This window comes from Ambystoma mexicanum, chromosome 3q (genome assembly GCF_040938575.1).
Source record: "Ambystoma mexicanum isolate Mex_15411 chromosome 3q, UKY_AmexF1_1, whole genome shotgun sequence".
Classification (NCBI taxonomy): Eukaryota; Metazoa; Chordata; class Amphibia; order Caudata; family Ambystomatidae; genus Ambystoma; species Ambystoma mexicanum.
Window position 1 is genome coordinate 1,308,425,549 of NC_090926.1, and position 288,358 is coordinate 1,308,713,906.

The window sequence follows — 288,358 nt, forward strand, 5'->3', positions numbered from 1 at the left end:
CAGATGAGATTGTTAAGGATGAAGACTGGTGTAACAGCATCCAAACAGCGATGCTAAATAAAATAGACCTTCTTCAAAACAAAATAGCACAACACCTTAAGGCTCTCCCCCCCCAACAGACCCACCCCGCCAATTCCACAAAAAGCATTAACACCCCCCAATTCAATTTTTCTCCAATCTCCGAAGCAGATACTCTCCACATCCTCAAACAGCTTAAACCATCCCAATGCAAAGGCGATATATGCCCCCCCAACATCATTAAAGAGTGCGCGGCACCCTTCACACCGATCATCACAGCATTCATTAATGCCTCATTCAAGATGGGCCTAGTTCCCGACAGCCTTAAAGAGGCATGGGTGCGACCGCTCTTAAAGAAACCTACCCTTGATCCGACCCAACCGAACAACTACCGGCCCATTACTACGGTCCCATTTCTACTGAAAATCCTAGATAAAGCAGCATACATGCAGATACAGTCCTACCTTGAAAACTATTCTATCCTAGGAAAAAGGCAGTCTGGTTTTCGCAAAGGTCATGGCACTGAAACCGCTCTACTAGATCTGAAGAACCAAATTACGCTAATTCTAGACAAGGGCAAGCCGGCCCTACTGCTCCTTCTAGACCTCTCGGCGGCTTTTGATTTAGTCGATCATGCCATCCTTACCAACCATCTAACACAGGCGGCACATTTCTCCAACCAGGCCACTAATTGGATCACCTCCTTCCTCGAAGGAAGAGTAATGAAAGTATTCTCCAATACAGCTAATGCAGAGCCTACGACCATCAGGCATGGAGTCCCCCAGGGCTCATGCACGGCTCCTACCCTCTATAATCTATTTACCAAACCACTCTTTGACAAACTAGACGCACTTGGGATCGCTTACACCAACTACGCGGACGATACCCAAGTACTCCTCCCGCTCACAGGACTATACCATCAGGACGCAGCCACCCTCCAGAACATATACGCCACCATCCAAGCATGGATGGCCACTAACGGCCTATGTCTCAACGGAGATAAGACTGAAATTCTTATCCTGGGGCAAAAACCCACTCTCGCTAAACTCGACCCACTCTACACCAATTTCTGCATTGACAATTGTGTCATCACAGTTCTACCTTCGGTAAAAACACTAGGAGTCCACTTCGACGCCGCTCTTACTATGGACAAACAAGTCAACTCCATTGTCTCAGCCTCCTCCCTGAGCACCAAACTCATCAATGCCATCAAACCATTCCTAACCAGAGATAATTGCCTCTCTATCGCCAGAGCCACCATCGGAGCCAAACTAGATTACTGCAATGCGCTACTGGCTGGCACCTCCAACTCCAATCTCAATAAACTCCAAACCACACAGAATAATGCTCTAAGAGCAGCCCTCAATATACCTAAAAGGGACCACATCGCGCTAGCCAGGAAGGCAGCACATTGGCTTCCGGTCAAAGAACGCATCACATTCAAAATACTTACCACCGCACACAAATGTATCAACCTCTCCGCACCATCTTACCTGTCCGATACACTAACTAAGTCCCACTCCTCCAGACCAACCAGACAATGCCACTCCAACCAACTTAAGGTCCCTCGTATCTGTCGAGCTAGAGCAGGTGGAATTAGTTTTCCCTACATTGCCCCTAAGCTATGGAATTCTCTACCTAGCACACTGAGAGCAGAAACCTCTCTCTCTGCTTTCCGAAAAAAGCTGAAAACCATCTTGTTTAATTAACTCCGTCTCCTTTTGTTGTTTTACTCTCTCCTCCTCCCCTTCTCCCTTCTCTTCCCCCCTGTAGACATTTCTCTTCTTTTGTAACTAAGAATTTCATCTCAATGTATGTACAACTAGTCATCTGCACTTCCTCTGTTTTTTATTCTCGTGCAACTAAGTAATGACTGCATTGTATGTAAAATAAGTCATTTCTTTTCCTGTAACAAGCGCCACGATGCCCACTGGGCTGCCTGTGCGCTAAACAAATGTGAATAAATAAAATAAATAAATAAATAAGACGGGAGTGGAAAGAGAGAACAGGTGAGGAATACAAGAGGATGCCAGGAAGACAGAGTGAGACCTCAGTGTCTGGAAGGCACTTCATTGTAACATTACAAATTGTGTGGATCCAGGTTAGCATCCACCTAGGAAGTCCAAAGGGAGAGGGAGAGATAGTGTCCATCTTGGGGTCTAGGGATGGCTGGTCTAGGGAGGAAACTGCCTAAGGGAGAGGAGGGTGAGCGAGAGAGAGGGCTATAGTGTAAAATCCCTTGAAACAGTCTCCAGTAGTTTAGGTGTTCTTGAGGCCATCTGACACACAAGACCTAGATGCATCAGGGTGTGCATTTTGTTCAGGAATCTGACCAGAACTTGTTGCACACTCTGGTGCCAATGGTGTATTGCTGTTGTGGCTCGGGCACAACGTTCGCATCTCATCCTTCCCGGTCTCCCTTTCCCATTCTGCAGGTGCCAGCCCTGTTCAAAACGGATAAGACGCCTGATACTAGCTTCACTATCCATCCTCTTCATTGGCAGCTTCCTAACCATTCCAGGCAAGAGACATCCATTCTCAAATGAGCAGAGCAGCTTTCAAAATGTGAATGACATGTAGGGTGTTAAATCCGGAGTTAGACTAGCGTGATCCCCACGACCACGTATGACCAGGTGTGCCCTTTAAACACGTGACACAAAGGGTAAGAAAGAAAAACGCCCTCCTCCCCCAGTGTACCGATCTAGCAGTGCATGCAACACTTCACCTGTTCGTTGACATATTTGATTAGCAGGTCCAGATTGCTGTACCATACATTGGCCTTCTCGTACTGAAAGTCTGAACCCATCGTCATGATGATGTGGTCGCTCCGGTAATGCTGGGACTGCGGAGCAGGAAGGGGGAAAAAATAATAATAATATTTATTTTTTTAAGTTACATTATCGTGTGGGGCTTCTGGAAAGAAATACCTGCTGAGCACCAGCCTTGTCACAAAAAAAGAGAATAATATATAACGATTGGAGTAGGTTTCGTTCAAAGCACACTGCCCACAATCGGACCACCCACTTTGCTTTCACTGGTGACTGGTGCAGTGGAAGTGGGTGGGTATGGGCAATATTATTACTACAACACCAACATTAATGTGTGAGGGTTTTCGATATAAGTGTTCAATGCATATAATTAGTGTTGTGTACGGGGGACAGTAGCTATTAAATATGGTTCCTTTAGGATGATGTAGTTTGAAAGTCAGGTCTACATTTTAACATTTGCCTGCTCCGTTCATGTGCACAATTGAGGCACAATAGGAAATTCTTACTGACACAATGACCCTGATTGGCCTGTATGCAATACAGGGCTCTCCATTGTAGCTTCTGTAGAGGCAGTGACCCTTATCCACAGTTCTCACATAAATACAAAATTAATTAAGTGACAACTTTTATAGAAGAATTGCAACCTTCCTGTGCCTAGAGAAAACCCAATACGTTATACAATAGACCAAGATACTATTGTACCATAAACTGGAAGAAGTAGGACTTCCCTTCCTCAATACTCACCTGCAGCGCTGCCACGTTTAGGAAATGATCCACCACAAAGTCCACGTTGTAATCCTCGAGATCCTTTACGTCCATAATGGGCTGATCAGTGCATAGCTGGTCCCAGCAGAGCAGCCTAGGTGGGTTATAGCCATTGGGCAGGACACCTGGAGGGGTGCAAAGGAAAGATGTGAGCTGTGGTAGGGTTTGCAGGAAGGAGGGTAGAATACAATCAGGAGCCATCCAACAAGAGTGAGACTCTACTCACAGGCGGACGCTAAACACACATTAAATCACACTCTGATAAACACGCAGAGCAGCGCATCTTACACTGTTCTTCATTAAGTTTGGTCGCATGGCGGGGGCTGTGTGGACGGCGGGCACATTACTGCTGCTCCTTAGTCAATACGTTTGACAAGCCAACTAGTATAGGATTCCTACAGGGAACCTCTGGAGAAACTCCTTGCCAGTACTGATAATGAAGTGTAAGGGTGCAGAAGTACGAGTCTGTCAAAGTGGTGGCATATTTATTGGCAAAGACTTATTTTACAAACGTAAAAGAAAAGAAAAAAACTATCTTGCCCTTTTTCTATGAGGAGTTGCCCTACCTCAACAAAAATGTTAAGGACTGTCAGGATGTCCAGTAAAGTGTCCACCGTCCTGTGTTCAAACCTATTTGCACCCCTTACACTCTAGATGAACTAAAGAAAAACAGGGTATTTTCTTGATCCAGAAGGAGGCTCCTCGCGTTCTGGATACAGACTCAAATATTCAGTTCCTGATGAGAAAACACAATGAGTGATTCTTCAACTAACAGTTCTTGATCTTAAATGCCCTTCCAAAACGTATATAAAAAACACAGTTCCCTATTATCGGGGGGGAACACTTCCCCTATTTTCTCTGGTTCACAAACGTAGAATCGCGTCTGGTTCACTATCCTGCCAGACTTGACTGTAGATCTTGTTTTCATAAGAACACAGTTTCGAAGTATCCATGGGCGGTGAGGGGGGATAAACACACTTCCCCTGCCCTTTCTCCAGTGCAAATGAGGCATCCAGTCTGGTTCACTATCCCGCCAAACTGGACTGTACATCCTAGAATGCCAGAAAACTTCTTTTGGCAATGGGTCCTCGACGCCCCGTTTGAGATTCTTGCATCCCTCTCTCTTAAGTGGGTGCCAGTCCCCTCTGGGCTCGCTCTCTCCCCCCAACTTGTTCTGTAGCTTGTTTCTCTTTTGTGTGGGTCCCAGACCCCTTTATATTATCTCTGGATTTTCCAGACTTGTTCTGGGCCCCAACCCCTTGGCTGTGTGCTTGTTTGGACCTTGACCCCTTTGTGTTGCTTTTGCGGGACTCAAACGATTTCATATGGGTCCCAGACCCTGGTATGCTGCTTTTGCAGGCCCTCTGCCCCCGCTTCACTCAATGTCCATTTGAACAGACCTGGTGTACTCTCCTGCCAGGTACAGTTCTTTCGCTATCCCTTTCTGCTTCTCAGGATATTGGTACAGGTCTCTTTAATCTATTTGCTGCCCTCTGTGTCCCACCAGTCACCCAATGTTCACCTACCTTCTGGGAATGTTGTCTTGGTCTGCGGTCTGTCCTGCGAGTAGAGCACGGCTCTGTACTGCTTCAGTGCTCGGCATCCTGCTCTCTGCGGCTCTGCAACAGTAGGCTCTCTCTCGCGTCCTCCGCTGATCGATTTCACGTTGCTTTGGCTTCGCCGGTCAGGTTTGCGCTTTCCCCATTATCAGACAGACCTCTACTCCATGGAGCTACTGGAGACACTTGTCCCTCCTAGACAGCATCTTGTTCTCGTCTCCCAGGGTCTCTCGGCATGGAACCAGCGTGTGGTTCCTCGCTCTTCCAGGGCTGACTTGGCAAGATATACAGTCCTTGCTTTTTAATCGCAGAGACTGCCTCTAATAGACTACTTTTATCTCCCTGCCCGATGATCTTCATGTAAGTGATTGTATGCACTGCACCTGGGTAAGTCTCACTCTTCCTTGTCCCAATAGGATATGTATGAATGCAGTCCTCCACTCTACAGAGATACATAGATGTGTGGGGGACCAAAGGGGACCGAGTGTGGTGAGAGGGAAGAGGGGACAGAAATGGAGGGGGGTGAATACCATGTTCTTCCAAGACGACCGTCACTGGTCCCAAGAAGGGCTTCCCTGCCCACGAGATCCACCCACTGAGTACCACCCCCAGGAGGACTATCGGGTAGCGGTCTTACCTCCCTGGCCTCATGGGGAGGGGCTCCTCCAGGGGAGCAGTGACAATAGCCTGGGATTCATCATAGAAGATGCACCAGTAGGGAGATGACACAGCTGTCCCCATGGATTAACTGCATCAACGAAAGCCATTGACTCAGGCACGGTCATTCATCCAAAAAGGGCATTCTTGAGAACCCTACAAAGACTGAATGTATTCTCCTAGGTAACCCCACCAAGCATGCACAAGTCCAGAATTGTCTGACTGAGCTGAAGCAACAGATTTGCCTCTCTTTAGGTAGATTTTCTTTTTGCAAATCTTACCCTCTCTGTCTTGAGCCTCCCAGCACTACTGCTTGCCTGTGGGATTTTTAGTCCAGAGGTGAGTGAGACCTTTTAATCTCACCCACCTTCTGCATGCACTTTAGTTTTTGGAAAAGTGGATGCCTTCTTACACGGATCCAGTGGAAGGGAGACCCTCTCCCCTTAGTCTGTGGCTCATCCTTTCCTATGGTAGCACCCCCACCATATGTGGTGTTCTGGCAGGGACCCCTAGGGTCTCTGATGTGATGTTGTTTTGGGTTCACTGAAGAGTCCCCTGACTCACCAGTGCAGGAGTAGCTACCTTTTTGCGACTGTAGCATTTTGCCATTTACAGCACAAGCCATCTGCAATGTATTGCTGTGGAGATCCTTTGAGTCCCCTAAAGTACCCGTTTTGCTACTTTCCAGGCATCCTCGGAACAGGCTGTTGGCAGTCGATATTTTGTTAAACTCATTTTTGGGTGCTTCACCCAAGGCTGCTTCTGCTGCAGCCATGATAATGCACTATGGGAGACTATATACTCAATATGGCACCCCTTACTCTTTTAAACCCTGCTCAAGGTGGCCTGTCCTTTATTAGCTGTCAATACCTGAGGACTACTGCAATGACTAGTACTGGCCCAGTTAGAAGTAGCAAGTTCCCCATCTCTACCTTCAACGTAACAGAGAATAACTCTGCATGGTGCCTTCCTCCCTAAAACTGGTGGGACCAACCAGTCACCGGTCCTGCTCAAGGTTTGTTGACTGTTTTCCGTCGCTAGAGCATGCACCGTTGCATTTGCTCTGCAAAGCCTGAAACCAGACATCCGTTGTTGCAATCTCTTCCGGCTGAACCAATGGCTGGAAATTATCGTGGGCATCTACAAGGCTCTGCTGGGGTTCTGAAATCCACTGTGCTGCCCTTCACCAGGAGATGTGCATGCAGGACGCCCAAATTTCAACCGCTGGTTTGATGAGGGTCCTGTGACCGAGTGCGGGGGCAGTGCAAGAGATGAACCAGTGAGGATCTGCTAGGGTCCCTTCTTCACTGTGGAACCTAGTCTGTGCGTTTCCCTACAGGTGCTCTCCAGAGGATTCTAAAGAAGATCAGGGTTTACCCACACAAACCTGCAACAAGCCAACACAACACAGTGACAACAATGGTGAGCCTTGCTTCCCCTAGAGAGGTATTGTTGCTTGGGCCACTCAACTTGCTAGGGGTTTTCAGGGCCCGGCAGCCCTTATATCACTTGACCTGCCCCCTCCATATATGGATTGCATTGGGCCCAAAATCCACCCCTTTATACTATACGTGATGGTGGTATCCGTGTCATTACTTCTGGGGGGGTCCTCCTGAAGGTCCGCAGGGGTGTTATTTGCGCCTCTTCACACTGGATCTGAACTTAAACCCTTTAAGTCCTCATCTTTGCATTGTTGCAATTGCCCTGCATGAATTGAACTTTGGTACTGTAACTGCACCAACTGAGTGTCCTCCTGGCTACTCCCCTCCATCCCCAGGAACCTTTTGTGACACCTAAGACTTGGGCTACACTTTCAGAAAGGTATTATATGGTGCTGGGCTTCACTGTGAGAGAACATCACTTGCTCCCTATTTTAAAAGATTGCATAACATGCATGTGCGTTATGCCAAAGTAATTTAAATTGGAGTGTAACCCCTTGAGTTTGACCCGAGTCATCACAGGCGCCTTCCTCATTCAGAGAGGAGCAGTACATCATATCTAACAGTCCCTCTTCTCCCCCTCATCCGACAACCCACCAAATGCTTTGAAGCATTCAGAGAAGCATAAGAGCTGCGCGAGTCACCAATATAAGCATCTGGAATATTAGATCCATGTGATCCAGGGCTGCCTATACCTGGATTCTGAGGTAAATTCACAAGGAAGAGCAGCAGGTGGGCTGGGTGGTTTGCATGTCATTGCGTGGAACGTTTTAGCTTTTACCCCACTTTACAGTACAGGAGGATTTAAGACAGTCCGACACCATTATGCCCATTTTTCTGAATGTTGTCATGTAACAGAAGGATACAACTAGTTTCAGTACAAACATACCAAAAGATGAAACAAGGCAGATATGTAACAGCAGAACTCGCACTCTAACAGCAGTTCCATCCAGAAAAACAAAGCAGAAGCAAGGAACAGGACATAAGTTAAGCCCTTGAGCTAAAAGTGAACAGCTCTACAAACAAGATGTTGAACGGGAGCTGGGAAATTCCAGCATTTCGCAAGACACGAAAAGGAGGAGGGATCCTAAATTGGGTTGGATCGTGTGACAGTTGCTGGCGTGTGTCTCTGCCGCCTACGTCTACATAAAACATCTGGGTTACAAAGCTTACCAGGTTTGCGGCAGGGAAAGGAGAAGGGGGAAGGTAGGGGGGTACCAGTGCTGCGGATCCTAAAAATTCAATGGTACTGCAGCAAAGATGACCAGATCTGAATGAGAAGTGAGGGTTGGCTTTAGAAGAAAAGGGTAATATGTTTAAAAAAAAAATCTTTCATGTGTTACAGACAACAAAATTGATTTTTCACATGCACACACAAAAATGCAGTTTAAAACCGAACAGTGAGTAAAAGAAAAACTGAAACAAACACAAAGCAGTCTTCCTACAAATCAAGCATAATGATGGAGATTTTACCGAGACCAGTCGAGATCAGATTAAGACCGGCAGTTTAACGGACACAACTTAAACCGGTTTACACAGCAGATTAAGCTCTTTCAGCACTGCAATTACTTCCTACGTCAGAAGGGTCACATGACCCGCATTAATGCGTTCCCAAAATTACTGCAAGTCCAACCACCAGTCCTTCTCTACGAATTGTATGAACTTTTTTACTCCCAGTTCCTTTGTTCCCACACAATCAGTGAAGACATGTCTCAGACTTTCAACACACTGGCCTTCACAGCGTTTGCAAAGGTTGTTGGAGTACAGGTCCTTATGCCTAGTGTACAGAATCTCTTGTGGGTAAATCTTAGACAATCAGCTCTGATCATGGAGCTGAGAGAGCGCTTCAGGTAACCAGTTACTGTGCCCTGTGGCTTATCCTGCAATGACAGAAATTGTGATTTTTTCTAGCTGGACTTTTCTGATATAGTTTGAATCCAATCCTTTCTTTTTATGGAATTCTTTGACCCACAATGGATTTTCCACAAGATCCTGCATTGCACAATTAAACGACCCAAGGATTTCTTCTGCCAGCTTCTCCAATTTATTTAGAAACGGATGCCTGGAGGTCTGCATTGATCTCCTCGTAGAGGGAGTTAGGTCATGGAACCCGAATCAATCTATGGTAACACCCTCCATTCAGCATGGGGGGAAAGAAGAGACTGTAGACCTAGTTCATACCCGACAAAGGCTATTGGGAGTAACTGTGGAGGAGATAGAACATTCTTCCATAGTTTACCTTCTAACCTTGCCCAGTCCATTGTATTTAGCCTCGGGTTGATATCTGTCCCATACAGCAAAACTGGGATGACCTTTTCAGTGTAGAATATTATTAAGGACATCACTGAAAACTTCCATAAATCGCATTGTATTTTCTTCATTTGGCAGCCCAATTGGTTAGCTTTTCCAGCCATAGTCACCTTTACATGCTCCTGTGATGGGAAAGAGCGCAGATTGAAACCCATGTACAGTATCTCTTGTCTGACTGGCATGACCTCACCAACTATTATAGCTTGTAAGGAGGCAGAAGGCCCAAACTTCTTAGCTTTTCCCACAGATGAGTTCTAGTTACTATGTCAAATGCCTGGGATAGGTCTAACCAGGCTCCAAAGAGCGGATATCTGCCCTTTATAAGGATTCACTTGATGCAATACTGATTAGCAGGCCATTTAGTGTTGATAGCCCCTATGGAACCTCATTTGATTTTTAGAAAGTATTCCAGACTTCTTAATCCAGGATTCCAGCTCCATCAGTATCAGACTTATTAAAATCTTACTATCTGCATCCAGGAGGGGGATCGGGTGAAAAGAGTATTCTCTTCACAGAAATCAAACTTCCTAGGTTTGGGGCTGCATGAACACCAATACACCCTAGACTGTAGCCATCATTTACACTCCAGAATTGAGTAAATGGGAGAACAATGGCAGACACATGACCTGCCCACACCTATGCACAGAGACTGGTTGCTCTCCACACACTTGAGACATGGAAAATGTCGAGGTTGGCCCCTTAATCACCTTAACCCAAGCAGACCCACCACCTACGGAACAAGTGCACATTATAAACATAAAGCAGGTTTATTGTACAATCATCCGGGGAGGAGCTAGATGACGCAGTGGAGTCAAACTAACCTAATTCTCATTGCGCCACATAAGTTGACCCCTTATATAAAATTTTGCAACAGTTAAAACACTCCTATATTTTATTACAATCCACACCCCATAAGTGATTGGACAAAAGAAATCCCATCTTTCTCCAGTTCCTACATTCTCATTGGTAGACGTTATCTACGTTAACTACTATCTTCAGCTCACGTGTAGAACACACCACCTTTCAGGATTTGTCTGAGGTAAGTCATGACATCAAAGTTAAACATTTGTGTGCAAACATAATTAATTAATAGTAACAAGTGGCCTAAGCATTTACCCTAATTGCACATGGTTCGCATTGATACTTCAAGCGATTTGAAGAAGACTTAATAAACCGTTTCTCTTTGAACTAGCAATAGCTATCTCATCTGCCCGAGCTCACTGGCGCCATTGGAATATTCTAATCTAAATGACTGCCATTTCATCACACATGGCACATCTTGAGAACACAATTGAAACTCCTGGGTTTCGATTACTTTAGCTTTGAGCATCGATTCACCCCATGTTTATTGCTGGTCAAAAACAAATAGTGAAAACCCTTTGTCAAGTGCCCATTCATTCAAGAGATTACATCTGATTTCTGTGAAACTATCAGGCCATAAAAATATGGCAGACTCCTTGAGCTGAGCTGACCATCGCTATGGTCATAGTTATATATTTACCCATCCTCTGGCCAATGAAACTCCAGAGAACTAGTTTCTCAAAGTCAAACCCTGACTGCTGTGTTTTGATCTGTTTATAAAAAGCGCACTACATGTAGATTCATAAATCCCCTTTATGGTTTCTCAGTGTGCATGTATGTTTAATAAATGCCATCTTTCCTTTACAGTGGGTCCTTCAGGGCAGGCCCACTTTCTCGCATGCACATTATGAAAACACATTACCTGCTTCTGAGCACATCATGTCTGAATCTTATTCATATTTAATTTTGTGGTTTCAGCATTTTATCATTCTACGCAGTTGTGATCTAATATGTATCGACTTTAACCAAAAAGTAACACTAATCTAACATATCTGTGAAAAAACCTGAAGGCATTTCCAAGGCCATTACTTCTGGATCCCGACCCTGTGGGTGAGATGCGAGGGAGGATCACCTAGGTGGAGGGGGGTTTGGGGAAGAGGACATCCACAGACAAGAAATGGCACCCCTATTTTCCTTGTAATAACCAACCTTACCCTCCCCCTGACTTTATAGGCTGTTGTATTCATACCACTCTAGTACTCGGATGAGGCAGAGGCGACTATTAGTTAAAACACACTAACATGCCATTACAAGTACGGAGATGAGGAAGAGGTCTGAAGACTGTTGTGGTGGTCTGACTTGTCAAGAGAACACCAGTAACTATGGTCAGGCAAATGGATTCAGGGCTTGCACCTGCAACCTGTTAAGTGGCCGCAGGTGCATAAAAGGTGGAGCCGAAAGTCAGGGGGGAGACAAACAGGAGAGAAACGGGGCCTGGTTGTGCAAGCCTGCGAGGAGAGAAATCCTGTCAAGAGGGAGGCTGCTGAGGAGGGTTCTGTAATAACTTGGAATTTCTGAACTGTCCCCTCCTCGACAGGATCCCATCCTCGTCGCCAGTGTAATAACTTGGAAGCCGATGAACACCCGAGCCAGCAGTAAGTTATTAAGTAGATTTATTGTAGTTCAAAGCCAGGAACAAAACATTGGCATGTCCTTTCCAAGTCAGCATAACTCCAACTGCCAAGCATAGAACCCCCACACACCAACATTCCTCTCACACTGACATCACTACATTCCATTCAGCAGTGATGTCATCCACTCAGCTTGTAAGACACATTACAACAGGTTCTGCCTCGATGTCAGCAATTATCAAGGACGAGCCTCGAGCAGGCCATGAGAGGGTCACAGCTTTTGAAGCCTCCATGGTGGAGCCAGAGCTGTGAGGTACAGAAGAGAGCCCAGTGCTGCAAGCTACTGGCAGCTCCCACGAGTGAAGCAGCCAGCAACCCACAGATTTCCAAAGTGTAAGTCTGCTCGCAACGCTACAGAGACGTATGCGTGGAGCGAAGAGCGAGGAAAGAAGACACCCAGAGGAGCCGTCAAGGACCGGTGAATGAATCAGAGGGAACATTCGTACCGGGGCGCTCCTGGGGCTACTACAGGGCAAATATAATTGCTGGATGAGCGAAAATCAATGTGCAACTAAAAGCGAACCCCAAATGGGGGGTTGTATTGGACAATATGAGCAAGTGGAACTATAAAGTAAGGCTTCCAGTTTTCTGTTTGTTTTCTGATTTTTACATATAAATTCAGATGGAAATCAAATCTTTCTGCCTGTATTACTTATAAAAATGGAAAATAAACAGGTCTTTCTGTCCGATTCTCTACAATGTCATGCATACATCGCAGGCCAATCGCATTGCAGATTAGCAGAATGGAGAGTGTAAAAGTTGTATTACAGTTCTTCAAATTGCTGACAGCATATATCTTAATTCAGCAGCAGTCACAGGGCAACCATTTGTTGTTATGGAAAAAAATTGAGCTAGCATTTCTTTCCTATATGGCTTCATGTGTGCTTTAATAAATGCATTTTTGTATGCGCATAAATGCAGGAAAATACAGGTTGCAAAGTATCTTTTTATATGGCAAAAAAATAAATGTGGATAATTACAGACAGAAATGGCAGAAAAATAAATACCATGAATATTTACAGGGAGCCTTGACTATAAGTGAAAGAATGTGAAATAACCCTTATGGAATACTGAAATAAAGGAAACGTCTGATAAGCTTATGAATGGAATGCAACCATGTGTGAACCACACGTAGCAAATAATAAAACACAAATCGCCTCATCACGACCCAGCGGTAATACCGCCGGAGGGTTGGGCGGTAACGCTAATACGGTTGGGCGGAATCCGAGTCGGGGTACCGCCCAACTCGTGATGAGGCCCAAAGTAAGAATCTTAGGGAATAAAGTGGAAAGCAACAAAATAAACATTACTTAAGAGTGTGAAAGTAAGGTGGTGAAGGAAAGTGAGCATCACAAAGTGAATTGTATGAAATAACACTGTGGCGAAGCCAAGAGACTGGCAAGGAGGAACCAACGTGAATGTGAACCAGAACACATTGTCCAAAAACCTGTGTGGGCAAGAAAGCCTAGGGTGATCAGCTGCGTGACCTGTAATGGGTGGGCCGTGAGGTCTGACATCTGCGCCTAAACGAGCATACTGTGTCTGTGAAAGCCAAGAAACAATACTGATAACAAATCTTCACTTATGGAATCGATTACTGAAGTGAATACAGGAGACAGCAATCTGTGTAAACTATTGAAGAATCTGAAGGAGTTAAAAGTGGACCTGGAACTGATTGTGAGTATTAAGAGACTGGAGCTGATTGTGAGTTAGAAAGCTGGACGGGGGGCGCTGTTGAGCAGCCAAGCAATATGGCTGCCTAGCTAGCGAGCTCCATTCTTGCCCATCAGAACCAGCTTGATATCGGCGCTAATCCTCATCTTCCCCTATCACTACTGCCACGATTCTGCTGCGGACGCTTTCCGCTCCTGGTGCCTGAAATCTGGGGTGAAATCGGAGTCGGAATCCGGAGTTCCGAGCACTTGGGCCGGCGGCGGCATCCGGCCTCCCTGCGGGACCGTTCCCGCCCTCTCCAGCGTCGACCGCCGGGCCGCTGCCACGCCCGGGGCATCGTCATCGGCTGACTGCCTGCGGCCCCCTGGCTCCGGTTGAACCCTCACATCCGTGAAACCCGCCGGCCCCGGCCGTGTGCGTGTGGCTGGCCTGCTCGGCGCGGCTGCCCTGACGGCTGCCGGCCTGGTGGAGTGCCGGCCTGATTCGGCGGCCGTGGACTGGGCTGGGGCCCCGGCGCCCGCTCGCGTGCAGTCGCGTGCGCTCGCGGCCCCCCCGGGCTGGGAGATCGGGGGCTGCCTGAGCTGGATCGAGAGGCGGCGGAATATTCGTTTGTGAGCCTGTCCACACAGCGACATATCTGGCCTGTGGTGGCCGCGGCGGTGAACGTGACTGGCCCCCTTACCCCACCGAGGAGCGAGCTACGCTGCCCCCCCCCCCGGACTCCTGCACATCCCTCGGCGGTGTGGACTGCAACATTAACCCCTGGCCGACCGCGGCGCCACTGCCTCGTTGGCCCCAGCCCTGCGTCGAGGAACATACGGGTCTAGCCACCCTAAAGGCTATAAGGTGGGTGCTGGCGACCGCTCTACGCCCTGCTGGGGGTTCTCCATCTACCCCGCTACTAGCATTGTGTGTCGAGATATAACCCAAGGGAAACTGTCTAAACACAGACCTGCTCCGCTTCCCCCCAACTCTCTGCGCCCACGGTGCTTGTGGCCCCCCGCGATACACCCGCTCTGCCTTATTGTCCTATCACTTCCATGGCCACCTGGAGGCGCCGTGTCTGAATTGACTCCACTATGGTTACAAGGGGCTGCGGATTGGGGAAGGCATCCCAATATTTAAACGCACGTAGCTGAGAACAGTTTCACCCGTTCAGCCCTGTGGGGACACCCTGCCTGTGGGCCCGGGCACACTCCTAGCGACACAAGCTGCACAAGGCTCGCCCGCCCTCCCCTGGCTCTCTCCACCTGCGGCGTTTGTGGCCGTGACGGGGCCTCGGCGTGGTCCAGCACAGTGCGGGGCGATCCAAGCCCCCTCCACCATCTATATTGTCGTGCTGGTCCTGACTCTTCCCCGGGAGAATGTCTAACAGATCGCGGACCACCAGCAAAGCCGGGGCTATGGACAAGTTCGCTAGAGCGACACCCAGGGGTGACCAGGCATCAGCTTCTACAACCCAGGAGGAGGGCGACCTTCTGCCGGACCCCCCGCAGCCAGACTTGGCCACCATGATGGAATCCATGGCTAAAAACTTTGCAGCATTTCATGAAAAACTAGACGATATTAACGCAAATGTGGCATCATTAAGGGCTAAGCTTGACCAGCACGGGACTAGGATTACGGAAGTAGAGCAGAGGACTAGCTCCACTGAAGATAACGTGCATGTTCTGCAAAACACAGTGTCAGAGCTCGTCCGAGACATGAAACAGGTCAAATCAAAATGCGATGACCTTGAATCGAGGTCGCGGAGAAATAACATTCGCATAATTGGGGTCCCCGAAACTGCACTCAAAGGGCGAATGGAAACAGCGGTGGAAAAACTCATCAGAGATCTCCTGGATGACCCCGAGCTCTCGCCATTCTTCACGGTCGAAAGAGCTCACCGCTCCCTGGCACCTCGACCGCGGCCAGGGGACTTCCCCAGACCTATCATAGCAAAACTGCTCAGCTACAAGGACAGGGATCATATACTCCGCCTGGCCAGGGAGAAGGGGGAATTAAGGATGGATGCACAAGTAATCAGGATCTTCCCCGACTTTTCAGTGGGTGTGCAAATGGAGAGACGCAGATTCACTGGGGTGAAGAAAATGCTGCGCGATAGAAAGATTGAATATGCTATGCTCTTCCCCGCACGCCTAAAATTCACCCATCGTAACAAGATCTACTTCTTCACGGTCCCGGACGAGGCTGTAAAGTTCATCGAGGCTCAGATTCCATTGGCAGAGCCACCTGAGGGCCCGATGGACGACGACTAGATCTGGTCGCTGTCCTCTCCTTATAAGTTAGTCTTGATATCCGCTAACACATGCATCCTTGTCCTGTAACCTCATTTATGTGAGCCGTACTTTCGATTATGTTGTTTATTCAAGATTCGTATCAATACTGGTGGGCAGAACGGCAGCGGTGGCCCCCACTGCAGCTGCAATTCCTGTAGAATTTAAATGTTTGTGTCTTCGCCCCGGTTGGGCTGTTTCTCATGCACTGCCAAGTTGGGGATGGCATTCAATAGTTCACTTTTGGGGTGGGTATTCACACACTGCTAGTTGGAACAGGGCGGTGGGGGTGGGGGGTTGGAAAGTTGGGGTAGGCTTCACTCAAAATGGCACGGGGGTCGGGGCGGGCTACACACGATGGCGGCGGGCCAGCATGGCAGCACTCATGGCATATATCAAGGGCAGGGCCTTTCCATGGGATGACCCGTAGGCTGCCTACATGACGATTAAAATGATGACATGGAATATACGTGGTCTGACAAATTTCACGAAAGCACGTAGGATCGCAGCCTACGCACAACGACACGGGGCTAAGGTCCTCCTACTACAAGAAACACATGCCCTTAAACACCTATCATCGAACATTGCACAAACCTGGGGTCCCAACAGATATTTCACCCAATACTCCACCCAAGCTAGAGGGATCCTGACTCTCATTCACAAGTCTATCCACTTTACTCTCCACTCATCGCATATTGACGCAGAAGGCAGATATGTAATCCTGCATTGCACCCTGGCCCACGAGGAATGCTTACTGGTCAACATATATGCGCCCAACATCGACTCTCCCGAGTTCTTTGACGGAGTGGCGGCCATACTCATGAGATACATAGACGTCCCCATAATATGGGGTGGAGACATGAACCTAACACTGGACAGTTTACTAGACAGGACGACGACTAGTCGCAGACCCACACCACGAGCGACCAAACGTCTCCTCCTACATATGGATTCCCTCAATTTACACGATGTATGGAGGACGCTTCACCCCCACGACAGAGACTATACTTTCTATTCCACTGTGCATGACAGCTCCTCGAGAATAGACATGTTTCTACTCTCTGGCAGGCTGGTTGGGAAGGTCGCAGATGCCACGATACTTGCACGCACGCTATCTGATCATTCCCCTGTACTCCTACAGATTCAACTCGGTAACGCAGGGCCGCCAAGACCCCACTGGCGCTTCAAATCCACCGCCCTATCAGACATCGTCTTTAAAGCTGAGATCCTAGCCGATATAACTACATTCTTTGAAAACAACAATACAACCGACACACCCGTAGGTATTAGATGGGAGGCGTTTAAGGTTTATATCAGGGGGATGTGCATCTCCAGAGAAGCTGGGGTCCTGAAGGCTATAAGGCAGGCCTTAACCAACTCGGAAACCAAACTTAAAGCACTTGAACAGGACTACCTGACCACCCAGTCCCCGACGACCCTAGCTGCAATCAGATCAGAGTTGGAAAAGTTCGAGTCACACGCTATGAGGGAGGTACAATACCACACACGCCCTGTCGCGGCCCGTAAATATGGGGAGGGGGATAGACCGGGTAGAACCCTGGCCAGGCTAGTGCGTGCTGAGACTGGTGGGACCCGCATCGACAGCATCATAGATAACAGTGGAGTGAGGCACTGGTCAGAGCAGTCCATACTAGACACTTTCACTAGCTTCTACGCCAATCTGTACGGTCCCCAACCAGAACACTCTGCCCAAGACCTAGACGACCTCCTTGAAAGCATCCCTATGACTCTTATCTCCCAAGACACCCAAGAAATATTAGACGCCCCATTCACCCTGGAGGAGATAGTTCAGGTGATATCGGCCCTCCCCAAAAACAAGGCGCCTGGCCTGGACGGGCTCACTTCTGAGTTCTACCAGGAGCATGTGGCGATACTAGCGCCTGTGCTACACGGGGTCTGGGCCGAATCGCTTAGTAAGAATTGTCTCCCCCCCTCCCTTAGAGAAGCTCTAATAACTGTCCTCCCCAAACCTGGTAAACCCCCAGACGAATGTGGGTCTTACAGACCCCTATCCCTTATTAATACCGACACGAAAATCTTTGCCAAGATAATAGCTAACAGGTTTCTCCCCTTCATGTCCCACATGATCCATGAAGACCAGTGCGGCTTCATCCCGTGCAGATCCACATCACTGAACATCCGTCGCCTATTCAACGTGATGTCCAGAATCGACCCAGGCGCGGACGCAGTGGCGGTAACGTTGGATGCCCAAAAGGCTTTTGATATGGTCTCCTGGCAATATCTGTGGGCCGTACTGGAGAAAATGGGCGTGGGTCCAAAAATGACCTCTTACATAAAACTGCTATACACGGACCCACGAGCTAGAGTTCTCGTAAACTTGGTTCCCTCCTCTCCCTTTACGCTACACAGAGGCACTCGCCAGGGATGCCCATTCTCTCCCCTCCTTTTTGCGTTCGCCATAGAACCCATGGCTGATCATATACGGGCTCGGCACAGCGGGAAAGGCATACGACTAAAAGAGGCACCAGAGATCATCTCTCTATATGCAGACGACGTGCTCCTGTATGTCAGGAATCCGTCCACATATTTGGACCCGATCATCCGTGATATCACTAAGATAGGGACGTTCTCGGGTTTCACAATCAACTACTCTAAGTCCGAAATGTTCCCTCTTACTGTGGCAACCCAACGACCGTCTTGTGAGTACCCTCTACGCTGGTCCCCGGGTGGGGTTAGGTATCTCGGGGTACAAATGTCACTAACCAAGGCCTCCCTACTGACAGATAACTATGAGGCAGCGGCCCACCTAGTCTTCTCCAAGTTCTCCAAATGGCGCAACCTACCTCTATCACTAGCGGGCAGACTCTCTCTGATAAAGATGGTAGTGGTGCCCAAACTCCTGTATGTCTTTGCTAACGTGCCGATCTGGCCTGGGACCCAATACTTCAAAAAACTCCACTCGGAGTGCGCACAATTTCTCTGGTTCCCAGGCTCGGTCCGCAAGAAGTGGCAACACATGACGCTGCCCTACGACAAAGGGGGTTTCACAGCCCCAGACCTTCGCCTGTACTGGAATGCGGCACAGGCCCACCATGCCTCCCATTGGTACACGCTCCAGAACCCGCCCATACACGTAAAACTTGAGAAACTAGCGGGAGGTGGAACTAATATTATGTCCCTGTTACTGAACCGGGCATTCCAGACAAATGCTCATGCGGACCCGGTGGCCGCTACACTTAGGGCCTGGAGGAGCATCATCGGCTCTGACCAGGAACAGTCCCCATACTACAAGTGGCTTCCCCTGTGGCAGTTCCCCGGACTTCCCCCCACACATGATCCAAATCTCATACGCTGCTGGGAAAACCTGGGATACCGTGCTCTTACTGACCTCTTCCCCGATGGTGTTTTTATCACCCCACAAACATGGCGCCCTGACCACTCCAATTCTCCACTCGAAATGCTGCAGTATTATAGGATTAGAGCTGCAGTGCGGTCGATGTGGCCCTCATTCCCTATTGAGCCCCCAGACTCTCCTGAAATACATTATATAGCAAACTCCGGAGGTGCCAAGAGCATAATTTCTAATTTGTACAAGATGCAACTGAATGACACTGCGGACAACTCCCTTAAACCGCGCGAGGCCTGGGCTAGGGAACTCGGAGTTGAAATCACAGACGAGCTCTGGGGCATAATGTGTACACACACACGAAAGGTCTCCCTAAGCGCCAGATTCCGCTGCATACAATTTAAGCTACTTAATAGGCTCTATTACACACCGTATAGAGTGGCGTCATTCACAGGCACCCAGACCCCTGTGTGCCCCAAATGCAAATCCTGTGAGGCAGACCATGTACACATGTTCTGGGCTTGCCCCGCCCTCAACACATTCTGGACGGCCGTGACAGAGGCCCTCTCCGAAATAGTTGGTTCCCCGGTAACCATGGAGCCACTCGCCATACTATTTGGTATATGGGAGGGTGAGAATGTAAGGAAAATGGCAAAATTTGTAAATGTAAGTATTATGGTGGCCAAAAGATGCATTTTGCAATGTTGGAAGCGCCACAATCCTCCCACTTTTGCGATGTGGCTGAAAGCCCTTACCTGGACACAAATGTGCGAAGAGGAATACATTGGTTCCCTACCTCCGACATCTCGACCCAAAAACGTCTGGTCGGAATTCTGTAGCTACTTAAATGGTAGAGATGAGGTGGAACTGACCTCTCCTCCCCCACCAGGACAGCCCGACGTGTTACGGGCGATCTAGCTTCTCCTATTGGTTTTATGCTTCCCCTCTGGGACTCTCAGAGCCTCCCCTGCGATATCAGTTGCTATCAGTTTGTGATGTATAACCTGATCATGATGTGGTGCCGAATGTTCGGCTGTGTTGTCAGCCCATTGCTATGTACTTTGAACTGTGCCTGTCTTGACCTTTGTGCCAATAAATAAAAGTTTAAAAAAAAAGAAAGCTGGACAAGCTAACGCCTTTGGAAAGGGAAACCCAAGACCTTGTGAACTTTATTGTTGCCTCGCGGAAGGGAACCCCCAGGCACTTCTGAAATTGTATCCTTTTCTCGGGGAAGGTATCCCTGACCCTTTGTGGAACTATTGTTTAACCTTGTGGAAGGGGAGCTGGAAAGTAAGCCAAGAGCTGCAAGAAGCTAAGAACTTTATTTGGAACACTACTTATTTTGTTGTTGACATCCCTACAAATTGTTTAGGTTTAGTTGTGAAGGCAAGCATAGGTTTTGGACACAGACTGACATTTTAGTTGAACTTACTGACTCAGACTATCCTTAGTTTCTTTAGATAGGGAAGCATTTTAGCATAGGGCAAGTTAGGCCTTTACACCATCCTGACATTTAAGTAAAATATTTTTGTTTGAACCCATTGTCTGTGTCTTGCTTCTTGATGCCTTCAAAGATATCCCATTCACAATTAACTACACTGGATACATATGAAATTGCAACATCGTGCTCAGTTTGCTGCATCCCCAGTCACAAATATGGTGTACTCAACATACACGCCTCTTGATTGTGGGGACCTTTTCTGACCACCCGAAAAACCAGGTCCCCTCACTCACATGTAAAGAGGTCAGCAGCGGGTGGTGCCAGGCTGGCGCTGGCCCTCCAGATCATCTCCATCTCCCGCAGCTTCTCCCGGTTCTCTTTGTCTTGGTAATCCAGACGGCCAAAGAAGTATCCATCGAAGCCCATCTGGAGAAGAGAGAAACCCCAAGCAGGGTCTGCATGAATACTGGGCAGAAACCTTAGGCTTCGAATACTTGGGTGCTCTGTGGTATTTCTGATTTTGTCTGTTGCTATTTGTTGTACAATACTTGTGGTGCCATGGGTGTGTCCCATATTCTGTGTTTGTCCAATATTCAGTTTGTGTAACTGCTTTTGACAATCATTTGTTTCAAGTTATTTAGTAGAACGGTTTTATTTGCACATAAATTGGAATCAGAGTGAATGCTAAATACAAGAAAAGCCCAAATCCTTTCAATGTTCACTCTGCAGGTTTACCCTTCAGATGCTGTGATCTGGGACAAGGCTGCCCTTCCCCAGAAGTGTTCCTGAGAAAGGGACAGGCCAATGCAATCTTGAACATGGCAGACAGCAATGTGAGTTAGCCAAGCCGAAGGATAATCTGTGCAAAATCTGTCTGGTTTTGTAGTTACATCTTTTAGGATGTATTTGTCATCGGCTAACAAGGTATTCAAAGCACATTTTGAGTTGCCTACCACCAATGAGCCTCCATAACATGCATGCCTGTAATGCATGTTACAGAGGCTCGTTGCTGGTAGGTGACTTGGAGGGTCAGGAAACCAAGAATTCGGACGTCTGAGTCAATACACCTCTTGGTCACGATCCTTTTCTCTGCTCATCACAGGAGCGTTTGTCGCCATCCTCAAACAGGCTGCCCAGACCCCTGCCTGCCCATTAGCATCCAATTAGGAGTCTTTTGGCAACAGGCACTTGTGAAATTGGCACTTCTATTAATGCTGACTGCATACCTCTCAGCACACAGGCTTTTGGCGGGTCTGAAGCCATGAATTCACTTCACTAAACTGCCAAGCCACTTATCTGTCCATTCACTTAAACAGACTCTCACCCGTTAAAAACAATCCTGCATTTCACCCATCTTGGGGACTCAAAAGGTTGAGGCATTTGCCTGTGTACAGAATAAGGCCACGGGAGAGTGAAATCACTCCCCACTGTTATTGGATCTAAAGAGAAGATTGAGCATCCACTTTTGTTGATCAACATCCAGGTTGTAAAAAAATAAGCAACATGTTGGGATGGCGTTCACACGAGCGACAGGTGAAGTAGTCCTACAGATCATGTGACAGGTCTACATGCAAGAGGTGGTGTCCGGTCAATTGGTCGACAACAAACTGGTCGACTGCAATTTGGTCGACACCATTTGGTCGAATGCCAAATGGTCGAATTTTTTTTTTTTTTTTTATATATGTGTTTTGCGGGTTTTCGTGTGGGGGAAAAAAAAAAAGAAAAAAAAGGGGGTGGGGGGACCCCCCCAAAAAAAACCAAAAAAGGGGTAAAAAACAAAAAAAAATTCGACCATTTGGCATTCGACCAAATGGTGTCGACCAATTGTCCTGTCGACCAAATGTTTTCGACGAATTGACTGGTAACCGCAAGAGGTAGTGTATGACTAGGCTGTGAAATGGGCCACTCACGATGCGGTTGCTTCTTCCAGCAGATGCTCCTTTGGGAAAAAGGTTTGGTTGTTTTGCTAAGTGAGCAAGGACTCTGCGTCTGCCAGGGGTGTTATGGCTGCACTATGAGCACTGAATGCATTGGAATGGGAATTTAAGGGCAGGGCTAAACACCCCGAAAGTATTGGGATATAAGTGGAAGATCTAACGCTACAAGACCCTGGATGCATCACAAGCAGAGCAGAGACCCGATAAGGTCTGTTAGCCTAGGTTTGTTAGACTTGCGTCAACCTTGATAAAAGGTCATGGACCAGTGCTGTGCATGGTGGGCACAAAACCTTTTTTCCTATGTTTTTATAGGAGGGTCTTCTGACTGTTCGGACAATGCTGACAAAAAGGTTCCATGAGAATGGCAGTAGCTTAAATAGGGAGCAGTTTTCATCGCCAGACATGCCTATGTAGCATTCAAATTATGGCACTAAAAATGACATGCATTACTCACCGTAATAGTATTTCTGATGATTGTATCTGCTTAGATTCACATGCTGTGCATCAGGTCCGACATCCAGTGATAACCACAGAGTATTGCATCTTGTCTTTTGGGGACCGAAAAGGGACGTCGGCATAGTGTCTGTAACACTATCCCTACTGCGTGTAGTGTACCCAAAATCCCTCATGCGCCGAGGTCCCTCTGATTGTTTTTTTTTCTGCCATGAGGGAGCCCAAGGCTATAGTGAGTGAATACATAAAGAGAGAGAAAGTAGTAAGATGCCTATGTTACTTCCTTCTGAGCAGGGAGGAAGGGTGGGCGCATGTGAATCTAAGCAGATACAACCATCAGAAATGCTTTTACGGGAAGTAATGCATTGTCTTCTGATGTTTGTTAATCTGCTTAGAATCACATGCTGTGCATAGACTAGAGAGCAGTACCCGGAGTTGGTGGGTTGTGAGAAGGAACAGTAGAGAAAAGATGTCTTAATACTGCTTGTCCCACCTGAGAATCAGATCTAGAGTGGGCATCTAGGCAATAGTGTTTTGTAAAGGTGTGAACAGAACTCCAGGTTGCCGCTTTGCAAATGGACTCAAGGGGGACATTTGCAATGAATGCTATGGAAGCCCCAGTGCCCAGAGTAGAGTCTGCTCTAGGCTTGAAGGGCAGTTCTTTCTTAGCAAGAGTGTAGCATAGTGTGATGCATTTAACAATCCACCTTGAGATAGCCGACTTAGAGACAGGATCCCCTTCTCTGCCAGCTGCCACAAAAACGAAAAACTGGTTTGTTTCCCTTAGTGGTCTCGTCCTTTCCATGTAAAGCATGACTGCCCTACACATATCCAGTGTGTGAAGGCTTCTTTCCGCCATGTTAGTGGGGTTTTGGAAGAACGTAGGTAATTCGATCGATTGGTTCACGGGGAACTTTGAAATGAAATTAGGCGCCAATTGGGGAAGAGCACGCAGAACCACCTTATTCCCTGTGGACTGTAACAAAAGGGTCTAGAATTGAAAGGGCCTGCAGTTAACTAACTCTTCTGATAGAAGAGATAGCCACCAGGTAAGGCCGTCTTATAAGTAAGGTCTTTTAGACTTGCTTTATGCATTGGTTCAAAAGGAGACCCCATGAGTCTGGTTAGTACCACATTCAGATCCCCTCCGGGGGCTGGATTTGAAACGGGGGGATGAATTCACTTAACCCCTTCCATAAAGGCCTTACTCACAGGTATTTTCTACCACAACACCTTTTGTTGTGATGTGGTGTAGGCTGAGAGAGCAGCCAGATGAACCTTTAGTGAATTAAAAACCAGACCTGAGTCCAACAAGTGGGTCAGGTACAACACAATGTGGGTAGGAGAGCAGTCAATGGGATTGACGCCCTTGGTATTACACCAGATGACAAAGCATTTCCACTTGCTAGAATAGCAATAACGAGTTTCAGGTTTTCTAGCTTCCCCGAGTATGTCCATGCATCTCTGAGGGAGCTGAAGATGTCCAAACTCTATGACCTCAGGAGCCAGGTCGCTAAGTTCAGAGTATGCGGGCATGGGTGTAGCGTCTCCCCTCCGTCTTGAGACAATATGTTGTACGGACAGGGTAGTTTCACAAGGGGGAAGAGGGACATTTCCATCAAATAGGTGAACCAGGGTTGGCGGGCCCACATAGGGGCTATCATTATCATGGTGACTGGTTCCTGGTGAATCTTGTGCACAATCTTGTTGAGCAGGGGGGACAAGGGAAAAGCGTAGAAACATTTCCCTGACCAAGTTATCCAGAGTCCGTTCCCCTTCGAGCGGTTCTGGGGGTATCTGGAAGCGTAGTCTGGCATTGGGCGTTCTGCTGAGTTGCGAACAGGTCGATCTCAGGGAACCCCCAATCTGCGAAGACATTGGAGACAATGTCTTTGTGTAGACCCTGTTCGTACTATATAGGCAGCGGGAAATCTCTGCCGAGCATGTTCGCTAGAAGATTGTGTTCTCCTGGGACGTGTTGGGACAGCAGGAACATCTTGTGTTTGAGAGCCCACATCCAAATGCTCTGGGAGAAGCTTGGATAGCCCTGGAGAGTGTGTGCCCCTCTCCCCCGTTTATTTAAGTAATACTTGGCTGTGGTGCTGTCAGTATCAGAACTATCTTCCCCTGTGGCTGTGTCTGAAAGGCCATCAGGGCTTTGAATACAGCTAATAGCTCTAACAGGTTTTTATGGTTGGATGCCACTTGTGGGGACCACACTCCATGCGCTGTCTGCTGAAGCAGGTGAGCCCCCTACCCCTGAGGGATGCATCTGTGGTGAGAGTGGCTTCCACTGCAGGGGTGGTGAAGGACTTCCCCTTCAAGAGGTTTTCCCTCAACCACCACTGCAGAGAGAGAACAAAGGCTGGCGAGACAACTACCAGATCTTCCCATTGTCCACTGGCTGTTGAGCCACTCTTGCATGGGACGCAGGAGCCGCATGGCTTTGCGTACCATCACCTCCCGACTGGCCACATATTGATGGATCTGAAAAAGCATGTTATGAACCCTCTCGTTGGAGGGGAGGACGAGGCTGTCCTTTGTCCGAATTAGGGCCTCCACAAATTGTTTTACTTGACTGGGGACTAGGCTGGATTTCTTCTCGTTGATCGAGAATCCCAGACTGAACAGAAGGTCTACGGTCTTCTGGGTGTTCCAGAAGCATGTGTCATAAGAATCCCCTGTTACGAGCCAGTCGTCATGGCAAGGGTAAACAGGGACGGATAGTCTGCACAGTTGTGCTGCCACTACTGCCAGGACTTTTGTAAACACCCTTGGCGCCGAGGCAATGCCGAAGGGGAGCACCTTGAATTGGTAGCGTCTATCCTCTATCATGAACCTTAGATATTTCCTGTGTGCTGGCAACATTGAAATATGAAAGTATGCATCTTTCATGTCCAATGTTGCCATGTAGTCCCCCTGTTTCAACAGCGGGATCACTTCCTGCAGCGTTACAATACGAAACTTTTGAAGTTTTGCAGATTTGTTCGCTGGGCGCAGGTCTAGAACAGGGCGCATGGTGAGGTCCTTTCTCGGTACAAGGAAGTACACTGAATAAATATCCTTGTTTACCTGCAGAATAGGGACGTCTTCGATGGCGTCCTTTCCCAGAAGTGCTTCCACCTCTTGAATCAGGATCTGCAGATGGTCCGGCGTGAAGCATCGTGATCGTGGCGGTCTGAACTGTGGTGGTCGGGTGAATTCCACGCAGTACCCGTGGGCGACCGTCTTTATGACCCACTGGTCTGAAGTTATCCACTTCCATGCCGCAAGGAAAGATGTTATTTGCCCCCCTGACCAGGGGGGGCATGGGAGGAGACATGGATCCGTTGGTCATTACTTACCAGAGGCTGAGGCTCCTCTGGGGTTAGGTCCTCTGCCGAGTCGCTGACCCCTAGGTGGGTAGTTGGCAGGGCTTCCTGATGCTTGTCCAGAGTTCCAGTTTCCTGTATTGTAGTTGTTTTGACCAGCAGGGGATTGGCCCTAAAAGGATAGACGGGAACCACCTCCCTTCTGGGGGTGGGGGGGACTTCTGTGTTATCAGTTGTAAGGACTTAAGAGTCTTGTGCTCTTTCTTGGCCGTCTCCAGAGCATCGACCGCTTTACCGAAGAGATTGGTCTCTTCTATGGGTTTGTTAATCAGAGCGCCTGTGTCTCCGGTTTGAAGCCCGAGTTTCGGAGCCAATCATGCCTCTTGAGCAGTGTGCCCTGGGCCAGGGACCTGCCTGCCGTCTCTGCAGTGTCCAGAGTGTTTCATTATATTTTGATTGACGGTCTGCCCTCAGTCACGATGGTGAGTAGTCTGGAGCTAGCAGGTTCAGGAACCTCCTAGAGACCTCTTGAACAAGGTCCCATTGTGCGCCTGCATAACTGGCAAGCAATGCAGTGTTTGCTATGCGTGTGTTGAACGCAGCTGCCGAGGTAACCCATTTGTCTAAGGCATACAACCTTTTAGATTACTTATCTGGAGGGGCCTCCCCCGTAGCAAGGGGAACTCCTGCTAGTTTCCGGGTGTTAGTGACTACCAAGGAGTCGGGGGTGGCGTGGCACTTGATATATTGAGGGTCAGCAGGAGATGGCTTAAATAATTTCTCCACCCTGGGATTCACTGCCCGGGTCTGTGCTGGTGTGACCAGGGAGGGGGCCAACCTTCTTTTAAAAGAGTTCAGGAGAGGAATGGCTTGGCTTGAGGCGGGTTTCTCTTTGAGAACATCCTCCACAAAATCTTGTTCCGGTACCGCCTCCTGGGTGGTGATCTTAAAGTGCTCAGTTGCCTTCCTTAAGATGGCATTGAAAGCGATTTGATCGTCCACAAGCGAGGCCTGGCGGGCTGGAATGGAAGGAGGGGAATCCAGGCATAGGACATCTGTGTCCTGATCTTGTGTAGGGAGCCCCCATGGCTCCGTCACCACTTGCTGGGTCTCCTCCCAGTTGCCAGTGGCATCTTCCTGGTCATCAGTGTAGTCTTGCAGGAAGGAAGGGTGTTAGGGAGAATTCTCTCTTTAGGCTGAACTTCCTAACCTAGTGAGTCCCCCAGGAGCTTTGCTGGATTTCTGGAGTTTGTTTTTTTCTCCTGCCAAGAGTGAGACTCTTTTTCTCCCACTCTTGGACATGATTTATGGTGTTCCTTTGACTGTTAATGTGTTTTATGGGCTATGGGGTCCTTTACTCCATAGGGTCTCATGTGTTTTTACTATGTGTGTTACACAGCACCCACCGTGCAGTAACACAGGGGTGTCATAGTGACACCCCACCATAGACTCCATATCCTGGGACTGACTACTGTCTCCCAGGGCATGTAAAGTCACCATTGGCTTTACTAGTCCCAAATTATTAACAGAAACCAGTACAAACCATCATATTGTGGACGTACTGGTCGGGGCAATTCGATTGCCCCAGGGTCTGTTAGTCGAGGGGGCACATCTCCGTCCCCCCTGATCGAGTTTTGGCTGGTGGCAGTGGATACTACTTTTTATATTCAACCGCGAATATTTTCCTATGGGATTTCCCAATGTTTTAGGCTACTATCTTTATTTAATTATTTACGGAAGCCTCGAACATACCGCCGGTTTATTTAATGAATATTAATTCTCCGGTTGGTATTTTTTTGCCAAGACTCGATTCTAAAATGGCATTTGTGTTCTCTTCTGTGACTCCAACCCAAGTCGAGCCCTTTGTTCCACTTTCTGGCGGGCTTCTCCACAGAAGCCTCCAAAAGTGGTGCCACTCTGTCTGGGTACCACAGGAGGTGTGGGAGGGGGTTTAGGCACCCTGGACCGAGTTACCTTTTCTTGTGGGATTGGCCCAAGTGGTGAGCCGGCCGGCTCACCACTTAGCATGTTTGAGTGACAGCTAGGCTGAGTGAATGGGGGTTTTCTGCATAAAAGCAGGGCTTTGGGGACTGGAACTTCAGAAGTTGCCACAGGATCTGAGAATCCGACGAGGGAGAAGCTGAGCCGACCTGCCACGACGACACCACCGGTGGAGCCCTGCAGGACCGACTCACCACTTTTCCCAACGACAGAGGAGATCTCCCGCCGGAGAGTCTTCTTCCTTTGACTGGTGGGGATAACCAGTTTCACCGTCTTTTCGCCTCCCCGACGTATCTCGTGGCCACCTTGCCTGTGCAGAGAACCCCAGCAACCGGGATACCACGTTTTACCACGACTGCGAATTAAAGGGTACTACCTTTAACCGGAAAACTCTGCGGCTGGTTTCTACCCTGGCAGTGCAACGACCTTCATCTTTCCTCCAAGTCGAGATCTTCTCTTCCCCTGGACGACGACGCGACTTGCATCCTGACTGTCCTCGTAGGCCTTGCAAGCACTGGGGTGCCGTGACGGGTCTTTAGACCTGTCCACGGTACGTTCCATGCTTTGACGGTTCCTTAGGCGCCAGCCCAACCGCCGAAATAATCCTCATGAGACTGTCTTCAATCTCTGCCGAATCAGTGTGAGACAACAGTTCAGGAGCCCTAGCGGTAGATTTACCGCCTACCGCAGCGCTAGAGGGCCTAGCAGTAGATTCTTCGCCTGCGGAAAGGCTAGGAGGCATAGGAGTAGAGTTCGGGCCTACCGGGGCCTTAGGGGGCACCAGAGCGTTGGTTGATTGCAATTCGGTGGCCAAACCAGATTTAGAGGGAGCGCCCTTAACTTTGGAGTGCCCAGTCGCAAGACGCTGCTGCGGATGCGGGGAAGGCTGTTGATCTACCAGATCAAGAGATTCCGTCAAGATTTTCGGCGGTCCTGTTGGCGCTTTCACCCGTTTCGGCAGAACTGTCGAAACCGCACTGGCGCCAGGGGGAAGGAAAGAAACACAATCATGCTCACCCATACATTCTGTGCTCCTACTACATAATTATGGCATGCACCTGGAAGGCTTGAGGACTAGCACCAGGGGAAGGGATGAAATTCAATCATGCTCACCCACACATTCTGTGCTCCTATTACATCATTATGGCATGTACCTGGGAGGCTCGGGGACTGGCACCGGGGGTCAAGGGAAGAAACACAAGCATGCTCACCCACACATTCTGTGCTCCTACTGCATCATTATGGCATGCACCTGGGAGGCTCGGGGACTGGCACCGGGGGTCAAGGGAAGAAACACAAGCATGCTCACCCACACATTCTGTGCTCCTACTGCATCATTATGGCATGCACCTGGGAGGCTTCGGGACTGGTAACCAGGGGGGAGGGAAGAAAATCAATCATGCTCACCCACACATTCTGTGTTTCTGCTACATCATTATGGCATGCACCTGGGAGGCTTGGGGACTGGCACCAGGGGAAGGGAAGACACACACTCATGCTCACCCACACATTCTGTGCTTGTGCTACCTCATTATGGCATGCACCTGGGAGGCTTGGGGACTGGCACCAGGGGGAAGGGAAGAAACTGAATCAGGCTCACCCACACATTCTGTGCTCGTGCTACATCATTATGGCATGAACCTGGGAGGCTTGGGGACTGGCACCAGGGGGAATGGATCATTATGGCATGCACCTGGGAGGCTTGGAGACTGGCACCAGGGGAAGGGAAGAAACACAATCATGCTCACCCACACATTCTGTGCTCCTGCTGCATCATTATGGCATGCACCTGGGAGGCTTGGGGACTGGCATCAGGGGGAAGGGAAGAAACACAATCATGCTCACCCACACATTCTGTGTTTCTGCGACATCATTATGGCATGCACCTGGGAGGCTTGGGGACTGGCAAGAGGGGGAAGGGAAGAAACACAATCATGCTGAGCCCCGCATTCTGTGCTCCTGCTGCATCATTATGGCATGCACCTGGGAGGCTTGGGACTGGCACCAGGGGGAAGGGAAGAAACACAATCATGCTCACCCACACATTCTGTGTTTCTGCTACATCATGATGATGCAGCAGGAGAACAGAATGCATAGGTCAGCATGATTCTATTTATCTATTCCACCGGTGCCAGTATCCAAGCCTCCCAGGTGCATGCCATGATGATGTAGCAGAAACACAGAATGTGTGGGTGAGCATGATTGTGTTTCTTCCCTTCCCCTGGTGCCAGTCCCCAAGCCTCCCAGGTGCATGCCATAATGATGTAGCACGAGCACAGAATGTGTGGGTGAGCCTGATTGTGTTTCTTCCCTTCCCCCTGATGCCAGTCCCCAAGCCTCCCAGGTGCAAGCCATAATGATGCAGCAGGAGCACAGAATGTGTGGGTGAGCATTACTCTATTTCTTCCCTTCCCCTGGTGCCAGTCCCCAAGCCTCCAAGGTGCATGCCATAATGATGCAGCAGGAGCACAAAATGTTGGGGTGAGCATGTTTGTGTTCCTCCCCCCCTGGTGCCAGTCCCAAAGCCTCCTAGGCACATGCCATAATGATGTAGTAGGAGCACAGAATGTGTGGGTCAGCACGATTGCGTTTCTTCCCTTCCCCTGGTGCCAGTCCCCAAGGGTCCAAGTGTTTCTTCCCCATCCCCCTGTTGCCAGTCCCCAGGTGTATGCCATAATGGTCTAGTAGAAGCACAGAATGTGTGGGTGAGCAGGATTGTCTTGCTTCCCTTCCCCTGGTGCCAGTCCTCAAGCCTCCCAGGTGCATGCCATAATGATGTCGCAGAAACACAGAATGTGTGGGTGAGCATGATTGTGTGTCTTCCCTTCCCCTGGTGCCAGTCCCCGAGCCTTCCAGGTGCAGGCCATAATGATACAGTAGGAGCACAGAATGCGTGGGTGAGCATGATTGTGTTTCTTACCTTTCCTCTGGGCCAGTTCCCAAGCCTCCCAGGTGTAAGCCATAATGATCCCTTCCCTCTGGTGCCAGTCTTCAAGCCTGCAAGGTGCATGCTATAATTATTCCTTCCCCCTGGTGCCAGTCCCCAAGCCTCCCAGGTGCATGCCATAATGATGTAGTAGGAGCACAGACTGTGTGGGTGAGCATGGGTTTGTTTCTTCCCTTCCCCCTGGTGCCAGTCCCCGAGCCTCCCAGGTGCATGCCATAATGATGCAGAAGAAACACAGAATGTGTTGGTGTGCATGATTTTGTTTCTTCCCTTGACCCCTGGTGCCAGTCCCCGAGCCTCCCAGGTGCATGCCTTAATGATGTAGTAAGAGCACAGAATGTGTGGGTGAGCCCGATTGTGTTTCTTCCCTTCCCCCTGGTGCCAGTCCCCGAGCCTCCCAGGTGCATGCCTTAATGATGCAGTAGCAGCACAGAATGTGGGGGTGAGCATGATTGTGTTTCTTCCCTTCCCCCTGGTGCCAGTCCTCCAGCCTGCATGGTGCATGCCATAATAATCCCTTCCCCCTGGTTCCAGTCCCCGAGTCTCCCAGGTGCATGCCATAATGATGCAGCAGGAGAACAGAATGTGTGGGTGAGCATGATTGTGTTTCTTCCCTGCCCCCTGGTGCCAGTCCCCAAGCCTCCCAGGTGCATGCCATAATGATGCAGCAGGAGAACAGAATGTGTGGGTCAGCATGATTGTGTTACTTCACTTCCCCCCTGGTGCCAGTCCCCGAGCCTCCCAGGTGCATGCCATAATGATGTAGTAGGAGCACAGAATGTGGGGGTGAGCATATTTGTGTCACCCCCCACCCCCGGTGCCAGTCCCCAAGCCTCCCAGGTGCATGCCATAATGATGTAGTAGGAGCACAGAATGTAGGGGTGAGCATGACTGTGTTCCTCCCCTCACCGTGGTGCCAGTCCCCAAGCCTCCCAGGTGCATGCCATAATGATGTAGTAGGAGCACAGGATGCGTGGGTGATCATGATTGTGTTTCTTCCCTTGACCCCTGGTGCCAGTCCCCGAGCCTCCCAGGTGCATGCCATAATGATACAGTAGGAGCACAGAATGCGTGGGTGAGCATGATTGTGTTTCTTAAATGCCTCCCAGGTGCATTCCATAATGATGTAGTAGAAGCCTTGCAACATGTGAAAAGCCTGACCATCACTCCCCAGAAAGATGAGCCCAGATGATCCACTTCGAAGTAGACAGACAGCGGTGATGGGAACCAATCATAGCCTGGCATCCCCTATGGAGCAGGACATTGTGGGCCTCATCACGAGTTTGGCGGTAACCCTTAAATGCGTCAGTAACGCTATTACCGCCGCATTTAAGGGTCCAGCAAATCATGGGCTTGGCGGATTTTCCCCTAGTGCCAAACATTCCCCATTGGGTCCAATAGGGAATGGTAAATTCCCGAATTGGCCCAATGGGGAATGGGGACTTACCATTCGGCCAAACCCGTGATCCGGCGCTAATAGCGCTGGGGGGTTTGTCGGTAGGGCTAATAGCCCCGGCGGTAACACCGCCCAACTTGTGATGAGGCCCTGTGTATGGTCTCACCAATCAGATGTGCGTGTTAAGACCCTATGGATGACGTAATTTGTGACGCTGTGAACTTTTGTAATTATTGGGCATGATGATGCGTACAGAACATTCGAGCCGCAGAGTCCTCTGCTGACACCCTTGTCTTTTGTACAATTAAACCTTGGTATCCTTGCAAGCAATCTCTTGCCCTTTTTCCTTAGAGGGTTGTATTCTTTCTGGCATGAGCATACAGGGACTTGCCTTCATTTGGTGACCCCGACGTGATCTCACCGCCCCTGTACCTGCAGAGGTATCCAAGTAACCTCTCCAGAAGGGCCACGCCCACCTACAGTGACCAGCCCCTAAAAGCATACTCCCCAGTGCCCTGCAGGAGCTGTCTTTGTAGAATACTGTCTGGTCTTTGGAGCGGGGTGTGGCCCCAAGGAGAGTTGCAGGCCGGTGTTTGGACCCTGTTAACGGAGGAGTTTGGGTGAACACGCGTACATGAGTATAACCTGCGAGGGATAAGAAAGTGTGGTTGGATGTATGGAGCAGTGTGAACAGTGTGAAAACGGAGCGACTGAAATTGGGAGTGTGGTATGCTTGTGTAGTGTGTTGATTGTTTGGTTTTTTAATTAAGTTTTTAGGATAATAGGGAAAAGGAAAGTGGAAGAGAGGGTACATCCCCGAGTGAGGGGAGGTGTCTTATGTACGATTCAACCTTGTTATCCTCTTGGCCTTTTTCCCTAGAGGGTTGCATTCTTTCTGGTGTGAGCGTACAGGGACTTGCCTTCACAGTCTTCAGGAGAGGCCACCATTAGTGGTTAATTTAGTTGATTGGCCACTGGGTGGAGCCTGGGTGGGAACTAGGACCACAGGGAAAGCCTTTACATGCTTTGCTCAGAGCAATGCCCATCAGACTGTGGCTCCCTCTTTCTACTGAAATAAATGAAAGAACTGAAAAACCTTTCCCTAGAAACAGCTCTTTCTCAGCACTTTTTCTACATCAATCTTTTGCTTATTATCTCGTGCAGCTTCATTTGTCTGTTTTATGTACAGAATGTGATCTCCAATGCAGTTGTTTTAGAACAATGATTTTAATGATATCTATTATATCCAATAATTTTGCCATTTAATCGCCCTATGTCCATCTCGGCATGATTTCCGCTATACAATACTTAATATATTTATATATTTTTTAAATACCCACCTCAAGCTGCTATACCCGATATACCCAATTCATTCTCTCTAACTCAGCACTCCCTTGTAGAAGACTTTTTATTTTTTTTATGTATTCAAGTGCATATGTTTGTGCAAATTCAACCTTTTACACTAAAACAAGGAAAAGTTAAGATCATCACAATGTTAATTTCGCTACAAATTTAAAACAGCAATATGAAAATACAATCAGGAACATACAAAACATAAATTCATCACAATGTTAATTTCATTACACGACTAAAACAGCAATATGAACATTCAGTCAGGCAAATACAGATAGACATTAAAAGAGAAACTTTCAGAGAGATATATATAAAAGCAATTAATAGTACCCATATGGGCTAAAATCAAATGGACTCATTCATCTTATATTTGTTAGGAAATGACATCCAACATAGCTTTGGCCCTCGGCCATATGTGATTGGCCGGGGATGTCACCACCAAGATTCTGCACCATAAATCATACCACAAAACTGGTAAAAATGTAATTTTGCCTAGCCTTTCTCATAAATTAAGCTGTGTTGGACATTGTTGAAGTATATGGTGCGTAGACTCAATCTGTATCTTGCAAAGATGACACAACTACTCTTTCAAAGGAGTACATCTCCAAGCACCAGTGCAAGCCAATACAGGTAAAATGTCAAAGCGTATCAGTAAGATAAAACAAGTCAACACCGTATTACGCATTTTAACCAAACAGCCGCGGGGCCTTTCAGCAAACAATCCCTGATGCAGGTAGATGACTTATTAACGTAGATTAGCCAAATGGGCTAATAATGAGAAATGGTCATGACGCCTGGATTTTGTGCCCATTTCTGTATAAACAAAGCCACATCTCGACTAGAGGAGCAAGACAGGCCAATATCCAGGCAATAGGAAATAACCGTATACTTCATGTCCCTATACCAGACACTACCATACACTACGTGAATAGCGCTTCTCATGGCCCATAGTTTGGCTCAAAAGTGTGTCCACAGATCTCCCCTCAAATTTTATTTTGACCCTGAGTTTACACACAGCCTCTTTCCTTAATGAAAGCAGTGACTGGAGACCCAGCTCTGGTCTAACGGCTTCCACTGGGACAGACCTGGGAAGACCAGGCAGGGAATGCAAGATGTTAGCCCCTAGTTTAGGCAACCGAGTCCCCGCCTTCTCAGATAATACTTCTAAGGCATACGTGATGCCGGGGATGATAGATAATCTATAGGCCATGATCTTAGCCTCTAAGGAGCAGCTGCCACAGTTGATAACTTTCTTAAGAGCAAGCCACTTCTTCCATGCTTTGGGAGGAATAACATCCATAAAATATGTTAGTGAAGGAGTGGCCTTAATTTAAATGCCCAAATACTTGTAAGTGTTGATTTGTTCCAGGCGGGTATCGCCAAGTACCAACTATAGGTTGAACCGCCATACGTCTTTTTGCCCTATAGTCATAATCTAAGTGTTGGAAGTATTGACACGTAAACCATTGGTTTTCGCATATGAGTGAAAGACATTAAGGATATGCTGTAAACCTACTGCTGTCCCATCTAAAATAACCCTAACATCTGCATATGTTTGGCAAATGATATCTTCCTTGCCAAAATGGAGAGGTTAGTTGTGTGCAAGCTTCAAGGTTCGGACAAAATCAGCAGCATACAGATTAAAAAACAGGGGGGCTAACACGCAACCCTGCTTCAGACCAATGCAGATTAAAAAAGCAGGAGGGCTAACACGCAACCCTGCTTGAAACCAATGCTGGTGGGAAAGGACTGCGATAAAATGCTGTCCTGCGACATCCTAATTCTAACACTTGTGTCGTCGCACAGCAATTTTATGAAGTAGAGTCAATAGGAATCAATACTGTAGAAGACTTTGCTGTTTTGGAACTGTGTAGGTGATAAAGAAAATCCTATACATACATGCATATGCATGTGTTGCAAGATCACATGATGTTCTATAGTCAAAAAAGCAATAGTGTTGAAAACAAGGCTGACAACAAGGGTCTTTGTTTTTTTCTTTTATGTTTAGCATATGAGGTTAATTTCTTGGTCAGGATGATTCACCCAATCAGAGGTTGATGGCCGGCCTCCATTTCTTACCAGGAATCAGTCTCTTTTCCTTCTGTTTTGTTCTCCCTTGAGTAATAAAGTTTCAGAGTTCTAGGCATGTTCAGCGTTCTCAACATCTTTCTTATTCTAGGTGCATGTACTGTCTTGCAGCTTCTTTAGGCATCAGACTTCTACTGTGCCCGTCAGGATCTACAGGTTTGCAGCCTCTCCGCACAGTAGCTCTATAGGTCCTGTTCCAACCAGGGACAATCGCGTGCTCTTGCTTTGAAATTCTCCACTATTGTACACCCCCATTCTCTTTTCTGATGAGAATGGAGTTTTCTTCTGTTTGTTGTAGCCTCCACATCGGCCCAAGTGCCCTGACATCAAACACACCCACTTTTGTTCATGCTCTGGCTATTCTCATATGAGAAGGTCAGCCGATGTAAACCAGGACAGCCATTTTGGATTGTCTACCCTCCTGCACAGTGTGGCGGTTTCCCGGCTCTCATTGATGCAACTCCAGGCTGCTTCCCTCTTTACATGGTTCTTCCTGTTAAGTTCTTTCTTGGCCTGGTACAGGTTATAGAAAGTTTCTGTAGTCACATCTGAGCTGCTGCAGCAGTTTACTCTTTGATGGGCAATGACCCCTGAGTCTGCCTCAGTCTTTTTCCTGGGCCCCTAATACTCTCATCCAATAGATAAATGTGCAGCTACTCACCACACTGAGACTTCAGCTTTTCCTCAAGTTGCCCAGGACGGCCTCATTCATCATTTCATTGCCTAGTGTTTAGCAGCGCAAGATGTGCTTTTCTTGCCAAGGTGCCCATTGCCAGGATCTGTTTGGATACTGTGCGTGTGTGTACTTTCATCATTTACCTTGTGACCCAGGGTATAGTGTACAGGCAGGCTTCAGGTAGACAGGTGTGGATTCCATATATTTATGTAGCCTGTCAACATCTATCCCAGGGTCAGTGTACAGGCGAATGGAAGACAGGGCTGGATTCTATATTTTTATGTAGCCTGTCAACCTGTATCCCAGGCTAGAGTGTATACGATGTAGGTAGACAGTGTGGATTCTATATGTGTATATAGCCTGTCAAAATCAATCACAAGGTACAGCGTATAGTATATAGGTAGACAGAGTATTGAGCAGCAGTATGCAAAAGATGAAGAAGGATTTCATGATTACAAACCTTCTTCCCGTTGATGGCCAAGTTGGTGTTAATTCACGGCACAGGTGCAAACATGTTATGGCTACTGCAAGGCGCGCATGCAGCAATAACTATCATTTCAGCCAGACGCTGACCCTGGCGGGGTATCATCTATGGCATTTTCATCTGTTCTGTGTTTTGTTTATTATTGGTTGCTGTTTTAGATCTATTTGATTTATGATTTAGTTAATTTAATGCAGACAGTTACATTCTCACGGTTCTGTCTGGTGGTATTAGTATGGCTTTTGTGTTTTTTCTCAAAATTCCATAAAACCTTCTAACTGTTTCTGCCTCTTGAACAATCTCAACATTATTTTGAAATGCAATGGATTTCAAGGCACAATGCCCCTGTTTTGTTTTTATATCTGCGGACCTTGGTTGTCATCACTCCTTCCAGAGCCACATCTGCTCTTCCTGTGATAACACAACATTTCTCTTGGGTGTTGCCAAGCAGGGGAGGTTGCATTTCTGTTGTGTGCTGCCAAGCAGGGGAGGTTGCATTTCTCTTCCGTGTTGCCAGGCAGGAAAGGTTGAATTGTTGTTGTGAGTTGACAGGCAGGGGAGGTTGCATTTCTGTTGTGCGTTGCCAAGCAGAGGAGGTTGCATTTCTGTTGTGTGTTGCCAAGCAGGGGAGGTTGCATTTCTGTTGTGTGTTGACAGGCAGGGGAGGTTGCATTTCTGTTGTGCGTTGCCAAGCAGGGGAGGTTGCATTTCTGTTGCGTGTTGCCAAGCAGGGGAGGTTGCATTTCAAGTGAGTGCTGCCAAGCAGGGGAGGTTGCATTTCTATTGTGTGTTGCCAAGCAGGGGAGATTGCATTTCTCTTGTGTGTTTCCAAACAGGGGAAGGTTGTATTTCTCTTGTGTGTTGCCAAGCAGGGGAGGTTGCATTTCTGTTGCCAAGCAGGGGAGGTTGCATTTCTACTGTGCGTTGCCAAGCAGGGGAGGTTGCATTTCTGTTGTGCGTTGCCAAGCAGAGGAGGTTGCATTTCTATTGTGTGTTGCCAAGCAGGGGAGGTTGCATGTCTGTTGTGTGTTGCAAAGCAGCGGAGGTTGCATTTCAAGTGTGTGCTGCCAAGCAGGGGAGGTTGCATTTCTATTGTGTGTTGCCAAGCAGGAGAGGTTGCATTTCTCTTGTGTGTTGCCAAGCAGAGGGAAATTGCATTTCTGTTGTGTTGCCAAGCAGGGGAATGTTGCATTTCTGTTGTGTGTTGCCAGGCAGCTGAGGTTGCATTTCTCTTGTGTGTAGCCATGCAGGGAAGGTTGCATTTCTTTTGTGTTGACAGGCAGGGGAGGTTGCATTTCTGTTGTGTGTTGCCAAGCAGGGGAGGTTGCATTTCTGTTGTGTGTTGCCAGGCAGGGAAGGTTGCATTTCTGTTGTGTGTTGACAGGCAGGGGAAGTTGCATTTCTGGTGTGTGTTGCCAAGCAGGGGAGGTTGCATTTCTGTTGTGTGTTGCAAAGCAGGGAGGTTGCATTTCTGGTGTGTGTTGCCAAGCAGGGGAGGTTGCATTTCTGTTGTGTGTTGCAAAGCAGGGGAGGTTGCACATCTGTTGTGCGTTGCCAAGCAGAGGAGGTTGCATTTCTATTGTGTGTTGCCAAGCAGGGGAGGTTGCATGTCTGTTGTGTGTTGCAAAGCAGCGGAGGTTGCATTTCAAGTGTGTGCTGCCAAGCAGGGGAGGTTGCATTTCTATTGTGTGTTGCCAAGCAGGAGAGGTTGCATTTCTCTTGTGTGTTGCCAAGCAGAGGGAAATTGCATTTCTGTTGTGTTGCCAAGCAGGGGAGGTTGCATTTCTGTTGTGTGTTGCCAAGCAGGGGAATGTTGCATTTCTGTTGTGTGTTGCCAAGCAGGGGAAAGTTGCATTTCTCTTGTGTGTTGCCAGGCAGCTGAGATTGCATTTCTCTTGTGTGTAGCCATGCAGGGAAGGTTGCATTTCTTTTGTGTTGACAGGCAGGGGAGGTTGCATTTCTGGTGTGTGCTGCCAAGCAGGGGAGGTTGCATTTCTGTTGTGTGTTGACAGGCAGGGGAGGTTGCATTTCTGGTGTGTGTTGCCAAGCAGGGGAGGTTGCATTTCTGTTGTGTGTTGCAAAGCAGGGAGGTTGCATTTCTGGTGTGTGTTGCCAAGCAGGGGAGGTTGCATTTCTGGTGTGTGTTGCAAAGCAGGGAGGTTGCATTTCAAGTGTGTGTTGCCAAGCAGGGGAGGTTGCATTTCTGTTGTGCGTTGCCAAACAGAGGAAGATTGCATGTCTGTTGTGTGTTGCTAGGCAGAGGAGGATGCATTTTTGTTGTGTGTTGCCAAGCAGGGGAGGTTGCATTTCTGTTGTGTGTTGCCAAGAAGGGGCAGTTGTATTTTTTGTTTAAGTTTTCAAACTTGTAATTTCCTTATGAATAACTACTTTTGCTGTGCAATGTTTGTGCCTATTTTTTTCTGTCATTTAAATTTCCACTAATGAGTTTAATCACCTGATTCCTCTTGTGATGTTCAGTCCTAATTGCTGCTGTGATGTTATCTCTCGAATTCTATTTCTCTCAGTGTACAGGACTTGTCCATTCTCACCAGGATATTATGTATCGATTATGCCCGTGTCGGGGGTATACTGCCCGCCAGCTGAGCCTAGGCAGGCCGAGCAAAGCAAGGGCCTCAGCGAGGGCTCTGGGCTGTTACCGGCCCTGTAGGCCCTCAGAGAAGGGGTGATAGCTATGTGCACTCCAGGGTTTGTTTGGGGTGCAAATAGTTGTAGTATTATTTTTTTATTAGAGACAGGCTCTACGTAAATAGCCCAAGCCGAGACTCCAGTAAAGAAACAGAGAAATGATGAGAGAAACAAGATGCTCACGGCCATAGTAAATATAAAAGGGGCAGAGTCTCATTTCTAATTCTGTGGCATCGGCCAAGAATGGGAGGGAGCGCCGCAACCTGAGCAAAAAGCTCCAGTCCAGTAGGTATGTGGGTAGGGTGTAGTAGGGAGGGAGGGGGTGTGGGGGGAGGGTGTGGGATGTTGTGGGGGGTCATTGGTAGGAAACAGCGAAGGGCTCCCTATTGCATCCCCACAATCAAGATGGCAGCACCCAGAATATGGCCTCTAGTTCAAAAGTTATATCAGTCACTTGTAAAGTGCAGACGGCTGTCTAAAGGCTTCGCAGTGCTAACAACTGACATTACAGCCACACAATCTCTCCACTTAAAAACCATGGGAAGAATGCAGTCTTCAAAGATCTCCTGAAGACTAGATGTTTCTCCAGGCTTTTTTAATTAATGGGCCATCTGATGCTTTCTCAAAGCTGAGGATTCCCTGAAGCTTTTCTTGCACACACAGTATGGTTCCTCTGATGGATTTTCAGATAAGACAAAGTACTATAAGATCACTTACATACTATGCATGTATAGGGCTTCTCCAGAGTATGGACACTCTGATGCGTTATCAAATGTGGGTATTGACTGACGCATTTATTGCACTCAATTCACTTGTAGGGCTTCCCACCGGTATGGATCCTCTGATGGATTTTCAGAGCGGAGGAGCGAATGAAGCTTGTCTTGCACTCTGTGCACTTGTAGGGCTTCTCACCAGTATGGACCCTCTGATGGATTTTTAGAGCTGAGAAATGACTGAAGCTTGTCTTGCACTCTGTGCACTTGTAGGGCTTCTCGCCAGTATGGATTCTCTGATGGATTTTCAGAGATGAGGAGCGAATGAAGCTTGTCTTGCACTCTGTGCACTTGTAGGGCTTCTCACCAGTATGGATCCTCTGATGGATTATCAGAGTTGAGGATTGACTGAAGCTTTTCTTGCACTCTGTGCATGTGTAGGGCTTCACCCCGGTATGTGTCCTCTGATGGATTTTTAGAGAAGACAACATACTATAAGATTTCGGACACAATGTGCACGTGTATGGCTTCTCCCCAGTATGGATCATGAGGTGACCTCTCAAATCAGATAAGTGACTAAAATGTTTCTCGCACTCTGTACATGTGTAGGGCTTCACCCCAGAATGGATCCTCTGATGGCGTATTAGATGTGAGGATTGACTGAAGCTTTTCCTGCACTCAGTACACTTGTAGGGCTTCTCCCCAGTATGTGTCATATAATGGATTTTTAGAGAAGACAACATGCTATAAGATCTCTGACACACTGTGCATGTGTATGGCTTCTCCCCAGTATGAATCATGAGGTGGCGGCTCAAAATAGATAATTGCCTAAAATGTTTCTTGCACTCTGAACATGTGTAGGGCTTCTCCCCAGTATGGATCCTCTGATGGCATCTCAGAACTGAGGAACAACTGAAGCTTTTATTGCACTCTGTGCACTTGTAGGGCTTCACCCCAGTATGGATCCTCTGATGGTGTTGCAGCACGGATTGGTCGCTAAATATTTTCTTACACTCTGTACACTTATAGGGCTTCACCCCAGTATGGATCCTTTGATGGATTTTAAGAGCTGATAAATTACTGAAGCTTTTCTTGCACTCTGTGCACTTGTAAGGCTTTTCTCCAGTATGGATCCTCTGATGGCTTATCAGATGTGAGAGTTGATTGAATCTTTTTGTGCACTCTGTGCACTTGTAGGGCTTCTCACCAGTATGAATCCTTTCATGGCTTATTAGATGAGCGGAACGACTGAAGCTTTTCTTGCACACTGTACACTTGTAGGCCCTTTCCCCAGTATGGATCCTCTGATGACTTTTCAAAGCAGAGTTGGCACTGAAACATTTATTGCACTCTGTGCACTTGTAGGGCTTGACCCCAGTATGGATCCTCTGATGGATTATCAGAGCTGAGGATTGACTGAAGCTTTTCTTGCACTCTGTGCACTTATATGGCTTATCCCTAGTGTGAATCCTTTCATGGCTTATTAGATGAGCGGAACGACTGAAGCTTTTCTTGCACTCTGTGCACATGTACGACTTCTCAACAGTAGGGGTTGTCTGTCCCCACAGAGCTGTATGTGACTTAATGTGTAATGTTAGGCTAGTCCTGTGCGTGAAGCACATCCCACAAACACCACAGGCAAAGGCCTTCTCCTTTGTCTGGATCCTCATAGATGTGCCGGGCATTTGGCTCTCCTGAGAAGATGTTGATATCTGTACAGGTTCCCTGGAATGATGCTGCCCAGCTTCTGTAGTGCGTGTTTTATTCCTCTTCATGCCCCATCTTCTCGTCTTCATTTCCTGACTCTTCGTGTCGATGGTTACACACTGTTGAAAGAAGTAAAGGTTTCAGATGTTATGTCATCGCACAGTCTATAGAATGATAGGCCTAGTGCCGAGATGTCAATTCATGTCCCCATTCCCCACTTGCACACGGGCTGAAAACTGCATGAATCTGTTTTTCTCACTGCCTCTTAAAACAGACTTTAGAGAATTAAAATAACTTGAAAAGTATAAATGTATTTGGAGGAATTGATCAGAGCATCACAGCAATAGATGTTATTAGGTTACTTACTCATGCATTCATGCTTGCATTGCATTCCCAATATGTAAAATCCAACCCTCAGCTACCTCTCATTACTCCACTCTCTACTATCACTCCACTCTCTACTATCACGCCACTCTCTACTAACACGCCACTCTCTACTGTCACGCCACTCTCTACTGTCACGCCACTCTCTACTATCGGTGCCCTCTCTATCGCTCCCCTCTCTACTATCACGCCACTCCCAGCTAACACGCTCCTCTCTATTATCACGCCCCTCTCTATTATCACACCACTCTCTACTATCATGCCACTCTCTACTATCACGCCACTCTCTACTAACACGCCACTCTCTACTAACACGCCACTCTCTACTGTCACGCCACTCTCTACTGTCACGCCACTCTCTACTGTCACGCCACTCTCTACTATCGGTGCCCTATCGCTCCCCTCTCTATTATCACGCCCCTCTCTATTATCACACCACTCTCTACTATCACGCCACTATTATCACGCCACTCTCTATTATCACGCCACTCTCTACTATCACTGCCCTTATATATATATTTTTTTTTTTATTGTAACATTTAGTTTATTACAAACTTTTATTACAGTTTCATTGTCAATTTTCCTCAATTTATACTTAATGGGCCTCATTACACGGTAGGCGGTAACCATGGCGCTATTAGCGCCATGGTTGCCGCCGGTATTTTACCGTGTCCGCCTTGGTGGATGGCAGAATTACCGCCCTACTCCAAGGTGAGCGGGGGCGGTAATTCCCCATTCACCAAGGCTCTTCCCCATTCCCATTTTTGCCCACATAGGGCATAATGGGAATGGGGAAGGTGCTAATTACGGTACCGTAATTAGCTCCGAGGTCCCTTAGCGGCACCCTACTTTAACGGCTGGTAAAACCAGCCGTTAAAGTCGGGTCCCGCAAAGGGAACTCGTAGTAAGGCGGTAGGGGTTTACCGGTACCGATGCCCTTACCGGTAAACCCCTACCGCCTACCATGTAATGAGGCCCAATGTCTTAACAAGAAAATGTCTTTCATTCTTCCAGACCCCACAGTCAGTCAGTTCCAGTGATTGGCTTTAAACTGTCAATCCTGGCCATTTTGTTTGAACATGTATCTCAATACATGCGACAATTCTTCATTCTGTCACCTCTCAGCTCCTTTCACTCAACCTAAAATTTTATCGAGATAGTTTATAGTTGCAAATGTGAGTTGCACCGTCATGCCACAGGATTCTATACCACCAATCGTCTAAGTTATCGTTGGCAGGTATAATGTCCTTTGATCTTTTAATTCACGACAGTTCATTACCAGGTGCTTTGCGGATTCTATCTTTATACAGCAATACCTACATAGGTTGTCTTTGGTGTCACGATCTTGTTTCATGAACATACATACAGGACTTTTTACATATATACATGTAGCATCTTCATGTCTTAACGAGGCCCTCTCCATTACAGATGCAGTTCATGTTGTATGCAGTACACTGCCACATTTACCTACCAGCAACACACTGCAGTTGGAAGGGATCGATGTGCTGCCTTTGTCAGGTTGTGACACTTACACTACTTTTTTACTGTCATACGTTGCCACTGTTGGATTCTATACTAATGTTTTGTCTTGCTGGTAAGTATTTGTTCATGTGTGCTGTTCTTTTTTTATTAGCGAGAGGAAATTATCTCTGGTCTGTTTACATTTGGCACAGTGTACTTTGTGACACTTGTGTCATGTGTTGTGCATTCATTTGGTTGCTATCACATAGCATGCCAAGCCATGGTGTGTTGGGTAGCTGAGATGGGGTTAGGGAGGGGTTGGGTGACATGTCACTATTTTGTTGTAGTATTTTGAAAGGGGTAGTCCTTCATGCTGCATGAATGTGTGCCTTTTAGTGACACAGCATTGGGTGTGTTTAAGTAGCTAGGGATGCACACAATGTAGCACTTCCAGGTAAACAATCTCAGGGTGGTATGGTTGTGACAGTTGACTTTCCCTTTTGTTGTCATCATAAATTGTCAGCTGGTATGTGCCAGGTCTGTGTGCACTCCGCAGGGGTGGGTTTTTAGGTGAAGTAATTTGCCACAAGCTGGGTACGGGCAGCCTCACCACGTGCCCTTTCACCTCCCATACGCAGCGGCCGTGCATATGGTTGGGGATGTGGGGGCACAACCCTGTCAACCGGCACGCCCCGCCAGGTTGCAAAGTTGTGCAGGACATATGCTGCCACTATGATCCTGCACACTACTGGGGGTGCATATAGCAGCTGCCCACCAGAGCGGTCAAGGGGGCCAAAGCGTGACTTCAGCACTCCGTATGTGCGCTCCACTATGCCCCTGGTTGCAATATGGGCTGTGTTGTATCTTACCTGGGGTGGGGTGGCGGGGTTCCGTATTGGTGTCATCATGTAGGTGCTCAGAGGGTAGGCACTGTCCCCTGGGGAGGTGATAATGGTTGTCATTAGTTGGGTTTTCCCATTTCTCAGTGTCTGACATGCATGCATGTGCAGAGGCATTTGTACTCACCAATTAGCCATGTGTCCCCATGCCTCCCACTTCCAGGTCCCGGTTCAGTGGTGACATTCTGTAAATGAAACTATCATGGCTGGACCCCGGATAGTTGGCATATACTGAGGTGATGATTCCCTTGGCATCACATACTACCTGCACGTTGATGGAATGGCAATGCTTGCGGTTTCTATAGATGTGCTCAGTTGCCCTGGGAGGACGTAGAGCCACATGGGTGCAATCAATGGCACCAAGTACTGTGGGAAATTGTGCCACCCCGCAAAAGTCCTGGACGGCAGCCTGCCTTTCGGCAGGTGTTCTGGGCATGTATATGTGGCTGCGGACTCATGGGCGTGCAGTCATGATCGCCAACACCTGGTGTAGGCAGCGTGACTGCGTGGTCTGTGAGACACCCCCAACTATGGTACTTGTCCGCTGAAATGACCCAGAAGCCAAGATGTGCAGTACATTGAGCACCTTTTCCAAGGGGCTCAGTTCTTGGGAACACAGGGTGGGTGATGTGAGGTCATCCTCCCACTCAGCAACCAGTACTAGGATATGGGGTGGAAACCTGTACCTCCCATAGACATGGTCATCAGGCATCAGGCATCCCAAAATGGGTGGTCCTGGGTAAAAAAAATGCAGGGCCTGGCTATCATCCTCCTCCTGCAGTATCCCACGACCACTGCTGTGAGTAACGATATATTCATCGTAGCGTATGAGCTGTTTGTTGTTTGCGCGCAGTTTAATGCTGCGCGGGGCCGCTTACGCCTGCTTCCTGCTGGCGTACGTGTTTCCGGATTAGCGCGTCTTTTTTGTTGCACAGGTATCCCTTGTTCCATTCCATGAATACGTGTTGTTAGCGCGCGTATGGGCGTTGCGAGCGTTTACCTCTGGTACTTCCCCCGTAATGCCCACATTTTCACGCGTTGTTCCCCATTCCGCGTGTTACGCCCCGTGTTCCGCCCACTATTATTGTGTGCGCTTAAAGCTTTCGTTGTGCGTGTCGCACGCGGTGTTTAGTGACGTGTGCGCCACCCACGGATTTGGCGGACATCCTAGGTTTTACACGCGCAGCGCATTCCATGAATCGAGGAACGGCTGCATGCGCGGCTTTAGCACACGTGCACTGTGATGTTCACGTTTGCGCTACTCTTTTCGGCACACATTTATTCCATGAATTACCCTGTATATGTTTTTCAGAGCACATACAAAAACCCACCATATATGAGTTGAAACTTTCTCATCAAAATCAACATAGGGTATATAATTGTAAATATATTTAATATCATGGATTTTGTTCAACATTTATTTGCTATATTATAAAACAAATATTTAATTTCCAATATTTCCGTAAAACTTTCTCTATGTATGGACCAGACAATTCCATAACAAATGATTTGGATGTGTTCATTTCTAAATTGTTATTTACAGCAAATGGCACCCAGTCATGTTGTAATCATGTACGTGTTTGATCTACTAAGCACCACATCATCCACATAAGCCAGCCTTTACATACATGGTGGCCTATTTAAGCTGAATATAATAACCTTCCATTTGCATATAGTTCTATGTCTGCTATATACAAGTAACAAAAGAAATGGAGATAATACACATCCTTGCTTTGGTTCAACTGTAGTGTTTGTAGGTTCAGACAACAGCCCCAATCAATCTAATCTGATATGAATTGAAGTGCCCTCCTCATATCTTTGAAAGATCAGGAAGGATGCCCCATTTAAAAGGTTTAGTGCATCATTTATGGTGATCTACCTTATCAAAGGCAGCAGGAAAGTCTATAAAAGCCCTACACAGGGAACGACAGTGTATTACCTTTGCAATATTATTTTAATGCATATAATAAAAGCCCATTATTCAGTGCATTCTAATCTTTAATGAATGCTATTTTATAAAGGGGGGGGGTCATATAGCATAGCCCAAGCCGCTTTATTAGTTCTCCGAGCAGAATAGAGCAACACATTTTGCTTTATCCATACAGCAATGATATGGGTCTGTAATTATTTGGCTAATCATAAGAATCCTTAATAAAAAAAATAGACTATGTAAGATACCTTTGAAGTATACAGAGAGGTTAGTCACCCTGCAGCCAGGGTGGAGAAGTAACGAGTAACTAGCATTTCTTAACATCAGAACTCTTGACTTTGCTGACTTTGATTAGTGTGTTTAAATTTTGATTAATTTTGACTAATTCGCCTATTAAGGGCATTACGGGCATTATACTTTACTTCCTGCATTGTATGCATTTCATTGTACCCGATTGTGGTTGGGATACCTTGGAAACAAACATGCAACGAGCAAGCACTCGTACCTTGATTTGTGTGCACTTTATAGAACGGGAACAACACTTCCCAGAAGCACCACTGCCTATTTTTGGAAATGTCAGGCGCTTCAGAGGCAAGCCGGTCTGCGCCGGTCCTCGCCAAGCCTGTCGCCCTCAGCCAGAAACTCTGCATCTACCAGGTTCCTCAACTTCAAGCTCTAATCTTCGGTAAGAATGGGCTTCGCTAAAGTAAATGCACTCCTTTCCAAGCTACAAGAGCTGCAAAAATCAGAAGCTATACATGCACGCATGCTAGAGATCCTCGACAAACCCGATAGCAAACTGGCATGCATTGATCAGGACTACACCAATGACACCAGTCCGGCTCCACCTAGCACCCGGACCATTATTGTTAAAGCACATACTAAACATAACACCAATAATAAAATCAAGGCGCACGACATACACAAATTAAATGAGGAAACTCTGACTTCCCCTAATTGTAATGAACTAAAGGTATGTCTACTGAATACACGTTCTCTTAACAACCATGCTCAATGTGTCCATGATCTGATACTGTCAGACAACAGACGTCATGTGCATTACCGAGACATGGCTACAGGACCCCATAGGTCCTACATGTTCCATAGCAGTCCCACAGGTTATAAAATCCATTATACCAACAGAGATAGTGGTAGAGGGGGCGGGGTAGCCATATTATCACGAGACTCGATACCTGTGTTCCCAACGACTTCAATGGCCCTCATTACGACCCTGGCGGAAAGTGACTGACCGGACCGCAACAGCGTAAATAGCGTTTCCGCCATTGCACGAAGGAGCAAAGAGCGGTCCATTCCGACCCATCGGGCACGAGCACCACGCCATGGCGGAAGTGCAAAGTCCGCGATGGCGCAAATGGCCCCAAAACGGCCCACACCGCCGCCGTACGTCGCCCTAGGTGCAATACCGCCACCCATCACAGCGGACACCGCAGAGTGCGCCTACCGGAAAGTACGGTGACCGGAAATATACGGAAACGGAAGCAAAAACATGGGCCCGGAACGGGAAACAACCCGCCGTACACCTATAAAACCACTAAAACCACACTACCACTAAAAACACAACCCTGAGACACACCCCAACCCGTCATCCACCCTAGCGAAACCAAGTAAAATGGGAAAAGCAGCGAAGAAAGCGTGCGACCGCAAGCGGCAGGTCCACTTCTCCCGCGAGGAACTCACCGTGCTAACAGAGACCCTCCAGGAGAATGGTGCCGTTGTCTTCTCCACGCAAATGACCAGGACGGCACTTGCGAACAAGAAGGCCATATGGGCTCTGGTAGCACAGCGGGTAAGCGCGGTGGGGACCGCACCCCGCACACCACAACAATGCCGAAAGCGGTGGGACGACCTGCGGATACGCGTCCGCAGCATACTCTCTGCCAACCGCAACATTGCCACAGCCACCGGGGGAGGTCCTGAATCACCCATCAAGTTGACCCCCTGGGAAGAAATCTGTGCCTCCACCATCGGAATGGAGAGCATTGAGGGAGTCGGAGGGATGGAGAAAGGAGTGCAGACATCAGAAGAATCAGGTAGGTGGGCCAGATAAAATAATGCTAAAACCACAATGTCCAATCATGTGAAGTACCATGTGTCCACATAGTGCAACAGGAACACATGTCCAGGAGAACGTCCACACACATCGCCCTCATAGCGCACCTTAAAACCACAATAAATACATAAATAATTAAAAACCCCTAAAACACCCACCACACGTCCAGCAGGCACACCCTAACTGCAGGCTGCCAAACAACTGCACCCTCACCCCACACACAAATGAAAGCACCACTAAGGCCCCGACCCAAATCACCCTCATGTACCACCCCAATGCATGTGATACAATGCCATTCCAATACCCACAGACCCATTAATAACCCTCGCCCTCCTTTACTCCACCACAGGGTCCGATCCAAACGACGAGCATCAGGACACCCCTAACAGCACACCTGCAAAGAGGGCCAAGACCAACGGCCAAAGACCCTCCACCTCAGCTGCACGCATCAAGACACGGCAGCAGCACAAATCAGGTGGCAGCACAGAGGAGGGAACATCAACAGGCACCCCAGCAGCCAGCATGCCCACTACACCACCACCACAGGTCCCCCCAACGGATGCCACAGAAGGCACTGGCTCTGGTGGCAGCAGCACCATAGGTGACACCCCAATGATGGCAGCATGCTCCGACACGGAAGACGGAGATGTCGAAGTCAGATCCATCCATGACCTGTCCCAATCCCCCTGTCTGTCCCATCCCGTACAACATGAGAATACCACGCAGGGGCACCCACAAGACGACGACTGGCCATCCCCCCAAGCCCTGTGGCAAGGCAACATGAGGTCAACAGCCCCTCTGTGACCCCCCCGCAAATGGCCATGGCCCAGCAGAGGCAACAGTCCCTCGACAAGTTAATCGGGCAACAGCAGCAACTGGCCACGCTCCTCAAGGACCATGCCGATGAATGTGGGGGCACTAAGGCAGACATAGAAACATCAACTGAGACACTTAGGGCAGAAATGGAGAGAAGTACAGAGACACTAAGGGCACAAATGGAGAGTAGCACCGAGAGCCTGAGGGGGGAACTGCATGCGACGTCCAAAGACGTATGTGCCGAACTTGCCGCAGTGCGCCGTGTGCTCACTGAGCTCTCACAAACCCTTAGGGACATGCATGGACGTGAGCAGGCAGAGACATCATCCGTTGCAAGTTCCGTCCAGGGCAGCCCCCAACGTAGATCTGGGAGGAACCTGCGCTCCACAGGCAGGGGTGCCCCTGATACCCGCAGAGGGGGCTTGCAATAGCGACAGCCCACTGACAATGAGCATCTTTGGACACTGGTGTTCGGGGGGGAGGTAGGAGGGTGGAGGGGGTGTGTTGGGCTCACTTGGGTGGCGGGTCGATAGGGTGTTCACCATGATATCACATATGCCATAAACAAGTGCACGATCAACCAATGAGATGTGTCGACGATGATCATTATGTACTAGGCCATCCTAGGCGTATAGTCCATATTGTGCATGTACCAGACACACACAGTGCCACGAGTCCCGTGTCCATGTATCAGCCACCAGGCGTGAGTGCTAGAAGCATGCATCAATGACATGCTGACGAATGTCACGGCCCTCCGGCGCCTCGCAGACTCCTTGAGGTGCTGCCACATCCCCACCCTCATCATGACCATCATCAGGTGCTTGCAGTTCTGCGTCTGGGGGCATGGGCACATTTCTACGTACGCACATGTTGTGGAGCATGACACATGCCATCACCATCTTTGCAACCTTCTCATGGCGGTACAGGAGTGCCCCGCCAGACCTGCTGAGGCAGCGGAAACGAGTCTTCAGTAGGCCGAATGCCTGTTCAATGACTACACGGGTACGTGAGTGGGCATGGTTGTAGTCCTCCTCATGCTGGTCCCGTGGGTTCCGGACTGGTGTGAGGAGCCATCTCTTCAGTGGATACCCAGCATCACCTGTATGTGGACGATAAACGTATGATGTGGAATGCCATTGCTACGTACGCACCCCCCCCCCCCTTCCTGCCAGGTCATTGCCGCATCACATACCCCACATCATCATGCATGAAAAGAGACTCACCGAGTAGCCAGGATCTGTTCCCTGCGTGTCGCTCCATGTAGCGTGGTATAGTAGAGTTCCTCAAGACCATAGAATCATGGGTTGATCCAGGGAATCTGGCACAACAATGTGTAATGATCCTGTTGGAGTCACACACCATCTGTGCATTCAGGGAATGATATTGTTTTCGGTTGCGGTACTGGGCCTCCATGGCATGTGGGACGACCAATTCCACATGGGTGCAGTCGATGGCACCAATGCAACCCGGTATGCCGGCAAGTGCATGGAATCCCACTTTGGTGTTGGTAATGTCCTGCTCCGAGCGTGGTAGAGAGATGTAGTCGTCTGCGTGCTTCAGGAGGGCATCGAGCACTTGCAATAGTGTCCGTGAGAACAGTCGCTGTGATATGCCATGCAACTGTCCGACTGTGTGCTGGTAGGTGCCTGTGGCCAGGAAGTGGAGTACAGACACCACCTTCAGTAGGGGTGGGATGGCGGTTGGGCTGTCTATCATGCTGACAAGGTCAGCCTGTGTCATGTCCACTATTGCGGCTATGGTGTTCCGGTCCAAACGGTAGAGGGTGTGGATCTGCTCATCAGTGAGGTTGAACGGATGTGCTCGGAGGCGTGGGATTGCGGGCTGCCTGCGTGGTGGTAGTGGCTGTGCTGGCGGCCCTTGCGGGCCCTGCCTTGGCCTCCTCCTCCTCCTGCGTCTCCTCCGTGCGGCCGGTTGTAGTTGGTGTTCGTCTTCTTCTTGGAGTTGGAGTACTTGCAGTGCTATCAGGTCCCCCAGGGCCAACATCGCGAGTCCTGCCGGTAGCATTTCGGAGTGGGTGTGGTTGTGGGAGGAGACTGGGTGTGCACTTTATGTGTTTTCAGGCTGTATGGCCTCCACCTGTGGTGATTCATTCCACCTGTGCAAGCTGCTCTCCCCTTTGGCCGAGCACGTCCCGCACACAACGCTGCTAATCGAGGAACGGCATCTTGCTATTGCAATCATGTATTTGTACCCGATGGCCGTGTAACATTTGTTGATATGTACATTCGGCTATGGTCCCATTGTTTTACATACAATCTTTGCAGTCGCGAACAGACTTGTGATGGGTCAGTGGAACGTAGTACTCGAGTAACGGTGGGCCCTCATGCATCACTGTACAGGGTTGCAACGACGGGCGGGGCGTCCCATTAGTGGGTGATGGCAGTTGACATTTTCACACACAGCTGCACTAGCTGGATTAATTTGTGATTTCAAACGGCCACAGATGCCTTTTCGACGTGATGTTGCAAATGAGGAATTCGAAGGCCGGCGCTTTCGGTCTTCGGCTAGCTGAGAGGAGATGCCCACAGGTCTGACTGCAAGTATAATGTTCTATTGTTCGATGTCCTTGAGACAGAGGCCATGGCGAGGAAGCAATGATTGATATGAATAGTTTGGGATGCGCTATATTGACGTGGGCGATGAGGCCGGACGTTCCCAAAATCATGTAACTTCACAACACAGATATTACGGGCTGGGACACTGTGGATTTTGCAGGCTGCATTACGCACAGACTCAATGGAAATCCCGAATGTCTTGTGAGTAAATATTCCGGTGTATTCATAACAGGATGAGGGAATGATGAATGGATGCATGGCCAGCTGATTTGATACAGGGTTTGCCATGTACAGGGCTTGTTGGAATCTATCCGCCTCCCCTGCGCTATGTGATGCAGGGCTGCCATAGTGGCACCATCGTCTATCTGGCCTTGTTGAGCCCTCCCTGTCTCGACGCGCCTTCAGACACTTGTGTCCATGCACGTTGACATTCCCATCTGATGGAATCTGTTTTGACAGACGCATGCACAGGTACACTCGTTTGGGATGGTGTTTACACCTCGATGTAGATAGTTATGAGTGGCAAGTGGTTTTGGGGTGGTGATGATCCTTTGGAGTGGGCTAGCATGCATATGGCTGTGGATTTAGTGTGGTCATTGGAGTGAGTTGTTCGAATGTACTTCTGAAGGCCATTCTGTTCTTTTTCTTTTCTTTTTGTTGACAGGTATCTCCTGCCCTTTTGCCACTGCCATCTGTATGCCACTCCTGCAGATGGCGTTTACTCCCGACACCTGCTGCTTCGTGTTAATCAGTGGAGCAGCATTACGATCTTATGGGACGATCGCCAATGGGCAACATGCCCTTACGCAGTACTAGTGGCTCGGAGCAACATTTCGGCCTTTCAGTTGGACTAGTGCCTCCCCATTGGGACGGGCCTGCGGTTCTGTGCGCTTCCATGTTGCCTTTTCGTACGTGAATGTGGCTCTGTGTACCATGATGGGACAGGGCGTCACACAAGTAGTAGCTGGTCATTCCTTGCGGATGCAGCCCACAATGGTGATATGTGTTTTGGAGTTCATGGACTGATGGCTGTATGGGCTTGGTGATTTAGTTGTGCATTGAATTTCTATTCTGATATGGCCCGTGTAGCGTTCTTCTTTGCGAGTGATGTGGCATATTCCTATTTGGGGAGCGATGTTTTGTGAGGAGATCTGCATTGGGTTCCGGTTTCGGAGTATAGTCGCGTGGTACTGTGCTGGGCGCGTTTGCCTACGGAGCCCAGTGAGGTCAGGGATGGGGGATGCCAATATGACTGTTTGGATGTTGTCATGCTCAGGGGCGGGGGATTGGGTTTTGTGTAACAGACGACGGTCAGCCAGGTGGACTGGTGGAATGTTGTGAGTTTCGTGATATTGCTGGTCACAGGTGCCTGTGTTTGCGTGCGTTTCGGGGGGGGAATGTGGTCATGTCCATTGGAATGGCTTCTGTATTCGTGCCATCTGTGCCCTGCAGCTCCCATTGGCCCCTCTTGTGGATCTTTTGTTCGTTGGCATGCATGGGTGACTTGTACATTTCACTGGTAGCATTGTGACTTCATTGCACCTACGAGGAGTTGTGCTTTGTGGGCAGGGAGCGGTGTACAGGCACTCAGTGGGGCCGTTTACGGTTGATTCGCGATGCCGTCCTTCTCACCATGGCGGAATGGTGCTTTCCGCCATGCTTGATGGCGTTAGGTGCATGTCCGCTAGGGTCGGAATTCGCGTACCCTTGCGCCATGGTGGTATTTACGGTTTGGCATGGCGCGCGCGCGCGTACTTGGTGCAGTTAGCGTTGGCGTTCACTACGGTGTCGCTAATGACTTCGTACTTTGCGGTGGCGGGTCATAGTCGCACCGAGCGCTATTCGATGGCGGTATTGCATCTCCGCCATCGTTTTCCGATTTCCGCCAGGGTCGTAATGAGGGCCAATGTGTTTAGGCTGTGAAAGCTTACACCTCAAAAATTGCCCTACAGACAACAACTGTATTAACTTTCTTCTTATCTACAGACCGCCCTCACTTGACTCTGAGTTCAATGATGAACTCATACACCAGGTGAACTCTCTAATAGGACAGAACAAATCTACAATTGTCCTTGGAGATTTGAATCGATGGTGCAGTGATTCAAAAGACAAAGAAGCAATACATCTTGAAAAAAATCTTCAAAAAAATCCAGTTTAATGTATCGAACCACGGCCCTACCATGGTCACCAATTCGACTGGGTTATCTCTAATAACATTGAAACAAACAATGTTACTACTACCCCATGTATATGGACTGACCATTACAAAGTAGTTTTCAATCTACTGATCCCTCAGTTAGCAAAAAAACCTGCTAACAATGCTAAGAAAGTGCACTCAAGAAATTTTTCAAATATCAAAAATGCAGATCTACAATCCTGCGTCAACAGTATCCTGGCTGACTTTAAGGAAACGGACTCCTGTGACACCATCATAAGCAAATATGACCATCAGATGCTAAGTTTGATTAACCTAAAAGCACCTAATTGTGAAAAAACAGTCAGGCCTAATTCCAACCATCAAAAATGGTACACACCAGAACTGACTGACCTAAAAAAGGAAAAAAAAACTTAGAGGAGCACAATGGCAAAAGAAAACTGCAGACAACAATAAGATCAGTTGGAAATCACTAGAAAAATCATATAAGAACAAAGCCAAAAGGAACTACTTCAATAGTCAAATTGAAGCATCCTCGAGTTCGGCCAGCAAACTCTTCGACATATTAAAATCTATTGACAAACCTCAAGCTCTGGTTCCCAATTTCAATCCTTCCCAACTAGAATGTGAAAAAACTCAGATAGCTTTCGCTAACAAAATCACCAAAGCCAGAGAACAAATTGCATCTGCCCTTGAGACCAAGTCCCAACCTAACCCCTCAGTCAAACTGACGACTGACAAGGGGAAAGAGAAATTCCAATTTCAACAAATATCTATCGATACCATGAAGAAAACATTGGCATCTATGAAACCATTGTCTTGCGCGGAAAACAAGCTTCCCCCTAAAATAATACTAGAACACCCTGACATATTCACTCCCTTATTTACTAAAATTGTAAATTCATCTTTTCGAGACAAAACAGTGCCGGAAAATATATAAAAAAGTCACCATTACCCCACTTGTAAAAATAAAAACAACCTAGACCAACGCGACCCTAACAACCTGAGGCCTATTACGAATTGCAACCTCACCCTTAAAGTCATGGACAAAATCGCTGCAGCTCAACTACAGGATTACGTAGATAAAAACTAGCTACTAAATCCACAACAATCCGGCTTTAGAGCAGTGCACAGCACAGAAACAGCTATGCTAGATTTACAAACGAAAATGCTGAAAATCATGGACAAGGACAAAACCGGCTTACTAGTGCTTTTAGACCTAAGTGCTGCGTTCGACCTGTTAGACCACCAGCTATTACAACATCCTTGATGCCCTCCATGTTGATGACAGTGCTGCAGGTCTCCTACCATGTGGCAAGTTTGATGGGGGATGGCAGGCCATCTCCTGTGCCCAGTCCCTGGCTTCGCTCGGCAGAGAGGAGGTTGTGGACCCGCAGACAGATCGTCCCACCGCTTGTGACAATCGCGGACAGTCTGGGGTGTTGTCCCCAGTGCTGAGACCTTGTGGGCCACCTCCTCCCATACCCATTTAGTTGGGCTGCCCGTTGCAAGTCGGCACAGAAGACAAAGTCTGCATGTTTGACAAAGTGTGTCAGCCAACATGTTCAGCTCAACGTCGCTAAACATTGGTTTCCGACGACGGATGGACTGTGAAACCTCACCTACTCCATAGGATTCATCTTTTGATTGTGTGTTACACAGCACCTTCAGTGCAGTGACACAGGGTTGTCTTTTTCAGACTTCCCACTGAAACTCCATTTTCTGGGACTGACTACTGTCTCTCAGAACATGTAAAGATGCCATTGACTTTATTAGTCTTTACATTCACAGACCCAGTACTAACTATCTTCCATAGAGTACTGGAAAGGGTCACTTGTTATCCCTTTTTGTCTGTCTCTCATAGAACATTATTTCGTTCCCCTTTCGTTAAGATTTGGCTGGTGGCAGTGGTACCTACCATTTTTTCCCTACCGCGGTCTATGAAAATAGCCTTGGTATTGTTTTAGGCTAAGTTAGTAGCCTCGAACTTAAACCCACTGGACCCTTTTTATTTTATTTCAGTTCCGGGTGGGTTTATTCGCCATTTCCTTTTGTAAAGGTCTTTCTCGTGTTTTACTCTACGCGCCAAACAAGGTTTGGTTCCTTTGTTCACCGTCCTTTGGCGCGCTTCTGCTCAGAAGTCCTCCTTAGGTGCCTGAGAGTCTAGGTGGGTTGAATGTGAGGGAGGGGTTTTAGGCCCCCTGCACAGGGTCTCCTTGGAGACCCAAGTCGCCCTTTGATTTGATTGGCTAGGCGACTGTCCGGCAAGGACAGCCACCCTGCTGTGTGATTGACAGCCAGGCTGTGTGAATGGGGGAAAACTGCATAAAATTCAGGTCTCTGGGACTTGGAAGGCAGAGTCGCCACTGGATCGAGAGAACCGAAGAGAAGTTGAAAGAAGAGGACCACTACCACGACTAAACCTCCCTGTGAAGCCCTGCTGCAGGTCGAAATCCCCAAACTTCGACGACAGAGAAGATCTGCAAGGAATCTTCTTCCCTTGAGCTGGTGGGACCAACCAGTTCGCCAAACACCAAGCAAGGCTTCCCTCCCCTGGTCGAATTTGCTGTGCACAGCTGCAGTGAACCGGATAGCCAGGAGGCTCGGACCCTGTTTGGGTGTAAAGGAGCGCAACTTTTATTTGTTGCTTTGCTCTGCTGCTGGTTTATTCCCTGGGATGTGCCGGACCCTCCAGTCTTACTTTTCGTGTCAGTCCGACAGTCGCTTCAGGAACCGTGAGCCTGCAGGATCTGCCAGGAACTTCTGCCTCAGCTACAGCATTCTTTTTCTTTTAAGGTACTGTGCCAACCCGGTTGTTTGTTCCGTCCAACAGTGGTGAAGGTGTTTTAAATCTTTCGCCAATCCGAGGGCTTGTCCTTCTCTACTCTTTTAAATAACTTTTCTTCCGACCAACTTCGTTTCGAACACTTGGCAAAGACTTAACCGCAAACTACCCGGAACTGTGTGACCCTCTGCAAAGACTCTGAACCATTAACATTGGCCCAGGCCTATTGATTTGAATCCTCATCGTAGCCCACCTTTTCTAGATTGCCCTGCCTACTTACTTGTTGGTGCTGCTTAATTCTGTATAACCTTGTCTTTCCCTCCATTTTAAATTGCTGGAGTGCCATTTTGCTCTCACTTCATTTTGAGCTTAACTTGTCCAGAATTCATTGGATGTTGTGCAGTATATTAAGAGTGTGATTTTCTGCTGCTTTACTTTAGTGAACTGTTTTACAAATGATGTGTAAATAAATGTATATTCTTTTTTTCAGAAACCTTGAGTCAGTGTTTGTTTGAATCATAGTAATTGCTGTCCTTTGTGTAACTATTTGATACTGCTCACTTGCTCTTGAGATAAGTCTGGCTGCTCAGCCATCGCTACCACTTTACTATGTAGTACAGGCTTGTACCAAAGGTGAATTTGTAGTCTTAATTGTGTGCGGTGTTCCAAAGGGTACTGCACATGATTCTGCCTGACACTAACATGCCATCACACATGACGACTGATCACTCGGATTGCAAATGCAACATCCTGTATAGCACAGTTGAAACACACAATTATATATATCTCTTTGAATCGAATTTACATTTGGAATTTGTTGCGTTTTTTTTTTTATTAGTGAAACGTGTCAGAAGAAGCTGCTCACACATCTGGCAAGCTGGTGACTTGTAACCCAGCAGAGACATTGATTGTGCTTTGCGGTATGTCACATTCCACACTAACTGTTAATTTAATTGTTCCAAGTCTAATACAAGTAAGACACTATATTGGGAGGGGGGGTGAGACCCCCCCCATTGTAGATATGGTAGAAGCATAAGCGATGTTGACAATTGGTTCTTTGTAATGACATTGTAATGTGGCTATTATAGCACGGATGCAAGAAATAGAAGTCCACACACAACCCTTAGGTGAACAAAGTATTAATTTCCTGCCAGGCCATGGAATGGCTGCCAGTTCTCCCAAGATGGATGACAGCGATTGACTCCAGTATACTAAATTGATGGTCTTGCAGAAGATGACACCAATGAGCTAAGTCATCGAAATTGGTCAACCTTTTTATGTGCAGATATTGACAAAGGAATCCTAATATGGCTATTTAGAATTCTGATGATAGATCTGCCCAGTGGTTGTGGCAGTGGGTATCTAGGAATTAGGAAGCATAAACCGTGGGTTGATGCAACATTTTATTATTAACAGTTTGCCCCTACCTTGCCTCAACTGTACATACCTCAGTGAGGGTGGATAAACGAGGCATTTTTATGGTTATTTGAGAAATCTGTTTAGCACATGGTGTAGAGATAGGGAAAGCTTCCCTGTCCCTTTTCTATTAGATAGGCGGTGCACCACCGGTGACCTAGGGCGAGCATCACCCCCGACAGGGACAGGAGGTGCTTATGTATAGGGAAAGCTTGCCTCACCCTTTTGCCTCACCATGTCCTGCATAGCCTGCTTCCACGCTACCATACGTGCCAGTCGCCCCTCGATATCACTGATGTGCTGTAGACCAGGTGCTGGCATGGGAGGTGGGGTGTGAGGGCTACCAGGGCTGAACACAGCTTCCTCACTGTAGCTGTCAGGGCAACTGGCATCTACTGTGCAGTGGGCACCTGAGCCATGTACAGGTGCACCACCTGGGCTTGCCTGCCTGGGTGGCGTTGATTCGAGGTCCTCATGCTGGCTGCGGGCTAGGGAGTCTGCCTCCTCCTCACTGTGCAGGGCAGATTGAGCCGCCTCACCCTGCTCACTCTGCACCACAGATTGTGCCTCCTCCAGTTCACTGGCCACAGGGATTCCTGCTCTTCCACTTGAAGTGGCTCCTGTGCCCTAGATGTGGATGTTTGCCGGGGGCCTTGCTGCCAGAGGTGGATGTTGGCTGGAGGGCCTTGCTATCAGGTGTGGATGTTGGCTGGGGGGCCTTGCTGGCAGGAGTAGATCTTGGCTTGGGGCCTTGCTGCCAGGAGTGGAAGTTTGCTGGAGTGCCTGAGGTAGATGGCTCATGGCTGGAGGCGTTGTCTTCGCCACGGCGCCGACGTGCAGCGGCTCATTGGGGTGTTGGGGCGTGTTCACCCTTGCTATTTGTTCCTGTGCCTGTGGGGGCCAGTGAGGCAGGGCATTAGTCATGGGTGTGCATACATCCGACATACAATGATGCCAGTACATTCCGAGTCATGTACATTCTCATGGACATGTTGGAGGGCCTGGCATGGTGCACACAAGAATGGGGTGGGAAGTGCAGTGCCGGAGCATCCTTCTGGTGCGACCATGTTATGCCTGGTGTCTGTTGGGTGCCCTACAGGTGTCTAGTGGTTTGCGTGTTGTGGCCATGGCACAGGGGCTGTGTGCCATGTGGTATTTAATTGTGGAACTGATGTGCTCCCATTCTGTACGTTGATGCATTGATGTGTACACTGCGTATATAGACATGGTGGGTGTGTCAGGTGTACAAGTGGTGGTGGTGATGTGTGCATTTTGCCATGAGGTGGCACGGTGGTGAGGGCTGCAGCTGTACAGTGATGTGTATGTGTGTGTGCGCACATGCAGATGGTGCTTGTGTTGGCAATTAAGGGGTCATGTGGGGTGTGTCAGTGGGGTTTGTTGCATGTGTTTGTGGCAGGGACATTGTAGTTATGTGGGAGGTGGCTTAAGGTGGGAGCAAATGCGGCAAGAATTTGGTGCCACCTATTTGCCATTTGGACTTCGCCTTGATGTTGGGGATGAAGGTGTGTGGTGTGAGTTTGGGATTACGGTAAGGGACACTCACCATCATCGTCCGATGTTGCAGCTCCCATCTCGGCTTGTCCAACATCCTTGATGCCCTCCATGCTGATGACAGTGCTGCAGGTCTCCTACCATGTGGCAGGTTTGATGGCGGATGACGGGCCATCTCCTGTGCCCAGTCCCTGGCTATGCTCGGCAGAGAGGAGGTTGCGGACCCGCAGACGGAGATCGTCCCACCGCTTGCGACAATCGCGGACAGTCCGGGGTGTTGTCCCCACTGCTGATACCTTGTGGGCCACCACCTCCCATACCACATTTTTCTGTAGTTGGGCTGCCCGTTGCAAGTCGGCACAGAAGACAAAGTCTGCATGTTCGACAAAGTGTGTCAGCCAACATGTTCAGCTCAACGTCGCTAAACATTGGTTTCCGGCGACAGATGGTGCCTTGCCTGGTTGACATGTTCCTCTGCTTTCTTCCTGCCTACTCTGTTCTCCTGTTCAACTGCTGTAGGCTGAGGATAGCGTTTTAAAAAGAAGGCCGCCAGTGCATTTCCCGTTCCGGCGCGATGATGTAATCGTCGGTGCCATTGCCTGCGGTTATGAGGATACTGGTAGCAAGGGTTTGGGGGGTGTTACCGGCATGCCAGGCTACCGTTACCGGCATGCCGGAATGTGCATGCACGCGGACTCAGAATCTACCGTAGATTCAGGCAGCAGTGCTTAACAGACACGGTAGCACCGGCATGCCAGTCATTTTCTTTTTTTTACCAGAAAACTCGTATTAAGGCCCAATGTCTCTGTGGTAGGTGTGTGAACATGTTATAATGAGGCCACATGATTTTGAGATTTTTAGCAAACAGAACTGTGCTTTCAGAGTTTTTAGGTTTGCGTCGATAGAGTGCCTTTGGGCTAAAATGGCAGCAAAACATTAAGGGATCTGCTACTTCATTGTGAATTAAAAATGAGGGTGCATTTAGATTTAGAGGGAATGTGGACTGAAAATCTTGAGATGGACTCAGGAGTGAAACAGGGAGGTGTCTGAGCCATCCTGTTATTTAATATTTACCTGGCGGACTGGAGGCTACACAGCGTATCCACCATAGCTGGGATGGCTCTCCTTACACTGCCGGGTGATGCAGTGGATTTAGTACTAATGGACTAGACCCAGATCCACCTACAGTGGCTGATGTTGGCGGCCTCAGCCCGGTGGGTCAGTTGCATAATAAAGATCAGGTCTTGCTAGTTTCAGGTGGAGAATTGGGAAAGAGCGCATACAAGCAGTAGATGAATATATGTAGCTGGGAATATTTATCATTAGTACCCGGCACGCGCTGCGCACCGGGAATACAACGTGTGGATTGTCTCTTTTGCGAGTCATACCACACGGTATTCCCTTGTACACCGGTGCGTCCCGCACGTGCCGGGTACTCTGTTCCCGGCGAGGGGCGTGGCAGCCCCTTAGCCAATGAGGAGGCTCAAAACGGGGCCATCCCCGCTCCGAGCCTCCCCATGGCTGGAGGCTTCCTTCGTCCTCTGCCGGGGAATCAGGTAAGGCTTTTTTTTTCTCTTTCCTCCCTCCTCTCACCTCCCTGCCATCCCCACCCCACTTACCTTCCATCCCTTGGTCTCTGGCGGGTGACGATGGAAGCCTCCAGGCGTGTGGAGACTCAGAGCGGGCCATACCCGCTCCGAGCCTCAACATGGCTGGAGGCTGCTATCGTCCCCCGCCGGAGACCGCAGTATTTTTTTTTTTCCTCCCAAGTTGCCCTCCCTTCTGCCCTCCCAAGCCCACTTACCTTCTTTTTTATTCTTTTCTTGGGAGAAAACGCAATGGAAACACTTCTGTTCCCAGCGAATCCACTCCCGATGGCTGCCATGGAAAGGGAAAACGTAGTCCGTTTCCCGGCAGCCATTTTCTTTCACTTTTTTTTTCTGTTTCGAAACGCACCAGCGTTTCTAAACAGAAATAAATGCTATTAATACCCCGGTCTAATGTGCCAGGGTACTAATGGCTATAAAACCCTCAGCAGCGGGCCAATACCGCCCACGGTAATGCCACTGGGGCTTCGTTAAGGTCCTCAATACGCTCGGGCCTGTAACTACAGCCCCGGGGGCATTACCTGGGGCGGTATTGGCCCACCGCCTCGGGTCTTATTGCCACAATAATAATGAATCAAGCAGTCACTGGTAAATGATAAATAAGCTGCACCCACCTATGGGCCCTTGAAATGTGAGGGTTCTTCATTGACTCAAGAGATGTCTCCTATGGGCAGGAAGTGGCAACGGATGAGTGCCCAGAGGCAGGAGAGTGCGAGCAGGAGCGGCCGGGGGAGAGCAGAAGCAGCCGGGGGGCAAGCAGCAGCCAGGGGGGAGCGGGAGCGGCCATGGGAGGCAGCAGCAGCCAGGCGCAGGAAAAGCCAGAGGGGGATCAGGAGTGGCTGGGTGGGTTAGGAGTGGCCGGGGGGGCAGGAGTGGCAAGGGTAGAGCAGAAGTGGCCAGGGGAGAGCAGAACCGGTCAGGCGGAGAGCAGGAGCGGGCAGAGGGGGGATTTTGTGGGGGTCAGGAGTGGCCGGGGGCAGGAGCAGCAGGAGGGGGGGGTCAGGAGTGTGAGCATATGAGGAAGAGGCATGTGGGGCAGACACCCTCTGTTCTAAACCTCGGGGAATGGGATATATTAGCGCAGAACTCAGAATAAACGCTAGAATGGGGAATAATAAACCTCTCACCTCCGACTCCTGGAGAAGGAGAATCCGGGCTCCTGACCCCCCCCACCCCCCGCAGGCCAAGGGCGAGACACGAGGCAGTGTCTCCAGTGCACATGCTCAGAAGCTGAACACCTGGTACTGCGCATGCTACTAGCCTATGAGAGGCCGTCGCTCCACTCTGTGCATGCTCCTCCCCCACGAGAGGCCGCCTCTCCACTCTGCACATGCTCCTAGCCTATGGGATCAGTCTCCCCACTCTGCGCATACTCCTAGCCTATGAGGGGCCGTCTCTGCACTCTGCGCATGCTCCTAGCATACGAGATCTGGCTCTCCATGCTGCGCATGCTCCTAGCCTATGAGGGGCCCTATCCCCTCTCTGTGCATGCTCCGAGCCTATGAGAGTCCGTCTCTCCACTCTGTGCATGTGTAGTGATTTAGGTTTCCATGTTGTCTTTGCAGAATGAGTAGAATGCTGAGTGAGTGACATGGAATCTGGCTGGTGAGAATGTTGTTGTATGGTTGAGAGTTCTGAGTGAGAGAGTTGGTGAGATGTAGCCTGCCTGGGAGGATGCCGGTGCATGTTTTCCTGGAGCTCTGATGAACTTGACATAAGAAACATAAAAGATGTACTGGAAACTCATTAAAGGAACAACTGGAACATCAAGAGATGTCAGAGTCATCATTGGGAACACAGAGCTTTACAGCATGCTCCTAGCGCCTATGAGAGGCCGTATCTCCAATCCGTGCATGCATCTGATATCCTGCGCGTGTCCGTCCATCAGTAATGACCAATAAGGACTTGCGATACATAGGGGTGCACTCATCACTTTACATTTGATCCCTCCCCTCCCAGCATCAAAGGAGGTGGAAGCAAATGCTGCGGGGTTCCCTGCAATCAATAAAACAATGGGAATAGGGGTTGCGGGGGCAACTTTAGACATTAGTTCCCAGGAGGCTTTAGACGTGGACGCGCATCCCAAGCACTTTACCTGGTTCCGTACAGCGTCCTTTGCGCACGTGTGTTCCCCCCCATTTCCACATTTATGATAACACACACACACACACACACACACACACACACACACACACACACACACACACACACACACACACACACACGTGCCACACGTAACCAAGCTTCCCAGCCTGCAGGACTGTTGTGCACACACAAACACACACGCGCACACACACACACACACACACACGTGCATGCATGTCACACGTAACTAAACTTCCCATCCTGTAGGACTGTTCAGCACACAGGGAACGGACCTGTTAGATTAGAAGCATCAAGGCTCTGTGCACAGCAGGAGCCCTGCACCCCATATTCTGCATCTGTATTTACATCATCAAAAGTGAAATTACAGAACAACATTACAAGGTGTTTTATCAGACTTTGATAAACTTGCTCTAGAAAAGTGCATTTGTTCAATCGTGCCCCATATCATACTTGCCAACATTCTGTGACCAAAAAAAAGTAGGATTTTTCAAGTTTCAAAAATAATACTTAGCATAACAATGCCTTCACAGGAGCACTACTGGAGCATTCTAAAATGCACAACCCATCAAACAGCACAACATGGAAAGATGCTCAAATGTTTAAAATGTATACTTGTGAATGGTAAGTTAACACCAAATTCAATTACCTAACTACACAGAAAATAATCACACGGAGCTAGTAGGCAACGTTGTAGCAGCAGCCCGGGCAGTACATATGCAGTGCAGGTTGAACACTGAACAACATGGAGACTGATACCCTCCTCAGTCTGATAGGCAGATGCTGTGTGATGGTGGTGCGCTCTGCCATTTGCCTTCTCTTGTGGTTGACCTATGGTCTGTCCCAGCAAGAGTGCAGGCCAGAGTCACATAGCTGTGAGGTCAGTGGACTGATCTGAGCCCATCACTCAAATGTATCACTTTCCCGCCCACAGCACAGACAGATTCATTGCCTTAGAGTCACATAAATTACCTGCCACTGTAAAAAGCAGTAGGATCCGTCACCCACATCTGTAGGCAGTAGGACTGCTTAAAAAGCAGTAGCCTACTGCCTAAATCAGTAGGGTTGGCAAGTATGCCATATGTGTTGTGGCCCGCATCCGGTCACTGGGGCGGGCCACACCAGGTGCCGGGACCACCCGACACGGGTAGTTTGGGGGCTAGATTCACACAGCCCACCTGCTGCAGGGGTCACCCTGCCTCGTCCAGATCACGGGACTGATGCCTCAGCTGGGGGCTCCCAGCACTCTGTGGCCACGGCCTTGGGGGCACCCAGGCCAGGGCAGCACACACAGGCAGCGATCATGTGGCCGACACAGTACCCAAACAAAGACGCAGACACAAGTTGCTGCTTCCTGGGGCTCTGCTTCACTCCCTTGGGTGTGCCAGCAGAGCACCTTTTATTAGAGAGGTGTAGCAAACGCTAGACCCCCACACATAACATCCCTCCTTTATTATAACCAACAAAAATCACGCCCCACTGCAAAACCGCGATGTAATCCTGGGTCTGACTTGGTGCATTCTAGTCTGCGCACCCATTGTGATCCTACATCATCTCTGCAAAAACAAGGTGCATTCCAGTCCGAGCACCACCTATTAACTACTCAAAACCTTGAACTTTCAACACTGCATACAAACAGATGTGTTCCAGTCCGCACACCATGGGGCCCGACAGCGGGCTATTCCAACGCATGAAGATTCCGGGATCGAACTGGCCAGTGGCGCTGCTGCAGGACAAGAAGAACACATTTTCTTCATCTTCCTCCTCTCCCACATCATATTGCGTTCTCCTTTGATCTTCCGTCACTTAGACCGCAGCCACTCTGGGGGTCTTTCTCCCCTTCGACTCACTCCCCCGCAAAGCCCCCGCCATGCTGGCTGGAGTCGGGGCGAGGCACACCCGTGCAAAGTGATCCACTTTCCCTGCACCTTCCACAGATGTGTCCTTTCGCAGGGCAGCCCTACGGGTGTGGAAGATCCGACCCGCACTGATGGCATATTGTGGCACTGGGGTCTCTCCTTGGCCTGTCTCTCCTCATCGGCTTTCCTCCTTGCCACTTGCTGACAGCTGCCACCTCCTCGAGCTTGACCCGCTGCATGGGGGCCTCCTGCTTGAGGTGGTGTCTGGATGAGTCCATAACTGAGGCGCGCACTTCTGCCAGTTCCTGGGCACGGCAAAGGTCTAGGATCCGTTCGTGGGTTAGAGCGGGGTGCCTCAGGACTTGCTTGCGCCGCTTTGAAGAAATGCAGCCATAGATGATCTGTGCCCTAATTTCGTCCTCCTCAAAATTGCCCAGGGCACAGGACAGTGCAATGCTGCACAGCTTCCCATGAAATGCATCGAGGCCCTCTCCTTCCTCTTGCCTCGCGCAACTCATCCTGAACCGTTTGTAGTCCCTGTTGACCATGGGTCGGAAATATTCGTTCAGGGCAGCGATGGCGGCATCATGGGACTGATTTGCGGGCCTTAGTGTCTTGAATAGCCTCTGAACAGCCAGTCCGGCGGAGTACAGGAGGGTTGGGCGTTTCGCTGTGTCCTTGATCTCCACCGCCTCAAAGTACAGCTCCAGGTTCTCTACCCAGGCTGTCCACCGGGGTCCCAAGCTGGCAGGAGAACCCACCACGTCAAAGTGATGTAGTGGCGCAAGCTGTCCTCAACATACCCCTGCGTTGTCGTCGTCCGTCATGATAGACGCTGGGCGGGATTCTGGATCTTACCACTGCTGATGAGGCCTGGGGTGTGTTCAGTCAACGGGCCTCAGGTGACTTGACCCCCCTTTTTGACCGTTTTGTGAAGGCGCAAAAGCACTCCTTGAGGAGCTGCTACCTTCAGTTGGCAAGTGGCTGGTGAGGAAACACAGCAACCGTCCCTTTCTGTTGTGCCTTATGAGCGGGGGACTCTCAGTAGAAGGACACGCCTCCTTGTTATTGTAGGCGTTTCACCGGCCTGATCAAGTTGTATGTCATTTCCCCAGGTGGCTGTGTTTGAATGTGGCCATCCGCCCTTTCCAGGGAAATCTCCCGTTGTTACCAACATGAGGGAGCTCAATGGAGGGTTGGCCCCACCCGCTTCCTTTGTTCCGGGGCTGCAGCACACCTCTACGCAGCTTCCTCAGCAGCTGATGGATATTTGTTCAGTCGCTGCACTTCCACGCGGCCAACACCCCCGTGGTTTCCTGTTATGGCCAGCTGCCATGTGTGGCCCATGGGATTCACCACCGCAGGCCCGGTTGTATGGGCTACGCCCCTTCCTTTGTCTCTGCGGAGTGCACCCTCCCTCCCCGGCCGCATGCCGGGCTGGGCCGAACACTGTTTCTCGCTTGGCGAGTTCGGGCCTCGATGGGGGCACACCCGCCGGCTTCCGCTTCAGACAGGCTATGGGTATTGTTACCGTCTTGGGCCCGGGCCTCCCAGCTCTGCCCCTTTTTCACGCTCCGGGCTGCGGTCTCCACGCTGCTCCTGCCGCGCGGCAGCCGCTGGCCCAGAATTGAGCCGCTCCTGCAGGCACCAAGCGATCTGTGCCGGGTCCTGCCACGCAACAGCCGCTGGCCTAGAATTGAGCCACTCCCGCAGGCACCAGGCGATCTGTGCCTTAGCAACGGCACAAGGTCCCTGGGCCACCCGCAAGAGGCCAGACACTTCCTCCTCCTCCAACGGCCAATGCCACAGGATCGATTACATCCACGGGCTCACAGCGATCAACACATGCACCGGTGCGCAGGGCCCAACCGCCCTCGTCGCCAATGTGGTGGCCCGCCTCCAGTCACCGGGGATGGGCCCACCAGGTGCCGGGACCGCCCGACATGGGTCGTTTGTGTTAGGGAGAATTCTCTGTTTAGGCTGAATTTACTAACCTAGTAAGTCCCCCAGCAGCTTTGCTGGATTTTTGGGGTTTATTTTTTTCTCCTGCCAAGAGTGAGACTCTTTTACCCTCACTCTTGGACATGATTTGAGTGTGTTTCTTTGGATCTAGATGTGTTTAATGGGCTATGGGGTCTTTTACCCCATAGGGCTTCATGTGTTTTGTGATGTGTGTTACACAACACCCTCAGTACAGTGACACAGGGGTGTCATAGTGACCCCCCCAGTACAGACTCCATACCCTGGGACTGACTACTGTCTCCCAGGGCATGTAAAGTCACCATTGACTTTACTAGTCAAATCGTATGAACTAAACCAGTACAAATCATCATATTGTGGACGTACTGGCTGGGGCAATTCGATTGCCCCAGGGTCTGTTAGTCGAGGGGGCACATCTCCGTCCCCCCTGATCGAGTTTTGGCTGGTGGCAGTGGATACTACTTTTTATATTCAACCGCGAATATTTTCCTATGGGATTTCCCATTGTTTTAGGCTACTATAATTATTTAATTATTTACGGTAGCCTCGAACATACCGCCGGTTTATTTAATTAATATTAATTCTCCGGTTGGTATTTTTTGCCAAAACTTGATTCTAAAATGGCGTTTGTGTTCTCTTCTGTGACTCCAACCCAAGTCGAGCACTTTGTTCCACTTTTTGGCGGGCTTCTCCACAGAAGCCCTCCAAAGTGGTGCCACTCTGTTTGGGGTACTTAGGAGGGGTGGAGGGGAATTTAGGCACCCTGGACTGAGTTGCCTAGGCAACTCAAGTCGCACTCCATCCTTATTGGCCTAAGTGGTGAGCCGGCCGGCTCACCACTTAGCATGTTTGAGTGACTGCTAGGCTGAGTGAATGGGGGTTTGCTGCATAAAAGCAGGGCTTTGGGGACTGGAACTTCAGAAGTCGCCACAGGACCTAAGAATCCGACGAGGGAGAAGCTGAGCCGACCTGCCACGACACCACCACCGGTGGAGCCCTGCTGGACCGCCTCACCACTTTTCCCAACGACAGAGGAGATCTCCCGCCGGAGAGTCTTCTTCCTTTGACTGGTGGGGATAACCAGTTTAACCGTCTTTTCGCCTTCCCGACGTACCTCGTGGCCGCCTTGCCTGTGCCAAGCACCCCGGCAACCGGCAACCGGCAATGGTTAAAGCTGGTGGGCCCGTTTGGATTAAACTCACCTGGAAACCTCCCTCAGTTGTTCCACCTCTTACTTTACACTATGCTACTCCTCCTTTACACTATGCTACGCCTCCTTAACCTATCTGCAGCCTTCGACCTGGTGGATCACAAAGTCTTATGCAATCATCTCAGGTCGGCTGCCCATTTCTCAAGTGATGCCATAACCTGACTCCAGTCCTTACTAGCAAACCGCACGATGAAAGTCTTTTCCCCTTGAGCCTACGCTGACCCTATACAAACATCCTGCGGCGTACCACAAGGATCCTGCATCTCACCTACTATGTATAATATCTTTACCAAGCCCCTGTTCGACAAGTTGGGCCAGACTGGGTGTCACCTACACAAATTATGCAGATGACACCCTGATCCTCATTCCCATTTCGGGCAACTTTCTCGAGGACACGGCCTTAGTAAACAAAAAATACCTCCTCATTGAGGCAGGGATGGCATCCCATGGCCTCTGCTTGAATGACGACAAAACCGAGATACTGACCCTAGGTTCAGAAGCGAACCCAAAAAAAACTCAGCCCCAGTTATGCCTCTTTCAATATTGACAGTAAAGGTGATGCCCATAGTTAAAATGTTAGGTTTCTACCTTGATTCCACTTTAACCCTTAAGAAACAAGTTAACTCACTAGCGTCCTCAACTGCTTACACATGCAAGCTCATCCGAGCTTGCAGACCATTTCTCTCCGAAACTAGCTGCATCACCTTGGCTAACGCACTTATAATGTCCAGACTGGACTATTGTAATGCTTTGTACTTAGGCGCTAACAAATACATCATTGACAAAATCCAAAGGTTGCAAAACAATGTGTTAAGAGCAGCCCTGAATATCCCCAACAGACAGCACATCTCCAAATTCAGAAGAGATGTCCATTGGTTAAAAATAAACAACAGGATTCTTCTTGAAACAGCTTCACTTACGTCCAAGTGCCTGAACAACATAGCACCACCATATCTCTCAGAAAGAATAAACAGGAGAACCTCAACACAACCAGCTAGATCTGCCAATGCCCGCCTCCTAGAGATTCCTAGATTCAAACGAACCACAGCAGGCGGCGCCAGCTTCCCGGTCAAAGCAGCTCTATCCTGGAATGCACTCCCATTAGACATTAGAACTGAACAACGTTATCCTAAATTCAGACGTAACATGTTAAATTGGTTACGAAGAAATTACGCTAACACCCACGCTACCTCACCAGGACTGCACCCGATACTCGTTACCCTATCTCTTTTACACTTCTATCTTGCTGCCTCATGGCGCATTTACCGATAGCGCAAATTTTCCCCAATGGGGAACGAGGAATTCCCGAATGGGCCCAATGGGGAATGGGCAATAACCGTTCCGCCAAACCTGTGATACGGCACCAATAGCGCTGGGGGGGTTTGGCGGTAGGGCTATTAGCGCCGGCGCTAATAGCGCCGGCGTTACTGCCCAACTCGTGATGAGGCCCTTTGTGATATGTCAACTGTATGTTAACTCTATGTAATCATCCTTTTATGGAATGCGCTGTTATTTAGCATATATCGAGCACTGGGAGATGATAACATGTGTAAGACTTATCACAACTGATTATGTGAACTGGTACATACCCTAATGTATCCTATCTGTAGTGATATATACATAGAGCTTAAATCGAGTGCAGTACAGCATACTTACTGTGGTACTCGCATACCCTAATGTATCCTACCTGTAGGGATATATACATAGAGCTTAAATCAAGTGCAGTACAGCATACTTATTGTGGTACTCGCATAACCTAATGTATCCTCTCCGCAGTGACATATACATAGAGCTTAATCGAGTGCAGTGCAGCATACTTACTGTGGTACTCGCATACCCTAATGTATCCTACCTGTAGGGATATATACATAGAGCTTAAATCAAGTGCAGTACAGCATACTTATTGTGGTACTCGCATAACCTAATGTATCCTCTCCGCAGTGACATATACATAGAGCGTAATCGAGTGCAGTACAGCATACCCTAATTGATCCTTTCTGTAGGGATACATACATAGAGCGTAATCGAGTGCAGTACAGCATACTTACTGCACTACTCGCATACCCTAATGTATCCCATCTGTAGGGATACATACATAGAGCTTAATCGAGTGCAGTGCAGCATACTTACTGTGGTACTCGCATACCCTAATGTATCCTACCTGTAGGGATATATACATAGAGCTTAATCGAGTGCAGTACAGCATACTTATTGTGGTACTCGCATAACCTAATGTATCCTCTCTACAGTGACATATACATAGAGCGTAATCGAGTGCAGTACAGCATACCCTAATTGATCCTTTCTGTAGGGATACATACATAGAGCGTAATCGAGTGCAGTGCAGCATACTTACTGCAGTACTCGCATACCCTAATGTATCCTATCTGTAGGGATATATACATAGAGCTTAATCGAGTGCATGGTACTCGCATACCCTAATGTATCCTATCTGTAGGGATATATACATAGAGCTTAATCGAGTGCAGTGCAGCATACTTACTGTGGTACTCGCATACCCTAATGTATCCTACCTGTAGGGATATATACATAAGGCCTCATTACGACCCTGGCGCTAAGTGGTTAATGGCGCCGTAAAAGGCTGCGGCGCCGTTAACCACTTAGCACCTTACTACGAGGTCCCTTTGCGGGACCCGACCTGAACGGCTGGTCTAGACCAGCCGTTAAAGTAGGGACCTGCAAAGGGACTCTCGAGGTAAGTACGGTACTGCAATTTGCGGTACCGTACTTACCACCTTCCCCAGTCCCATTGAGCCCTATGCGGCAAAAATGGGAATGGGGAAGGGCCAATGTTCAATGGGGAATTACCGCCCCGCCAACCTTGGAATGGGGTGGTAATTCCCCATTGAACATTGGCGGACTCGTTACAATACCGGCACCAACCATGGTGCTAATAGCGCCATGGTTTAGCGCCGGTGTTGTAATGAGGGCCATAGAGCTTAATCGAGAGCATGGTACTCGCATACCCTAATGTATCCTATCTGTAGGGATATATACATAGAGCTTAATCAAGTGCAGTACAGCATACTTACTGTGGTACTCGCATACCCTAATGTATCCCATCTGTAGGGATACATACATAGAGCTTAATCGAGTGCAGTGCAGGATACTTACTGTTGTACTTGCATACCCTAGTGTGTCCTATCCATAGTGTTATATACATAGAGCTTAATCAAGTGCAGTACAGCATAAAAAAAGATGATGCCGATGGAGTTTGTCAGACTCCAAAACCAAAAGAAACACAGGGTTCAAATCAAATAAAAATACATGAGAGAGTGGGGAAAAAGGTCTCACTCTCGCCAGGATAAAAATTCAAAGTCCTAAAGTTCAGCAAAAGAGCTGGGGGGTCTGTAAGGCAGAAGGGAATTAGCACAGAATTCGCCCTAACAGCTACAGACCTCTTACCTGCACTAAGTGCAGGGTTGCCAGGAGGGAGTGCAGGTGTGCAGCTGGGGGCAGGGGCAGGGACCTGGGCCCGTAGTTCAGAGGGTAGCCAGGTAACCAGTGCAGTATCAAACTGAGATCAGCGAGGAAGAGAAAAGGCAGAAGCAAAGAGGAGAATCCTGAGCTGCTTCCGGAACCAGAGATGATTCTGCTCAAGTTTCAGAGAGGCAGGGAGGCTGTTCCAGAGGGAGGCGCCCACCGAAAAGAGAGATCTGTCCTGAGCTTGTTGCTTGGAAAAGCGCCTGACCCTCAAAGAGTTGGAGGAGCGATGATCTTGAGTAGGAAGATACTTCAGAAGAGAAAAATGTAGATATTTTGGGCACAGGTCTCAGAAGGCCTTGGGTACAATGCAAAGGGTGTTGAATTTGATCCTTGCAGCCACAGGGAGCCAATGGAGGGATTTCAGTGTTGGAGAGATACGGTCCTTGGACAAGTCTCGCAGTCCTGTTCTGGATGAGTTGCAGAGGATGGACAGTAGAGGCTGTTATAGTAGTCCAGCCTAGAGAGAACCAGGGCTCTAGAAACAGTGAGCTTCTGGGGGAAGGAGAGGAGAGGGAGAATACCTCTGGGGAGGTGCAGTTGGTAGTTCTTCTTCTTAGAGACAGAGATGTGAGGAGAGAAGGAGAGTGTGGAGTCAAAGATAACCCTTACCCTCGAAAGTGGGAGCAGGAGGAGGGCCAAGGGAGGCTGGCCAGAGACTGAGGGGGCAAGATAGGTGCTCTATTTTAATGTAACGCAGGCCAATATTCACAGTTCTATCTCAATGAGGCACATGCTAATATTCACAGTTCTATCCCAACGTGGAGCAGGACAATCTTCACAGTTCAATCTCAAAGGGACGCAGGCTAATATTCACAGTTCTATCTCAATGGGGCGCAGGCTAATATTAACAACACTATCCCAAAGTGTTGCAGAGTATACAAGTCCCTATACAAGAAAAGGAAGAGTGGCTGAACAAAGCAAACTACCATAGGATAGCGAGAGAGTATACAAGAAAAGCGAGAGCAGCTGAGACCTGCAATGTGCTAGCTGACAGCGAGAGAGTATACAAGTCCCTATACAAGAAAAGCGTGAGCGGCTGAGCCCTGCAATGTACCAGCTGACAGCGAGAGAGTATACAAGTCCCTATACAAGAAAAGCGTGAGCGGCTGAGCCCTGCAATGTACCAGCTGACAGCAAGAGAGTATACAAGTCCCTATACCAGAAAAGCGTGAGCGGCTGGGCCCTGCAATGTACCAGCTGACAGCGAGAGAGTATACAAGTCCCTATATAAGAAAAGCGAGGGGCTGACCCATGCAATGTACTATCTAGCCTCCCTGCTCTTCTTCTGGCTCTTCTGCAGCCATCTCTCCTCCCTCCTTCTCTGCCTTTCCCCTTTTCTCCACAGATGAGGTTTCTAGACAAGTCTGATCTATGAAAATCTCATCAAAACAGGTTCTCCCCTGTTCCTCCAAAACCATCAAGGACCACATTGACTCCCTGGCTCCTGCCCTGGCTGAGTTCTGCAATCACTCCTTCGCCAGTGGAGTCTTCCCATCCCCCCTGAAGCACTCCCTTGTGCACCCTCTTCTTAAGAAACCCTCTGCCGACACCTCCTGCCCGGCTAACTATCACCCGAACACAATCACTCCCTTCCTGGGCAAGCTCCTGGAGAATCTGGCCATCTCCCAGCTTAATCTTCACACTGAATCTGTTGGTTGTCTTCATGACCATCAGTCTGGCTTCAGAGCTGCCAGAAGCACGGGAACTGCTCTCCTGAACATCTGTGAAGACCTGCTCTCCAACCTTGACTCTAACACCCCCTGTGTCCTCATCTTACTTCTTCTCTCCTCTGCCTTTGATATGGTCAACCATGCCAACCTGCACAACCGTCTCTGTGATAACCTGGTATTACCAGTCAGGCCCTGGCGTGGTTGACTTCTTTCCTCTCTGACCGACCCTCCCAGGTCCAGCTTGGGTCCTTCCTCGCTGCCATCTTTTTTACTACCTGTGGTGTCCCACAGGGGTCTAATCTCTCTCCCTGGCTGTTCAACCAATACCTGGAACTCCTTGCCCACTGCAATGCCGCTCTCTGCCCCAACTGTCAGTGCTATGCGGATGACACTCATTTTCAGGCCAACATCGGCCACCTCTTCTCCTTCTCTCATCACTGACTGTGTCTGCCATCCAGGAGTGGTTTGCCGCCAATGATCTCTGCCTTCATGCCAGTAAGACTGGGATTCTCCTCGTCGGCACACCCACTCCCACCTTTCCTGTCGCTCTCTGGCCGGCCTCCCTTGGCCCTCTCCCTGCCCCCACCTGCAATGCAAAAAACCTCATGGTCATCTTCGACTCCACACTCTCCTTAGCTCCACACATCTTTGACGTCTCTAAGAAGTCACACTACCAGCTTCACCTCCTTAGAGGTATTCTTCCTTTCCTCTCTTTCCCCCAGAAGCTCACTGTCTCCAGAGCTCTGGTTCTCTCTAGGCTGGACTATTGCAACAGCGTCTTTCTAAATCTGCCTGCCTCTACTCTCCACCCTCTGCAACTCATCCAGAACAGGACTGCGAGACTTGTCTTTGGCCTCAAGCCCTGGGATCGTATCTCTCCAGGACTGAAATCTCTGCACTGGCTCCGCGTGGCTGCGAGGATTAAGTTCAAAACCCTCTGCATTGTCCACAAGGCCTTCTGGGGCCAAGGGCCCCAATATCTTCAACTCTCTCTTCCCAAATATCTTTCTTCTCGAAATCTTTGCTCATCCGCCTCCAACTCCCTCAGGGTCAGTCGCTTCTCCAAGCAACGAGTTGGCAGTAGATCTCTTTCTTCAGCTAGGGCCTCCCTCTGGAACAGCCTTCCTGCCTCCCTGAAACTTGAGGAGAACCATCTCCGGTTCCGGAAGCACCTCAAAACCTTTCTCTTTGCTTTAGCTTTCTCTCCTCTTCTCCCCTGCTGACCTCCTGGCTGAATTTTGAACTGTACTGGCTACCTGGCCACCCTCTGATCTTGGGCCCAGGTCCCTCCCCCGCCAGTCACACACATGCACTGCCCTCCTGGCAAACCCAGCATTTGGTGACTGTTTCTGTATCCCTACAGTCCCACTACCAGCACTTGACACCTGATCCTGCACTTACCTTTGAACTTGCCACTTGCTGGCCGATACCTTTACTTATTGTATTTATTTTATTTTCCATGTAATGCACTGTCCCCCCGCAATTATCACCTTCCCCCTTCCCCCTTCCCCCTTCCCATGCACTTGCGTGATCTGAATGATACCTGGCCTAGTAGGATCGTTGTCTGTCCTCCCTGTGTTGCCCCTCCCTTGCCGTGTCGCGTTTTGAAACACTTGTGTATAGGCATGTTATAAATGCCATATCATATCATATCATCTGATAGCAAGAGATTATACAAGTCCCTATACAAGAAAAGGAGATGGTGGCTGAACCATGCAATGTATAATCTGTTATACGAGAGATTATACAAGCCCCCTATACAAGAAAAGAGAGAGCGCCTGCACCATGCAATCCACCATCTGATGGCGAGAAAGCATACAAGTCTGTATACAAGAAAGAGAGCGGCTGAACAATGCAAACTACCATCTGATAGCGAGAGAGTATGCCAGTCCCTATACTTTCTTTTTTAAATAAGTAATCTGGTTTATTACAAACCTTTTACTACAAAACATCTGTAGTTATCCAATTCGTCAAATATATAAGGTTCTGGAATAAAAAATTCTTCAAAGTCGTTACTTCCAGCCAAAATTGGAGTACCCTGAATATACGTGATTTTTCTTCGCCTAGTAGCAAAGAGGACCAGCGATCGTCTTTGGACATCGGTGTCGCATCTGTTTGCAATGTGTTCCGATAGTGGTGTCTCGTTTCAGCCAGCGCCTCCCAGTCCATAAGAATATGTTGTATGGTTTCTGCTTGGTTAAGAAACGACAGTAATTCAGATCTGCTTTTAGTTCTTTTCGGTGTGTTAATACTTCTCTTGTCGGAAGGCGGTTAAGCCTCAAACGCAAGAAATGTCAATGTAGTAGGTAGGTTTGACGCGCCAAAGAGTGCACTTTAGTGTGAAGGGCATTTCCCCAATCATGTTCGTCTAAAGCAATATTGATCCATACCCCTAGATATTTGATCTTTTGTACTTGTGTCAACTTGGTTAGGCCCAAATAAAGGGAACAATTCTCTTTACGGTGCCCTTGCCGGTTAGGGAAAGACATTGGGGGTCATTATGAGGAAGGAGGTAACCATGCCGCTAATCGTGGCATGGCTACCCCCTTACCGGGTCCCTTGAATGAGGAATTACCAGGCCATTCCATCCTTGGAGGGCCCGGTAATTCCTCATTCAAGGAACCCGGACCCGGTACATCCCCATTCCCATTCGAGTCCCTATAGGGCTCAGTGGGAATGGGGAGAATGCTAACAACGTTGTTAGCATCCTGGTCTCGTCGCGGGAGTTGACGGCTCCGGCACCTTTACTGGCACCGTTAAACCCTTACCGCCCTCCTCGTAACGAGGCCCATTGTTTGAGTTTTTGTAGAGTTGATGGTTAGCCCATTGATACCCAGGTAGTTGAAAAGTGCATTTAGACTACGTTGAGGACCAATCAGTGTTTTGTCTAACAACACAAGGTAATCTGCATATATCATCCAGGTTATAGCAGTACCATTTAGGATTGGTGGAAATGCTCGTACTTCATGTTGGGATGTATTCAGATCAGAGATATACAAGTTGAACAGAAATGCAGCAGGTCGGCAGCCCTGTTTTAGTTCGTTCCATGTGACGATTTTCTTGGATAATGCACCTTGGTTAGATAGCCTGACCTGAATTGACGTAGCAGAGTACAGCTCTTGAATGGCAGATATCAGGTCCGGTGGACAATTCCACATCCGTAGCTTCAGCCACAATCTCTGATGGTCAACACTGTCAAACATTTTTTTAAATCTATGAAAACAGCATAGATTTTCGTTTTCGCCCTCATTGCTTCCAATTTTAGGAGATTTATTAGCAGAAGATTGATGTTAGTTCCTGCGCCTGTAAGGAACTCGGGCTGCCTAGGATCCATTCTATTGGGTTGTTTTGCCCATTGTGTTGTCTGAGCAGTACTCAAGCAAAGAGATTTCCCAATGGATCCACCATGGCAAGCAGACGGTAGTTATTTGCAGAAGCTCTGTCTAGGAATCAACGTTGCAGTTTTTCCGGCGATGGAATCTGGTTTGTGTCCATTATCGTGGAGAACAAGGAAGTGCAGGAATCACTCCATGCTTCCGGATTTAGAAGGTATTGTTGGATAGCCCACCTGGCGCAGGGGTTTGTGAGGAATTAAGTTTTTTGAATTGCATCAGTCTATCATCCTATCCTATTCGATGTTCCATCTTGAAATTGTATTCTTTTTTTGGAAGGGTTCCTAGGATGGGGGCTTGGCAAACAGGGTGGCAAAAAGTCCCTATACAAGAAAAGGGAGAGCGGCTGAACAAAGCAAACTATCATCGGATAGCGAGAGAGTATACACACCCCTATACAAGAAAAGGAACAAGTTACTTACCTGCAACTGTTGTTCTCAAGCATGGGTCTGGCATTGATTCACATGCTCATGAATATTCCCCGTCGTCAGGCTGGGAATCCTTGGTAATAGAACAGTTTTACTTTTGTTTATAAACTGTCTTTCTCCTATAAACCAATCCCTGATCTCTGGGACATACTGCCCCTAGCCAATGGCTGCCCTCTCCCCAAGCCCCTCCTCTGGCAGCCATCTTCAGATTTGGTAGCACGTAAAGTGGCAGTATAACCGAGAAGAGCCACAGAGGGGCAAGAGGGAGGGTTTGCATGTGAATCCATGCAAGGCTCAACAGAAGCTATTACTCTTACCTCCTCACCAAGCTCACCTTCAAGTGAACAGTTTGCGTAGCACTGCTCGGCCGACTCTGGACTCCTCCATGGAATCCACATCGATGCATTAGAATTTTGTTAAGGTGTGCGTAGACTTCCACGTAGCAGCCCTGTAGATGTCCAGCAGGGGCACACCAGACAGGAACGCTGTCATAGCAGCGATCGCTCTGGTAGAATGGGCTCTCGGATGGCCAGGCAGCGGTCGGTTTGCCACCCGGTGACAATGAGTGATGCAGCCGGAGAGCCACCTAGATATGGAAGCCAGTGACGAAGGCATCAGAAAAAACACAGGCAACACCAAGGGCTCATTGAGATGAAATTCCGACGGAACCTTGGGCATGAAGGAGGGGTGTGTCCGCAGCACCACCCTCGTCTCTTGGAAAGTCAAATAAGGTTGCTTGCAGGACAGGACCTGGTTCTCACCTACTCTCCTGGCAGAGGTGATGGCCACGAGGAAAGCTGTCTTCCAAGACAGTAACTTAAGTGGAACTTGCTGCATCGGCTCAAATGGGGCCCCCCATGAGCCTGTTAAGCACCACATCTAGTTCCCACGCTGGGGCAGGACCCTTCACCAGCGGGAGCAAACTGAACAGTCCTTTGATGAACTCCTTCACTAGACGGTGGGACCAAAGAGGAAACTGTCCCGGAGTCCTGGTGTAGTGGTATATAGCCGCCAAATGTACCTTGATGGAGGCATGAGCCTGCACTGATTTAGCCAACAACAGGTACGGAAGGACTTGTGGAGCCGTGACCCTAAAAGGGTTAATCTTCTGCGACCGGCACCAAGTCGCAAAACGATTCCATTTGTGTCCTACGCTCTGTCCTTGGTGAGGACCTCCCTGCAGTCCGCAGGCAGCTCGCAACCACCAAATTCTAATGCTGCAGGAGCCGGGCCTTCAGGTTCAGTGATCATGGGTCATGGTGCAGAATTGCGCCGCCTTCCCTGGCGAGAAGATCCACGACCACTGCTGACTGGATGGGACGCGGACATGCTGAGAAGGTACGGGCACCATATTTGCCTCGGCCACTCTGCGCAACGAGGATCATACTGCACCGGCTGAGTTGACTGATGAGTCATAATAGCAGCGGCAACGGAGGGAATGCGTACAGGAACAGGCCTTCCCAAGGGAAGGAAAATGCGTCCAGCATGCTCCTTAGCTAGGGGAACCTGCTGGCGAACCTCTGGCACTTTGCGACAAATACAAACAGAACGATATGGGCACTGCCCCACCTGAGGAAGAGATCGTCCACTTGATCCTGTCGAAGCTCCCACTCGGGGCAAGAGCGCAGCTCCCTGCTGAGGGAGTAGGCGACAGTATTTTTGACTCCCGCCAGGTAAAAAAGAATGAGGAACATCCCTGGGCGACAGCCCAGTGCCACAACTTGTGCGCCTCTCTGGAGAGCGCCGGGTATCTGGTGCCCCCCTGCTTCTGGATGTAAAACATTGTGGTGGTATTGTCCATGAATACCCTCACCACTTTGCCCCTGAGGGACGGAAGAAAAGACGTGCGGGTCCAAAACATAGCCCGTAATTCCAGTACATTGATATGTAGCGCCTACTCCCCCGGCAGCCACAGGCCTCTGGCGTGGAGACGACCAGTGTGTGCTTCCCACCCCTCCAGGGAAGCGTCCGTAGTGACAGTCTCCTGGTAAGGGGCACTCTGGAAGTCTGTGCCCCTGGCGATGATGGAGCGCATGCTGATAGCCAGAATCATTTGCAGTACCCTTGGGGAACACTACACACAATTAAGACTACAAGTGTAAGTACAATTACACCTTTGGTACAAGCCTGTACTACGCAGTAAATTGGAAGTGATGGCTGAGCAGCCAGACTTATCTCAAGAGTTTAAGTGAGCAGTAGAACAAGTTACACAAAGGACCAACAATTACAGTGATTCAAACAAACACTTATTAAAGGTTTCTAGGAAAAAAAACAATATACATTTATTCACACAGTCAGTTAGAAAACATTCCACTAGCAAGAGCAGTTGAACATCACATACAGATAAACAAAAATACACCACCAATATGTTACTGAACACGTTCAGCTCCCCTGAAGTGGGAGCAAAATGGCACTTCAGTTACTTATAAAAGGGATAAAAGACAAGGAAGAACGGCAGCCCAAATACATTCATAGGCAGGGCAAAGGGTTTTAGTTAACTACAACCAGCAATTCTTCTCAATAGGCCCGGGCCAAAGTCAATGGTTCAGAGTCCTTGTATAGGATAGCACAGTTCTGGTAGATAACGGTTAAGTCTTTGCCACAGATTTTAAAAGAATTTGGCTAGGCGAAAAGTTTGACGAATGTTTAGGGAAGGACAAACCTTCGAAGAAGAGAAGTTCCACAAACTTTATCGATGGCCGAAAAGATTTCCGGACCGCGTTTGCACAGTACCTTTTCAATAAAGAAGAGCTGTAGCTGAGGCAGTTGTTCCTGGCAGTTCGAGCAGATCTCGCTGTTTCTGAGCTTCAGTCGAGGGGACAAGAAGGAGGATGTCGGGCGGTTCCTGCACTGCCCAGGGATGAGGCCAAAAGCTTTAGCAAGACGTTGGTGTAAGGTGTGAGTGTCTTAAAGTCCGCAAGCTGATTTCCTTACCTCTGGCTATCCGGTTTTCAACAGCAATCTGATGAAAATTCGACCAGATGGGGAGGGTGTCCAGGTGGCTTGCGAGTTAGTTGTTCCCACCAAACTAAAGAGAAGAAGTTAACCTTCAAGGGCTTCTCTGTCGATGGAGTTTCAGGCAATTCGGACCTGCAGCAGGGCTTCACCGGTCGTCCAGGAGTTGCAGCAGTCCTCTTTCTTCAGCTCGTCTTCGGTTCTTTCGTTCCAGTGGTCGACTCTGCTTTCCAAGTCCAAGAGACCTGCTTTTAAACAATTTTCACCCCATACATTCCAGCCTGGCTGTCACTCACACAGCAGGGTGGCTGTCCTTGCCGGACAGCCAGCCGGCCCATCACGTCAGAGTGCATTCAGGTCTCCTAGGAGACTAAGCACAGGGAGTTTTGTGCACCTCCCTCACATCCTGTTCACCCCAGTCACTCAGGCGCCAGAGGAGGGCTTCAGCACTGAAGCCTGCCAAAGACCAACGAACAAAGGGACCAAACCTGGTTTGGCGCGCAGAGAAAAACACAAGAAGGACCTTTCCTGAAAGAAATGGTGAAAAAAGTCGACCAGAGTGGTCTTGGGCGCCATATTGAAAAGAAATGGCTGCCCCTATTTTTAGATACCGTTGTTCACGGTCGGGAAAAATCATGGTAGTTTGATCTAAACCACTGCCACCAGCCATTTAAAGTAGGAAAAGGTAACATTTGACTATTACATGAGTGTTTTGACTCGGGGGAAGCCCCCTCCAACACTCTATAGGAAGATGGGGTGTGCTGGGTCAGTAAATTTAAAGAGACTAGTAAAATCAATTTAACTTTACATGCTCTGGGAGACGGTAGTCAGTCCCAGAGAGGTATTTAAACCTTGGGAAGTCTGAAAGACACCCCTGTGCCACTGCACTGAAGGTGAGAAAAAGATGATTATGGAGTTGTGCTAAAACTCCATAACCAAAGTACACAAAAGAAAAACACACATCAAAATACATGGAAGAGTGGAAAAAAAGGCTCACACTCTTCCGAGGTAGAAAAAAAATCAAATCCTAGATATCCAGCAAAGTTGCTGGGGGCATCAAAAGATAAGGGAAATTAGCACAAGCCCTTATACAAGAAAAGGGAGAGCGGCTCAACCCTTCTAACTACCATCTAATAGTGAGAGAGTATACAAGTCCCTATACGAGAAAAGGGAGAGCGGCTGAACCATGCAATGTACCAGCGGATAGTAAAAAAGTATACAAGCCCTATACAAAAAAAAGGGAGAGTGGCTCAACCCTTCAAACTACCATCTAATAGTGAGAGAGTATACAAGTCCCTATACAAGAAAAGGGAGAGCGGCTGAACAAAGCAAACTACCATCGGATAGCGAGAGAGTATACAAGTCCCTATACAATAAAAGGGAGAGCGGCTCAACCCTTCAAATTACCATCTTTTTTTATGGTTTCAAAAGCAGGAGAAAAGAGCCTTGTATGCTGCAGCTGGCGCTCGCTTTCAAAATCTGTTGTAAAACGCAACAGAAATGACAAAGTGAGCGCCAGCTGTAGAGAAAAGGACTCAGGGAACAGGATCTCCCTCTAGTGGTCACAGGGGGTAACCACGGTCCAAAGAGAGCGTCTTTGGCTAAAATGGCAGCAAAACATTAAGGGATCTGCTACTTCATTGTGAATTAAAAATTAGGGTGGGCCTCATTAGGACCCTGGCGGAGAGGGTTTTATGCCAGCGTAGTGCATGGCGTACCTCTCCGCCATACTACGAGTTCCCGTAGCGCCATGGCGGCCTTTTCCGGCTGGTTTTACCAGGCGGAGAAAACCATGGCGCTACGGGACCTCGTTGTTAATTACGCCACCGTATTTTACGGTGGCGTAATTAACTCCTTCCCCACTCCCATTATACCCTATGGGGCAAAAATGGGAATGGGGAAGGGCAGAATGGGGATTGGGGATTTACCGCCCCGCCAAGGTCGGAATGGGGCGGTAAATCCGCCAACCCCCATGGCGCTATCGGCGGCTTTCCGCCATGCTTCGCGGTGCATTTAGCACCGCGAAATCCGCCTGGGTCGTAATGAGGCCCGGTGTGTTTCGATTTAGAGGGAATGTGGACTGAAAATCTTGAGGATTGGAGGCCGGGGAGAGCAGGAGTGGCCAGGGGGGTGTCTTAGCCCTCCTGCTATTTAATATTTACCTGATGGACTGGAGGCTACACAGCATTTCTGCCACAGCTGGGATGGCTCTCCTTGCGCTGCTGGTGATGCAGCGGATTTAGTACTAATGGACTAGACCCAGATCTGCTTACAGTGGCTGCAGAACACGGGGTCTACTTAAAGTGCTGCCAATACAAGGAAATACATATAAACACATATGCTGCTCCATAATAAAGATCAGATCCTGCTAGTTTCAGGGGAGAATTGGAAAAGAGCGCTTCCAAGTAGTAGATGAATAGATGTAGCTGGGAATATTTATCAATAATTAGAAGCGAATCAAGCAGTTACTGGTAAATGATAAATAAGCTGCACCCACCTATGGGTGCAATAAAGAGGTTCCAGGCCCTTGAAATGTGGGGGGGTTTTATAAATTGACCCAGGAGATGGCTCCTATGGGCAGGAAGTGGCAATGGATGAGCGCACAGAGGCAGGATAGGGCGAGCAGGAGCGGCCGCACGAGAGCAGGAGCGGCAAGGCGTTCGGGGGGGCAGGAGTGGCCAGGTGCAGGGCTTTAAGTGGGCCTGGGCCAGCCGAAATCTCGCTTTGAGGCGGGGCCCTGCAGGGGCTTACTAGTCTCCCCTGGCAGCCCCAGCCACTACATGACAAGGATTGTTTTTTAAAGCCTGAAGCACTCGCTTGTGTGCGAGATCTTGAGGCTTCAGAAAAAAATGCCTTTCATCCATAATGGTGGCGCTGCACCTGCGAGGCATCCTTTCAAGCAAGAGATACCCGTGGGCCGGCACCACCGTTATGGAGAGAAACGTGAAGCCGCTGGCAGCAGAGTCCTTGTTTTCTAAATACTGAAGCTCGCGCGCCTTCGCAGGAGTTTCAGTCTTTAGGAAAAAGGCCTCCGCTTCCAGTGGCCTCACCATTTCAGCCTTAATGGTGACGCTGCCACTCCCGAGGGGCAGCGCCACCATGAAGGCTGAATAAGTGAGGTGCTGTCCCCTGCCAGGCAAGCCTATAGAAAATAAATGGAGAGATCAGCACCCTCTCCCCATACCCGCCTACATTTGAAAATAAAAAACCATGAGATGTATGCACCGCCCAGTCACACAAGACTCTGCCCATTTTCACATGGCTCTGCCCACATGTCAAAAAGGTAAACTCTGCTGCAATGTGATGTGACGTCAGAAATTGCAGTTCAAATTGAAATATGCATATTTCATTAAATTGGCTTTTCACGGGCGTGGCTAGCAGCGCGATGAGGAGGACGTAGCCTTTCGACGCTTCCTCGATCGCCGCATGAATCCTGATAAATTGCCTGATATCGCTAATTATAAAACTTAAATATTACCTCTATGCTTAGAGGGAACCGCGGTGCTCACTCGGTCCAGGCGGTGAAAACATTCGAAAGCCGGGCACGAAGATACGTCGAGGCGAAGGTGGACAGAGAATCGCCTGGCGCTCTCCCAAAATGGCCGCCTGAGTGAAGAAGCTTAACGGACGGTACACACTGGGTGACGAGGTGCTGCGACGGTTTCGGCCGAGGAAAAGACCGTGGAGGGAGCTGGTGTGCTCCTGTGCGAACCTTAAGAGGCGACCTCACGACGAACCAGACCCGGAGCTGAGCGGAACGACTAGGGAGGCGGACGACTCGCCCCGGCCCTAAGGATCCGAGCCCGGGCCTCGCCCCGGGTCAAGGCGACCGAGGCAGGACCCACCAACGTGTGCCTCGGGCACCCCTCCTGCCCTCCCCCCGGGACACGAACTGGTTTCCCCACCCGTCATATCTGCGAAGAAGAGCCGGGCCTCGACGAGAGCGGCTCCCGGGCCTCCGCCATCAATCGCTCAAGTGCGCAGCAGATCCGGCGAATCGGGCACTGGAGGACCGGGGGGGCCCTCGACGAGCTGGAAGGTCTGGTGTACAGATCCTGGAAGAACATACTGGGCCGAGTCACCAACCCATATATTATTTGGGCCGAAGCATCCGGCACGTCGTGCCTTGCACTGCAGAATCAATGCTCGCAGAGGGGGCCCCCTCAAAGGGGAAGAACCGGCAACACCGGCCTAGATGTCAGACGCCTCCCGCACTGAGACCACGGCCCGACACACAGAGCACTTGAGGTGGGAGTGGTACACCATCGGGAAGAACCCGGCAGCAAGAACGTTTTACATTCCGAATCCCGGCAGGAGTACACCCGGGGGCCCAAGTCACGGTACAGACCCTGACACACGTTAAGGGCCACAAAGCTGCAGATGCCCACTGAGGGGAGACATCACCTGGGCAGGCGGTGGTCTCTGTGCCCAACCACACCACCCCTCTCCCGGCAGGGGGCCGCAAAGACGGGATGTTGACCTCATGCCGCAAATTCAACACGATCGCCTCTCGACCTTGCTGCGGCCCGACTGAGATGGGACCAACCCAGCGGACGCTACCGAAGGCCCTTGGTAAGAACACGGTTACCGAGCTACTGCCCCAGGATCGGGGTGCGACCATGGGTAAAGAAAGAACGAGGAAGCCCAACATGCAGAACAGAATTGAACAATATAATGTGCCCTCATCACAACAGACGGATTCCCAATCGCTACATCCCGACGGGATGGAAACTGAACACGTGCTCTCGCTTAAAGACGTTATGGCGGCCATTGCGGACTCCCGCTCATCTATAGAGCAGAAGATAGATTGCATAAGCCTCAACGTCTCCCTCCTTAGACACGACCTCCAGAAGCTGTCTGCGCGCACTGGAGAGGCAGAACAACGGATCACGACGAGAGAAAATGGCCTACACAATGTGCAGCAACAGATCCATAGAATCTCGGCCACACTCAAGACGCTGGGGGCCAGGGTGCAGGAGAGCGAGGGAAGGTCCAGACGCAATAACGTTTGCATCCTTGGTATCCCCGAGAAAGAGGAAGGGCCCTGCATGGAACTCTTTTTGGAACAATTGCTAACAGATCTGTTTGACTTGCAATCCTATAAAAAGTTCTTTTCCATCGAGAGAGTGCACCGAATGCCCGCAGGCAGACCACTGCCCGGCGCTCCATCACGCACCGTGATCGCGAGATTCTTAAATTATCGAGACCGGGATGCGCTCCAACTTGCAAGATCCAAAGGTACAATTACATTCAACGGATCTAGACTGGCCTTCTTCCCCGACTACACCAGGGAAGTACAGAAAGCGAGACTGTCCTTTGGGAAGCTTAAGAAGCAACTACAGACATTGGGGGTCAAGTACGGCCTCCTGTTTCCCGCACAATTGAAAATTTATCACAGAGGCACGACGGTCCATTTCGATGATCCTGGAGAAGCGTGGCGCTGGGCGGAGCGGTACATTGAAGGAGACTGGTCCGCAACCCGGGGTAATAACAACAGAAACAGGAACCCCAGACCATCATCGGAGCAACATCCCAGGCCGGACCGGCCACCACTACCAGATCCGCCAGAAGATGGGGGTGATGAGTCACCGCCCAGAACCCGCCGAGGGCCTTGCCCATGGGGTACCTACCTTGTGGTCACTGACAGTACGAAGCCATGGGAATACTAAAGGCGATTTCACACGTTTGTAATGCGGCAAGTGGGGGATCGCTGCCCTCCCACTTGGGTGTTTAAGAGGGGGTACAACACCATCACAGCACCCCCTGACTTTCTAGTTAAACTTTAATAAGGGCAGTTAAAGCTGACAATCTACTCTTTTTGATTGTCAGCAATGTTGGGTCGACAGGTACTTCAAGTTGGGGTGGAGTATAGGGAGGGGGGGAGGAGTTAGATGGGGAACTTTGTTTGATATTTCAGGACCGACCCTCCCTGGTAGGTCTCCAGGGATGGTGGAGCTCCTGGCCGGTTGGGACCACACCACATAGGATCAGCGCTTCAGACCTCAATCTTTATCTTTCTTGCACCGCATGTTCACACGCCGGGGCTGCACCCTCGGGGGCAGCCTGCCTATCCCTCTTATACCTCTACTAGATGTCACTTGACCAATCTCACCCACCCATGTCCACGCGCCCCAGCTCTCTCAAGGTTCTCACCTGGAACCTGAACGGGATAGGTTCCACGATCAAAAGACGTCTGGTCAAACAGCTACTTTCCAGATATTCCCCCGACGTGGCTTTGCTCACTGAAACACACCTTGCGGGGGCAGACTGTACATTTTTTCTACGCACCAATTACAAGACCGCCTTCCATGCGGGATACACCATGGGATCCAGGGGCACCCTTATTCTTATACGTAAACGGATCTCGTTTGTTCTACATGCACTAGAGCAGGACCCTCGCGGACGCTACGTGATGGCGCTTGGGACACTCCGGGAAGAAACACTGGGACTTGTTTCAATTTACTCTCCACCTGGGCTGGGGCAAGAACTTCTTGATGACCTGACCTCCTTGTTGGGCAGGCACCAATCAGACAAGTGGTTCCTGGGAGAGGATTTCAACGACGTCATGTGCAACACCTTAGATCGTTCGCACCTTAGACAACGCAACCCGAACCTCCCCACGAAGCTGTTTAACTTTGTGTCTGCCCTGGGTCTTGGTGATGTATGGCGGGAACTGCACCCGGGAACCAGAGGCTGTTCGTTCCACTCCGGGGCCCACGGCTCCCTTTCCAGGCTTGACTACCTATTTGTTCCACACACAGATCTGTCTAATATGCTCTCAGCAGACTTGCTCCCCCAGGGGGTTTCGGACCACTCGTCTCTCCTGGTGGAGAGGCGACTGCAAGGAACGGCCCCCCTAGAACGTGGCGATTGAACACTTACTATTTAGGCAGCTCGGATTTGGTAGACCGCCTTATAGAGGCCTCAACTGAATACTTCGAGATTAACAGTTCTGACGAAACCGACCCGATTGTGCGGTGGGAGGCCTATATGGCAGTGCTGCGGGGAGAGATAATCTCTTGGACAGCGAACAAAAGAAAGGTGAGGCTCTGGAAGATAACTGAGGCAGAGGAGGAGGTAATCCACAGAGAAAATGAGCATACCCTAGACCCTACCCCACAGACCCACATGTCCCTTCAACGCGCCAGTGAATGCCTCCGAAACCTTACGCTAGACAATGCCAAAGAGGCCCTCTGGGAATCCAGAGCCCGGATATATGAGTTTGGGGATAAAGCCGGTAAGCTGCTGGCCTGGCTTGAGAGGAGGGATGAGGGTCGGCAGTCGGTACGTGAGATCATCACCCCGCAGGGGGAGATCTGTCGGTCAGACGCCTATATAGCAGAAGCCTTCGCCCAATTTTATGCTGAACTATACCAGGCCTCGGAGCTACCGCTGGACCAGACCCTCCTCGATGAGGTGGTGCTCCCCGCCCTATCGGCTCAGCAACGGGAAATGCTGGACTCTGATCTCTCTGAGGCCGAACTGGTAGAAGCCCTGGGACAGCTACAACCGGGGAAGACCCTGGGCCCAAACGGATTCCCCATAGAGATATGGCAGAAACTGGGAGGCAATAACGTATCACCTCCCCTGCACCAGATGCTGCTGGCCGGGTTAGAGTGGGGCTCCCTCCCAGACGACCTATGTAAGGCCACCATAGTGGTCATCCCCAAGCCTGATAAACCCCAAGAGCAATGCGCGTCTTATAGGCTGATCTCGCTAATCAACGGCGAAGCCAAGGTCCTGGCCAAGCTCTTGGCTAACCGACTACAACGGGTAGCGGACACACTTATACATCCAGACCAATGTGGCTTTATGCCTCATAAATCAACCAGGATGAACCTGCGCCGACTCCACCTGGTGCTAGAACGGGCCCCCATCCTCGACACCCCATTGGCACTTCTGGCAATAGATTTTGAGAAGGCATTTGATTCTGTCCGTTGGGATTGCCTTTGGGAAATCATGGCCCGGATGGGATTTGGAAAAAGCTTCCTAGGTTGGGTGAAATTGCTTTATACAAACATCCGGGCAGAAGTCAAAGTGAACGGATGGACCTCCAGAGCCTTTCCCTTAGGTAGAGGCACGCGGCAGGGCTGCCCTCTCTCCCCTCTCCTCTTCGCCCTCGCCATTGAACCACTGGCACTGTGGCTTCGTCAAAGCGGAGCATGGAAGGGATTCAAATGGCCCAAAGGGCATGAAGACCGCATATCTCTTTATGCTGATGATCTTTTACTATACCTGGCTGACCCAGTTCGGAGCTGCCTCATAGTAACCCAAATGCTAGTCACTTACAGGGAATTCAGTGGGTTGAAAATTCATTGGAAGAAATCCGTGATGTTCCCGGTGAAGGGGGGAGAGCAGGCCGAGTTAACAAGTTGTCCATACCGGCTCGAACGGCAGGGCTTTAAATATTTGGGGATTTGGGTAACACCTGACCTCACTAGATACACAAGACACAACCTCCACACCGATCATGGATAGATTGGTCAACGAAGTCCACAATTGGAAACTCCTCCCTCTGACCCTCATGGGGAGGGCCGCGCTCTTTAAAATGATGTCACTACCAAGATTCCTCTACGTTTTGCAGAATGCCCTGCTTGCGATCCCTGCCCCCGAATTCAAGCGTACAGAAACCCTTTTTAGGGAACTCATTTGGGGGGGAAGCCGCTCACGCATTGCACTAAGTACCTTGCAGAGGTCAGTCTGGGAGGGTGGGATAGGCGTACCCAGTCTCCAGACTTACTATTGGGCTTCACAACTCTCGGTGGTCAACGACCTGCTTCACGGGGATCGGGCACTACCTCACATTACGGTAGAAGTGGAACCCATACAAGGTCGGGACCTGTTGCAGGAACTATACCAATCTCCGGGTAGGCCCCCCCGCTCACAATTAAGGCTCACAATACTACGGTCTGGAGGCAGGTACACGCGTTTGTTGGGTGGGAAGACAAAATAACAGCAGCACAACATCAATCTGAAGGAAATCGAGAAATTTGAACCATGGCCGCGCTGGTTAAGAGCGGGAATCCTTAGAATTAAAGATATCCTAAAAGATGGGAAACTAACCTCATTTGAAGACATCCAGGCTAGATTCCAACTGCCCAACACTGAGCGGTACCACTTTACACAACTGACCCACGCCCTCCGAACCCATATGCCCCCAGGTGATTCAATCCCCGACTACACTCCGATCGAACGCAATATGCTACCTGAGTATATCCCCAGCAAATGTACATCCACTCTCTATAACGCTATCACCTCCTTCGCGACTCCCGAGCTATTGGGATTAAAGGCCAAATGGGAAGGGGAGGTGGGGGAAATAGACCCTGAGGACTGGATCCAGGTCCTAATGCACCCACGGGAGGTAGCCATCTCCTCCAGACTTAAACTGGTGCAACTTAAAAACCTGCATAGGGTGTACTACCCTCGAACTCTTCTATATGGCTGGAGGAGAGTAGTGAGTCCGAACTGTCTTCGCTGTGGAGAGGAGGAAGGCACCTTCTATCATATCCTCTGGGCATGCCCTCGGATCTGTGACTATTGGACTGCATGCTGTATGGGATTGTCCAGAGCCCTTATCCTGTTGAACTAGATCTGAAGGTCTTAATATTGGGGGTACCGGACATGTATGAATCCAATAAATGGGAAAAACTGCTATTGAACACTGCCATGGCTCTAGTGAAACGCAACATTGCCCAAAAATGGGGAGCGCCTGACCCTCCGACACTGGAACAATGGATACTCGACATGGACTCATGTGCCATGACGGAGCACCGAGTCTATCGCGCAAGAGGATGCCCAAATAAAGCATCCAAGATATGGGGGAAATGGGAAGAGACTGGGCCTTGACGTCCTGAAGCAGTGGTGGACTCCACATGAACAGAAGGTGGGCGGGATGGGTGGCCCGCGACCCATGGCGATGTGAGATACCAAAATACCATGTAAACACATGACTGAAGAAGCTGTACTGGAGTGCTCTTTATGTGTTGTCCCTTTTTTTTAGTTGTTTTGTTGTTCTTGTCCCCCGATTTGGTGGCCGTTTTGGTTATGTCAAAATTCAATAAAAATGTTATACAAAAAAAAATTGGCTTTTCACAACCACCCACATTGCATAGGACAAAAGGCATTTGCCTTCCTTAAAATCAACACGTTAAAATGTGCACATGTAAACTCCAAGAACCAATACAAAGGTTTTCCCTGAATTTTGCAGTACCGAAATTGGACATTTCACTTTAGTTGTTTTTCATTAGGTTATTTAGTGCAGTGGTGAATTAAAAATGAGTCGTACCCTCGGCTTGAGCCCTGGTAACTTTGGCAAAAAGAACGGAAGCAAAATAAACGCGTGTTCGCATTGAAAGTCGGCAAAAAATAATTATTATTTTGCTTCCGTTATTTTGCTTCACCTGCATTCATTTTGCCAATTTGCTGGCTATGTTACAGTCATTGCTGCAGAGACAAAGCCACACTCAGGTAGGGAGTCCGCGGCGGAGCAGTCCTACAAGCATTAAAAAAAAAAGCAATCAGTAAAAGCTGCCCCCACCCGAGCAACGGGCTCATAGGAGGCATATTGGTGCCATTTCTGGGTCTGCGCAAACCTCCACCCAATTGGCTGCCGGCAGCGGTCTTTAGCAGCCAATCGGATGGAGGATTGGACGGAAAAGGCTAGCTAGAAACCTGGAGTCTCCAGGGAAAACCCAGAGGTTAGGCAGGTATGCCTCTCCCTCGTGGGGAAAGGGTGCTGATCTCTACAAAAGGCAGCCACCCCTCCTTTAGGCCACGCCCCCTTAATGAGCCCTGGCTCATTTACCAGTGCCACTGAAGGCACTGGCCAGAGGAGAGCAGGTGTGGCCGTGGGTGGGGGAGGGCTGCAGCGGCCTAGCAGAGAGCAGGAGCGGCCAGGTGGGGGGCAGGAGTGGCAGAGGTGGGGGTTTGGGAGTGGCTGGGGAGGATAGGCACAGCCGGGGGGCAGAGGTAGACGGGGCAGTAATGACCAGTGGGGGTCAGGAGTGGCCAGGGGGAGAGCAGGAGTGGCCAGGGGGGACAGCAGGAGTGGCGGGGGAGGGGCAGGATTGGCCAGGGGGGACAGCAGTAGTGGCGGGGGGGAGGGTCAGGATTGGCCAGGGGAGACAGCAGGAGTAGCGGGGAGGGGGGGGTCAGGAGTGGCCAGGGGGAGAGCAGGAGTGGCCAGGGGGGACAGCAGGAGTGGCAGGGGGGAGGGTGGCAGGAGTGGCCAGGGGGGAGAGCAGGAGTAGCGGGGGGGGTCAGGAGTGGCCAGGGGGGAGAGCAGGAGTGGCGGGGGGGAGGGTGGCAGGAGTGGCCAGGGGGGAGAGCACGAGTAGCGGGGGGGAGGGTGGCAGGAGTGGCCAGGGGGGAGAGCAGGAGTAGCGGGGGGGAGGGTGGCAGGAGTGGCCAGGGGGGAGAGCAGGAGTAGCGGGGGGAGGGTGGCAGGATTGGCCAGGGGAGAGCAGGAGTGGCGGGGGTAGGGGCAGGATTGGCCAGGGGGACAGCAGGAGTGGCGGGGGGGGGTCAGGAGTGGCCAGGGGGAGAGCAGGAGTGGCAAGGGGGGAGAGCAGCAGTGGCGGGGGGGGGGCAGGAGTGGCCAGGGGGGAGAGCAGGAGTGTGAACGTATGAGGAATAGGCTTGTGGGGCAGGCACTCTCTGGCCTAAACCTCGGGGAAGGGGGAGGGGATATATTAGCCCAGAACTCAGAATAAAGGCTGGAATGGGGGGGGATAATAAACCTCTCACCTCCGACTCCCAGAGAAGGAGAATCCGGGCCTCCGACCCTACCTCAGGCCAAGGACGAGACACGAGGCCGTGTCTCCTGTGCGCATGCTCAGAAGCTGAGACCTGGCACTGCGCATGCTCTTAGACTATGAGCGGCAAAATCTCAACTTTGCGTATACGCCTCCCCTTTGAGAGGCTGTCTCTCCACTGTGCGCATGCTCCAAGCCCATGAGTTGTGTCTCCACTTTGCGCATGCGCTTACTTTGTGATAGACCACCCTCCACTCTGCGCATGCTCCTAACCTATGAGATGCCGGCTCCAATCCGCGCATGCTCCTAGCCAACGTTAGACCGTATGTCCACATTGCGCATGCGTCTGCTTTCACGTGCGTGTCCGTCCGTCAATAAGGACCAATAATGACCATATCTGCCTACATTTGAAAATCTGAATTCCTGAGCTTTATGCCCCGCCCACAGCCACACAAGACTCCGCCCATTTGCACACGGCTCCGCCCACACGCCCAAAAGGTAAATTGTTGTAGGCTTCAGTTTGCTTACTATAGCACTGAAAATAATTCATTCAATGCCATAGTAAGCAAAATGGACGTGGCGCCGCCGCCGAAATAATACTGCTTTCATTCCAATGACATGGATTGAAAGCACTATTACAGGGCTCGGGGGTCGCATTGAGCGCCCTTTCCGGGTCCCGGCCACTTGGCAGCCAATCAAGTGGAGAATCACGGGACTTTTCCGAAGACCCGGAGAAATGCTTAAAATTCCGGAGGTTAGGCAGGTGTGATAATGACCAATCACTGACATTAATTGACATCACCCGCCATCACAGGAGTTGGGAGCAAATGCTTGCAATGGGAATGGGGGGCAAGGGGGAGGGGCAACCTTACACATTAGTTTCCAGGAGGCTTAAGACGTGGACGCGCAACCCAAGCACTCAGCGCTTTGCCTGGTTCCGTGCAGCGTTCTTTGCGCACGTGCGTTCCCCCCCATTTCCACGTTTATGATAACACACGCATACACGCACGCACACACACGTGCATGCGTGCCGCACGTACCTAAGCTTCCCAGACTGCAGGACTGTTCTGCACACAGGGACCAGACCTGTTAGATTAGAAGCATCGAGGCTCTGTGCAGCAGGAGCCCTGCACCCCATATTCTGCATCTGTATTTACATCATCAAAAGTGAAATTACAGAACATACCATTACATGGTGTTTTATCAGACTTTGATAAACTTGCTGTAGAAAAGTGCACTCATTCAGGAATAGTCATGGATCTGTTCTGTCTGGAAATGATACTTCATTAATTTTCATAAAGTATCTCCATAGCAGAAGCCCGGCTGGGATGCAAGGGGGTATTTAATTTGTTTATTCATCAGGGGACCGGCATTGGAGCAGCCAGGCTGTGTGTGCCGCCCGCGCCCCGCTTGCGTTCCATGACGCAGAGTGGAGCACGCAGACAGGACGGGGTTCACTGCTACCCAAGCACATTGATGGTAGCGAAATTAAAAGAAGCGTCCATGTGTAAGCCGAGAGGCAAACAACTTTCTGGTGTGCAATACATAAACTGTCACTGTCTTTGTACCTATAGCAACTTTAAAGTCTACCAACAATATGACAGCAGATTTTAAGTAGAAAAAATTGCAAACTGAATCACTTCCAGGGTCTGCTGATTTTGACAGATAACTGTGAGATTACACATTTGCCCAGGTTCACACACTTTGGTTAAGTGGTGAAATCAGGATTTGGGCCCAGTGTGCGAAGTAAGCAGCATTTGATAAAATATCATCCCACCTTCGTTGAAAAAGCCATCCGCTGACCCTTCTTGCCCAGCTAACTAACGCCCCATCTCACCCCTTTTTTGGGCAAACTCATGGAGAAGCTGGTTATTCCCCCAACAGACCCTCCACACCAAAATGGCTGGCTGCCTCCATGACCACCAGTCTGGTTTCAGGGCATCCAGAGGCACAGAAACTGCTCTCCTGAACACTGGTGACAACCTACTTTCTAACTTGGACTCTAACACTCTCTCTGTTCTTATCCTGCTCGATCTATCTTCTGCCTTTAACACAGTCAACAACTACATCCTCACAAATCATCTCCCTGACACCTTAGACATCACGGACAGGGCACTGAAATGGCTGACCTTCTTCCTTTCAGACAGACCAATACCAAGTGCAAACGGCTCCTTTTCTCTCCTCCATGCCACTCTCTACCGGTGGCATCCCTCGGGGCTCTATCCTATTGCCATGGTTCTTCAACATCTACCTAACCCTTCTGGCCCACTTGATCCCCACCTTCTCCCCTCATTTCCAGTGTTATGCAGTTGGCACATAGCTCTCCTTTAAGCTGCCACCCTCTACCTCCTCTCTCTCCTCTCTCATACCTGACTGCTATACAGGCATGGTGCTCTGCCAATGATCTCTGCCTTAATGCCAGTAAGACGAAGATCCTTCTAATTGGGATGTCTGCTCCTTGCTTTCCCCCACTCCCTGGCCACCCACCTTAGGCCCCCTTCCCTCACCCACATGTGAAGCAAAAAATCTTGGGATCATCTTTGACTCCTCTCTCTCTCTCTCTCTCTCTCTCTCCCCACATCACAGACCTTGCCAAGAAGTCCAACGTTTAGCTGCACCTCCTTAGAGGCATTCTACCTTTCCTCACCTTCCCCCAGAAGCTCAACGTCTCCAGAGACCTGATTCTCTCTAGGCTGGACAACTCCAACAGCCTCTTCCTCAATCTGCCTCTTTCCTCCCTTCACCCCTTCAACTAATCAAGAATAGGACTGCAAGACATATCCTTGGTCTCAAGCCCCGGGACTGCATCTCTCCAGCCCTAAAATCTCTCCACTGGCTCCTGGTGACCACAGGGATCAAATTCAAGACCTTTTGCATCATCCACAAGACTGTCTGGGGCCTGGGACCTCTCTACATCGAGCTTTTCCTCCATAAATGCCTCCCAGCTACAGTACTTAGGTCCTCTGGCTCCAACTCTCTGCAGGTCAAACGCTTCTCCAAGCAGAGATTGGGAGGTAGATCCCTTTCCTCAGCTGATTCCTCCCTCTGGAACGGCCTCCCTGCCCCTCTCAGACTTGAGCCGGATCTTCTTAAATTCTGGAAACCTTTCAAGACTTTTCTTTTCACCTCTTCCTTCCATCTCCCCCTCTTGTGCTAATGTCCCCATGCCACTGTGACTGCAGCCTGGTGCCTTCAAAGTCATACAGGGGTCAGACCACCCCCCTACCAGTCTTCCCAGCATCCCTTGCCAGCACTTGCCCTCGGGCACCCTTCCCCAGACTAGCCCTAACCTGGTCCACCTTGTCCACTGCACTCATCCTTGGTTCCCCCTATCTTTCCCTTGCGGTCTTGGCCTCCCCCCAGCACTTGCTCACCCCCTCCCTTTGAGCTCTCCACTCCTGCACTTCTCCTCATCCTGCACTTATTTATTTATTTTATGTTATTTATTTATAATTTTTGTAACGCTAAATCGCCGTGGGCCTCAAAGCGCACATAGCTACGTACAAGACTTAAGACATAAAGAGCAGGATCGGCATGGATTTAATCAGGAGCTAAATTAAAGAGAAAGGTCTTATCACCCCTTTGAAGGAGGTGAGTGAATTTTCCTGCCCGAAATGAAGGGGTAACTTGTTTCAGGCTGCCGGTGCTTGTACATCAAATTTTGTACCACCAAATTTCATAAGCTTGAATCTTGGCTGTGTATGTTTTGTAATATCAAATGAGCGTAGGGGATGTCTGGACATCAGAGGAGTCAGCAGATCGTGTAGATATTGCGCAGAGTCCTTGTTAGAACATTTATAGGTCAATGATTTGATTTGATTTGATTATTATATTGCACTTAACTGTATCCGGGCGCAGATGGATAAAAGGCCTCAAGTGAGGTACTGAGCAGATCATGAACACATGCTATCCCTAAGCTAAAATAGCCTAATTAAACAAATGGGTTTTTAAGGCTCTCCTAAACTGGACCAATGACTGACAAGCACTGATCTCCATCGGGAGATTGTAATTCCAAATCTCCTATCCCCTCTGGAGATAATTTTAGAGCGTGGTACCTTCAGCAAAAGCTTGTCTCCTGAGCGCAATGCTCTTGCAGGATAGTAACGATGGACTTTAACACTGAGATACTCTGGGGCAAGCCCATTAATGCATTTGTAGATCAAACAGGCTACTTTGAATTTGATTCAGTCCTCAAGCCAGTACAGGGATCTACGAAGCAATGAAACCTGGCCCTATTTTCCCTGCTGCCCCACCAATCTGACCGCTGCATTCTGGGATTTCTGCAGTTTGTATATCGGCTTAGTTGGTATGCCTGCCATCAAGCTGTTGCAATAGTCCAGGTGAATGTTCGTCATAGCCAATACAACCCCCGCATGATCTTCTGATGGTAGGAAGGGAAGTACATTCCTAAGCAACCGCAGGGAGTAGTACGCTGACTGGACCTTAGCCCCCATCTTGGCTTCACTACCGAGATTCTGCTGCCAGACACAGCCCAAGATTTTAGTTTTTGGAGCAAATTGTAGCCTCTCACCAAGAATACGGGGGGAGAATATTGGCTTCTCGTCCGTAACTCTCACCTTGAGCCCAGACAGGATAATCTTGGTCTTTGCTGCATTGAGTTGTAGTTGATTATCCGTCATCCACTTATCAATGTCAGCCATACACTGATTAACTCTCCTAAGCGTGTCTTCAATGTTATTTGCTTCAATATAGGTTTGAGTGTCATCGGCGTATGAGTGAAAGATCAACTCGTGACTCCTGTAAAGACTGGAGGTGGGTTATCTGTACTCCTGCCCTCTATTTGGCAGAGTAGAAGCACAGAGCACCCCATCCAAGATTTTCTATGCAGTAGTATGGACGAACAACCATGGCATAAGCTCTCAGGAGGTGATGCAGGCTGGTTCTTAAGTACAGTGTAGTCCCCAAACCCCCACAAAGGAATGTCCACACACTATGTTATGTACTAGCACAATTCTTTATATAAATAAGGTTCAAGATATATAGATCAATTAATAACACACTGGGCCACATTACAAATCAGGCGTTAAGGGGTTAACGGTGCCGTAAACGGCGCCGACCCTTAACGCCTGATTCCGAGGTCCCTTTGCGCCATGGTGAGTTTAACGCCTGCTTTTTGCATTACGATTCTGCGAGCGGGTTCCTGACAGACCGTGGCGGGCTGTGCAGCACCTGTTAGGAAAGATTACATCATTGTATGTAATTTTGTCTCCATGTGTACACCCCCAAACTTTGTGCTTCTGTTTAGATACCATAGACTGACTCTGCCAAAGAAGCACAGCCTTCAGCTACACTCCTCTGGGCTTTCGCTCACTTTTTATGGGGAAACTGACATGCCCTTAAGACAGGCAGTACTAGGAGACTTTGGGCATCATTACGACCCTGGCGGTATGGGGTTAACGGCGCCGTAAAAGGTGCCGGCGCCGTTTACCCCGTACCGCCTCATTACGAGGTCCCCTGGCGGGACCCAGGAAGTAAAGCTTGGTCAAACCAGGCGTGCTTACCAGGTCCCGCAAGGGGAAGAGGGAGCAAACAACGGGCCAACTCGTAATGGCCCGCTGTTTGCTCTCTCTCCCATTCCCATTCAGCCCTATGGAGGCTGAAATGGGAATGGGGAAGGACCGGGTCCGGGTCCTTGGAGGGAGGAATTCCCGGGCCTTCTGAACTCGGAATGGCCCGGTAATTCCTCATTCTGTGGACCCGGACACGATTTCCGCGGCAGCCATGCCGCCAAGAGCAGCATGGCTACCGCCGAGGTCGTAATGAGGGCCTTTGTTTCCCTTAGTCCTTTTCCAATTTTGCAACTTTTCTTCAATCCCCCTTGTGCCAGTCCCCGAGACTCCCAGGTGCATGCCATAATGATGTAGCAGGAGCACAGAATGTGTGGGTGAGCATGATTGTGTTTCTTCCCTCCCCCTGGTGCCAGTTCCCAAGCCTCCCAGGTGCATGCCATAATGATGTAGTAGGAGCACAGAATGTGTGGGTCAGCATGATTGTGTTTCTTCCCTTCCCCCTGGTGCCAGTCCCTCAGCATCCCAGGTGCTGCCATAATGTTGTAGCAGGAGCACAGAATGTGTGGGTCAGCATGATTGTGCTTCTTCCCTGCCCCCTGGTGCCAGTCCGCAAGCCTCCCAGGTGCTGCCATAATGTTGTAGCAGGAGCACAGAATGTGTGGGTGAGCATGGGTGTGTTTCTTCCCTTCCCCCTGGTGCCAGGCCCCAAGCCTCCCAGGTGCTGCCATAATGTTGTAGCAGGAGCACAGAATGTGTGGGTGAGCATGGGTGTGTTTCTTCCCTTACCCCTGATGCCAGTCCATAAGCCTCCCAGGTGCATGCCATAATGATGTAGTAGGAGCACAGAATGTGTGGGTGAGCACGATTGTGTTTCTTACCTTCCCCCTGGTGCCAGTCCCCGAGCCTCCCAGGTGCATGCCAGAATGATGCAGCAGGAGCACAGAATGTGTGGGTCAGCATGATTGTGTTTCTTCCCTTCCCACTGGTGCCAGTCCCCGAGCCTCCCAGGTGCATGCCATAATGACCCATTCCCCCTGGTGCCAGTCCCCAAGCCTCCCAGGTGCATGCTATAATGATGCAGTAGGAGCACAGAATTTGTGGGTCAGCATGATTGTTTCTTCCCTTCCCCCGGTGCCAGTCCCCAAGCCTCACAGGTACATGCCATAATGATGTAGCAGAAACACAGAATGTGTGGGTGAGCAGGATTGTGTTTCTTCCCTTCCCCCGGTGCCAGTCCGCAAGCCTCCCAGGTGCATGCCATAATGATGTAGCAGGAGCACAGAATGTGTGGGTGAGCATGCTTGTGTTTCTTCCCTTGACCCCCGGTGCCAGTCCCCGAGCCTCCCAGGTGCATGCCATAATTATGCAGTAGGAGCACAGAATTTGTGGGTCAGCATGATTGTTTCTTCCCTTCCCCCGGTGCCAGTCCCCAAGCCTCACAGGTACATGCCATAATGATGTAGCAGAAACACAGAATGTGTGGGTGAGCAGGATTGTGTTTCTTCCCTTCCCCCGGTGCCAGTCCGCAAGCCTCCCAGGTGCATGCCATAATGATGTAGCAGGAGCACAGAATGTGTGGGTGAGCATGATTGTGTTTCTTCCCTTGACCCGTGGTGCCAGTCCCCGAGCCTCCCAGGTGCATGCCATAATGATGCAGTAGGAGCACAGAATGTGTGGGTGAGCATGATTGTGTTTATTCACTTCCCCCGGTGCCAGTCCCAGGCCTCCCAGGTGCATGCCATAATGATGTAGCAGAAACACAGAATGTGTGGGTGAGCAGGATTGTGTTTCTTCCCTTCCCCCGGTGCCAGTCCGCAAGCCTCCCAGGTGCATGCCATAATGATGTAGTAGGATCACAGAATGCGCGGGTGAGCATGGGTGTGTTTGTTACCTTCCCCTGCTGCCAGTCCCCAAGCCTCCCAGGTGCATGCCATAATGACCCATTCCCCCTGGTGCCAGTCCCAACACCTCCCAGGTGCATGCCATAATTATGCAGTAGGAGCACAGAATGTGTGGGTGAGCATGATTGTGTTTGTTACCTTCCCCTGCTGCCAGTCCCCAAGCCTCCCAGGTGCATGCCATAATGATGTAGCAGGAGCACAGAATGTGTGGGTGAGCATGATTGTGTTTCTTCCCTTGACCCGTGGTGCCAGTCCCCGAGCCTCCCAGGTGCATGCCATAATGATGCAGTAGGAGCACAGAATGTGTGGGTGAGCATGATTGTGTTTATTCACTTCCCCCGGTGCCAGTCCCAGGCCTCCCAGGTGCATGCCATAATGATGTAGCAGAAACACAGAATGTGTGGGTGAGCAGGATTGTGTTTCTTCCCTTCCCCCGGTGCCAGTCCGCAAGCCTCCCAGGTGCATGCCATAATGATGTAGTAGGATCACAGAATGCGCGGGTGAGCATGGGTGTGTTTGTTACCTTCCCCTGCTGCCAGTCCCCAAGCCTCCCAGGTGCATGCCATAATGACCCATTCCCCCTGGTGCCAGTCCCAACACCTCCCAGGTGCATGCCATAATTATGCAGTAGGAGCACAGAATGTGTGGGTGAGCATGATTGTGTTTGTTACCTTCCCCTGCTGCCAGTCCCCAAGCCTCCCAGGTGCATGCCATAATGATACAGTAGGATCACAGAATGTGGGGGTCAGCATGATTGTATGTCTTCCCTTCCCCCTGGTGCCAGTCCCCAAGCCTCCCAGGTGCATGCCATAATGATGCAGCAGGAGCACAGAATGTGTGGGTGTGCATGATTGTGTTTCTTCCCTTGACCCCTGGTGCCAGTCCCCGAGCCTCCAAGGTGCATGCCATAATGATCCCTTCCCCGTGGTGCCAGTCCTCGAGCCTCCCAGGTGCATGCCATAATTATGCAGCAGGAGCACAGAATGTGTGGGTGAGCATGATTGTGTTTCTTCCTTGACCCCTGGTGCCAGTCCCAGAGCCTCCCAGGTGCATGCCATAATGGTGTAGCAGAAACACAGAATGTGTGGGTGAGCATGATTGTGTTTCTTCCCTTGACCCCTGGTGCCAGTGCCCAAGCCTCCCAGGTGCATGCCAAAATGATGCAGCAGGAGCACAGAATGTGTGGGTGAGCATGATTGTGTTCCTCCCCCCCTGGTGCCAGTGCCCGAGCCTCGCAGGTGCATGCCATAATGATGTAGTAGAAGCCTTGGAACAGCAACATGTGAAAAGCCTGAACTTCACTCCCCAGAAAGATGAGCCCAGCTGATCCACGTCAAAGCAGATAGACAGCTGTGATGGGAACCAATCATAGCCTGGCATCCCCTATGGAGCAGGACATTGTGGGCCTCATCATGAGTTTGGCGGTAACCCTTAAATGCGGCGGTGTGGCTATTACCGCCACATTTAAGTGTCTGCCAAATCATGTGCTTGGCAGATTTTCCCCCAGCTCTGAGTTGGTGGCAAATCCGCCGCAATTTTGCGGATTCTCGGTGCCAAGGTAATACCGGCGGCGGTAATTGTGCCAAACATTCCCCATTGGGTCCAATGATTGGGTCCAATGGGGAATGGGGACTTACCGCTCCTCCAAACCAGTGATCCGGCGCTAATAGCGCCGGGGGTTTTTGCGGTAGGGCTAATAGCCCCGGCAGTAATACCGGCCAACTTGTGATGAGGCCCTGTGTATGGTCTCACCAATCAGATGTGCGTGTTTAGACCCTATGGATGACGTAATTTGTGACGCTGTGAACTTTTGTAATTATTGGGCATGATGATGCTTACAGAACATTCAAGCCGCAGAGTCCTCTGCTGGCACCCTTGTCTTTTGTACAATTAAACCTTGGTATCCTTGCAAGCAATCTCTTTCCCTTTTTCCTTAGAGGGTTCTATTCTTTCTGGCATGAGCATACAGGGACTTGCCTTCATTTGGTGACCCCGACGTGATCTCACCGCCCCGTACCTGCAGAGGTATCCAAGTGACCTCTCCGGAAGGTCCGCGCACACCTACAGTGACCAGCCCCAAAAAGTGCCCTGCAGGAGCTGTCTTTGTCGAATCCCACCTGCTCTTTGGAGCGGGGTGCGGCCTCAAGGAGAGTTGCAGGCCGGTGTTTGAACCCTGTGAACGGAGGAGTTTGGGTGAACACGCGTACGTGAGTATAGCCTGCGAAGGATAAGAAAGTGTGGTTGGATGTATGGAGCAGTGTGAACACAGACCGACTGAAATAGGGAGTGCTGTATGCTTGTGGAGTGTGTTGATTGTTTGGTTTTTTAATTACGTTTTTAAGGATAATAAGGAAAAGGAAAGTGGAAGAGAGGGTACATCCCCGAGTGAGGGGAGGTGTCTTATGTACGATTCAACCTTGTTATCCTCTTGGCCTTTTTCCCTAGAGGGTTGCATTCTTTCTGGTGTGAGCGTACAGGGACTTGCCTTCACAGTCTTCAGGAGAGGCCACCATTAGTGGTTAATTTAGTTGATTGGCCACTGGGTGGAGCCTGGGTGGGAACTAGGACCACAGGGAAAGCCTTTACATGCTTTGCTCAGAGCAATGCCCATCAGACTGTGGCTCCCTCTTTCTACTGAAATAAATGAAAGAACTGAAAAACCTTTCCCTAGAAACAGCTCTTTCTCAGCACTTTTTCTACATCAATCTTTTGCTTATTATCTCGTGCAGCTTCATTTGTCTGTTTTATGTACAGAATGTGATCTCCAATGCAGTTGTTTTAGAACAATGATTTTAATGATATCTGTTATATCCAATAATTTTGCCAGTTAATCGCCCTATGTCCATCTCGGCATGATTTCCGCTATAAAAAACTTAAATATATATATTTTTTTAATACCCACTTCAAGCTGCTATACCCGACATACCCAATTCATTCTCTCTAACTCAGCACTCCTCTGTAGAAGACTTTTTATTTATTCAAGTGCATATGTTTGTGCAAATTCAACCTTTTACACTAAAACAAGGAAAAGTTAAGATCATCACAATGTTAATTTTGCTACAAAGTTAAAACAGCAATATGAACATACAATCAGGAACATACAAAACATAAAATCATCACAATGTTAATTTTATTAGACGACTAAAACAGCAATATGAACATTCAGTCAGGCAAATACAGATAGACATTAAAAGAGAAACTTTCAGAGAGATATGTATATATAAAAGCAATTAATAGTACACCTATGGGCTAAGTACCTCTACGGGCTAAGTACCCCTACGAGCTAAAATCAAATGGACTCATTCATCTTGTATTTGTTAGGAAATTACATCCAACATAGCTTTGGCCCTCGGCCATATGTGATAGGCCGGGGATGTCACTACCAAGATTCTGCACCATAAATCATACCCCAAAACTGGTAAAACCGGTAAGCGTAGCCTCTATTAAATTAAGCTGTGTCAGACATTGTTTAAGTATATGGCGCGTAGACTCAATCTGTATCTTGCAAAGATGACACAACTACTCTTTCAAAGGAGTACGTCTCCAAGCACCAGTGCAAGCCAATACAGGTAAAATGTCAAAGCGTATCAGTAAGATAAAACAAGTCAACACCGTATTACGCATTTTAACCAAACAGCCGCGGGGCGTTTCAGCAAACAATCCCTGATGCAGGTAGATCACGTATTTGCGTAGATTAGCCAAATGGGCTAATATTGAGAAATGGTCATGACTCCTGGATTTTGTGCCCATTTCTGTTTAAACAAAGCCACATCTCCACTAGAGGAGCAAGACAGGCCAATATCCAGGCAATAGGAAATAACCGTATTCTTCATGTCCCTATACCAGACTACTATACACTATGTGAATAACGCTTCTCATGGCCCATAGTTTGGCTCAAAAGTGTGTCCACAGATCTCCCCTCAAATGTTATTTTGACCCCGAGTTTACACACATTTTTCCATAATGAAAGCAGTGACTGGAGACCCAGCTCCAGTCTAACGGCTTCCACTGGGACAGACTCAGGAAGACCAGGCAGGGAATGCAAGATTTTAGCCTCTAGTTTAGGCAATCAAGTCACCACATTCTCATCTAATACTTTTAAGGCATACTTGATGCCGGGGAAAATAGATAATTTATAGGCGATGATCTTAGCCTCTAAGGAGCGGCTGCCACAGTTGTTAATAACTTTCTTAAGAGCAAGCCGCTTCTTCCATGCTTTGGGACGAATAACATCCACAAAATACGTTAGAGAAGGAGTGGCCTTAATTTAAATGCCCAAATACTTGTAAGTGTTAATTTGTTCCAGGCGGGTATCGCCCAAGTACCAACTATAGGTTGATCCGCCATAGGTCTTTTTGCCCTATAGTCATAATCTTAGTGTTGGAAGTATTGACACGTAAACGATTGGTTTTCGCATACGAGTGAAATACATTAAGGGTACGCTGTAAACCTACTGCTGTCCCATCTAAAGTAACCCTAACATCTGCATATGTTTGGCAAATGATATCTTCCTTGCCAAAATGGAGAGGTTAGTTGTGTGCAAGCTTCAAGGTTCGGACAAAATCAGCAGCATACAGATTAAAAAACAGGGGGGCTAACACGCAACCCTGCGTCAGACCAATGCAGATAAAAAAAGCAGGGGGCCTAACACGCAACTCTGCTTGAGACCAATGCTGGTGGGAAAGGACTGCGATAAAATGCTGTCCTGCGACAACCTAATTCTAACACTTGTGTCGTCGTACAGCAATTTTATGAAGTAGTCAAGAGGAATCAATACTGTAGAAGACTTTGCTGCTTTGGACCTGTGTAGGTGATAAAGAAGATACTATACATACATGCATATACATGTGTTGCAAGATCACATGATGTTCTAAAGTCAAAAAAGCAATAGTGTTGAAAACAAGGCTGACAACAAGGGTCTTTGGGCCTCATTACACGGTAGGCGGTAACCATGGCGCTATTAGCGCCATGGTTGCCGCCAGTACCGTAACAAGACCGCCATGGTGAATGATGGAATTACCGCCCTATTCCAAGGTTGGAGGGGGTGGTACTTCCCCATTCACCATGGCACTTCCCCATTCCCATTTGAGCCCCCATAAGGCTCAATGAGAAGGGGGAAGGTGCAAATAATGGTACCGCTATCAGCGGTACCGTTATTTGCTCTAAAGTCCCTCAGCGGGTCCCGTCCTTAACGTGTGGTCAGACCACACATTAAGGACGGGTTCCACTGAGGGACCTCGTAATAGTGCGGTAAGGGATTACCGGTACCGGTGCCCTTACTGGTACCGGTAATCCCTTACCGCACAACGGGTAATGAGGCCCTTTGTGTCTTTCTTTTATGTGTAGCATATGAGGTTCATTTCTGGGTCAGGATGATTCACCCATCAGAGGGTGATCGCCGGCCTCCATTCCTTACCAGGAATCAGTCTCTTTTCCTCCTGTTTTGTTCTCCCTCGAGTAGAACAAGTTACTTTCTTACCTGGTAACGTTCTTTCGATGGGATGGTCCGACGACGTATTCCATATCTATGACATGTAATCAACACAGCTGTGCTGTGGGATGAGAGTATTAGGGGGATCAGGAAACAGACTGAGGCAGACTCAGAGGTCAGTGCCCATCAAAGAGTAAACCGCTGCAGCAGCTCAGATGTGACCACAGAAACCTTCTATAACCTGTACCAAGCCAAGAAAGACCTTAACAGGAAGAACCGTGTAAAGAGGGAAGCAGCCTGGAGCTGCATGAATGAGAGCCGGGAAACGGCCACACTGTGCAAGAAGGTAGCCAATCCAAAATGGCTGACCTGGTTTACATCGGCTGACCTTCTCATATGAGAATAGCCAGAGCATGAACAAAAGTGGGTGCGCTTGATGTCAGGGCACTTGGGCCGATGTGGAGGCTATAATCATCAGAAGAGCACTCCATTCTCATCAGAAAAGAGAATGGGGGTGTACAATAGTGGAGAGTTTCCCAGCAAGAGCATGTGATTGTCTCTGGTTGGAACAGGACCTATAGAGATACTGTGCAGAGATGCGGCAAATCTATAGATCCTCCTGGACACAGTAGAAGTCTGATGCTTAAAGAAGCTGATGAAGACCTTAAATGCACGTAGAATAAGAAAGATGTTGAGAACCCTGAACGTGCCTAGAACTCTGAAACTTTATTTCGAGGGGAGTGGGTCCTCCGACGTATTCCATATCTATGACATGTAATCACCACAGCTGTGCTGCTTTGGAAACTTTTTTCGGCGTCTGCGTCCTACGTCGATGACGTCGATGCGCCGTCGTCGAGGACCTCCTCCGACGTCCGACGTCATCCGATGTGATAAGTAGGACGCACGACGCCCGTAGCCTCAGTTGTAGTTTTTTCCCCCAGAACGTGTGACATTAGTCAACTGCCAGTCAGACACAAAGCCTTGCGGAACGTAAGCTGCAATCGCAAAAGAAATTCTGCAGTGGGGAAGGCAGGGCGGGAGCGATATGGAATACGTCGTCGGACCATCCCATCGAAAGAACGTTACCAGGTAAGAAAGTAACTTGTTCTTCGAGGGGATTGGGTCCTCCGACGTATTCCATATCTATGACAGACTCCCAAAGCAGTACCAGAGCAAGGAGGAGGGAAAGACTTTAGAATCAAAATTTAGAATAGCCAATCAAATAGCAGAGCAAAGGACCCCCTTGCCAAAGGCCAGATCCTGTGCTCGGATGGAATCGAGGGAATAGTGATGTACAAACATATGTACTGAAGCCCAGGTGGCAGCATCACAGATGTTGCGAATAGGAACACCCCTCTGCAGGGCAGTAGATGCAGCCATACCCCTGGTAGAATGGGTCCGCAAGCCAGCCGGTGGGTCCTTACCCACCAAGCGATAACACTCCGAGATGGCCAAAATAATCCAGCGAGACAAAGTCTGTTTCGTCACAGCTTGCCCCAAACACTTTCCAGCGTAACCAATAAAGAGTTGATCGTCCACTCTGACCCGGGACATGCGTGAAACATAAAAGCTTAAAGCTCTCCTAGGATCAAGCCTATGGAGCCTCTCCTCTTCCTTACCAGGATGCGGAGGAGGATAGAAAGCCGGAAGAACAACCTTCTGGGCCAAATGAAATTCCGTCACTACCTTCGGAAGAAAAGAAGGACGAACTCTAAGGACAACCCTGTCCTTGTGAAATACAGTGAAGGGTGGCTTAACTGAAAGTGCCTGTAACTCACTCACTCTGCGAGCGGAAGTAACCGCAACTAAAAACACAGTTTTCAGAGTTAACAGCCTCAAAGGGCAAGAATGTACAGGCTCAAACGGAGCACCCATAACAAATTTAAGAACAAGGTTTAAATCCCAACCGGGCACCAGGAAAGGTGACAGAGGGAACACATTAGTGTGCCCTTTCAGAAACTGTGAAATCAAAGGGATTTTAAAGTAAGAACACTCTCCAGACGAGCGCTTAAAGATGGACAGCACGCCGGGTAACCTTTAATGGTACCTACTTGCAAGCCCCTGTGGGCCAAAGAAAGTAAAAAGGACATAACCATGGGGATGTCACATGCAAAAGGATCCACATTCTGAACTTTGCACCAGTCACAGAACTTACGCCAACGGCAACGGTACAGAGACTTTGTTGCTGGCCTTCGGGCCGAAAGCAACACCTCCATCACGTCTTCAGGGAGGTCCCAATCCTTATACCTCAACCTTTCAGAAGCCAAGCATGAAGGTTGAGGGATCTGACCTCTGGATGGAGAACCTGACCCCCCTCCCGTGAGAGCAGATCGTCTCGGTAGGGAAGACGACATGGAGGGCAGATGGACAACTCGAGAAGGTCCGGGTACCACGTCCTCCGAGCCCATGCCGGAGCAATGAGGATCATCCGGGAACCAAACTTCTGTAACCTCCGCAGCACTTGCGGGATGACGGGGACTGGAGGAAACGCGTACAGCAGCGGGAATGACCACTCCACCACAAACGCGTCTCCTAAGGCTCCTTTTGGAGGAAATTCCCGCGAGCAAAACCTTTCGCACTTCCGGTTGACACTGGAGGCGAAGAGATCCACTTGAGGGGTCCCCCAAAGGGTGAAGATCTCCAGGAGAATCTCCTGAGCCAACTCCCACTCGTGAGAGATCGCGCTCTGCCTGCTCAGAGCGTCCGCCGTCACGTTTTCGTCTCCGGCCAGATGAACTGCCGAGATCGAAACTCCCTGCTGGATGGCCCAGAACTCGAGCTGCATCGCCTCCCTGCACAGAGAAAGTGACCCTGCCCCCCCCTTTTTGTTGAGGTAGTGCATGGCCACTGTGTTGTCCGTCAGGATCAGGACACTCTTTCCTCGCACAGTCGGAAGAAAAGCCTTCAGGACGGCCCTCAGCTCCAACAGATTGATATGGAGTCTGGACTCCGACGGAGACCAACGACCGCTGACTGTCAGCCCGTTGGCATGAGCTCCCCATCCCGTGAGGGATGCATCCGTCACGATCGTCACCTCCGGCCAGGGAAGCCAAAATGGAGCCCCCTTCATCAAGTTGACTTCGACGGCCCACCACAGAAGGTCCCGGGCGACCGAGGGCGGCACCTGAACCGGGTCCGACATCCTGCCGGAGGACTGCGACCATTGCGTCTTGAGTGCCCACTGCAAAGATCTCATCCGCAGGCGAGCCTTTGGCACCAGAAGAATGCAGGATGCCATGAGGCTGAGCAACCTCAAGAACTCGAACGCTGGGAGCATCTGGGCATGCTGAAACTTGTGCACCATCTGCTGAATGTGAAGAGCCCTCACCTGGGGAGGAAATCACAGCCCCAGGGAAGTGTCGAGCACTGCTCCGATGTACTGGAGCCGCTGTGTTGGCGTCAAATGGGACTTCTTTAAATTGAGGGAGAAGCCCAGCCTGTGAAGGGAGTGGCAGGTGACGGACAGATGATCCAGGACTTGCTCGGGAGAGCTCCCCCTGATCAACCAATCGTCCAGGTAGGGGTAGACGTGAATCCCCCCTTGCCTGAGATGCGCTGCCACCACCACCATGAGCTTGGTGAAAACCCTCGGGGCGGAGGTCAATCCGAACGGCAGGACCCGAAACTGAAAGTGCGAGTCGCCAACTGCGAACCTCAGGTACTTCTTGTGCTTGGGATGGATCGGCACATGGAAGTAAGCATCCTTGAGGTCGAGTGACACCAACCAGTCCTGAAGCTGAAGGGCCTGGAGGACTTGAGAGAGAGTAACCATCTTGAACTTGTCCTTCCTGAGGAGTTTGTTCAAACCGCGCAAGTCCATGATGGGTCTCAATCCCCCGTCTTTCTTCGAAATCAAAAAATAAGGGGAATACCATCCCTTGTTCCTCTCCGCTACAGGCACCAGTTCTATGGCGCCTTTCTCCAGCAGGGCTTGAATTTCCTGCGCAAGGAGCGGATCCGGACTCTGCAAAGAGAGGTTCCCCGGTGGATTGTCGCGAGGCCTGTGCCGAAAGGGAAGACAGAAGCCGTGGGTTATGATCTCCAGAACCCACACATCTGAAGTAATGGCTTGCCACTCTACAAGATGCTGCGCCAGCCTTTCCCCAACCGGCGAACCATGGGACATGGCCTCATGACTGAGCGGGAGTGGCTGCGGCGTTACCTGAGGGCAAAGAGGCAACTGCCCGAGCGGCCTTGGCACCACGGGTACCCTGTCGTCCACCTCTGGTACCCCTGCGTTGGCCTCTTTGACTGCCAGCTCCTCTCGCTTTACTGAAGGACGAGTAATAGCGAAAGGAACCACCCCTCCACTGCTGTCCCCTAGGACGAAAAGGCCGAGGTTGGCGAACTGCAGCGCCCAACGACTTCGCTGCAGCTTTTGAGGTCTGCAACCTCTCAAGGCTCTCGTCAGCCTTGCTGCCAAAAAGGTGTTCACCGTCAAAGGGCATGTTGAGGAGCCGGGACTGCACATCAGGAGCAAACCCCGACTTCCGCAGTCACGCAAACCTGCATATCACGGTGCTCGCCGCCATGGACCTACTGACGCATTCAGCTAAGTCCAAACCCAACTGAACGGACTCACACATGGCATCCTTACCATCCTGGATCATAGCAAGGAAACTATCCCGTTCGTCCCCTTTGGGAATATGTTCAGCCGCTAACGCAATACAGTTCCACAGAGTGTGTGTGAAACGAGACAAGGCACAAATGGAGTTGGCCGCCTGAAGCGCCATACCACCAGAAGAAAACACTTTCTTCGCCCAGCCATCAAAACGTTTGTCGTCCCTATCAGGAGGGATGGTAGGGTGCGACGCCTGCTTTGCCGGGGCCGTGGCCGCCTGCACCACCAAATTCTCCGGAGTGGGGTGCCTGGTCAAGTAGCAGGGGTCGCTACTGGCTGGACGGTATTTTCGCGACAAGGATCTGCCCACCGCCGGGAGACTCTCCGGAGCAGTCCAAGCCGCCGCCACCCTTCTCTGTAAAGCCATATGGAACGGCAGTACCGGGTCAGTTGGGGGACCAACATCAAGGATGTCCGTCAGATCATCCTGCACAAACTCCCCTGGGGGAGCAGACCATCCCAAGTACTCAGAAACCCTAGCCATAAGGCGCCGGTACGAGGATGCGGCATGAGAGCCAGGCTCAGGCCTACAAAACTCCACCTCCGGAGAGGTGTCCAGTCCACTGGCATCATGCAGTGACTGCCTCAAATCGTCAAACTGACAATGGCCCGAGACAATTTCATCTGGAACCTGACTAGGAACCAGGCCATCAGAATCCTCATCCGCCTCTGAAATATATTCCAGGTGGCGAAAAGAAGGTACCCGAGAGTGCTTGCTCTTAACCAGAGCCTTCCTAGGGGGTTCCCCTGTGCCACGGGGTACCTCCGACACGAAAGGTGTCGAGCGAATCGGCGCCGACGTCGAGAGAACAGGCATCGGCGTCGACGTCAGATGCAGCGCCGCCAGCATCAGCGGCGTCGACACAGCCCTCGAAGCCGGAGCCCCGAGCGGGTCCTTCGATGACCTGAGCGTCGACGACTTCCTCGGAGCCGGAGCCTCGAGAAAGCCTGTCGACGCCCTCGACGCCTCAGACGTCGATGTCTTCCTCGAAGACCTCACAGGTGCACACGGTCTTGAACGCGTCGAGGACCGGGACCTGGAACGGGTACGTCGAGAACGAGTCTCCTTGTCCGAACGGGACCTCTCCCGTGACTCGTGCCGACCACTCTTGCGAGCGGTGTCTCTCGACCTCTCACGACCGACCCCACTCGGGGCGCGGACGGCTTAGTACCCTGCGACTCAAGAATGGCCAGCATTTTCTTCCCGAAGGAAGCCCATTCCTCCGGCGTCGCATGGCTGGTGGGGTAAGCGACGTGCCGGGCAGAGTCCTCCGAAGAGGACCTGGAAGACGACTGGTGTCGGCGCTTCCGAGAATGCCTCGAAGAGGCTGAGAAGTGGCGAGACCGACTCCTAGAAGGAGACCCACGAGACTTCCGACGATGGCGCGGAGAGTCACCCCTCGAATCATCCGTCGAAAGCCCCGCAGACTTCGACTTCCGGGGCTTGGACACCCGACCTACCGACAACTTCTTCTTACGTTCGCGTAAGGCTTTGGACGTGAGCGACTGGCAGTCATCCGTGTCGTGGACCTCCCCGAGGCACCAGAGGCAGGCGTCGTGCGAGTCCGTCACCGACATCTTGGACCCACACTCCCCGCACTTCTTGAAACCCGGACGCGGGGTCGAAGACGAAGTAGAAGACATCTTCACACGAAGGATTTTCACAAAAACGAACAGGTTCGAAGAACCGAGAAGAACAGAACTCCAAAGAGTCGAGGCTTTAACCGAGAATCACGAAGCAACACGTTCGCGGAAAAAACGGAACTGAGGCTACGGGCGTCGTGCCTCCCACTTATCACATCGGATGACGTCGGACGTCGGAGGAGGTCCTCGACGACGGCGCATCGACGTCATCGACGCAGGACGCAAAAAAAAGTTTCCGAAGCAGCACAGCTGTGGTGATTACATGTCATAGATATGGAATACGTCGGAGGACCCAATCCCCTCGAAATAAAGTTTCAGAGTTCTAGGCACGTTCAGGGTTCTCAACATCGTTCTTATTCTACGTGCATTTAAGGTCTTCATCAGCTTCTTTAAGCATCAGTCTTCTACTGTGTCCAGGAGGATCTATAGGTTTGCCGCATCTCTGCACAGTATCTCTATAGGTCCTGTTCCAACCAGAGACAATCACATGCTCTTGCTGGGAAACTCTCCACTATTGTACACCCCCATTCTCTTTTCTGATGAGAATGGAGGGCTCTTCTGATGATTATAGCCTCCACATCGGCCCAAGTGCCCTGACATCAAGCGCACCCACTTTTGTTCATGCTCTGGCTATTCTCATATGAGAAGGTCAGCCGATGTAAACCAGGTCAGCCATTTTGGATTGCCTACCCTCTTGCACAGTGTGGCTGTTTCCCGGCTCTCATTCATGCAGCTCCAGGCTGCTTCCCTCTTTACACGGTTCTTCCTGTTAAGGTCTTTCTTGGCTTGGTACAGGTTATAGAAGGTTTCTGTGGTCACATCTGAGCTGCTGCAGCGGTTTACTCTTTGATGGGCACTGACCTCTGAGTCTGCCTCAGTCTGTTTCCTGATCCCCCTAATACTCTCATCCAATAGGTAAATGTGCGGCTACTCATCAGCTTTTCCTCCAGTTGCCCAGGACGGTCTCATTCATCATTTCATTGCCTAGTGTTTAGCAGCGCAAGATGAGCTTTTCTTGGCATGGTGTCCATTGCCAGGATGTGTTTGGATTCTGTGCATGTATGTACTTTCATCATTTACCTTCTAACCCAGGGTATAGTGCACAGGCAGGCTGCATATAGACAGGTGTGGATTCCATATGTCTATGTAGCCTGTCAAATGGAGCCTGTCAACATCTATCCCAGGGTCAGTGTACAGGCTTCAGGTAGATAGGTTAGAATTCCATATGTTTATGTAGCCTGTCAACATCTATCGCAAGGTACAGTGTACGGGCTTCAGGCAGACAGGGCTGGATTCTATATGTTTATGTAGCCTGTCAACTTGTATCCCAGGCTAGAGTGTATAGCATGTAGAGAGACGGGTGTGGATTATATATGTGTATAGGGTACAGCGTATAGGATATAGGTAGACAGAGTATTGAGCAGCAGTATGCAAAAGATGAAGAAGGATTTCAGGATTACAAATCTTCTTCCCGTTGATGGCCAAGTTGGTGTTAATTCACAGCACAGGTGCAGACATGTTATGGCTACTGGTTTTACAAAGGTAGCGGGCGCCCCTCTCTCGCAAGAACAGACATGATAACGTGTTCAGTGGTTATGTTATGGCTACTGCAAGGCGCGCATGCAGCAATAACTATCATTTCAGCCAGACGCAGACCCTGGCGGGTTATCATCTATGGCATTTTCATCTTTTCTGTGAATGTTTTTACCATTGGTTGCTGTCTTAGTTCTATTTCATTTATGACTTAGTTAATTTAATGTAGACAGTTACATTCTCACGGTTCTGTCTGGTGGTATTAGTATGGCTTTTGTGTTTTTTCTCAAAATTCCATAAAACCTTCTAACTGTTTCTACCTCTTAAACAATCTCAACATTATTTTGAAATTAAATGGATTTCAAGGCACAATGCCCCTGTTTTGTTTATGTATCTGATGACTTTGGTTGTCATCACTCCTTCCAGAGCCACATCTGCTCTTCCTGTGATAACACAACATTTCACTTGTGTGTTGCCAAGCAGGGGAGGTTGCATTTCTGTTGCCAAGCAGGGGAGGTTGCATTTCTACTGTGTGTTGCCAAGCAGGGGAGGTTGCATTTCTGTTGTGTGTTGCCAGGCAGGGAAGATTGCGTTTCTGTTGTGTGTTGACAGGCAGGGGAGGTTGCATTTCTGTTGTGTGTTGCAAGGCAGGGGAGGTTGCATTTCTGTTGTGTGTTGCAAAGCAGAGGAGGTTGCATTTCTGTTGTGTGTTGCCAAGCAGGGGAGGTTGCATTTCTGTTGTGTGTTGCCAAGCAGGGTGGTTGCATTTCTCTTGTGTGTTGCCAGGCAGGGAAGGTTGCATTTCTGTTGTGTGTTGCCAAGCAGGGGAATGTTGCATTTCTGTTGTGTGTTGCCAGGCAGGGGAGGTTGCATTTCTGTTGTGTGTTGCCAGGCAGGGGAGGTTGCATTTCTCTTGTGTGTTGCCAGGCAGGGAAGGTTGCATTTCTGTTGTGTGTTGCCAAGCAGGGGAGGTTGCATTTCTGTTGTGTGTTGCCAAGAAGGGGTGGTCGTACTTTTTGTTTAAGTTTTCAAACGTGTAATTTCAGTATGAATAACTACTTTTGCTGCAATGTTTGTGCGTATTTATTTCTGTCATTTAAATTCCCACTAATGAGTTTAATCACCTGATTCCTCTTGTGATCTTCAGTCCCAATTGCTGCTGTGATGTTATCCCTCGAATTCTATTTCTCTTTTGGCGCTCAGTGTACAGGACTTGTCCATTCTCCCCAGGATATTATGTATCGATGATGCCCGTGTCAGGGGTATACTGCCCGCCAGCTGAGCCTAGGCAGGCCGAGCAAAGCAATGGCCTCAATGAGGGCTCAGGGCTGTTACCCGCCCTGTAGGCCCTCAGAGAAGGGGGTGATAGCTATTTGCACTCCAGGGTTTGTTTAGGGTGCAAATAGTTGTAGTATTATGTTTTTATTAGAGACGGGCTCCACGTAAATAGCACAAGCCGAGACACCAGTAAAGAAACAGAGAAACAATGAGAGAAACAAGATGCTCACTGCCATAGTAAATATAAAAGGGGCAGAGTCTCATTTCTATTTCTGTGGCATCGGCCAAGGATGGTAGGGAGCGCCGCAACCTGAGCAAAAAGATCCAGTCCAGCAGGTATGTGGGTAGGGTGTAGTAGGGAGGGAGGGGGTATGGGGGAAGGGTGTGGGATGTTGTGGGGGGTCGTCGGGAGGCAAGAGGGAAGGGCTCTCCCTATTACATCCCCACAATCAAGATGGCGGCACCCAGAATATGGCCTCTAGTGCGAAAGTTATATCAGTCACTTGTAAAGTGCATACGGCTGTCTAAAGGCTTCTCAGTGCTAACCCCTGACATTACAGCCACACGAACTCTCCACATAAAAACCATGGGACGAATGCAATCTTCAAAGATCTCCTGAAGACTAGATGTTTCTCCAGGCTTTTTTAATTAATGGATCATCTGATGCTTTCTCAAAGCTGAGGATTCCCTGAAGCTTTTCTTGCACACACGGTATGGGTCCTCTGATGGATTTTCAGATAAGACAACGTACTATAAGATCACTTTCATACTATGCATGTATAGGGCTTCTCCTGAGTATGGACCCTCTGATGCGTTATCAAATGTGGGAATTGACTGATGCATTTATTGCACTCAATTCGCTTGTGGGGCTTCTCTCCAGTATGGATCATCTGATGTCTTTTCAGAGCAGAGTTTTCACTGAAGCTTTTCTTGCACTCTGTGCACTTGTAGGGCTTCCCTCCAGTATGGATACTCTGATGGATTCTCAGATGTGAGCAATGACTGAAGCTTTTCTTGCACTCTGTGCACATGTAGGGCTTCACCTCGGTATGTGTCCTCTGATGGATTTCTAGAGAAGACAACATCCTATAAGATTTCTGACACAATGTGCAAGTGTATGGCTTCACCCCAGTATGGATCATGAGGTGACGTCTCAAATCAGATAAGTGACTAAAATGTTTCTCGCACTTTGTACATGCTAGGGCTTCCCCGAAGAATGGATCCTCTGATGGCGTATCAGATTTGAGGAATGACTGTAGCTTTTCCTGCACTCATTGCACTTGTAGGGCTTCTCCCCAGTATGTGTCATATAATGGCTTTTTAGAGAAGACAACATGCTATAAGATTTCTGACACACTGTGCACGTGTATGGCTTTACCCCAGTATGGATCATGAGGTGGCGTCTCAAATCAGATAATTGACTAAAATGTTTCTTGCACTCTGTACATGTGTAGGGCTTCACCCCAGTATGGATCCTCTGATGGCATCTCAGAACCGAGGAACAACTGAAGCTTTTATTGCACTCAGTACACTTGTAGGGCGTCTCCCCAGTATGGATCCTCTGATGGCGTTGCAGCACGGAGGGGTCCCTAAATACTTCATTACACTCTGTACACTTATAGGGCTTCTCCCCAGTATGGATCCTTTGATGGATTTTCAGAGCTGAGCAGTGGCTGAAGCTTTTCTTGCACTCTGTGCACTTGTAGGGCTTCTCCCCAGTATGGATCCTTTGATGGATTTTCAGATTTGAGGATTGAATGAAGCTTTTCTTGCACTCTGTGCACTTGTAGGGCTTCTCTCCAGTATGGATCCTCTGATGGCTTATCAGAGCCGAGGAGTGACTAAAGCTTTTCTTGCACTCTGTGCACTTGTAAGGCTTCCCTCCAGTATGGATCCTCTGATGGCTTATCAGATGTGAGGATTGAATGAAGCTTTTTTTGCACTCAGTGCACTTGTAGGGCTTTTCCCTAGTATGAATCCTTTCATGTCTTATTAGATGAGCGGAACGACCGAAGCTTTTCTTGCACACTGTACACTTGTAGGCCCTTTCCCTAGTATGGATACTCTGATGACTTTTCAAAGCAGAGTTGGCACTGAAGCTTTTCTTGCAATCTGTGCACTTGTAGGGCTTCTCGCCAGTATGGATCCTCTGATGGGTTATTAGATTTGAGGAACAGCTGAAGCTTTTCTTGCACTCTGTGCACTTGTACAGCTTCTCAACAGTAGGGGTTGTTTGTCCCCACAGACCTGTATGTGATTTAATATGTAATACCAGGTTAGTCCTGTGTGTGAAGCACATCCCACAAACACTACAGGTAAAGGCCTTCTCCTTTGTCTGGATCCTCATAGACATGCCGGGCATTTGGCTCTCCTGAGAAGATGTCAATATCTGTACAGGTTCACTGGAATGATGCTGCCCAGCTTCTGTAGTGGGTGCTTTATTCCTCTTCATGCCACCTCTTCTCATCTTCATTTCCTGACTCTTCGTTTCGGTGGTTACACACTGTTGAAAGAAGCAAAGGTTTCAGATGTTATGTCATCGCAGAGTCTGTAGGATGATAGGCCTAGTGCAGAGATGTCAATTCAAGTCCCCATTCCCCACTTGCACACGGGCTGAAACGGCATGAATCTGTTTTTCTCCCTGCCTCTTAAAACAGACTTTAGAGAATTAAAATAACTTGAAAAGTATCAATGTATTTGGAGGAATTGTTCAGAGCATCACAGCAATAGATGTTATTAGGCTACTTACTCATGCATTCATGTTTGCATTGCATTCCCAATATGTCAAATCCAACCCTCAGCTCTCATCACTCCACTCTCTACAATCATGCCACTCTCTATTACTCCACTCTCTACTGTCACGCCACTCTCTGCTATTACTCCACTCTCTACTATCACTCCACTCTCTACTATCACTCTCTACTATCACACCACTCTCTACTATCACACCACTCTCTGCTAACACTCTCCTCTCTACTACCACTGCCCTTTTATATATATGTATATATATATTATTTTTTTATTGTAACATTTAGCTTATTACAAACTTTTATTAGTTTCATTGTCAATTTTCCTCAATTTATACTCAATGTCTTAACAAGAAAATGTCTTTCATTCTTCCCGACCCCACAGTCAGTCAGTTCCAGTGATTGGCTTTAACCTGTCAATCCTGACCATTTTGTTTGAGCATTTATCTCAATACATGCGACAATTCTTCATTCCGTCGCCTCTCAACTCCTTTCACCCAACCTAAAATTTTATCGAGATAGTTTATAGTTGCACATGTGAGTTGCACCGTCATGCCACTTAGGATTCTATACCACCAATCGTCTAAGTTATCGTTGGCAGGTGCACATTTCCCATGGTATAATGTCCTTTGATCTTTTAATCATGACAATCCGTTACCAGGTGCTTTCTGGATTCTATCTTTATACAGCAATATCTACATAGGATGTCTTTGGTGTCACGATCTTGTTTCATGAACATGATTTCCTTTGTTTTAGATGCATTTAGCCGCAATCTCAAGAACCCATCGCAATGATATCTAGATGGAAATTGTTGTAGATATCTGGGCATTCTTTCGAATGCATTCATTGTTGGACCTAGATTGAGAGATGTTACTAAATTATTGTACTTCTGCAGATTTTGTATCCAGGACCATTGTTTTAATTTCTTTTTTGCAATTTGTGGCTGAGCCAGAAGTGTGTACATCGTTATATCAGCCGTTCGCAGAAGATCGTTTATCTTGTCTTTCCAGGTTGTTATCATGTTCTCGTGTACCTGAGATTTTGATAGTGCTAGTATCTCGTAAGCTGGTTCTGGATTTGTTATGGTCAGCTTCCTTAATAGTGCCAGTGATTTCCACTGCACCGTTCCATATAAGGCATCTAAGGCTTATTCATGGCGAATGATTGTCATGGACATGTTTTTTGGTAGCCTCAGCACTCTTTTCCAATACATCCCTTCTAAATACGACCATATCTTATGATCTATATTCCAGCCGGCATCAGCACCGAATGTTATCACAGGAATTACTTTTTGTAGATAGAAGGTTCGGGTCGGCTTTAAGGTGAACTTCCCATATTGTAAGTGAATTCTTGCACCTTGTAAGGCAAATGTTCGCATTCTGTGTTTTAGATCTTGCACCCAGCTCCATTCACGTATTGATGTGTTTATCATCACTCCAAGGTATCGAATCTCTTCGATTATCTCAATTTGTTCATTTGCAATTTGCCACTTAAAAGTTCTTGTTTTTTTGCACTTTTGAAACACTCATCCTCATGATTTTTGTTTTTTTTACATTTATGGTTAGGTTGTTTTCTTGCATGTAGTATTGCAATTTTGTCAAAAGCCTTTGAAGACCAATTAGGGTGGTATCAAATAATACTATATCGTCGGCGTAAATTGCATAGCTTATGTGATGTCCATTTATTTTGGGTGGAAAGCAGTTCACACATGCTAGGGCATTAGGGATGTCAGCAATGAACAATTTGAACAAGGAGGCAGCAAGCGGACATCCCTGTTTAACTCCTTTATTCATGGCGATTGCCAAGGATAGGTTCCCCTTCGCGTTTATTCGGATCCTGATTGAAGTGTTTTGGTGTAGCGCTGTTATCGGCTGTAGTATATTATCAGGACAGCCCCATTTGTGTAGTGTTTGCCACAGCATTGCACGGTTAATCGTGTTGAATGCCTGTTGCATGTCTACAAATGCCATGAAGAGCTTAGACTTACTTTTCATCACCTCAGGTTTTAGCAGGTTTACAATTGTTTGATTATTCTCTGGGCCCACTCCCTTTGTAAAACCTGTCTGGCGACAGTCAGTTACTCCAGTTCTTTTTGCCCAGCCTGTTAATTTTATTTGCAAGAAAGATGCAAATATCTTGCTGATGGTGTCTAGAAGGGCAATCGGGCGATAGTTGGCAGGAGCGTCCCGATTGCCCTTCTTAAAGATTGGCATGATTATCGCTGAGACCCAGGACTGAGGGATACATTTTAAGTCCGCAATTCTTTTAAAGAGTATTGCTATGAAGTCTGCCCATTCCTGTTTGTTTGCTTTCAGCATCACGTTTGTGATGCCGTCTGGACCTGCAGCCCGTGAATTTTTTAGCTTGGCTATTGCAGTGATCATTTCTTCCACACTAATTTGTGTATCCGTCATTCCAAGTTGGGCATGTGCTTGACTCAGATTTTACAAAGAATACTTCTGTGACGTGTTTGAGCCATGGACCCTCTGAGACACCGTTGGCCAAAATTTCGTTTTTGTTACCATACCCTTTGTTTAGAATTGGCCAAATGTCTTTTGAGTTGTGGATTCGTATTAAGGACCACATCAGCCCCCCGTTTTTCTTGATCACGTTAGTATGCATAGGATTTTTGTCAATTACGATATTTTTGTTTTCGTTTTTTAATGGCACATGATGCTGATTCACCCAGTTTGTTTTTTGAATCTTGGATGTCTTCATGAAGTTGTTATCTTTCTTTATTGACCTTAATACTCCACTCGTGATTATGTGTGGCCTTTTTCATCACTGATGATCCTATTTCTTGATATGGTAGAAGTGGGACGTAATGTATTGATTCCGCTTGAGGTCTTTTCATTGATTGGTAGGTTACAGATAGGATATCCGCAAAACAAATTACTAATCTAAGTCTATTCCTTCCAAAATGTATCTCCATGTCTTGGCCTGTGTTGTGTGATTCCGTTCTCCAATCTATTTGCCAGAACATCACCAAGGGATTGTGGTCACTATTAACAGTCGGAATTATTGTCATTTTGTCAATTCTGTACTATTGATTTCTCGAAGTCCAAATATAGTCTAAGGTCTTCACGAGACCCAAGTTATGCCACGTCGTTTTTTTGGGCATATCGCCTTTGACTTGCCCATTTACCATCACACAGTCCCGTGCTTCCATTTCGTTATCCCATCGCGTTCTTCTTGAATTTATTTTCAGGTTTTGCTGCTGATTTATCAGTTTATCATCGTTCTCTAGCATAAACCAGGCCAATTTCATGTCTCCACATATTGTGATCGATAAATCAAGGCATCTTTTTTGATTCTCGTCAATTTGGGCCATTATTGAGGACATAAATCTTCCTGCTGATATTTTAGCTGGGTTCTAATACACGTTGATCAAAAGCAGATATTTGAATCTCTGTGTTTCCTCTATGAGAAGTTGTATTAGCGTGCTTTGTACAAAGATATTTGGGTTCTCAGTTTTGAGGACTTCCCAGCTTGTGCCATTTTTTATAAGAGTTAGTAGTCCTGAGAACAGCCGTCCTTGTGCGTTCTTTTTCGCTGGATTTAAGAGTGGCCTTTTATATTGTTTCTCCCAACTATGGGTAGGGAGCTTTAAAATGCAAGTGTGTGATACTATTGTACTTTTGGTTATAATGTAAGCCTTACACAACTTTAAAAGACAAAAAGAAAACTATGTTACATGTATACGCACATGTGCCTCACCATTCACATTCATACTTTTAGAATATCAAAACAAATGAATTATTTCTGTATTTCTTTAAAAAAAAGTACCGTCAAGGCTATCATCGATTCCTGCCTGCTAAATGTTGATCCCAACATTTATATGCATTGGAAATATGAATATTATGTACATTTCTACCAATATAAATAATTCTAACTTTATAAAGTACAAGGCAATATATATATATATATATATATATATATATATATACACAAAGTCCCAACTCAGTTTTCAATTCTCCTGAAATAAAAATCTCTCTTCCCTTCTGAACCCTGTGTGTGCTCCACCAATCACATGTGTTTGTAATGAATTAAATTTAAAATACATGTACTCTCTTGCAATAATTCTAAATGGAAAATATGTAATATAAGGTTGAACTATCCTATTAAAAGCGCATTCTCCGATGTGGATATATTTCTTCTAATATATAAAACTATTTGCCCAATCATTCTTTATCAATTTATTTTTTTTAGTTTCAAGGAATGCACATCTTCTAATTTATCTAATAGATGTCCAATTCTATCTATACAAATTTTCACATTAAATACAATTTCCTTAAGTGTGAATGTTTACCATTTTGCACCATATCATGTAACTGGATCATCAAAGCATTTCTCGTTGTTATATAATTTCCTGATAAAACATAACCTTTGTAACATGCATCTCGTGGCTAGACTAGGCAAATCAAACTCTAATTGTATTGCCTAAGTTGGGTAGATTCAATAAAACTCTCCACATCTTACCTTCCAACAAATCCACATCATCTTTTAATATTTATTTGCAATTCTGATCCACATAAAATTAAATGAGTTATTTTCTGCACATAAAATGTTTTTCAGAGCACATACAAAAACCCACCATATATGAGTTGAAACTTTCTCATCAAAATCAACGTAGGGTATATAATTGTAAATATATTTAATATCATGGATTTGGTTCTAGATTTATTTGCTATATTATAAATCAAATATTTAATTTCCAATATTTCCGTAAAACTTTCTCTATGTATGGACCAGACAATTCCATAACAAATGATTTGGATGTGTTAATTTCTAAATTGTTATTTACAGCAAATGGCATCCAATCATGTTGTAATCATGTTGTAATAATGTACGTGTTTGATCTACTAAGCACCACATCATCCTCATAAGCCAGCCTTTACATACATGGTGGCCTAATTAAGCTGAATATAATAACCTTCCATTTGCATATAGTTCTATGTCTGCTATATACAAGTAACAAAAGAAATGGAGATAATACACATCCTTGCTTTGGTTCAACTGTAGTGTTTGTAGGTTCAGACAACAGCCCCAATCAATCTAATCTGATATGAATTGAAGTGTCCTCATATATGTGAAAGATCAGGAAGGATGCCCCATTTAAAAGGTTTTGTCAATCATTTATGGTGATCTACCTTATCAAAGGCAGCAGGAAAGTCTATAAAAGCCCTACACAGGGAACGACAGTGTATTTATTACCTTTGCAATATTATTTTAATGCATATAATAAAAGCCCATTATTCAGTGCATTCTAATCTTTAATTAATGCTTTTTTATACGGGGGGGTCATATAGCATGGCCCAAGCCGGTTTATTAGTTCTCAGAGCAGAATAGAACAACATATGTTGCTTTATCCATACACCAATGCTATGGGTCTGTAAATATTTGGCTAATCATAAGAATCCTTAATAAAAAAAAGATAAACTATGTATGATACCTTTGAAGTATACAGAACATGTAACATATGTAGCATGTCTCAATATATTTGTGTTAAAATAGTAGCGAATACATTTTGGGGCGATTCATGGAACAAATGTGCGCCGAAAATCGTGGCGCAAGCTGGCGCAAGCGTGAAAAAGCAAGCGCACGCGTGCGATTCATGGAAGGCACTGCGCGTGCGTTTTCCCCTGGGATGTGCACCAAATCCATGCGTGGTGCACACGGGCGCACACATCATTGCAACATCCAGAACGCCATGCGCACAGCGAAAGCGCACAACGTTAGTGCACACACCAAAAAGGGAGCGTAACGCGGGTCGTAACATGTGGAATGGGGAACAACATGTGAAAATAAGGGCGTAACTGGGGAAGTACTGCTGGGAAGTACAAGGAACGCCCACACGCACGTGAACTACACGTATTCATGGAATCGAATAGGAGAAACCCATGCACGCCAAAAGACACGCACAGGTCTAAACACGTCCGCCACATGAAGGCAGGAGGTAGCGTCCCGCACAGTATAAAAGTGCGCGCAAACAAAAAAAAAACAGGGAAAGGGACCGTGGAGGCCGCCCAACTGAGGCGCCCCTCACCCCTTGTGGCCTCCCAACCATGGCACAGATGTACTAGTACCAATGGGAGGTGCACACAACAATTGTCCTGGGCAACTTGGATGGGGGAGCAAGGAATGTGATGCAAACAGCACCCCTGTGGTCCTGCAAGGCTGCCTGTGGCCCCTTAGGTAAAATGACGGGTCACGCAACGCTCAGGCATCCCAAAATGGCAAGAAAAAGAGATACGCGACCCCTGTAGCCCACGTGCATGTAGAAAAAACACACGCAGCACGCTGTAGCAGCCAGGAACACAAAAAAGCGTACGTGGCCAACTGTCATAAATGATGAATGTCACAATATTCATTACAATTTAAACAACTGGCAGGTTACCCCAAGGACTCACCGTTACCTCTCTTCCTGTCCTGTGACTGACACCTTCCAGCAAGGGAAGACTCTCCTTGTTCCAAGCGGAGAGATGAAAGTGAAAGCCTCCCAAGTACCTCTTCCCCCTCCCAGATAAACCAGGTAGGAGAAGAAGTCCCAGGGAAAGAAAACCCTGTGCCGAAGGTAGCGGCAAGATGTCTTTCAATTTGCAGGCGGAGATTCAGGTGAAGTCCGGAGGACGTTCGTCTTGAAAGAGAAAGAGACTGGTAAGTATAAGCAGGTAAGTGGAAAAATGGATATGTAAGATGTATAGAAATGTTGATTACCCTTAAACAGGAACGATGTGTGGAAAAAGGTGCCAGTCAGAAACTTCAGAAAACTTCTACGATAGTAAGAAAGGTTTAGATGAGAATTAGTGAGATAACTAGATAGAATAGTGGAAAGCCACGGGGAAGTCTTTACCTAAGAGGCCTGAAGGGCGGAGTTAGTAGCTGTTTTGATAGGGCAGAGTTTTGCACGGGCGGTCGCAATACCGGTGTGACATAGACCTGTAACTATGCGAAGGAAGAGAGAATAGTAAGTCGGGAAAGGTAGAGAAACGGGAATTTGATATGCCGGAGAATTCCGAATGAAGCTTACCGCGCTCCGGAACGAGACCGGTGGGCAAACTTGGGTGAGAAAGAGATGGAGTCCGTGGAATCGGGAGACAGAGAGGCAGTGAGGAATGCACTAAAATTGAGACAGAGCAGGAAAGTTTAGAATGCTGAAATGCAGTGTTTAGCAAGCCGTATCAGGATACCTAGATGCAAACTTACGTAGCGTTGTTGAAGCAGAGTAGCAACGCAATTCTGTGCTGATCACAGGAACAGATATACCTACACTCGGGTAGGGAGACAGCACTTCCTGGAAACCGAGTCGTGCAGAGGCTAGACCCGCAACTCCAGTTACGGCGGCCATCTTGCTAGAAAAAATGGCTGACACCCGCCGTCCTAAGGTCCATCGATGCCACAAGGACCACCGCCTTCGAAGGGGCGTGACAGTATGCCCCCTCAAATGTCCCGGGCCACCCGGTTTAGTCGGATGGGACCGAAAAAATCGGCGGATTAGAGCCGGAGCATGAACAGCCGATGCAGGTTCCCAAGAGCGATCAGCCGGAGAATACCCCTTCCAGTCAACCAAGAACTGCAGACGTCCCCGAAAAAGACGAGAATCACAAATACCAGCCACTTCATATTCGGGACCCATCGGGGTGATGACAGGAGGGGGTGCACCCATCCGTGCTCGGAAAAAACGATCCACCACGTCCTTCTTTAATTGTGACACATGGAAAACAGGATGAATCCTGGACCAAGACGGAGGGAGCTTGAGCTTGTAAGCAGATGACCCCATTCGTTGCAAAACGGGAAAGGGACCGAAGTATCTCGGGGACAATTTGGATGGCACCAGATGACGAGGTAAAAATCGGGAAGCCAATCAAACTACATCTCCTGGCACCAATCTCGGAGCTGGAGTGCGATGTCTATCAGCAGAGCGTTTGACACGGGCCTGGGCTTCCAGAAGAGAGGTCCTGGCTATTCGATGTCCCATCTGAATAGCATTGATGAGAAGGTCCACATCGGGAAACCTAGATGCGGAAATCGGACCGCTGGGAAAACACTGAGGGTGATATCCGTAGCAGCAAAAGAAAGGGCTGTACCCCAAGGCTGAGTGTCGAGAGTTATTATATGCGAATTCTGCCAAAGGCAACAAGGAACACCAGTTGTCTTGTGAGGAAGAGATGTAACAACGCAAATAACCCTCAAGGGTCTGATTTAGACGTTCCGTCTGACCATTCGTCTGTGGATGGAAACCTGAACTCAATGCCCGGGAGATATGTAAACTCTTGCATACTTGCTGTCAATATCGAGATGTATATTGTGAACCTCGATCAGAAACGATGGTCTCAGGAAGTCCGTGAAGAGAGATAATCCATGAAAGAAAAATCTTTGTCATCTGGGATGCGGTAGGAATCCGCGGAAGTGGAACAAAATGTGCCAATTTTGTGAAGTAATCGATTGTGACCATGATTACTGTGCAACCGTCCGAGAGTGGCAGATCGACAATAAAATCTGTTGAAATCATTTGCCAAGGACGGTTAGGAACTGGCATTACTGATAGGAGACCCGAAGGGGCAGATCGCAGGCATTTTGATTGCAAGCAGATGGCACAAGCGGAAACATAATCTATGATGTCTCGAGTCATTTCCGGCCACCAGAAATTATGCTGGATCAATTCTTTAGTATTAGCCACACCTCTATGACCAGCTAGGTAGGAGTCGTGACAAAGATTCAGAACCTTTCTTCGTAGTTCACTCGAAGGGAGGAAGAGCTTTTTGTTATTATAAGCACATCCTTGGACCATGGTAAGTTTCCAGGTAGCCAGAAACTTTGGATTCAACTGGATAAATTGCAAAGTTGAGTTAGCCACGTTTTGCAGAAATCTGGTAACTACCTGCACGAATGTGGCTCTGGGAAACAGAGGCTCTGTTCGGAAAGGCGTAGACGAGTTATAATCCTTTCTAGACAAAGCATCTGCCTTGAGATTGGCTCTTCCGGGAATGAAGGTGAATACAATCTCATACGGTGAAAAGAAGTGTGCCCAACGTGCCTGTCGGCTATTTCGGGTCTGAGCATATTGTAGGACGCATAAATTACTGTGATCAGTCCGGACCTCAACTGGGTGTCTTGCCCCCAATAGCAGGTGTCTCCACTCTTCAAATGCCCTTTTTATAGCTAGAAGTTCTTTTTCAAGCACTGAATAATTTATTTCAGAGGGAGACAGTGTCTTAGAAAGATAGGCTATAGGACATTCTATTCCTTGATCATTTTCTTGAAGCAGAACGGCCCCAAGGGCCTGATGAGACGCGTCAGATTCAACAATGAATCTCTTGGCTTGATCTGGAGTAATCAAAATGGGTCCTGTGAGGAAATGTTCCTTCAGTCTCTCAAATGCTAGTTGTGCCTCCTCTGACCAAAAGAATCGTACATTCTTTTTAAGAAGAGTCGTCAGTGGGAGAATTTCTTGCGAATAATGTGGGATGAAACGTCTATAAAAATTTGTAAATCCCAGAAATCTCTGCAGATCTTTGATGCACATCGGTATAGGCCAATCAGTAATAGCTGAAACTTTCCTAGGGTCCATGGCTACCCCATTTGCAGAAATTATGTATCCTAGATAGGCAACCTGGTTCCTGTGAAACTCACATTTCTCTAGTTTGCAATAGAGATGATTGTCAAACAGTCTCCGTAGGACTTCCTTCACGTGCTGACGGTGTTCCGATGGGGATGTAGAGAAAACCAGAATATCATTTAAATAGACAATAACTGTGTGAAGAAGAATGTCTGAAAATATGTGGTCCATAAAGCGTTGGAAGACAGCGGGGGCGTTGGACAGGCCGAAAGGCATTACTTTATATTCATAATGTCCCAAAGGAGTACGGAAAGCCGTCTTCCACTCATCGCCAGCTCGTATACGAATGAGATGGTAAGCCCCGCGGAGATCTAGTTTTGTGAAGATGGTAGCTCCTTTAACGGCTTCGAGTATATCTGGTATGAGAGGCATAGAATAGCGATCAGGGATTGTGATCTTATTCAAGCCCCGGTAATCTATACACGGTCTGAGTTCCGTAGATTCTTTCTTGGGGATGAAGAATAAGGAAGCTCCAGCTGGCGAGGTGGATTCTTGAATAAGTCCATTGCGAAGATTCTTTTGAAGATATTCCATAAGAACTTCACGTTCTCGTCCTGATAGGACATACATGCGACCAAAAGGAATCAGTGCATCTGGAACTAGTTCCAAGGCACAGTCATCTCTCCGATGTGGGGGTGGTTCTGCATATTCTGAATCGGAGAATACTGTCTGAAATTGTCTGTATTCGAGGGGTAACTCCTGAATATGGTTTAACATAGAAATGGAACCCGGATTTTCCAACATGGAGATAGTAGGACGAAACCCAACAGCTCCGTCCAAGAGACAGTGCGTCAAACAATGTTCAGAGCCCAGAAAAACAGTGCCCGCCTTCCAATTGATATAAGGATTATGGGCACGAAGCCAGGGTAGCCCTAAAATTACTGGATAGTCTGCTGTACGGATTACATCAAAGACAACAGATTCTTGGTGGGAGGAAATATTCATCCGCAAAGGTATTGTTTGTTCCTTTATGGGTCCTGAAGTTAACGGACTACCATCCACCGACTCAACTGGGATTTTTTTTATTAAGGATTCTTATGATTAGCCAAATATTTACAGACCCATAGCATTGGTGTATGGATAAAGCAACATATGTTGTTCTATTCTGCTCTGAGAACTTAACTGAACACGGTATATTATGAGTGGTCTTCCAGAGGGTATCAACAAAATTCCCCGCGGCCCCACAATCTATTAAGGCCGTGACCGGAATGGGATCAGAATCTCCCCATTTGATTTGGACTTGCAAGGCCAACATAGTAAGATCGGGGATCTCTGTTACTTGTGATGGTATCATAGAGGATGAGGAACCTGTTACTGATTCCATAGCCGCGGCTCCCCTTGCGGTTGGGAAATGGCGTTTCCCTGTCTCTTGACTGGGATGAGAGGACAATCTTGAAGAGCGTGTTCCTTGGAACCACAATACATACACAGCCCCTTGACTCGACGTCTATTGCGCTCTTCTGGAGTAAGACGACCTCTGGTAGTTCCTATCTGCATAGGTTCTTCCGTCTGAGATTTCCCTAAACTAGGAGAGTATGTAACAGGTTGTCTCACGGGACGGCCGCGACGTCGTTCCTTTAATCTTTCTTGCAGTCGGTAGTCCATCTGCATGACCATGGTGATTAATTCTGCCAAATTTGGAGGTCTGGGTACTCGGGAGATCTCATCTTTCAACTCCTCATTTAATCCCCTGCGGAATATAGTGATCAGAGCATCGTCCGCCCATGACGTGCCAGCTGCTAACTGCTTGAAATTGGTGATATAAGACAACAGATCTTGAGATCCTTGTTTGAAATCTAATAACTGTTCTTGGGCTGAAACCGTGATTTCTTGACGGCGAAACATGGCTCTAAGACTATTCAAAAAGGCAGGGTAAGAATCTAGTAAGGCATTATTTGTAGTAACAAGAGGCGTGGCCCATGGTAAAGCGGGACCTGTTAAATTCGCAATCATGTGTCCTACTTTATCACGGTCACTTTGAAAAAAGGCTGTCTTGAATGAGAACTGAACGGTACAAGCCTCAATAAAGGCCTTGAGTTTATGAGGATTACCATCGTGTAAACCCCCCGGAATGGGGCCAGGAGGTATCTCAGAACAACTAGGGACTCTGCCTACCTGTTGTCGGAGATAGGCATTCTCCTGTTTTAAAGCCTGCACTTCAGCCGTCAACGCTTGTACTGCAGTGACTAATTGCTGTTGTTGGGATGCGTCCATATTTCCTTGTAACCCTGAACCCCTGAGATAACCTGCTCAGAATTCCTGATAACTCAGATTATATTTCGAAACTCAAATAATATTTTGGCGTTGCTAACTGTCATAAATGATGAATGTCACAATATTCATTACAATTTAAACAACTGGCAGGTTACCCCAAGGACTCACCGTTACCTCTCTTCCTGTCCTGTGACTGACACCTTCCAGCAGGGGAAGACTCTCCTTGTTCCAAGCGGAGAGATGAAAGTGAAAGCCTCCCAAGTACCTCTTCCCCCTCCCAGATAAACCAGGTAGGAGAAGAAGTCCCAGGGAAACCCTCTGGGGAAGAAAACCCTGTGCCGAAGGTAGCGGCAAGATGTCTTTCAATTTGCAGGCGGAGATACAGGTGAAGTCCGGAGGACGTTCGTCTTGAAAGAGACTGGTAAGTATAAGCAGGTAAGTGGAAAAATGGATATGTAAGATGTATAGAAATGTTGATTACTCTTAAACAGGAACGATGTGTGGAAAAAGGTGCCAGTCAGAAACTTCAGAAAACTTCTACGATAGTAAGAAAGGTTTAGATGAGAAATAGTGAGATAACTAGATAGAATAGTGGAAAGCCACGGGGAAGTCTTTACCTAAGAGGCCTGAAGGGCAGAGTTAGTAGCTGTTTTGATAGGGCAGAGTTTTGCACGGGCGGTCGCAATACCGGTGTGACATAGACCTGTAACTATGCGAAGGAAGAGAGAATAGTAAGTCGGGAAAGGTAGAGAAACGGGAATTTGATATGCCGGAGAATTCCGAATGAAGCTTACCGCGCTCCGGAACGAGACCGGTGGGCAAACTTGGGTGAGAAAGAGATGGAGTCCGTGGAATCGGGAGACAGAGAGGCAGTGAGGAATGCACTAAAATTGAGACAGAGCAGGAAAGTTTAGAATGCTGAAATGCAGTGTTTAGCTAGCCGTATCAGGATACCTAGATGCGAACATACGTAGCATTGTTGAAGCAGAGTAGCAACGCAATTCTGTGCTGATCACAGGAACAGATATACCTACACTCGGGTAGGGAGACAGCACTTCCTGGAAACCGAGTCGTGCAGAGGCTAGACCCGCAACTCCAGTTACGGCGGCCATCTTGCTAGAAAAAATGGCTGACACCCGCCGTCCTAAGGTCCATCGATGCCACAAGGACCACCGCCTTCGAAGGGGCGTGACACCAACACGCAGGCTAGTATGACCGAAAAAAAAGGGGTAGGCGACAAACAGGGACACCCGCAGTGTGAAAAATAGCGTGCATGACTCACCATCTGCAGTGCGTGTAGATGAAGAACGCGTAGATAACACCCCCGCCAAAAGATAAAGTATGCACTGTAGCCGCTGTGAAGTAATCGCGTGTGAAGCCCAACGTCTGGAAAACACAAGCACCGCTCTCCACGAAAAGCACGCACAGAGCGATGGAAACCCACATGGGACCTTTAACCCATGCCGAGGGAAACTCCTGCGCGTGTTACGTCACAGACGCGCTAAGGGCCTTTCCTCGAATTACACGCTGATGTGCTGTTTTTTCACGTGCAAATCACTCCGTATCAAGCTGGCCATGCGACAACACACGGAAGACCACGCTCCTGCCCAGAAGGCCATTTTCCTGCCCCCCCCCAGAGCCCCGAGCCGACTCCCACCAGCCATCTGCTGCTGCCTGCCTGCCCGCCCGCTGGCCAGGTGCCCTGTAATTTGTGCCTGCATGTCAGGCATCTGCAGGGGTCCAGTTGCTGTGACCACCCCTGCTGGAACAGAAGACTCCCAACTGAAGTTCCATCGCTCCACAGCCCAGCACCAGGACCCAGTTGCCCATCCACACCTGCCTCTGGGGTTGCCATGTTGGGGCAAACACCATCAGAGACCACTGGCGACCCCCAGCCAGAGAGGCAGAGGGCTACCAGCTTCAGTGCCACAGAAGTTGGTATCCTGGTGGAGCAAGTCCTGGTGCATTATGATGCCCTCTACGGAAGAAGACGCGCCGACAAGGATGGACGTGAGAGGATCTGGAAGGACATCGTGGCTGCCATCAACGTGGAGGGGGTGGCAGCCCGTGACATATGACACGTCCGGAAGCGCGCTGGGAAGACTTCAGGTCCAGGATCCTCAGGAAGGCCCAGCGCCTCTTGGAAGCAGCGCGTGCAGTGAGGCGCCTGGTCCACCTTTCCACCGACGACATGAGGGTCCTGGAACGTATAAATCCAGCGCTTCACCTCCAGGTTCTCGAGAGGCAGAACCGTCGGAGTCGAGCGGTAAGTGTCCATGCATACTTATTGGACGCAGTGCATGTTGAGTGTGCCAGGAGTGTGTAGCTTGGACATATGTCTGAAAAGGGCCATGTATGATGTGCATGTGCAGGGACATGACCGTGCTGCATGTGAGTCCAGTCATGTGTGATGCACATCAATGGTGTATGTGTTTCAAAGCATGATGCACAACTGCATGTGGAGACGCACAAATGTGTGCATTTCTGTATATGTACTATGGCATGGTTGGGGTGTGACACATGGATGCTGGTTCCACCTTCATGTACGTGAACGGCATACATGTGTGTGTGTGTGTGTAAGTGTGTGTGTGTGTGTTTGACATTGTGTGTGACTGTGATACGCCATGGATGCATGTGACACAGACATGTAGGAACCTGATTGGCAGATGTGACATAGTTGCTGATGATTGCACTGTGACAGGTGGTGGAGATGTACAGATGCATGTCTGTCTGTTGGCGTATGTGCATGTGTTCGGCACTCCCCATGTTGCTTGTGACGTCATGCCAACCTTCGGATGTTCATGCTGTTGTGTGTGTGTATGGATGCTGCTGCTTGCTGCACGATTCCTGTTAATTTGTGCATGTGTGTGGGTTCAAATGATATGAGTGTTGGGGAGTGTGATGCCATCTGTGAAGATTGACAACTGCCACTCATATGCAACTGTCATGTGTGTATCAGACCATTGTACAGTGCCCCGATACCTGTGTTTTGTCTCTCCCTGTCTGCAGCGTCGACTGATGAAGAGGACGGAGACGGTGCTGTGGAGCACAGCGGCAGAGATCCCACCACCAGCCGGAGGCGCAAGGCCCAGCTCTCCTCCCACGTAGTCATCTCTTCCGGGAGTGAGGAGTCTGGTGCCGCGTCCATGGCCGAGGGGAGGTCCAAGAGGCAGAGTTTGGAGGTGGACTCCTCGGCAGCAGTAGGGGCAGCTGAGCCCACACAGGGTCCTATGGAGGAAGATGGCACAGAGTCATGCAGGTTGGTGGAGGGTTTGGTTGAGGAGGAGGCCGTGGAGGCCCCACGCATGGGGCCTGGGGGGGGGGGGGGGGGGGAATTCCACTGGTGCAGTCCAGGGGCAGGGACAGGAGGCAGCACAGGCTGCCGCAGAGGTGCCTGTGCCTAATCCTGTCCCCGATTCTGTGACTGCATCATCCCGCACCAGCAGGGATGCCTCGTCCAGACCCGTTTTCAGAGAGGGAATGCGCAAACAACAACTGGCCTTCCTCTCCCTGCGGACGTGGCAATCCGTGACCGGATTGAGCCTGTCCTAGCTGGGGTGGCGTTGCGTCAAATTGGTATTCGGGATGACATGCAGGGTTCTCGTCTGGACAATGCACGTCATTTCAAATGCCTCTTTGACCGTGTCGGCCTACTAGGACAGGTCACCAGCGCTGGGTTCCTCCGTGTGCTGTATCTTCTAGCGACCCCCTCCTCAACTGAACCCCTTATGCGCCAGTCTTCCTCCGTGCAATCTTCCTGCCCAAGTATCACCTGGGCACTCTGTGGAGCTGCCCCTAAGCCAGCGGCCAGGCTGGTGGAGGACACATCCCTGCCAGTCTTGAGTCGGAGGCCCAGTAGGGGTGGCCACCCCACCAACTGGACCCCAGAAAGAGGAGGACAAGCAGGCATCGACAGGCAGGGCACATGCACGGCAGCAATAGGCTCAAGGTGGGAGCGATGATGGCTCGGGGCCGGCAACATCACAGGGGCAGGCATCGGCCAGAGGGCAGGAGGACCCTGGATTGGGAGTGTCTTCTGTGTGTCAGCGGTTGGGCTAGCAGATAGATGCGGAGCCGCGGCGGGCGGAGGAGGCATGGCTCACTATGGTCAGGGCAGATAACTCCTTGTGCAGGGCATTGAGGCGGGCTGAGTGCCTTGAGGCAACTCGCAGGGTGTTGGAGGAGGCCATGGCTGCATCCCTGCAAGACCTCGAGGCCAGGGAAGAGGCCCGCCTCTGGGACGTTGAAGAGGAGTTCGATGATGCCCTTGCCCGGAACATCGAAGAATGAGCCATAGGACTTGCCCGCCGCCTCTGTACATAGTTCTTTAGGGTTAGGTTTCCTTTGTTTAGTATTTCTTTTTAGAGTTCATGGTCATTGCTCCACTTTATGTATATAGTTTTCTATTGATATGTTTTTGGTAGGTTTCCTTTTCTTTTGGGAACATGGACCCTTTGGACGTGGATTGTAAATAGTTCCAGACTTGTACATACTTTCGTTATTTGAACTTATTTTTTTAATGTACTTTATATGGACAATGGCAATGGACCACTTTTCTAGTTTCCTGTTGTGGATTTTTGTTTTACATTGGAATTCTTTCTTTTCATTTTTTTCCCTTTCATTATTTCTTAATTTGCACATTTGATTTTTCGTTTTGTTATTTCATTACCTTTTCAATACATTTCATATTCCTTCATTATTGGTGTGGTGTACTGTCATCGGTTTTGTGCATGTCTATGAGCATTGCCTCAGTCATGTGTTGCCACTGTGTGGCTCTGTTGTACACTCATGCATGGCCATGCTGGTTCTTTTGAGACTCTCATGGCATGGCTAATTTGGGAGTGGGTGCAGTGGATGGTTGCGTGCTTGTACTGGGGGCGAGGGGGATTTGGGTTGGCATTAGGGCCATGTGTCTGCTTTGTTATGACATGTTGTTTGGTGGGCCATGTGTCGGGGCCTGCTGGCAGGTGCCCGTCACTGGTGGGTGGGTGGACGGGGGACATGAGTCGGGCCTGCTGGCAGGTGCCCGTCAATGGGGGTGGGGGACATGTGTCGGGGCTTCCAAGTGCATGGTGCCATGTGGCCTGCCTGTGGGGCATGCCCAGGGGTGACGGGCTGCCTGCGGGGCATGCCCCGAGGTGATGGGCTGCCAGCAGGGCATTTCCAGGGGTGTGGGGTGGTCCCCTGTGGTGTTGGCTGCCTGCAGGGCATGGGGGGGCACACACTGCCAAATCACGCGTAAAACTTCACATGTACCCCGCTCGCGCCAGGACAATCGTGTGTGAAACTCCACGCGCACCCCTGGAATACATGTACCCCGCTCGCGCCAGGCCAATCGTGTGTGAAACTCCACGCACACCCCTGGAATACATGTACCCCGCTCGCGCCAGGCCAATCGTGTGTGAAACTCCACGCACACCCCTGGAATACATGTACCCCGCTCGCGCCAGGCCAATCACGTGTAAAAATTCACACGCACCCCTCGGAATACACGTACCCCGCTCGCGCCAGGCCTATCGCATGTGAAACTCCACGTGCACCCATGGAATACACGCAGGCAGCCCATCCACCCTCCCCATGCCCCGCAGGCAGCCCGTCACCCCAGTCCATAGCCCGCATGCAGCCCATCACCCCTGGGCATGCCCCGCAGGCAACCCATCACCCCTGGGCATACCCCGCAGGCAGCCCATCACCCCAGTCCATACCCCGCAGGCAGCCCACTCCACAGGGGGGACTTTTTCGACCTGTTTTCGCTGGCGCGAGTGAGGTACGTGTATTCCGGGTGTGCGCGTGGAGTTTCAAATGCGATTGGCGTGGCGCGAGCAGGGTATGTATATTCCGGGGGTGCGTGTTAGGGAGAATTCTCATTCTATGGCTAATTTCCCTTACCTATAGAGTCCCCCAGCAGCTTTGCTGGATTTGAAGGGTTTTGTTTTTTCTCCTGCTAAGAGTGAGACTCTTTTTCCCACTCTTAGGCATTTTTGCTATGTGTGTTCTAGGCTATTTTTGTGTTTAATGCCTATGGGATTTTTTCCAACCACATAGGAACCATCTTTATTCACATGTGTTACACAGCACCCTCAGTGCAGTGACACAGGGGTGTCATAGCGACCCCCAAACATAGACTCCATACGTTGGGACTGACTACTGTCTCCCAGGGCATGTAAAGTCCCCATTGACTTTACTAGTCCATTTTTATGAACTTAACCAGTACAAACCCATCTTACAATGGAGGTACTGGAAGGGGTTAATTGTTTTTCCCCTATGTTCATTTTCGAGAGGGTACCATACAGTCCCACTCTATAAAGTTTCTGGCTGGTGGCAGTGGTTACTACCATAAATATCCGACCGCGAATATTTCCCTATGGGATTTTCCCATTGTTCGAGGCTACCACTTTTACTGACAGCCTCTTACATACCGCCGGTGTATTTTATTAGTAACTTTACTCCGGTAGGTTTCATTTGCCAGAACTTTAATATAAATTCTTTCTTGTGTGTTTCTCTATATTCCTAACCCAGGTCGGGGATCCTTTGTTCGTCCTTTTGGCGGGCTTCTGCCAAGAAGCCCTCCTCTCTGCACCACTGAGTCTGGGGTGGGTCCACTGTGTGGGAGGGGGAGTAGGACCCCTGGACAGGGTTGCCTTGGCAACCCATGTCACACTCTATCCTGATAGGTTGGAGGGTCTCCCGCCAAGATGACCACTCCACTGTGTGAGTGACAGCTAGGCTGTATGAATGGGGATCTTTTTGCATAAAAGCAGAGTCCTGAGGACTGGAAGAGCAAGACGTCACCACTGGAACTAAGAAGCCGAAGAGGAGAGAAGCCAAAGACATCTGCAACGACTGAACCAGCGGTGAAGCCCTGCTGCAGCGTCTCACCACTTTTCTCCACACGACGAGAGGAGATCTTCATCTGAAAGAGCCTTCGTCCCTTGAGCTGGTGGGGCCAACCAGTTTGCCAATCGCCTTCCCGGACCTACCGTGGTCGAATCGCCAGTGCCCTGCACTTGGAGACTGGATAGCCAGGCAGCTATCGACCCGGACCGCGATTTAAAGGAACGTACCTTTTAATTTCGTTTGGCAGCACCGCGGCTGGTTTCATCCCTGGGTAGTGCAGTAACTCGAACCTTCCTCCATGACGAGAGCCTCTCTTCCTCTGCTGGATCCCCCGAACTGCAGGAACTACCAGGAACAACCACCACCGCAGGAGCCACCTCTTCACTTTCAAGGTACATTGTTCCACCAGGCCGCCCTTTCTTCGCGGTAGCACTAAAGGTGTTTTAAATCCTTTTCCTACCTGTTGGGTTGATCGCCCCTCCCTCTTAACATTGTCTTTCGCTGTCTGCATCCACCTTTTCAACATCGTTAACCAAAGACTTGATTGCAGCTACAAGAACATTTTGCTCCTGGGCCCTTGCCCTGTACCACTGACTCTGGCACAGGCCTATTGACTCTGGTTCCATTTGTTAGAACTGCCTTCTTTAGAATGATCAACTAGACTTGTGTTGGTGCAACAATTTCTTATAACTACCCTTTCCTTCCCCTGTTTAAACCTTGTGAAATGCCATTTTGCTCAGTTTTCATTTAAGTATTACCTACACTAACGTACTGCCTTGCCTAAATTGGTTCACAAACGTAGGGGAGGTGTTGCTAGGGTGTGTAAGAATATATTTCTGGATAACTTGCGTTTTCCCTCCCTTGTGAGAAATTGCTAGAGTCACCCTTGTGTTTAAGTTCCACTGTGCTGTTTTGCTCAGTTTTCACTTTGGTTCACTGGGTCTACAATTTAAATAGGGAGTTGTGTTTACTTTTCTTTGGCTTAATTTAACTTGCTTATTAAATGTGATAAATGTGTTTTACTAAAAGTGTATAAAATAAATATATAACTACTTTTTAATACAAAGCCTTGGTCAGTGTTTCCTTGAACCATAGTACTGAAGGCCTATTGTGTAAACCCTGAATACTGCTCATTTCCCTCTTGAGATAGGTCTGACTGCTCAGCCACAGCTACCATCTAAATCTTTGTGGTACAGACTGATACCAAAGGGGATTTATTGCTCTCTTCTGTAGTGCTCCCAAAAGGAACTGCAGTGGATTCTGCCTAACAGTGCGTGTGGAGTTTCACACGCGATTTCACTGGCGCGAGCGGGGTACATGTATTCCAGGGTTGCGCGTGGAGTTTTACACGCGATTTCGTTGGCGCGAGTGGGGTACATGTATTCCAAGGGGTGCGCTGGGAGTTTTACACGCGTTTGTGGTTTGGGGGCTGTATGCTGGTCCACTGGCCTTTGCGCCATGTACTGGATTTGTGCTATGTTTTTGGCGCACGGGGCGTGGTTGGCGGCGTAACTGGCACTGCTGCAGGGTCGCTGCGCCACTCTGCGCCATGGCTGCTTATGGATGTATAAATCCATGAATACGCTGTGTGTCTAAATGGGTTTTGGCGCACGCGGCTGGCGCAGACTGCCGCACGCGCACTCTGTGCACCAGCCGCGTGCGCCACTTGTGCGCCGAATTCTATGAATTACCCCCTTTATATCAAGCTTAAAGATATCATTAAAAAGTCACCCAAGACCAGCAGCTTTTGAAGGTTTTAACTTTTGCAATAATTATGTTACATATTCTTGGGAATGTGATATTCTTCTAATGTAGAATTTGAAATATTATGAAAATGACTATTAACTTTACTTTATTAAACTATTTTTTAATAATGATCTATGAGTTGAACTTCTTCTTTCATTTTTCCAGCATCTAAGTTTGTTATCATGATACAATGACTAGAAATTGCTTTACCAAACCTGCTCTGATATCATATTAACGTGTGAAATAAGTTGTGGTTTTGCAAAGCCTGTCAACAGATTGCAAAATAATGTTTACTATTGTGTTGTTTTAATATTTATAGCATAGTTCCCCTTTGCAAAGTGTTTTTCCTTTTTCTTATGCTATTTTAACTAATTATTATATTTCTGAAATATGCATTTTTTATCTTTGGGCATGCTAATGTTGGGAGTGTGGGGGCGGTAGGAGCTGCAAAAGGGGGCCTCTGTGGACGGAGCCACCAAGCACGTGCTAACAAGTCCTGGAGATGTTGTGTGCTGGGCCACGAACTGTGTTTCCTCTGGGAACTTCAGTTCCCAGGACTCCATGCACGTATAGCAGAGGTTAAAGGAGCTGGTCCTTCCTGGGTCAGGTGCTGGTAATTTTCCTGATGAGGCACGGGCAGGATAGTGTGGATGGAGTGCACAGCACATAATGCTCGGTACTCGGGCGACAGCTGTGAGGTTGCTGAGGCCAGTCTTATCTTCACACACAGTCAGCATGAACTTCTGATAGCGATCCGTGTATACCGGAGACCGCAGTCGGCATTGTGGAGACCGCACGTGAAACAGGAAGGAACCTGCTTTGTCAAACACCAGCATCATGGTTGATTAGGGCTCAAGTTAATCTACCCGGGGTTACTCGTAGGTGCCCCAGGCCTGAGAAAAGTGTTTGTGTAAACATTGCTTGCATTACACGCAGGGTTATAGTGTTTGTGGCATTTTCAGTGGAGGGAGCATATTTGATCCCATGAAGTAACAGGAATTCATGCACTTTTGAATTCTTCTTGGAGACTCAATCTTCATTTATGTGTGTAAGGGTAGGGTGAGCTCTCTGCTTAAGGAGCAGGCAATGTGAACTGTGAGCTTGAAGTAATCTCCACAGAATTGCTGGTAATTTTCCTGCAAATTAGAAAAAAATGGATTTCAAACATTCCCTACTGGGCAAAACTCCTACAAACGTATACAAATTTACCCAAGAACGTAGAAAAACACGACATGCTAGACAAAGCACAAGTCGGCTTCAGACCCACAAGAGGAACAGAATCGGCACTCCTATCCATCTGGAATGACCTAAAAACAAATGCATATTCCAACACCTCGGTTCTGATTCTGCTCAACCTCTCCGCAGCCTTCAACAAAGTAAGACATGACGCCTTAATCGAATGATTGGAAGATCTAGGTATAATTGACCTGGCACTACTCTGGATCTAATCATTCCTAGCAGGCAGAACAGAAACCGTATGGCTAAAACCCTTCAAATCTACTCCACAAATTAACGACTGTGGTGTACCAAAAGGATCCTCACTATCACCACTATACTTGAACATCTATCAGACTCCAGTAATCTGGATCTTCAAACAAACATTACATGCTACAACTATGCAGACAACACTCAAATCATCTACAAAATCAAAGATACTCAAGCAGCTCACTCAAACCCTAGTAGAATGTCTAAAATAAATCTTTGACTGGATGAGCACCAACAACTTGAAAATCAACCCAGGAAAGACAGAAATCCATGATTATATCCAAAACCAAGAGAACAACACCTACATTCCTTGGCCAACGGAAATGGGAACCACGCCCACACCATCTAAGGTAGTAAAAAACCTGGGAGTCCTAATGGACAACGCCTTAACCTTAGAATCACAATTAAACGCAATAATCAAGAAATCCTTCTTCCTCCTTCATACAACAAGAAGAATCCTACCTCTCCTCTCCTTTGCCAACAAAACATTCACACAAAAAATCGTCCCCCTCATCGTGTCAAGAATTGACTACGCAAACAGCCTCTACCTCGGGTTGCCGGAATACCTCCTGAAAACATGACAACGCATCCAAAATGCATAAACCAGACCCCTCCTCAACTATCCAGAAGAGAACACATCACTCCAGCACTAAATATACTACATTGGCTTCCAATCAAACATTGTATAATGTTCAAAACAATGTGCATAACACACAGGGCAATCAGCAGATAGGGAGCAGAATTCCTAGAAACGAAAATAATCTACAAGCCAACAAGACTCCTCAGATCAAGCAATGAAATTCGCCTGGAACCTCTTTCTCCCACCTAGCAGCAAAAACCTGGTACAACCTCCTGAAAGAAATAAGAAACACCAATGACCACCTAAAATTTTGAAAACTTCTAAATACCAGGCTCTTCAACACCTCGGAACCAAATTGAAACAACAAAAACAATCAAACACAAACAGGAAACACAAAGAACAGATTGACAAAATATATGGATAAGGATAATTTAAAGGTAAAAACTCCTGAGTCTGAAGTCGAGTGCCGGAAAATGGATCTATGAATTAGAGAAAATGACAGGAGGAAACATGCTAGCTATAGGGGACATTAAGGGTCTACTAGCAGCTATACTTGGGGAGATAGCTGATGACATTTGGTCGAGAGCAGGATGAATAGGTGTCACTGCCCAAATCACAACCCATGATGGAGCACCTACGAACAATACATCATCATCAGATGGGTCATCTTTAAATATGTCCTCATCAACTTAGCCTCCTCAAGCTTCCTACCGTCTTCTCTCTTTTGATTTTAATCTTGCAACAATCGGCAATGATGCGCTATGGTCAGCTGTATTTCTGGCCATGGTTTTGCATCCATACCCACCAGCTTGTAGATGTGTAAATAAATGTATATTCTTTTACTCAGAAACCTTGAATGTTTGCTTGAACCATAGTAATTGCTGTCCTTTGTGTAACTTCTGATACTGCTCACTGTACTCTTGAGAGCTGCTCAGCCATCGCTACCACTTTACTCTGCAGTACAGGCTTGTACCAAAGGTGAATGTGTGCTGTCACTTGTAGTCTTAATTGTGTGTGGTGTTTCCAAAGGGTACTGTAAATGATTCTGCCTGACAGTAACATGCCATCACACATGACGACTGATCACTCAAATTGCACATGCACCTTACTGTATAGCACAGTTGAAACACACGATTATATATCTCTTTGAAGCGAATAAGAAGACATGTCAGAAGAAGCTGCTCATACATCTGGCAAGCTGGTGCCTTTTTAGCCCACAGAGACATCGATCGGGCTTTAAGGTATGTCACATTCCAGACTAACTGTTCATTGGATTGTTCCAAGTCTAATACAAGTAAGACACTATATTGGGAGGGGGGTGAGACCCCCCATTGTAAATATGGTAGATGCATAAGCGATGTTGACAATTGGTTCTTTGTAATGACATTGTAATGTGGGTATTATAGCACGGAAGCAAGAAATAGAAGTCCACGCACAACCTTTAGGTGAACAAGGTATTAATTTCCTCCCGGGCCACGGAATGGCTGCCAGTTCTCCCAAGATGGATGACAACGATTGACTCCAGTGGGCTAAATTGGTGTCATCCTCTGCAAGACCATCAATGAGCTAAGTCATCAAAATGTGTCAATGCCGATATTGACAAAGGAATCCTAATACAGCTATTTAGAATTCTGATGATAGACCTGCCCAGTGGTTGTGGCAGTGCGTAACTAGTAACTAGGAATTAGGAAGCATAAACTGTGGGTTGACGCAACATTTTATTATTAGCAGTTTGCCCCTACCTTGCCTCAACTGTACACACCTCAGTGAAGGTGAATAAATGAGGCATTTGAGCCATATAAATAGTCCCCTCTGCACATGTCCGGGATGCACTGAGATGCTAAATGTTTGCATCTCCATCTGCTGAGATTGGGAAACCATAACTGCGTTTGTTCTATTTTTTATAGTTATTTTAGAAATCTGTTTAGCATATGGTGTAGAGACAGGGAAAGATTCCCTCTCCCTTTTCTATTAGATATGACGGCGTACCGCCAGTGACCTAGGATGAGCCCCGCCCCTGACAGGGACAGGGTGTGCTTCTGTATAGGGAAAGCTTCCCTCTCCCTTTTCTATTAGATAGGTGGCGCACTACGGGTGACCTAGGGCGAGCCCCCCGACAGGGGTAGGGTGTGCTTCTGTACAGGGAAAGCTTCCCGCTCCCTTTTCTATTAGATAGGCGGTGCACCCCTGGTGACCTACGGCGAGCCCCGCCTGACAGGGACAGGGTATGCTTCTGTATAGGGAAAGCTTCCCTCTCCCTTTTCTATTAGATAGGCGGCGCACCACCGGAGACCTAGGGTGAGCCCCCCTGACAGGGACAGGGTGTGCTTCAGTACAGGGAAAGCTTCCTTCACCCTTTTCTATTAGATAGGCAGCGCACCACCGGTGACCTAGGGCGAGCCCCCCCACCCCCCTGACAGGGACAGTGTGTGCTTCTGTATATGGAAAGCGTCCCTCTCCCTTTTCTATTAGATAGGCGGCGCACCACCGGTGTCCTAGGGCAAGCCCCCCCTAACAGGGGCAGGGTGTGCTTCTGTATAGGGAAAGCTTCCCTCTGCCTTTTCTCTTAAATAGGCGGCGCACCACCGGTGACCTAGGGCGAGCCACGCCCCTGACACGGTTTGCTACTGTATAGGGAAGGCTTCCTTCTCCCTTTTCTATTAGATAGGCGGCGCACCACCGGTGTCCTAGGGTGAGCCCCCCTGACAGGGACTGGGTGTGCTTCTGAATAGGAAAAGCTTCCTCCTTTTCTATTCGATAGGCGGCGCACCACCGGTGACCTAGGGTGAGACCCCTGACAGGGACCGCGTGTGCTTCTGTATAGGGAAAGCTTCCCTCTGCCTTTTCTATTAGATAGGCGGCGCACCACCGGTGACCTAGGATGAGCCCCTCCCCAGACAGGGACAGGGTGTGCTTCTGTATAGGGAAAGCTTCCACCTCCCTTTTCTATTAGATAGGCGGCGCAACACCGGTGACCTAGGGTGACCCCCCTAACAGGGACAGGGTGTGCTTTTGTATAGGGAAGCCTTCCGTCTCCCTTTTCTATTAGATAGGGGGCGCACCACCAGTGACCTAGGGCGAGCCCCCCCCCCCCGTGACAGGGAGAGGGTGTGCTTCTGGATAGGGAAAGCTTCCATCAACATTTTCTATTAGATAGGCGGCGCACCACCGGTGAGCTAGGGTGACCCCCCTGACAGGGACAGGGTGTGCTTTTGTATAGGGAAACCTTCCGTCTCCCTTTTCTATTAGAAAGTCGGGGCACCATCGGTGACCTAGGGTGAGCCCCCCCCTGACAGGGACAGGGTGTGCTTTTGTTTAAGGAAAGCCTCCCTCTCCCTTTTCTATTAGATAGGGGGCGCCCCACCAGTGACCTAGGGCGAGCCCCCCTCCCCCTCCGTGACAGGGACAGGGTGTGCTTCTGGATAGGGAAAGCTTCCATCAACATTTTCTATTAGATAGGCGGCGCACCACCGGTGACCTAGGGTGAGCACCGCCCCTGACAAGGACAGGGTGTGCTTCTGTATAGGGAAAGCATCCCTCTCCCTTTTCTATTAGATAGGCGGTGCACCACCGGTGACCTAGGGCAAGCCCCCCCTGACAGGGGCAGGGTGTGCTTCTGTATAGGGAAAGCGTCCCTCTCCCTTTTCTATTAGATAGGCGGCGCACCACCAGTGACCTAGGATGAGCCCCCCTGACAGGTACAGGGTGTGCTTCTGTATAGGGAAAGCTTCCCTCTCCCTTTTCTATTAGATAGGCGGCGCACCACCGGAGACCTAGGGTGAGCCCCCCCTGACAGGGACAGGGTGTGCTTCTGTACAGGGAAAGCTTCCCTCACCCTTTTCTATTAGATAGGCAGCGCACCACCGGTGACCTAGGGCGAGCCCCCCCCGCCCCCTGACAGGGACAGTGTGTGCTTCTGTATATGGAAAGCGTCCCTCTCCCTTTTCTATTAGATAGGCGGCGCACCACCGGTGTCCTAGGGCAAGCCCCCCCTAACAGGGGCAGGGTGTGCTTCTGTATAGGGAAAGCTTCCCTCTGCCTTTTCTCTTAAATAGGCGGCGCACCACCGGTGACCTAGGGCGAGCCCCAGCCCTGACAGGGTGTGCTTCTGTATAGGGAAAGCTTCCCTCTCCCTTTTCTATTAGATAGGAGGCGCACCACCGGTGACCTAGGGCGAGCCTCGCCCCTGACAGGGACAGGGTGTGCTTCTGTATAGGGAAAGCTTCCCCCTCCCTTTTCTATTAGATAGGTGGTGCACCACCTGTGACCTAGGGCGAGCCTCCCCTGGCAGGGACAGGGTGTGCTTCTGTATAGGGAAGCTTCCCTCTCCCTTTTCTATTAGATTGGTGGCACACCACCGGCGTCCTAGGGCGAGCCCCAGCCCTGACAGGGACAGGGTGTGCTTCTGTAGAGGGAAAGTGTTAGTGACATGATAGTTTCAGTCTCATAAATCACGGGTACACGACTATGGGTGCCATACCCATTGTTGTGTGTTAATAACTGTTGGATATAGGTGGTGGAGCAAATTCCCAGAGAGGTTTTCTTAAATTGTGAGTCCCTAGTGCATAACGGTCAATCTTCATAATCACAAATGTGGAGGCAGTCAAGTCTTTACGGGTGCACAGCATAGAAGTAACATCCTTTCGACCCTGAGGAAGTGCTTGTAAAGCACCTGAGGGGGGAGTCTGTACTCCTTCCCTCTATATGGAGGAGGAGAGGCACAGAGCGCCCCAGCCAAAATTCTCTATTGGTAAAACGTGGACGAGCAACCAAGGCTTAAGCTCTCAGGAGGTGATGCAGGCTGGTTGTTAAGTACAGTGTAGTCCCCAAGCCCCCACAAAGGAATGTCCACACACTGGGCCTCATCACGAATCTGGCAGTAACCATTACATGCAGTGGTAGCGCTATTACCGCCGCATTTAAGGGTCTGCCAGATCATGGCCTTGGCGGATTTCTCCCCAGCTCTAAGCTGGGGGAAAATCTGCAGCGAATTTGCTGATTTTCGGCGCTATTACCGCCGGCGGATTTAATAGCGCAAATGTTGCTCATTGGGCACAATGGGGAATGAGGAATTACCGAATGGGCCCAATGGGGAATGGGCACTAACCGTTCCGCCAAACCCGTGATCCGAATAGCGCCGGGTGGGGGGTTGGCAGTAGGGCTAATAGCTATTACCGCCAGCGTTACCGCCCAACTCGTGATGAGGCCCACAGTCTTTATATAAATAAGGTTCAAGGTTATATACACAATCTTCACTGACTCTCAACGGCCCGATTAGCGAAGGACAGCAGCAGCAATAATTCTTCTTCCAGTGGGCTTCAAGGTTAAGCATCAAGTATTAACTTCAGCTTCTGAATGATTTCCATCAGTGAGAGGCCCCCAGATATGCTGTTCTGTCTCTCATTCACTCTGCTGGGTCACACTCAGGCAACCGATCATTCAGGCATTCAGGCAGCCAATCAGGCTCCCAGTGCATTCAGGCAACCAATCATTCAGGCATTCAGGCAGCCAATCAGGCTCACAGTGCATTCAGGCAGCCAATCATTCAGGCATTCAGGCAGCCAATCAGGCTCACAGTGCATTCAGGCCATTCTTCATCTTGCATTTTTCCCAGTTTCGGGCAGGACTGTCTCAGTCATTGTGTCAAAACACCAGATACTAGACACCCAGAACATGAAAAGCGTATTCGTCACACACTCCATTCACCCAGGTCCCACCCCACGGGCGTACCTAAAACAGTTATTGGGAAGGCTCCAGCCAGTCTGGCCTGGACTTCCCCACAACACCATATATGGAACATCCACCCGACAGCCAGTGGGGGGAAGGGACAGAGTCATGGCTTCCCTGGACTTAAAACACAGTAACAAGTGATAGAAAGCAAGAGGCCAGAGGGGCCATCTTGTCTTCTATCAGGAATCAACTGATTCCAATGGCAGGGCCTGGGTATCCTAAAATGGAGGATACTCAGAGCACCTGTCAAATTCAGCATGGAGCTGCCACCAGCCCATACCCTGCTCTGTGGGCCACACATGGATGCCCAAAAACATACACTAGGGGTACAGGGTTGTACCCCCACCCATGGGTGCCATAGGGGTATCCCAAGGGTCTGTTCACCACGATCAAAAAGAGGAAAAGCGGCACTACCAGGAGTCCCACATGAATTCCTGCGCGGAAAACAAGACAGAACATACATGATAAAGCAATAAAGGACAAGGATACGGAAGCCCTGTCCCTCTGATGCATTTCCAGCATCACAGCGCTCACCTCTCACGTTTCACCTCCAGATAGCCGCCTCCCTACCCCACAGAATAGCTGAAACCTAATTACAATATGAGGCAAGCTATTGTACCTACTCGGGAAGCCAATTTGCCACATCTTTCAACCTAACGCCAAACCATACGGGCCAATGTGAGATTGTTTGCTGTGGACAAGCAGTAGGTGGCATGTCTCATACATGCCAACCTTGCAGCCCGGGCAGCATTTGAGAGAATCAGGCCGGCTCCTGTAGGATTCTCAGATTTACACCACTCTGAAGAGTATAGTCGTCCCTCGGCAAACGTTAACTCAAAGAGGAAGCAGGTATATCACTTATCTGTGCCTGTATCACCTTTATGGTCACTGCTGCTCTGCAGAAGTGCCAGGGATGAGTGGTCAGTTTAGCCACTACTCACCTGTTTCACCGTTATGGTCAGTGCTGCTCTGTCGAAGTGCCAGGGATGAGTGGTCACTTTAGCCACTACTCGCCTGTATCACCATTATGATCACTGCTGATCTGTAGAAGTGCCAGGGATGAGTGGTCAGCTTAGCCACTACTCACCTGTATCACCATTATGATCACTGCTGATCTGTAGAAGTGCCAGGGATGAGTGGTCAGCTTAGCCACTACTCACCTGTATCACCTTTATGATCACTGCTGCTCTGTAGAAGTGCCAGGGTTCAGTGGTCAGTTCAGCCACTACTCACCTGTATCACATGGCGGAGTCAGCAGAGTCTTGGGAGTATTTCTGTCTTTGTTGCTCTGAGGAACTTTTCCATTGCTCTTGCCTGGAGGTGGAGCATACTTGCTGCCAGTACCATAAGACTCAAGACTCCGCGGAGCAGACGCAGAGTTAGCAGAGTCTAGGGAGTCGAGGTGGAGAGGCTTGCTGTTATGGGAGACTCGCAACTCCCGATGTGTCCCAGAGGGAGAGGACCAGTCCTCCAACATCCCCTGACTCGACTACAGCTGTGTCGTGGAGTAAGCAACACATTGTTCATCTCGGAAGCGGCTCCTCCCCCTTTTCAAGTAAGGCTGACTATTGACACTAATACTAATTCTAACATTAATAGTATGCCTAGCACGAAAGCAAGTCGTACCTCACCCTACACGGGTGCTTCTACAATTAGTACAAGTTCTCCCAGCTCTACTCAAAGTACAGCAAAAACGTCACCAACAGCGACTGACTCTTTGTCATCCACGTCCCAGAACGTAGGTGCCCGGCGGCCTGTGCCCCCGCCCTGCGCACCAAACAACATTATTCCAATAAGAAGATCGCCTAATGAGCAATCACTTACCCAGGTCGCCGTGCCCTCAGTGTGTGCTCTGGGGGTGCCGATGGATCTGGGGGATCACGACGCGGGGGCTGGCGCTGGTTCCCTGTGTTCTCTGGGCGAGTCCTGTGTCATTTCTTCCCTGCGCGTCTTAGCTACACGTGCGCTGTCTATTCATGAGGAGCTGCAGCGTGTTTCCTCTGGAAAGCAGCCAGCCGATCGGGAAACGGAGCTCCCTATGCATGCCACTCGGTTCTTGTCGGCGTCGGACACGTTCGAAATCTCACAAGCACCTCATGACATGGCCTGTAAAATGAGCGAGAAATGCAATGACACTTCAAAGAGCCTGCTCAAGCTCAAATTGAAAACATCGCAATTCACATTCTCGAACAAAGTGTCTCAGGAGACAGTTTATGAGCAGATCCACAAAGACTGCTCAGTGACACCCCATAACGAAGTGATTCCCTCCTGTGAGCCCCACAGTGAGTCCCGCTTAACCTTAAAGGAGACAACAACGACCATAGATGTAACAAGCCCCAAAACATGGGATCTTACCCCAGAAGGATCAACTGAGGACCTTATGCATGCCTCCTGTGAGAGTCCTGACCCTGGGAAAAGTGCCATTAGTGGGCGAATGAAGGAGCCTAGATTAACGCCTGTCTCCTCTACTACAGATCTCACAAGTTACGAAGCTCCTATAAGTAATAGACAGACAAAAGATGAAGAAGATCATTGCTCGCTAGAAAATTCCCCTCTTCGAACGCCAAGATCAAATTCACTTGATGTAGTGAACAAACTCCTACAAGATCTAAGTAAGATCAATCTAGCGCACGTTGGAGCAAAACATGGCGAGGCTCCAACATCATCTAGCCCTAAAATACCAGCTAGAAACGTCATGCATCCAACCAAAACGAAGCCCGCAACTGACATTACGGGTCGAAGTGCTCCTTCCAAACGTAGAAGAATTGAAGACAGTGGGCCTCATTACACGGTAGATGGTAACTATGGCGCTATTAGCGCCATGGCTTCCCCCTTACCGCATTCCGGGTCGTGTTCCCGGAAGAGGGACTCACAGGGTCATTCCGACCTAGGAGGACCTGGTATGTCCCCATTCCGGGAACCATTCCCCATTCCCATTCGAGCCCCCATAGGGCTCAATGGTAATGTGGATGGAGCTAATAACGGTACCGCAAATTGCGGAACCGTTATTAGCTCGGAAGTCCCTTAGCGGGTCACGTCCTTAACACCTGGTAAAACCAGGCGTTAAGGAAGGGACCCGCTAAGGGACCTCGTAGTAGGGCGGTAAGGGATTACCGCACCGGTGCCCTTACCGGTGCGGGTAATCCCTTACCGCCTACCGTGTAATGAGGCCCAGTGACTCTCCAGGCATCTATTGCTCTAAAGTAAGAGCATGGAAGGATGTGACACAGAGCCGAAGACACGCTCGCAGCACTGACATAATAGGACCCCACAAAAGGAACTTTGCCCAGGACGGCCACCACCCACGCCTGAATCACTGTCAATAAGGACGGGGGGCCTACCACGCTGCCCAGCCTGCGCCGAATGACACGACCCTATGAAGGAACTGATGCAGGCCTGTTGCCACCGCATCGCAACCCGCCAAGGAAGGCTTGGAAAGGCCAAGAGATGGCGGGGGCACCCGAGCACCGCCCAAGTGGCGCAACTGCTGGGTGCAGTTGGTTGAGTTTATTAAGTTACTGTTTAACATGTTCTGCACTCTTTGCCACAATACACATCCAGAATCAGAGCCCAACAGAGAACCTGATCAATACAATGCAACACGATGATGGCAGCTAACATTAGGGTGATGACGTGGAACGTCAGGGGGATGGGCTCCTACATGCGTAGGAACAGAATCAAATCATACTTGCAGAGGGAGCATGTCTCTATTGCAAAAAACACAACTAACAGCAGAGGACAACAACAGAATATCGGAATGGTGGGGGGGACAGGGCTTCGGCGCCCCCTACTCCAAATACACACGAGGAGTCTACACCTGGATTGACAGCTCAGTGCCCTTCAGGCTACACTCAAAGGAAGCAGATGCGGAGGGAAGATACTTGATACTTACTGGCAGCATCGAGCAGCAAGAAATATGCATTGTCAACACTTATCTTCCCAACAACGGCATCCCGGAGTACCTGTCTCAGATAAGTGTCAAATTAACATCCTATCAGGATGGACGGTTTATGTGGGGGGGGCGATTTCAACTGCACACAAGATGGTACGCTGGATAGGTCTAGACCCTCACCATCACCGGCCTCCTCCTCCCAGTCTCCACTGAACAAAGTACTAGAGAATCTTGACCTGTCGAAGGTGTGGACGGAACTCCACCCGAATGACAGAATATACTCATATTACTCATCCCCCCACACACTGCACACCAGGATCGATTACTTACTAGTTGACAGACAATACTTACCTCAGGTTGAATCAATATCCTATCTAGGCAGAACAATACCAGACCACTCTCCACTTCTTATGGAATGGAAGACTAGAGAGCCGAGACCACCCATACCAATGTGGCGTATGCCGACTGAGGCCCTCACTGACGGGGCCTTCAGAGAAGACCTCCGGGTCAAAATACAAGAATACTTGGACACTAATATAGGTTCTGTGGAGGGCTGGAACACGATATGGGAAGCGCTAAAAGTGATGATTAGGGGGGAGGTTATAGGCAGTGCCGGGGGTATAAGGAAAACCCTGTGGAGAGAACTAGAGGTGGGGGAGGGAAAAATCACCCAGCTCGAAGCAACGGCACCCAAATCAAGGGAAACAACGACTGCCAGAACGCATGGGCCAGATTAGCTAAATTTGATTACATAACTAGGGTCACTAGAATGCAAGCAGAAGGTGACAAACCAGGCAGACTTCTGTCGTGGTTATGCAAAAAAGAACACCCGAAATACCCAATTGCTGATATAAAAAACCCCACTGGAGAGACCTGCAGAACACAACTAGAGATTAACGAGACATTTAGCTAATTCTATGCCCAGCTGTACAGTCACACGACAACAATACAGCAGGGCTACATACTAGACACCCTTGAAGAAATAGGCCTCCCAACATTAGACGAAGCCCAGACATCTACCCTTAATGAGGATTTGTCGCTGGAGGACATAACCGAGGCAATTAAGTCGCTGTCCACGAGTAAGACTCCAGGCACCGATGGACTGCCTCCTGAGCTATATAAAACATACAGTGAGAACCTGGCCCCCATTCTCCTTGACGTCCTTAGAGAATCCTATGAAAGAGGGAACTTGCCCAAAACCATGAGGGAGACGCCGAGGGTACCAATCCCCAAACCCGCGAATAACAGAGATGAGTGTGGGTCATAATGTCCTTTAGCCATGCTCAACTATGATATTAAAATACTAACCACCATTCTAGCACAGAGGCTCTCCAAGGTGATAGGCACACTAATACACGAAGACCAAAACGGGTTTATACCGGGTCGGGACACGGCGGCAAATCTGTGCCGACCACAACACATAGGCCCTCATTACGACCCAGGCGGTAAGTTACCGCCTGGGTCGTACCCTTACCACCATGGCGTAAACTACATTTACGCCATGGTGGTTGGCGGATTTACCGCCCCATTCCAAGGTGAGTGGGGCGGTAAATCCCCATTTCCCATTTTACCCTTCCCCATTCCCATTTTCGCCCCATAGGGCATAATGGGAATGGGGAAAGGCGATAATTACGGCACCGTAAATTACGGTGCCGTAATTATCGGCAAGGTCCCTTTGCGGCATGGATTTTAACGGCTGCAAAAAAGCAGCCGTTAAAAGACATCCCGCAAAGGGGACCTTGTAATCAGGCGTTAAGGGTCGGCGCCGTTTACGGCGCCGTAAACCCCTTAACGCCTGAGTCAGAATGAGGGCCATAGTGGCCCAAACAAAAAATCTACAACTATCATATGCAGTGGTCTCTTTGGACGCCACAAAGGCGTTCGATTCCGTTTACTGGGAATGGCTCCTGGAGGTCCTGAGACAGTTCGGGTTGGGGGCCTCCTTCATCAGATGGATAAAAATACTATAATACCAACCGCCGGTGGCCAGGGTTAAGACTGGGAAGATAGTGTTGGGACTATGGAACATCCAGGGGGGTACCAGGCAGGGCTGCCCACTGTCACCCATGTTAGATATCCTGGGCCTACAACCGCTAGCCATATTCATGCGGAAGCAATTCTTCGACGCTGGCATCAGGATAGGGGGAGAACATCACATCATCTCATTATACGCCTGATGACGTTCTATTACATCTCAGAGACCCCCACCTCAACTTACTAACAATCATGGAGGTGTTAGAGAATTTTGATCGGGTCTCAGGGATCTCCTTTAATAAAGAAAAATCTAGCATATTCCCTCTGGCTGCCCTGGCCACACGCACCGTAACTAACCTCCCAACCATAGGGATTCAATGGACGCCCTACACCTTTAAATATCTGGGAGTCAACATTTGGCACACACCAAAACAAACACAAGGGGGCAACACACAGGTGGCGGTACACAGGCTTAGAGAAAAAAATAATAATAAAAAAAACGCTGGAATTTTGGTCAAAACTGCCATTATCAATGATGAATAGAGCTGCAATAGCTAAAATGATAGTACTGCCGAGATTCCTGCATTTCTTCCACAACATACATTGCCTCATCCCTTCCCCCTTCTTTCGGGTACTGGAGAGCCTGATGAGATAACTACTCTTGAACCTGGAACAACACTAGACACAAAATATCCCTGAACACACTGACATTGCCGTATAAAGCGGGTGGAATCCAACTCCCAGATCGAGGGAAATAATATCAGGGTGCGCAACTAATCCATGTGGCCAAATGGATGTACGATGAACATACCCCGGAAACCAGACTGCTCCGGCAACACGTGGCCCCAGTGACCTTGAAAGAGATCCTATGGGTCCCGGCAGACTGCCTAGGGGAAACCCCGATGCTAGTAGAGCTGGGCAAAAGGGTTTGGGATAGTACCCAGAAGCAGAGCAAGGGTGTATACTCCTACTCCACAGACATACCTATAGCAGCAGGAGTATGCAAAGGGAAAACGGACCTAGCCCGAATGAGACAATGGGAAGGGTACGGTATCTACACTGGGGAGACACGTACGCAGAAGGAACTATCAGGGAATTCGAGTCCATAGTAGCTGAAGAGGGCTTGCCCAATGGCCAATTTCTATGGTACAGAAAAGTCAGAGAAAGCGCCAAATCAAAGTGGCAAGGGTGGCTGGAAGAGCCAGAATTGGACCCACTAGCAACACTGCTATATAGCCTGGGAGACGGCTGGAAACCAATATCCAGACTATATGCCCAATTATCAGACAGACCCAACCCCAAAATCAAGTCTTTGAAAATGAAGTGGGAACTGGACCTGGGGGAATAAATCACTGAGGAGGAATGGGAGAGAGCCTTTACGCTTTCCCAGAGAGGTGTCGAGAAATGCCCGATTAAGACTAATCCAATTGCAAGTCCTACACAGAACGTACATGACACCAGGAAAAATAGCCAAAATCAACAGGTCCAGTGACCCACTATGCCCTCGATGTGCACTAGAGGGAGCAGGGAGGGCACACATGTTCTGGGGGTGTCCGCAGATCCAGACGTTCTGGTCCAGAGTGGAGCAGACCTGCAGAAGAGCAGGAATGACCAGATACACATGGTCCCCGAAGGAATGCTTACTTGATGCGTACCCGAGAATAAGCAAACTGCGACACATAGTGAAGCTCATGGACATGGCATGTGTGCTAGCCAAAAGAGCCATGACGTGGAAATCCTCGAAAGGCCCACACTTTGAGAGATGGTACAAAGAACTAGAACACTGGGCAGGGGGCGAAACAAAGGTGTGGGGAGATGGAGTAGACAAAGCAGGATGAGAGACAAGCCCAACATTTGAAGACTGGAAAGCACTAACTCAAGACATGTTACTCCCGTCGGATGACAAACCCCCCTGAACCACCCCCTGGCCATCGAAATAATACTGAACCAGACTTGACACCCAAAGCCCCACGAACACACTTGCAGATTTACGTGATTTGACACTTACCCGCCAGTTTAACACTCAGGAAACTCTGACACTCAAGATCTACATGAACTAAAGGAAAGCCCCTAATTTACTCAAATGGCAAAGAGACCAGTTATTTAGTTGTTATTGTTTAAAGTTCAGACATTGTATCTGTCTTCACCTTCCTTCCCTTCCCCAGCTCTTTCCCTCTCCTATTATTCCCTTTCCTTTCCTTTCCCTCCCTTTGAGCCCGCCCCCCCCCCCTTTATGGAAATGACGCTTTAACTGATTATTATGTAAATGCTACTAAACGTTAAATGCCAATAAAAACATTTCAAAATAAAAATGGAAGGATGTGACACATAACACAATACCTTCAATATAAAACAAAGAAAGATCGGTGCACAGCATCACAGAGGCAGTCTTGAGCATGACCTCAGTAAATAACGCAAAAGAGTCCAGTACAGATGACCCTTCTTCCGACTCATCAATCATAGAACGGGGGTTTCCCAAAATTCGAAGATTACAACACAGAGCGAAATCAAGAAGACCTGAAGGATCCCTTAACCAGGACGACCTAATCATAAAAACTGTGCGAGAATTGCAACCGATTCTAACCCACAATGACAATGACCTTGTGTCTGTTCATTAAACTATATGAACAAATGAAGGACAGCCTGAATGATTTAACCACATTGGAGTTCATCAGGGCGACCAAAGTCGTTAACTTGGAATGCGACAACAACTTATTCAAACAAATGTTCTACGAATCCACAAATAAAATTCATTTCTCCCCTGTCTACTTTAGCATACCAAAAACGAAACAATAGTGACGACAAAAAACTTCTGGCCACAGTGGCCAAAGAAGCTCTTGGCTTATTACGTCAACAAAAACATCATGCAGATGTGGGAAACTGTCATCAGGGTAGGACATCTGATATGTCACCAGGATCGAAGAACGCTTTTAAAAGTACAGCGAACAAAGAATCAAACACAGAGTCAATGGACAAAAACTACCCACCATTGTGAAGGAACACTCATTGACTGGGAACCATCAACCATCTAAGAATGTGGACTCAGCACAAATGCCCACGGATGCAGTACTGTCCATTAATGCTACACCTAAAATCCCGTCACACAGTGGAAACGCAGCACGAGACACCTTACAAATCCTACCAACTATTTTGGACCATGATAGAACGTGGAAATCGAGCATGCGCCGGCGATCGAAATTACGTCCTTTGCCAGTGCAGTGGAAAGTGCGCAAAACAATGGAAACACTGCAAATGTTGATTTACAATTTCCTTCTACCTCTGCAGACCTCAGAGGCCGAACCAATGATCCTCAGGGTACTGTTTTGCCAGTGGTTGTGATCACAAATTCGACGGAAGAATGGTTTCCATTCTTTAAAGCTCCTCAAAAAGAAGTCGAAAAAATTGCACAACCAAAACCACTGCAAATAAAAAAAATAAAAAACCTAAAGGGGAAGAAAGCTCGGACACTCAATAGTTAGCGAAAATGTCTTAGAAACATCAAAGCTGTAAGCTTTACTCTAAACTCAAATGCCGTTAAATGCTGTTTGCACACAGGCAGCACCAGTGGTGCCAACTAATCCGAAGGAGAGTGACGCAACGTTAGATCCAATGCCAGACATGCCTCTATCTATCGATGAAATCCCAATCAATCTCATGGACTTATCTACCTATGAAGACGAGGAAGCAGACGACGTTGAGGCTGTCCAAGAAGCAAACAGTGGCGATGGTGAAGGAGACAATTATTGTGCTTTCCAACTCGCCACATATTCCAAAGTTTCAATCATCAAGATTTCCCCTGCCAATAATGCTTGGTGACCTTATGCCAGAAATAGGACAACTTTACTGCTAATCACACCATCGAGACAATGGAGCTGTCAAAGCATAAAGTGGTTTTACAGCCTTCCACTGGCCATGAAAAACGTATGTTACATTCAAAAGAATGCCCAAGACAGAAATGAGCATTAAAAACAATAACAAATCACAAGAGGGTGGCATTCATGACTCTGAGCGAAACAAAGTTCAAAAAACACAATGTAAAAAATAAAAACGAGAAGCAAAACATCAATAAACATCTAAATGCCAAGTACTGTTTACGCTTAGAGCGCATAGAGGATATTGAAGATGATCTGTCTCTCAATCGGAACAACGTTCTACAATTACTACATTATGTGGCGAGTTTGCACATGATCAACACAAACAACATAAAAATTGTGGAATTTTTTAAGGAGAATCGAAACAATGCAGTGAAGCTTCACATCGACTCTAGAATAATATGTAATATCATACTAGAGGCTGCACCAACCTTAATATCAATGGGTTTTGACAACCCAGAGACACACAATCATCGAGAACCTGAAGTAAAACAACTTAATTCAGATGCAAAGACCTGTACGGACAGATCACAAAACCAACTGGCAATGCAGAAAGGCTTGAAAAACCTTCATTCTTAGAATGTTGCCAGCTGCCAGAAAGAACTTAATGTAAAAAATAAAACATATCAACAAGATGTAACATGAATCGCCCTTGTGACCGAAATTAGGGAACCTATTAAAATAACCTTTGTACATGAGGGGTTCCACACTCGGTGGAGACTCTACACCATCTTGTTAATAAAAAAAAAACACAGTGGGGATTCTGTTGACTGGAGCTGGATATCAAAGGCCCTAGCTGTTCAGAACCAAAGCTAACGTTGTAAACCAGAACCACCAAAATTGATCAGCATTGGATGTTGGAACACTTGTGGCTTCGCACATCTATTTCACTCGAATTGGCTCGGAAATGTGCACATAGCGTGCCTGCAGGAAACCTGGCTTGTAGAGTGTCCAACCATAGAAGGATTTGAAATTGCCGTAAATCCTGCAATCAAAAAGATCATGGGTAAGCCCATGGCAGGTCTAATGACGTTTGTACTAAAGAAGTCTGGCTATAAAATCCAAGAAGCCAATAACATCTCACCGTACATTCAAAAAATACTATTGGTCACTGAAGGTGTAAAAAAGGTTGAACAAGATTAGTCTTCAGGTCATCAACATCTACTGGCAACACAATGCAAATGGCACATCAGCCTTCGTTGATCAAATGACATACATAATAGATCAAATTTATGAGCCAGAACTAGCTCCAAAAATTCTAATATGTGGAGATCTAAATATCAACTGCTTGGAGATAACTAACAAAACACGCCATGGAAATGCGGCAAGATTAAATACAGCTGAGCAATGGTGCTCCGAAATGGAAATGAGAACCATACAAATCCTAAATGGTAACACCACAGGCGACATACCAGCAAAAACAACCTGGAAGAGACAGATGCAAGAGTCAATACTGGACTACTTTTTTGTCTCTGAAGCGTTGCATATGAGTGTCAAATCGTTACATGTAGTTCCAAAACTGGAAAGCGACCATAATCTGGTATTACTAAATATCTACGGCCTACAGAACGGTCCTGATCAGCTATGGAAGCACGAAATAGCGGTCGAATCGAGTAGAATCAGACTCAGATTAACCAAACATGATGTTAAATCCATCAATAACGCTTACCAGAACGAGAATGGCCACCTGGAACATCAAGATCTACTTGTAAACTTTATGGACAAGAAGCAAGGCTTTAAAAAACCATGCATTCAGCATTAAACACGCATTTGATCTCGACATAGTGAAACAAAAACATAAGATGCAAGCTAAAATCGGAGCTTGTGGAAAACCACATACAATTCAAGACGCAGCTAACATCAAAATGATAAAACAGTCATATAAAAATGGGCTCAAATCACATAGATCAATCATACTCCAACATGATGCAGAATTAATGTTGTTAAAAATGAAAAACAAGAATACACGCGAGTTCTGGACCTTGATCAATGAACAAGAGGGCTCCCAGACTGCACTCCAAACAAATATGGTGACTGAGAATGATTGGACGAGTCATTACGAGCAGCTCTACAAGAAGAAGAAGGGAACCTCTGGAGACCCCTCATTGCCTGCCCCAGACACGTGGGACCTGCACTTTGAGAGACCTGAAATTCTATAAATCATTAATAGAACAAGCACATCACGTGCCCCAGGCCCAGATGGCTTAACCAACTTTACACTAAAAGAAAATCCACAGGCCTGGGCAGTTTTCTGCTACACTCTCTTTAAGAACATTGCAAGTACGTGTGCGACACCAGCATCCTGGAAAAGTGCAATTATCGTACCAGTATTTAAAAATGGAAACAGGGCAAATCCAAAAGACTATCGCCCAATTGCACTACTGGATGTGCTGAGTAAGATCTATGCCACGCTCCTACAACGCAAGCTACTAGCTTGGACTACCATGAGCAAGCATATCGACCAGAGACAAACAGGTTTTGTCAAAGGAGTGGGGTGCAGTCTAAACTTCTTAATTGTCAACATCTTGAACCAAGATCTATCGGGCCATAATTGACCTATCACATACTTTTGAAAGTATAGATCGGGAGATATTATGGTCGAAAATGTTCAAGTGGAAATGTCCAGCAAGTCTTTTTTTGGCAATAAAGGAACTTCATACAAACACAGAAATAAGAATCAGATTGGATCAATCCGGCGAATTATCTGATCCCGTCCGGACACTGTGCGGAGTAAAACAGGGATGCCCTCTAGCCTCTATCATCTTCACACACAGAAAGGAACATCCTTTCCACTCGGCGGAGGCGCTCGCCTTTTATTTTTCACCTCCAGATAGCCTCCTCCCTCCCCCAAGAAATAACTGAAACCCACATACAATATGAGCCAAGCTATTGGCCCTTTTTGGGACAGCCAATTTGTTTTCAGGGGTTACCACATCTATCAACCCAACCCAGAATAATCTGGTTCACTGTTAACTTGCTGTGATCAAGCAGTGGGTAGCATCGCTCATGGGCGCCAACCTTGCATCCTGGTGTGAGAAACCTGAAGGTTTCTCCCACTCTAGTCCCTGGAGATCTATCATCCAGGTGGCCAGGACACGGCCATCGCTATTGGATCCAGTTCCTGGGGTGGAACAGTGGGGGTGGATCACCTGGATGGGGGGGAGGGGGTCTTCAGGGAGTGGAAGTGGGACACTGACGGGTGAGACGCAGAACCCCCTTCCTTATACCTTTCCAGGGCATAAATTAGTTTTCAAAAATTGATTGGCAGAATTTGCCAATTGAAATATGCCAACAGCACACCACTCCTCTCACTATCCTACTCCCTTTTTTACCTCACTAACCCATCCCACCTTCTCGTTTACAGATCCACCAGAGCGCCTGGGGACCAATTCCGTTGGTGACGATGCACTATATAAGTACCGATAACATAACATTAGCAAATAAAGCTATTTGATTAGCAATTTTGGACTCCTATTTTAAATGTCACCAGAAGTTAGTTTTAAACCAAGACATACCATTAGCAAGAATACATCCTTTCTGTGTACCGCTGATGTAATAGATTAGTGCAATGAGTGTCTGTAAAATGTAAAGGTTCACTGATAAAAAAAGCTCTGGTAACATTTCTCAGTCCACGGCTCTGTGCAGCTGGGTCATGCAGCAGTCTGTGGTGCATAGTGCAGTGTCCATGAAATTGTCAACAAGACATCAAAAAAGATGCAATTGTGCAAGTGTCATTTTTATTTTATTACTGAGAGGGCCGAGAAGCAAAGCCGAGCAGGGAAGGCCGTGAGGAAAGGCCTCCCATGCTCTTGTCCGCTCTTTGCTGCTCGTCTGCTTCCTGCTGCCCCAAATCCCTGTCGCATCTCGGAGGTAAGAAGCATATCTACAACTTACCTCGCTCATACCCATGCCTTCATACTAGATGCTCGAGATTACGCACTCGCACGCTGCAGGCCACCTTCAACTCCCATCCCCTCCCCACGAGCACCCGCAACGTCCGCCTATGCTCGCGCATCCTGCCGCCCTTGCCACTTGTGATCACAGCTCTTCCACCCAAAGCCTACAGCTACTATGAATACGGACAATGTAGCGGATAATTAAGTACTCTACCACACCCACATTTGTGCCACCCTCAAACAAAATGTGTTACCACTTGTGTGCATCACCACTGAAAATGAGCCCCCCAGTGTAAAATCTGTGGTTTGCAATTCTTCTACCACCATTTTGAATGCTAATGTGCCAAATGTGTCACCACTTGTGTCCACCACCACTGAAAATGAGCTCCCCAGTGTAAAATCTGTGGTTTGCAATTCCTCCAACTCCCATAGCACAACCATGCACACCACCCCACCTATGCTCCCCACAACACTCCCCCAGCCACCACCGAACCCCATCTTAAATGCGCCATGATTAACGCTAGGTCCATCAATGCCCACGCTTTAGACACCCACGACCTCCTAACTACCCATGACCTCGATCTACTCATGATCTCAGAAACATGGTCACACGAGGCCTCCGGCCCGGCACTCGCCCTCGCATTACCACCTGGATACTCCATCACTAGACAAGATAGTCTATCCAAAGGTGGAGGGGTAGCAATTATTGCCAAAGACTGCTTTTCTATCAGGAAGGTAGAGAAATCCCTGCACAACAATAGTGACTACCTTCAAGTCAAAATTAACATATCTCCCCAATGTACCATTGTTGTCCACATTGTCTACCGCCCCCCAGGCCCAACAGGTGACTTCCAAGCCTCCCTCATCCACCTCCTCTATGATAACCTCAAAAAACAATCAAAAGCCATTCTCCTTGGGGATGTTAACCTAGGTCTCCTGGACAGTAAGGACCCAGCAGCTAAATCCCTTGACTCAGCCCTCAAGGCTCTGGGCTACAATAACACCATCTTTAGCCCAACCCACACCCAGGGCAGAACTCTTGATTGGATCGTGCAACATAACTGCCCTCTCAACATCACTGGAAACTCTACCACCCCATGGTCAGACCACCACATCATCACCTTCAGCATCCTCACCCCCTGCTCCACCACCCTCTCACCCTAACCACTGCCACCTTGCCTTGCCAGAAGCTCCCGCCAGCTCACTAAGGAAAGGCTACTGCCCTTCCTCCAAGGCCAAGCCTTCAGACCCCCTTTCTCCACAGACCCTGAAACACTCGCAACAGCCTATGAAGTTGCCTCAAAGCAGCTATTAACTCCATTGCCCCCCTTAAACCCTGTAAGTCTAAACCCACCACCCATTCCAACTCCTGGTTCACCCCGGACCTCCTCGCACTCCGCATTGCAAAAAAGGCTGCTCTCAGTGGCAAATGTCTCACTCTGACAAAGACAAGATCACTTTTAAATCCTGTTCCACTAGATATAAAAAAGCAATCATCCATGCCAAGGCCAAATCCTTTGAATGCAGAATCTCAGAAGCCCAATCCTGCACTAAAGAAATCTTTGCCATTTTTAGGGAGCTAGAGACACCCACCCCCGCCCCCCAGAACTTCACCAAAGACAAGGCCTGTTGTGGTGATATACAAACAGCCATGAAAAATAAATTGAGCCTGCTCCAAAACAAAATACTAGCCACTAAGCAAGCCCTACCCAACACACACACCCCTGTCCCACCACCAGCCCCGGACCCCCCCCCCCAACCTTTTTCATTCAAACCCATTCTAGAAAAAGACATCACCATAATGAAGAACATCAAACCCTCCAATTGCAAAGGTGATACATGCCCAGCCACCATTATCAAAGACTGCTCTGAAGCGTTAGCTCCCTTCCTTACAGCCTTTGTAAACGCCTCCTTTGCCACAGGGAAAGTCCCTGACTCCCTCAAGGAAGCCTGGGTCCGCCCTCTCTTAAAAAAAAAAACCACCTCCCCCAAGAACTATAGACCCATCACCACAGTCCCTTTCCTCCTCAAAATACTGGACAAAGCAGCCTACCTGCAGGTTCAATACTTCATTGAAGAGAACAAACTCCTAGGACTCCGCCAATCTGGCTTCCGCCCCAGACACGGGACTGAAACCGCCCTACTTGACCTGAAAAACCAAATGGACGATGCCAGAGACGTGGGCAAACCAGCACTTCTCTTACCTCTCGACCTATCCGCGGCTTTCGACCTCGTGGATCATGACGTCCTATGCCACCACCTTTCCTCTACTGCCAAATTCTCCCCTGAAGCCACAGCATGGATCACCTCCTTCCTACAAGACAGAACCATGCAAGTATTCTCGGACCTAGCCTCCGCCTCACCAACTATCATACTCTGCGGTGTGCCCCAAGGCTCCTGCCTCTCACCCACCCTCTACAACATCTTCACACGACCCCTTTCTCATCCTCGACGCCATGGGCATTTCATACACTAACTACGCCGACGACACACAGATCCTCCTCACCCTCACTGGCAACTATGCCGCTGACTCCATGACCCTCAATAACCTCTACAACACCATCCAAGCCTGGATGGCAGACAATGGACTATGCCTCAATTCAGACAAGACTGAACAACTCCTGGTAGGCTCACCCGACACGCTGAAAAATCTAGACTCCCAATTCAGTCATTTGACCATAGACTCCATCAAAATACCTGTCTCAGAATCAGTCAAAACCCTTGGAGTCTACCTTGATTCCAACCTATCCATAGATAGACAAGTCAACGCTATAGCCTCTGCACATCATGCCAAACTAATCAATGCAGTCAGGCCTTTTCTCTCCAAAGAGAACTGCACCAACATAGCCAGAGCCATCACTGGATCTAGGCTTGACTATTGTAATGTACTCTTTCTAGGCACCTCCAACAAAAACCTAGAGAGGTTACAAATCATACAGAATAGTGCCCTCTGGGAAGCCCAAGGCATTGCCAAAAGAGAACATATTTCGGAGGCCAGAACACTAGCACACTGGCTCCCAATTAAAGAAAGGATCATCTTCAAGACTCTGACACTGACCCACAAGTGCATTCATCTTACTGCCCCAGACTACCTCTCCCAAAGGATCCACCCAGTCTCCTCCACGAGGCCAACCAGATCACCATATACCAATATGCTCTCTGTGCCATTGGTAAAAAAAAAGCCAGAGCAGGCGGATCCAGCTTCCCATATCTTGCTCCCACTCACTGGAACGCCCTACCTCCCACAATCCGAGGTGAGGCCTCCCTCAGCGCCTTCCGCAAAACCATGAAAACCATCTTATTCACATAAGATGCCTCGCGCCACTTGAATACATATCATATGTTCCTAATGCCAAACTGTATTGTAACGACTAACTGCACCAAACATAATATCAGCTCTATGCCTTGTTGAATTCACAATGTACCACTGAATGCCTCTATTCCTGTAACTAAGCTCTTGCAAGTACCAGCGCCACAATGCCCATGGGCTACTTGCACGCTATATAAATTTAAATAAATTAAAAAAAATGTAACTACTGTTTGGCATAAAACAGTTGCAAGCAACTGCCCAAGATGAAGACAGTAGCGAAAAATTGGGGACATTAATTATCTTACTCTGCAGAACCAAATGCCCTGATGCCAGTCTCTTGGTCTGCCCAGGTCAGTGAGGTCTTGATGCATCACCTACCAACTAGTGCTGTTAAGTCTCATCTGCGAGACAAATGGGCCCAGCAAGTTAACATGTTTTCATTCATTTGTGGTCTGGCTTACTGCAAGACAGCAAAACCTGAGATGATTTAAAATATCAAAATAAATGATCTAAAGAGGGAGTGCCGTCCCAGACACCTAAAAGTCAACAGAAAAATCACCAGGGTGCCCGAGAGGTCGGAAATCTCTTCTCTAAACCTATGGCACACAGGCACCGCATTTTGTGACTCCCCGGCATTGTGGTAGTGGCAAGTTAGCAGCAAATTATGCAATGTAATGCCCATCAGGCCACCAACACTGCCTAAGGATAAACAATGCACATTTCTGTTCTTGCCAGCAAACTGGTGTGGCTAGGTTGGGTGAAATGATTTGCTCAGGATCACACAGTTTGGTTAAGCAGTGAAGCCAGAATTTGCCAGCCATTTAAGCAACTTTACCACATACCTTCCAAGCTCTAATTAGTACACATATTGGTTTTGTGTTTCAAGAACCACAAAATGGTTGTTTATTTGCAAAGAACACAAATCACTCGAAGCAACCACCTTTCGGGGAGTATTTGCACCACCCTGAATATAAGACTACAAGTGACAGCCCCATAACATAACCTGCTTGCAAAAGGCCTTTTAAATATTTTGTTCCATTCTCGTAAAGCACTGCCATGGCACCGAACACAACAGATTAAAAGATGGGCACCGCTTTTCTTACCTCTCAGGTAACTCTTTCTTTGTTGTGAGAGTCAGTGTGAAGGCCTCTTGCCTGCCACCTTCCTCTACAGACACAGAGCACCTGATTACCTAAAGCAATGTGCTTAAGTGGCTGGAAATATGCGTCCGAACGGAACGGGTAGGAGAAATATTACTGCCAGCCACTTGCTAACAACAAGCCCTGCAATCAGGGACAGCATCGGGGCCTTTCAGCCTTTTCACTTGATAACAGCCATGAGCCTCTGGGATGTCCCCAGCAACTGCCCCATGTTGCCATTCTGCAGTGTTATATAATGTAAAGGTATTTGTACCGTGCACTGTCACCAACGGAATTGGTCCCCAGGCGCTCAGTCGGATCTGTAAGCGAGAAGGTGGGGTGGGTTAGTAAGGTGAAGAGGGAGCAGGATAGTGAAAGTGAAGTGGTGTCCTGTTGGCAGCTTCAGTTCGGTATACACTGGGCGCTGAGCTTTGGTGCCAGTATCTGATCAATGTCAGTCCTCGTGTGCTGTTTGTGCGGCTTATGTGCTGTTTGTTTGTTTGTTTGTTGTTGCGGTGTGGTGAAGTGCATGTGGCTTGCTGTGTGAGAAGTGGTTGTGTAGGTTTTTGTAGGAGTTAAGCATGCAGAAATTTTGAGCATTTTTGATTAGTGGGTTATATGTCTCGCAGCTGACCTTTGCAGTTTGGCTAAGCGCCTAGATTCGAGAATCCTGTAGAATGGGGGAGAGGCCCAGGGTTCACAATACATTACGTTTCCCATATAGTAGACAGAGAAGGGGGATATACCTAGAATTGAGAGTCCTGTATAGTGGGAGAGAGGCCTAGGTTCTGCAATGAGTGCGTTTTAACATACAACAGACAAAGGTGGAGGCTACACCTAGGTTTGAGAGTCCTGCAGAGTGGGTGTGACGCAGGTGAATGTTCACAATATGCTCAATATGCAAAGCGCAATGCTGAATGTTGAATGCACCATCTTGACTCGTGGGGCACTTGCTTTTCTCTCCCCATCCTAGGCGCTAGCTTTCTCTTCTAACACATATGCGCTCCACAGTCCCCTTCTGTGCATGGCAGAGGGTCCTCTCTGAGTCAGCCCCTCATTCACCCATTTCTCCCCTGCCCAGGGCATTGGGGCACTAACTTTCTAAGATGGACGGAGAAGAGGCTCCACTGATCTAAGTAGTACCCATTGTGCAAACAATATGAATCATTTATAAGGCACACACCACACAATTAATAGTCGCAAGTTGCAGAGTGAGTAGGTTTACCTCTGAAAAGGGATTAAGATATGATCAAGGCAGAGAAAGTCCATCTTTCTAGTGTCCTCTACCCAGAAATTATGTGACTCTGGGATCCAGTGGCCTCCTTGCACACATCATTCACACAGTGGGCTTCTGCAGTCCATCTGCTGGGACCAACGATCCCAGTGGCCTCCTTGCACACATTATTCACGCCGTGGGCTTCTCCAGCCCATCTGCTGGGACCACAACACCCCACTCGTCACTGCTGCACCCCTGAGCGCACGCGATGCAAAGACTCCCTCTCTGCAGAGGTCACTGAGCTGGTGAACAGCCCTGCGCGTCAGCAGCCGGCGGCGGCACATGGCACTGACTGCAGCATTGCAGTAGAGTTTGCACAACAGCACCGTTTGCATCGCAGTGCCACATGCAATGCAGGGCAGCTTGATTTGCTCCGTAATGTACTCGAAAGCACATTTTGCATTGCACTACATTAGTGATAACTTTGCCATGCAGCACAGTTTCTATCGCAGTACATATCTGACTGCATCTCACTTTGCACCGAAGCACGCTTCACATCACAGCACGCCTTGCAATGCACTCACTTCCAGTGCTGCTCGCCATGCATTCAATGGCACACTCTGCATCACAGCACAGTTGCACTGCAGCACGCTTTGCACCACTGCTGCCTTTGAACGAGAGCAGACTTTGGGCCTGACTCACAAGGCGTTTTTTTCAATGGGTGCATCCAATTGAAAAACGCGTTGTGAGTCAGGCCCTTTGCTTTGCAGCGCCTTTTCCATTGCAGCTAAGTTGCACTGCATCTCCCTTGGCATTACATGCCGCAGAGAGAGCTGGCGGTGTACCCATGCACTGCAAGCTGGGCACGCAGCCATGAGCAAATACTTGGGAAGACGTAATATGCGCGGCGGGGCGTCCTCCTGGTGCACACTCTGGCTTAGGCCCCAAATTGGCTGCATCAATAGCAGCTCTGCTGTCTGGGCACCACTCTATCACCCTCCGCGGACCCCAACTGGAGGCCCCAGCCCTTACACCGCAGACGCTGTTATCTAAATAAGTGCAGCATTTCTAGTGTGACCCTGATAGTGAGCAATGACCCCCCTCCGCCTGCAGACAAGTGGCTTGCAGAAGGCCTGCACCACCCCTCCCCAAGTACCTCTCCCCAAGCACCCCCACCCAAGCACCCCAGCATGTCTCCTTACCTTGAAGTCGGGTCTGTGAGTGGAGCTGGCGTGCTCCTGCTGTAGTCTCGTAGTCTCGTATCCACGTGACTTCCCCGCCGCATCCGGGCTAGGCTCATACATTAAGCCTCATTATAACAATTGTGGAATGGGTTGACGGGCGCCGCTAATGGTGGCGGGCCCGTTAAACCCATTCCGCAATATTACGAGGTCCCCTCGCGGGACCCGCTCTGGACGTCTGGTTTTATCAGACGTCCAGAGCGGGTCCCGCGAGGGGACCAGGGAGCTAACAACTGGCCGGTCGTAATCGGCCTGTTAGCTCCAGCACCCATTCCCATTGAGCCCTCTGGGGGCTCAAATGGGAATGGGGAAGGTCCGGGGCCGGGTTCGCTGAAGGAGGAATTACCGGGCCCTCCGAACTCGGAATGACCCGGTAATTCCCCATTCAGGGAACCCGGTCCAGATTTTGAAGGCAGCCATGCGGCAAATAGTGGCATGGCTACCTCCAAAGTCGTAATGAGGCCCATTGATACAATGGGCCTCATTACAACTTTGGAGGTAGCCATGCCCTTAATAAGGGCATGGCTGCCTCCAAAACCGTGTCTGGGTCTGGGTTCCCTGAATGGGGAAATACCGGGCCATTCCAAGTATGGAGGGCCCGGTATTTCCTCCTTCAGGGAACCCGGGCCCTGTCCTTCCCCATTCCCATTTGAGCCCCCATAGGGCTCAATGGGAATGGGTGTGGGAGCTAACAACGGGCCGATTACGACCGGCCCGTTGTTAGCTCCCTGGGCCCCTTCCCCTGGTAAAACCAGACATGCAGAGCGGGTCCCGCGAGGGGACCTCGTAATAGTGCGGAATGCGTTTAACGGCGCCGGCACCATTACCAGCGCCGTTAAACGCATTCCACACAGGTTGTAATGAGGCCCAATGTATTGAGCCCAGCCCGGGAGCTTCTGCCTGCTGCCTGCACATTGTCAGTGCACCGAGCGCAGAGTTTAAATAAAAAGGCACAGGCCCTCATTACGACCCTGGCGGAGAGGGTTTTACGCCAGCGTAGTGCATGGCGTACCTCTCCGCCTGACTACGAGTTTCCGTAGCGCCATGGTGATTTTTACGCCTGCTTTTTGCAGGCGGTAAAATCCATGGCGCTACGGGACTTGTTGTTAATTACGCCACCGTAATTGACGGTGGCGTAATTAACGCCTTCCCCACTCCCATTATACCCTATGGGGCAAAAATGGGAATGGGGAAGGGTAAATGGGGATTGGGGATTTACCGCTCCGCCAAGGTCAGCATGGGGCGGTAAGTCCGCCAACCACCATGGCGGAGTTGGCAGCTTAGCGCCATGGACCATGGTGCAAATTGCACCATGGTCCTCCGCCAGGGTCGTAATGAGGCCCACAGTAATCTGTGCCTTTAAGCTCTGCGCTCGGTGCCATAAATCATATCGCAGTTGCTGCAGCATGATTTCTAATTAAAAGGCAAACCAGCAGTATCGTATCGCGAATCCCGATAACGCTTATTTTATGCCTTGCTTTACTTTATATAAAGTACCCTTTGTTTGACTCGCAATTATTCTCCTGGTCTCATTCCCTACTGGGGTGTGTCCATTTACTCAGAGTTTTGGGTTTGTATTTTTTGGGGAAATTACTACTTCATTACCTAGGCGGTCAGAAAGCAACCACCACTAGCTAAGTAAGGGAAGCTATCTTACCCAGGTGGCCAGAAAGCAACCACCACTAGCTAAGTAAGGGAAGCTATCTTACCCAGGTGGCCAGAAAGCAACCACCACTAGCTATGTAAAGGGGAGCTATCTTACCTAGGCAGTCAGAAACCAACCACCACTAGCTAAGTAAAGGGTAGCTATCTTACCTAGGCGGTCAGAATGCAACCACCACTAGCTAAGTAAAGGAGAGCTATCTTACCTAGGCAGTGAGAAACCAACCACCACTAGCTAAGTAAAGGGTAGCTATCTTACCTAGGCGGTCAGAATGCAACCACCACTAGCTAAGTAAAGGGGAGCTATCTTACCTAGGCAGTCAGAAACCAACCACCACTAGCTAAGTAAAGGGTAGCTATCTTACCTAGGCGGTCAGAATGCAACCACCACTAGATAAGTAAAGGGGAGCTATCTTACCCAGGCGGTCAGAAAGCAACCACCACTAGCTAAGTAAAGGGGAGCTATCTTACCCAGGGGGTCAGAAATCAACCATCACTAGCTATGTAAAGGGGAGCTATCGTACCTAGGCGGTCAGAAACCAATCACCACTAGCTAAGTAAAAGGGAGCTATCTTACCCAGGTGGCCAGAAAGCAACCACCACTAGTTAAGTAAAGGGGAGCTATCGTACCTAGGTGGTCAGAAACGAACCATCACTAGCTAAGTAAAGGGGGGCTATCTTACCTAGGTGCTCAGAAAGCAACTACCACTAGCTAGATAAAGCGGGCTATCTTACCCAGGCTACGTTTGTGGTTTTTCATTAGTGGTAGAGACAGACGATAGCTTAGGTTTGGACAGAGGACAGAATACTCGCAAGACATCCTGAAAAACACACTAGTTTATTATTTTTCATTTAAGTTTGGGGAGACCCTCATCATAGCTGCAGGTCAGGAATGACATGATTTCCTTTAACACAATGTGCACGTTTAAATAATGTCTTCTTGTCTGTCTCCTATGTCTGACTTACCACGCAACCCTATTCCTCATACCAATCATGGACTCACAAGGTACTTTTTGAATGCATGATTTAGGTAATCCAGTACCGAACTGCCCTTATGCCATGAATCAAACCCATCCGTTAGAGTGGAATGAGAAATTGCCAAAATGGCATGATTGTGCTATCATTAAAAAACTGATCCCAATGAGCCTCAAATACAACTTACCTGGGAAAGAGCCCAGATTCAACATTGCATTCATCCTAAGTAAAACTCTTCCCTACTGCTCGTCTCTAGCAACCCCTCAGACTGACCTCATTATCACTGTCCCCTTCCTACTGCTTGCCTCTAGCAATCCCTCCGACTGAACTCATTACCACTGTCCCCTTCCTACTGCTTGCCTCAAGCAACCCCTCAGACTGACCTCATTACCACTGTCCCCTTCCTACTGCTTGCCTCTAGCAACCCCTCAGACTGACCTCATTATCACTGTCCCCTTGTTAGGGAGAATTCCAAGAATGTGCTAATTTTCCTTACCTTTTGCGACCCCCAGTAACTTTGCTGGATTTCTAGGATTTGATGTTTTACCTGGGAAGAGTGTGAGCCTTTTATCCCACTCTTCCATGTATTTTGATGTGTGCTTTACATTTGTGTTCTTTGGTTATGGAGTTTTAAAACAACTCCATAGGCATCATCTTTTTCCTGTGTGTCATCCAGCAGCTTCAGTGCAGTGACAAAGGGAAGTCTTTCAGACTTCCCAAGGTTTAAATACCTTCTCTGGGACGGTCTCCCAGAGCATGTAAAGTTAAATTGACTTTACTAGTCTCTTTAAATTTACAGACCCAACACACACTGGCCCTCATTACAACTGAGGTGCTAAGTGCACCAACTTTACCACCATGGTGTAAAATACGTTTACACCATGGTGGATGGCGGATTTACCGCCCCATTACAAGGTGAGTGGGGCGGTAAATCCCCATTTCCCATTTTCCCTTCCCCATTCCCATTTTTGCCCCATAGGGCATAATGGGAGTGGGGAAGGCGCTAATTACGGCACCGTAAATTACGGTGCCGTAATTAGCACCAAGGTACCTTAGCACCATGGAACTTAACGCCTGCAAAAAGCAGGCGTTAAGGTGGGAATCAGGCGTTAAGGGTTAACGGTGGCGTTAACCCTTAACGCCTGAGTTGTAATGAGGGCCACTATCTTCCTATAGAGTGCTGGAGGGGTTGCCTAGCTTCCCGAGTCAAAATACTCATGTAACAGTCAAATGTTACCCTTTCCTACTTTAAATGGCTGGTGGCAGTGGTTTAGATCAAACTACCATGATTTTTCCCGACCGTGAACAACGGTAGTTAAAAATCGGGTCAGCCATGTTTTTCAATATGGCGCCCAAGACCTATCTGTAAAAACAGACTCTAGTCAACTTTTTTCACCATTTCTTTTAGGAAAGGTCCTTCTTGTGTTTGGCCCTCATTACGACCCTGGCGGAAAGCGACTGACCGGAGCGCCACAGCGTAAATAGCGTTTCCGCCATTGCACGAAGGAGCAAAGTGCGGCCCATTCCGACCCATCGGGCACGAGCACCACGCCACGGCGGAAGTGCAAAGTCCGCGATGGCGGAAATGACCCCAAAACGGCCCACACCGCCGCCGTACGGCACCCTAGGTGCAATACCGCCACCCCTCTCAGCGGTCACCGCAGTGTGCGCCTACCGGAAAGTACGGTGACAGGAAATATACGGAAACGGAAGTTAAAACATGGGCCCGGAACGGGAAACATCCCGGCGTACACCTAAAAAAACACTAAAACCACACAACCACTAAAATCACTACCCTGAAACACACCCCAACCCGTCAACCACCCTAGCGAAACCACGAAAAATGGGAAAAGTAGCGAAGAAAGCGTGCGACCGCAAGCGGCAGGTCCACTTCTCCCGTGAGGAACACACCGTGCTAACAGAGACCCTCCAGGAGAATGCTGCCGTCGTCTTCTGCACGCAAATGACCAGGACGGCACTTGCAAACAAGAAGGCCATATGGGCTCTGGTGGCACAGCGGGTAAGTGCGGTGGGGACCGCACCCCGCACCCCACAGCAATGCCGCAAGCGACGGGACGACCTGCGGATACGCGTCCGCAGCATACTCTCTGCCAACTACAACATTGCCACAGCCACCGGGGAAGGTCCTGAATCACCCATCAAGTTGACCCCCTGGGAAGAAATCTGTGCCTCCACCATCGGAATGGAGAGCATAGAGGGAGTCGGAGGGATGGAGAAAGGAGTGCATACATCCGAAGATTCAGGTAGGTGGGCCAGATAAAACAATGCCAAATCCACACAGTCCATCCATGTGAAGTACCATGCGTCCACATAGTGCAACAGAAACACATGTCCAGGAGAACGTCCACACACATCGGCCTGATAGCGCACGTTAAAACCCACAATAAATACATAAATAATTAAAAACCCCTAATACACGCACTACACGTGCAGCAGGCACACCCTAACTGCAGGCTGCCAAACAACTGCACCCTCACTCCACACACAAATCAAAGCACCTCCAAGGCCCCGACCCAAATCACCCTCAGGTACCACCCCAAAGCATGTGATACAATGCCATTCCAATTCCCACAGACCCATCAATAACCCTCGCCCTCCTTTACTCCACCACAGGGTCCGATCCAAACGACGAGCTACAGGACACCCCTACCAGCACACCTGCAAAGAGGGCCAAGACCAACGGCCAGAGACCCTCCACCTCAGCTGCACGCATCAAGACACGGCAGCAGCACAAATCAGGTGGCAGCACACAGGAGGGAACATCAACAGGCACCCCAGCAGCCAGCATGGCCACAACACCACCACCACAGGTCCCCCCAATGGATGCCACAGATGGCACTGCCTCTGGTGGCAGCAGCACCATAGGTGACACCCCATTGATGGCAGCATGCTCCGACACAGAAAACGGGGATGCCGAAGTCAGATCCATCCATGACCTGTCCCAATCCCCCTGTCTGTCCCATCCCGTACAACATGAGGATACCACGCAGGGGCACCCACAAGACGACGACTGGCCATCCCCCACAAGCCCTGTGGCAAGGCAACATGAGGACAACAGCCCCTCTGTGACACCCCCGCAAATGGCCATGGCCCAGCAGAGGCAACAGTCCCTCGACCAGTTGATCGAACAACAGCAGCAACTGGCCACACTCCTCAAGGACCATGCCGATGAATGTGGGGGCACTAAGGCAGACATAGAAACATCAACTGAGACACTTAGGGCAGAAATGGAGAGAGGTACAGAGACGCTAAGGGCACAAATTGAGAGAAGCACCGAGAGCCTGAGGGGGGAACTGCATGCGACGTCCAAAGACGTATGTGCCGAACTTGCCGCAGTGCGCCGTGTGCTCACTGAGCTCTCGCAAACCCTTAGGGACATGCATGGACGTGAGCAGGCAGACACATCATCCGTTGCAAGTTCCGTCCAGGGCAGCCCCCAACGTAGATCTGGAAGGAACCTGCGCTCCACAGGCAGGGGTGCCCCTGATACCCGCAGAGGGGGCTTGCAATAGCGACAGCCCACTGACAATGAGCATCTTTGGACACTGGTGTTCGGGGGGGAGGTAGGAGGGTGGAGGGGGTGTGTTGGGCTCACTTGGGTGGCGGGTCGATAGGGTGTTCAACATGACATCACATATGCCATTAAAAGTGCACGATAAACCAATGAGATGTGTGGACATTGATCTTTGTGTACTAGGCCATCATAGGCGTACAGTCCATATTGTGCATGTCCCAGACACACGCAGTGCCACGAGTCCCGTGTCCATGTATCAGCCACCAGGCGTGAGTGCTAGAAGCATACATCAATGAGATGCTGACGAATGTCACGGGCCTCCGGTGCCTCGCAGACTCCATGAGGTGCTGCCACAGCCCCACCCTCATCATGACCATCATCAGGTGCTTGCAGTTCTGCGTCAGGGGGCATGGGCACATTTCTACGTACGCACATGTTGTGGAGCATGACACATGCCATCACCATCTTTGCAACCTTCTCATGGCGGTACAGGAGTGCCCCGCCAGACCTGCTGAGGCAGCGGAAACGGCCCTTCAGTAGGCCGAATGCCTGTTCTATGAATACACGGGTACGTGAGTGGGCATGGTTGTAGTCCTCCTCATGCTGGTCCCGTGGGTTCCGGACTGGTGTGAGGAGCCATCTCTTCAGTGGATATCCAGCATCACCTGTATGTGGACGAGAAACGTATGATGTGGAATGCCATTGATACGTACGCACCCCACCCCTTCCTGCCAGGTCATTGCGAATTCACATACCCCACATCATCATGCATGTAATGAGACTCACCGAGTAGCCAGGATCTGTTCCCTGCGTGTCGCTCCATGTAGCGTGGTATTGTAGAGTTCCTCAAGACCATAGAATCATGGGTTGATCCAGGGAATCGGGCACAACAATGTGTAATGATCCTGTTGGAGTCACACACCATTTGTACATTCAGGGAATGAAATAGTTTTCGGTTGCGGTACTGGGCCTCCATGGCATGTGGGACGACCAATTCAACATGGGTGCAGTCGATGGCACCAATGCAACCCGGTATGCATGGAATCGCACTTTTGTGTTGGTAATTTCCTGCTCCGAGCGTGGTAGAGAGATGTAGTCGTCTGCGTGCTGCAGGAGGGCATCGAGCACTTGCAATAGTGTCCGTGAGAACAGTGGCTGAGAAATGCCATGCAACTGCCCGACTGTGTGCTGGTAGGTGCCTGTGGCCAGGAAGTGTAGTACAGACACCACCTTCAGTAGGGGTGGGATGGCGGTTGGGCTATCTATCATGCTGACAAGGTCAGCCTGTGTCATGTCCACAATGGCGGCTATGGTGTCCCGGTCCAGACGGTAGAGGGTGTGGATCTGCTCATCAGTGAGGTTGAACGGATGTGCTCGGAGGCGTGGGATTGCGGGCTGCCTGCGTGGTGGTAGTGGCTGTGCTGCTGGGCCTTGCTGGCCCTGCCTTGGCCTCCTCCTCCTCCTGCGTCTCCTCCGTGCGGCTGGTTGTAGTTGTTGTTCGTCTTCCTCTTGGAGTCGGAGCACTTGCAGTGCTATCAGGTCCCCCAGGGCCAACATCGCGAGTCCTGCCGGTAGCATTTCGGTGTGGTTGTGGGAGGAGACTGGCTGTGCAATTTATGTGTTTCCAGGCTGTATGGCCTCCACCTGTGGTGATTAATTCCACCTGTGCAAACTGCTCTCCCCTTTGGCCGAGCACGTCCCGCGCACAACGCTGCAATTCGGGGAATGGTATCTTGCTATTGCAATCATGTATTTGTACCCGATGGCCGTGTAAGATTGGTTGATATGTTCATTCTGCTGTGGTCCCATTGTTTCCCATACTATCTGTGCAGTCGCGAACAGACTTGTGAAGGGTCAGTGGAACGTAGTACTCGAGTAACGGTGGGCCCTCATGCATCACTGTACCGAGTTGCAACGACGGGCGGGGCGTCCCATTTGTGGGTGAAGGCAGTTGCCATTTTCACACACAGCCGCACTCGATGGAATAATTAGTGATTTCAAACGGCCACAGATGCCTTTTCGACGTGATGTTGCAAATGAGGAATTCGAAGGGCGGCGCTTTCGGTTTCCAGCTAGCGCCGAGGAGATGCCCACAGGTCTGACTGCAAATGTAACGTTCTATTGTTCAATGTCCTTGAGACAGGGCCCATGGCGAGGGAGCAATGATTGATATGAATAGTTTGGGATGCGCAATAGCTACGTGGGCGATGAGGCCGACCGTTCCCAAATACATGTTACTTCACAACACTGGAATTACGGGCTGGGGCACTGTGGATTTAGCAGGCTGCATAACGCACAGACTCAATGGATGTTTCTAATGTTATGTGAGTAATTATTCAGGCGTTTTGATCCCGGGATGAGGGAATGATGAATGGATGCATGGGCAGGTGATTTGATACAGAGTTTGCCATGTACAGGGCTTCTTGGGATCTATCCGCCTCCCCTACGCTATGTGATGCAGGGCTGCCATAGTGGGACCATCGTCTATCTGGCCTTGTTGAGCCCTCCCTGTCTCGAGGCGCCCTCAGACACTTTTGTCCATGCACGTTAACATTCCCATCTGATGGATTCTGTTTTGACAGACGCATGCACAGGTACACTCGTTTGTGATGGTGTGTTTGCACCTCGATATAGATGGTTATGAGTCGCAAGTGGTTTTGGGGTGGTGATGATCCTTTTGAGTGGGCTAGCATGCATATGGCTGTGGATTTCGTGTGATCATTGAAGTGAGTTGTTCGAATGTAGTTCTGATGGCCATTCTGTTCTTGTTCTTTTCTTTTGGTTGACAGGTATCTCCTCCCCTTTTGCCACTGCCATCTGTATGCCACTCCTGCAGATGGATTTTACTCCCGACACCTGCTGCTTCGTGTTAATCAGTGGAGCAGCATTACGATCTTATGGGACGATCGCCAATGGCCCACATGCCCTTACGCAGTACTGGTGGCTCGGAGCAACATTTCGGCCTTTCAGCTGGACTAGTGCCTCCCCATTGGGTCGGCCCTGCGGTTCTGTGCGCTTCCATGTTGCCTTTTCGTACGTGAATGTGGCTCTGTGTACCATGGGGGAACAGGGCGACACACAGGTAGTGGCTGGTCATTTCTTGCGGATGCAGCCCACAATGGTGATTAGTGTTTTGGAGTTCATGGCCTGATGGCTGTATGGGCTTGGTGACTTTGATGTGCATAAAATTTCTATTCTGATTTGGCCCGTGTAGCGTTTTTCTTTGCAAGTGATGTGGCATATGCCTATTTGGGGGGCGATGTGTTGTGAGGAGATCTGCATTGGGTTCCAGCTTCGGGGTTTAGTTGCGTGGTACTGTGCTGGGCGCGTTTGCCTACGAAGCCCAGTGAGGTCAGGGATGGGGGCTGCCAATATGACAGTTTGAATGTTGTCATGCTCAGGGGCGGGGGATTGGGTTTTGTGTAACAGATGCCGGTCAGCCAGGTGGACTGGTGGAATGATGTGATTCTCGGAATATTGCTGGTCACAGGTGCCTGTGTTTGCGTGCGTTTCTTGGTGGGGGACTGTGGTCATGTCCATTGGGATGGCTTCTGTATTCGTGCCATCTGTGCCCTGCAGCTCCCATTGGCCCCTCTTGTGTTTCTTTTGTTCGTTGCCATGCATGGGTGACTTGTACATTTCAATGGTTGCATTGTGACTTCATTGCACCTACGGGGAGTTGTACTTTGTGGGCAGGGAGCGGTGTACAGGCACTCAGTGGGGCCGTTTACGGTTGATTCGCGATGCCGTACTTCTCACCATGGCGGTATGGTGCTTTCCGCCGTGCTTGATGGCGTTAGGTACATGTCCGCTAGGGTCGGAATTCGCGTACCCTTGCGCCATGGTGGTATTTACGGTTTGGCATGGCGCGCGCGCGCGTACTTGGTGCAGTTAGCGTTGGCGTTCACTACGGTGTCGCTAATGGCATCGTACTTTACGGTGACGGGTCATAATCGCAACGAGCGGTGTTCGATGGCGGTATTGCATTTCCGCCATCATTTTTCCATTTCCGCCAGGGTCGTAATGAGGCCCTTTGTCTCTGCGTGCCAAACCAGGTTTGGTCCCTTTGTTCGTTGGCCTTTGGCGGGCTTCAGTGCTGAAGCCCTCCTCTGGCGCCTGTATGTCTGAGGTGGACAGGATGTGTGGGAGGTGCCTGATACTCCCTGTGCTAAGTCTCCTAGGAGACCTGAATGCACTCTGGTGTGATTGGCTGGCTGGCTGTCAGGCAAGGACAGCCACCATGCTGTGTGAGTGACCGCCAGTCTGGAATGAATAAGGGAAAACTGTTTAAAAGCAGGTCTCTGGGACTTGGAAGGCAGAGTCGACCACTGGAAATAAAGAACCGAAGACGAGCTGAAGGAAGAGGACTGCTGAAATTCCTGGTCCACCGGTGAAGCCCTGCTGCAGGTCTGAATTGCCTGAAACTCCATCGACAGAGAAGCCCTTCAAGGCTAACTTCTTCCCTTGAGTTTGGTGGGAACAACCAACTCGTAAGCCGCCTGGACACCGTCCCCTCCTGGTCGAATTTTCTGCGCAGCGCTGTGGAAAACCAGATAGCCAGTGGGAAGGATACCAGTCCGTGGTCTTTAAAAGGCACTCACACCTCAAACTGACGTTTTGCCAAGCTTGTGGCCTCTTCCCTGGGCAGTGCAGGAACCTCCCGACGTCCTCCTTGTCCCCACGACTGAAGCTCAGGAACAGCAAGATCTGCTCGAACTGCCAGGAACAACTGCCTCAGCTACAGCTCTTCTTCACTTTAAAAGGTACTGTGCAAACACGGTCCAGAAATCTTTTTGGCCACGGTGAAAGTTTGTGAAACTTTCCCGGCATCGAAGGCTTGTCCTTCCCTAAACATTTGTCTAACTTTTCGTCTGACCAAATTCTTCTGAGATCCGTGGCAAAGACAACCGTTTACTACCAGACCTGTGCTATCTTATACAAAGACTCTGAACCATTGACTTTGGCCCAGGCCTATGAACTGAATTGCTGGTTGTAATTAACTGAAACCCTTTGCCCTGCCTATGAAAGTATTTGTGCTATTGATTACCCCTTTTTAAAAGTATCTGAAGTGCCATTTTGCTCCCACTTCAGGGGAGCTGAACTTGTTCAGTAACTTATTGGTTGCATATTTGTGGTTTACTAGTATATGATATTGATCTGCTCTTGCTAGTGTAATGTTTTCAAACTGACCGTGTAAATAAATATATATTTTACCAAGAAACCTTGAATAAGTGTTTGTTTGAACCACTGTATTTGTTGGGGCCTCATTACGACCCAGGCGGAAAACCATGGTGCTATTAGCACCATGGTCCATGCCGGTAACTTACCGACTCCGCCATGAAGAAAGGGGGAATTACCACCCCATTACAAGGTTGGCAGGGCGGTAATTTCCCCTTCCTCATTCCCATTTTTGCCCCATAGGGCATAATGGGAATGGGGAAGGCGGTAAGTACGGTGCCGCAAATTGCGGCACCGTACTTAGCACCAAGGTCCCTTTGCGGGTCCCTACTGGTCAGGTCCCGCAAAGGGACCTCGTAATTAGGCGCTAATGGGTTAACAGCGCCGCAGCCTTCTACGGCGCCATTAACCCATTAGCGCCAGGGACGTAATGAGGCCCTTGGTCCTTTGCGTAACTTGTTCTACTGCTCACTATACTCTTGAGATAAGTCTGGCTGCTCAGCCACTGCTACCACATAACTGTAGAAGGTGAAATTGTACTGACACTTGGGGCCTCATTACGACCCTGGTGCTCCCAGAATGAAGGGGGCCGGTACGGGACCAGCCTTCTTCATTCCTGGAGTGCCGATTACGAGTTTCCCTTTGCGGGACCCGGACCAGACGCCTGGTAAAACCAGACGTCTTTTCCAGGTCCCGCGAGGGAAAGAGGGAGGTAACAACGGGACACTTGTAATGTGCCCGTTGTTACCTCCCTCCCCATTCCCATTGAGCCCTATGGGGGCTCAAATGGGAATGGGGAATGGTTCCTGCAAGGAGGATTTACCGGGTCCTCCTATGTCAGAATGACCCCGTAAGTCCTCATTGCAGGAACCCGGTAATGGAGCCTGGTATGGTGGCAGCCATGGAGCCATTAGCTCCATGGCTACCGCCATACTCGTAATGAGGCCCTTGTAGTCTTAATTGCATGTAGTATTCCCAAAGGGTACTGCATGTGATTCTGCCTAACACCCCTTCCTACTGGTTGCCTCTAGCAACCACTCAGACTGACCTCATTATCACTGTCCCCTTCTGAGCTAATGTCTGGTGCCTCCACTATCAGTTCAAATATAGTATCTGGATAATTCAAAATTTTGGTTACTATTTCTTTCCACAAAAGTTCCCAGATAATACATTCAGGGTCATTCCGAGGTTGGAGGTAGCCATGGTGCTAATAGCACCATGGCTGCCTCCAAACCCGGGTCTGGATCCGGGTAGTCAGAATGGGGACTTACCGGGTCATTCCAACCCGGAGGACCCGGTAGGTCCCCATTCTGAAAACCATTCCCCATTCCCATTTGAGCCCCGATAAGGCTCAAATGGGAATGGGGATGGAGCTAATAACGGGCCCGCAAATAGCAGGCCCGTTATTACCTCCATGGTCCCTTAACGGGTCCCTCTAAGGACGGCTGGTCAGACCAGCCGTTCCTGTTGGGACCTGCTAAGGGACCTTGGAATGTGGCGGTAGGGGGTTTACGGCACCGGCATCCTTACCGGGGCCGTTAACCCCCCCCTACTGCCATACTCGGAATGACCCCCCTTGTCTCCGTTCAACTATTAAAATGTTTACTTGGGGTGTGGCTTGGCATTTGGAGAAGATGGCAGCATCAACATTTAGCTCCCACTCCATTTGGCTTTTATTTGTCACTTTAATTTTAATGTGCTTTTCGGTCATGAACTGATGATCACAGGTAAATGAGCAGATACGTAGTCGGATCTATGCCTGGAGAATATCAACCACTGAGACATTAGAAATGTTGCATGCTAGACCAGATACTAAAATGGTGATGCAAAGTATGAGAACCATAAGCGATCAGGTGAACGAGGGGCTTTCTATGAGAATGGAAGGCTTCATTTCCTGGAGGCAAGGCAGAAAGATACAAAGGTTAAACATGTAGCTGATTCAAAAAAATGACAAAACACATAAACCAATCCAAGATGTTGATTTAAAATCACTAAAAAGTAACAATAGTTAATTTTAACGATTCAAAAAGAGTGGTAGTGGCAACTCGTTCGTTCAAAGCAAATCTGGCAAAAAATGGACAACTGGGGGTGCATAGGGGAGGCTTTTATTCTTAGCAGGAAAAGCTAAAGCAATGTTTGGAAAAGGGCCCTTTGATTCTCATTGTTAGGACTGATTTTCTATACTCTGGCCTGGTGGACAGATGTATAGAAGGCCAACCTATATTGTGACGGGGACAACTCTGGTGAGCAGTAACAAAACCAGTTCAAGGTAGCAGTGATGAGGGTCTAGGCTAAGGGCCTCATCACAAGTCTGGCGGTAACCCTTAAATGTGGCGATAGTACTATTACTGCCGCATTTAAGGATCCGCCAGATCATGGCTTTGGCGGATTTCCCCCCAGCTCTGAGCTGGGGGGAAATCCGTGGCAAAATTGCCAATTTTCGACACGATTACCATCAGCGGGAAATCCGCCGGCATTAATAGCGCAAATTTTCCCCATTGGGCCCAATGGGGAATGAGGAATTCCCGAATGGGCCCAATGGGGAATGGGCAATAACCCTTCCGCCAAACCCGTGATCTGGCGCTAATAGCGCCGGGGGGGTTTGGCGGTAGGGCTATTAGCGCCAGTGCTAATAGCGCCGGCGTTACCGCCCAACTCGTGATGAGGCCCTAAGTCTCAAGAGGTGGTGAGCTTGTAAAGGGTCCACAATGAGGACACACAATGAGAATCACAGATTACACTTAGCCAGGATGTATACAAATACAGTTATTTATTTATGGCCAAACAATCCTATGAAAAATGACTACTAACAGGTAGAAATATTGCACAGCACTAATAATAGATTACATTTATACAGTCACTGGTTGAGGGCATAATACAAATCAAACCCCTGTAAAAGAAACTACAGATTAGAATATGCACCAATAGTCCACAGAGAGTTAACCCTAACTTCAATTGTCCTTCCCTAAATTGTCTGGGGCCTTATGCCCAAAAGTTCAGGAAAGTTCCCACAAGAATTGTGAAGCTGGAAAGAATGAAGGTAGGGTCTCTGGGGTTCAGTAACAGTTATAAGGGTCACAGGACAATGGGCCTCATTACGACCCTGGCGGTAAGGGATTACCGGTACCGGTAACGGCACCGGTAATCCCTTACCGCCTTACTATGAGTTCCCTTTGCGGGTTCGCACCTTAACGGCTGGTTTTTCCAGCCGTTAATGAACGGGCCCGCAAAGGGACCTTGGTGCTAATTATGGTACCGCAAACCTCCTTCCCCATTCCCATTGAGCCCTATGGGGGCAAAAATGGGAATGGGGAAGGGCCTTGGTGAATAGGGAATTACCGGCCTTGCTCACCTTGGAATAGGCCGGTAATTCTGCCATCCACCAAGGCGGACACGTTAAAATACCGGAGGCAACCATGGCCCTAATAGCGCCATGGTTACCTCCAACCTCGTAATGAGGCCCAAAGTATAATAACTAATAGAAGTGTCCCCAACTTTTTGAAGGCTTACACCAGCAAGCTATGGTAAAACCAAAGTATTAAAGGGAGCATAGGGGCAGGTATGTATGTATGTATGTATCAGAGCTTGTATAGAGCCGGTAGCCCAAGGGCATCAGGGCGCTTTAACAATATAACACAAAGAACTACTAGATAGGAGATGTCTAGTGCTAAACCTAGGAAGAAAAAAAAAAGTCCCTGAACAAGCTTGTACACCAAATGTTTATCTGAGGAGGTGCGTCTTCAGCCGTTTCCTGAAAGCCAGATGACTGACTTCTGACCTCAGAGAGTCAGGAAGGCTGTTCCACAATTGTGGGGCCAACACCAGGAAGGATCTGCCCAGCCCGGATTTCAATTTAAACTTGAGTACAACCAGAAGGTTGTACCTTCAGAGCGCAATCGTATCGAGGGTATGTAAGGCCCTATTCTATTCTTCAGGTAATCTGGAGCCTTGCCGTAAAAGACATTTGTGTACCAGTGAGAGGGCTTTGAACTTTATATGTTCCTCCACTCTGAGCCAATGAAGAGACACCCTTTCGGGTGTGACGTGGTCTTTCTTCTTCAAGTTTCTGACTATCCTAACCACATTGTTCTGAATCACCTGGCATCTAGATAGGTCCTTTGATGAGGCCCCCATCAGCAGAGCATTGCCATAGTCTAGCCGAGATAGAATAATGGCTCTGGCTATGGTAGCCAGGTTACATTCATTGAGAAAAGGCTTAATAGATTTCATTATCCTGAGATAGTACGCCAAATTTTTTTGGAGGTAGCTGGTCTGGGCGTCGGAATTAACCACAGAGTTGACCATCATGCCAAGGGTTTTCCCTTTGGAGGCCACTAAAATAATAGCTTCCTTGATTTGGAAAGATTTATAATCAACCCCCAGGTTAGCCAACTGGCGACTGGAACCGAACAACATAAGTTTGGTCTTTGTGTCATTCAGACACATCCAATTGGCCTGCATCCAGTCATCTATTATCTTGTAGACTTTTCCAATAAGTTCACTATCGGCGGCGTGATGGCTACCATCCAGCTCCAAGATGAGCTGGGTGTCGTCTGCATAATTCGTAAACGACACCCCAGCCTTCACCAAGATGCTGCATAATGTACGCATGTATATATTAAACAACATCGGCGACAGCCTAGCCCCTGGGGGACTCCAAAAAGAATATGGCAAGGGTCAGAGAAGCTACTACCCCAATGGACTCCTGCCTGGTGGCCGATAGAAAGGATAATAGCCAGTCTATTGCCTCTACAGGTAAGAACTGTAACTTATCCCCTGTACTCCGATACTTTCCTAGACTTGGCAGGGACCCAGGTTGCTTTTCCTGATGTTAGTCGCAGTCCTCCATTCGCAGGAGTTGCAGGTTTGAGCTGATCTTCGGTTGGTGTCTTTCGCTGGTGCAAGGACTCTCAGATGAAGAATGCAGCAAAACTCGATGGAGGACCCCTCTCAGGACTGGACTCAGGTCAGGTAAGCTGTTTGGGAGGTTGGTCACCACAGCACGGCAACGCAATGGGCTTCACTTTTTTGTGGTCCGACTTTCCCTCCTATCTATCTCTGGTTCCCTTGAGCCTAAGACGCCAAATTTGCGCTGAGGTGAGTCTTGTAGGAACGATCTGAGGATCCCCCAAGTTCCAGGCGAAACACGAACAGGGACGTCGGCAGCACGGTAGACCAAACTCAGAGCTGGTCACGCACAAGGCGGTCACGGGACAGGGTACGAGCAGATATCAGGAATCAATGATCCTTCCACTCCAAGGGTCGCAGCTCCCTCGCAGGAGTGCTGAAGTTCACGAGCAAGAAAGGGCTCCTCCAGGACAGCAGCAGACGTTGGTCACCAGACCTCCTTCAGTCGGGTCTATGATCTCTTCACGGGTCTCACAGCTGGACAGGAGTCTTGGCTCCTTCTGGTTACTCCAGGATATCTGAAGAATGGGTGCAGGGGTCCTCCTCTTATCCTAAAAGCCAGGTAAGATCCGAAACACCCTCTAGCTAGTAGCAGGACTATCCCACACACACACCCAAGCAGTGGGCCAATCAGGATCACTGGCAGGAATATTCCTCAATACCACTCAAACACACTGAAACCAGTTTGTGGATTGGGAACAGACAGTCGCAGCCCACATCCTGCCAGCAAACACACACATCCCTCCAGCAGCTCGCCCAAAGCTGCTGCTTTCCCAGGCACTACAGTGTAAGGATTTTACTGGCATGACAGACCAGGAAGAAGGCTAAAGAACAAGATGGCCAAAGGACAACAAAAAACCATGTGGCACAGCCATGTTTGGACACTAGCCACAGTTATTAGCCAAACACGGTAAATGCGGTAAGGCTAAAACGAAAAGCCCAAATACATTGTAAAATGTCACTGCTGACACCAGCTTGTCCATTTAGCACAACTAGGGTAACCAAAAATGCCTTTGAATGTCAGTCTAGGGCAAAACAAAAAAGTGCACCCCATTGTACAATGATACAAAGTTACCAAAAGTGATAACAAGTTACTAAAAGTAGTAACAAAGTCTCAAGACTAAGGGAAACAATGTTTCCCAGTACTGACAGCCTGAAGCACATGTCAGTTATCCCATAACAGATGAGCAAAAGACAGTGGGGGTCATTATGAGTCATTATGAGTTGGGCGGTAAGGGATTACCGGCACCGGTAAGGAGACCGGTGCCGGTAATCCCCTACGGCCAAATTCCGAGGTCCCTTAGCGGAAACCGTAAGGGACGTGTGGTCGGACCACACGTCCCTTAGTGGGTCCCGCTATGGGATCAGGGTGCTAATGACGGGCTTGCCATTCGCGAGCCCGTCATTAGCGCCCTCCCCATTCCCATTGAGCCCTATGGGGGAAAGGTTTGTTCAATGGGGACTTACCGGTCCCACCAGGGTCAGACTACACCAGTAAGTCCCCATTGAACGAGACCGGTGCCGGACCAGTTATTGGAGGCAGTCATGGCGCAAATAGCGCCATGAATACCTCCAATCTCGGAATGAGGCCCAGTGCACTGAAGCTTAAGGCTTCACTGCACAGTACAAAGAACAGGTCTAGATCAAAAATAAAACTAAAAGGTTTGGGGGTCAATTAAAATGGAAGTGTAGAGGAGGAGCAAAGTACCCCCACCTCAACCATCTCTCCCACAGCACCTGTATGATGGATCCCGGCGTGGGAAACACATGCAGTTCCAGTAAAAGTACCGATACCTAGCAAGATCTGGGAGGCAAGGTTCCCACTGAGGAAACCATACCTGCATACGAGACAATGGCCCTCATTCCAACCCAGGCGTTAAGGGTATAACGGCGCCGTCAACCCTTAACGCCTGCTTTTAGCAGGCGTTAAGTACCAAGGCGCTAAGCGTCCTTGGCGCTAATTACGGCACCCTACGTAATTAGCGCCTTCCCCACACCCATTATGCCCTTTGGGGCAGAAATGGGAATGGGGAAGGGTAAATGGGGATTGGGGATTTCCCACCCCACTCACCTTGGAATGGGGCGGTAAATCCGCCATCCACCATGGTGTAAACATAGTTTACACCATGATGGTAAAGTAGGTAACTTACCACCTGGGTTGGAATGAGGGCCAATAGAATAAAACTGACAAATAAAGAAGAGATGCCGAGATTAGAGAATGCAAACAATTCTATAAGGCATTAAGAAAGAATCGAAATAAATGACATCTTGGGATCAAGATGACAAGACTTATGCTGCAGACATAAGGGAGGGATCCAGCTATTTCACACGTGTAAACATTCAAAGAAACGCAAGCAGATGAAGTATTCTTAAAAGGCTAGCATTATAGTGAATAGATTGTGGCATGCGCCAACAGATCCACATGCATGTATACATATATATTGGAGTGAGAACAGTAAAGGATGGATGTTCCCACTATGTACAATGGCACTACGGAGCAAGAAAAGGAAAGCTGTTTTTTTTTCCATTTTCCAAGTACGACGCAGTTAGAAAACAAGTGAATTACAGGGGAAAAACTCAGAAAGGTGAAATTAGATGAGCCATGAAGCCAAGGCCATATCAGTCTGGGGTGAGCCGACATTAGATACAAATCGTGTGAAAGAACGAAGCTTCTGTTCAGAAGGCATGGACAGAAACAAGAAGACGTCAGAGGTCTATTAAAGAATAGTATTTTAATACACCCAAAAGCTCGATTTCGTGGTCTTTAGTCACGTGGGGAGAAGAAGTTGGACGAGCATGATGGTCACACCTACGCATGAGGGCAGAGAGTGCTTTCACTCCCCGGAGCAAAGAACATGTTCAAGGCTGAGTTCAAAAGACCTAATTTACAGTGGGCCACTGAGGTGATGATGGATGGATATGTTAATTGGTGGGAAGCTATGGTTAAGACTAGCTCATCTGCACCTGGATGTTCAGCCTGCGTGCTGCCAACGTGTTAAGGACGGGACCCGCTAAGGGACTTCAGAGCTAATAACGGTACCGCAAATTGCGGTACCGTTATTAGCTCCATCCCCATTCCCAAATGGGAATGGGAAATGGTTCCCGGAATGGGGATTTACCGGGTCCTCGAAGGTCGGTATGACCCGGTAAGTCCCTATTCCGGGAACATGGACCCGGAATGCAGTAAGGGGGTAACCATGGCCCTAATAGCGTCATGGTTACCGCCTACCGTGTAGTGAGGCCCATTGTATATTTAGTGACGTTTTGGGGAAGGGCTTAGAGGAGAGGGGTCGGGGGGTCAAGAGGAGGAGAGGGGTTGGTGGGGGTTCAAGAGGAGGAGAGGGGTGGGGGTCAAGAGGACCCGTCTGGTCCCCCGTAATGTCGCTATATGCCCCTAGGCTCCCTGGCTTCCTGTGATCTTGCTGTGTGCCCCACCAACCCTTCTGGTGGCCTGTGTTGTCGCTGTATGCCCCCAGCCCCTGGTCCCTGTGATCTCGCTGTGCTACTTCATTGTGAATTAAAAATGAGGGTGCCTTTGGATTTAGAGGGAATGTGGACTGAAAATCTTGAGATAGACACAGGGGTGAAACAGGGGGGTGCCTTAGCCCTCCTGTTATTTAATATTTACCTGATGGACTGGAGGCCGGGGAGAGCAGGAGTGGCCAGAAGGGGAAGGGGGGAGCAGGAGTGGCCAGGGGGTGCCTTAGCCCTCCTGTTATTTAATATTTATCTAATGGACTGGAGGCCAGGGAGAGCAGGAGTGGGCAGGGGGGGAGCAGGAGTTGCTGGGGTGGGGCTTAGCCCTCCTGTCATTTAATATTTACCTGATGGACTGGAGGTCGGGGAGAGCAAGAGTGGGCAGAAGGGCGAGAGCAGGAGTGGCCAGGGAGGGGGGGGTGTCTTAGCCCTCCTGTTATTTAATATTTACCTGATGGACTGGAGGTTGGGGAGAGCAGGAGCGGCCAGAAGGGGGAGAGCAGGAGTGGCCAGGGTGGGGGGTGTCTTAGCCCTCCTCTTATTTAATATTTACCTGGCGAACTGGAGGCCGGGGAGAGCAGGAACAGCCAGAAGGGGAGAGGGCGAGAGCAGGAGTGGCCAGGGGGGAGCAGGAGTGGCCGGGGGGAGCAGGAGTGGCCAGGGGAGGGTGTCTTTAGCCATCCTGTTTTTTTATATTTACCCGGCGGACTGGAGGCCGGGAAGAGCAAGAGCGGCCAGAAGGGGGAGGGGGGAGAGCAGGAGTGACCAGGAGGGGGTGGGGGGGTGTCTTAGCTCTCCTGTTATTTAATGCCCAGAGTGGGTAGGGGGAGAGCAGGAGTGGCCGGGGATGGGGGAGAGCAGGAGTGGCCGGGGATGGGGGAGAGCAGGAGTGGCCGGGGATGGGGGAGAGCAGGAGTATCCAGGGTAGAGCAGGAGTGTGAACATATGAGGAAGAAGCTTGTGGGGCAGACACCCTGTCCTAAACCTTTGGGAACGGGAAGGGGGTATATTACAGGAGTGGCCGGGGGGCTGCAGTGGCCTGGCAGAGAGCAGGAGTGGCGGGGGGTGTAGGAGTTGCAAGGAAGGGCAGGGGCAGCTAGGGGAGGGCAGGAGCAGCTAGGGGAGGGCAGGAGCAGCTAGGGGAGGGCAGCAGGAGTGGCCAGGGGGAGAGCAGGAGTGGCCAGGGAGGGGGGACAGGAGTGGCAGGGGGAGAGCAGGAGTGGCCGGGAGCGGGAGGGGTTGCCGGAGTGTGAACATATGAGGAAGAAGCTTGTGGGGCACCTGACACCCCCTGTCTTAAACCTCGGGGAAGGGGATATATTAAGGGGGTGGGGGGGCTGCAGTGGCCTGGCAGAGAGCAGGTGTGGCAGGGGGAGGGCAGGAGCAGCTAGGGGAGTGCAGGAGGGGCCGGGGGGCAGCAGGAGTGGCCAGGGGGGGCAACAGGAGTGGCCAGGGGGGAGAGCAGGAGTGGCCGGGAGCGGGAGTGGTCAGGGGGAGAGCAGGAGTGACCAGGGAGGGGGGATTTGAGTGGGTGGGGGGGACAGGAGTGGCTGGGGGAACAGGAGTGGCAGGGGGAGAGCAGGAGTGGCCGGGAGCGGGAGGGGTTGCTGGAGTGTGAACATATGAGGAAGAAGCTTGTGGGGAACCTGACACCCCCTGTCTTAAACCTCGGGGAACGGGAAGGGGATATATTAAGGGGGTGGGGGGGGGCTGCAGTGGCCTGGCAGAGAGCAGGTGTGGCAGGGGGAGGGCAGGAGCAGCTAGGGGAGAGCAGGAGGGGCCGGGGGGGGGGGGCAACCGGAGTGGCCAGGGGGGAGAGCAGGAGTGGCCGGGAGCGGGAGTGGCAGGGGGAGAGCAGGAGTGGCCGGGAGCAGGAGGGGTTGCCGGAGTGTGAACATATGAGGAAGAAGCTTGTGGGGCACCTGACACCCCCTGTCTTAAACCTCGGGGAAGGGGATATATGAGCCCAGAACTCTCAGAATAAAGGCTGGAATAAGGCATAGCTCTCAACTCACACGCTTTTGGCGGGTGTCACCCGCCTTGTAAAGGGCTGACTCACCTGCCAAGCCTCCTGCACACCCATTCATTCCAATGGGCCTCTCACCCGCCAAAAACAAAATCGGGTGATTTCACCCGCCTTTGCAACACAAATAGTTGAGAGCTATGAATAAGGGGGGGATAATAAACCTCTCACCTCCGACTCCTGGAGAAGGAGAATCCGGGCCACTGACCCGCCCCGCCCCGCCGAACAGGGGTGAGACAGGAGGCAGTGTCTCCAGTGCGCATGCTCCTAGCCTAGGAGAGCCACCTCTCCACTCTGCGCATGCTCCTAGCCTAGGAGAGCCACCTCTCCACTCTGCGCATGCTCCTAGCCTAGGAGTGACGCCTCTCCACTCTGCGCATGCTCCTAGCCTAGGAGTGACTCCTCTCCACTCTGCGCATGCTCCTAGCCCATGAATGGGACGTCTCCACTCTGTGCATGCTCCTAGCCTAGCAGTGACGCCTCTCCACTGTGCGCATGCTCCTAGCGTAGGAGAGCCACCTCTCACTGTGCGCATGCTCCTAGCCTAGGAGTGACGCCTCTCCACTCTGCGCATGCTCCTAGCCCATAAATGGGACGTCTCCACTCTGCGCATGCTCCTAGCCTAGGAGTGACGACTCTCCACTGTGCGCATGCTCCTAGCCTAGGAGAGCCACCCCTCACTGTGCGCATGCTCCTAGCCTAGGAGAGCCGCCTCTCCACTCTGCGCATGCTCTTAGCCTATGTGTCTGCTTTCCTGGGCGTGTCCCTCCGTCAGTAATGACCAATCAGGACTTGTGATACACAGGGGTGCACTCATGCGCACATTAATGACGTCACTTTAATTGCCATCACTTTACGTTTCATCCCCTTCATAGGAGGAGGGAGTAAATGCTGCGTGGTTCCCCGCAATCAATAAAGGAATGCGAAGGGGGGGGGTGGGGGGGCAACTTTACACATTAGTTTCCAGGAGGCTTAAGACGTGGACGCGCATCCCAAGCACTCAGCACTTTGCCTGGTTCCACGCAGTGTCCTTTGCGCACGTGCGTTCCCCCTCCCATGTCCACGTTTATGACAACACACGCACGCACTCACTCACGCCCGCACACGCACGTGCATACGTGCCACACGTATCTACACTTCCCAGCCTGCAGGACTGTTCTGCACACAGGGAACTGACCTGTTACATTGGAAGCATCGAGGCTCTGTGCAGCAGGAGCCCTGCACCCCATATTCTGCATCTGTAGTCACATCATCAAAAGTGAAATTACAGAACATACCATTACAAGGCGTTTTATCAGCCACGCGCACATACTCACGCCCGCACACGCATACACACGTGCATACGTGCCACACGCATCTAAGCTTCCCAGCCTGGAGGACTGTTCTGCACACAGGGAACTGACCTGCTAGATTAGAAGCATCGAGGCTCTGCAGCAGGAGCCCTGCACCCCATATTCTGCATCTGTATTTACATCATCAAAAGTGAAATTACAGAACATACCATTACATGGTGTTTTATTGCACACACGCACGTGCATGCTTCCACCCGTATCTAAACTTCCCAGCCTGCAGGACTGTTCTGCACACAGGGAACTGACCTGTTAGATTGGAAGCATCAAGGCTCTGTGCAGCAGGAGCCCTGCACCCCATATTCTGCATCTGTATTTACATCATCAAAAGTGAAATTACAGAACATACCATTACATGGTGTTTTATTGCACACACGCACGTGCATGCTTCCACCCGTATCTAAACTTCCCAGCCTGCAGGACTGTTCTGCACACAGGGAACTGACCTGTTAGATTGGAAGCATCGAGGCTCTCAGCAGCAGGAGCCCTGCACCCCATATTCTGCATCTGTATTTACATCATCAAAAGTGAAATTACAGAACATACCATTACATGGTGTTTTATTGCACACACGCACGTGCATGCTTCCACCCGTATCTAAACTTCCCAGCCTGCAGGACTGTTCTGCACACAGGGAACTGACCTGTTAGATTGGAAGCATCAAGGCTCTGTGCAGCAGGAGCCCTGCACCCCATATTCTGCATCTGTATTTACATCATCAAAAGTGAAATTACAGAACATACCATTACATGGTGTTTTATTGCACACACGCACGTGCATGCTTCCACCCGTATCTAAACTTCCCAGCCTGCAGGACTGTTCTGCACACAGGGAACTGACCTGTTAGATTGGAAGCATCGAGGCTCTCAGCAGCAGGAGCCCTGCACCCCATATTCTGCATCTGTATTTACATCATCAAAAGTGAAATTACAGAACATACCATTACATGGTGTTTTATTGCACACACGCACGTGCATGCTTCCACCCGTATCTAAACTTCCCAGCCTGCAGGACTGTTCTGCACACAGGGAACTGACCTGTTAGATTGGAAGCATCAAGGCTCTGTGCAGCAGGAGCCCTGCACCCCATATTCTGCATCTGTATTTACATCATCAAAAGTGAAATTACAGAACATACCATTACATGGTGTTTTATTGCACACACGCACGTGCATGCTTCCACCCGTATCTAAACTTCCCAGCCTGCAGGACTGTTCTGCACACAGGGAACTGACCTGTTAGATTGGAAGCATCGAGGCTCTCAGCAGCAGGAGCCCTGCACCCCATATTCTGCATCTGTATTTACATCATCAAAAGTGAAATTACAGAACATACCATTACATGGTGTTTTATTGCACACACGCACGTGCATGCTTCCACCCGTATCTAAACTTCCCAGCCTGCAGGACTGTTCTGCACACAGGGAACTGACCTGTTAGATTGGAAGCATCAAGGCTCTGTGCAGCAGGAGCCCTGCACCCGAAATTCTGCATCTGTATTTACATCATCAAAAGTGAAATTACAGAACATACCATTACAAGGCGTTTTATCAGCCACGCGCACATACTCACGCCCGCACACACATACACACGTGCATACGTGCCACACGCATCTAAGCTTCCCAGCCTGGAGGACTGTTCTGCACACAGGGAACTGACCTGCTAGATTAGAAGCATCGAGGCTCTGTGCAGCAAGAGCCCTGCACCCCCATATTCTGCATCTGTATTTACATCATCAAAAGTGAAATTACAGGACATACCATTACATGGTGTTTTATTGCACACACGCACGTGCATGCTTCCACCCGTATCTAAACTTCCCAGCCTGCAGGACTGTTCTGCACACAGGGAACTGACCTGTTAGATTGGAAGCATCGAGGCTCTCAGCAGCAGGAGCCCTGCACCCCATATTCTGCATCTGTATTTACATCATCAAAAGTGAAATTACAGAACATACCGTTACATGGTGTTTTATTGCACACACGCACGTGCATGCTTCCACCCGTATCTAAACTTCCCAGCCTGCAGGACTGTTCTGCACACAGGGAACTGACCTGTTAGATTGGAAGCATCAAGGCTCTGTGCAGCAGGAGCCCTGCACCCGAAATTCTGCATCTGTATTTACATCATCAAAAGTGAAATTACAGAACATACCATTACAAGGCGTTTTATCAGCCACGCGCACATACTCACGCCCGCACACACATACACACGTGCATACGTGCCACACGCATCTAAGCTTCCCAGCCTGGAGGACTGTTCTGCACACAGGGAACTGACCTGCTAGATTAGAAGCATCGAGGCTCTGTGCAGCAAGAGCCCTGCACCCCCATATTCTGCATCTGTATTTACATCATCAAAAGTGAAATTACAGGACATACCATTACATGGTGTTTTATTGCACACACGCACGTGCATGCTTCCACCCGTATCTAAACTTCCCAGCCTGCAGGACTGTTCTGCACACAGGGAACTGACCTGTTAGATTGGAAGCATCGAGGCTCTCAGCAGCAGGAGCCCTGCACCCCATATTCTGCATCTGTATTTACATCATCAAAAGTGAAATTACAGAACATACCATTACATGGTGTTTTATTGCACACACGCACGTGCATGCTTCCACCCGTATCTAAACTTCCCAGCCTGCAGGACTGTTCTGCACACAGGGAACTGACCTGTTAGATTGGAAGCATCAAGGCTCTGTGCAGCAGGAGCCCTGCACCCGAAATTCTGCATCTGTATTTACATCATCAAAAGTGAAATTACAGAACATACCATTACAAGGCGTTTTATCAGCCACGCGCACATACTCACGCCCGCACACACATACACACGTGCATACGTGCCACACGCATCTAAGCTTCCCAGCCTGGAGGACTGTTCTGCACACAGGGAACTGACCTGCTAGATTAGAAGCATCGAGGCTCTGTGCAGCAAGAGCCCTGCACCCCCATATTCTGCATCTGTATTTACATCATCAAAAGTGAAATTACAGGACATAACGTTACAAGGTGTTTTATCAGGCACGCACACGCACGTACCACACACAGGCACGCACACACACGCACGTGCGTGCGTGCCACACGCATCTACACTTCCCAGCCTACAGGGCTGTTCTGCACACAGGGAACTGACCTGTTAGATTAGAAGCATCGAAGCTCTGTGCAGCAGGAGCCCTGCACCCCATATTCTGCATCTGTATTTACATCATCAAAAGTGAAATTACAGAACATACCATTACAAGGTGTATTATCAGACTTTGATAAACTTGCTCTAGAAAAGTGCACTCATTCAATTGCACCCCATAATATGCACTAAAGAGTAGTCATGGTCTGTTCTACTTTATTCATTGCCTTAAAGTATCTCCATAGCAGAGACCCGGCTGGGGGGCAAGGGGGTATTTAATTAGTTCATTCATCAGGGGACCGGCATGGGAGCAGCGTGTCTGTGTACCGCACCCCGCCCCGCTTGCGCTCAATGACGCAGAGAGGAGCGCGCAGACAGGACGGGGTTCACTACTAAACAAGCACATTGATAGTAGTGACATTATGACAAGTTTCCTTGTGTAAGCCAGGAGACAAGCAGCTTTCTGGTGTGCAATACATACATGGCCACTGCCATTGTACACATAGCAACTCTAAAGTCTAGCAACAAGATGAGAGCAGATTTTATGTAGAAAAAATTGCAAACTGAATCACCTCCAAGGTCTGCCGATTTTGACAGATAACTGTGAGATTAAACATTTGCCCAGGGTCACACACTTTGGTTAAGTGGTGAAACCAGGATTTGGGCCCAGTGTATTTAGTATTTAGTATTTATTTATTTATAATGCGCACCAAACACAGGGGTAACCAGGCGCAGAGGCAGCAAGAGGGTTGCAAAAACTTAGTTACATACAATAGGGTGAGGTCCCGCTGTGGTTACAGCGCAGGACGTTTCACGCCGAAAATGAGGGGAGGAACATATACACTTTAAGCAGTACTATATACATATTTACATGCACTGAGGTGCGGAGTCAGGTGGTAGTGGCGCATCCAGGCATCGGAAGGTCATTGGCTTAATGTCGTTATGAGTCAAGTGTTTTAAGCCAATGGATAGTTCTGGCTCTGAACTGTCGGTAGGGTAGGTCCTCCCTGCAGGTAGGAGGAAGGGAGTTCCAAAATTGCGCTGCTTTCACTGGAAAGCTATTGCCTCCAGACATAGTTCGTTTGAACCTGGGTACCAGAAGAAGGTTGGAATTGGCCGTTCGCACGGGGCGAGAGAAGGTGGGTCTAGTAAATCTGGAGATGAGGTATTGAGGGGCTGCTTGGTGGAGGCATTTATGAATCAAAGACACCGATTTAAGGAATATCTTGTCTTTGGTGGAGAGCCAGTTGACGGATCTTCTGGAATCAGAGATGTGGGCTTTCTTTGGGATACTGAGGGCAGCTCTAAGGGCGTTATTTTGGAGGATTTGGATTTTGTTTGAGATATATTTGTTACATCCTACATAAAGAGCGTTGCAATAGTCCAACTTGGACAGGATCAGAGCCCTGGCCAAGGTGGTACAGTTGGTAGGGGAGAGGAATGGTTTGGCTGCCCTAATGAGTTTGCAAGTGTACGCAGTGGCGGAGGCCATAGCGTTTACTTGTTTGTTGAAGGTGAGGGAGGAATCTAGATAGAAGCCAAGGGTTTTGACCTCCTTAGCTACCTTGATCTTGTTATCGTCAATTATGAATGAGGAGTATTTGTGGCCCAACTTGTTGAGGTAGTGTGTTGAGCCAAGTATAAGTAGTTCTGTCTTGTCATCATTCAGGCATAGACCGTGTGTGGCCATCCATGCCTGGATGTTGAGGTACACTTTATTAACGAAGGCCAAATCCTTGTCATAGTCCCCCGACAACGGGATGAGGATCTGGGTATCATCGGCGTAATTTGTGTAGGTGATACCCAGATCGTCTAGATCATCAAAGAGAGGCTTCCTGAAGATGTTATAAAGTGTAGGGGAGATGCAAGATGCTTGAGGCACGCCGCAAGTGATGGGTGAAGGGTCGGCTGCTGCTAACAATGAGAAGACTCTCATCGTGCGGTTGTTAAGGAAGGATTGGATCCAATTGGTTGCTTCTTGAGAGAAGTGGGCAGCTTTTTGTAGGTGGTTGCACAAGATCTCATGGTCAACCAGGTCGAAGGCCGCAGAGAGATCAAGGAGTAGCAATAGTGCTGTCTTACCCTGGTCTCTCAGCTCGTCTATTTGTGCTTTGAGATCTATGAGTGCAGTTTCAGTTCCATGCTTTGGCCTGAAACCAGATTGTCGGGCGCCTAGGAGGTGGAAGTGCTCAAGGTAATGTTGGATCTGTTGGTAAGCTATTTTGTCGAGGATTTTAAGAAAGAATGGTACTGTGGTGATGGGGCGGTAGTTAGTTGGAGTGGATGGGTCTAAATTCGGTTTTTTAAGCAGAGGGAGGACCCAGGACTGTTTTAAATTGTTGGGTACGGAGCCTGATGTGAAAGACGCATTTATTAGTTTGGTAATAAATGGTGCGAGATTGCGGGCTGCATCCTTTATCAGTTGAGCAGGGCATGGGTCTCCGTGGCAATTTGACGGTTTGAGGGTAAGAATGGTGTTTTCTACCTCTTTGGTGGATACTTTATGGAAATTAAAGGGGGGGTTGTGCGTTGGGGGAGCTGATTGGGTCAGGTGAACCTTATTGTGGATGTCAGTACTCAGCTTAGTAGAGGCGAGTAGAGATTCTTTTTTAATGCTTATCTTGGTCTTAAGGGAAGAGATTTTGTACGCTAGGGCATTTTGTATGCCCGTGCACCAGTTTTTATCTTTGATACATGAGTCAGGCACTTGAATCGGGGATTCAACCTCTTTAAGTATTGTGAAAAGCTCTCTAGTGCTAGATTTAGCTTGAGCGATGCGTGTACTATAGGACGTTTGTTTGGCCAGTATAATTTCTTTCTTATATTGGGAAGCTAGATTGCTCAAGTTTTTTTTGTTGTTTTCTGAGCGGTAAGCGCGCCAGATTTTTTCATGGCGTCGCTTTTCCTGTCTGAGGGCTTTGAGGTGAGGTGAAAACCAGGAATTGATGTGTTTCCGGGGCTTACTCTTTTTTAGCTTCAAAGGGGCTATAGCATCGAGGGATGAGAGCATAATTTTGTTATATATGTCCACCATCGTGAATGGATCTGTACGAACCGGGATGGCATTCAAGGTAGTTGTGATAAGCGGGATCATGTTTTCGGGGGTGATTTTTTTTTATTTCGTGATTAGACGGCTGGAGCTATGCTGTTAGCTTGTGCTGGGGTTGCCTCTAGGGAAAATGAGATCAAGTGATGATCTGTCCAGGGTTGTGGGAGAATGGCAGAGACTAGGACTGGGCAGTTGTGCACCGCTAGCCAGTCCAAAGTTCTTCCTTTGATATGGGTGGGCTCGGTGATCTTCTGGGTGAAACCCAGTTCCTCTAGGGTGTTATTAATAGTACTTGCATTTGTGTCTGCGGGGTCGCTAAATCCGAGGTTGAAGTCTCCTAGTAAGAGGCGTTGTGAGGAATTTTTAAGATTATTTGATAAGATGTCTGTGAGGTCTTCTTCAAATGACCCTAGAGGGCCCGGTGGTCGGTAGATAAGGTGGATGGAGATGGTTTGAGTATTAGATAGAGTTACCTTGGCGGTTAGAGATTCGCAAGAGCTCACATTAGTGGACGATTCAATTGTGATATGGAATTTGGTTTTGGCTATGATGGCAAGATCTCCGCCTCTAGAGGTGGTACGATCGAGTCTTAATAGCGTGTAGTCATCTGGTACCGCTAGCATAATTGCAGGGCCTGCCATGGGGTGAAGCCAAGATTCGGTGACCGCTAAGAAGTCCAGGTCTTCATTATGTAGCAGGTCGGCAATGTCTGATGCATGGGCTACCATAGAGCGGGCGTTTATTAGAGCACCCTTGGTCCTAAAATCTACTAGGTTTGAGGGTGGAGGCATGGATTCATTTGTATTTTTCTGGTCACGGATGGGCTCACGGTGGAGTCTACTGTTCAATTGAAGAGGGTGTAGGGAAGGATTCCTAGTCACCTTGTTGTAGGCTGGTTTAGGTAGAGGGTCATAGAGCTTTGGGAGCCTAGCCCGTAGTCTGAGGTTCCTCATGAGAACAGGGCAAGGTATGGAGGGGGTCATTTCAGTTAGTGTGTATGGGTTGTATGTGGGCTCAGGTGCTGGTAGGATGGTTGGGCATTGGCTGTTCAAGAGGTACAATATTGATCTCAGTAACACTGTATAAAGCGCATGGAGATACATTGTGATGTAGGGCAAGAAGGGCTAGTACAGTGAGGTTGTAGTCACTAGCAGGGTGCATAGGCAAAGGGTTACGGTTTTAGCAATCAAGGCACAAAAGCAAAGGACACTGGCAGAGTGCATAGGCATAGGGTCACCTAAATTCGATTTAGCAATCAAGGCACAAGAGCATAGGTCTTTTAGCAATCAAGGCACAAAAGCAAAGGACACTGGCAGAGTGCATAGGCATAGGGTCACCTAAATTCGATTTAGCAATCAAGGCACAAGAGCATAGGTTTTTTAGCAATCAAGGCACAAAAGCAAAGGACACTGGCAGAGTGCATAGGCATAGGGTCACCTAAATTCGATTTAGCAATCAAGGCACAAGAGCATAGGTCTTTTAGCAATCAAGGCACAAAAGCAAAGGACTCTGGCAGAGTGCATAGGCATAGGGTCACCTAAATTCGATTTAGCAATCAAGGCACAAGAGCATAGGCCTTTTAGCAATCAAGGCACAAAAGCAAAGGACACTGGCAGAGTGCATAGGCATAGGGTCACCTAAATTCGATTTAGCAATCAAGGCACAAGAGCATAGGTCTTTTAGCAATCAAGGCACAAAAGCATAGGACACTGGCAGAGTGCATAGGCATAGGGTCACCTAAATTCAATTTAGCAATCAAGGCACAAGAGCATAGGTCTTTTAGCAATCAAGGCACAAAAGCAAAGGACACTGGCAGAGTGCATAGGCATAGGGTCACCTAAATTCGATTTAGCAATCAAGGCACAAAAGCATGTGATGTAAGCAGCATTTGATCAAATATGTTCCCACCTTTAGTTGATATAATTATTTGTTAAATTTTGGGGTTGAACATCTTAAATAATAATCAATTGTATTGCAATGTTGTCATAAAAACATATAAGAGCAAAATAAAATAATTATATCTTTGATTGTCTTCCTCCTAAATGGTAAATTCCAGTAGAAGCCTGGACACATACGTGAATCTAAACAACCTCATGGGATTTTAAACCTGTATCCAGAGTGAAATAAAAGGCACTGCAGTGTGAGGGCGTCATGGGGGGCCGGGGGGGCATTATTCCACACAGCGTGCAGTTTTATGTGGCCCTCCTATCATCAGCCAGTATTTGCACATCCTACGGGGCAACAGTCCTTCCCCAGGCCCTGGGTGCCTGGACCAGCGACCTTTACCCGCCCTTTCTGTCATGCTTTGATAACACAAAGCAAACCTCAGTGGGAGCGGCTGTGCCTCCCACGGGTGTGAACTATCACAAGATCAAGTGTGAAGTTCAGCTGGGAAGGATTAAGAGAACGTATCATTCTGCACAGGAGGTAAGTCAGGTCAGTTAACAGTCCCGGGCAGGCTCTAGGCGAAACGCAGGACCCAGCCCACTAAATTAGAACAGTCCTGCAAAATACGGGATGGTTTGCCACCCTAAAGGAGAATCGCCAAAAACAGGCCCTTTATCTGCAATGCCATGTAATACTTAAGCAATACGCCCCGAGCAGCAGGGGCATTACCGAGTCAGGTAATGCCCAGGGGCCCATAGTTATAAACGAAGGCCCTGGGGCATTACCAGACTCTGTAATTCCCCCAATGCGAGGGGGATATTGCTATTAGTACCCCGGTCGGGATACTAAAAGCATCTTTTTCTCACCTGAAACGCTGCAGCGTTTCGGAACAGAAAAAAACAAATGACAATGAAAATGGCCGCCAGGAAAGGGAAAACGGAGTCCGTTTTCCCTTTCCATGGCATCCATCAGGAGCAGACGTGCCTTGGGATCACGTTCGCTCCCGAAAAAGAAGAAATCTGAATGTAAGTGGGGTTGGGAGGGCAGGGAGGGATGAGGAAAAAAATAAATAATCATAACTGAATCCCCTGCGGGGGACGAAGGCAGCCTCCAGCCGTGTGTAGGCTCGGAGGTGGGATGGCCCTGCTTCGGGCCTCCTCATTGGCTGAGGGGCTGCCATGCCCCCCGCCGGGGACAATGGCGTGGAATCCCGTCTGAGGGATTCCCGGCCGGGTAATGCCCCGGCGAGAGCCAATCAGAATGTTTCTTACATTCTGGTTGACTCTCGACGGGTACTAATTGTATTTATCCATAGTAAATGTAAAGAAATATCACCATTCAAAATAATTCACCCATTATCCAGTGTGGATAACAGTGCAGAATGAGACAGCTCTGGTGTGGCCATCTCTTGTGCACCCTCTCCTAAAAAGCCATCTGTAGACCCTTCTTGCCCAGCTAACTATTGCCCTATGTCATCCCTTTTTTGGGCAAACTCATGGAGAAGCTGGTTATCCCCCAACGTACCTGCTCTCAAACCCAGACTCAAACACTCCCTCTGTTCTGGTCCTCATCTATCTTTCTTCTGCCTTTGACACAGTCAACAACTACATCCTCATAAATTATTTCCATGATACCCTAGGCATCACAGACAGGGCACTGGCGTGGCTGACCTCCTTCCTTTCAGACTGACCATCCCAAGTGCAAATGGCTCATTTTCTCTCCTCCACCTCACTCTCTACCTGTGGCATCCCTCAGGGCTCTATCCTATCGCCATGGCTCTTCAACATTTATCTAGCCCCCCTGGCCCACTTGATCCCCACCGTCTACCCTCATTTCCAGTGTTATGCAGATGGCACATAGCTCTCCTTTAAGTTGTCACCCTCCATCTCCTCACTCTCCTCTCACATACATGACTGCCTGACTACTAGTCAGGCATGGTGCTCTGCCAATGATCTCTGCCTTAATGCCAGTAAGACAGATTGGGATGCCTGCTCCTTGTTTCCCCCCACTCTCTGGCCACCCTCCTTGTGCCCCCTCCCCTCACCCACCTGTGAGGCAAAAAACCTTGGGATCATCTTTGACTTCTCTCTCTCTTTCTCTCCACACACCACAAGTCCAACATTTAGCTTCACCTACTCAGAGGCATTCTACCTTTCCTCACCTTCCCCCAGAAGTTCAACGTCTCCAGGGCCCTGATTCTCTCTAGGCTGGATTATTACAACAGCCTCTTCCTCAATCTGCCTCTTTCCTCCCTTCACCCCCTTCAACTAATTCAGAATAGGACTGCAAGACTTATCCTTGGCCTAAAGCCCAGGGACCGCATCTCTCCAGCCCTAAGATCTCTCCACTGGCTCCTGGTGACCACAGGGATCAGATTCAAGACCCTTAGGATCATCCACAAGGCTGTCTGGGGCCTGGGACCTCTATACATCAAGTTTTCCTCCCGAAATTCCTCCCAGCTAGAGTACTTCGGTCCTCTGGCTCCAACTCTCTGCAGGTCAAACGTTTCTCCAAGCAGAGATTGGGAGGTAAATCACTTTCCTCGGGTGATTCCTCCCTCTGGAACAGCCTCCCTGCCCCTCTCAGACTTGAGCCGGATCTTCTTAAGTTCTGGACATTTTTCAAGACTTTTCTTTCTCCTCTTCCTTCCTTCTCCCCCTACTGTGCTAACGTCCCTCTGCCGCTGTGACTGCAGCCTTGTGCCTTCAAAGTCATACAAGGGTCAGACCACCCCCCCTACCTGTCTTCCAAGCATCCCTTGCTAGCACTTGCCCTTGGGCACCATTCCCTAGACTACCCTAACCTGGTCCACCTTGTCCACTGCACTCATCCTCCCTTCCCCTCTCTTTCCCCTTGCACTTGCGGTCTTGGCCCCTGTTAGGGAGACTTCTCACCCAAGTGCTAAACTCCCTCTACCTTGGAGTCTTCCAGCTCTTTTGCTATATTGTGGGACTTTGAACTTTTCATTTTCAATGTGTTTTACTTTTGTGTTCTTTGGTTATGGAGTTTTAAAACAACTCCATAGGCATCATCTTTTTCTGTGTGTCACACAGCACCCTCAGTGCAGTGGCACAGGGGTGTCTTTCAGACTCCCCAAGGTTTAAATAGCATGTAAAGTTAAATTGACTTTACTAGTCTTTTTAAATTTACAGACCCAGCACACACTATCTTCCTATAGAGTGCTGGAGGGGTTGCCTAGCTTCCCCTGAGTCTAAACACTCATGTAACAGTCAAATGTTACCCTTTCCCCATTTGAAATGGCTGGTGGCAGTGGTTTTAAACACTCTACCATGATTTTTCCCGACCGCGAACACCGGTAGCTAAAAATCAGGTCAGCCATGTTTTCCAATATGGCGCCCCAGACCGATCTGTAAAAACAGACTCCGGTCGACTTTTTTTGCCATTTCTTTTTGGAAAGGTCCTTCTTGTGTTTGTCTGAGCGCAAAACCATGTTTGGTCCCATTGTTCGTTGGCCTTTGGCGGGCTTCAGTGCTGAAGCCCTCTTCTGGTGCCCGAGTGTCTGGGGTGGACAGGATGTGAGGGAGGTGCCCGAAACTCCCTGTGCTTAGTCTCCTAGGAGACCTGAATGCACTCTGGCATGATTGGCCAGCTGGCTCTCCGGCAAGGACAGCCACCCTGCTGTGTGAGTGACACCCAGGCTGGAATGAATGGGGGAAAACTGTTTAAAAGCAGGCCTCTGGGACTTGGAAAGCAGAGTCGACCACTGGAACGAAAGAACAGAATACGAGCTGAAGGAAGATGACTGCTGCAACTCCTGGTCCACCGGTGAAGCCCTGCTGCAGGCCCGAATTGCCTGAAACTCCATCGACAGAGAAGCCCTTCAAGGTTAACTTCTTCCCTTGAGTTCGGTGGGAACAACCAACTCGTAAGCTGCCTGGACACCGTCCCCATACTGGTTGAATTTTCTGCAGAGTGCTGTGGAAAACCGGATAGCCAGTGGGAAGGATATCAGTTCATGGTCTTTAAGGCACTCACACCTTAAACCAACGTTTTGCCAAGTTTGTGGCCTCTTCCCTGGGCAGTGCAGGAACCTCCCGACGTCCTCCTTCTTGTCCCCACGACTGAAACTCAGGAACTGCGAGATCTGCACGAACTGCCAGGAACAACTGCCTCAGCTACAGCTTTTCTTCACTTACAAGGTACTGTGTAAGTGCGGTGCAGACCTCTGTTTGGCCGCGGTGAAAGTTTGTGCAAACTTTCCCCACTTTGAAGGCTTGTCTTTCCCTAAAACAACATCTACATTTTCGTATGACCAAATTCTTCTAAGATCCGTGGCAAAGCCTTAACCGTTTACTACCAGAACTGTGCTATCCTATACAAGACTCTGAACCATTGACCTTGGCCCAGGCCTATTGAACCGAATTGCTGGTTGTAGTTTACTGAAACCCTTTGCCCTGCCTATCAAAGTATTTGTGCTGTTGATTCTTATAACCTTGTCTTTTTACCCCTTTTTAAAGTATCTGAAGTACCATTTTGCTTCCACTTCAGGGGAGCTGAACTTGTTCAGAAACTGATTGGTTGTGTATTGTAGTGCATTTGATTGTGATATTGAGCTGCTCTTGCTAGTGGAATGTTTTCCAAATGACTGTGTAAATAAATGTATATTCTTTTACCAAGAAACATTGAGTAAGTGTTTGTTTGAATCACTGTGATTGCTGGTACTTTGTTTAACCGCTTGTACTGCTGACTTTACTCTTGAGATAAGTCTGGCTGCTCAGCCACCGCTACCACTTTACTGTGTAGTACAGGCTTGTACCAAAGGTGACATTTTACTGACACTTGTAGTCTTAATTGTGTGTAGTGTTCCCAAAGGGTACTGCATATGATTCGGAACAGCCCCCACAGCACTTGCTTACCCCCTCCCCATGAGCACCCCACTCCCGCACTCCTCCCTCTCGCCCTCCTGCACTTATTTATTTCATTTTATTTATTTATAACTTTTGTAACGCACTAAATTGCCACATAGTTACGCACAAGACGTGAGACATAAAGAGCAGGATCGGCATGGAGGAAAGGACAAACTGAGATTTAATCAGGAGCTAAATAAAAGAGAAAGGTCTTAACATCCTTTTAAAGGAGGTGAGTGAATGTTCCTGCCCGAGATGAAGAGGTAACTTGTTCCAGGCTGCTGGTGCTTGTACATCAAATGTTGTACCACCAAATCTTGTAAGCTTGAATCTTGGCTGTGTACGTTTTGTAGTATCAAATGAGCGTAGGCGACGTCTGGAAATAAGAGGAGTCAGCCGATCGCATAGATATTGCGCAGAGTCCTTGTTAGAACATTTATAGGTCAATGATTTGATTTGATTATTATATCGCACTTAACTGTATCCGGGCGCAGATGGATAAAAGGCCTCAAGTGAGGTACTGAGCAGATCATGAACACATGCTATCCCTTAGCTAAAATAGCCTAATTAAACAAGTGGGTTTTTAAGGCTCTCCTAAACTGGACTAATGACTAACAAGCTCTGATCTCCACCAGGAGATTGTAATTCCAAATCGCATATCCCCTCTAGCAACAAATTTAGAGCGTGGTACCTTCAGCAAAAGCTTGTCTCCTGAGCGCAATGCTCTTGCAGGATAGTAACGACGGACGTTAACACTGAGATACTCTGGGGCAAGCCCATTAATGCATTTGTAGATCAAACAGGCTACTCTGAATTTGATTCGGTCCTTGACCGCCAGCCAGTACAGGGATCTACGAAGCGATGAAACCTGGCCCTATTTTCCCTGCTGCCCCACCAATCGGACCGCTGCATTCTGGGATTTCTGCAGTCTGTATATCTGCTTAGTTGGTATGCCTGCCATCAGGCTGTTGCAATAGTCCAGGTGAGTGTTCGTCATAGCCCCTACAATCCCTGCATGATCTTCTGATGGTAGGAAGGGAAGTACATTCCTAAGCATCCGCAAGGAGTAGTACACTGACTTGACCTTAGCCAGCACCTGGGCTTTGCTACTGAGATTCTGCTGCCAGACACAGCCCACGTTTTTAATTTTTGGAGCAAATTGTAGCCTCTCACCAAGAATACGTGGGGAGATTAATTGCTTCTCATCTGTAACTCTCCCCTTGGCCGAAACAGGATAATCTTGGTCTTTGCTGCATTGAGTGTAGTTGGTTATCGTCATCCACTTATCAATGTAAGCCATACACTGATAACTCTCCTAAGCGCGTCTTCGATGTTATTTGCCTCAATATAGGTTTGAGTGTCATCGGCGTATGAGTGAAAGCTCAACTCGTGACTCCTGTAAAGACTGGAGGGGGGTTATCTGTACTCCTGCCCTCTATATGGCAGAGTAGAAGCACAGAGCACCCCAGCCAAGATTCTCTATTGGGTCGCAGTGGACGAGCAACCAAGGCTTAAGCTCTCAGGAGGTGATGCAGGCTGGTTCTTAAGTACAGTGTAGTCTCCAAGCCCCCACAAAGGAATGTCCACACACTGTTATGTGCTAGCACAGTTCCTTATATAAATAAGGTTCAAGATATATACATCAATTAATAACACACTTTGTACTTTGGCAAATCTAATATTGCAAACATATATAATGGGCCTCATTACAACATTGGCGTTCCGGTAAAATGGATGCCGGTATTAGCGTACCAGCATCATTTACCAGACCAGAGTATTATGATCAGCGATGACGGTGTCACAGGCATCGGCAGGGACCCGCTGTGACCGGGCTCCTCCTTGCCGGTATGAGCGTCGACATGCAGCAGCCGTGCCAGTGGCACCGGTATGCCGCAGTTAAGTGCACATTAAGAGGTGCACAGACATGCAATTACGAATACAATGATGCTGTTAACACCGGCATCGCGGCGCAGCCGTTAATATGAATCTGGTATGTTGAAATCTGCCACAGGTGCACACAATCAGCACAGGTGGAGGCCATGGAGTCTGGCACAGCACAAAAATAGAACTCCCACACACCACACCCCTCCCAAATCCACAATGCCACCATTAGCACTTGCAGTATTGGAGCTGGAGAACATGCCTGCACTGCTACTCCTTGAGCAGGCAGTGATCCAGAGAATGCAGCAGAGGTGCAGGAGGAGAAGGAGGGCGAGAGTGGGCCAGCACATACCAATAGTGCAGGCAGTTGTACACCGCAGTCAGCCACCAATCCCTCGCCTAAGGGCCAGTCCATGTGACCTAACCCCTGCACAGATCCACACCTTATACCGTCTGGACAGGGACACCATCTCCACAATAGTGGACCTCATTCACGATGACCTGGTGAGCCTCATCAATATCCGGACACCCATCCCCCCCTTGCTGAAGGTAGTGTCTGTGCTACACTTCCTTGCCACAGGCACTTACCAGCACACAGTGGGGCAGCTGCATTGAATCTAACAACCCTGTTTCTCCCATGTGCTCAACCAGGTGCTAGATGCCCTCCTGAAACATGGAAGGGACCACATATATTTACCACGGACTGCAGAGGAGGTGAATGGAACCAAAATAGCATTCTATGCACTCGCAGGTATGCCGAATGTAATTGGTGCCGTCGACTGTACCCATGTTGAGCTGGTTGTCTGGCATGCTGTGGCGGTAGCGTACCGCAACAGGAAGCTCTACCATTCCCTGAATGTCCAGATGGTGTGCGATGCACGCAAAATCATCATGCATTGCTGTGCAAGATTCCTAGGCTCCACACATGATGCCATGGTTCTGCGAACTCCATGCTTCCCCGCTACATGGCACAACATGCTGCACAACGTACCTGGCTGCTGGGTGAGTCTAACCACAGTGCCATGAGGGGTGTTGATTTGGGGGTGGAATCACAAGCATAGGCAACGTGTCTGCTGGCTGGGCCATGAGGGGTGTTGGTTGGGGGGGGGAAATCACAAGCATAGGCAATGTGTCTGCTGGCTGGGCCATGAGGGGTGTTGATTGGGGGGGAAATCACAAGCATAGGCAATGTGTCTGCTGGCTGGGCCATGAGGGGTGTTGGTTGGGGGTGGGAATCACAAGCATAGGCAACGTGTCTGCTGGCTGGGCCATGAGGGGTGTTGATTGGGGGGGGGGGAATCACAAGCATAGGCAATGTGTCTGCTGGCTGGGCCATGAGGGGTGTTGATTGGGGGGGGGGGGGAAATCACAAGCATAGGCAATGTGTCTGTTGCCTGGGCCATGAGGGGTGTAGGAACATAGCACAGGATTGCATACCTGAGGAGCACAAGTGCACACCACATGCATGAATCCATAATCACCTCTGAAAATAGGCGTAAGAATGACCATGAATGCAATGAAGTGCAGATAGACTGTGTCGGGCAATAGAAGGCAAAGTCGGATGAGGAATTGGACCGAGATATCTCTACATCCCCAACCTGCACAATAACAAATCACACACATAGGGCCTCATCACACGGTAGGCGAAGGACCAAGGTGCTATTAGCACCTAGGTCCATGCCGGTAAAATGCCGGCACCACCTTGGTGGAAAGGGGAATTACCGCCCTATTCCAAGGTTGGTGGGGCGGTAATTCCCCCTTCCCCCATTGCCCTTCCCCATTCCCATTTTTGCCCCATAGGGCTCTATGGGAATGGGGAAGGCGCTAATTACGGTGCCGCAAATTGCGGTACCGTAATTAGCACCCTGGTCCATTTGCGGGTTGGTTTTTAACGCCTGCTAAACAGCAGGCGTTAAAGTACCTACCCGCAAAGGGACCTCGTAGTAAGGCGGTAAGGGTTTACCGGTACCGGTGCCCTTACTGGTACCGGTAAACCCTTACCGCCGTCCGTGTAATGAGGCCCATAGAATGGAACAAGACCACACACAGCGTCCTGGGTGCCTAAAACTGTGAGCCTAGTAAATTTAACAGATTTGGCATGTCTACACAGCTGTGCGTACATTCAAGCAACATACACAGTGCTCACACCAGCACATGCATCTGGAACATCATCAAATATGAACAACAGGTACCAGAATGCACCACCCTGCAGTCACAATGCATGAAATACATGATCTCAGCAAAGGAAATTACAAGTCATGCTGCCATGCCTGAGCTAAATCCAACTGCCACACAGTGAAATCTCAGTCACTGCACTCAGTCCAGAGGTACACTGCAAATCAGTATACCTGTCATGTCACCTTAAGGGACACCTCCAAGTACAATGGGTCAAGCATGGAAACGATTGCAATCATCAATCATTTACCACCACCAACATGATTGAGAAGAGCAGGACTCATCCAACGTACCTTATTCCCACCATGCCAGTCCCCACCCAGCCGTATCACAGAAACGTAACCCTTCACCCGCGGCGCATACCACCAATGTGAATCTGCTTTAGTCATATGGGGGAAGGTGTCAATGGACATGTCCATGGTGACATCAATAAGTAGAATGCATAATGTGGAAACCACTGTGTTTCATGAAGCACATTAGGCAAATGTGTGATAATGCACTGTACATGCATAGGCCATTTTCATTGGCAACACATCTATTAAATATGAGGATATCATGGACTTTTGGACTTCATTTTCGAGAGTGCAGGTTCAGATTGAATGTTCCTTGGGACGTCAAAAGCACCCATCCCCCAACCCCCAACCCTGGATCATCCCTAAGTACACTTACCTGGGTCTTTGAATAAGGAGCACGTCATGTGCAGTAATGAATATTCTGTTGCATGTAATCATGAACACCGTACAGGCAGTGCTAACAAGGAATTACCGAATTAATCACAAGTACCCTTTCTATTACTCCCATGCAGGTGATGCCGGGTATCCCCTCAAGCCGTGGCTCCTGACCCCCATCAGCCAACTAGTCAATAGGCACGAAAAGGACTACAACCGTGCACAAGCACACACTCGGTTTCGCTGCCTCAGCAGGTCGGGTGGGGTACTCAATTACGGGCCGGAGAAGATGGACAAAAATGTGTTAGTATGTGCCATGCTACACAACATGTGCATCCGGCGCAACGTCCCCCTGCCCCCTAACCTGGACATGATGCCAGCTGAGGATGAGGATGATGATGGGGAAGATGGTGGAATTCATCAGCAGCACAATGTGAATGAAGGACGTGCGATACGCCAAGATTTAATTGCCCACTACTTCTGATGGACTGGAGTAGACAAGGCACTGGACACGGGTCACACTGGGCACTGTACATAATTCAATTGACACACACTCAAGAAGCAATGTCCAGTCATGAGTTTTTCTTACTCACACCAGCTGTATTGATCAAATGAATAACTTTGTACATAGTCCCATTACTTAACTACCACCAATATCCCATTGAAATGACCCCTCACCGCCTCCCCCACTATCCCCACCACCCCCATCCATTCTACCCCCAGCCCTTCTACCCCCACCACCACCACACCCAATACCCTAACACCCAATACCCCCACACCAAATACCCCAACACCAACACCCCCACACACAGAAACCTCTACACGCCCACCCCAACTACCCTCACAAAAACTTCACTACTACTCCATCCCAACAAGCACGTGTGAGTACTACTATTCACGCCCACTTTTTGGAGGAGAGGGAGTGAGCCACTGGGCGTCGAACAAGTTGCTGTGAGCGACGCACAGGGCTTGTTTGTGTCGAAATGGCCAGTGTCGTGCTCGATGATGGACGGGGTTGGGGGGTAGTGGTGACATTTCTTTGCTCCGCTATAGCGTTCGCCAACTATGTGATGGCACGGGCCATGGCAGCCATTACTGTATTCCTTCCTGCACGCGCCTGGCCACACGGTACACAGCCCTGCTGACCAGCCTTGTATTGTCTTACAGGGCTTCCTGCATGGCCTGCCGTGTTGCTTTTGTGTTCGTTACTGCATAGCCTGCTGCCGCCCTTCCATGTGTGCCAGTCACCCCTGATATCCCTGATGTGCTGTAGACCAGGTGCTGGCATGGGAGGTGGGCTGAGGGCTTCTGGGACTGAACACAGCTTCCTCACTCTAGCATCCACTGTGCAGCGGGCATCTGAGCCATGTACAGGTGCACCACCTGGGCTTGCCTGCCTGGGTGGCGTTGATTCGAGGTCCTCATGCTGGCTGCGGGCTGGGAGTCTGCCTCCTCCTCACTGTGCAGGGGAGATTGAGCCACCTCACCCTGCTCACTCTGCACCACAGATTGTGCCTCCTCCAGCTCACTGGCCACATGATTCCTGATCTTCCACTTGAAGTGGCTCCTGTGCCCCAGATGTGGATGTTTGCCAGGGGCCTTGCTGCCAGAAGTGGATGTTGGCTGGGGGGCCTGGCTGGCAGGAGTAAATCTTGGCTGGGGGGCCTTGCTGGCATGAGTAGATCTTGGCTAAAGGGCCTTGCTGGCAGGTGTAGATCTTGGCTGGGGGGCCTTGCTGCCAGGAGTGGAAGTTTGCTGGGGGGCCTTGCTGGAGGTAGGTGGTGCCTGCTTGGCCTGCTGGCCTACCTGTGTGTCCTCTTGGCAGGAAGGCTGTGGCGTGGAAGGTGTTGCATGATTCAGTCTTGCCGTGGAGGTAGATGGCTCCTGGCTGGAGGCGTTGTCTCTTGCCACAGCGTCGACGGGCAGCGGCTCTCTGGGGTGTTGGGGCGTGTTCACCCTCACTGTCTGTTCCTGTACCTGTGGGGGACAGTGAGGCAGGGCATTAGTCATGGGTGTGCATACATCTGACATACATCGATGGTAGTACTTTCAGAGTCATGCACATTCTCATGGACCTGTTGGAGGGCCTGGCATGGTGCACACAAGAATGGGGGTGGGGGTGCAGTGTCGGAGCATCCTTCTGGTGCGACCATGTTGTGCATGGTGTCTGTTGGGTGCCCTACAGGTGTCTAGTGGTTTGCGTGTTGTGGCCATGGCACAGGGGCTGTGTGCCATGTGGTGTTTAATTGTGGAACTGATGTGCTCCCATTTGTACGTTGATGCATTGATGTGTACACTGCGTATATAGACATGTGAGTGAGTCATGTGTGCAAGTGGTGGTGGTGATGTGTGCATCTTGCAATGAGGTGGCATGTTGTTGTGAGTGCTGCAGCTGTATAGTGATGTGTATGTGTGTGTGCACATGCAGATGGTGCTTGTGTTGGCAATTAAGGGGTCATGTGGTGTGTGTCAGTGGGGTTTGTTGCATGTGTTTGTGGCAGGGACATTGTAGTTATGTGGGAGGTGACTTAAGGTGGGAGCAAATGCTGCAGAAATTTGGTGCCACCTACTTGCCATTTGGACTTTGCCATTGACGTTGGGGATGAAGGTGTGTGGTGTGAGTTTGGGATTACGGTAAGGGACACTTACCATCATTGTCTGATGTTGCAGCTCTGATCTCGGCTTGTCCAACGTCCTCGATGCCCTCCATGTTGATGACAGTGCTGCAGGTCTCCTCCCATGTGGCAAGTTTGATGGGGGATGGTGGGCTGTCTCCTGTACCCAGTCCCTGGCTGCGGACCCACAGACGGAGATCGTCCCACCGCTTGCAACAATCGTAGACAGTCCATGGTGTTGTCCCCACCGCTGATACCTTGTGGGCCACCTCCTCCCATACCGCTGTTTTCCATAGTTGGGCTGCCCGGTGCAGGTCGGCACAGAAGACAACGTCTGCATGTTTGACAAGTGTGTCGGCCAACAAGTTCAGCTCAATGTTGTTAAACCTTGGTTTCCGGTGACCGACGGTGCCTTGCCTGGTTGACATGTTCCTCTGCTTTCTTCGTGCCTACTCTGTTCTCCTGTTCAACTGCTGTAGACTGAGAATTGCAATGGATTGCGTTTTTAAAGATGGCCATCAGTGCATTTCCCATTCCGGCGCAATGACGTTGTTTCTGGTTCCGGTATTACCGGCATCGGGATGCTGGTAATTACGGCATCGTCAGTGCCGGTGCCTGCGGCATCGAGGATGCTGGTATCGAGGGTTTGGGGGGCATTACCATCGTGCCGGTGGTACCGTTACCAGCATGCCGGAACGCGCATGCACGCTGACTCGGAATCTACTGTAGTTTCCGGCAGCAGTGCTACACGGACACGGTAGCACTGGCATGCCGGTAATTTTCTTTTATTACCGGCAAACTCGTAATGAAGCCCAATGTCTATGTGGTATCACTCTTAACTATTGACTCCTTTAAAATGCACCAACTGATGACAGTTTTTAATGGCATACAAATCAAACAGTAATGTGTATCAGCATAGAACATAGGAAGGAAGACACATTAGGTTAAACAATGGCAGAATGGTTCTCTTGCTACTAAAACACAGTTCTGCGTGAGGATCCCCCCACCTGGGCAACCTGTAATAAAGTGTATTAACAAGCCCAGTCCATTAATGTTTAAAATAGTCTTGTTTCCTGGTCAAAAATGTTCCATTACACCAATGTTCCTGAGTTTAGCAGAGTTTCTTCAATGGCTCGTCGACGGGTTCCTCGTGAGTGGAGTCCCTTTAATGCAGGGGACACGGTAGTCGAGATTCTGTGAAGAAAATGTGAACACCGTCGTCGGGAAAGCAGGTTCGAATTTTGCAGTGCTAGTTGACGATCGATCGTGGACAGCCTGTGTAGACGAGGCGTGCGGTGCACCTCGATGACAGAATTCGGTGCCACAAAAAGCAGCTGTACCATGTGTGCCCAAACCACATGTAGGACCGATATCGATATCGGATGGAAGACACATTGGCAACAAAGAACGTTTATGAGCTTTAACAGCAGGGGTTTGGTATACTTATTAACCTGTGCATGCTCTTTGCAGTATGTAGGCATGACAATGAGACCTGTCAAAAAAAGGCTCATCAAACATATATCGTGCATCAGAACCTCAAGATTGACAGCTCCTCACATTTTGTTGCCATGGGCCACACGACAGAGGACTTTAGATGGACAGTCCTGGAGAAAATACATCCCCCACGTCGGGGAGGGTCACCGATCTCTTTCTAAAACGAGAACAACTTTGGATTTTCCGTTTGAATACCTGTAAGAATGGCCCTAACAAAGCCATCCAGATGCATGAGATTGCTGTTATGAAGTAAACTGCCCTGCAGTAAGGGGCTATGCCCCACTGCGCACATGCATTAGTGTTAAAAACCAGTAACGACAAGTGCTGATTCACGTATGAAGACAAATTGAGCAACTGTCAGCATGGGGAGGCGTTATACTGCGCGGCAGGTCATTGATTTACTCTTTCTGACTTTCTCAGAGTTCTTCTGATTTGTCCTGACCTAATGTGATCCACTAGAAGAAACACTGTTGGGTCTAAAGATGTGGTGTGGGTCCCTAAGGGTCTTTTTCACCCTTTCATTCATTCTCAGTTTAACTGCGATAATCTAACATCGGATATTTAAATGTTAATATACATTGTGAACAAATGGAATTACTGCCAGGCTGGATCCTGGCCAGATCCTTGGAGTTATGAGGCCAGCTTGGGCACAGATACACATAATATCGAAAGAGGGGAACCGGCTGACTCCTCTATCCAAGATGGCTACCTCGAGATATGTGAGCTAGTCTCGGAGCCGGGCCACGGCCACTCTAATGACGCCGTATAGCCAGTGCGAGAGCGAGGTGCTTTAGCAAGATTCATACGAGCAGTGCTAGTGGAACGTGGAGGTCATCCCCTTGGAGCTAGTAATAAGTGTTGTGTACGTAGTACACAAAGTGCGCATGCGCGGCCCGCCAGGCCGGCGCATGCGCTCTGGTTTAATAAAGGCGGGGCCCGGCAGACGTCTCCGGCGTGCGTTTTTGCGCGCCCGCCCGCGCGCGCTGGTGCTCAGACCCTAGGGGGCCCGCACGCCATCACTGGGCTTACCCAGGTCACAACACTGGCGACGAGGGTGGTACGGATCACTTCCCTGCTCCAACAGCCTCGGAGAGACGGAAAGCTCTTCCGTATCACGGACCCGCGGAGTGCCGGTGGCCATTTTGTTTTCGCTCGCTCCCCTCTTCACACACAGCTGCAGTGGTTGCGGCCCGAGAGGGTGCTCGTGCGCGACCTGCCAGCTGTGTTTTGGGGAATACTACGTAATTTTTGGAACTCCCACAGTCCTGCAGGCGCAGGGCTGTGGCACCAAAGAAGAAAGAAGTGGGTTTCTACACCCCAGCACTACTACAAGCCTGGGACAAGCCACCCATCATTCTAGGAAAAGATAACTGTGAGTACGTGACGCAGAAATGGGCGAAGAGACTGATGATGAGGGTGCCATAGCCCCAATCCCGCGCAGATCTCGCAAGTCCCTGGCCCCCATGCCTGAATTCGATACTACTGGCCCCCCTTCCAAACTAGGCCCGAAGTGGCTGCTGTGGGTCAAGAGGTTAGATATGTTCTTCAGGGCATCGGGGGTGAACGATGATGACACCAAAATAGCTACTATGATCTACTCGGCAGGCGCAGAAGTCCACAAAATCTACGATTCCCTCGTCATCCCCGTGGTCACGTATGACACAGTCAAGCAGGCACTCAAAGACCATTTTCTCCCCATGGCAAATGTGGACTTTGATAGATTTATCATGGGCGCCGAAAGACAACTAGACGACGAACCTCTGGACAAATTCTGTGCCCGTCTGAGGCACCTGGCGACCTCCTGCAGATGGGTCAATGAGGAAGAAATGGTCCGCAACCAGCTATTGCAGGGGTGCAGCTCCGGCAAACTTAGAAGGCAAGTACTGAGAGAACCTGGTCTGACCCTCCAGCAAATTTTGGACCTGGGAAGAGCACATGAGCTGGCAGAAGCCAGAGGTGCGAAAATGGACGCTGCCACGCGACCGAAGAATGATGAAGACGCATTTGCTGTGGGACGTTCAGCAACGGGAAGGTCGAAATGGGCGCCGAGAAGGCCTGATGCCCAGCCCACTCCAGGCAACGCCTCATCTTGCTCCTACTGTGGATATGATCTCCCCCACGGAGGAGAATGCCAAGCTAAGTCGAGAACTTGCGGCCGGTGTGGCACACCGGGGCACTATGCAAGGATGTGCCGGGTTGCCGCCCCTGTAGCGGCAGGAAGAGGACCGGAGAGAGTGGGACGTGGAGGCGCTCGCAGAGTGAGAGGCATCTCATCGATCGATCAGGGTCTGCAGGAACTGGACATCGCAGAAGAGGAGGAGGAGGAGGAAGAGATTTTCTTCATTTCCATCATTGTGAAAGGTCCTGGCACGAGACGCCAACCCACATGCACTGTTAACATCGATGACGTCCCCACCCCCATTCTCATAGACACTGGGGCTTTGGTCTGTGTGCTGGCCACCAAACATTATGAGGCCCTGCCGGGCCCACCGGAGCTGTCAGCGTCCATGGCGCGAATATATGCTTTCGGAGGGGAAACACCTCTACCCATCCAAGGCGTGTTTGTAGCCCCGGTTTCTCATGGACAGAACACTATCAAAGCAAGGTTCTTTGTCACCAGCGTCAGCCCACATTCCCTGTTGAGCTGTGCGGCATCAGAAGCACTCGACATTGTCCACTTCTCGTTTGGAGTATACCATGCCGATCTGAAAAGCATGCTACACAGATTCGAAACTCTCTTCAAGGGCATTGGAAAGCTGAAAGCAGAGCCCATACGCTTACATATCGACAAGTCCGTGAGGCCGACGGCCCTCAAACATCGCCGGATTCCTTTCCACTTAAGGGCCCAAGTGGAGGAGGAATTGAAGCAGCTGGTCGACCGGGACATCATTGAAAGAGTGGAAGGCCCCACCCCTTGGGGTTCGCCTATTGTAGTGGCCCCAAAGCCGAAGCAACCGGGGGCAGTACGCATTTGCATGGACATGAGACTCCCAAATGCCGCCATCAAAAGGGAGCGTCACCTCACACCCACTCTAGATGACATCGTCGGAGAACTCCAAGGTGCCAAAGTCTTCTCTAAACTGGACCTCAGGTCTGGGTATCACCAGCTAGAGTTACACCCCGAGTCGAGGTACATTACGACATTCACTACTCACGATGGGCTGTACCAGTACAAAAGACTAAACTTCAGAATATCGTCCGCAGCGGAGGTTTTCCAAAGCGCCATCAGAGGAGCCCTGACAAAGGAGTCATAAACATGTCCGACGACATCTTAGTCTTTGCCAGGTCGGAAATTGAACATCTTAAACGGCTAGAGAACACTTTTGAGAGGCTACAGGTGGTGGGTTTAACCCTGCACCAAGAAAAGTGCGAATTCCTAAAAGACCGACTGGAATTCTTTGGGTTCACCTTCCATGCTGGGGGCATATCCCCGGATCCTGGAAAAGTGAAGGACATTAGAGATGCACCTCCACCCACATCACCGGCCGAAGTTCGGAGCTTCTTAGGGATGGTCAACTACTGCGGCCGTTTTATTAAGGACTTAGCCTCTCTGTCGGATCCTCTGGGGGAACTCACCAGGAACGACGTAGCCTGGCAGTGGACTGAGAATGAACAACGATCCTTCAAGGCCATCAAAGAAGCCCTGTCAGAGCAGGAAACAATGGCCTATTTCAATCCCAGCCGGGAATCAGAGATAGTGGTCGATGCCAGCCCGGTGGGACTTTTGGCAGTCCTCATGCAGGCAGACGAACTAGGGGTCATGAGGCCCATAGCATATGCCAGCAAAGCCCTCACCGACACGGAGAGGAGATACTCCCAGATAGAAAGGGAGGCCCTCGCCATCCTGTGGGGGTGCAAACACTTCAGAATCTACATCCTCGGCAAACCTGTCGTCGTGATAACGGACCATAAACCCCTGATTCCTATCTTGTCAGGAACATCATCCAAGCCGCCACCCTGCATCGAGAGATGGATGCTATCCCTCATGGAATACGGCGTCAAGCTAGTATACCGCCCAGGTACACACAACCCAGCCGACTATCTTTCTCGTCATCCAGGCACGAGGGATACCCAGAGTCCCGTGGAGATGACTGACACTGGGGACGCCGTACACCTCGTCATTGAATCGGCCCTGACCGTGGCCTTATCGAGATAGGACATTGCGGACGACTCGAACTCCGACGAGGCGTTCCTGAGGGTGAAAAGGGCGGTGGCCACAGGAGAGTGGCGGGACATCCTTTTGAACAACGCCAGGAGGAACCCGGAGGTGCAAAGGGACCTGCAACTGCTGTGGAAAGCTCGACACGAGCTCTCGGTGTCCACGGACGGTCTGTTACTGCGAGGGCACCAGATCGTGATCCCCAGGTCATTGGTCATGAGAGTCCTCCAGTTGGCCCACACAGGGCACCAAGGCATAGCCAAGATGAAGGCACGCCTCAGGCTGAAGGTCTGGTTCCCCTATCTGGAGCACAGGGTGGCCGAGTTTGTGAGGACCTGCATTCCCTGCAAAGCCACGAGTCCTGTGGAAAGGGGCCCACCCATTCAGGCCATGGAGCGGAGTGACGTACCATGGGGAACGGTGCACGCAGACTTCGGCTCGACCGGAAGGGGCCTATACTTCCTGGTGGTCACGGACCAGTGGTCGAGGTATCCGGAGGTGGAGCTCGTGGAATCCACCGCCAGTGATCACACCATCCTGGCAATGGACAACATTTTCGCCACCCATGGGTTCCCCTTTGAGATCTGCTCAGACAATGGAGCCCCGTTCCAAGGGCAGCGGTTTGCTAGGTACTGCGAAGAAGGAGGCATAAAGCACCGGAAGGTAACCCCGCTATGGCCAAGGGGCAATGGAGAGGTTGAGCGATTCATGCGGACACTGAACAAGAGTTTTCGAATTTCTGTCAATGGAGGGGAGCACCTACGACACAATCTAATTGACTTTCTTCGTGAATACATGTCCACCCCACATCGATCCACCGGAATCGCACCCGCCGAGGCGCTGTTCAGGCGAATACCCAGAGGGCTGATACCCGAAGCGGGAGACAGACACCCGGGTGTGATCGATAGCGCACGGGTGACAGCAGAAAGAGCAGCGAGAAACGAGAACGAAACAACAAGGCGGAGGCTGCCAGAAAGAGAGATAGCGGTAGGAGACACCGTCCTAGTCCGGAACAGGAAACCGGAAGGAAAACTCTCGATGACTTACGAAACCCAACCAATGCGAGTCACTCATGTCAAAGGGTCAATGGTCACAGCTGCGAAAGCGCGGGGTACAGTAACCAGAAACGTATCCTTCTTCAAGCGCATAGGACCTGTGGCAGCGGAAGAGGAAACCAATCCTGACCAAGGACAAGCAGCGGAGGCGCCGCGTGGAGGCGGTGAACCGCCAGAGGACCCCGGGGGACCAGAGAACCCCGAGGGAGGTTCACCCAGGTACCCGCGCAGGGAAGGACGTCGTCCACCGCAAAGATTCCAGGATTTCATCATGGACTCAGCGGCATGAGTAACAAGCCCTGTTAAGTACAGTTTGATTTGAGCCACGTTGGCTCCCCTGTTTAATTTGTTTGTTGTTTGGGGGGAAAAGGAGGGATGTTGTGTACGTAGTACACGAAGTGCGCATGCGCGGCCCGCCAGGCCGGCGCATGCGCGCTGGTTTAATAAAGGCGGGGCCCGGGCAGTTCGCGCCGGAGCACCGGACCACCCAGACGTCTCCGGCGTGCGTTTTGCGCGCCCGCCCGTGCGCGCTGTGCTCAGACCCTAGGGGGCCCGCACGCCATCACTGGGCTTACCCAGGTCTCAACAATAAGGCTCCATTATGTTAAGCTCTTTTTAAGATTAAACATGCTGTAGGAAAGAGGCAGTACTTATTTGTGCCTCCTCGTGTTTTGCACAACCAGCGTTTGAATCTGAGCCATAACTCAGCTGTTGACATGATCAAAATTACCAGACATGGATCAACTCTTCATGCAGTGACAATACTGGGACAGCCTTTGTACACCCACTTGGGAAAGCGGTTTGTGTCATATGGGCATAACATGCCATCACCCGTGACGACTGATCACTCGAATTGCACATGCACCTTCCTGTATAGCACAGTTGAAACACACGATTATATAGCTCTTTGAAGCGAATAAGAAGACATGTCAGAAGAAGCTGCTCATACATCTGGCAAGCTGGTGCCTTTTTAGCCCACAGCAGGGGCGTTGCTAGGGGGGGGCTAAGGGGCTATAGCCCCTGATCTTTTGGTTGTAGCCCCGGATAGAATCTCAGGAGCAACAGCCAAAAGACTAGCTAGCCCCCAGTCCTGACAGTTCCAACATCAGCTTAGCCCCGGGTCTTTTCCAGACCTAGCAACTCCCCTGGCCCACAGAGACATCGATCGGGCTTTAAGGTATGTCACATTCCAGACTAACTGTTCATTGGATTGTTCCAAGTCGAATACAAGTAAGACACTATATTGGGAGGGGGTGAGACCCCCATTGTAGATATGTTAGATGCATACGCGATGTTGAAAATTGTTTCTTTGTAATGATATTGTAATGTAGCTGTTATAGCCTGGATGCAAGAAATAGAAGTCCACACAGAACCCTTAGGTGAACAAAGTATTCATTTCTTTCCAGGCCATGGAATGGCTGCCAGTTCTCCCAAGATGGATGACAGCGATTGACTCCAGTGGGCTAAATTGCTGGTCCTGAAGAAGATGACACCAATGAGCTAAGTCATCAAAATTGGTTGACCTTTTTAAGTGCGGATATTGACAAAGGAATCCTAATACGGCTATTTAGAATGCTGATTATAGACCTGCCCAGTGGTTGTGGCAGTGCGTAACTAGTAACTAGGAATTAGGAAGCATAAACTGTGGGTTGACGCAACATTTTATTATTGGCAGTTTGCCCCTACCTTGCCTCAACTGTACACACTTCAGTGAGGGTGAATAAATGAGGCATTTGAGCCGTATAAATAGTCCCCTCTGCACATGTCCAGGATGCACTGAGATGCTAATTGTTTGCATCTCTTTCTGCTGAGGTTGGGAAACCATTACTGCGTTTGTTCTATTTTTTATAGTTATTTTAGAAATCTGTTTAGCATATGGTGTAGAGACAGGGAAAGATTCCCTCTCCCTTTTCTATTAGATATGACGGCGTACGGCCAGTGACCTAGGACGAGCCCCGCCCCTGACAGGGACAGGGTGTGCTTCTGTATAGGGAAAGCTTCCCTCTCCCTTTTCTATTAGATAGGCGGTGCACCGCCGTTGACCTAGGGCGAGCCCCCACCCCACTGACAGGGTTTGCTTCTGTATAAGGAAAGCCTCCCTCTCCCTTTTCTATTAGATAGGCGGTGCACCACCGGTGACCTAGGGCGAGCCCCCCACCCCACTGACAGGGTGTGCTTTTGTATAGGGGAAGCTCCCCCTCCCTTTTCTATTAGATAGGCGGCGCACCACCGGTGACCTAGGGTGAGCCCCGCCCCTGACAGGGACAGGGTGTGCTTCTTTATAGGGAAAGCATCACTCTCCCATTTCTATTAGATAGGCGGCGCACCACCGGTGACCTAGGACGAGCCCCGCCCCTGACAGGGACAGGGTGTGCTTCTGTATAGAGGAAGCTTCCCTCTCCCTTTTCTATTAGATAGGCGGCGCACCACCTGTGACCTAGGGCGAGCCCCCACCCCACTGACAGGGTGTGCTTCTGTATACTGTATAGGGGAAGCTTCCACCTGCCTTTTCTATTAGATAGGCGGAGCACCACCAGTAACCTAGGGCGAGCCTCCCCTGACAGGGACAGTGTGTGCTTCTGTATAGGGAAAGCTTCCCTCACCCTTTTCTATTAGATAGGCGGCGCACCACCGGAGACCTAGGGTGAGCCCCCCCTGACAGGGACAGGGTGTGCTTCTGTACAGGGAAAGCTTCCCTCACCCTTTTCTATTATATAGGCGGCGCACCACCGGTGACATGGATTGACGCCCCCTCACGACAGGGACAGGGTGTGCTTCTGTATAGGGAAAGCTTCCACCTCCCTTTTCTATTAGATAGGTGGTGCACCACCTGTGACCTAGGGCGAGCCTCCCCTGGCAGGGACAGGGTGTGCTTCTGTATAGGGAAGCTTCCCTCTCCCTTTTCTATTAGATTGGTGGCACACCACCAGCGTCCTAGGGCGAGCCCCAGCCCTGACAGGGACAGTGTGTGCTTCTGTATAGGGAAAGCTTCCCTCACCCTTTTCTATTAGATAGGCGGCGCACCACCGGTGATCTAGGGCGAGCCCCCCCTGACAGGGACAGTGTGTGCTTCTGTATAGGGAAAGCTTCCCTCACCCTTTTCTATTATATAGGCGGCGCACCACCGGTGACATGGATTGACGCCCCCTCACGACAGGGACAGGGTGTGCTTCTGTATAGGGAAAGCTTCCACCTCCCTTTTCTATTAGATAGGCGGCGCACCACCGGTGACCTAGGGTGAGCCTCGCCCCTGACAGGGACAGGGTGTGTTTCTGTATAGGGAAAGCTTCCCTCTCCCTTTTCTATTAGATATGCGGCGCACCACCGGTGACCTAGGGTGAGCCTCGCCCCTGACAGGGACAGGGTGTGCTTCTGTATAGGGAAAGCTTCCCTCTCCCTTTTCTATTAGATAGGCGGCGCACCACCGGTGACCTAGGGTGAGCCTCGCCCCTGACAGGGACAGGGTGTGCTTCTGTATAGGGAAAGCTTCCCTCTCCCTTTTCTATTAGATATGCGGCGCACCACCGGTGACCTAGGGTGAGCCTCGCCCCTGACAGGGACAGGGTGTGCTTCTGTATAGGGAAAGCTTCCCTCTCCCTTTTCTATTAGATAGGCGGCGCACCACCGGTGACCTAGGATGAGCCTCGCCCCTGACAGGGACAGGGTGTGCCTCTGTATAGGGAAAGTGTTAGTGACATGATAGTTTGAGTCTCATAAATCACGGGTACACGAATATGGGTGCCATACCCATTGTTGTGTGTTAATAACTGTTGGATATAGGTGGTGGAGCAAATTCCCAGAGAGGTTTTCTTAAATTGTGAGTCCCTACTGCATAACGGTCAATCTTCATAATCACAAATGTGGAGGCAGTCAAGTCTTTACGGGTGCACAGCATAGAGGTAACATCCTTTCGACTCCTTCCCTCTATATGGCAGAGTAGAGGCACAGAGAACCCCAGCCAAAATTCTCTATTTGGTAAAATGTGGGTGAGCAATCAAGGCCTAGTTCTCAGGAGGTGATGCAGGCTGGTTGTTAAGTACAGTGTAGTCCCCAAGCACCCACAAAAGAATATCCACACACTGGGCCTCATCACAAGTTTTCCAGTAACCCTTAAATGCGGCGGTAGCGCTATTACCGCCGCATTTAAGGGTCTGCCAGATCATGACCTTGGCGGATTTCCCCCCAGCTCTGAGCTGGGGGAAATCTGCAGCAAATTTGCCGATTTTCGGTGCTATTACCACCGGCGGGAAATCCGCCGGCTGTAATAGCGCGAATTTTCGCCATTGAGCCCAATGGGGAATGAGGAATTCCCGAATGGGCCCAATGGGGAATGGGCACTAACCGTTCCGCCAAACCCGTGATTTCGGCACTAATAGCGCCGGGGGGGTTTGGCAGTAGGGCTAATAGCACTGGCGGTAATAGCGCTGGCGTTACCGCCCAACTCGTGATGAGGCTCACAGTCTTTATATAAATAAGGTTCAAGGTTATATACACAATCTTCACTGACTCTCGATGGCCCGATTAGCGAAGGACAGCAGCAGCAATAATTCTTCTTCCAGTGGGCTTCAAGGTTAAGCATCAAGTATTAACTTCAGCTTCTGAATGATTTCCATCAGTGAGAGGCCCCCAGATATGCTGTTATGTCTCTCATTCACTCTGCTGGGCCACACTCAGGCAACCAATCATTCAGGCATTCAGGCAGCCAATCAGGCTCCCAGTGCATTCAGGCAGCCAATCAGGCTCACAGTGCAATCAGGCCATTCTTCATCTTGCATTTTTCCCAGTTTCGGGCAGGGCTGTCTCAGTCATTGTGTCAAACACCAGATACTAGACACCCAGATCATGAAAAGCGTATTCGTCACAAACTTCTTTCACCAAGGCCCCACCCCACGGGCGTACCTACAACCGTCATTGGGAAGGCTCCAGCCAGTCTGGCCTGGACTTCCCCACAACACATATATGGAACATCCACCCAACAGCCAGTCAGGGGAAGGGACAGAGTCATGGCTTCCCGGGACTTAAAACACAGTAACAAGTGATAGAAAGCAAGAGGCCAGAGGGGCCATCTTGTCTTCTATCAGGAATCAACTGATTCCAATGGCAGGGCCTGGGTATCCTAAAATGTAGGATACTCAGATCACCTGTCAAATTCAGCATGGAGCTGCCACCAGCCCATACCCTGCTCTGTGGGCCACACTCAGATGCCCAAAAACATACACTAGGAGTACAGGGTTGTACCCCCACCCATGGGTGCCATAAGGGTATCCCAAGGGGCTGTTCACCACAATCAAAAAGAGGAAGAGCCGCACCACCAGGAGTCCCACATGAATTCCTGCGCGGAAAACAAGACAGAACATACATGCTAAAGCAATAAAGGACAAGGATACAGAAGCCCTGTCCCTCCGATGCATTTCCATCATCACAACGCTCACCTCTCACTTTTCACCTCCAGATAACCTCCTCCCTACCCCACAGAATAGCTGGAACCTAATTACAATATGAGGCAAGCTATTGTACCTACTCGGGAAGCCAATTTGCCACATCTATCAACCTAACGCCAAACCATACGGGCCAATGTGAAATTGTTTGCTGTGGACAAGCAGTAGGTGGCATGTCTCATACATGCCAACCTTGCAGCCTGGGCAGCATTTGAGAGAATCAGGCCGGCTCCTGTAGGATTCTCAGATTTACACCACTCTGAAGAGTATAGTCGTCCCTCGGCAAACGTTAACTCAAAGAGGAAGCAGGTATATCACTTATCTGTGCCTGTATCACCTTTATGGTCACTGCTGCTCTGCAGAAGTGCCAGGGATGAGTGGTCAGTTTAGCCACTACTCACCTGTTTCACCGTTATGGTCAGTGCTGCTCTGTCGAAGTGCCAGGGATGAGTGGTCACTTTAGCCACTACTCGCCTGTATCACCATTATGATCACTGCTGATCTGTAGAAGTGCCAGGGATGAGTGGTCAGCTTAGCCACTACTCACCTGTATCACCATTATGATCACTGCTGATCTGTAGAAGTGCCAGGGATGAGTGGTCAGCTTAGCCACTACTCACCTGTATCACCTTTATGATCACTGCTGCTCTGTAGAAGTGCCAGGGTTCAGTGGTCAGTTCAGCCACTACTCACCTGTATCACATGGCGGAGTCAGCAGAGTCTTGGGAGTATTTCTGTCTTTGTTGCTCTGAGGAACTTTTCCATTGCTCTTGCCTGGAGGTGGAGCATACTTGCTGCCAGTACCATAAGACTCAAGACTCCGCGGAGCAGACGCAGAGTTAGCAGAGTCTAGGGAGTCGAGGTGGAGAGGCTTGCTGTTATGGGAGACTCGCAACTCCCGATGTGTCCCAGAGGGAGAGGACCAGTCCTCCAACATCCCCTGACTCGACTACAGCTGTGTCGTGGAGTAAGCAACACATTGTTCATCTCGGAAGCGGCTCCTCCCCCTTTTCAAGTAAGGCTGACTATTGACACTAATACTAATTCTAACATTAATAGTATGCCTAGCACGAAAGCAAGTCGTACCTCACCCTACACGGGTGCTTCTACAATTAGTACAAGTTCTCCCAGCTCTACTCAAAGTACAGCAAAAACGTCACCAACAGCGACTGACTCTTTGTCATCCACGTCCCAGAACGTAGGTGCCCGGCGGCCTGTGCCCCCGCCCTGCGCACCAAACAACATTATTCCAATAAGAAGATCGCCTAATGAGCAATCACTTACCCAGGTCGCCGTGCCCTCAGTGTGTGCTCTGGGGGTGCCGATGGATCTGGGGGATCACGACGCGGGGGCTGGCGCTGGTTCCCTGTGTTCTCTGGGCGAGTCCTGTGTCATTTCTTCCCTGCGCGTCTTAGCTACACGTGCGCTGTCTATTCATGAGGAGCTGCAGCGTGTTTCCTCTGGAAAGCAGCCAGCCGATCGGGAAACGGAGCTCCCTATGCATGCCACTCGGTTCTTGTCGGCGTCGGACACGTTCGAAATCTCACAAGCACCTCATGACATGGCCTGTAAAATGAGCGAGAAATGCAATGACACTTCAAAGAGCCTGCTCAAGCTCAAATTGAAAACATCGCAATTCACATTCTCGAACAAAGTGTCTCAGGAGACAGTTTATGAGCAGATCCACAAAGACTGCTCAGTGACACCCCATAACGAAGTGATTCCCTCCTGTGAGCCCCACAGTGAGTCCCGCTTAACCTTAAAGGAGACAACAACGACCATAGATGTAACAAGCCCCAAAACATGGGATCTTACCCCAGAAGGATCAACTGAGGACCTTATGCATGCCTCCTGTGAGAGTCCTGACCCTGGGAAAAGTGCCATTAGTGGGCGAATGAAGGAGCCTAGATTAACGCCTGTCTCCTCTACTACAGATCTCACAAGTTACGAAGCTCCTATAAGTAATAGACAGACAAAAGATGAAGAAGATCATTGCTCGCTAGAAAATTCCCCTCTTCGAACGCCAAGATCAAATTCACTTGATGTAGTGAACAAACTCCTACAAGATCTAAGTAAGATCAATCTAGCGCACGTTGGAGCAAAACATGGCGAGGCTCCAACATCATCTAGCCCTAAAATACCAGCTAGAAACGTCATGCATCCAACCAAAACGAAGCCCGCAACTGACATTACGGGTCGAAGTGCTCCTTCCAAACGTAGAAGAATTGAAGACAGTGGGCCTCATTACACGGTAGATGGTAACTATGGCGCTATTAGCGCCATGGCTTCCCCCTTACCGCATTCCGGGTCCGTGTTCCCGGAATAGGGTCATTCCGACCTAGGAGGACCCAGCAAGTCCCCATTCCGGGAACCATTCCCCATTCCCATTCGAGCCCCCATAGCTCTGAAGTCCCTTAGCGGGTCGCGTCCTTAACGCCTGGTAAAACCGCTAAGGGACCTCGTAGTAGGGCGGTGAGGGATTACCGGCACCGGTGCCGGTAATCCCTTACCACCTACCGTGTAATGAGGCGCAGTGACTCTCCAGGCATCTATTGCTCTCAAGTAAGAGCATGGAAGGATATGACACAGAGCCGAAGACACGCTCGCAGCACTGACATAACAGGACCCTACAAAAGGAACTTTGCCCAGGACGGCCGCCACCCATGCCTGAATCACTGCCAATAAGGACGGGGGGCCTACCACGCTGCCCAGCCTGCGCCGAATGACACGACCCTATGAACGAACCGATGCAGGTCTGTTGCCACCGCATCGCAACCCGCCAAGGAAGGCTTGGAAAGGCCAAGAGATGGCGGGGGCACCCGAGCACCGCCCAAGTGGCGCAACTGCTGGGTGCAGTTGGTTGAGTTTATTAAGTTACTGTTTAAAATGTTCTGCACTCTTTGCCACAATGCACATCCAGAATCAGAGCCCAACGGAGAACCTGATCAAAACAATGCAACACAATGATGGCAGCTAACATTAGGGTGATGACGTGGAACGTCAGGGGGATGAGCTCCTACATGCGTAGGAACAGAATCAAATCATACTTGCAGAGGAAGCATGTCTCTATTGCAGAAAACACACCTAACAGCAGAGGACGACAACAGAATATCGGAATGGTGGGGGGGGTCCGGGCTTTGGCGCCCCCTACTCCAAATACACACGAGGAGTCTACACCTGGATTGACAGCTCAGTGCCCTCAGGCTACACTCAAAGGAAGCAGATGTGGACAGAAGATACTTGATACTTACTGGCAGCATCGAGCAGCAAGAAATATGCATTGTCAACACTTACCTTCCCAACAACGGCATCCCGGCGTACCTGTCTCACATAAGTGCCAAATTAACATCCTATCGGGATGGACTGTTTATGTGGGGGGGGCGATTTCAACGCTGGATAGGTCTAGACCCTCACCATCACCGGCCTCCTCCTCCCAGTCTCCACTGAACAAAGTACTAGAGAATCTTGACCTGTCGAAGGTGTGGACGGAACTCCACCCGAATGACAGAATATACTCATATTACTCATCCCACCACACACTGCACACCAGGATCGATTACTTACTAGTTGACAGACAACACTTACCTCAGGTTGAATCAATATCCTATCTAGGCAGAACAATACCAGACCACTCTCCACTCCTTATGGAATGGAAGACTAGAGAGCCCAGACCACCCATACCAATGTGGCGTATGCCGACTGAGGCCCTCACTGACGGGGCATTCAGAGAAGACCTCCGGGTCAAAATACAAGAATACTTAGACACCAATATAGGTTCTGTGGAGGGATGGGACACGATATGGGAAGCGCTAAAAGTGATGATTAGGGGGGAGGTTATAGCCAGTGCCGGGGTATAAGGTAAATCCTGCGGAGAGAACTAGAGGTGGGGGAGGGAAAAATCACCCAGCTCGAAGCCACGGCACCCAAATCAAGGGAAACAGAGGAGGAATTAGCCACAGCCAGAGACGACTGCCAGAACGCATGGGCCAGATTAGCTAAATTTGATTACATAACTAGCGTCACTAGAATGCATGCAGAATGTGACAAACCAGGCAGACGTCTGTCGTGGTTATGCAAAAAAGAACACCCGAAATACCCAATTGCTGATATAAAAAAAAACACTGGGGAGACCTGCAGAAAACAACTAGAGATTAACGAGACATTTAGCCAATTCTATGCCCAGCTGTACAGTCACACGACAACAATACAACAGGGCGACATACTAGACACCCTTGAAGAAATAGGCCTCCCAACGTTAGACGAAGCCCAGGCATCTACCCTTAATGAGGTTTTGTCGCTGGAGGACATAACCGAGGCAATTAAGTCGCTGTCCACAAGTAAGACTCCAGGCACCGATGGACTGCCTCCTGAGCTATATAAAACATACAGTGAGACCCTGGCCAGTGAGTCCTTAGAGAATCCTATGAAAGAGGGACCTTGCCCAAAAGCATGAGGGAGACGCCGATGGTACCAATCCCCATACCAACCACCGGTGGCCAGGGTTAAGACTGGGAAGATAGTGTTGGGACTATGGAACATCCAGGGGGGTACCAGGCAGGGCTGCCCACTGTCACCCATGTTAGATATCCTGGGCCTACAACCGCTAGCCATATTCATGCGGAAGCAATTCTTTGACGCTGGCATCAGGATAGGGGGAGAACATCACATCATCTCATTATACGTCTGATGACGTTCTATTACATCTCAGGGACCCTCACCTCAACTTACCAACAATCCTGGAGGTGTTAGAGAACTTTGCTCGGGTCTCAGGGATCTCCTTTAATAAAGACAAATCTAGCATATTCCCTCTGGCTGCCCTGGCCACACGCACCGTTACTAACCTCCCAACCGTAGGGATTCAATGGAAGCCCCACACCTTTAAATATCTGGGAGTCAACATTTGGCACACACCAGAACAAACACATGGGGGCAACACACAGGTGGCGGTACACAGGCTTAGAAATTCGATGAAATTTTGGTCAAAACTACCATTATCAATGATGGGTAGAGCTGCAATAGCTAAAATTATAGTATTGCCGAGATTCCTGTATTTCATCCACAACATACATATTGCCTCATCCCTTCCCCCTTCTTCTGGGTACTGGAGAGCCTGATGAGAGAACTACCCTTGAACCTGGAACAACACTAGACACAAAATATCCCTGAACACACTGACATTGCCGTATAAAGCGGGTGGAATCCAACTCCCAGATCGAGGGAAATAATATCAGGTTGCGCAACTAAGCCATGTGTCCAAATGGATGTCCGACGAACATACCCCGGAAACCAGACTGCTCCGGCAACACGTGGCCCCAGCGACCTTGAAAGAGATCCTATGGGTCCCGGCGGACTGCCTAGGGGAAACCCTGATGCTAGTAGAGCTGGGCAAAAGGGTTTGGGATAGAACCCAGAAGCAGAGCAAGGGTGTACACTCCTACTCCACAGACATACCTATAGCAGCAGGAGTATGCAAAGGGAATACGGACCTAGTCCGAATGAGACAATGGGAAGGGTACGGTATCTACACCTGGGGAGACACGTACGCAGAAGGAACTTTCAGGGAATTCGAGTCCATGGTAGCTGAAGAGGGCTTGCCCAATGGCCAATTTCCAAGGAACAGAAAAGTCAGAGAAAGCGCCAAATGAAAGTAGCAAGGGTGGCCGGAAGAGCCGGAATTGGACCCACTAGCAACACTTCTATATAGCCTGGGAGACGGCTGGAAACCAATATCCAGACTATATGCCCAATTACCAGACAGACCCAACACCAAAAGCGAGTCTTTGAAAATGAAGTGGGAACTGGACCTGGGGGAAGAAATCACTGAGGAAGAATGGGAGAGAGCCTTACACTTTCCCAGAGAGGTGTCGAGAAATGCCCGATTTAGACTAATCCAATTGCAAGTCCTACACAGAACGTACATGACACCAGGAAAAATAGCCAAAATCAACAGGTCCAGTGACCCACTATGCCCTCGATGAACACAAGAGGGAGCAGGGATGGTGCACATGTTCTGGCGGTGTCCGAAGATCCAGACGTTCTGGTCCAGAGTGGAGCAGACCTGCAGAAGAGCAGGAATGACCAGATACACATGGTCCCCGAAGGAATGCTTACTTGGTGCGTACCCGAGAATAAGCAAACTGCGACACATAGTGAAGCTCATGGACATGGCATGTGTGCTAGCCAAAAGAGCCATGACGTGGAAATCCTCGAAAGGCCCACACTTTGAGAGATGGTACAAAGAACTAGAACACTGGGCAGGGGGCGAAACAAAGGTGTGGGGAGATGGAGTAGACAAAGCAGGATGAGAGACAAGCCCAACATTTGAAGACTGGAAAGCACTAACTCAAGACATGTTACTCCCGTCGGATGACAAACCCCCCTGAACCACCCCCTGGCCATCGAAATAATACTGAACCAGACTTGACACCCAAAGCCCCACGAACACACTTGCAGATTTACGTGATTTGACACTTACCCGCCAGTTTAACACTCAGGAAACTCTGACACTCAAGATCTACATGAACTAAAGGAAAGCCCCTAATTTACTCAAATGGCAAAGAGACCAGTTATTTAGTTGTTATTGTTTAAAGTTCAGACATTGTATCTGTCTTCACCTTCCTTCCCTTCCCCAGCTCTTTCCCTCTCCTATTATTCCCTTTCCTTTCCCTCCCTCCCTTTGAGCCCGTCCCCCCCCCTTTATGGAAATGACGCTTTAACTGATTATTATGTAAATGCTACTAAACGTTAAATGCCAATAAAAACATTTCAAAATAAAAATGGAAGGATGTGACACATAACACAATACCTTCAATATAAAACAAAGAAAGATCGGTGCACAGCATCACAGAGGCAGTCTTGAGCATGACCTCAGTAAATAACGCAAAAGAGTCCAGTACAGATGACCCTTCTTCCGACTCATCAATCATAGAACGGGGGTTTCCCAAAATTCGAAGATTACAACACAGAGCGAAATCAAGAAGACCTGAAGGATCCCTTAACCAGGACGACCTAATCATAAAAACTGTGCGAGAATTGCAACCGATTCTAACCCACAATGACAATGACCTTGTGTCCGTTCATTAAACTATATGAACAAATGAAGGACAGCCTGAATGATTTAACCACATTGGAGTTCATCAGGGCGACCAAAGTCGTTAACTTGGAATGCGACAACAACTAATTCAAACAAATGTTCTACGATTCCACAAATAAAATTCATTTTTCCCCTGTCTACTTTAGCAGACCAAAAACGAAACAATAGTGACGACAAAAAACTTCTGGCCACAGTGGCCAAAGAAGCTCTTGGCTTATTACGTCAACCAAAACATCATGCAGATGTGGGAAACTGTCATCAGGGTAGGACATCTGATTTGTCACCGGGATCCAATAATGCTTTGAAAAGTACAGTGAACAAAGAATCAAACACAGAGTCAATGGACAAAAACTACTCACCATTGTGAACGAACACTCATTGACTGGGAACCATCAACCATCTAAGAATGTGGACTCAGCACAAATGCCCACGGATGCAGTACTGTCCATTAATGCAACACCTAAAATCCCTTCACACAGTGGAAACGCAGCACGAGACACCTTACAATACCTACCAACTATTTTGGACCATGATAGAACGTGGAAATCGAGCATGCGCCGGCGATCGAAATTACGTCCTTTGCCAGTGCGGTGGAAAGTGCGCAAAACAATGGAAACACTGCAAATTTTGATTTACAATTTCCTTCTACCTCTGCAGACCTCAGAGGCCGAACCAACGATCCTCAGGGCACTGTGTTGCCAGTGGTTGTGATCACAAATTCGACGGAAGAATGGTTTCCAATCTTTAAAGCTCCCCAAAAAGAAGTCGAAAAAATTGCACAACCAAAACCACTGCAAATAACCTAAAGGGAAGAAAGTTCGGACACTCAATAATTCACGAAAATGTCTTAGAAACAACAAAGCTGTAAGCTTCTCTAAACTCAAATGCCGTTAAATGCCGTTTGCACACAGGCAGCACCAGTGGTGCCAACTAATCCGAAGAAGAGTGACGCAATGTTAGATCCAATGCCAGACATGCCTCTATCTATCGATGAAATCCCAATCAATCTCATGCACTTATCTACCTATGAAGACGAGGAAGCAGACGACGTTGAGGCTGTCCAAGAAGCAAACCGTGGTGACGGTGAAGGAGACACAATTATTGTGCTTTCCGACTCGCCACATATTCCAAAGTTTAAATCATCAAGATTTCCTCTGCCAATAATGCTGGAAAAACCACAGAGTCCCCCCTCGGTGACCTTATGCCAGAAATGGGAGAACCTTACTGCTAATCACACCATCGAGACAATGGAGCTGTCAAAGCATAATGTGGTTTTACAGCCTTCCACTGGCCATGAAAAACGTATGTACACTCAAAAGAATGCCCAAGACAGAAATATGAGCATTAAAAACAATAACAAATCACAAGAGGGTGGCATTCATGACTCTGAGCGAAACCAAGTTCAAAAAACACATATTGTGAAAAATAAAAACGAGAAGCAAAACATCAATAAACATCTAAATGCCAAGTACTGTTTACGCTTAGAGCGCATAGAGGATATTGAAGATGATCTGTCTCTCAATCGGAACAACGTTCTACAATTACTACATTATGTGCCGAGTTTGCTCATGATCAACACAAACATAAAAATTGTGGATTTTTTTAAGGAGAATCGAAACAACGCAGTGAAGCTTCACATCGACTCTAGAATAATATGTAATATCATACTAGAGGCTGCACCAACCTTAATATCAATGGGTTTTGACATCACAGAGACACACAATCATCGAGAACCTGAAGTAAAACAACTTAATTCAGATGCAAAGACCTGTACGGACAGATCACAAAACCAACTGGCAATGCAGAAAGGCTTGAAAAACCTTCATTCTAAGAAGGCTACCAGCTGCCAGGAAGAACTTAATGTAAAAAATAAAACATATCAACAAGATGTAACATGAATCTCCCTTGTGACCGAAATTAGGGAACCTATTAAAATGACCTTTGTACATGAGGGGTTCCACACTCGGTGGAGACTCTACACCATCTTGTTCAAACAAAACCAGTGGGGATTCTGTTGACTGGAGCTGGACATTGAAAGCCCTAGCTGTTCAGAATCAAACCTAACGTTGTAAACCAGAACCACCAAAATTGATCAGCATTGGATGTTGGAACACTCGTGGCTTCGCACATCTATTTCAATCGAATTGGCTTGGAAATGTGCACATAGCGTGCCTGTAGGAAACCTGGCTTGTAGAGTGTCCAACCATAGAAGGATTTGAAATTGCCGTAAATCCTGCAATCAAAAAGATCATGGGCAGGCCCATGGCGGGTCTAATGACGTTTGTACTAAAGAAGTCTGGCTATAAAATCCAAGAAGCCAATAACATCTCACCGTACATTCAAAAAATACTATTGGTCACTGAAGGTGTAAAAAAGATTGAACACGATCATCTCCACGTCATCAACATCTACTGGCAACACAATGCAAATGGCACATCAGCCTTCGTTGATCAAATTACATACATAATAGATCAGATTTATGAGCCAGAACTAGCTCCAAAAATTCTAATATATGGAGATCTAAATATCAACTGCTTCGAGATAACTAACAAAACACGCCATGGAAATGCGGCAAGATTAAATACAGCTGAGCAATGGTGCTCCGAAATGGAAATGAGAACCATACATGGTAACACCACAGGCGACATAACAGCAAAAACAACCTGGAAGAGACAGATGCAAGAGTCAATACTGGACTACTTTTTTGTCTCTGAAGCGTTGCATATGCTTGTCAAATCGTTACATGTAGTTCCAAAACTGGAAAGCGACCATAATCTGGTATTACCAAATATCTACGGCCTACAGAACGGTCCTGATCAGCTATGGAAGCACAAAATAGCGGTCAAATTGAGTAGAATCAGACTCAGATTAACCAAACATGACGTTAAATCCATCAATAACGCTTACCAGAACGCGAATGGTCACCTGGAATATCAATATCTACTTGTAAACTTTATGGACAAGAAGCAAGGCTTAAAAAAACCATGCATTCAGCATTAAACACGCATTTGATCTCGACATAGTGAAACAAAAACATAAGATGCAAGCTAAAATCAGAGCTTGTGGAAAACCACAGACAATTCAAGACGCAGCTAACATCAAAATGATAAAACAGTCATATAAAAATTGGCTCAAATCACATAGATCAATCATACTCCAACATGATGCAGAATTAATGTTGTTAAAAATAAAAAACAAGAACACACGCGAGTTCTGGACCTTGATCAATGAACAAGAGGGCTCCCAGACTGCACTCCAAACAAATATGGTGACTGAGAATGATTGGACGAGTCATTACGAGCAGCTCTACAAGAAGAAGGGAACCTCTGGAGACCCCTCATTGCCTGCCCCAGACACGTGGGACCTGCAATTTGAGAGTCCTGAAATTCTAGAAATCATTAATAGAACAAGCACATCACGTGCCCCAGGCCCAGATGGCTTAACCAACTTTACACTAAAAGAAAATCCACAGGCCTGGGCAGATTTCTGCTACACTCTCTTTAAGAACATTGCAAGTATGTGTGCGACACCAGCATCCTGGAAAAGTGCAATTATGGTACCAGTATTTAAAAAGGGAAACAGGGCAAATCCAAAAGACTATCGCCCAAATGCACTACTGGATGTGCTGAGTAAGATCTATGCCACGCTCCTACAACGCAAGCTACTAGCTTGGACTACCATGAGCAAGCATATCGACCAGAGACAAACAGGTTTTGTCAAAAGAGTGGGGTGCAGTCTAAACCTCTTAATTGTCAACATCTTGAACCAAGGAAATGTCCTGCAAGTCTTTTTTTGGCAATAAAAGAACTATATACAAACACAGAAATAAGAATCAGATTGGATCAATCCGGCGAATTATCTGATCCCATCCGGACACTGCGGAGTAAAACAGGGATGCCCTCTAGCCTCTATCATCTTCACACAGAAAGGAACATCCTTTCCACTCGGTGGAGGCGCTTGCCTTTTAGTTTTCACCTCCAGATAGCCTCCTCCCTCCCCCAAGGAATAACTGAAACCCACATACAATATGAGCCAGGCTATTGGCCCTTTTTGGGACAGCCAATTTGTTTTCAGGGGTTACCACATCTATCAACCCAACCCAGAATAATCTGGCTCACTGTTAACTTGGTTGCTGTGATCAAGCAGTGGGTAGCATCGCTCATGGGCGCCAACCTTGCAACCTGGTGTGAGAAACCTGAAGGTTTCTCCCACTCTAGTCCCCGGAGATCTATCATCCAGGTGGCCAGGACACGGCCATCGCTATTGGATCCAGTTCCTGGGGTGGACCAGTGGGGGAGGATCACCTGGATGGGGAGTCTTCAGGGAGTGGAAGTGGGACACCGACAGGTGAGACGCAGAACCCCCTTCCTTATACCTTTGCAAGGCATAAATTAGTTTTCAAAAATTGATTGACAGAATTTGTCAATTAAAATATGCCAACAGTACACCACTTCTCTCACTATCCTACTCCCTCTTTACCTCACTAACCCATCCCACCTTCTCGTTTACAGATCCACCAGAGCGTCTGGGGACCAATTCCGTTCGTGACGGTGTGCTATATAAGTACCTATAACATAACATAACATTAGCAAATAAACCTATTTGATTAGCAATTTTGGACTCCTATTTTAAATGTCACCAGAAGTTAGTTTTAAACCAAGACATACAATTAGCAAGAATACAGCATTTCTGTGTAGCACTGAAGTAATAGATTAGTGCAATGAGTGTCTGTAAAATGTAAAGGTTCACTGATAAAAAAAAAAGCTCTGATAACATTTCTCATTTCAAGGCTCTGTGCAGCTGGGTCATGCAGCAGTCTGTGGTGCATAGTGCAGTGTCCATGAAAATGTCAACAAGACATCAAAAAAGATGCAATTGTGCAAGTGTCATTTTTATTTTATTATTGAGAGGGCCAAGAGGCAAAGCCGAGCAGGGAAGGCCATGAGGAAAGGCCTCCCATGCTCTTTTCCGCTCTTTGCTACTCGTCTGCTGCCTGCTGCCCCAAATCCCTGTCGCATCTCGGAGGTAAGAAGCATATCTACAACTTACCTCGCTCATACTCATGCCTTCATACTAGATGCTCGAGATTACGCACTTGCACGCTGCAGGCCACCTTCAACTCCCATCCCCTCCCCACGAGCACCCGCAACGTCCGCCATCCTCCTTGAAGTCCTTAGAAAATCCTATGAAAGAGGGACCTTGTCCAAAAGCATGAGGGAGACGCTGATAGTACCAATCCACAAACTCGAGAAACACAGAGGTGAGTGCGGGTCATACCGACCGTTAGCCATGCTCAACTATGATATTAAAATACTAACCACCATTCTAGCACAGAGGCTCTCCAAGGTGATAGGCACACTAATACATAAAGACCAAAACGGGTTTATACCGGGTCGGGACACGGCGGCAAATCTGCGCCGACTACAACACATAGTGGCCCAAACAAAAATCTACAACTATCATATGCAGTGGTCTCTTTGGACGCCACAAAGGCGTTCGATTCCATTTACTGGGAATGGCTCCTGGAGGTCCTGAGACAGTTCGGGTTGGGGGCCTCCTTCATCAGATGGATAAAAATACTATACCAACCGCCGGTGGCCAGGGTTAAGACTGGGAAGATAGTGTTGGGACTATGGAACATCCAGGGGGGTACCAGGCAGGGCTGCCCACTGTCACCCATGTTCCATATCCTTGGGCCTAGAACCGCTAGCCATATTCATGCGGAAGCAATTCTTCGACGCTGGCATCAGGATAGGGGGAGAACATCACATCATCTCATTATACGCCTGATGACCATCTATTACATCTCAGGGACCCCCACCTCAACTTACCAACAATCCTGGAGGTGTTAGAGAACTTTGCTCGGGTCTCAGGGATCTCCTTTAATAATGAAAAATCTAGCATATTCCCTCTGGCTGCCCTGGGCACACGCACCGTAACTAACCTCCCAACCGTAGGGATTCAATGGAAGCCCCACCCCTTTAAATATCTGGGAGTCAACATTTGGCACACACCAGAACAAACACAAGGGGGCAACACACAGGTGGCGGTACACAGGCTTAGAGAAAAAAAAAAAGCTGGAATTTTTGTCAAAACTACCATTATCAATGATGGGTAGAGCTGCAATAGCTAAAATGATAGTACGATTCCTGTATTTCTTCCACAACATACATTACCTCATCCCTTCCCCCTTCTTCCGGGTACTGGAGAGCCTGATGAGAGAACTACTCTGGAACAACACTAGACACAAAATATCCCTGAACACACTGACATTGCCGTAAAAAGCGGGGGGAATCCAACTCCCAGATCTAGGGAAATACTATCAGGCAGCGCAACTAAGCCATGTGTCCAAATGGATGTACGATGAACATACCCCGGAAACCAGACTGCTCCGGCAACACGTGGCCCCAGTGACCTTGAAAGAGATCCTATGGGTCCCGGCAGACTGCCTAGGGGAAACCCCGATGCTAGTAGAGCTGGGCAAAAGGGTTTGGGATAGAACCCAGAAGCAGAGCAAGGGTGTATACTCCTACTCCACAGACATACCTATAGCAGCAGGAGTATGCAAAGGGAAAACGGACCTAGCCCGAATGAGACAATGGGAAGGGTACGGTATCTACACTGGGGAGACAGGTACGCAGAAGGAACTTTCAGGGAATTCGAGTCCATGGTAGCTGAAGAGGGCTTGCCCAATGGCCAATTTCTATGGTACAGAAAAGTCAGAGCAAGCACCAAATCAAAGTGGCAAGGGTGGCTGGAAGAGCCAGAATTGGACCCACTAACAACACTGCTATATAGCCTGGGAGACGGCTGCAAACCAATATCTAGACTATATGCCCAATTATCAGACAGACCCAACCCCAAAAGCGAGTCTTTGAAAATGAAGTGGGAACTGGACCTGGGGGAAGAAATCACTGAGGAGGAATGGGAGAGAGCCTTTACGCTTTCCCAGAGAGGTGTCGAGAAATGCCTGATTTAGACTAATCCAATTGGAAGTCCTACACAGAACGTACATGACACCAGGAAAAATAGCCAAAATCAATAGGTCCAGTGACCCCACTATGCCCTCGATGTGCACTAGAGGGAGCGGGGATGGCGCACATGTTCTGGGGGTGTCTGCAGATCCAGACGTTCTGGTCCAGAGTGGAGCAGACCTGCAGAAGAGCAGGAATGACCAGATACACATGGTCCCCGAAGGAATGCTTACTTGATGCGTACCCGAGAATAAGCAAACTGCGACACATAGTGAAGCTCATGGACATGGCATGTGTGCTAGCCAAAAGAGCCATGACGTGGAAATCCTCGAAAGGCCCACACTTTGAGAGATGGTACAAAGAACTAGAACACTGGGCAGGGGGCGAAACAAAGGTGTGGGGAGATGGAGTAGACAAAGCAGGATGAGAGACAAGCCCAACATTTGAAGACTGGAAAGCACTAACTCAAGACATGTTACTCCCGTCGGATGACAAACCCCCCTGAACCACCCCCTGGCCATCGAAATAATACTGAACCAGACTTGACACCCAAAGCCCCACGAACACACTTGCAGATTTACGTGATTTGACACTTACCCGCCAGTTTAACACTCAGGAAACTCTGACACTCAAGATCTACATGAACTAAAGGAAAGCCCCTAATTTACTCAAATGGCAAAGAGACCAGTTATTTAGTTGTTATTGTTTAAAGTTCAGACATTATATCTGTCTTCCCCTTCCATCCCTTCCCCAGCTCTTTCCCTCTCCTATTATTCCCTTTCCTTTCCCTCCCTTTGAGCCCGCCCCCCCCTCCCTTTATGGAAATGACGCTTCAACTGATTATTATGTAAATGCTACTAAACGTTAAATGCCAATAAAAACATTTCAAAATAAAAATGGAAGGATGTGACACATAACACAATACCTTCAATATAAAACAAATAAAGATCGGTGCACAGCATCACAGAGGCAGTCATGAGCATGACCTCAGTAAATAACGCAAGAGTCCAGTACAGATGACCCTTCTTCCGACTCATCAATCATAGAACGGGGGTTTCCCAAAATTCAAAGATTACAACACAGAGCAAAATGAAGAAGACCTGAAGGATCCCTTAACCAGGACGAACTAATCATAAAAACGGTGCGAGAATTGCAACCGATTCTAACTCACAATGACAATGACCTTGGGCATCATTACGAGTCCGGGTGTAACCGTGGCGGTAAAACCGCCTGGTTACTGCCGGACTCGTATTACCATTCCGCCTCCGTGACTCCCGGAAATGCCAGGGCATTACGACCCCGGTTTCCCGGGAGTCACGTAGGCGGAATGGTGTTAATCCCCATTCCCATTGAGTCCTGTGGGACTCAATGGGAATGGGGATCATGGAAACACCGGCAGCATCTCGTGATGCTGCGGGTGTTTCCTCGTCCGCCTGCAAGCAGGCGGTGTTAAGCCCACCAGGTCAGACCTGGCGAGAAGATCACCTCCTGCCTGCACGAGTCGGGATAGGGCGGTCCAGAATTAACAGTGGCAGCGGGTTTACCGCCACTGTTAATTCCGAACCGCCGACCCGTAATGAGGCCCCTTGTGTCCGTTCATTAAACTATATGAACAAATGAAGGAGAGCCTGAATGATTTAACCACATTGGTCGCCCTGATGAACTCCAAAGTCGTTAACTTGGAATGCGACAACAACTTATTCAAACAAATGTTCTACGAATCCACAAATAAAATTGATTTTTCCCTTGTCTACTTTAGCAGACCAAAAACAAAACAATAGTGACGACAAAAAACTTCTGGCCGCAGTGGCCAAAGAAGCTCTTGGCTTATTACGTCAACAAAAACATCATGCAGATGAGGGAAACTGTCAGCAGGGTAGGACATCTGATATGTCACGTGCCGGCGATCGAAATTACATCCTTTGCCAGTGCGGTGGAAAGTGTGCAAAATAATGGAAACACTGCAAATGTTGATTTACAATTTCCTTCTACCTCTGCGGACCTCAGAGGCCGAACCAACGATCCTCAGGGCACTGTGTTGCCAGTGGTTGTGATCACAAATTCAACGGAAGACGTGTTTCCAATCTTTAAAGCTCCTCAAAAAGAAGTTGAAAAAATTGCACAACCAAAACCACTGCAAATAAAAAATAAAAAAAACCTAAAGGGGAAGAAATCTCGGACACTCAATAATTCGTGAAAATGTCTTCGAAACATCAAAGCTGTAAGCTGTACTCTAAACTCAAATGCTGTTTGCACACGGGCAGCACCAGTGGTGCCAACTAATTTGAAGGAGAGTGATGCAACGTTAGATCCAATGCCAGACATGCCTCTATCTATCGATGAAATCCCAATCAATCTCATGGACTTATCTACCTATGAAGACGAGGAAGCAGACGACGTTGAGGCTGTCCATGAAGCAAAAAGTGGCGACGGTGAAGGAGACAAAATGATTGTGCTTTCCGACTCGCCACATGTTCCAAAGTTTAAATCATCAAGAGTATGCATAATAGTGCATTCCACCTGCAAGTTGCCAATAATGCTGGAAAAACCGCAGAGTCCCCCCTTCGTGACCTTATGCCAGAAATGGGACAAACTTACTGCTAATCACACCATTGAGACAATGGAGCTGTCAAAGCATAAAGTAGTTTTACAGCCTTTCACTGGCCATGAAAAACGTATGTACACTCAAAAGAATGCCCAAGACAGAAATATGAGCATTAAAAACAATAGCAAATCACAAGAGGGTGGCATTCAGGACTCTGAGCGAAACCAAGTTCAAAAAACACATTGTGAAAAATAAAAACGAGAAGCAAAACATCAATAAACATCTAAATGCCAAGTACTGTTTACGCTTAGAGCGCATAGAGGATATTGTAGATGATCTGTCTCTCAATCGTAACAACGTTCTACAATTACTACATTATGTGGCGAGTTTGCACATGATCAACACGAACAACATAAAAATTATGGAATTTTTTAAGGAGAATCGAAATGACGCAGTGAAGCTTCACATCGACTCTAGAATAATATGTAATATCATACTAGAGGCTGCACCAACCTTAATATCAATGGGTTTTGACATCACAGAGACACACAATCATCGAGAACCTGAAGTAAAACAACTTAACTGTACGGACAGATCACAAAACCAACTGGCAATGCAGAAAGGCTTGAAAAACCTTCATTCTTAGAATGCTGCCAGCTGCCAGAAAGAACTTAATGTAAAAAATAAAACATATCAACAAGATGTAACAAGAATCCCCCTTGTGACTGAAATTAGGGAACTTATTAAAATAACCTTTGTACATGAGGGGTCCACACTCGGTGGAGACTCTACACCATCTTGTTAAAAAAAAACTGTGGGGATTCTGTTGACTGGAGCTGGATATCAAAGGCCCTAGCTGTTCAGAACCAAAGCTAACGTTGTAAACCAGAACCACCAAAATGGATCAACATTGGATGTTGGAACACTCGTGGCTTCACACATCTATTTCACTCGAATTGGCTCGGAAATGTGCACATAGCGTGCCTGCAGGAAACCTGGCTTGTAGAGTGTCCAACCATAGAAGGATTTGAAATTGCCGTAAATCCTGCAATCAAAAAGATCATGGGCAGGACCATGGCAGGTCTAATGACGTTTGTACTAAAGAAGTCTGGCTATAAAATCCAAGAAGCCAATAACATCTCACCGTACATTCAAAAAATACTATTGGTCACTGAAGGTGTAAAAAAGATTGAACAAGATCGTCTCCACGTCATAAACATCTACTGGCAACACAATGCAAATGGCACATCAGCTAAAATCAGAGCTTGTGGAAAACCACATACAATTCAAGACGCAGCTAACATCAAAATGATAAAACAGTCAAATAAAAATTGGCTCAAATCACATAGATCAATCATACTCCAACATGATACAGAGTTAATATTGTCAAAAATGAAAAACAAGAACACACGTGAGTTCTGGACCTTGATCAATGAACAAGAGGGCTCCCAGTCCGCACTCCAAACAAATATGGTGACTGAGAAAGATTGGACTAGTCATTACGAGCAGCTCTACAAGAAGGGAAACTCTGGAGACCCCTCATTGCCTGCCCCAGACACGTGGGACCTGCAATTTGAGAGATCGGAAATTCTAGAAATCATTAACAGAACAAGCACATCACGTGCCCCAGGCCAAGATGGCTTAACCAACTTTACACTAAAAGAAAATCCACAGGCCTGGGCAGTTTTCTGCTACACTCTCTTTAAGAACATTGCAAGTACGTGTGCGATACCAGCATCCAGGAAAAGTGCAGTTATCGTACCAGTATTTAAAAAGGGAAAAAGGGCTAATCCAAAAGACTATCGCCCAATTGCACTACTGGATGTGCTGAGTAAGATCTACGCCACGCTCCTACAACGCAAGCTACTAGCTTGGACTACCATGAGCAAGCATATCGACCAGAGACAAACAGGTGTTGTAAAAAGAGTGTGGTGCAGTCTAAACCTCTTAATTGTCAACATCTTGAACCAAGATCTATCTGGCCATAATTGACCTATCACATGCTTTTGAAAGCATAGATCGGGAGATATTATGATTTTGAAAATGATCAAGTGGAAATGTCCTGCAAGTCTTTTTTGGCAATAAAGGAACTTCATACAAACAGGGAAATAAGAATCAGATTGGATCGATCCGGCAAATTATCTGATCCCATCCGGACACAGTGCGCAGTAAAACAGGGATGCCCTCTAGCCTCTATCATCTTTAACTTGTTCATTTCCGACATCGATCAAGCCATCGAAAGCACTATAACGTTCTTGCCCAAAGTAAATGGAGCTCACATAAGTCGTCTCCTGTATGCAGACGACCTAATACTATTAGATTCAACTCCAATTGGCCTCCCAAGAAAATTGAATGCACTGGGGCAATATGTAAGAACCAATGGGCTGAGCATCAACACCTCAAAATCAGAAATACTTGTGCTTGAAAATCTGAGTGGCCGTAGACAGCAACAACAACCACACATTCGATAGCATCTGGACAAAACTTCATTAAACATCACAATGAACACACAATATATGGGAATGCAAATTCATTCCAACATAAACGACAACCTGTGGGTTGAAGGAACCAAAAAAAATTCCACCAACTGGCAATTCAGGCAGCCGTTTTAAATACAAAATACGGCAAATACTCTCTGATGCCAGCATTGGCATTCTATATACAAAAGGCGGTCCCTGCACTAATTTTTGGTGCCGAATGCGCATTAGGCTGCCCACAAGATCTATGGAGTACTCTTGAGAACATCTTTTGGTCTAGCTTGTTGAGCCTACCCAAAGGAACGCCTACAGCTTGCATCCGACATGAACTTAGCTTAACATCAATCAAAGCTTGAGTGTGTTGGAACATGCTGTCCCTGTACAGGAAAACGACATTGTCGGAAACACCCATACAATTCAAGATCCTGCAAAACATAGGCCCGGTCAATGAGAACTCAGTCTTCACGCTATGGGTAAACCGATGCAGAGACCTAATGTCTGAACTTGACATCAACATGGACACACTACAAACAAACCCAGAGCTTGCGAAAGAAATGCTATGAAGACGCGATTGGTACATGACCTCTGAACAAAGGAGAGCCCATTGGATAATGAAAAGTGTTCCATATGACAAAAGAGCCCTCAATGAAATCCAAAATGTTTGCAAACTATTTCCGGATTTACAACATAGAAGAACTTAAATGAAGTTTCGATTAAACTTGTTTAAAACAAAAGAAAGAACAATTACCTGGATAGAGATCAATAACACGATTGATCAATGCAGACTTTGCAAATATAATGAAGAAACGTTGAAACATCAAACGTTATTTTGCCCGATAATTCGTCAAAATACTTGGGAAGTTCCATATTAAAGCGCCCGACGCTAAGCGTCGAAGATTGGTGGCAGCTAATGTGTGACGAGACTGACAGGTCCCTAACTCTAGCATTGACTTCTTTCATAGGAGAAATCTTGGCACGCTTCGAAACGGTGAACGAGGACCTGTAAACAGCAATTACTTTCATAATCATTGTGGACTTACAAGTAATTGTATGCAGCTCTATTAAGTGTAGATTCTTACTAAATGGCTAAACATACCAGAACATAGCATGACCACCTGAAGCGCATTTATAGGTTGAATGAAACTGCACATGAATGTAAAAATGTATTTTAAAGGTTTGTAACAAACCATATAAAATAAAAATAAAAAGTATCACCTTTATGATCACTCCTGCTCTGTAGAGGTTCCAGGATTGAGTGGTCAGTTTAGCCACTACTCACCTGTATCACCTTTATGATCACTGCTGCTCTGTAGAGGTTCCAAGGTTGAGTGGTCAGTTTAGCCACTACTCACCTGTATCACCTTTATGATCACTGCTGCTCTGTAGAGGTTCCAGGGTTGAGTGGTCAGTTTAGCCACTACTCACCTGTATCACCTTTAAGGTGACTGCTGCTCTGTAGAAGTGCCAGGGTTGAGTGGTCAGTTTAGCCACTACTCACCTGTATCGCCTTTATGATCACTGCTGCTCTGTAGAGGTTCCAGGGTTGAGTGGTCAGTTTAGCCACTACTCACCTGTATCACCTTTATGATCACTGCTGCTCTGTAGAGGTTCCAGGGTTGAGTGGTCAGTTTAGCCACTACTCACCTGTATCACCTTTATGATCACTGCTGCTCTGTAGAGGTTCCAGGGCTAAGTGGTCCGTTTAGCCACTACTCACCTGTATCACCTTTAAGGTGACTGCTGCTCTGTAGAAGTGCCAGGGTTGAGTGGTCAGTTTAGCCACTACTCATCCTTGTACTCCTGCAGGATCAAGGTCTGACCTCATGTTACTCCTAGTCCTGGTAGGAATACTTTTTCAGTATCACTATCAGGCCAAGGTGTCAGGCCTAGGTTCATTAGACACAAGGGGACAGCGTGCCTGAGCAATGTTTGGACTTCTTGCTGTTGCAGGGTCATTTGAGGGCACCATTTGGCACCCTTGATGATGTAGCCATCAGAAAGGCTACTTTTTAACCGGCCAGCGAGTGGCTTAGACTCCAGTTCTTCCCTCTCTGACAAAAGCAGGGCCCCAATTTCCACCCAGCAATGAAAGACTGCTGTCTATGTATGTGAACTACTTTAGGGGCGTCTCTGGGTTGTCCCAGGTCCACTAAATGCTCAACCTCACCTAGTCGGTCTACAACTTTGTTTAGTCCTGACCACTTATTTTGTAAGGATCTAGGCCTTAGAGGATACACAATCCATAGGATTCCTGGCATGGGGAAAAGGAGCATGAGGCCTTCTGGTCATACCAGTCCTTCATTATCTCTTGACTAGCTTGTGATTAACTTGAGCCACCCTCTTCTTCAGACTCAACACATAGAACTCTACACTAACGGTGGGTGAAGACTAGCGGGTATCTCATCCTTCCTTCACCAGAGCCATAGGACCCTTTCTAGCAGTTCAAAAAGGAGCTTTAAGGGACGAAAGGCAACGTCTTCTTGTGGCACCTCTCTGTAAGCAAGGACAATACATGGTAAGAGAAGGTCTCACTTGCTTCCCTGGCACTTATTGACCCCGAAGCATGCTTTTCAATCTCCTGCTGAATCTCTCCACCAGTAAATTGATTTGTGGATAGTATGCAGAGGAGAATGTGTAGGAAACCCCGCATTCCTTTCACATGGCCAACTATGCTGAAAACTATCAAGCAAGGCCCTGGCAACTTAGTGGCATAGTCAACAACCACCAGCGCAAGGCTTCTGGCCAGAGGATATTGGAGGGTCAAGGGGATCTACAATCTCAATCCCCTACTCTCGGGTAGTGGTACGAAAGGAGTTTGCCTCTTTGTTATACTATTTCCAGACAACTGATGAATGGGGCAACTCTTACAGTGGTTGTCTATGTGGGCCTCCATCTTAGACCATTAGACCCCAACCTCTCCTTGGTCCTCTTTGTTTCACTACGATCTGCAAGGAGGACTTCATGTGACAAGTGAAAGAGGAAGGGATGCACACACTGGGGACTACAAACCTTGTATGGTCGCCAGGTGAAGAATCGATGGGTTCACTGTATTGTAACCAAGCTTCCACAAAACCCTGTTTCCCAAACGGCTCACTCGCCAAGTGGGAACAGACCTGTCTCCTGAGGATTTCCAATGATGTGAAGAACACTCTCTCTGAGCCATGCTAAGTTCAGCCCTGGATAGACCCGCTTCTGAAAGTAAACTATTCAATTCAAAGTGATCAGAGTGCACACGAGGTTGTATTTCTTTATTTATTGGGATTTTATAATGCACATATAAACAATGGGCCTCATTACGAGTTGGGCGGTAAGGGATTACCAGTACGGGTACCGGTAATCCCTTACTGCCCAATTACGAGGTCCCTTTGCGGGTCCCAAGGAAGGGACCCACAAAGGGACCTTGGAGGTAATTACAGTCCCGCAATTTGCGGTACCGTAATTACCACCTTCCCCATTCCCATTGAGCCCTATGGGGCAAAAATGGGAATGGGGAAGGGCCAGGGCGAATGGGGTATTATCCCCCGCCAAACTTGTAATGGGGCGGTAATTTCGCCATTCACCATTGCGGATTCCGGCGTCAACCATGGCGCTAATAGCGCCATGGTTAACGCCTGACTCGTAATAAGGCCCAATGTGTTTAAAGGCGCAAAAGGGGTTGAAGGTTTCTTTCCCATCCTTCGAATGTTTGACGGCTTGGCCTCTAGTTTGCCCTTTGTCTTAGGCTTCGCCTTAGGCGTGTCAGAGGCCTCCTTCTTTGGAATGCCTGGCGGCTTGGCCTCTAGTTACCACTTTGTCTTCGCCTTAGGCGTGTCAGAGGCCTCCTTCTTTGCAATGTTTGACGGCTTGGCCTCTAGTTTCCCCTTTGTCTTAGGCTTCGTCTTAGGCGTGTCAGATGCATCCTTCGGTGGAATGTCTGGCGGCTTGGCCTCTAGTTACCACTTTGTCTTCGCCTTAGGCGTGTCAGAGGCCTCCTTCTTTGGAATGTTTGACGGCTTGGCCTCTAGTTTCCCCTTTGTCTTAGGCTTCGCCTTAGGCGTGTCAGAGGCCTCCTTCTTTGGAATGTTTGACGGCTTGGCCTCTAGTTTCCACTTTGTCTTAGGCTTCGCCTTAGGCGTGTCAGAGGTCTCCTTCTTTGGAATGTTTGACGGCTTGGCCTCTAGTTTCCCCTTTGTCTTAGGCTTCGCCTTAGGCGTGTCAGAGGCCTCCTTCTTTGGAATGTTTGACGGCTTGGCCTCTAGTTTCCCCTTTGTCTTAGGCTTCGCCTTAGGCGTGTCAGAGGCCTCCTTCTTTGGAATGTTTGACGGCTTGGCCTCTAGTTTCCACTTTGTCTTAGGCTTCGCCTTAGGCATGTCAGAGGCCTCCTTCTTTGGAATGTTTCATGGCTTGGCCTCTAGTTTCCACTTTGTCTTAGGCTTCGCCTTATGTGTGTCAGAGGCCTCCTTCTTTGGAATGTTTGACGGCTTGGCCTCTAGTTTCCACTTTGTCTTAGGCTTTGTCTTAGGTGTGTCAGAGGCATCCTTCTTTGTCAGAGGCCTTATACTAGTTATTTCTGCTAGATCACCTACAAGACCCAACTCTTTAAGGTCATTTTCTACCAGAATCCAACTTGGGACTTGCCACTGAACACTCACAAAAATCCTAACCAATCTTCCATTTACAGCTGAAGTGTATGGCAGTGCTGTGAACATTTGAGGGGTGCCACCAGCCAATTTGGTGGGACTCTGAGGAGCTCTGGCAAGCTCTTCTTGGTTTACCAGTATGGAATACAGGCCAGTTCGACAGGCCCCAGTATGCCTAATGGCTGTGGCATCTACTCCATCTACCAGTACACTATACTTAGTGTTATCAGGAATGGCAGCCTACTCTTCAGAAACTTGTTACATCCAGGACCCAGGCAACACTAATGTAACCTCAGCTCTTACCGCTTACACCTCCGGCAAAGAGTCTGAGGACAAGGATGCTCCTGGGAGAACACTTCCCTCTTACGTGAAAGCCAGATTCACAGAGTTGACTCCCAATATCTTACCCTTTAATCTGGGGTCTCCCTTCACTTGATTGTTTTCTTAACATGTGACACAATAGCCTTTGATCAGGGAAGTAGCGACACGTGTGGTAACTGATCTCTTGTTTGGGATGAGGAGTCCCAGTGCCCTTTCCGCAATCTCTATGTAGATTACCCCTTCATATTTTCCATGGGCCCTTCACATTTTCCATGGGCCCTATGGGGACCAGTTTTATCCAAACCACCCTCTTCTTTCTGCGTTTTCTCCTCCTCAGACTTACGAGGAGCTGTTTGCCCTTATAAGCCACAGGCCAGCAGCAATAGCTACTTTTCTGGGATCTAACTCCTTTGAATCAGCTAAATGGTCCTTCCGCTCCAGGGAACTATAAGCAAATATTTGTGCAAGCATGACAAGGTTCATCATGCCAGCAAAAGTGATTACTTCATGGCCTTCATCCCACCCACATACATGTTTTAGGTAGTCATTCACATAGGTAAACCAAGTGACAATCTCCTTTTTGGGATCTAAACCATCTTAGAAACATCATGCAAGTAACCATAATGTTGCAAAAGGCAAAGTTAAAGGGACACAAAGTATCCCTGCCGCACTTCACTGTGAGATGATGCATGCAGAGTAAAATAAACAAGGAAATGCAGGATGGAAGACAGAGTCCTTCTGCACTGATAGCCCTAGGAACTGATCAGCGCCTCCAGACAGATGAGAACAGCAAGGCACGTGAGGCAAAAAGGCACCACATGCTGACAAAAACAGGGAAAGGTTCTAAACAACAGAAAAACATTTGAGGTTTCCATACATGTCTGTGGAGGGAAAGCAGCAAAAAGGAAAATCTTCCCTAACAAACTGCATTTCCTACCCGTGATCAGGTGTGTTCAGAAAAGGGTCTGCTGTATCCCAGTGCAAGTGTGCTTATACACTGGGCCTCATTACGAGTCTGCCACCAAACTCGGGTCCGGGTCCGGGTCCTCAGAATGAGGAATTACTGGGCCATTCCGAGTTCGGAAAGGCCCGGTAATTCCTCCCTCTAAGGACCCGGACCAAGTCCTTCCCCATTCCCATTTCAGCCCCCATAGGGCTGAATGGGAAATGGAGAGGGAGCAAACAACGGGCCATTACGAGATGGCCTGTTGTTTGCTCCCTCTTCCGCTCACGGGACCCGGTAAGCATGCCTGGTTTTCCCAGGCATGCTTACAGTGTCCCGCGAGGGGACTTCGTAATGTGGCGGAACGGGTTGAATGGCGCCGGCACCTTTTACGGCACCGTTTAACCCGTTCCGCCAGGGTCGTAATGAGGCCCTCTGGGCCTCATTCCGAGTACGGCGCTAACCAATGGCGCTATTAACGCCTTGGTTGACGCCGTACCCGGACCGGCAGCGCCTTGGTGGTTGGCGGAATTACCGCCCCATTCCAAGGTTGGCGGGGCGGTAATTCCCCAATCCCCATTTACCCTTCCCCATTCCCATTCTTGCCCCATAGGGCATAATGGGAGTGGGGAAGGCGTCAATTACGCCACCGTAAATTACGGTGGCGTAATTAACATCAAGGTCCCTTAGCGCCATGGTATTTAACGCCTGCTAAAAGCAGGTGTTAAAAGCACCATGGCGCTAAGGGAACTCGGAGTATGGCGGTAAGGGATTACCGCCACCGCTCTCGTTAGCGGTGGCCGCTATCCCTTACCGCCATACTCGGAATGAGGCCCTCTGTCTTTGTAATCATTGCTGTAGCGTGTGCATGTGTTTACAGAGGACCTGGCAGAGCATATTGGGCCATTCTCCATAACGACACATTTGGGGGCAGTTAAGCCTTTCTGGGCACACACAGAAAGGAACACCCCTTCCACTCAGCGGAGGCGCTCGGCTCTTAGGTTTCACCTTCAGATAGCCTCCTCCCTCCCCCAAGGAATAACTGAAACCCACTTACAATATGAGGCAAGCTATTGGCCCTTTTTGGGACAGGTAATTTGTTTTCAGGGGTTACCACATCTATCAACCCAACCCAGAATAATCTGGTTCACTGTTAACTTGCTTGCTTTGATCAAGCAGTGGGTAGCATCGCTCATGAGTGCCAACCTTGCAGCCTCGTGTGAGAAACCTGAAGGTGTCTCCCACTCTAGTCCCCGGAGATCTGTCATCCAGGTGGCCAGGACACGGCCATCGCTATTGGATCCAGTTCCTGGGGTGGACCAGTGGGGGAGGATCACCTGTATGGGGGGTCTTCAGGAAGTGGAAGTGGGACACTGACGGGTGAGATGCAGAACCCCCTTCCTTATACTTTTCCAAGGCATACATTAGTTTTCAAAAATTGATTGGCAGAATTTGCCAATTAAAATATGCCTACAGTACACCACTTCTCTCACTATCCAACTCCCTCTTTACCTCACTAACCCATCCCACCTTCTCGTTTACAGATCCACCAGAGCGCCTCGGGACCAATTCCGTTGGTGACGGTGCGCTATACAAGTACCTATAACATAACATAACAAATAAACCTATTTGATTAGCAATTTTGGACTACTATTTTAAATGTCACCAGAAGTTAGTTTTAAACCAAGACATACAATTAGCAAGAATACAGCATTTCTGTGTACCGCTGAAGTAATAGATTAGTGCAATGAGTGTCTGTAAAATGTAAAGGTTCACTGATAAAAAAGCTCTGGTAACATTTCTCAGTTCAAGGCTCTGTGCAGCTGGGTCATGCAGCAGTCTGTGGTGCATAGTGCAGTGTCCATGAAATTGTCAACAAGACATAAAAGATGCAGTTGTGCAAGTGTCATTTTTATTTTATTATTGAGTTTCATTTGGCTACTGTTTGGCATAAAACAGTTGCAAGCAATTGTCCAAGATGAAGACAGTAGCTACAAGGAGTTTGTGACAAATTGGGGACATTAGTTATCTTACTCTGCAGAACCAAATGCCCTGATGCCAGTCTCTTGGTTTGCCCAGGTCAGTGAGGTCCTGATGCAGCACCTACCAACTAGTGCCGTTAAGTCTCATCTGCGAGACAAATGGGCCCAGCAAGTTAACATGTAATCATCCATTTGTGGTCTGGCTTATTGCAAGACAGCAAAACCTGATATGATTTAAAATATCAAAATAAATTATCTAAAGGGGGAGTATCGTCCCAAACACCTAAAAGCCAACAGAAAAATCATCAGGGTGCCCGAGAGGTCGGAAATCTCTTCTCTAAACCTATGGCACACAGGCACCGCATTTTGTGACTCCCCGGCATTGTGGTAGTGGCAAGTTAGCAGCAAATTATGCAATGTAATGCCCATCAGGCCACCAACACTGCCTAAGGATAAATAATGCACATTTCTGTTCTTGCCAGCAAACTGGTGTGGCTGGGTTGGGTGAAATGATTTGCTCAGGATCACACAGTTTGGTTAAGCAGTGAAGCCAGAATTTGCCAGCCATTTCAGCAACTTTACTACATACCTTCCAAGCTCTAATTAGTACACATATTGGTTTTGTGTTTCAAGAACCACAAAATGGTTGTTTATTTGCAAAGAACACAAATCACTCGAAGAAACGACCTTTCGGGGAGTATTTGCACCACCCTGAATATAAGACTACAAGTGACAGCCCCATAACATAACCTGCTTGCAAAAGGCCTTTTAAATATTGTTCCATTCTCGTAAAGCACTGCCATGGCACCAAACACAAAAGATTAAAAGATGGGCTACGCTTTTCTTAGAGCAGGAGTTGCCAGGGGGGGAGCAAGAGTGGCCAGGGGAGAGCAGGAGCGGCCAGGGGAGGGTGTCTTAGCCCTCCTGTTTTTTTATATTTACCTGGCGGACTGGAGGCCGGGGAGAGCAGGAGCAGCCAGAAGGGGGGGGGGGGGAGAGCAGGAGTGACCGGGGAGGGTGTCTTAGCCCTCCTGTTATTTAATGGCCAGAGTGGGTAGGGGGAGAGCAGGAGTTGCCGGGGGGAGCAGGAGTGGCCGGGGGGGAAGAGCAAGATTGGCCGGGGGGGAGAGCAGGCGTGGCAGGAGTGGCCAGGGGGGAAGAGCAAGAGTGCAGGAGTGGCCAGGGGGCGAAGAGCAAGAGTGGCAGGAGTGGCCAGGGGGGGAAGAGCAAGAGTTGCAGGAGTGGCCGGGGGGGAGAGCAAGAGTGGCAGGAGTGGCCAGGGGGGGAGAGCAAGAGTGGCAGGAGTGGCCAGGGGGGGAAGAGCAAGAGTGGCAGGAGTGGCCAGGGGAGGGAAGAGTAAGAGTGGCAGGAGTGGCCAGGGGGGAAGAGCAAGCGTGGCAGGAGTGGCCAGGGGGGGAAGAGCAAGCGTGGCAGGAGTGGCCAGGGGGGAAGAGCAAGAGTGGCAGGAGTGGCCAGGGGGGAAGAGCAGGAGTGGCAGGAGTGGCCAGGGGGGGAGAGCGGGAGTGGCCAGGGGGGGAGAGCAGGAGTGGCCAGGGGGAGAGCAGGACTGGCCAGGAGGAGAGCAGGTGTGGGAGTGGCCAGGGGAGAGAGCAGGAGTGGCCAGTGGGGCAGGAGTGGGAGTGGCCAGGGGGGGCAGGAGTGGGAGTGGCCAGGGGGAGAGCAGGAGTGGCAGGGAGGAGTGGCCGGTGGTGGGTTAGGAGCAGGAGTGGCCGGGGATGGAGGAGAGCATGAGTGGCTGGGGGTGGGGGAGAGCAGGAGTGTGTCATGATGCCTACCCCTGGGGAACCAGACCAGGTCCAGCAACCCCAGAAGCAGGCATCAAGTTCTTTTGAGCAAGCCCAAAAATCCCTGCTAGGGGCTGTTTCGGTGCGGTCCTGGCGCCTATGGTGCCAGGCTCATATGGAGAGTCAGTCCTGGCGCCATAGGCGCCAGGCTCATAGAGTAGAACTTACCTGATGCAGACCATGCTGCAGAGCTCCAAGCCAAATGAGGCTTGGAAGGACTATTTTACCTAGGGACTATTTTTTACTCGGCGGGACTGGGGAGGAATACTTACCTGGGACTACTTTGGAGGCTATTTAAACCATGCCCGAAGAGCAGCACATGCTTCGCGTTATTCTGCATCCAGCAGCGTAACACTCACCGTGTCTGCAAGCCTGCATCCAGTCTTCTGCCACGCCCGCCTCGGCCACGCCCACCTCGAGTCTGCAGCTCCTAGAAAAGGGAGGAACAAAAGGAGAAAAGGTTAGAATAAGAGCAAAACCTTCGATCCTTGCCTGAATTCCGGATCCACTACGCCTTCGAGCTGGAAGAAGCATTTCACGGGTACCGCCTCGCCTGCTGCAGCGCCGCGCTGAACTCATCGGCCTTCGCAGCATCCTCACGATCCACCGTATCCTTCTGCACGCTCCCGCCGCACTCTGGCTCCTAAGGGGAACACAAGAACAGCAAAGGTGAGCCAAGGAAATAAACAGAGGCTATAGTAACTACCCCCATAGACTTACCTGATTACCGCTGGGGGTACTATTCCTCTTCACAGGTCGGCGTAGTCTCCATTGCATCCTCGCCGTTCCCCGGCCCCTAAGGGGAACAAAAGGACAACAAGGTGAGACAAAGGGATAACAAGGGGAACTCTTCTCACCGCAATAGACTTACCTCATTTTACCGCCGGAGGCATTATTCCCCGAACTTCTTATTTTCTCTCCACACCTGAATAAGGGAGCAAGCAACAGGTTACATTCTGGCCTTATTTTATTGAACTGTGTAGGATAAGCCAAATCCTTACCTGAACTTCGTCAGCTACCACAAGGAACTCTTTGCTGGGGTCAAGCTGCAAGTTACAAGGAATCAGACAAGAGTGAAGTCAGACATGTGAACTCTTACGAACTATTGTTCTGGAACTCACCAATTCCTTCGAGCCAGTGAAGCAACTGGTTATCAACGCGCCCCTGCGCTCAATGCAGGATGGAGAGCTCATCTTTTCAAACCATCAGGTGAGACTATAAGAGGGGACATCAAAGGTGATCTGTGGGGAGAACTGCGGGGGTGGGGGGATTTACGCTCAACTCCACGGGTGGTTAATTCCCTTTCTCCATTTGCAGAAGAATATTCCTACGGGCCAAGCAAACAAGGGTAGGTGGGCCAGTCCAGTCCATCATCTTGGCTCCACGCTTCACATTGGTGGAGACTGCGGCTGTCCTGTTCAGATCGACGCCTATGTGGGAGCCAGGTGAGCGTTACAGAGTGGCCGGGGGTGGAGGAAAGCAGGAGCGGCTGGGGGTGGGGGCGAGCAGGAGTGGCCAGGGGGGTGGGGGAGAGCAGGAGTGGCCGGGGGGTGGGGAAGAGCAGGAGTGACAGGGGGTGTCTTAGCCCTCCTGTTATTTAATGGCCGGAGTGGGTAGGGGGAGAGCAGGAGTTGCCAGGTGGGGAGCAGGAGTGGCCGGGGGGGAGAACAAGAGTGGGCAGCGGGGGAAGAGCAAGAGTGGCCGGGGGGAAGAGCAAGAGTGGCAGGAGTGGCCAGGGGGGAAGAGCAAGAGTGGCAGGAATGGCCAGGGGGGGAAGAGCAAGAGTGGCAGGAGTGGCCGGGGGGGGGAAGAGCAAGAGTGGCAGGAATGGCCAGGGGGGGAAGAGCAAGAGTGGAAGGAGTGGCCAGGGAGGGAAGAGCAAGAATGGCATGAGTGGCCAGGGGGGGGGAATAGCAAGAGTGGCAGGAGTGGCCAGGGGGGAATAGCAAGAGTGGCAGGAGTGGCTAGGGGAGAAGAGCAAGAGTGGCAGGAGTGGCCAGGGGGGGAAGAGTGGGAGTGGCAGGAGTGGCCAGGGGGGAGAGCAGGAGTGGCCAGGGGGAGAGCAGGAGTGGACAGGGTGGAGAGCAGGAGTGGCCAGGGGGGCAGGAGTGGGAGTAGCCAGGGGGAGAGCAGGAGTGGCGGGCAGGAGTGGCTGGGGGTGGGTTAGGAGAAGGAGTGGCCAGGGGTGGGGGAGATCAGGAGTGGCTGGGGGTTGGGGAGAGCAGGAGTGGCCGGGGGTGGAGGAGAGCAGGAGTGGCCGGGGTGGGGCAGAGCAGGAGTGGCTGGGGGTGGGGGACAGCAGGAGTGGCCAGGGGGTGGGGGAGAACAGGAGTGGCCAGGGGGGAGAGCAGGAGTGGCCAGGGGGAGAATATATTAGGCCAGAACTCAGAATAAACGCTAGAATGGGGAATAATAAACCTCACTTCCAACTCCCAGGGAAAGTAGAATCCGGACCTCTATGAGAGGCCGCCTCTCCACTCTGCGCATGCTCCGTGCATGCTCCTAGCCCATGAGAGCAGGAGTGGCCAGGGGGAGAGCAGGAGTTGCCAGGGGAGAGCAGGAGTGGCCAGGGGAGAGCAGTAGTAGCCAGGGGTGGGCAGGAGTGGCAGGGGTGGGCAGGAGTGGTGGGAGTATCCAGGGGAGAGCAGGATTGTGAACATATGAGGAAGAAGCTTGTGGCTCATACACCCTCTGTCCTAAACCTCGGGGGAAGGGGATATATTACAGGAGTGGCCAGTGGTGGGAGGGACTGCAGCGGCCTGGCAGAGAGCAGGAGTGGTGGGGGGGTGTAGGAGTGGCAAGGGAGGGCAGGAGCAGCCAGGGGAGAGCAGGAGGGGCTGGGGGCAGGGGTGGTGGGGGGCAGGGGTTTCCAGGGTAGAGCAGGAGTGTGAACATATGAGGAAGAATCTTGTGGGGTAGACACCCTCTGTCCTAAACCTCGGGGAATGGGAAGGGGATATATTAAGGGGGTGGGGGGCGGCAGTGGCCTGGCAGAGAGCAGGAGTGGCGGGGGGTGTAGGAGTTGCAAGGGAGGGCAGGAGCAGCTAGGGGACAGCAGCAGGGGCCGGGGGCAGGAGTGGCGGGGGGTGCAGGAGTGGCAGGAGGGTGCAGGAGTATCCAGGGTAGAGCAGGAGTGTGAACATATGAGTGAGAAGCTTGTGGAGCAGACACCCTCTGTCCTAAACCTTGGGGAATGGGAACGGGATATATTACAGGAGTGGCCGGTGGTCGGGGGTGCTGCAGTGGCCTGCCAGAGAGCAGGAGTGGCGGGGGGGTGTAGGAGTTGCAAGGGAGGGCAGGAGCATCTAGGGGAGAGCAGGAGGGAACGGGGTGCAGGAATGGCGGGGGGTGCAGGAGTGGCGGGGGGCAGGAGTATTCAGGGTAGAGCAGGAGTGTGAACATATGAGGAAGCAGCTTGTGGGGCAGACAGCCTCTGTACTAAACCCCCGGTCACTCATGCTCTTTCCGCCCCTGGTCACTCATGTTCCTGCCCCCTGAAAGGGGATATATTACAGGAGTGGCCGGGGGTGGGGGGGCTGCAGTGGCCTGGCAGAGAGCAGGAGTGGTGGGGGGTGTAGGAGTTGCAAGGGACGGCAGGAGCAGCTAGGGGATAGCAGGAGGGGCCAGGGGGCAGGAACATGAGTGACCAGGGGCGGAAAGAGCATGAGTGACCGGGGGGGGGGGGGGAGAGCATGAGTGACCGGGGCGGGGAAGAGCATGAGTGACCAGGGGGGGAGAGCATGAGTGACCAGCGGGAGGGAAGAGCATGAGTGACCACGGGGGGAAGAACATGAGTGACCTGGGGGGGGGGGGAGAGCATGAGTGACCAGGGGAGGGAAGAGCATGAGTGACCAGGTGGGGGTTTAGGGGGAGGGATGTGGCACATGTGTGTTTCCGGAGGGAGAGATGGGGCACAGTGGGTCTGGAGGGTGGCATGGGTCATCTAGGTGTGGGTTGGGAGGGTGGCATGGGTCACCTAGGTGTGGGGTGGGACGGGGTATCGGTGTGGCTCTGGAGGGAGGGGGTGGGGCACATTGGTGTGGGTCTAGGGGAGGGATGTGGCACATGGGTTTGTTTTCTGAGGGAGAGATGGAGCACAGTGGGTCTGGAGGGTGGCATGGGTCATCTAGGTGTGGGTTGGGAGGCTGGGTTGGGGCATCTTGGTGTGGGTCTAGAAGGAGTGGTTGTAGCACATTGGTGTGGGTCTGGGGGATGGGGCATACTAGGATGGATGGTTTTAGAGGGGGTTGGCTGGGGCTATCTGCGTGTGATTCAGGATCGGCACCTGGGCATCTGTTGCAAGGGGATGGGGCATCGTGCTATGTGGAGGGAGGATGGAGCATTGTGGTATTGGTCTAGAGGGAGGGATGGGGCATCTTAGTGGGTTCTAAATGGATGGATAGGGGGACACTGGTCGGTCTGGCAGGATGGGGCACATTGGTGTGGATCTGGAGGAAGGGGCACATTGGTGTGGGTCTGGAGGGAGGGATAGGAACATAGTGGTGTGGGTCTGGGCGGAGGGATAGGGACAGTGGTGTGGGTTTGGGGTACATTGGTGTGGGTCTGCGAGAGGGATGGGCACAGTGGATCTGGAGGGTGGCATGGGTCATCTAGGTGTGGGTTGGGAGGGTAAGATGCCATATTGGTGTGGCTCTGGATGGAGGGGCTGGGGGCACATTTGTGTGAGTTTGGGAGGGATGGGGCACAGTGGGTCTGGAGGGAGAAATTGTGACACAGTGGTGCGTGTCTGGAGGGAGGCATAGGGTGTTAGGCAGAAACCTGTGCAGTTCCCTTTGGGAACACTGCAAAAGATTTAGGACTACAGGTGGTAGCAGTAAACCCACTTGGTAGCAGTCTGTACCACCCAGATTTACCTGGTAGCTGTGGCTGAGCAGTCAGACTTCCCTCAAGAAGTGTTAGGCAGTATGCAAAGTATACAAAATAGGCACTCAGATACAATAACACAAGCAAACACTGACAAGAGCTTTGGTATCAAAGTATATAATTATTTATTGAAAAACACACTGTTTGAAACACTCCAGCACTCTTATTGTAAAACACTCTAAACACAGTTACTATTATAATATATGCAACCCTTATTCCTTATCAGATAAGTCTTAGTTAACACCACTTATTTTCATACAGAGGTGAGCGCTTAACTATAGATGGCACTCCAATAAGTTCATGAAGAAGGGAGGGAAAAAGAGAGAATATGGAAAGATACACCACTCTAAGATTTCGGAACACTATTAGCAAGGCAGAAGAGCAAAATTCACTTGTGAGCCAAAGTCAATAGGCTGGACCCACTCTTAGAGCACAAATGCGCCCAAGATCACACAGTTACATTAGGCTTAGAAAGTCTTGCAGAGAGTTCAAAAAGAGTTTAGAGAGGCTCAGAAAAGTTTAGCCAGGGTGTCCCAGGCTAACCCAGGTTCGAAAGCCGGGGGCTAAATCTACCCCGTACAGTCGGTGGCAAGGGAAGCCAGGCGGAACACTGTATCTTAAGTGGGAAGGATCCTCCAGCGGTGGCAGTTGTTCCTGGCAGCAGCTGCAAGTCTCGGCGTCGTCCAGGGGAAGAGAAGATCTCGACTTGGAGGAAATCTGAAGGTCGTTGCACTGCCAGGGAAGAAACCAGCCGCAGAGTTTTCCGGTTAAAGGTATTACCCTTTATTTCGCGGTCGTGGTAAAACGTGGTATTCCGGTTGCCGGGGTGCTTGGCACAGGCAAGGCGGCCACGAGATGCGTCGGGAAGGCGAAAAGACGGTGAAACTGGTTATCCCCACCAGTCAAAGGAAGAAGACTCTCCGGTGGGAGATCTCCTCTGTCGTTGGGAAAAGTGGTGAGACGGTCCAGCAGGGCTCCACCGGTGGTGTCGTCGTGGCAGGTCGGCTCAGCTTCTCCCTCTTCGGATTCTTAGGTCCTGTGGCGACTTCTGAAGTTCCAGTCCCCAAAGCCCTGCTTTATGCAGAAAACCCCCATTCACTCAGCCTAGCTGTCACTCAAACATGCTAAGTGGTGAGCCGGCCGGCTCACCACTTGGGCCAATCAGGACGGAGTGCGACTTGAGTTGCCTAGGCAACTCAGTACAGGGTGCCTAAATCCCCCTCCACCCCTCCTAAGTACCCCAGACAGAGTGGCACCACTTTGGAGGGCTTCTGTGGAGAAGCCCGCCAAAAAGTGGAACAAAGGGCTCGACTTGGGTTGGAGTCACAGAAGAGAACACAAACGCCATTTTAGAACCGAGTTTTGGCAAAAAATACCAACCGGAGAATTAATAATAATTAAATAAACCGGCGGTATGTTTGAGGCTATCGTAATTAAATAAATAAAGATAGTAGCCTCGAACAATGGGAAAATCCCATAGAGAAATATTTGCGGTTGAATATAAAAAGTAGTATCCACTGCCACCAGCCAAAACTCGATCAGGGGGGACGGAGACGTGCCCCCTCGACTAACAGACCCCGGGGCAATCGAATTGCCCCAGCCAGTACATCCACAATATGATGGTTTGTACTGGTTCTGTTCAGAATTTAAGACTAGTAAAGTCAATGGTGACTTTACATGCCCTGGGAGACAGTAGTCAGTCCCAGGGTATGGAGTCTATACTGGGGGGTCACTATGACACCCCTGTGTTACTGCACTGACGGTGCTGTGTAACACACATCACAAAAACACATGAAGCCCTATGGAGTAAAAGACCCCATAGCCCATTAAACACATCTAGAGTTAAAGAAACACACTCAAATCATGCCCAAGAGTGAGGGTAAAAGAGTCTCACTCTTGGCAGGAGAAAAAAATAAACCCCAGAAATCCAGCAAAGCTGCTGGGGGACTCACTAGGTTAGGAAATTCAGCCTAAACAGAGAATTCTCCCTAACATAGGGACACTGGTGTGGGTCTGGAGAGAGGGATAGAGACACAGTGATGCATGTCTGGAGGGAGGGATAGGGACACAGTGGTGTGGGTCTGGAGAGAGGCATAGGGACACAGTGGTGTCGGTCTGGAGGGAGGGATAGGGACACAGTGGTGCGTGTCTGGAGGGAGGCATAGGGACACAGTGGTGTGGGTCTGGAGAGAGGCATAGGGACACAGTGGTGTGGGTCTGGAAAGAGGCATAGGGACACAGTGGTGTGGGTCTGGAGCGAGGGATAGGGACACAGTGTTGTGTGTCTGGAGGGATGGATAGGGACACAGTGTTGTGTGTCTGGATGGTGGGATAGGGACACAGTGGTGTGGGTCTGGAGGGTGGGATAGGGACACTGGTGTGGGTCTGGAGGGTGGGATAGGAGCATGGTGTGTATCTGGAGGGAGGGATGGGGCATATGGGTGTGGGTCATGAGGGATGAGGACATTGTTGTGGGTGTGACGGGTGGCATAGGACACATTGGTGTGGGTCTAGAGGGAGGAATGGGTGCTCATTGGTCAGGGGAGGGATGGGGCATCTTGCTGTGAGGAGGGAGGTTGAGGCATCATTGTATGGGTCTTGAAGGGATTGGGTATCTCCGAGTCTGGATCGGAAGGGGGCATTGTTGATCTGGAATGGCGGGACAGGGCACATGATGGGGGCATGTCAGGGAATGATGGAGCATTTGGGTCTGAGTGAGGGCTGGAGCACTCTGTTGGGAAGGAAGGGGGCATCTGGGTTTGAATGGAGGGATGGGGTATTTATGTCTAGCTTGAAGGATGTTAGTTTATGGGAGGGGTGGGAGCATGTGTATGTTGAAGGGATGGGGTAATCTGTGTGGGTATAGAGATAGGGTGGATGGTGCCATATGAGTGTGAGTCTGGAGGTAGAGGATGAAGCATATGGGTGTGGCTCTGAGAGGTAGAGCTTCTTGGTGTAGGTATGGAGGGACGGATGTTGGTGTCTTTGTGTGGGTTCGTAGGGAGGGATGGTGGCATGTGGGTAAGGAGGTAGGTGGCATTTGAATCTTGAAAATGTGTTTGGAAGGAGAAATGGGGCATTTGAGTGTGAATTGGGACATGTAGGGCTGGGACATGTAGGGCTGGGGTATCTGCTTGTGAGTGGGGGCATGAAGGAACATGAACAGCGGAGCAGCCGGCGGGAGAGCCGCGGCCTGACCTCGGTTGCATCCCAGACTGGCACTCACACAGCCCGGGGCACCTTTCGCAGAGAGGTCCGGGGTGCGTGGGCAACCAGGCGCCGGCGAGCAGGGATTCCCTTCCACCATTGGGGGGACCGCAACCCAGCAGATGGATGGTGACACCTGGCAGGGTTGGGTTAACCTGCTGGGGATGTCCCCAACCATGCACCAGAAAGGAAGCCCTGTGTGGCCCCCTCTCGACACCAAGCAGGCCGCTGCACTGGCCAGGGACATGCTTTCCACTTTCTGACCCACCAGTGGGTGGGCATTGGTGGGCGCACCCCGTTCAGCAGAGAAGCCCCAAAGGGGGGCAGCCGGGAGCCGAGGGAAACCTGACTTCTCTCAAAGGGACCCTTCCCCAGGCAGACAGGGGCCCAGCACGCCATCGCTCGAGCCCTGAGCCTTGGCACAGCAGGCTTAAACCACAATGGTCTCAGCTGAGCTGGACAGGGCGCTGGGTTGTCTCGCCACAGACTGCCTCCCCTGCACCTGGCCATGCTGTGTGTGGCTGTCTTTGGTGTCCAGCGACTACCGGCGCAGGATGGCTATGGAGCACGGGCCTTGCGACCACGTGGTGTTCGGCCGCAGGTTGGGACATCGCACACTCTGCTGCACCAGAGGCACAGGGCTGGGGAATACCGCCCCCCCGTACAGGCCTGAGGCCAGCTGCCCTGAGCTTTGTGCTCCCCCCGACTATGGCCTCAGATCAGATGTGGTGACCCGCTGAATTTATTACTAAGCGGAGGAAAGGAAACTAACCAGGATTCTCTCAGTAATGGCCAGTGAAAGGGGAAGAGCCCAGCGCCAAATCCCTGTTCAACGGCAGGTGTGGGAAATGTGGCGTACAGAAGATCGACTCCCCGGCATCGCTCAGGGGACTCAAGTCCTTCTGATCGAGTCTCACCCTGCGGATGGTGTTAGGCCGGTAGCTGCCTCTGGCACGCCGGAATCAGGTCTTCTTGGAGTCAAGTTGCTTGGGAATGCATCCCAAAGCCTGTGGTAAACTCCATTAAGGATAAATACGTGCGCAAGACGGATGGTTAACAAGTACCGTAAGGGAAAGTTGAAAACAACTTTGAAGAGAGAGTTCAAGAGGGCGTGAAACCATAGAGGGGTAAACTGGTGGGGTCTGTGCAGTCCACCCACCGGATTCAACATGGGAGACAGGTCGGTCGCCTGGAACGGTGGATGCCCTTGCGAGACTTTGGCCCAGGCAGACCCGGCCCCTGCAGAGCGCATTTCCTCTGTGGCGGTGCACCGCGACGGGCAGGGAAGGCCCCAGGGGGTAGGTGGCTCTCTGATCTGGCAGAGAGTGTTACAGCCCCCTGACAGCAGTTTTGCTGTGCCTGCTGGGCCGAGGGAGATTGACCGCTGCCGTGCACTTCTGCGGCAACTGTCCTGGCCCCTCTTGGGGGTCACTGGTGCGGCGAAGGGAGACAGGGCTCCCAATGCGACTGGTGGACGGTCCTCAGAGCACCCCGACCACGTTGTGCCACTGGGTGGGGAGCCCCACAAAGAGTGCCAGGGGTCGGAGGAGTCTTAACATGTGCACAAGTTGGAGGGCCGATTGAAACCCTGTAGTGCAAAGAAGGTGATGGCCAGCACGTGCCGATTGCAGTGGGATCCTGTCGCGGTGGTCGCACCACTGACTTGTCTCGCCCGCTCTCAGGGAGATGGAGCATGGGCGTCTGTGATAGGACCCGAAAGATGGTGATCTAGGCCTGGTGGAGGTCCATAGCGGTCGTGATGTGTAAATCGGTCGTCTGACCAGGGTATAGGGGCAAAAGACGAATCGAACCATCTAGTAGGTGGTTCCCTCTGGAGTCTCCCCTCAGGATAGCTGGCACACAGAAACCACAGTTTTATCTGGTAAAGGGAATGAATATAGCTCTTGGGGCAAAAATGATTTCAACCTAATATGTACGAAGCCCGTCTTTCTGGCGTGGAGCCAGGCATTGAATGCAAGTGCCCAGTCGGCAACTTTGTTAAGCAGAACTGGCGCTGCAGGATGAACGAATGCCGAGTTAAGGCGCCCGATGCCGATGCTCATCAGACCCCAGTAAAGGTGTTGTTTGATATAGACAGCAGGACGGTGTCATGGAAGTCGGAATCCACTAAGGAGGGTTCTTTTTTCTTTGTGAAGGGCAGGGCACCCTGGAATGGGTTCACACTGAGAGGGGGGCCCAAGTCTTGGAAAGCATTGCGGTTCCGGTGGCGTGCAGTGAGCTCTCGCTGGTCCTTGAAAATGCGGGAGAGATGGTGTAAATCTCGTGCTGGGCCGTACCCATATCCGCAGCAGGTCTCCATGGTGAACAGCCTCTGGCATGTTGGAACAATGTAGGTAAGGGACTTCGGCAAGCCAGATCTGTAACTTCGGGATAAGGATTGGCTATGAGGGCTGGGTCGGTTGGGCTGCGTAGTGGGGCGGGTCATGCGCCACGGCTGGAAGAGGCATCTCATTCCCCTCCCACAGGGGGTGGCGCTGACTCTCGATGTGAGCCAGGCCCTGCCTGTGGATCGCCACAGCTGCTGTGGCTGCCTTTCTGTTCCCCTCCCAGGGTTCGGGCCGACTGACACCTAGCAGCTGACTTAGAACTGGTGTGGACCAGGGTAATCTGACTGTTTATTTAAAATAAAGAATTGCGAAGGCCTGAGGTGGGTGTTGACGCAATGTGATTTCTGCCCAGTGCTCTGAATGTCAAAGTGAAGAAATTCAATGAAGCGCAGGTAAAGGCGAGAGTAACTATGACTCTCTTAAGGTAGCCAAATGCCTCGTCATCTAATAAGTGATGCACATAAATGGATGAACTAGATTCCCACTGTCCCTACCTAGAAACCACAGCCAAGGGTCAAGTCCAAGACGGGATGCCTGTGTCAAGGGATGCCCTTAGCAGGTCCCTTTCCTCCACGTTGGGGTATATGCGCTCACAGTTACTGGCCTTGAGTTCCAAAGTGTTCGTGGGTTAGTCCTGGAGGGAAAGGCTCTAATGTGGTGGGAGAAGCTCAAAGGGGGGGCCTGGCCAGAGCTCCAGGGAGATGGCCGTGCTGCATCCCCTGGCCCTGGGCGCCAGTCTCGTGCCTGGTTTCAATACTCCCCGAGCCCAGCGGTGGTTATGGGGAGCCCCGGTGGGGTCCCCATCGCTCCCCACAGGGAAAGGCACTAAAGGGCCCCTGCTAAAGCTCCAGGGTGGCTGGGGGGGTGCTGGCTCCTGGCCTTGGATGCCTGTCTCACGTCTGGGTCAACTGCCATGCCCGGTGGCGGTGGTGGGGAGCCCCGTCCCTCCCTGGAGGGAAAAGCTCTTACGTGGCGGGAGAAGCTCTAAGGCATCCCGGGCCAGAGCTCCAGGGTCGCTGCCCCCACTGGCCTTGGGCACCAGCCTTCTGCGTGTGGGTCGAGAGTCCCTAAACCCGGCGGCGTGAGAAGCTCTAAAGGGGCCCTGCTAAAGCTCCAGGCCGGGGGGGGGTGCTGCCCCGGCCTTGGGCGCCTGTCTCATGTGTGGGTCGACTGTCCCTCACCGGAGGGATAAGCTCCAAGATGGGCAAGAAACCTCTTATGTGGAGGGGGGGGGAAAGCTCTAAGGTGTCCTGGCCAGAGCTCGAGGATGACATTGGTGCTGGCACATGCCCATGGGGACCGGCCGATCCTTTGTCAGGCGGGGGGCCAAAGACCTGTCTGTGCTCCTCTTCGTTCTCGCTGCTGACCCGGGATCTGTGGCAAAAATACCCCACCTCCAACAGAGACTATCCTGCTGGGGGCACTCTTCCGAGCACTCCATGGGATCGATTTTGCGCACTTGGTCCATCTAGGGTTGGACTGCTTGGCCAACCTCGGCTGTTTCAAGCAATTTGCTTCCACCTGCCTTGGGACTGTGGCAATAGTATGCCCCCCTCGCCCTCCCCACTGAGCAGAGCAAAGGCTGAGCAGCCCGGCAGCTCCCCAGTGGTCAGAGCTGCCTGGCATCTCCCAAGTGGTCAGATCAGAGTGTACGGGGTCCCCCCCGCAAGCCACGATGCGTCCCCTCCTCCACCAAGCACGTTTCTCCAGCAGTTCGGAACGCACGTTCCAGGGGGTGCTGACCCCCTCTGTCGCCAAACCCCCTACCGCTTCAAGTTGTGCCTAAGCCTGGTCTCGTCCCACCCACTACATGGCGGAGCAGGCCGTGCCGCCGGCGCCTGTGTGACTGACCTGTCCACCCGACCCGCACGCTTTGGGGGACGCTCTTTGACGCTCTGGTCCTGCAAACAGCCACAGAGGGTGCGTAGGTCGACTCCGAGGCGGGCTTGCAGCTCCCCCCATTGTCACCCTCCAGCAGGTTCGGCTACCCGGTTGGTCCTGCCAGTATCATATGCTTGTCTCAAAGATTAAGCCATGCACGTGTAAGTACACACGGCCGGTACAGTGAGACTGTGAATGGCTCATTCAATCAGTTATGGTTCCTTTGATCACTCCATCTATTATTTTGATAATTGTGGTAATTCTAAAGCTAATACATGCCGACGAGCTCAGACCTTCCAGGATGCGTGCATTTATCAGACCGGCTCGCCAGCCCCTTTGGTGACGCTAGATAACCTTGGGCCAATCGCACGTCCCCATGACGGCGACGATCCATTCGGATGTGTGCCCTGTCAACTTTCGATGGTACTTTCTGTGCCTACCATGGTGACCATGGGTAATTGGGAATCAGTGTTCGATTCTGGAGAGGGAGCCTGAGATACGAAAGGCAGCAGGCGCGCAAATTACCCACTCTCGACTCCAGGAGGTAGTGACAAAAAATAACAATACAGGACTCTTTCAAGGCACTGTAATTGGAATGAGTACACTTTAAATCCCTTAACGAGTACCCATTGGAGGGCAAGTCTGATGTCTGCAGCCACAGTAATTCCTTTAACGAGTACCCATTGGAGGGCAAGTCTGATGCTAGCAGCCACGGTAATTCCAGCTCCAATAGCGTATATTAAAGTTGCTGCAGTTAAAAAGCTCATAGTTGGATCTTGGGATCGAGCTGGCGGTCCGCAGGGAGGCGAGCTACCGCCTGTCCCAGCCCCTGCCCCTGGGCGCCCCCTTGGAGCTATTGCCTGAGTGTCCTGGGGGTCCGAAGCGTTTAGTTTGAAATAATGGGAGTGCTCAAAGCAGGCCGGTTGCCTGAATACTTCAGCTAGGAATAATGGAATAGGACTCTGGTTCTATTTTGTTGGTTTTCGGAACCGGCGCCGTGATACGGCCGGGGGCACTTGTATTGTGCCACTACAGGTGACATTTTTGGACTGGCGCAAGACGAACCAAAGCGAAAGCATTATCCAAGAATGTTTTCATTAATCAAGAACGAAAGTCTGAGGTTCGAAAATGATCCGATACCATTGTAGCTCCGACCTTAAACTATGCAGACTACCGATCTGGCCTCGTTTTTCCCATGACCTGCTGAGCAGCTTCTTTGGGTTCCGGTAGAGTATGGTTGCAAAGCTGAAACTTAAAGGATTTGACGAAATGGCACCGCCAGGAAACCTCACCCGGCCCGGACACAGAAAGGATTGACAGATTGATAGTTCTTTCACGATTCTGTGGGTGGTGGTGCATGGCCGTTCTTAGTTGGTGGAGCGATTTGTCTGGTTAATTCCGATAACGAACAAGACTCCTCCATGCTAACTAGTTATGCGACCCCTCCCCTCCCCCCAGCGGTCAGCGTTCAACTTCTTAGAGGGACTAGTCGCGTTTCACACGAGATTCATCAATAACAGGTCTTTGATGCCCTTAGATGTCCGGGGCTGCACGCGCGCTACACTGAACCGATCATCATTTGTCTACCCTTCGCAGACAGGTGCAGCTAATCCGCTGAACCGCCACTTCCAGAGCCCCGAGGCCTCCCCCCTCTATTGCCAATGGATTTCTAGCTGCAGGGGAGCATGGTCGGACAGGGCTATGGGTCGTCTTTCTATGTTTCCTACTTGGCCAAGCACTGTCATCGAAAACCCATATGTAATCAATTCTTAAGAATGAACGGTGCACATGTGAGTAATATACCCCTTGGTGTCCCCTTTTAGTTCATGCCATGTATCTGCTAATGCCATTCCGTTTATGCTATCCTGTAGTTTACTAGATGGGCCTTTAGATGTGGGCATCCTGTCCATGCTTCTGGCCACGCCAAGTAAAAATCCCCTGTCGCTATTAGCTGGCCCGGTGTGAACTGGTCTAGCTCCTCCAAAAACCCCTGCAAGTATCAGTCCTGCCCTGAGTTGGAGGCATACACTGTGGTGACTGTGGGAGGTGCCCCCGTCCATTGTAGCTGAACGAAGAGGAATCTACCTTCCTTGTCGGCTTTTGTGCCTATTATTTGGACGTCAGGTAGGTGTCTAAACGCTATTAGGAGCACTCGAGCCTTGCTCTGGTCGTTGGCCTGTAGAACCTGGGGGTACCCTCTCAACTTCCTTCTGTGTTTGTCTTGCATACGGATATGGATCTGCTGGAGTGTCACAATGTCGGGCTTGGTATCTTGGAGGAGGTTCTCCAGTTCCCGTCTCTTAGCTGGTGTGTTTAGTCCTCTTAACATTGAGTGTTAGTATTTGGATCCCTTTTCTGCTACCCATACCCCGTTACGCCCTGAGAGTAACCATGTCGCAGCGATCCTCCTCGATTTCCCTCTCACCCCCTCCGGCTGGACTTGGCTCAACTTCCCCAGGCCGTAACGTCATCCTAGGTTGCCGGGTCTCGTTCCCATCCCAGAGAATAACTGTGTGGGGTGAGCCATTTCTCTGCTCTCCCTCATTTCCAAGATCTGTCACCATGCCCCCTGTCTCCCCGAGCTTACCCTTAGGCTCACATTCCTCTTGTAACCCTACCCAGATCTTCACCCTTGTCTCGTGGTCCCCACCGCTGCTGTTAAGTGGATGGCCTATTCAACCTGGGGGCTTCAGTTGCTGCCCCCCGGGCCCTGCAATTATTTGCATCTTGACTTTGACCCCTCTACTCTTCTCCACTCCCATGGCTTCTCTTGATGGCTTTCATGTTCTGGCCTCCTATTATGTCCTCCCCTTCTCCAATATTCCAGATCTTGAGTCCCTCATGCAACATGGTGATGCGGTGTTGGCGCCCTTCCCACTTGAAGACTATTCCAAAGGAGAATGTCCACCTGCATCTTATCTGGGCTTTGGTCACTGGGCCCATTTGCCTCTTTGTTGGTGCGTATTTGGCCAGGTCCTGGAAAAGTTCTATGACAGTGCCTTTCACCTTTATCAGGGTTGCTTTCCTCGCCACTTGGAGGATCGATTCTTCGGTCGTATTGCTGTAAAGCCATCTCCATTTCTCTTGCCTTGGCCCCAGATTCTTCTCGCAGTGGGACAACGCAGTGAATTCTATTTATGATAATTTCTCCCCCAACCTCTATGTCCAGCAAATCTTTGAACACGTGCTGCATTGTTTCCCTGAGGTTGGCATCGCTCACTATCTGGCAGCCCCTTCACCCTGATGTTGGACCTTTTCGAGCGGTTCTCCAAGTCCTCTGCTTGGAGCTCCAGGTTGTGTGTCGCTACCGCCAGCTGCTCCGCTAATACATCTATCGTCTGGGTGTCTTCAATGAGTTCTTGATTGGCATTTTCATTTGTATGAACTCTGTCACCCAAAACAACTATGTCGCCTTTGATTTCCTGCAGGGATTGTGCAAGTTCTGTACGTATTAGACTTAATTGTGTCTTAAGGGTAGCCGTCATTTGGTCACTGAACGCCTTAAAGGACTGTTGCAGCACCTTGCTTGTGACCTCTTGCCCCTGTAGCAGCGCTGGAGGTTCCTCCGACCCCTGCCTCTCTGTCACCGTGGGATCCTCTTCCTCTGGGGCTTCCCCCTCCTTAATCCATAGCTTTAGGAGGGTCCCTTCCTGTTTTTTTGAGATCTTGGCCCCGGGGTTCCTCTTTGGCCTCCTTTGGCTTGTTGCGCAACATTGCCGGGTGATGGTAAGTGCCTGCCTGCACTACTGTGGGTGGCTTCTCCCCAGGCCTCTGAGGTTCCTCATGACCCCGGGGTATTGGCCAGTTGTTCCGTATGAAGGGGACCTTAAAGTGGTGAAGGTGGTGGTGTCACACTGGCCCAGCTCCCATGAGCTTCTTGAATTCCTTCCCGAGGTGCCCCTGTGCTCCCATCGCTCCTGGGCCTGGGCCTCTAAGTATGCTTTTGCCCCCCTGGAGGTTCCTTCTCGGTTAATCTTGCATGGCAGGGTTAGTTTTCATGAGGGTGGGTGGTGGAGCCGAGCAGTGCTCTCCTGCGGAGTCCAATGCTGGGAGCTAGGGGCATGTGCCGCGCTCCCGGGTTCCTTCCCTGGCAGTTGGCCAGGGAGATGCTGTATGAGACTTAGTGCTGTTGCCCTTCTATTACTGCAGTTTGCCTCTGATGTTGGCTGAATGGTATGGGTTTGGGCCTTTGCCCGGGTCCAGGTATGCTGAGGGTCTCTCCGCCGTAACAGGGGAGAGGGGGGTCCGGTCCCCTTCCAAGTGTAGTGTCGGGGTGATCGCCCGGGGGCCGGCAGAGCCGTCCGCAGACCTCCGGGCTGGGGAGGCCCCCACTCCTCCCGTATCCCCAAAAGGAGTATGGGACACACACAAGGAGCAAGGCAGGTACTGCTGTTTATTATAATAACAGCAGGGAAAGGTCTCAGGCCGTATGCATTCGGTGAGACTCTCGTCATTTGTGGGGCTCGCAGGTCCTTTTTACAGCAGTATGACGCGCTACTTGCATCACCTGGGAAAATCATCACAAAACCTATCGCCACTTTGGGTTGGTTCCCCGAGTGGTAGGGTTAGTATAGGTACCCTATGGAAAGAAATGTTATTGGTTAAGGTCAGGTGGTACACTTGGGCTGTCCCTAACAGTTGCTACATCGGAATTGTTACAAGGGGACCCTTGGTAATTGGCTAAGAGTAATGGCGTCAGTGATGAGCCCCCTGTATTCTGATTGGTTCATCCGCGAGCCCCCAAGCCTGGGACCATCGTCATTCCCAGCTCGCGGTGTACCTGACATTAGCAACAATGTGCAACTATGTGTTTGTGCGGACAATGGACAGGTCTGCTTACGGCCTGGTGTGCATGTCTTTCCCATTGCTGTAGGTGTCCAACTTGCTGCTTCGTTGTTGCAACCTGTGTCCCAGGCGTGGGACCCTGGCGACTTTCTGTCTTGTGAGCCTGGCATCTTGTCAGTTTGGCTTGGTCACGTGTGGAAAGACCGTCGCTGGAGCAGAATTATGAGCATTAGATTTTGGGTTTTCGCCTCTGAGGGCTTGGCACTGGCAGGTATAACCTTGGCCCTGGAAGCGCGGCATGCGGATTGCAACATCATGGCCTTGGCGGTGGGCTCTCGCTGGGGCTCGTTCTGCCTGGTCAGCACTTGTATTCTCGTTCCGGGAGGATTTCGTTTGCAAGGCTCCTGCCTGGGGACTCTTGCTTGCGGCCTACTTGGGCTTAGTTCGTGGGTGGCGGTACATAATCCATACTATAGTCTTTGCGGGGTGACCGAGTGTCATATGTGTTATAAAGCTCAGTCCAGGCAGCTTTAGGTTACTTGATAAGTTTACTTCAGTTCTTATGTTACAGTTACAGTTACAGAATTAAGACATAAGCAATAAGGAGAGAGAAAGACACCGGCACCCATCACCCAGGGAGGGAGGGCTCAACTGACACAACCTAGAACACTCACCACAGCATTCTCCCACTCATGCGTCAACATTACACAGGCACTCAGGTGACATCATAAATCACATGACAAACCACATCAGACTAACCAAGCACATCACAACACATCTCCCTCCTTACCAAACACACTTGCAACAAGAGCTTCACAACATTACCAGACATGTTCACACGACACACATCACATCCAAACCAGAGGGCAGTGGAAGTTTTACATAAAAAACCCACAACTATGCAATTCCAGAGCTCCGCCTATCATTCTTTAACACCATATATAACAACACTAATCACCTCCCATCCACCCCTGCCACGAGCAGACTCTAGACTCCCACTCTAGACACAAACCAGCCCAGATCCAAGGCTATACCTAACCCACAATACCATAACCAACACAAAACAACTTTGGTCCTCCTGCTCACCCCTGCCACAGGCGAGCCTTCAGGCTGCCACCCTGAAGCACCACTTGTCACCCCGATGCAATACTAGTCATCAGGATGACAACGAAATCCCCATAGACAGATAAGAGGTTCAGTAAAACTCTACAGCTCACTAACACACAAAACCAGCAACAGGCATGCCTCAGAAACACACAAGCACATACATATATATGGATGGACCAAGCCAATCCAACAAACCTAACCACACCATGGTGTAAAGCTCCTCAAACAGCTTGGAGATGCTGGCCAGTCAACTCCAAGACCATCTACAAAACATATGGTTGACTCTAACTCTCTTCTCAATGGCAGTACAATCCAGTCCCATAATCAAAACCCTGACATATCAAAATAGCCAGGATCAACACATAACACATAAAAATAAACAAACCACCATGCAATTCTTCACCTTGAACAGCATCTTCACTTTGACACAGTATTGACTAGAGGGCGTCCCCTACCAGCAACCCGCTTAATCTGACTTCTACTAGCTGTCCCTTAGGTTAAGAATCATATTCTCCAAAGAGTGCACTGCCGCCATAACATCAAGACACTAGACTACCGCTATAGCCAAGACACAGCAGAACCCTTCTTATTAGTGCAACTCTAACTAACCACTCATTAAAATTCCTGAAAAGGCGCTACCCCCAGGATTCACCTTACTCACACATAAAACCTACAGAGGCGCTACCTCACCTTAATCGCATCACATACGCAATCTCCATGACCTAAACAGTGCAACCAAAAGCACTAAAAGAGAGCACTGTTAAGTGGCGCTACCACCTAACCAAACTCACCCAAACATTGAAACTACCTACTGTTAATACCAACGGAGGCGCTACCTCCCTAATATCTAAAAAAAAATGAATGTTGCACCCACTCATTCTTTTATAAATCCATACTTATTAACTAGATAAGTCATACTAGCGACATACCTTCACTTCCATACTTCTCAATTGCATGGATATACATGACATTCTCAAATCACCATTTAACATTTTCTTTTTTAAACTCCAACATATTATACCTAGCATATGAAATTTTCCTTCACTTCTAGATCTGGTTGATACATTTGCCTAAAAGTCCATGTTGTTGTGTAACAACTTACTCCTAAAAATCCTCAAAACGTTAAATAGATCAATCCACACAGGCTTCACCTCACATACATCATCTTGCATTGCATTCAGCTATGCACAATTTAACTTCAGAAGTCCACATTCCTGCAAATCCTTGAAATATGTTAGGTCCCTAACATAATTGCTAATTTACTAACCACTCACACCGAAATGAGCTCCACATCTTACTTCTGCATACACATATGAATCTTCACATATGAGCATAAGTCCATAGGGCCTGCAAATCCTCAAAACCTATTAGCACTGAACTACATAACCAATCTCAACAATTAGAAAATATGCATATGCACGGGGCATGTTCTAATGAACACAGAAACTACTGCGTTCAACTTAAGAGTGCTTACTGGCCGTAGCTTATACTTCCGACATTGTTGTAGAAGTATAACTTCACATAAAATCCATATTACTTCCTACTTTGGCGAATGTCCCAAAACAGGCAATGCATTAATAAACCTGGCGACTTTAGACTCTTAACACGTAGCATGATGCTCATAATACTTTCTCGACCTATAACAGTCACCTTATACGTTGGCCACTACAACGCCTCACTATTTGAGACAGAGCGGCATCAGCTGGGCTCATCCCTGCTTCTTCATGCACCTCGTTGGCTGCCTCTATTTATATCCTATAAGACTCTCTGTTCACAAAAGAACGGGGTTCCATCTTCATTGCCACAACATAAATCTCCTCATGTGACAGTGTAGCTTCCTTCCACGAGTGTTCATTTCGTCTCTTCCGGATTCCCACAGCCAGACCAGACTCAGCTGCATTACGATGAGACCCTACTTGCATCGAGTCCAAGTTCGATTTAATGCCACTCTAGCAGAGGCATACACGCAACACTGCCCCATCATTTCAAGAAGCACTTTTTCCATCGCTCTGAAAAAACAATGCTAGTCACTTTATGTGCCAGTCTCCAACTACGACGCAGTTAATATAGGAACCCGTAACACGGAAAGGAAAATCACTTCCTGGACACGCTGAACGACGTTGCAGGGTCCGTTATTCGAAACCCTGACGCAGCTCACAAGATAGCCACGGACTCCCGAGCACCGGTACACTTCTCTGACAGTAAGAATCTTTATGACTCTAAGTTCCAAAGGATCGCCGAATCCTTCAGTTGACACATGACGTCATCAGACCTGAACTTGCCACAGAAGACGAAGGTACTCCTGCGCTGACCCATGACCAACGGTCGCTTGCCAGGCACTGTCATTTGCACAGACACTTGTTTAATGCCATTACTGGATCCTCCATGCCAATATCGCACGACTTTTATAAACGGACCACCTCTCATTAGGACTTCCATCTTTCAATGTCAGATATAGTGTCACTTCAACTTCTGCGCTTCGCACGTTGTGCATTTATTTTCGTACGTGCGTTTATTTTGCTACTTTTAATCATCCGAGCGCAAACCAGTCAAAAACAACTTTTCACCCGGTTTCCTTTACTTCATCTTTCTTACGTGACGCATACAACTTAAGGGCAAGCCTCTCTTAACTCCCGCTGTCCCAGGAAGTCACTTATGGCCCACCAACACAGCGCCCCTATTAAAGTTGCAGCTGATGTTCAAGCGTTTAAACATAATGGATCACATCCATAACAACTTATGCCCAGGGATGGAGCACTCCCAATCTCTGCGGGCTGCTGACCCCATTTATAGTGATCCATTAAACCTCCTCCCTTATACACCCTGGGTGATGGGTTCGCTTACTTGATCCTTGGGGGCGGTGTCTTCTGTTTTCTTCTGGACCTGATTCATCCTGCACCCCCCCGCAGCAGGCGACTTGAATCATTAGCTTCTTCATCACTTCACTTAGTTTCTCTTCATCTTCCTTTGCACATGGGTTCCTTTTTTTAAAGACATCCTCGTCGCCATTGTTATAAAGCTCAGTCCAGGCAGCTTTAGGTTACTTGATAAGTTTACTTCAGTTCTTATGTTACAGTTACAGTTACAGAATTAAGACATAAGCAATAAGGAGAGAGAAAGACACCGGCACCCATCACCCAGGGAGGGAGGGCTCAACTGACACAACCTAGAACACTCACCACAGCATTCTCCCACTCATGCGTCAACATTCCACAGGCACTCAGGTGACATCATAAATCACATGACAAACCACATCAGACTAACCAAGCACATCACAACAATATGCAGTACTTAGATGTGCATGGTGGTATCTTCATGAGTATAGGTAGCGAGAAAGCATCAGCAAGCATATACCTGAGCTCTTCAGGCGTCTTGCGTTTGTGCGGTGCTGTAGAAGACCTACGTGAAAAATAACAACGATGCATGTCAGTGGGTGTGTCAGTCACCTACGTCATAGCACTAAGTATGTTCTTTGTGTGGGTGGGTGTGTGAGTGACCAGTGTGCATGTTCTTGTCTGTTGGTTATGTCGTCATGGCATCTCTAACGATGTGAATACTTGTGAATGTTGTTCTAGTCGAGATGATCCATGTCGCAGGCGTCGGCTTGAACATGGCGTGCTGGTGGGCATACTCCTCGTATATGTAGGTTTTTGAACCAAGGTATTTTGTCATCTGGTAGGTATACAAACTCCTCTCATGGGGGGTGTCTGGGCCGTGATTCTCTAGACCAGGGCCTAGACGAGATTGGGGGGAGGGTGCGTTCCCATTCTCCCACTTCAGTAGGGTGCGTTTGGGCAGATGCTTTCATAAACTTCCATGTCTGTTGTTTGGGAGGGGAGTGGCTTTGGTGCATCCGCTTCGTGGCTGCCGACTCCCTTAATTATGCCTTTTACCCTCTACCAGCTGGGGCGCATCACAGCTCATGGGGGCCCTGCGCCCTGTGGTTCGTGGAGGTCCTGCGCCGCACGGAGCTAGGCTTGCTGTATGGGGCCAAGGCGGTGCAGGATTTCAGGGGAATACTACCCGCTCCCCCTCCTTCCTTTTGTAGCTGGGTGTCCAGGCCGTGCTGGCTCTGCTGGATTGCCGTGCTGTTGTGGTGTGCCAGCGCGTCCCGGCAGGCGCACTGATCTGGCAGCATTGTGTCCCCTGTGCTGCCACCTGGGATCCGTGGTGGTCCGCTCACACTCCTCAGTCTCGCCTATGTTGCCATGGCTGAACGGGCACCCTGCATCTTCTGCACCACCCACTGGGGTTCTCTCTGATCTTCTACGGCTCGGCTGCCAGTCCCCACAAATGCATCGCTGCTGGCGGTCTCAGGTCCACTCACTCTACCCCTCTCTGCCTTCAAACGCTTCGGTTAGAGTTAATTTGGGGACCACTTGGTTCTCGGGTCATCCCCTTTGTGTTTGCTGCCATCGGGTCTTGTTTTTAACACTGCTTATTGCTCCTTTTTTGGGTCGCTGGGGTAGAGCACGCTCCTCACAGTTGAGTGGTCACAGTAGCCATCTTGGAATCTTGTTAGGAAGCTCTTTGAAGCCTTCGTCTGCCCTTTCTTGAGTAATCTTTCTTCTTCCACACTTCCCAATCCGGTTTTCGTTCAGGACGTGGCATAGAGGGGTGCTGGTCTCCAATGTTGACAATGTGGTTTGGCTGCAGAGACTCGGGCAGCGTTGGTGCTTTGTTACTTGAATTATACACTGCCCTTGATAACATTGACCATGCCGTCTTGCTTGTCCGGGCCAGCCTTTCTGGTGCTATTCTTTCCTGTTTTTCTTTTTTTCTCTCTTACCGAACAGTCAATTTCCCTCACCCCTTTTCACTATGTGCCCACTGCCTTGACATGTGGAGTCCCTCAGGTTTCCTCCATCTTCCAGATTTTGTTTAACATGTACATGCAACTTCTTACCAAGCTTATCTGCTCTCACGGCTTCCAATGTTATTCTTAACAGATGACACAGATCCTGGTCTGTTTAGATCTCTCTCTTGTTGAGAAAGGAACCAGATTTAGGTCCTGCCTCGAAGCTGTGGTTGCATGGATGTGTAATAGCTGGCTCAAGTTGAACAGGGAAACATTGGAGATGCTGGTGGTGGGCCCGCCTTCCTCTGCTGTCTATTGTACCAACTCTTTTTGGCCATCTTTAGGGGTAAATATATTAGCTTTTCTGTCTGCGGAATCTGATACTTACAGTATGTCAAAGGGGCTATATTCAACTGAAAACCCTTAGTAAGGTTCTTAATTTACTCCTTTCTGAGTTACGTGCCCCTGTGGTGTCCTCACTTGTTGTGTCGTCCAGGGACCACTGCAACGCCCTATTTCTGGCATAACCACCCTCTTCTCAAGAAACCCTCTTCCGACCCCTCCTGCCCGGCTAACTATCGCCCTATCTCCATCACTCCCTTCCTGGGCAAGCTCCTGGAGAAACTGGCCATCTCCCAGCTTAACCTCCATGCTGAATCTGTTGGTAGTCTTCATGACCATCAATCTGGCTTCAGAGCTGCCAGAAGCACGGAAACTGCTCTCCTGAACATCCGTGAAGACCTGCTCTTGAACCTTGATTCCAACACTCCGTGTGTTCTCATTCTGCTCGATCTCTCCTCTGCCTTTGACACTGTCAACCATGCCATCCTGCTCAACCGTCTCTGGGAAAACCTGGGTATCACTGGTCAGGCTCTGGCGTGGTTGACCTCTTTCCTTTCAAATCGACCCTCCCAGGTCCAACTGGGGTCCTTCCTCTCCAACATCTTTTTCTCCACCTGTGGTGTCCCCCAGGGATCTAATCTCTCTCCCTGGCTGTTCAACCAGTATCTGGCACTCCTTGCCCACTGCATCGCCGCTCTCTGCCCTAATTTCCAGTGCTATGCGGACGATACCCAGCTCATTTTCAGGCTACCCTCAGCCTCCCCCTCTCCTTCCCTCATCTCTGACTGTCTGTCTGCTATCCAAGAATGGTGTGCCGCCAATGACCTCTGCCTTAATGCCAGTAAGACTGAGATTCTACTCATCGGTACTCCCACTCCCTCCTTCCCTGTAGCTCTCTGGCCTGCCTCCCTTGGCCCCCTCCCTGCTCCTACCTGCAAGGCAAAAAACCTTGGGGTCATCTTCGACTCCACACTCTCCTTCTCTCCTCATATTTCTGACGTCGCCAAGAGGTCACACTACCAGCTGCACCTCCTCAGAGGTATTCTTCCCTTCCTCTCCTTCCCCCAGAAGCTCACTGTCTCCCGAGCCCTGGTTCTCTCGAAGCTGGACTACTGTAACAGCCTCTATCTTAATCTGCCTGCCTCCACTCTCCGCCCTCTGCAACTCATCCAGAACAGAACTGCGAGACTTGTCCTTGGCCTCAAGCCCAGGGACCGTATCTCTCCAGGACTGAAATCTCTACACTGGCTCCCAGTGGTTGCGAGGATAAAGTTCAAAACCCTCTGCATTGTCCACAAGGCCTTCTGGGGCCTGGGTCCTAAATACCTTCAACTCTCTCTTCCCAAATATCTTCCTTCCCGAGCCCTTCGCTCATCCGCCTCCAACTCCCTCAGGGTTAGCCGCTTCTCGAAGCAACGAGCTGGGGGTAGATCTCTCTCGGCGGCAGGGGCCTCCCTCTGGAACAGCCTTCCTGCCTCCCTGAAACTTGAGGAGAACCATCTCCGGTTCCGGAAGCACCTCAAAACCTTCCTCTTTGCTTCTGCTTTCCCTCTCCCTCTCCCCTGCTGAGCGGCTAATTAATTTTCACTGAAGCTGCACTGATCCTGCAATTGGACCACTCTAAACGGCCTCGGTCCTGGGCCCTGCCACTCTCCACTTGCACTGATGCCCTGGAACCCCTTTGCACTGCGGGTCTGTCTCTGTATCCCTACAGCCCCCCCTCCCCCAACACTTGTTCTGCACTTACCTCACACTTGCCACCAGCTGGCCCTATTTATTTATTTATTACGTACGCCTCTTACCTTGTACTGCACTTCCCCCCCTCCCCTTGCCCTTGCACTTTTCCCCTCCCCTACCCCTGCACTTGCGCGATCTGAATGACACCTGGCCTAGTAGGATCGTTTTCTGTCTCCCCTTGTACCCCCCTCCCTGCCTTGTCGCGCCCTGAAACACTTGTGTATAGGCGCGTTACAAATACCATATCATATCATATCATACCTGTCTACCTCTTATGGCACCTTCATGTCCTGCAAACCTGTGCAGCCAGAGTAGCCACTTACACAGGAACAAGGGACCAGTCACAACAGGAACACAGCAACAATGACCAGCGCTGGACTGAAGCAAACTGAGGCTTTTAAAGCTGCTTAACGAGCACACCCCTCAGGCGTGCCGCCTGCTGCACCTGCAACCACAGGTGTTGCCTATCCTCCACCCAGCCTTGTCCTGCAAGGGAGGAGGTGAAGCAGTGAGCCAGGCATTCTGGGAAGCATAGTCATTTGATTAAAGTAGCAGTTGTGCACCATCTTCATTGGCTACCCATGGCCAAGCCCATTCAGGTCAAGGCCTAATGTCTAGTTCATCATGCTTTTTATGGAACAAGGGCAGAATATCTACAGGCCAAATTCTGTCTGTACGTTCCTGCTCGGCCATTCTGCTTGACAAATGCCTGATGTTAAATACTGACAAAACTGCCTTGTACATACAAATCCATTGTACATCCATATAAAAATGCTGAGTGCAAAAGTCAACGCAGACCCATATTACTTCACCAAAACAAATCGTGAATATTGGAAATGCCTGACTAAAGTGCAAAGAGTCAAATGGATTAAAAAGTACCAGGTGCGCTTCAGAAAAGTGTCATGTGTTTGTGAGTTCCTTCCACTCTAATCACATTTTTAATTTTAGGCAGTGTGAGTTGCTTTTCATGTTATTTTAACTCACTGTCATATAAATCCATAATTCGAGTGACATTTTTTACTTGGAAATGTTCTGAGACCTTTAGTTGTCTATAGTTTACCTGTACTTGTTCACAATACAGCACCATTATGCAAAGCAAATCATTTATAAATCGATAATTGCGTCACAAACCTCCGGCGATGTGGATCAGCGTGCCCCTGCTGAAGGTGTGAAGTTGTGATATCTGTTGAGCCCTTACAGGAAATATTGTGACGAAAGATTGTGAACATTTGCAATAATAAAGTTTACTTTTCCTGTTATCAAATTCTTGCAGCTTTTCATGTGCAGTTATGAGAACTTGTTTTCCACAAATGTTTCACTATTCAGCTTCTTTTTCTTCCAATCTCCTCCGGTAAAGCAAGTTCACTCCATATGGCTCCACCAATTCTATCCTTGGTTTTAAAAAGGCAATTGCCAAATATACTGTGTAATGTATAGTATGTAGCCAGTCTACACATGTAGATGTACTATTTGTTGCTTTAGAGTGTAAGCACTTGTCATAATAAAAACACCTCCATTACCCAATTGTCTATTTCTTTAAGTTTATGTGTTATTTGTTTTTAACCCCTTAACTGCCAATGGATTCCCCCCTCGCCCCCCATGCCAAACCCTTTTTTGGGTGGTTTCGGTATGTTGCCATTCAATCCCTTGTAACCTTTTTGTTACATGTGATATCTCAGCCAAATTCGGCCCCCTTTCTTCCCACATGTAGGCGATCCTAGTTTGCTGTATGGGGGTGAGAGAAAATAACCAAAAAGGAGCACATTTTGCATTTTTTCAGAAAATGCCAATAAAATGATGTACAAAGAAGCCTGTGGTTTTTTCCTTGCGAGAGCTAGGAACAAATGGTTTGCTGTGCTGAATTCACCATTTTCCAGGCTTTCAAGAACAGATTGAGTGGAAAGAAATAAAAACATTTTTATAAGGTTACCATCCATTTTGTGAGAGGTAGGCGATTTTACCCCAATAGTCCATGCGTGGACGGAATGGAAGAGGAGGGTAGGATGCTGAATGGGAAGACAGAAAGGCATACATTTCTGAAAAGTAGACAAAATTCCAAGTTTAGGAAGGGGTGATTTGCGCAGGTCAGGCAACATCTATGTAGGGAACATTTGGAAAAATGACAGATAAAAAAGGTATGTGCTGGACATGGTTGGACCTGTAAGGTAATGGCTTCTGTGAATATTGAGAAAAGCAATGCCCCGCTACGTTCCCCTGACTCTATCAGTTAGGAAATCACACATTTTTTGTATTGTTTCACAAAACAAGCAATACTACAAGCCAAAAACGGAGCCATGGTACACAGGTTTTTATGCTTACGGCCTAAACAGATGTAATTAGCATGTGAAAATAAGGAAAATAAATGTGAGGAATGGCAAGCATAGCATTTTTGAAAGAGCACAGGCAGACCTTTTGAAGTGTAGGTGACTAGTGCAGGTTACAAAAGCATACATTGCCTAAATCAGCAACTAAAGGTAGGTCACATTTTGGAAATTAAAGGGTTGTGTAACAAAGTGCAGTGTAGCAAATGTATGAAAACCAAGAGAAAACAAATGTCCTACCTTCCCACAGGTGTCCCAATGAAAATGGTACCTCACATGTATGGGTACACCTACCTGGGCGCAAAGGGAAAAGGCTAAACCACTGGTAACCAAAGTGTTTAGGGAGAGCAGACTCCTGTGGGAACCCACAGAGGTCTGACTTCCACGAATCACCCTAGAATTTATTACCCAAAAGCCTGGCAAAGTCTGAAATTTAGGGGGAAAAAACACAATTTTCAGACATTTACCACCAGGAAACTACTGAAACATACCGCCAACAACACATATCCTACCTTCCCACATTCCCACAGGTGTCCGAATGAAAACAGTACCTCATGTGTGGGTGCACCTACCTGGGTGAAAAAGAAAAAGTGTTGACCATCCCCATGTCCAACGGCAGTCCCAAGGAGCCCCAACATGTAATGCTGCCTAGCCAGAGCTCCATGATGGTCTGGGGTGATGTCCCCGGCCTTGGACGACTCTACCATGTGGGTCCACCATCCATCACCAAGCGCAGCGGCACTCCCAGGGAGCCACGGCAGGGTCCCCAACCTTTCCCGGAGGGAGAAGCTGTAACAGTCCAGGATAGTTGGGGGTAATGTTCGTGGCCTTGGGGAGTTGTCTCTCATATGGGGCGACCATCTCCAAGTGCAGTGGCTGTCCCAGGGAGTCCTGGCAGGGTCCTCATCCCTGAGGGAGTGGGACCCTGCCGGAGCTTCCTGGAACCGCTGCTGGGTTGCGAGATGGTCCGCCCACATGGGAGGCAGCCACCCAAGGCCAGGGATATCACCCCGACCATCCTGCTGTTCCGGCTGTCCACCATTACAGCTTTTCCCCCAGAGCAAGAATGGAGACCCTGCCTGGGTTCACTGGAACTGTTGATGGACTTGGGGACAGTCGACCCACATGGGATACAGCCACCCAAGGCCAAGGATATCACCCCGACCATCCTGCTGCTCTGGCTGCCCACTGTTACAGCTTTTCCCCCAGAGGAAGAATGGGGACCCTGCCGGGGCTCACCGGAACAGTTGATGGACTTGGGGACAGTCGACCCACATGGGAGACAGGTGCCCAAGGCCAGGGACATTACTCCCAACTATCATGGAGCTATGGCTGCCTTGCGTTACAGTTTCTACCACTGGGAAGAATCGGGGACCCTGCCGGGGCTCCTTGGGACTGCTGCGGTGCTTGGGATGGTCGACCCACAGCAGAGACAGCCACCCAAGGCTGGGGACAACACCTGCGACAATCTTGGAGCTCGGGCTGGCCTGTGTTACAGCTTTTTCCCCACCAGGGACCCCCGGCAGTGAGCCAATACTTCCACGGAGGGAAAAGCTGTATCGCAGCCCAGACAAAACTCTAGGACGACTGGAGGGGATGTCCCCAGCTTTCAGCATCTGTCTCCCATGCAAGTCCACCATCCCGAGTGCAGCGGCAGCTGCAGGGGGCTCAGTAGGGTCCCCTTCATGGAGTGAAATTGTATAATGCAGGACAGACCAGAGCTCCAGGATGGTCAGGGGTGCTGTCCCTGGCCTTGGGTGGCTGGCTCCCATGTGGGTCGACTGTCCCCAAGTCCAGCGGTAGTTCCGGGGAGACCCAGCAGGATCTCCATTCCTCCCCGGAAGCGAAATCTGTAACGCAGCACAGCCAGAGGTGCAGCCTGGGCTGGTGGACAGTCATCCCACATGGGAGAAAGACGCTCCCAGAGAAACACCAACATTTTGCTGGCATGGGGGTGTCATGATGCCTACCCCCGGAGCACCAGGACAGGCCCAGCAGCCCCGGGAGCAGGCATCATGCCCTCGGGTAAAAGCCCAGCGGCCCCTAATAGGGGCTCTTTGGACTTTGTCCTGGCGCCTTTGGCGCCAGGCTCATGTTGGACATCAGTCCTGGCGCCATAGGCGCCAGGCTCATAAAAGAGGGTGTTTGGTGCACTTACCTGACGCAGACCATGCTGCATGAAGCCTCAAGTCAAATGAGGCTTAGGAGGGACTATTTTATCAAAGGAACTATTTTACTTGGGTGGGGACCGTGGAAGAATACTTACCTGGAACTTCTTCCAAAGCTATTTAAACCACGCCCGGACTGCCACACGTGCTTCGCGTTGTTCTGCATCTAGCAGCTGGACGCTCACCGTGTCTGCTCCTGCATCTTGACTTCTGCCACACCTGCCAGCATCCTGAATCACCTGCAAAGGAAGGGAACAAGAGAACAGAAGAAGGAAAAGGCCTCACCTGCTAAATCTGCATCCCAGAGACATTTCGCCGACAATCCTGAAAAGGAAGACATTTATTTTTAAAAGCACATCGCATCGATCGCTGCAGCGCCGCATTCTACTCACCTTTACAGGGCGCCTCCATGTTCAGCAGCGACCATCCGGATTCGCAGTCGCGCCCCCGCGCCTAGGGAGAAAAAGACAAGAACAAAGGTGAGAGAAAGAAGGGAAAAGGGAAGCTAAAACTCCATGTCAAGACTTACCTGTTGGGTCATTCCCTTTTCATTTCGGGTCTGCGCCGCATCCAGGCATTTTCGGACCCCGGCCCCTAAGGGGAAAAAGACATCAGCGTTAATGAGTGAATGAAAAGACATTACCAAAACACTCATTAAAGACTTACCTGATTTCCACAAGGATTTCACCGCTCACCTCGGGTCGGTGCCTGTTCCCCGGCATTCCGTACCCCAGCCCCTATGGGGAAAAGACACTAGCATTAGAACATTAATGCATGGACACAAGGGGAACCACTTATAGAAAAACTTACCTGGAAGCCAAGCAAGTTTGGTTCTCACCCATCCGAAAATCCAGTGACGTAACTGGATACCAACGCGCCCCTGCATCAGAAGCAGGATGGAGAGCTCGTCCTTCCAGACCCTAAGGTGAGACGCTACGGGGAAGCACAGAAGGGTTTTGAGGAGGGTGAGAGGGGTAAGTGGGAGGCCGATTAGACAGTTAACCCCCTATTCTCACCTACAGAAGGATACTTCTGCGAGTCAGACAAGCCAGATCTGGGGCCCGGTCCAGTCCGTCTTCCGAACCCTGCGCATCACCTTAGACGAGGTCACAGCAGCGTGAACCAGGCCAGCGCCCCCGTGGGAGTCAGGTGAGCGTTACAGAACGCGAAGCCTTCCTACAAATTCCCACCCAGGCGCTATGGAAACTTCTGAGACTGATCAGTTGGCCCAATTACTGGGGGAATTACGGGCCGAAGTACATGCCGCTTGTCAAGAGACTAATGCCCTCAAGAGGGGATTAATAATATCAAAGGAAAGAACTGATGACCTGGCCAGACAGCTTTTGCAAGGTCAAGCTGGACAAACTCCTCTACCCTGTTCCGGAGGGAACCCCGCTCCTGTGGTTCCCAGTAACCCTGTGCAGATTAATCTACCTGGAAACATGCCGCTGGCCCCACCTGAATGCTTTGCTGGGGACCCCAAACGATTCGCCGTATTCATGAATCAGTGTCGTTTGCACTTCCTATGCAGACCTGGGGCCTTCCCTAATGATCAGACCAAAGTAGCCTTTGTATTGTCATATCTCAGCGGCTGTGCTGCCGATTGGTCAGTTCCACTGGTTACTCAAGATGACCCGATTCTCCGTGATTTTCAAGGATTTCAAGCAAGCATGGAAAGGTTATTTGCTCGACACTCTCAGGGGCAGGCTCTGGATGACGAACTTCTATCCCTGCGACAGGGCAATCAGGACCTCCTATCCTATATTGCAACCTTTAATAGACTAATTGTGGAAACTGGATGGCCAGAGGATAAAAGAGTCACGTTATTTTATTGAGGTCTACGCGGAGAACTTAAAGATGTCTTGGCCCAAGTTGTAAATCCGCCCCAAGAATGCACAGAATATATAGACTTAGTGGTCCAATTGGATCACAGACTTCAAAACAGAAAAACAGATCGGTCCAGGTTTGAGACCCGGGTGTTGGTCAAGACCCACGCTAACCGCAAGGGAGTTGATGTCTCTGAGCCTATGCAAATTGGAGGGGTTAAAGAACCCTTAACTCAAAAGGAACGTGAAAGGAGGCGGCAGTTAAAATTATGTCTTTATTGTGGGAACTCTGGAAACTTTCTACGAGATTGCCCGGCAAAAACGCCCCGAAAAGCGTCAGGAGCCGCTGATAAAAACCATGAAGACTCTGTTTCGGGAAACGACTCAGCCCGACAAGCGTAGGGGTCCGCTTGCCGAGCTTGAAAACGAACTCTCAGACCTCGCATTTCATTGTGCCAATGGTTCTCGTAGATCCAGAAAAGTCTAAGCGGTTGCATGCAATAAAGGCATAGTGGGGCTATTGGAAACTATGTGGATCGTGAATTGGCCTCTAGGATTAACCTCCCTCTCCGTCCTAAAACCAGCAAAGATGTCATCACCACAGTCGATGGAACTGAAATTGCCTCTGGACCGGTAACACATTCCACTACTGGGGTGACTCTTATTGGTCCTGACGGCCATCGGGAGGCAGTTGTGTTTGATGTAATCAAGGCTCCACAGTTTCAGGTTATTCTTGGAATTCCTTGGTTAGAGACACATAATCCTCGAATTGATTGGCGAGCTAAGAGAATAACCTTCCCGGATTGTGCACAAACATGCTACCCAGAAAACCTGAAGATTAATCTAGCATCTGTAACTTCTGCCTCCATGCAATTACCTCTGGAATACCAGGACTTTCAGGACGTCTTCCAAAAGTAACAGGCCAACACGTTACCTCCTCACCGATCGTACGATTGCCAAATCGATCTGGTGCCCGGTGCACAACCCCCTTGTAGCAGGATTTATGCCCTTACCGAACCTGAGAACCTGCATTTGAGACAATATTTGGATCAATACCTCGCCAATGGTTTTATTCGCCCGTCAAAGTCCCCGGCATCCTCGGCTTTGTTCTTCGTGCCTAAAAAAGAAGGCGACCTTAGAACTTGTATCGATGACCGCGCATTGAACCAGATAACAGTTAAAAACCGTTATCCTCCGCCTCTGATTCCTAAACTCCTTGACCAGGTGAAGGACGCTTGCATATACACCAAGTTAGATCTCCGGGGGGCTTATCATCTGGTGCGAGTAAAAGAAGGCGACGAATGGAAAACAGCCTTCCGTACAAAATATGGATTATTCGAATACCAGGTAATGCCTTTCGGGTTGTGCAATGCGCCTGCTGCCTTCCAATTCTTCATGAATGATGTCCTTCGGGAACTCATCGATGTTTGTGTTGTCGTCTGTATCAATGACATTCTAGTGTACTCCTCTTCGGAATCTGATCACAGAAAACACGTCAGGGCAGTTCTGGAAAAACTGCGCCAACACAAACTATTTGCTAAACTGGAGAAATGTGTTTTCCATACCACAGAAGTTGAGTTTCTCGGTTTCATCCTGACACCCAAAGGAGTCCGAATGGACTCAAGAAAAGTGGATGCCATCCTCAAATGGCCATCACCTAGCTCTGTTAAAGGGGTTCAAAGCATGCTCGGCTTTGCCAATTTCTATCGCAGGTTTATCCCGGAATTTTCACGCATAGTACAACCCATTACTGCACTCTTGAGGAAAAATAAACGTTTTGAATGGTCTGAAGAAGCCGAGCAGGCCTTCCAGGATTTAAAAGCTAAGTTTACCTCCGCACCTATATTGAAACACCCACGTCCAGATCTCCCGTATGTCGTCGAAACTGACGCATCCAGCCTAGCCATGGGAGCAGTTCTGTCTCAAAGAGATCCTGAAACCAACGAGCTGCATCCCGTAGCATTTTGGTCCAGAAATTTCTCGGCACCAGAGATTAATTACGCAATCACTGACAAAGAACTGTTAGCCATAAAGTCCGCTTTTAAAGCCTGGCGGCATTACCTGCTTGGCGCTCGACATACCATCACGGTGATCACTGATTACCGGAATTTACAGTATTTGAAAACCGCCAAGGCTCAGTCATCACGGCAGCTCCGATGGGCTTTGTTTTTCGTTGAATTTGATTTCGTGATTACCTATCGACCTGGCTGCAAGAACGGCAAAGCAGACGCCTTATCCCGAATTGGAATGGGAGAATCTGATACAAACTCAGAACCAGTACCAATAATTCCTGAACAGAGAATTCTAGGCATGACTTCGTTACAGACGCTTGAAGACATTCAAGTCAGAGTGAAACAACTCCTGGACCCTACAGTCCTACAGGATTGGATGCAAAAGGGATCAGACTTTACCATAGATAATGGTTTACCTTATTACCAAGGACGCCTATTCCTGCCGCACAAGGATTTACACAAACTAGTTATTTCAGGTTATCATGATACATTAATAGAGGGACACCCCGGTATTGCCAAGACAATGGAAAAGGTGAAACGACAATTCTGGTGGCCCTCTTGGCGAAAAGATGTTAAATCTTTTGTGATGTCCTGTGGTGTTTGCGCCCAAAATAAAGGTCAAAAGAAAAGACCAGCCGGTCTCCTTCAACCTCTAGACATACCGCCAGCACCCTGGCACACCCTATCAATGGATTTTATTACGGACTTGCCTCCTTGTTCGGGATACAATACCATTCTAGTAATTGTGGATTTGTTTTCCAAAATGGCCCACTTCATTCCTTTGAAAGGTTTACCTTCAGCTTCTGTCCTAGCCAAAGAATTCCTCGAAAAAATATTGTTCGGCTACATGGATTCCCATCTATACTAGTCTCCGACCGGGGAAGCCAGTTTATTTCACATTTTTGGAAAAGGTGTTGTCAACTGGCACAAATCAACGTAAGACTCTCAACCAGCCATCACCCACAGACCGATGGTCAGACAGAGAGAACGAACCAGACCCTTGAACAATACCTACGGTGTATGTTGCACCAATCGGAGGGTAATTGGAAGGATTTGTTATGGGTGGCCGAATATGCATACAATAACTCGGTGCACTCTGGAACTGGACAAAGCCCCTTTTACACCCTATATCAGTGATCCCCAACGTGTAGCTCGGGAGCAACATGTTGCTGGCGGCACCCCAAATTGTTGCTCGCCAGTTGCTCTGGGCCATGGTGTTGAGGCCTAGAAGGAGGTGCTGAAAGGATGATACCTAAGTAGCATTATAGCCAGGACAGAGTCCTGGACTTGTCTATGCGAGAATGTTGGCCAATGAGCCTGCTGTGGTTCCAGTTGGCTTATTTTTGTAGGTGCAACATTTGAGTTTGTTGCCACTGTGCACATTATTATTCAGTTAATGTCCTTACTCATTAAAGCAGTGTAATTGTTAAAAACCTGTCCTCTTCACATACTTTGCCCAGCTGACAAATGTATTAATGAGCAAAATATATATATATTTTTTTTTAAATATATTTATTGTTTTTTCAAGTACAATACAACCAGCATCATCAACATAGTAATCAGTTATGTGTCAATGGTAACTCTCCTTCTTCCCTCCCCCCCAATGCAAACCCAGACCGGGACGATGGGCTGTCTATTGTTTGCGCTAAGGTGAGCCTGGGCTGTCCAGGTCCTCGCCTGAGGAGCAGTCTTCTTTAGGCCGGAACAGATTTGCTGTGAGGGCTATCCATTGTAAAAGGTCCTCAGAGTCGCCAATTTTTTGTTGTCGGTGCGCCAGCTCCCAGGCCCCGGTTTCGGCCACAGTCCATCTACGGAGGTCTTCCCACCACGTTGTGAGGCTAGGGGCTCTGGGGCGCTTCCAGGCCATGGCGATACGTCTTTTCGCTAGGATGTACATTAAATCCTTGAGTCTGTTAAGGGGCTTGTTCTTTTTGCCTCTCGGGTATGAGCCCAAAATGCAGGCCCTGGGGGACTGCTCGTCCAGTGTTATGTCCTCTTCTGCTACCCTAGCTTGAATCTGGGACCAGAAGGTCTGTATGACCGGGCAGGCCCAGAACATGTGGGTCAGTGTGGCTGCGGGTTCTTGGCACTTGGGGCACGTCACCTCACCGGTGCCGCTGAATCTTGAAATGACAGCTGGGGTAAGGTAGGCTCTGTGGATGATGTAGAATTGAATTAGCTGGAATCGGGCATTCCTGGAAACTCTTTTGTGGTAATGTGTTATGGTTTCCCATTCCGTGTCTCCAAACTGAGTGTTTAGTTCAGATTCCCATTTGCCTTTACATTTGAGTTTGTTATGTGTGGTGTTGTCAATTAGGGTCTCATAGAGCCTCGAGGTTTCGTGCCCCCCTTCTGCAACGCTCAGCAAGTTTTCGATGACCTTGTGCCCGGCGCAGAGGGATTCTGCATCTGGCCATCGCTTCTTGAGCTTTTCCAACACCGCCCCGTGTAGAAGGAACTGACCCAGCGGGACCCCTGTCAACTCGTGCAGCTCAGGGAATGTGTGGATGCCCTGTTCATCCACCAGGTCACCCAGGGTGGCGATACCAGAGGGTTCCCATATGTTCCGGATCGCCTTTCGGTCCTCTGGTGTGGTGGACATGATAGCAGCTATTGGGATTTGTGGGGTGTAAGGGTCAGTCAGCTTGACCGATTTGCAGGCCCGATTCCAGATCTGGGTGCCCAGGCGGATTAGGTGTGCATTATACGTTTTTGGCGCTGGTTTAATCCAGAGAAGGTCCCTGAGCAACCAGGGTGCATCTGGGGGCTATAAGAGGCGTGTGTCCGTTGAGGCGTCATCAGCCATCCACTGAATCGCATGCTTGAGCTGGGGTGCTATATAGTAGAGCTCCAAGTTGGGGGTTTTTAGGCCTCCTTTATCGTACGGTCTCTGTGTTATGTCTAGGGCGACTCTGTGCCTTCCTTCCCACCACAGAAGTTTCCTACAAAGTTTATTCAGGTCTCTGAAGAATTGTTGCGGGATATTGTAAGGGACATTGGTGAAGAAGTGTAGGAGGCGCGGGAGTGCCACCATTTTAAGGAGTCCCGCCCTGCCAGCCATCGAGAGGGGCAGCTTGCACCAGAAGTCAATTGATTTAGCCAGGCCCTCCTTTGCCCTGCCGGTGTTTAGTGCGTGTTCGGCTACGGGGTCGCGGTGGATCATAACGCCGAGGTATTTGAATGTGGTGGGTTCCCATTTGAGGGCTAGAGGGGGGAGGTGTTCTTTCTTGGTCTCGCTGAGGACAGCCAGGGGGAATAGGCAAGACTTACTGTGATTGATCTGGATCCCGGTGCATCTGTGGAACCCATCTAGGGTTTCAAGAATGTAGGGGAGGATGTGTTCGGGATCTTTTAGGTAGAGGAGCATGTCGTCCGCGTACATGGAAACGAGGTGGTTCATCCCATTTATCATTATACCCCGTCTCCGTACTCCTGCCTGAGGTATGCCGCCACTGGTTCGATCACCAAGATGTAGAGCAAAGGGGATAGGGGGCACCCTTGCAGGGTGCCTCTGGCCAGGCTCCATTTTTCTGAAAAGGTGTTATTGGTTCGCACTCTGGCGGTGGGATTGGTGTAGACGAGTTTGACCCAGTTCATGAAGGCCGGACCGATCCCCATCTTGGATAGGGCGGCGTAGAGCCATTTCCATCGGACCGAATCAAAGGCCTTAGAAGCGTCGAGGGACGCAACTGCGTATTTGCCAGGTACACTATTTGTGCTATGTATGACGTGGTGCAGCCTACGCAGGTTCTCTGAGATGGTACGGCCCAGCATGTAACCCGTTTGATCCTGGTGTATGAGGTGTGGGATGGCTGCTTGAAGCCTTATGGCCAATAGTGCTGTGAGGATTTTGATATCTACGTTTAGCATGGACAAGGGACGATACGAGCCGCAGTCAATGCTATCTTTGTCGGGTTTAAGTAAAGGGATGATGGTGGCTTCAGCCATGGAGTCGAGGAGGTGCCCTTTTTCGTATGCCTCGTTGTATACTTTGGACAATAGGGGGGCTAGTATGTCCTCGTAGGCTTTATAAAATTCGCCTGGGAGACCGTCTAGTCCCGGCATTTTCCCAGAGGGTAGAGATCTGATGGTGGCCATGACCTCATCTGGGGTGACGGGGCTTCCGAGGGGATCTGCCAGGTGGTCGTCCAGGCATGGGAGTCTGATGATGTCCAGGACATCTTCAATTGCGGAATCTGGGGGCGGCGTGGGATCGGAATAGAGGGTTTGATAATATTCCTTGAACGCTGCATTGATCCCCACTTGCGTGTGGAAGGTCCGGCCATCTATGTTATGGATAGAGCAGATGGGGATCCTGGGA

General features: G+C 49.3%; 1 pseudogene; it reads right to left on the reverse strand.

Annotated features, from left to right (window-relative positions):
- Positions 1 to 34,052: 34,052 nt before the first annotated feature.
- On the reverse strand, positions 34,053 to 188,325 carry LOC138447924 (zinc finger protein 91-like; annotated as a pseudogene).
- Between the last annotated feature and the right edge of the window lie 100,033 nt (positions 188,326 to 288,358).